This window comes from Hyperolius riggenbachi, chromosome 4, assembly GCF_040937935.1.
Source record: "Hyperolius riggenbachi isolate aHypRig1 chromosome 4, aHypRig1.pri, whole genome shotgun sequence".
Classification (NCBI taxonomy): Eukaryota; Metazoa; Chordata; class Amphibia; order Anura; family Hyperoliidae; genus Hyperolius; species Hyperolius riggenbachi.
Window position 1 is genome coordinate 408,857,720 of NC_090649.1, and position 288,358 is coordinate 409,146,077.

General features: G+C 44.2%; 1 protein-coding gene, 1 long non-coding RNA gene and 1 other non-coding gene across 3 annotated transcripts; 2 read left to right on the top strand and 1 right to left on the bottom strand.

The window, feature by feature from the left end:
• The first annotated feature begins 19,936 nt into the window (after positions 1-19,936).
• Positions 19,937-169,610, top strand: SPRED2 (sprouty related EVH1 domain containing 2). The gene is made up of 6 exons (XM_068232324.1): positions 19,937-20,253; positions 99,720-99,894; positions 117,218-117,386; positions 122,162-122,226; positions 151,297-151,443; positions 156,348-169,610. The coding sequence occupies exons 1-6, from the start codon at positions 20,228-20,230 to the stop codon at positions 156,993-156,995; spliced, it is 1,230 nt and encodes a 409-aa protein (XP_068088425.1). The 5' UTR covers positions 19,937-20,227; the 3' UTR covers positions 156,996-169,610.
• LOC137505479 (small nucleolar RNA SNORA42/SNORA80 family) lies at positions 131,356-131,490 on the top strand. The gene has a single exon (XR_011020090.1). It is a non-coding gene; the product is annotated as a small nucleolar RNA SNORA42/SNORA80 family (small nucleolar RNA).
• Positions 156,324-190,879, bottom strand: LOC137504215 (uncharacterized). The gene is made up of 3 exons (XR_011019445.1): positions 190,755-190,879; positions 188,201-188,418; positions 156,324-157,360 (listed from the first exon to the last, which is right to left on the bottom strand). It is a non-coding gene; the product is annotated as an uncharacterized lncRNA (long non-coding RNA).
• Between the last annotated feature and the right edge of the window lie 97,479 nt (positions 190,880-288,358).

The window sequence follows — 288,358 nt, forward strand, 5'->3', positions numbered from 1 at the left end:
CGTCCCCCACAAACACATAGGGGTAGGCCGGTGCCCTTGTCCCAGGCCAGGGTCTGTCACGGGGGAGACGCAGTCTGCCTTCCTCCATCAGCCGGCAAAGGGTCGTACGCTGGAAAATTCCAGAGTCATTGGAACTACCGTACGACCCCACGTCCACGTACACAAACTTGTAGTCCGCATCTGCCACTGCCATTAGAACAATGCTAAAGTATTTTTTATAGTTGAAATAATGGCTGCCACTCCCCACGGGTTTCTGAAGCCGGATGTGTTTCCCATCCAGTGCGCCAACACAATTAGGAAACTTGCACTCGGTCCAGAATCCCTGGGCGATCTCCTCCCATTTCGTGGTGTCTGGCACAGGCATGTATCTGGCCCTCAGTCGCGTCCAAAGGATCCTCGAAGTCCTCACGACGATGCCTGCCACCGTGCTCTTCCCAATACGAAATGTGACATGTAGCGATGTATATGTTTGTCCAGTTGCGATGTACCTACAAGAGAAATAATCGAAATCAATTTTTCATGTCGTTACAGGAGAAAGGTTCAAGACAAGGTGGCGCAATATACGTGATGCATACGTGAAATGGCTACGGAAGAAAAAACTTGCCGAACGAAGTGGCAGTGGCGGGGGAAAGCGACAAAAAGACTACCAAGTTGCCAAGCAATTGTCTTTCATCAATGCAAGCCTGGAACCTAGACTGTAAGTACCACTACTGTGGGCAGGAACTGAGAGCTCATTTTAGCAGACAACTACCATGACTTCGGCCATGTATTGCTATAAACTGGCCTCAATTCCCATGGCTAGCGAACTTTTCTCACAAGCTTTATCAAATGTTTGGTAGAAACGGTTGATAAAGTGTTTGCTAGTGTTTGCTAGCTCTGTGAATTGACGCCACATGCTGTTTGGCACACCAATAAATATTGTTTTTATCTACAGGACTGAAGACAATTTGGAGCAAGAGGAACCGACCCAGGAGGCACGGTTCAGCAGTGAGGAGAGCTTGGTGGATGATGACGTCGCCGATGTAACCTATTGCCCCGAGGAGAGGAGTAGGAGGAGGGAGTCCTTAGCTATCCCAGCTCTCTCCTTTGATGATGACTTGGTAGAAGAGAGCTTGGATGTTGAGGTTGCAGGACCGAGTGTGGAAGAAGCTGCACCTCCACAATCGACCGCTATGGAAGCTCCAGGGGAACAAGAACAAAGTGAGGAGCACCGAGAGACTGCAGCACAACCAGCGCGCAGGGCAACCCCGACACAGGCCAGAGGACGGGAAGATGCTGCCACACCACCAGTGAGGACCACCCCACCAGTGAGGCGTCGAGGTACCCTCCCCCCAACAAGGAGAGAGACAGAGTCCGAGATGTCCGGGGCTGTCTCCGGACTTCTCGGGATTCTTCAGAGCCACCAAACTCTCATAACCCGGCAGTTGCAAGATGAGGACAGGGGCCATATCATGGAGCAGTACAAGTCCCACATCACTTCACTGCAATGTGAGCTCGACGCTGTACATGGGCACTACAGGGACGAGCTTAAAATGATGCATGAGATGCACAGAGGAGAAATCGACCAACTGCGTGCGCAGCATCATCAGTCGGTGGGCCAGCTGCAGAACATGATGCAGCAAATGCATCAACAAAGCAAGGAACTACTGAAATTGCAGGCACACCCGTGTTTTCACACTGTGATGTCTCTAATACCATATTTGGAAAAGGTGCCTTCCCAAAACATGATGGCGTGCCATTCCACTTTGCTGGAGGTGATCAAACAACACATGGACACGCCATTATTGCAACCACCAATTTTTAGTCCCCCACAACCAACAGCGGTGCCCACCTGGCAATCATCACAGATGTACACCGGCTACAGAGGCAGTCAATATGGGCCACCGCTGTCAGGGTCCAGCTCATCCACGACCAGCACCCAAGAGAGTCCAGATTTCCAGGCAGCAACTCCCACCTTTTCTAGTAGTGGTGCCGATCCAATTTGAAAAAAAAAGTCAAATTGTTCCTGGACATGCTCCTCTGAATACCTCCGATCTTTGGAGGAAGGATACCATCCCAGGGCTTTTTAGCCCAACCTTTTCCCTGCCCCATCTCCTTCAACCAAGGTTCAGAGGTGTTCAGATGACCATGTCAGGGAACTTTTGTTTTTGCTGGACTTGAACTTTAGGGCCTGGTGTCCCCGAAAGACACTACCTGGGTCACAACCTTGTGCCTGTTGCACTGCACCTGTAGTCCTGCACCTGTGCCTTTGATTCCTCTTGTTTCTTACTTTGTTGTTCCTAATCACTTGCACAAGACCCTTGGAGCCATGGGTGAAGGACACCTTCACTGGTCGGTGAGAGGCCTAGCCTTTTCACTGACCTGTGTCCTTCATCCATGGCTCAGAGGGTCATGTGCCAGTGGTTAGGTTTTTAAAGCACTTCAATTTTAGGGCCTGGTGTCCCCGAAAGACACTACCTGGGTCACAACCTTGTGCCTGTTGCACTGCACCTGTAGTCCTGCACCTGTGCCTTTGATTCCTCTTGTTCCTTACTTTGTTGTTCCTAATCACTTGCACAAGACCCTTGGAGCCATGGGTGAAGGACACCTTCACTGGTCGGTGAGAGGCCTAGCCTTTTCACTGACCTGTGTCCTTCATCCATGGCTCAGAGGGTCATGTGCCAGTGGTTAGGTTTTTAAAGCACTTCAATTTTAGGGCCTGGTGTCCCCGAAAGACACTACCTGGGTCACAACCTTGTGCCTGTTGCACTGCACCTGTAGTCCTGCACCTGTGCCTTTGATTCCTCTTGTTCCTTACTTTGTTGTTCCTAATCACTTGCACAAGACCCTTGGAGCCATGGGTGAAGGACACCTTGACTGGTCGGTGAGAGGCCTAGCCTTTTCACTGACCTGTGTCCTTCATCCATGGCTCAGAGGGTCCTGTGCCAGTGGTTAGGTTTTAGAAGCACTAAAAATTTAGGGCCTGGTGTCCCCGAAAGACACTACCTGTAGTCCTGCTCCTCTGCCATCGGTTCCTCTTGCTCCTCACTTTGTTCTTGTTCCTAATCACTTGCACAAGACCCTTGAAACCATGGATGAAGGACACCTACACTGGTCGGTGAGAGGCCTAGCCTTTTCACTGACCTGTGTCCTTCATCCATGGCTCAGAGGGTCATGTGCCAGTGGTTAGGTTTTTAAAGCACTTCAATTTTAGGGCCTGGTGTCCCCGAAAGACACTACCTGGGTCACAACCTTGTGCCTGTTGCACTGCACCTGTAGTCATGCACCTCTGCCATCGGTTCCTCTTGCTCCTCACTTTGTTCTTGTTCCTAACCACTTGCACAAGACCCTTTGAACCATGGATGAAGGACACCTTGACTGGTCGGTGAGAGGCCTAGCCTTTTCACTGATCTGTGTCCTTCATCCATGGCTCAGAGGGTCCTGTGCCAGTGGTTAGGTTTTAGAAGCACTAAAAATTTAGGGCCTGGTGTCCCCGAAAGACACTACCTGTAGTCCTGCTCCTCTGCCATCGGTTCCTCTTGCTCCTCACTTTGTTCTTGTTCCTAATCACTTGCACAAGACCCTTGAAACCATGGATGAAGGACACCTACACTGGTCGGTGAGAGGCCTAGCCTTTTCACTGACCTGTGTCCTTCATCCATGGCTCAGAGGGTCATGTGCCAGTGGTTAGGTTTTTAAAGCACTTCAATTTTAGGGCCTGGTGTCCCCGAAAGACACTACCTGGGTCACAACCTTGTGCCTGTTGCACTGCACCTGTAGTCATGCACCTCTGCCATCGGTTCCTCTTGCTCCTCACTTTGTTCTTGTTCCTAACCACTTGCACAAGACCCTTTGAACCATGGATGAAGGACACCTTGACTGGTCGGTGAGAGGCCTAGCCTTTTCACTGACCTGTGTCCTTCATCCATGGCTCAGAGGGTCCTGTGCCAGTGGTTAGGTTTTAGAAGCACTAAAAATTTAGGGCCTGGTGTCCCCGAAAGACACTACCTGTAGTCCTGCTCCTCTGCCATCGGTTCCTCTTGCTCCTCACTTTGTTCTTGTTCCTAATCACTTGCACAAGACCCTTGAAACCATGGATGAAGGACACCTACACTGGTCGGTGAGAGGCCTAGCCTTTTCACTGACCTGTGTCCTTCATCCATGGCTCAGAGGGTCATGTGCCAGTGGTTAGGTTTTTAAAGCACTTCAATTTTAGGGCCTGGTGTCCCCGAAAGACACTACCTGGGTCACAACCTTGTGCCTGTTGCACTGCACCTGTAGTCCTGCACCTGTGCCTTTGATTCCTCTTGTTCCTTACTTTGTTGTTCCTAATCACTTGCACAAGACCCTTGGAGCCATGGGTGAAGGACACCTTGACTGGTCGGTGAGAGGCCTAGCCTTTTCACTGACCTGTGTCCTTCATCCATGGCTCAGAGGGTCCTGTGCCAGTGGTTAGGTTTTAGAAGCACTAAAAATTTAGGGCCTGGTGTCCCCGAAAGACACTACCTGTAGTCCTGCTCCTCTGCCATCGGTTCCTCTTGCTCCTCACTTTGTTCTTGTTCCTAATCACTTGCACAAGACCCTTGAAACCATGGATGAAGGACACCTACACTGGTCGGTGAGAGGCCTAGCCTTTTCACTGACCTGTGTCCTTCATCCATGGCTCAGAGGGTCATGTGCCAGTGGTTAGGTTTTTAAAGCACTTCAATTTTAGGGCCTGGTGTCCCCGAAAGACACTACCTGGGTCACAACCTTGTGCCTGTTGCACTGCACCTGTAGTCACGCACCTCTGCCATCGGTTCCTCTTGCTCCTCACTTTGTTCTTGTTCCTAACCACTTGCACAAGACCCTTTGAACCATGGATGAAGGACACCTTGACTGGTCGGTGAGAGGCCTAGCCTTTTCACTGACCTGTGTCCTTCATCCATGGCTCAGAGGGTCCTGTGCCAGTGGTTAGGTTTTAGAAGCACTAAAAATTTAGGGCCTGGTGTCCCCGAAAGACACTACCTGTAGTCCTGCTCCTCTGCCATCGGTTCCTCTTGCTCCTCACTTTGTTCTTGTTCCTAATCACTTGCACAAGACCCTTGAAACCATGGATGAAGGACACCTACACTGGTCGGTGAGAGGCCTAGCCTTTTCACTGACCTGTGTCCTTCATCCATGGCTCAGAGGGTCATGTGCCAGTGGTTAGGTTTTTAAAGCACTTCAATTTTAGGGCCTGGTGTCCCCGAAAGACACTACCTGGGTCACAACCTTGTGCCTGTTGCACTGCACCTGTAGTCATGCACCTCTGCCATCGGTTCCTCTTGCTCCTCACTTTGTTCTTGTTCCTAACCACTTGCACAAGACCCTTTGAACCATGGATGAAGGACACCTTGACTGGTCGGTGAGAGGCCTAGCCTTTTCACTGACCTGTGTCCTTCATCCATGGCTCAGAGGGTCCTGTGCCAGTGGTTAGGTTTTAGAAGCACTAAAAATTTAGGGCCTGGTGTCCCCGAAAGACACTACCTGTAGTCCTGCTCCTCTGCCATCGGTTCCTCTTGCTCCTCACTTTGTTCTTGTTCCTAATCACTTGCACAAGACCCTTGAAACCATGGATGAAGGACACCTACACTGGTCGGTGAGAGGCCTAGCCTTTTCACTGACCTGTGTCCTTCATCCATGGCTCAGAGGGTCATGTGCCAGTGGTTAGGTTTTTAAAGCACTTCAATTTTAGGGCCTGGTGTCCCCGAAAGACACTACCTGGGTCACAACCTTGTGCCTGTTGCACTGCACCTGTAGTCCTGCACCTGTGCCTTTGATTCCTCTTGTTCCTTACTTTGTTGTTCCTAATCACTTGCACAAGACCCTTGGAGCCATGGGTGAAGGACACCTTGACTGGTCGGTGAGAGGCCTAGCCTTTTCACTGACCTGTGTCCTTCATCCATGGCTCAGAGGGTCCTGTGCCAGTGGTTAGGTTTTAGAAGCACTAAAAATTTAGGGCCTGGTGTCCCCGAAAGACACTACCTGTAGTCCTGCTCCTCTGCCATCGGTTCCTCTTGCTCCTCACTTTGTTCTTGTTCCTAATCACTTGCACAAGACCCTTGAAACCATGGATGAAGGACACCTACACTGGTCGGTGAGAGGCCTAGCCTTTTCACTGACCTGTGTCCTTCATCCATGGCTCAGAGGGTCATGTGCCAGTGGTTAGGTTTTTAAAGCACTTCAATTTTAGGGCCTGGTGTCCCCGAAAGACACTACCTGGGTCACAACCTTGTGCCTGTTGCACTGCACCTGTAGTCATGCACCTCTGCCATCGGTTCCTCTTGCTCCTCACTTTGTTCTTGTTCCTAACCACTTGCACAAGACCCTTTGAACCATGGATGAAGGACACCTTGACTGGTCGGTGAGAGGCCTAGCCTTTTCACTGACCTGTGTCCTTCATCCATGGCTCAGAGGGTCCTGTGCCAGTGGTTAGGTTTTAGAAGCACTAAAAATTTAGGGCCTGGTGTCCCCGAAAGACACTACCTGTAGTCCTGCTCCTCTGCCATCGGTTCCTCTTGCTCCTCACTTTGTTCTTGTTCCTAATCACTTGCACAAGACCCTTGAAACCATGGATGAAGGACACCTACACTGGTCGGTGAGAGGCCTAGCCTTTTCACTGACCTGTGTCCTTCATCCATGGCTCAGAGGGTCATGTGCCAGTGGTTAGGTTTTTAAAGCACTTCAATTTTAGGGCCTGGTGTCCCCGAAAGACACTACCTGGGTCACAACCTTGTGCCTGTTGCACTGCACCTGTAGTCATGCACCTCTGCCATCGGTTCCTCTTGCTCCTCACTTTGTTCTTGTTCCTAACCACTTGCACAAGACCCTTTGAACCATGGATGAAGGACACCTTGACTGGTCGGTGAGAGGCCTAGCCTTTTCACTGACCTGTGTCCTTCATCCATGGCTCAGAGGGTCCTGTGCCAGTGGTTAGGTTTTAGAAGCACTAAAAATTTAGGGCCTGGTGTCCCCTAAAGACACTACCTGTAGTCCTGCTCCTCTGCCATCGGTTCCTCTTGCTCCTCACTTTGTTCTTGTTCCTAATCACTTGCACAAGACCCTTGGAGCCATGGATGAAGGACACCTACACTGGTCGGTGAGAGGCCTAGCCTTTTCACTGACCTGTGTCCTTCATCCATGGCTCAGAGGGTCCTGTGCCAGTGGTTAGGTTTTTGAAGCACTTTAATATTAGGGACTGGTGTCCCCGAAAGACACTTGGGCAGCTATGCCCTGCAACTCTTCCAGCACAAAGTTGGTGGTTGGTGTTCCTTAAAACTGACCGGGCTATACCATAGATATGTTATTTTTTGTCTTCCATGTTGGAAGAATGTTTCCATGTTGGAAAGTGGTTGTTTTTGCAATAAAAAAATTTGTTTTTACATACCTCAGTGTGATGAGTAGTTGTTCTTGTGGTGTGACTGCTCTCCTGAACGTGGTATCCTTCTTCCTAAGGTCATCCTTCACCATCTCCAAAAGGGTATCAAACCTGTCAGGAGATGGAAAGGAAGAAGCTGTAAAGTATGTTGTGGGACAAGGTGTTGGGTGGAGGATGGGGGAGGTGTGTTTACAGAGGTTTGGGAGTGTTGTGGAGGGTGGGGGTGTAGTGTATAGCTAGGTATACAGGGGTGTGGGGGTCAGGGTGGTGTGTTTAGCTAGGTATACAGGGATGAGGTGTTGTGGGGGTGAGGGTGGGGTGTTTAGGGATGGTGGGGGTTGGTGTATTTAGGCCTAGATACTTACAGGGGAATAGACATCCGAGTTTAGCTGTAGAACGTCTGTGGGTGTCGTCTGAGGTCCCGGTAGAGGGCCTGGAACTCTCCCTTCCTCTGCCTCCTGGCTAGTAGAGGGTGCACCCACCATCTCCTGCGAGGAGCACGCCTTCTCCCCACATAGTAGTAGGTAAACAACAGGAAGGAGAGAATTCCCAGGTAATAAGCGTAAAAAATGACTGGATCCATGGTCCCAACTGCTGTCTCTGTATCCAAGGATGGTCTCCACACGTCCAGCTGTCTCCAACAATGACCCCAGAGCTTCTGCTGACCTCCCAGAACCCCAGGTATTTATACAGGTTGTTATCTCTTTAAGAATCCGGATCCGGACCGCAACCGTGTTCATACCGCATGGAAACCGTATGCAACCGGACCGGATCCGGACCGGATCCGGACTGGAACCGTACGGGTCAGGTCCGATCCGGCTCCGGTGCGGTCCGGACATCCGGTGCGGTTTTTGCAAAACCGCAAGTGTGAACGGGGCCTAATTCACACTACAAAATGCAGATTGTGATTTTGCAAAGCGATTTTCAAAGGAATGTGAATTTTTGCACAATCATTTAACCATTTCAGCCCGCTGGGATTTTTCACCTTATGCATCAGAGCAATTTTCACCTCCCATTCATTCGCTAATAACTTTATCACTACTTATCACAATTTATTGATCTATATCTTGTTTTTTCCACCACTAATTAGGCTTTCTTTGGATGGTACATTTTGCTAAGAATTGTTTTTTTATAAATGCATTTTAACAGGAATATTAAGAAAAAATTTAAAAAAATCATTTATTTCTTAGTTTTTGACCATTATAGCTTTAAAATAATACATGCTACTATAATTAAAACCTATGTATTTTATTTGCCCGTTTGTCTCGGTTATTACACCATTTAAATTTTGTCCCTATCACAATGTATGGCGCCAATATTTTATTTGGAAATAAAGGTGCATTTTTTCAATTTTGCTTCCATCACTATTTACAAGATTATAATTTAACAATTGTTCGTAGTATAGTATACCCCCTTCACATATTTAAAAAGTTCAGACCCTTAGGTAACTATTTATGTTTGTTTGTTTGTTTTTTTACTGTAAAAATTTTTTTCGTTAAAAATTTTATTTGGGTAATTTTTTTGGTGTTGGGAAATAAACAGTTAATTTTTAATGTTACCATATGTGTACATTGACATGAAAAATGTATGTAGATGTAGTTTTACTATTTGAGGTTTTTTTCCTCCTTGTGCTTCTCGCTTACCGGAAGCACAAGGAGGACGGGGGAATTTTTTTTTTTAGAAAAACTGCGGTCTCTCATAAGAAACCGTCGTTTTTTCTGCCTGCAACTTAGATCGGTGAATGGGAACCATGTTCCCGTTCACTGATCCCAGGGCTACCTGGGGAAAGCACGGGGACACAGGGGCGTGCACGGCGATCGCGCCTCTGCATCAGAGCAGCGTCCAGGCGGCTGAAATGGTTAAAGAGAGTCTGAAGCCTAAAAAATTACCTCTTTTTAATAACCAGTCCTCCTCAGCATTAATGCCATAGCTGAAACGCTGCATCCCTGCGGCAGAACAAGGTTTTATCGCCACAAAATCCCAGGGCAAAAATCCACGACTTTCCAAGTCATTGATTTTACTGCCTGGGGAAGGCAGAGCTTTGCACTGTAGCTCTGCCTTCAGTCGCATCAATCTCTGCGGATCTCCGCCTCTCCCCGCCCCTCTCAGTGAAAGAGAGGAGCGGGAGGAGGCGGAGATCCGCGGAGATTGACATGAGTAGAGGCAGAGCTAGTGCACAAAGCTCTGCCTCCACCCGGAAGGAGCCCCAAATTTTGCCCCAGGGATTTTGAGGTGATTAAGGTCTCGTTCTGCCGCAGGAATGCAGCATTTCAGCTATGGCAGTAATGCTGAAGAGTACTGGCTATTAAAAACAGGTAATTTTTTTAGGCTTCAGACTCTCTTTAAGAAAAATTGCTCTAAAAGTGGTACAGGGAGCACTTTTTTCATTTTGTTAAAATCAAAACACTGCAGTGCGAACACCATCATAGGGTGACAGGTGATTGGCAAACTGAGCGCGTGAACCAGTCCTTACAGTTCACAAACTTTCTAACAAGCTGTATATGTGCATCTAGATGAACTAATCCTAACCGATCCTTGACCTCCATCCTTAGGTTAGGTCGACCCTTTGCTGGACGCACAAAGTTACCCCACTCCTGACACCTACCCTTGCACTTCCCCCTAGGCCACATTCTTAGTGGCCATTGCGTTGCATTTCCTGTGACAGCAGGAAAACAACGCAATGGATCGGGACAGCGGAGCCGCATGTTATACTCACGCTGCGTTGGGTAAAGTGAAATATACAGTAAATGAAAAGTATGCTTCACTTTACACGTGTTTAGCGGAAAGGCACTGCATACCACAACTCACTCACTGTACTCTGAATATCACATAGGTGGTGCATTGCTGTCCGGTAAGCCCTATTACAAAGCGGTCATTACACCACACAACGTACCACTGTGAACATGGCCCTAAAGTTAACCTTTTCCTGATACCCAGCCTTAACCTTAAAAAGTGCTTCATTTTTACAATAATTATGTATAAATGATTTAGTCAGTGTTTGCCCATTGTAAAATCTTTTAAATCCCTGATTTACATTCTGACATTTGTTACATGGTGACATTTTTACTGTTGGCAGGTGATGTAGCTGCTGCATGCTTTTTTGGCAGTTGGAAACAGCTGTAAACAGCTATTTCCCTTCCACAATGTAACAAGATTCACAGACAGGAAACTGCCAGGAGTACCACGGTACTCAGAGTTTCTTGTGGGAGGGGTTTCACTACAATATCAGTCATACAAGCGCCCCCTGATGATCTGTTTGTGAAAAGGAATAGATTTCTCAAGTAAAAGGGGGTATCAGCTACTGATTGGGATAAAGTTTAATTCTTGGCCGGAGTTTCTCTTTAACTTTCTTCTACCTATCCCCAACCCTTTTAACTGGTGCAAAAACCTAATCATTACTCGCTTTATATTGTCCAATTCAGCTTCAGCATTCTGCACCAAGTTCTTCCTCGCAAGGGCCTAGTGATGTTTGCTGGTGGTACATGTGGGAGTTTTGTGATTGTTATTGAAGGTGCACATAGGAGTCTGCTGGTACTTGTTGGAGGCACATACAGGGGCCTGCTGATCCTTGCTAAAGACACGCATGAGAGCCTGGTGGTACTTACTAGAGGCACATACATGGGCCTGATGGTACTTACTGCGGGAGCATACTAGGGCCTGATAATGCTTACAAACAAGGGGCTCAGGGATAATTCATGATGATACATACTTAGATTACTTACGGGGGGTACATACACATGGGCCATGGTGGTGCTTGTTGTAGAAGCACAAAGGTTACTCGCAGTACTTGCTGAAGATACATAAAGGAGCCTGGCAGTACTTGCTGGAGATACATACAGTCTGGCAGTACTTGCTGGAGGTACATACAGTCTGGCAGTACTTGCTGGAGGTACATACAGTCTGGCAGTACTTGCTGGAGGTACACACAGTCTGGCAGTACTTGTTGGAGGTACATACAGTCTGGCAGTACTTGCTGGAGGTACTGTACATACAGTCTGGCAATACTTGCTGGAGATACATGCAGTCTGGCAGTACTTGCTGGAGGTACATACAGTCTGGCAGTACTTGCTGGAGATACATACAGTCTGGCAGTACTTGCTGGAGGTACATACAGTCTGGCAGTACTTGCTGGAGGTACATACAGTCTGGCAGTACTTGCTGGAGGTACATACAGTCTGGCAGTACTTGCTGGAGGTACATACAGTCTGGCAGTACTTGCTGGAGATACATGCAGTCTGGCAGTACTTGCTGGAGGTACATACAGTCTGGCAGTACTTGCTGGAGGTACATACAGTCTGGCAGTACTTTCTGGAGGTACATACAGTCTGGCAGTACTTGCTGGAGGTACATACAGTCTGGCAGTATTTGTTGGAGATACATACAGTCTGGCAGTACTTGCTGGAGGTACATACAGTCTGGCAGTACTTGCTGGAGATACATACAGTCTGGCAGTACTTGCTGGAGATACATACAGTCTGGCAGTACTTGTTGGAGGTACATACAGTCTGGCAGTATTTGTTGGAGATACATACATTCTGGCAGTACTTGCTGGAGGTACATACAGTCTGGCAGTATTTGTTGGAGATACATACAGTCTGGCAGTACTTGCTGGAGATACATACAGTCTGGCAGTACTTGCTGGAGGTACATACAGTCTGGCAGTACTTGCTGGAGATACATACAGTCTGGCAGTACTTGCTGGAGGTACACACAGTCTGGCAGTACTTGCTGGAGATACATACAGTCTGGCAGTACTTGCTGGAGGTACATACAGTCTGGCAGTACTTGCTGGAGGTACATACAGTCTGGCAGTACTTGCTGGAGATACATACAGTCTGGCAGTACTTGCTGGAGGTACATACAGTCTGGCAGTACTTGCTGGAGGTACATACAGTCTGGCAGTACTTGCTGGAGATACATACAGTCTGGCAGTACCTGCTGGAGGTTCATACAGTCTGGCAGTACTTGCTGGAGGTACATACAGTCTGGCAGTATTTGTTGGAGATACATACAGTCTGGCAGTACTTGCTGGAGATACATACAGTTTTAAATATTAAATCTCATATTCAACCCCCATCCAACATCTCAACAGGGCAGCATGGTGACGTAGTGGATAGCACTCTCACCATGCAGTGCTAGTTCCCGGGTTCAAATCCCAGCCAGAGCACTGTCTGCATAGGGTTTGTATGTTCTCCCCGTGTTTGCATGGGTTTCCTTCAGGCACTCCAAGTTTCCTCCCACACCCCAAAAGAAACATACATAAAGTTAATTGGCTTCTCCCTAAGAATTGGCCCTAGACTACGATGGACATAAGACTATAGTAGGGATTAGATTGTGAGCTGCTCTGAGGGACAGATAGTGACATGACAATATATACTCTGTAAAAGGGATGCGGAACAGGTCACATCACGACCAGACAGAAGATCCAAGTTGACTGATTACCACAGCTTTATAGACAACTAGTACATAATTTCAGATTTGCAAAGAACTCTGAAGCAAAACTGAAGCAGTTGCCCATAGCAACTGAAATTTAGTTTTTTTTTTGTTTATTTTTACCAAATCCAATTGTCAATTCATATTAAGATCACATAAAGTCCCATATCCCGAAAATATTGATAAGAGAAAGAAAAAAAGGAACACATCATAGTTATTTGTGTGCTAGGCACTGTACATACACATGTCTACCTCATCATGTCACATGTCACTTCGGGTATCCTTTAAGACAAAATAGGATTCTAGGTAAGGTAGCTTCTTTGGCACCCCATTATAACCATTTGGTCATTTGGTAAGGTGAGATCTTGGCAAGTGCTCGATGGATATAACAGCCAAGCTCATGTGCACCAGTCAGGCCCTAGTGACACACCTAGGTTGCTTTCTGCATCATCTGGATCTGACTACACTGATTTAACATCTACCAAGATTCTTTTTGTGGTGGCCAAAAGTTTGTCTTAAAAAAAAAAAAAAAAAAATATTTGACATTTTCTTCAATATGACTTGATCAATAATAAAAACATGTTAATATTGTTTTATGTTCCTCATAAGGAGATAGAACATGAATGGTGAGCTTTAAATATGGCTAAACTTGCACATTTCCACTAATTTGAAACAATGGCCTCAATTCACTAAGCTTATCTCCTGTCTTTAATAACGTTTCTAGAGTGGTCACCATGGTGATAAGGCATGTAGTATTCAAGAAACATTTTACCTCAGGCAAACCTAAAGTTAACTCTTCTGTATTTAAGTTAACTCTTCAATCCTTAAAATAACTCCACAGTTAAAGACAGGCTGTTTATTAACTGCATGTGAAAATAACTACAGAGGAGGTAAATTAACTACAGAGGAGGTAAATTAACTACAGAGGAGGTAACTTAAGGAATGAAGAGATAAGATAACTCTCTTACTGTGTGGAGGTAAGTTTTCTCTTGCCTTATTATCTCCAGCATGATCTTAGTGAATTGAGGCCATTGTCAAACAAACCAAGTAGCTGCTGAACAACTAAGCTGACATATGATAACCTAGTCAGCAGCTACTAGATTTAATTGGCTTAGCTTGCAGTCAGTGGTATTGTCCATGCTTAACCACTTGAGGACCCACCCTTTACCCCCCCTTAAGGACCAGCGCTGTTTTAGGTGATCTGTGCTGGGTGGGCTGTGCAGCCCCCAGCACAGATCAGGGTGCAGGCAGAGCGACCAGATCGCCCCCCTTTTTTCCCCACTAGGGGGATGATGTGCTGGGGGGGTCTGATCACTCCTGCCTGCCGGGTGTTGCGGGGGGGGCACTTCAAAGCCCCCCTCCGCGGCGACATTCTCCCCCTCCCTCTCCTATCTGTCTCCTCTGGGGATCGGGGCTGCACAGGACGCTATCCGTCCTGTGCAGCCAGTGACAGGCTGTCCCCTGTCACATGGCGGCGATCCCCGGCCGCTGATTGGCCGGGGATCGCCGATCTGCCTTACGGCGCCAGCGCCGTACAATGTAAACAAAGCGGATTATTTCCGCTTGTGTTTACATTTAGCCTGCGAGCCGCCATCGGCGGCCCGCAGGCTATTCACGGAGCCCCCCGCCGTGAATTGACAGGAAGCAGCCACTCGCGCGAGCGGCTGCTTCCTGATTAATCAGCCTGCAGCTGGCGACGCAGTACTGCGTCGCTGGTCCTGCAGCTGCCACTTTGCCGACGCGCGGTATGAGTGCGCGGTCGGCAAGTGGTTAAGGCACGTACACACGCCGGACTTTTTCAAACTACGGGTCGTTCTGACGACAGTTGCACGTGAATACAAGCTGTCGTCAGACTGATAAGGCTGGTTTTGACTGATCCGTCGAGCGGAGTTTGAAAAAGTCCGGCGTGTATGTATGCGCCTTTACTCAACTCCAAAAGCTCATCTCTTCTGACAAGACAATGGTGCCTTGTTGCAAGACCATCCATATATTACCTACTGATCACACGGCTAGTCTGATTTTTCATCAAAATATTTCTCACTATGTGATTAGGAAATGCCTTCCTTTATTTGATGGAGGGCAATGGTATATAAGTAGGGCCTCGTCTGCAAAGTAACACGGAGTCCCTTGTGAATGAGGGACATTAGCTTACTTCACAGGCCCTTGTCAAGTCCTTGTCGGATATGCTCATAGGGTCCACTTTAATCGAGCTTGTGCAGAAGTGTCCCCTGAGCTTATCTAAATAGAACCTGAGACGAAGCATGTAAAATAATTGATTCTCCATTTTATGGGAAGCCAGTGTAGTGAGCATAGGATTGATGTTATGTGGAAATGATGGGGTTGGCTCGTTAACAGTCTTGCAGCAGCATTCTGTAGTAGCTGCAGGCGGTATAGGTCTTTACTTGGAAGGCCTGCATAGAGGGCATTGCAATAGTCCAGCTGTGATGTGCTGAAGGCGTGAGCTGGGGATGGAAGATCCTCTGAAGAAATGAGGTGTTTAATTTTTGCAATATTCCAATTTTGTAATACTTCGAATCGCTTGCCAAAACATTGCTAATCTCAAAGTACTTTTTGGTGTTAAACAATCCTTATAGAGAGAGTAAATAGGGTCTTGTTAAAGGAAACCAGAGATGAACGCTTTGGCACAAAATAAACATATCCCCAGATAGATTTTACAAAATAAATACTATACCTGGTATTTTCGCCGCTGTAGTATGCCGTTTTTTGTGTTTTTTTACTAAAACTCCATGCAAAGCGCAGTTCATCAGAAAAGTATATTATTTAGTGGGTTTTGTGCACAATGAAATCACCATTCCTAAAAACCTCTTATGACTAACAACTATAGATAAAAAAAAGTTTTTCAATATACCCTTACATTAGCAGCTCCTCCCATCTCATCACAGCTCTCTGTGATGCTGTGACTATACAGAACAGGAAAGTAGAGACAGAAGGGGGCAGGCTTGGGCTTGAAAAAACATCAGAGAAGACAGACTCTGCTATAATGATTCCGGAGCAAAGCCAGACTGATAACAAGCAGGCTGAGCAGTGAAGGATTAAACAGAGAGCAGGGTAGGTGTTTTCTCTAATGTTCCCACTGATATATATGGTGAAATACATGAGGGTGCTTTAAGTTACAAGTAGTACAAAAGGGTGACATTGTGCCCACTCCATTGTTTCTCTTTGGGAGGCGTAAAGGTGAGAGAGGTGGAGATGATGCACTTCCATATGGCATGGCCCATAAGTCACCGGGTGCTTAAACCGTGGTCAGTGAATGAACCTGGAATAGTATAAAGAAAGGGTTGGCACTCCAAACAATGCTATTGAATATATTTATTGCTGCATAATCCAAATACAACATTTTGAGACAACCGCATGCCTCTTTATCAAAGTAAACAATGCAGAAAGATCTAAAAGCAACACAAAACAATCATGAGTACATGTAACCTACATATGGCTAATGGGACTGCCACAAGGATTACTGTATACCAGAGATTAGCTCTAGTGACAGGAGTGTATCATAGCATCAATAAAAAAAGCTCAGAAAATTCAGGAGGGGGTTGGTTCTTCACTTTATGACTGTATTCAAGGCACCTAGTTTGCTTTCCGCTGCTTCCGTTCCGTTTCCCCACATCCACCAGACTCCCACCCCCAAAGTGAATTTGCCCCTTAGAATGGTCCATTTCTTCACTAGTGTTTAGAAATGTTCCGTTTTCTCATTGCCCCCAATGCAGGGCTTCCGTGTCCATCTCTTTTCTGCTCGGCTCAGTGGCCCAGAAAAATTGGACAAAGTGCAAACTTGCAGTCTGTTCAATGCATTGTGCAGAACGGATACGTTAGAACGGACGAATGTGAATGGATCCATTAGTTAACATTTGAGACGTTCCCATCCGTAACGATCCGTTCCCCTTAGATCTGGGAACGGACCGTTTTTTAACTTAAGTGTGAACCGGGCCTAAACCTTCGCCACTCTACCCAACAGGGCTGTGGAGTCAGAGTTGAGGAGTCTGAGCAAATTTGAGTATCTGGAGTTGGAAGTTTCATAAATTGAGGAGTTGGGGGATTTTTGTACCAACTCCACAGCCCTAGTAAGTATTAGACTAAGGAGTTGGAGTCAAGGAGTCAGAGCAATTTTGGGTACCTAGAGTCGGAGGTTTCATAAGCTGAGGAGTTGAAGTCAGGTGATTTTTGTACCGACTCCACAGCACTGCTACCCAAGACAAACAAAATTTGACTGAAATTGGGTTTTAATAAGCTTACAGAGGCATCTAAACAATATCTTTTCTTCTTACACCTTTGACCTTTTAAGTGCTGGTTATACCTCAGATTCTATCCTCAGGGCTAAGGTGCTATGCAGGTACGTCGCACAATATTGCCAGAATAGGATCCTGTGTAACACAGCACTTATCCCTTTGCTGCAACAGTTCTTCAAAAGCAATCCCCCTCAGGTATACTATATGGGTCTTCTCCAATGCAATCTCATTCCTGGAGTATATGACCTTAACATAGACCCAAAAGGGTAGTGCAGCCACTTCACTTTCCCTTTCCTCCGACCCAGGTTACTGTTCATGAAAGTATGTTCTCAATAGTTTGGTCAGTTTAATATCACAGTTGTAGGCAGGAACAACTTAGGGAACACAACATACACTGGGGTCCTATAGAAATATGATCCATACATAGAATGCACCCATAAATATATATCTAAAAACATATGCCACCTGTTCTCAGCTTGACCAATTTTGCCGTTCTGCTGTCATCTATGGCCTTTGCTATGTGATTAGATGGAAAAAAAAGTATAAGAGAGTCTCTTCAATAAAGATACAAACAGCACAAAAACAAAACTGACAGGAGTCCTACCCTTCCTCAACTTGCTAAGAAAGTGCATTTCACACTTGGGAAGATTTCTGTTCACTTCCTGTCAACCTCTAGGCTAGAGTTATACAACACCTCAAAGAGGAGGAAGGGCAGTATTTCATACGTCCCTGATACATTACTGCTGTTTACTCTAGGGATAATTTTTTTTTACATTATGTAATGAGGATGGGCATAGATGAGTTTTAAAGGCAACTTAAGTGGCTCTTACTAAACTAAACAAACCCAGTGGAGATTATTAAAGCTCTCCTAAACTACCTTACTTTTATCTCCATAAGTTGTACTGTTCTGGAAGCCTACTGAAAAAATCTTCAGCTGACCCGGCCATTGGCTGGAAGATTGGCTTTGGTGCAGAAGATGAACCCTACTCCTCCTATCCCTCCCCTTATTGACGGCTTTTGAAACTGATTAGTCCGTGCACATTTTCTGTTCCGTGGAGCTGAGCTCAGTGGTTAGCTGAGGCATAATTAAAAATTAGTTGGACCTTCAGAAAAACTTTGGATGGACATCTTAAAAAAAAGTCCCTAATTACCATATAAAGAGCCATATAATTTATAATAAACCAGACAGTGTACATGGACTATTTGCTCTTTTCCACAGTATCTACCTTAACAATCTAAGATCACAGTGTCCCTACAATAACATGACTAAGCAGGCATATTCCTCCAAAAACTCAATAAAGTAGGTATGCTCCCATATAACTAAATTAGGCACCAAGTTCCCCAAATAACAAAATCAGGTATGACCCCAAATAACAAAATTAAGCATGCATATTCCCATATGACATAATTAAGCAGGCATGTCCCCCAAAATACATAATTAGGCCATGTGTCCCCCAAATAAAACAGACTGCCATGCCTCCAAATAACAAAACCAAGCAGCATATCTCCTAGATAACATGTCCCTCAAACAATCGTGTTCTACTGGCCAGCCAGGTATAGTGGCAGTCCTAAGTCCCGCACCCTAGTGCAGAAGGATGCACTAGCAGGGAGTGTCCTGTAATTTTTCATTATCTCACCTATACAACTGACACTCTCCCTCCCATGAACAATGCCATCGAGTGCGAAGGTATCTTCATGGTTTCCCGCTGCTGAGTCACCATTCCTAAACCCGCCAGCATGACAATATGACATCATATGATCAGAAACAATGATGAGCCCTCAGGAGGCCTGGGCATTTGACTGGATGAGACATGGGAAGAAGTATGTTGGATGGACATGCGAGATAACTAAAAATTCCAGTAAACCCTTCAACTGTACAGGTACTTTTCATTGCCTGTAAACCCCATCTTACCCCTTCCTAGCAACTGCAGGTATCACTGTTACACCCCTCGTGGTCGTTTTTGCCATGCTAGAATTCCAGGTTTGAACTTCAGCCATGTATTCTCTCCTATGGCTACATGGTTCTTCTCTGCACTATAATAATTCAATCCAAACATTTGAATAGCACGTTTCATCTCAGACTCAAAGAACTCAAGAGTTGTAGCCACTGGGTCATGCTCAAGAGGCCACCCTGCAGTGTTAGGGAGTCTTGCCTAAGGACTCCTTACTGAATAGGTACTGGCCGTAGCCAGGATTCAAATCCTGGTCTCCCATGTCAAAGGCGGGGGCCCTTATCCAGTACACTATCCATCCCTAAAACATAGTGGTAGGTTAGCTACCCTCACCCCATCCCACATTAGTAAGGCATATGAATGTGGCAGGGAATAAATTGCAAGCTCCTCTGTGAAAAAATTGCCTAGGCTGCTCTGTAAAGAGCTTCCAGGGTTAAGTATTAGTTTTATGTAAAAGCATAACAGTAATAAAGCCTTCTCATTTTTGGATGATTGCTTCCTATCTAGAATTGCCAGTATTCCATGCACATTGTGCCTAGTCCGCCCAGTTTTCAGAGATTAGCAGGCCTTGGAAGTGTAACTAATCAGCTAACTAAACTTCCATGTGAAAGTAAAGTGCAAACAACTGCAATCATGCAGCAGACCTGTTACTATTGTGTATAAATGCTGATGGGCTTCTGCATGAGTGACAGGGGACAGTTTGTTGTTCAGTGGAGAGAGATGATTTTCTTCCTCCCCTGGTATCCCCTAGATTTCTCTCCCCCCACCCCATCAGCCTTCCCCCTCCCCCTGTGAGTGTCTCTGCCCCCCCTTCTCCAGAGCCCCGTGTCCTCGCAGCTGCTTGTTGCTGGGGAGGGTGACGTCATCGCTTCCGCCCCACTTCCTCTCTGTCTCTCTCCTCCTCGTCCCTGCGGCGGGCGAGACGCGCATTCACACATTACAGTGCGAGAGCGGCCGCGGCAGGGGAGCCACCATGGAGTAATAGGAGATGGGGCTCGGACGGGGCCACCAGCAGCAGCAGAAGCCACACGGGCGGGGCGCAGCAGCCTGCTTCTAATCAGCCAGTCCCCGGGAGGTGCACGGGAAAGAGGAGGGAAGGACTGCGGGGGTCCCGCTCGATGCTGCCGGGGATACCTAGACGTGCCTGCCTTCCCCTGGAAAGATGAGCAGCTCGGAGCCCCCCGAGGCGGGAGAGAGCTGGTGATCGCTGCAAGATGAGCGAGGAAGCCCCCCCGGAGGAGTAAGTGACCCCCCCCCCCTCCCCTTCTGCTGCTTCTCGGGGTGCGCTGCCTGCAGGCTCCCCCTCCCCTGCCTGCTCGGCTGCATTGCTGCACATCGCTGCCTCCTACGTGGAGATCCATGCAGCATGGCTCAGTTTAAAGCCCCACTCCAGGCGCAGATCTCAGCCCAGCTTCTGATCGCTCAGTAACAAGCAGGGATCCCCAAGTGCCACATTCTGTGCTCAGACACCAGAGTGCCTAAATGTTGCATTTTCTTTGTCAGTTAGTTTGTTACATTCTGTGTTGTGTGTCAGCCTAGTAACCAGAGGGTTGAAGTGGCCACACACTTATAGATGGCCACCAGAATTGACTATCAGATCAAATCTGATTGGAGATGGATCAAATCCTTCTGCACATTACGCATAGATTTTGAATACATTTCATCATAAAATATTAAAAATCTATCAGGGCAACGGTATGGGCTGTTGATCTGCCGCTGGATAAAATATTCTGTTTGTTGCAGACAACTGATTTGATCGATTTTGGATGAAAATTGATTGGTTGGGATGGCTGGTTGGGGCATCGATTTTAAGCAGATTCGGTCAGAGTGATGGAATTGGCCATAAAATTTATGGTAAAAATTGATAATTGGATGGCCACCTTTACCCTAAACTGGTAGATAACTGGCAAAAGATCAATTACTCCACAATTAAGGTAGTAGTGATCAATTCTACCACCTTGTCTGCTAGATCTTGAATGCAATTTTGGAAGAAATTAATGCAATTTCGGAAGAAAGTAGATTAAGGATTGAACAGCTATTCTTGTACCGCTGGGTCCTGTAAAACGCTATGCAGCTGTCAATCCCTCACCCACACACAGGAGATTACCAACATGCCTGATACCCCTTCGATTGATAAACTGAAATTGAGTTGAACGGCCATTCATGGGGCTAAAGATCCCTGGCCTATTTAACCAAAGTTATTGAATTGGCTAGAAAAATCAGTATGTGTATGGCGAGTCTTATATTCTGTATGCCTGTTACCCTAGTAAGTAGAGTGGCCACGTTTTCCATTTCTGCATGTTAGTTAGCTTAGTAACCTGCATGCAGTGATGTTATGTTACATTTGTTTTACCAGTTTGTAGTTCTTTTTTTGTTTATGTAGCTACGTTTACTAGAAGTATTAGGGGCTTATCAGATTTTTAAGTAGGTGTGAAGGATTTAATTAACGCTGTCAGATTATCAATTGTCCTAAATCTGATTTGAAAAGTTCAGATTTAGCCTCTTCTAATTTTGGTTCCTGTAGATTGAACATCTATGGGGAAGTCCAGTTCAAAGCTGATTCTAAACTATAGCGCCCAAAGGTCAGTTAAGGCTTTTTGTAGACATAAAACTTTGAAAATGTGGCCCTGTGTCCTGAAGGTGCTCAGCTGAAAGAGTTTACAGCAGATTGCCTAATGGCTTGTAAAATTACATCTTACACTGCAAGGGGCAGGGCACAGACTTTATTCTCTAAGAATATTGCAGCCTAACCATGGAGGTCACTGAGGGCCTGAGCAGGAAAGAATTTGTATCTGGAGGAATTCTGGGCCGCAGTGCTACTGCTGTCATATTACAGGTATTAGAAAATAGGGGGGGGGGTGCCAGTGGCAGTGGTGACATATTCTGCACTGGTGTTAGATCATGATAATGGGAAACTGCTAGCCTATAGTGCAAGCAGGCTTTGTGGATAGCTGGTACATTGAAGCAGATGCGTTGCTGTAAGCATGCAACTTGCGATAGGTTAACCTCAGGTAAAAAGGCCAAGATTCACCAAAGTTGTTCTATCCTGCAAATTTGGCATAAATATAATTGTCTAATGGCAAGAGTTTGCAACACTTGTGTAAGTTCATGTTGGGTAATGGCACAAGTCATTGAAATGGCAGTAAATTAGCATTATGTGGGTTTTGTAGCAGTGTTCTGCATTTATTTAAAAAAAAAAAGTTCTGATCATTGCTTGCCTTTTACTTGGCTGATAAGGATTATGTTTAAAATTGTCAACTGAATGGAGCTGTAACAGTGTGATCTGTGCTTGTAAACTAGCAGCCAGGGCTTTTTCAGATCACCCTGCACAGGCTGCAAGTTGGGCTGTGACATGTTACGGTAAACTGGTAAGCAGTGCATTTTCTTGGCAGAGCCTATCTTTTCTCCTTCTGCACTGATCGTGGCTGTGATTCATACATGCTAGTTTCTTTAGCAACACGTAGCAGATGAAATGTCATTTCTGTTCTTCTTCATTAATGCTTTGCGTTCCTACGGATTACATAATAAACATGTCTGCTGCTCTCAGGCTAGCAACAGTTTGCCGAATGCTTTCACTTATTCAGTAGAAGCTTGTGAATGGGTTTTATTATTGCATCACGGCCTGTTTTATATCCTGTTATGTTGCAATGGCTTCACAGGATCATGCAGAACTGCGGCAATGCCTTCTCGGTTCACCAAAACTTCTTGCAAATTCCTTTGCATTTGTAATTAAATACAGAACCTCGCCGTTCGCATTGGCTGAAGCCTCGTTTAGCCCTGCACTCCTCCGGTGTCATACCTGTTAGCCATGCACTGTTTTTTTTTTTTTTTCCGATGGATTGTTTTTGAAAACCTTTTACAACGGATTGAATTTTGTGATCTTGTTCCTGAGATGAACAGCTGCCAGGTTGCCTGTCTGTTGCTTGCGTTTTGTTGAACTTCTTTATTCATGCTTGGTTGAATAGGGCGTAGCTTGAAATTGCAGTGGTAAATATGCTTTGCATAGAACGTGTTTTTTTTTTTTTGTTTTTTTTTTGGATCCTGTGCTGCCATTCACAAAATGTGAGGTTTTCTGATGTCGAGGTGAACTGAAATTGATGATTATCTCTAGCCCTCATCCGCTCAATACATGCAGAGCAAAGCTGCTTCTTGTGTGTATGTGTGTTTTTTTTGTTTTTCTTCTTATTATTTTCTGAGGCATAAGTGAGGAATTTATTCAAAAAATCATAGCCTCTGACTGAAGCTGTATTTAGTTTTTGTGCTGTTTTAGGCCTTATGCAATATGGGCTGAATGGCTTGCAAAGTATCCAGTCCTAATGTTTCATAAAAAGATGTTTGAGAAAAAACACCATCCATTCAGTGAATATCTGCCTCCTTGATTTTTTTTTTACGCCCTTATAAAGCAGATGTCTACACTACAGCATTTCCTACTGCCAGCAGTGACCACATTTACTGCTATTGAATGGATTAGTGCAGGTGTTGAGAAGAAATACAAAAAAGTTTCCAGCTAGGTTCACAGTAGGATGTTGGGGAGCTGCATTATAGAGTCTTATACCACACTACAATAACAAGTCTATGTGGCGTTCACAGTGCGACGTTAGCGTTGCATGGTAATGTGTTGCGTTATGGTAACGCACTGCTGCAGTGCGTTACCTCTAAACGCACACGTTACCAGGTACAGGAAAACATACTTTTCATTGCCTGTATACTTTACTGTACCCAGGGCTGTGGAGTTGGTACAAAAATCATCTGACTCTGAAAACTCCGAATCCAGGTACCCAAAATTGCTCCGACTCATTGACTCTGACTCCACAACCCTGACTGTACCTACTCAATGCGACACTAACATAGCATTAAAGTGAATGGGAACTGAAAAAAAAAATCAGCCAGATACTTGCCTAAGGAGAGGGAAGTCTCTGGGTCCTACAGAGCCTTCCCAGTTTCAGCGCTGCCCCCCATCCGGTAACAGTATTCAACCAACTTGGTCAAATACTGCTTTCTGCCGCTGAAAGAGACTTCGGAAGCTTGAATGCTCCAGAACCTAGGCGGCTCCGTACTGCACCTGAGTTGGCATGCTCTCACTTGCTCTCACGCAGGAACAGTATGGAAGCACCTGTTTTCAGGAGCACTAAGGCTTCCAAGGTCCCCCGTGGTGGGGTATTGAAATGGGGAACCGCTTTAATGCTGGTTTCACAGTGGGACGTTACAGGCGCACGTTAGAGCAGCCTGTAACGCACCCCACCGCACAGCAATGAAAAATCAATGGGCTGTTCACAGTGCCCACGTTGCGTTACTTAGTAACGCTGCGCCATAAGACAACGTACTGCATGCAGTACTTTATAAGCGGCAGAGCCGCGTCAGACTGCTTGCACATGCTCAGTAATGTTGGGGAGGAGCGGAGAGCGGCCAGGCACATGGCCAATTAATATTCACTGCACTCAGTGACGTGCAGTGTTTACTTCCTGGAGCGGCCGCTCTGTGCGGCGATCGGGCGGGACCACGTGATGCCGCATGCGTCCAAGAGTACGCATCACGGACGCCAGAGTGAGCTGCACAATGCGGCTCACTCTGACGTCCACATCAGAGAGCACCAGGCGTTGCGTTAGGGGCACGTTATGCGACCTTAACGTCCCCTAAAACGCAACGTCCTGGTGTGAAACCAGCCTAACGGGCGACTGTGAGAAGAGTGGGAAAGAGCTATAGGGCCCAGAGCCTTCCCTCTCCTTAGGTAAGTATCTGGCTGATTTTTGTTTTTGTTTTACAGTTCCCATTAGCTTTAATATGCGTTACCACTGTTTTGTTGCGTTATTACTTTAACATCGCATCACAATGCAACGTCCTACTGTGAACCTAGCCTCCTGCTGTAGACCCATTTTTACTTGTGCCAAAAGGTGAGAGTTTCTGGGCAGGTTGTACTCCAGAGTTCTGTTGCAATGGTGGCAAAGAAATACAATTTTTATTGTAGTGGCGGTTTAAAAAAAAATCTTAACACAAATTAAAAAAGGAAATTATTTTAATTGAATTAAAAAAATACTTATGCTGCTCTGGTCTATATTTATGGCCATTTTTATAACGAGAATAGAATATCCCTTAAATGTTTTTTTTTTTTTAGTTTTTCTCATTGTCAGTGTTATTTGCGCCTTGGCGTACTTTCACTCTGGCATGCTGCATTGTAAAAGACAATATAATCGCATAGCAACCGCGATGTGATTGTTGTAATGGTGCATTCACATTAGGGCGTTAGCAGTGTGGTGCGGCAGAATCCATTGACATAACTGGAAGCATGCTGTGTGCTGGCTATGCAATGCCACAGTTTGCATTTCCATGAACCCCCGGCGCTTGCGATTCTATCGGGCACCTACGCAGGGCTGAGTCGAGGAGTCGGAGCAATAATACTCAATTATAAACTGAGGAGTTGGATGATTTTTGTACTGACTCCACAGCCCTGCGGATGTGGAAATGTTCAATGATTGCCGCTAATTGGCAATTGGCAAAAATTATCATCTTAGTGTCAAAGTAAAAGCCGCGATTTGTGTCAAAAAGGGCAAATTTGCAGCTGCTGATATGCGCCCAATGCGAAGCAAAATTTGCAGTTCCTAGTGTGAACAGGGCCTCGTTTTCTTTACCAATTTATGTTTGCTATGCATTGTTAAGCTGTGAACTAAAGGAGTGAATTATAAAGTTTTGTTTTTTTTCACAGCAGTTTTGTTTCGTACATTTTTTTTTTTTTTTTCTTTTTTCCCCCTGACCATGTTTTGCTATGAAGTCTAGAAGTCTTTGTGTTTGGCTTAACCTCCTAGCTCTATTTATTGCACGAATTTGGTTACTGTGTAATTATGAGCATTCAGTAGGGAGGACTTGTTGAAGACAGCCTGAGGGGAAGTTGTGTACAACCTGTCGTTGGAAGCTGCAATAAATTGTTTTTTTTGCTGTGCTGAATTATTTGTTTATCAACCTTTTAAAATGGTTGTGCTTTTTAACCTGTACTTTTGGAGAAGAAAGAATTTGCTACGGTGCGTGAGAGTTACAGGTTCAAACATGGTTTAATTGCGATTCATTCAATCTGTTGTGTGCATTTTTATCTGCTGGCATATAAGGGCTGGAACCCACAAGAGCGTTTTTTTGAGCATTTTGGCAGCGCTGCGATACGCTAGCGTTTTGCCAAAACGCTCAGCTGAGGTTAATGGATGGGGCAACTTCCACAGGAGCGTTTGCGTTTCCCAGAAACACAAACGCAGGACCTGCAGCATTTTGGGAGCGTTAGCGCTTCAATGTAAAGTATTGAAACGCTAGCAGAAACGCTCAGCAAAACCTAAACTGAGCGGTTTTGCTAGCGTTTTGCGGTTCAGCACACTGTAACAAAATTAGAAATAATTTACAGGACCAATCAGGATAAAAACGCAAAATGCTACACAACCACTGAGCAAAAAAATACACTGTTGCAAAGCGCGACCGAAAACGCGCATGAATCCGCTTGCAAACCGCTCAGACAAAACGCTAGCGGTTGCGTTTGCGGATTTCAGTGGGTTCCAGGCCTAAAGGTCTTTTTGCAAGAGTTCATGCATTCAGTGCGTGTGGAAGTAGTGGATACTTGCCTCAGTAGTGGATAATGGCCCATACTCACGGGCAACATTTCTGGCCTGTCGCTAACACACGGGAGCGTGTGCGCGACAGGCCGGCGACAGCTCGTTGCCAGGTCCCTCCGCATACACACGGCGGAGGGACCTGGCAACTGACGCGAAGGAAGCTGTCGCTGATGTTCCTCCCCCCGCCGGAAGCTCAGGGTATTCCCTGCTGGTTGCTGTTGCTAGTCCACATACTCACGCGGGCTAGCGACAGTTGCGGCGGCAACTGTCTCTGGGCGATTGACTGTGCCAGCCGCCTGGCGACAGCAGCGACGGTTCGGGGTGCGCGCCCGAGTTGCGCCTCAAGTTGCGGCGACAATTGTAGCCCGTGAGTATGGGCCATAAGTCCTTTCCAGATTCTCTTGTAGCCCTCTGTTTGGGCCTATTTCCACTAGCTCGCATTGCGGATCGGATCTGGAAACACTCATGCGTTTTTAAAAATGCATGCGTTTTTATGCCCATTTTTCACAAGAACGTTTGGGTTTCTATTTGAAAACTGCCTAGCAACATCACATGTAAAGCAGGAGACAGGAAGACAGGCAAAAGGAAATGACGCTGTGCAAGCTAGTTAAATTCGCGTTTGGAAAAGCGAATTTGCACATTTGTAAGATGAATTTATGTGGCCCCACTGACTTCAATTAGCCACGATTTGCATTCAGATTTCCGTGGGATGTGAGAAAAATGCAGCATACCATCCATTTTTTCCGCATCGCGTCAAATTCTCATCAAATGGAATTTGCTCCATTTACAAACGTGTTGCATTTGGGATGCGAAAATTTGCATTGCGAATTCGCATGTACTGGAAATGGGCCCTTACTATGCTGAGCTCTCTTCTTCTTGTGGCCACGCCCCCCGTCTGTGTACAAGCCTACTTTCACTTTGCATACATGAGTAAGGTTCACGCATGCCCAATACAATGAAGCGCACATGCATGGAGATAAAAAGTCAAACACAAGCGGTTTCATACTATTGGGCATGTGTGTGTACCTTACTTGCATATGCCCAGTCCAGATATGGTCATACGTGTCAGACGCACGGCCTTGAGAAGCATAATCAACAAGCTCTTGGCGAGTATGTTTAGAGGGAACCAGTGCCGGAAAGGTGGGGTGTAAGCATCAGGGAAGCGACGTTGTTTGGCAGCATGAAAATGTTTAACCACATAACGACTGCCTAACGCCGATAGGCGGCGGCTGGTCGTTTGTGGGTTTCCAGTTCCATGTCAGTTCACGGAGGGTGTCTCCGTGAACAGCCTGTGAGCCTCCGATCGCGGCTTGCAGGCGAAATGTAAACACGCGGGGAAGAAATCCCCTGGGTTTACATCCTACGGTGCTGCTGTCGCCGTCCTGTACCGCCCATAGTGAGCAGGAGAGGGAGGGAAGGAGCGGGAGGGGGGGAATAGCGCTGCGGAGGAGGGCTTTGAGTAGCCCCCATCCCCCCCCCCCCCTCGGCTACACAGAGCGGCAGCGGTGATCAGACATCCCCCTAGTGGGGAAAAAGAGGGGGGGGGAAGTCTGATCGCCCTGCCTCAAACCTGATCTGTGCTGCAGGCTGAAGAGCCCATGCAGCACAGATCAGTGAAAAATGCCCTGGTCCTTAACTGGTTAAAGTAGATCATCTGAATTTACAGTTTTGTCATCTGAATTTTCAGGTTAGATTTGGATATTATCTCTGTCTGCTCCACTTCCATTTCTTATTTTGGTGGCTGGAAAGAACTCTAAGTTATTCGAGGATTTAAAGAGACACTGAAGCGAAAAAAAAAATATGATATAATGAATTGGTTGAGTACTATGAATAATTACTAGAAGATTAGCAGCAAAGAAAATATTCTCATACTTTTATTTTCAGGTATATAGTGTTTTTTCTAACGTTGCATCATTCTCTAATATGTGCAGATTACACAACACTCAGCATTCAAAATGAGTTTTTCAGAGCAGTCTGTGAAGTAATGACCTCTCCTCTAGCAGAGAAAAAGTAAATAGTCCAAAAACACTTGAGATAATAAAAGTCAGATAACAGCCCTCTCCACGACTAACTAATGCTGGGAATACACGGTTCGTTTTTGCCTTCGTTTAAACCTTCGTTTCGATTGTGCCTTTTGTCCTTTTCGATCCCGAAATAATCGGTCATACGGTTAATATCAGCACCCACGGTTTCGTTTTTTTTTTTTCGATTCTGATGGTTTCGTTTTTCCAATGATCGAAGGCTGCAAAGAAACGAAACGAAAATCCCTTTTTACAGGGACGGACTAGCATAAACGAATATATAATCGATCTGAACAGCCATCAAGCCTACCAATGGCTCGATTAGATGGATAAAGAGAGATAATATCAAACATGTTCGATCACTAGTCGTTCGTTTTTGGGGTCTATTAATCGAAACTATAATGAGATTATGACTATTTTCACATACGTTTTCAACACTCGATTCGTTTACCGAACGAATCGAAGGTTTAAACGAAGGCAAAAACGAACCGTGTATTCCCAGCATTAGTCGGAGAGCTTAATGGCTTGTTTGCATAGAGATAACAACTGGAGTTTCTCAACTCTTCCTGTACTGGAAACAATTAGACTGATGTATCTGATCTTAATGTTTTTTTTCTTAGCTGTGCTACACATACAAATCATAATATCATAATTTTTTTTTCGCTTCAGTGTCTCTTTAAATCAGTTTTGTATTAACATGGGGAAGGGTTAGAACTCCTGTCAGCATGTCATTTTTATCTTTATTTTTACTATGTACTGTATTTGATATAGTGTCGACATCAAGTGGACCCTCAACTCTTGCACAGGACAGAAGGAGAACATAGAGATATGCACCCTGTTTGTCTTTAGATAGTTTAGCCTATTTAATTCCCCCTTGTGTCTAATCACAAGTTGTAATTTGATCTCTCCCCTGTGTCACCTGACTGCCACGGCAGATAAGCTCATTTGAAATCCTAGGATGTTAACAATATGCTCCCATGAAAGCAGGAAGCAGAAACACTGCAGATTTATTGTAGGATTTGGATCAGCTGTAACAAGTTTTTTTTTCTTTAAAGTGAACCTAAAGCCTGGGAAAAAAATGAGATTAACTCACCTGGCGCTTCCCTCAGCCCCTTGCAGCTGATCGGTGCCCTCGCAGCCCCGCTCTGACGCTCCAGGACCCGCCGGCGAACACTTCCGGTTTGGCCGTCTCCGGCCGACAGGCATGGGAACGCGAGTGATTGTTCGCGTTCCCAGCCTGTATATCGCCCCCTATGCTGCTATTGCGGCCATTTTTTTTCCAGGATTTAGGTTCACTTTAAAGGTTATTTTGCTTATCTTTTACAGCAGAGAGGAAATTCTGAGTTCAGGTCCGCTTTTACACAGTACATACTGTATAGTTTGGTCATTAACTGTCCCTCACAATCTAATCCCTACCACATTGCCCATACACACTGCTGATTGATGTTGCCCGTTGGGGACCGGGACCCGATTCCTTGGGTGACACATGACATGCACTGTTGCTTTGTGGAGGGACAACGGAGTGGCGCATACGTGACACTCATGAAGCGGGCGGGGAGGATTGAGGAAAATGAAGTTGGCCGTTGCTGTACCAATTTGATCTGCCGGGTGGATCGCTTGTGGAGCGGCGGTCAGGGGCCACTGTACACACAGATGACTATTGGCTAAAATTGGCTGCCTCAGATGACTTTGATCATGTGGGGGTATCTTCCTATAGGCTAGGTTCACAGTGGTCAGTTGCATAACACGTGTTATGTGTGAACTGCAATGGAAGCTGGACGTTAGACTTTAAAGGACACCAGAGGTGAAAATAAACAAATGAAATAAACAATTGTATCTATCCTCCTCCTAAAAATGACTTAAGATATTCCACAGTTTTTATTTTATATTTAAATCTACTTTTTAAGTGTTTACTGTTTTATTATTTTTGCCCAATGACACATTCATTGAAGTATGCCAGAGCTAAAATCTATGAACTATTGACCATTTTGTATCTCTTTCCTGCTCTCAGAAGCCATTTTCTGCTAGGAAAATGTTTTATAGTTGTAACACTGTATAGTCTGACCTAGTCCTGACTCAGACATGAACTTCCATTTTACATACCTGATGTTTAACGTTTTCAGGCTGAGAAAGGAAAAAAAGGAGCACAGCATAGTTATTTGTGTGCTAGGCACTGTACATACACAGGTCTATCTCATCATGTCACATGTCACCTCGGGTATCCTTTAATACAAAGCCTGCTTGCAGCGAGTAAGAATAATGCAATCGGTTAAAATGCAGTACTGTGAACAGCCCAATAAAATTGTATGGGCAGTGAGTTGACATGCAGAATTATTCTGCAACGCAACAGAACTGTGAACTAGGTTTAGTCCTACATATCCATCCTAGTTCAGTTATTTTGTGAGGAAAACCAATAAACTTATCAATATTTTCGGGATATGGGACTTTATGTGATCTTAATATGAATTGACAATTGGATTTGGTAAAAATAAACAAAAACAAACTAAATTTCAGTTGCTATGGGCAACTGCTTCAGTTTTGCTTCAGAGCTCTTTGCAAATCTGCCCCCGAGCTCTGAATATTTTGAGTCACTGGCAAGTCACACTATATATTGAGCTATGGTATAGCTTACACTTCATGCATGCATCTAAATGTTATTTCGGGTGTTCTGCAGATTATTGTCTATAACATGATTTGGTCTACTTTGTACGTTACCAGTAAATGTTGCTTCTTATGGTCTGGCTATTTAAAATAGAGCACATCCAAGGAATCCATTATGTACATAACTTTGACTGAGCTGCTCTACTGTAGTCCTTAAAAACTATAATTAGATTGGTCAATAAATATGCAAATAGTGGCTGGAAGAAGCCAGAACTTTGTTTACTAAAATTCTAAAACTGCTAAGTTAACTGGAAAATGCAGGTCTGTGGAGTCGGTGCAGAAATCATCTGACTCCTCAGTTTATGAAACCACCAACTCCAGGTGCCCAAATTGCTCTGAATCCTCAACTCCACAGCCCTGGGAGAATTAATAATTGATTGGCAGTTACAATACACATACACACTCTCTCTCTCTCTCTCTCTCTCTCCACTCCTCCATGTCCACTGGGGTGCTTGTTCTCCCTAGACCCTGTGGAATGTATGTAGTCACTGGTAATGATGGAGACAGTACACTGAAAGGGGCGGGCAGATGAGTGCACTCCGCTGCCAACACTGGGCAGGCCCCACGGGAGCACATTTTAGGGCTCATTTCCCAGGGCTGTGGAGTCTGAGTCGATTGTCCCAAAACCTACTGCCACACACCTCCTTTCGAGCAAGATCTGGAACAATCAATGGTTTTGAATTCAGAAATCGATCGAAATTCCAGTCGGGCATCCAAGTCACTGTATCAATCTCCTTCACATTGGATCATGATGATCAAATCTGCTGGAGGAAAATCAACAGGTGTATGCAGGGCTGTGGAGTCTGTGCAAAAATCACCCGACTTCGACTCCTCAGTTTAAGAAACCTCCGACTCCAGGTATCCAAAATTGCTTTGACTTCACAACCCTTGCAGGGCTATGGAGTGGGTACAAAAAAAATAATCCGACTCCTCAGTTTATGAAACCACCTACTCCAGGTACCCAAAAATTGCTCAGACGACTTGACTCCACAGCCCTGGGTGTATGGACACCAAGGAACATGGAGACACTAGATCTTCATCACCTGAGATGATTGTGAGTTTCTCAAGTGAGAACCTAGCATTGCTGAACAGCAGTGTTAGTAATCCTCCAGGTTGGATTGCTGTTGCCTGAACATTGACCTGTATAATTTGTAGTTCCTGTAGCTGTAGTGTTTCTGCACAGAAGGAACCTGTGGCTTCCATGGGCTCCTGAGGACTTGCTATGATAATTGCTTCTTATATTTGACTGTTTCCCATCCTGTAGTAGAGCACTCAATGGAATAATGGCCTCCTAATTATAGCAAAAGATGCCCAAAGACTACACATCTAAACCAGTAACTGCAGCTGTTGTGATTTTATGGTGTTATTATTTTTTTTTTTAAATCTGTGGAAATACCTTCCCTGTAATCATAATGTTCCTACCAGTGGAACAGGATATTGGCTTTCTGACTTGCAGTCAGGGCTGAGACATTTGCAACTACCATCTACATTATTCAAGTAAGGCGGATTCCAGTTTAGGCTCGGTGCACATTAGCTTTTGCCAACAGAACCGTACTGTCCGCTGAACGGACAAAAAAATGCAGCAGGACCCAATTTACTGGATTGTTTCGCTCAGCGGAATAGAAACGGAAGGTTTGCAGCACAATAGGAATCTATGGAAAAACGGATTTTACACCACAGTGGCTGTAAAAACGGACAGTTTTCCAGGATCCAGATGGCCGGATCCCTACGGCCGACTCCGCAAAAAAACGCAGATGTGAACCAGGCCTCATCCTCTATTTGAACGGGTAGTCCATAGCTGTGCCATCATCACTTGGTAAAGTTGCTGGTTTCCCATGATCCTTTGCACTTCCACTGCTCCACATAGCAGCAGTGGGGGGGTGACAGCTAAGTAGACATGGTCAATGAATTGCAAATGTTTCAGACTCCATGCAAATTTTGTTGCGGCTTGAAATTGGACCAGTTAAATGTGGTTGCCACTAATTTGAACGGTCTCAATTGTGGGCTATATACAAATTACAAAAAAATAAATAAAAAAAATTGTCATTGATAATCGCCACAGCTGATACAGCTTTGCTGTCAATGGTTGTCAGACATGGGTGGAGATGTGGAGTTGTCTAAACAATGGCAGCTCCATCCATGTTGTGCCGTCTTCCTTATGTTCTTTGTAGTAGATAGTATTTGTAATTATTCAGCTGTACATGAGCTTGAAGGAACCCCCATGATGCATCACTTTTAAATTTGTCCTTAAACAGCCAATACATGTCTGTATACACTGCTTTACAGTGGGGACTGTAGCTTCCTTATTTTATACAGCCATACTAATCCAACTTGCAGACAGCTGTTTCTGGCTGAATTAACCTTCATCATTGCAAGGCATGGATTAATACAGATGGATCTATGGGTAGGACTTGAGTAATAGAAGAACATCTGGTGGACCGGAGTATAAAGTGGACCCGAGCCGAAGTTCAGGTACAGAATCACATACTTGCCTAAGGAGAGGGAAGCCTTTAGATCCTAATGAGGCTTCCCTCACTGTTCTCTGGTCCCCTCTCCCAGACCGTAGATCCTCCAAAGATTACCGACAAGGGCTCTTCCAGCACAAGCAAAGGCCATACTGCACCTGCATGAGCACAGCCGCACCTGTGCAGTAAGCCGGAGCTGCTCGTGCATGAGCGGCTCCATTCTGTGCAGGCACGCCAGTTCTTGCGTGGCTGCAGCACGGCTGCGCTCACGCCATAAGAGGAGCATGGCTCCGATCAGCTGGATGGTCCAGGAGTGGCAACAGTGTACTGGAAGACAGGAAGGGAAGCAGTGGCAAAACTTTGATTGGGCCCCACCAGTGTTCACACCCTTTCCCTTGCCTACCCTCGTGACCCTCACAGCTGAGGGGGCCTATCTTGTTGCCACCATACTCTTTACACTCATGACAAGTTTAGCCACAAATACACCTGATTTGAAGGATGGATCCCTTTATCAGAGGGAGTGAAGTAGCAGTTGGAGCTCCCTTAGGGCCGGTTCACACTTGCGGTTCTCTGCCAAACGGACCGGATGACCTGACCTGATCCGGATCGGAACCGTACGGTTCTGATCCGGATCCGGTCAGTTTGCATCAGGTGTTCATCAGGATGCGATCCGGATCCGTTTGGCAAAAGATAGTAGAAAAGGAATAAAAATGTTGGGGTCTGGGAGGTCAGCAGAAGGTGGACCTGTGGAATCAGGCCCTCCGCTGTTTAGCACTCACCTCCACCTCCGACATACTGCCAACATCTCCAGCACGTTTAAAATCACTGCTGCTCCACTCCAAAATGCTTGCCCATGTGTCCCCATCCAAAATCGCCGCTTCAATACGCATAGGATGTGGGGTAGAACATCCGGATTTTTAGCCAGTGTGTTGTGCGCTCTCCGGTTCTCATAGCTTTGTATTGGCCGGATGGTGCAGTCCGGCTCCGCCCCGGATACGGCTGCCGGAGGAGCCGGACCAAAAAATAGCGCATGTTGGAACGGACGCCGGATCCGGCCCGGCAGAACGGACGCATGTGAACGGACGCATAGGCTTTCATTGCTATGCCGTGCGTCCGTTCCGTCCGTTCTGCAAGCGGTCCGGCTCCGGCACGGCGATTCCGGACGGCCACCGCTAATGTGAACCGGGCCTTATGCTGGGAATACACGGCTCAATAGATAATTTCCGACACGTCCGATCTCCGGCCCGATCGTTTCGCTGCTCGATTCTGCATTGAGGACAATGGAAAAAGATAAAATCAAGTGGAAGATAAGAGAATCGCCTGTGAAATCGATTGAGCGGCAAAATCGAGCCGTGTATGCCCAGAAGTACAGCTCTGCCCCCCCAATCCTACAGTTGCAAGGGTTACGCCCCTGGAGGGAAACTTCAAGGATTTAGACTCTAGAGGCTTCCATCTCCTTAGGTATGTTTTTCTGAACTTGAAGCTTTGGCTCGGGTTCTCTATAAGTCACGATGAATTGGTTTTGAAATCTTAGTGCTGTTTATAGAAGTCATCAAAATGTAGAATTGAGAAAACTTTGAAGCATTTTTAAAATGATTATGTAGAGTACTGTTCAGGGCTGTGGAGTCGGAGGTTTCATAAACTGTAGCCACTCCATAGCCCTGTAAGGGTTTAATTTTGGGTACCTGGAGTTGGAGGTTTCATAGACTGAGTTGGATGATTTTTGTACCAACTCCACAGCCCTGGTACTGTTTTCACACTCCAAGTTGATATTTTGTACCAATCCATTGAAAAAATCCAGATTTTTGTGAATGAATGTTTGTTCATCCATGTAGTATGCATGTTCTAACGTCAAGTACTGTACTGGAAATATTCAGTCACATTGATGGTGTAGGCTGACTGCAGATCTTACCTGGCATTACAGTGCAGGTCAGACTGCTGTTGTGTCCCAGCATTGTGTATAGATTCTCATGGCACAGCAGTGTTTTGGGAATCCTTGAATGAACATCTGGCGGTTAAGAGGTCGTTTAAACATCCCCTCCATTTGCAGCTCTTTATATGGAAATGAAGTAAGCCTAACTGCATAGGAAGTGAAAACTCCAGCCTCATCTTCCCCTCTTGAGCTAGCCATAAGATACCCATACAAGGCGTCTGAATGTCATGCAGTAGAACAAGTTTGTCTTCTTAAAACAGAAGGAATTTGCGATAATTCAGGTTGAAGTGAGCATATGTCTCCCATGATGCTTCACTGTTGCATATGCAATGTTGGATTATTGAGGCTCTGTACAATTAAAAAGCTGACACATCATTGCATTCCAGCGGTTCTGGAGGTGTGGTTAGCTTACAGGGAAAACAAGGGATAATTTGCATATTCAGCAGTGATGCATTATAGGAGACATCATATGCTCACTCCAACCTGAATTATCGCAAATTCCTTTTGTTTTAAGAAGGCAAACATTTTGTTTTGCTTAACATTTTGGTCCTAGCCCCTTACACACGCCTAGGAGTTCTGGTTCACCATGAGCTTGCTGGGTAGTCTGTAACTGTCATGCAGTAGGAAAGATCGTCCAGTGTGTGCTTTACCTCCACCAGCAAGGGATGAAGGGTCAAATGGGCTACACAGAAGTCCAAAGTCAGTCCAAGTTGTGGCTGAGTCATTTACTGTAGTTATATTTCTCATTTATAACAGTCATTGCTTATCTTGTATCCCTGCTGAGGATAGCTGATCGCAAGCTCCCCTTGGCAAGAGTATATATGTACTGTAAAGAAAGCTTGAAGCAAGAGAAATATGGGGTGAGCCACTGCTGTTAGAAGGTGGTGAAGGGGGGTAGCTGCTAGTTATCTGTCTGACTTCGATACCTGCCTATAATATCTCTAATATCAACTGGCCCAGAACAAGTATGCAGACTAGCTGTTCTGACTCCACTTGATTGTTGGAGGAGTGACTCTGAAACTATTGAAGTCAAAAGATCAGCATGACAGACAGATTTGTCTTTTTTGTTTCCAGAAAGGAAGTAAAGAATGGTGGCCTTCATAGCCCCCTCAGTAATGTTCCCATACAGTATTGTTTGTAGTATTGTCGGCTTATCCCTCTGTTGTTGAATTTGAGTTGATGTGTGGAGTCCTGCAATTTAATTTTCTGTGAGCCCCCTAACTCAAAAGATACATATTTCTCCACGTCTGTGAACCCACCTGGTAACCAGTATAGACCTCTCAAGCATTAGAGCCCACTTTTCGGTACACTTTCCACTGTACTTGTATCACTCTTTTCAGCTGTTCAATCACTGACACAAACAGGGGGTCAGGGGCTGCTGTACACACCCTGGTCTCAGCAAAGCCAGTCCCCATTTGCTGAAAACCACCTAGCGATGTAGGCTTTAGCTGCTGGATGCACAGCATCTTCAGCAACTGCACCAATTAGAAGATATTAAGGAGAACCGTCCACGAGAAAGGAGGTACTGGTCTCTTTCTGGAATAAAAGGGTTCTACCTGGAAGAACTTTCTTATCTTTGTTAGCATAAGAGGAGCTCTAGAATCCCTAAGGCCCGGGTTTACATTAGATTTTAGCTGAGAATCCAGACGTATGGTTCCGGTTTCCGTTCCGCTGAACAGACAAAAAAATGCAACAGTATACAATTTTCCTTACTGTTTCACTCAGCGGAACGGAAACAGATTTTGCAGCAAAATAGGAACCAATGAAAACGGACGTTTTACAGCACACTGGCTGTAAAAACGGACCGTTTTCCCGGATTCAGATGGCAGGATCAGTACGGCCCGATCCACAAAAAAAAATGCAGATGTGAACCGGGCCTTAATGAAAGTGCATTCAAAATCAGTACAAAAAAATTGAATGCTCCTGCTTGGCTTCCCCCTAAATTGGCTCTAGACTAGATACTCATACTACATGATACATACTGTACATATGACTATGGTGGGGATTGTGAGCCCCTCTTAGGGACAGTTACGTGACAATAACATATACTTTGTACATCGCTGTGGAAGATGTTGGCACGATATAAATACAAATAATAATAATGATTTATAATTTAAGTTGTCTTGTGATCAGAAGTGATTTTTTTCAGAAGACCTAAAAACTGCAATTAGGCCTGAAACACACCAGAGGAGTTTTTCTGAGCGTTTTGAGTTTTTAAATCTGCTGCTAATGTTATCCTGTGTCTGTGCACACTGGAGCAATGAGGTTTTGTAAAAAACCCCATAGCATTACATTGGGAAGAGCTTTTGAAACCTCTAAAAGCTCTTCCCAATGTAATGCTATGGGGTTTTTTACAAAACCTCATTGCTCCAGTGTGCACAGACACATAGGATAACATTAGCAGCAGATTTAAAAACTCAAAACGCTCAGAAAAACTCCTCTGGTGTGTTTCAGGCCTTAAACTGTTTTATCGTTCACTGAGGCCTGGTGCACACCAGAGGAGTTTTTCTGAGCACTTTGAGTTTTTGAAACCTCCTGCTAATGTTATCCTATGTGTCTATGCACACTGGAGCGATGAGGTTTTGTAAAAAAAAAAAAAAAAAATAGCATTACATTGGGAAGAGCTTTTGAAACCTCTAGCATTTGGGGAGCTTTTCTGGTGTGTCTCAGCCCTGAGAGCAGTGTCTGTAAATCTTTATCAGTTCTGCAAGTCATGACATGAGTATTTGCTGACAACTGATCTTTACAGGGACCAACAGGAAGTCACATGGAACAAAAATTAAAGGTGCCTATACACACACTGATTTTCCCATTTCATTCCTACACCATGGATCACTGTGAATGAACCTGATCAAATCAGATAGGAATTGATTCCTTTAAATGTTCGATCAATCAAACTCACAGGTTTGGTTAAGGCATATGTGCAGTCCACTTACCGCAATAGATCCAGCGCAGACTGACAAGTATGAATGGATCCTAGTTGTAAAAAGAGGACCTGTGCACTGTCAGTTTTGTAATGCGTAAAATGGATTTACAAAAAATGTCCTGCTGTAGTGGGGGACACAGCCCAGTGCGCTCCCTTGTTCATTGACATTGGTTATGATCTAATGCCTGGTACACACCATGAAATTTACTGTCAGATCGACAGGTTGAATCGATAATTTCCGACAAGTCCAATCAGATTTCCAATCGATTTTCCGCAGTAGTGATCGAAAACCTGATTGGACCTGTCAAGAATAATCAATTAGACCAGTTGATCCGATGGGAAATTACATGCTGTCTTGTACCAGGCAATAAATGGATATAAAAGGGGAACAGAACAGAGCAAACGTGGTTCCATTTTGGAGCTGTCACTAGGAGACAGCTGAGAGTTAAAATCAAGTGTCAGGGTCCTTTCACAATGAATCAGTTGCTGTCAGACATAACTGAATGGACAACTGATGTGCAGCCCAATGTCTGTTTCCCTATGGGGCCATTCACATTATAGCCAGTTAACTGAAAGCTTTTCACAGTGCACTGCTGCAGGACAACTGATCGGTTTTTCAGCATGCAGTGATGTTGGAATTGGCGCAGCTCCTGAGCTCTGAATATAGATGGGGCTCTCTGTATGCCGTACAGCGAGGAAAGCGCTTGTTATTGTCTGCTCTCCGCCATCTTTTCTCTGCCGAGCTGCCTTCATTTGCATGCTGCAGCTTCTCATTCATAAAAAGCCGTGTGTGGGAGGGAAGGAGAGCGATAATAACCTGTAGACTCGGCTGCCCCCTCCCCCCACCTGCCGTGTGACGGTGAGCCTGTCCCAAGTGCAAAGTGTGCAGCTGTGCGTGTGTGTGGCTGGGTGGGGTCGGATGTTGGTTCCTGGCTAAGGGAGGGGAGAGGAGGGGACGCAGCGTGTTACTGTGTCTGGAGAGCGCTGCGCACGCACAGCTCGCTGCTGTATTTGTGAATAGAAGGGACCCCGGTCACGTGACCGCAGCCATTCATAAAAACCTGCAGTTTCTTCCGGGCTGCGTGACAGCCTGTCTGCCTGCGCCCGGGCAGCGCACGGCCCGCCATATCTGCCTCCAGTAGGTCTAGCTCTGCAGCAAGAGTAGATTTCTCGGCTCACACCTGTATGGCACAAGCTGATCTTCACCAAGTCATTGTCGCCAGCCGTTCATTGCAGGCTGCCTGGAAAACCTAGGGCACCCTGGGGACAGAGGTGTGCAGTGAATGTGGTGACAATACAGTAAATAAAGAGGAGCTGTCAGCCATACTATCTCAGAAAATAAAACACTTATATAAGTAGAAAAATACTTGCTCTACTTGTATAACATATGTATTGCACTGTCCACGGTTTGATTTTAGTGATTTTTTTACAGTAAAAAAGAAAATCATTAGCATTTCCCATTTTAAGTGTGGCTATTTTGAAGCCAATCCTGATGTCATTTCCTCCCTTACTCTCCTCTGCCTGATTGTGTATACATTGCCTGCCCTTCACTATAGTAAGTGCATTGTCTCAGCATGAGAAATATTGGCAAATCGGAGAGGAACAGAGGTGTGGGAGGGGAAAACAGGAGGGAAAGAGGCTTCAGCCAATCAAGCTGCATTAGTTAAAGCGGATCCGAGATAAAAAACTATAACAAGTAACTTGTCTATATATCTTATCTAACGTTTAGATAAGGAAATCTAGCTGCAAACATCTTTAATAGAATATGATGATTTCTTCCTGTGATACAATGACAGCAGCCATGTTGTTTGTAAACATTACACAGAGGCAGGCTTATCTGTATCTTGAGCAGAAAAACCTAACACCCCCTCCTCCTCTGAAATCTCTGGCTAGTAATACCTTACCCTCCTCCTGCCCAGACTGAGCTCCCATGAGCCCTTGCTACTGTTTGAAAGTGCCTTGGCTCTCTGAAAACCTGTGGGCGTGGCTTGTTTAGTTTATAGGGAATTAGAGTATTAAAACAAAAAAGTATTTGGCTTGAGGAATGCCCTATAAACAATAGGAAAGGAACACAATTATGCAATGAGTAAAAGTTCATCTTGGATCCACTTTAAGTCTGAGGGGAAGTAGAGAAGCAAAAAAGGACAACCCAGCATGCCCTGCAACTTCCTTTTTGTGTACCAAATGAGTCAGGTTAACTGGGGAATGATCATTTATCAACAAGAAAAGTAATAGTGATTTTAGCTTTTGGATTGCCTGATTAGCATCCTTATTACTTGTTTACCAGATAAAAATAAAGAATTGATTTTTTTATTTTATGCCCAACAGTTACACTACAATGTAATGCCTAGAACACATGATGCACTTTTCCATGTGATTGACAGTCAAATTGATTATTTCCTAATAATCAGCCCACCGTTCTGATCGATTTTGTAGAGAAGTGATGGGAAAATTGATCAGAGAAACAAGTGGAAATCAGATGGGACCTGTCAGAAATGATTGCTTTTTGACAAAAAATTGCATCGTGTGTACCAGGCTTTTGGGTGCAATCTTGCGCTTTCAATGGTAATCGAGGCAAGCTGGCCCGGTACTTCCTGTGGTAGCTGCGTACAGTGATTGCATGTTCCTGTTGTCGGGAGCGTTCTGCTCCCCTGCGAGAGGGGAGTGTGCGTGGTAGGACTGCATGTGTCAACTTCAGCCCACTGAATTTACCAAACAGACTAGCGTTAAATCGAGGCGGCCTCGGAGGATGGCAAGGGGGCTGGAGGAATTACATCACGACGGTGCCAAAAAGCCACATCATGCATTAGCCATGTGGTGCGATTAAAAATTGATTGTACTTCTCAAATTTAAAAGAAATCTATGAAATTGTGTGGCCATAATGCTGGGAAAAACGAACCGTGTAATCGAGCCGCTGATGGCTCTATTGAGAGTTTCCGACCTGTCCGATCACCTATAAAAGTGCCTGAAGTGTTGGTGGTTTTGACATTTTTTGTGCCCTTATCAGGGACTCTGTTTGAACATGCTACTTTTTCCTACCAAGCAGTACCCGGAAGGTGCATGCCATATAACCACTCTCTCTCGTTCACTGGCACAATGGCCTGAATAGAGATGGCACACAAGTAGTTGTTGGACATTTAAAGGACAGCAGTAGTGACAGTTATATAGAGACTGCCATATTCACTTCCTTTTAAGCAATATTAGTTGCCTGGCTATCCTACTGATCCTCTGCCTCTGATACTTTTAGCCATAGACCCTGAACCAGCATGCAGCAGATCAAATGTTTCTGACATTATCGTCCGATCTGGCAAGATTAACTGCATGCTTGTTTCTGGTGTAATTCACCCACTACTGCTGCCAAATAGATCAGCAGGGCTGCCAGGCAACTGGTACTGCTTAAAATGAAATAATTATGTCAGCCTCCGTATACCTATCACTACAGTTGACCTTAAAGGATACCAGAGGTGACATGATGAGATAGCCATGTGCATGTACAGTGCCTAGCACACCAATAACTATGCTGTGTTCCTTTTTCCCTTTCTCTGCCTGAAAGAGTTAAACATCAGGTTTGTAAGTGGCAGTTCCTGTCTGAGTCAGGACTGGGTCAGACTACAGTGTCCCCCTCACTGATAAGAAATTACAACTATAAAACACTTTCCTAGCAGAAAATGGCTTCTGAGAGCAGGGAAGAGATGAAAAGGCTCAATAGTTCATACATTTTAGCTCTGGCATGCTTCAATGAATGTCATTAAGCAAAAACAATAAAAAATTAGAAAGTAGATTGACGGTAAATATAAAATAAGACTGGAATATCTTAAAAAGTCGATGTTAGGAGAAGGAGGATAGATACAATTATTTCATTAGTTTATTTTCAGCTCAAACGTCCTTTAAACCAGTGCATGACTATCCATGTAAACAAGGCATAAGGAATATAATGTAAAATTAAAGAGCATGTTGTACAGCCAATTTTAACGATCCACCTTTGCCAAATCAGTTCAGCACATATCATATATGGAAGACGTCTGGATACTGGAATGGTTAGACACCACCTTTGACTTTGGAGACTAGGGTTTACATTGTGGCTGGATCTAGCACTTGCTCAGTAAGGAGTGCTTAAAACAAACCTGAACTGAAAAATAAAAGTCAAAATAAACAAACATACACAAGTCATACTTACCTCCCGCCTAGTCTACTCCTCAAACTTTCTCCGCTCCTGTGCTCTGTTTGTTTACTGTGATCAGTGGAATTCTCCATCTTCCATTTTAAAAATGCGATGACCCTGTAACAACTTCCGGATCAGTACTCTGTTAACCAGTATTATTGCCCACTTGAGCCGTAGGGAAACAAGGATATTACCTTGCACATCAGTTGGCCTTTCAGTTACAACTGACAGCAACTGATAGTGGAAAAGGGCCCTATGGCTTTCAGTTCTGACAAGATCTCATCAGAATTGGAAGTGATTGTTGTTAGATGAAGATGGTGAGCATTTGAGAGGAACTGACGGCGAGGTAATTATGTAATATTCATTTGCAGGTATATTGTGTTTATTTTAAATTTTACTTTATTCAAGTTCCCTTTAAAGGACACCCGAGGAAAAAATAAACTAGTTAAACGATTGCGTCTATCTTCCTACTCCTAAAAATGACTTTTTAAGTTCTTCCACAGTTTTATTTTATGTTTAAATCTACTTTTTAAGTATTAAAGAGACACTGAAGCGAGACTAAATCTCGCTTCAGCTCTCATATATAGCAGGGGCACATGTGCCCCTGCTAAAACGCCGCTATCCCGCGGCTAAACGAGGGTCCCTGACCCCCCAACCCACCCCCCGCAAAAGTTGGTCGCAAAGGTTGGTCGTAGAATATGCTTCCTAGAGGCAGGGCTAACGGCTGCAGCCCTGCCTCTCAGCGCGTCTATCAGACGCGCATCGCCGCCTCTCCCCCGCCCCTCTCAGTGAAGGAAGACTGAGAGGGGCGGGGGAGAGGCGGAGATACGCGCTGACAGACGCGCGTGGGGCAGGGCTGCGTCTGTTAGCCCTGCCCCAATGCGGAAACGCTCCCCCGCATTACGGAGGGGATTTGGGGGGACAGGGACCCCCGTTAAGCCGCGGGATAGCGGCGTTTTAGCAGGGGCACACGTGCCCCTGCTATATATGAGGTCTGAAGCGAGATCTATTCTCGCTTCAGACTCTCTTTAACTGTTTTATCGTTTTTGTTCAATGACACATTCATTGAAGTATGCCAGAGCTAAAATGTGTGAACTATTGACCCTTTTATCTCTTTCCTGCTCTCAGAAGCCATTTTCTGCTAGGAAAGTGTTTTATAGTTGTCAGGACTGAGTAAGCCACTTACATACCTGCTATTTTTAACCCTTTCAAGCAGAGAAAGAAAAAAAAAGTGTGCCTTGCACTGTACATACCCCTGTCTATCTCATCATGTCACATCGGGTATCCTTTAAGCAAGACTCCCTAGTGCTCCACGGTGGCATTTTGAGCATGCCCTTAGTGACTGTAGCTCTCAAACATGTTAATTTATGGTGCTCCTATTCCACCGCTGCACTTCGTTTTTTGGCCAATTGCTACCGCACTACATGCTGCATTTTTTTTTTTCTTTTTTTGTGCGATTGGACTAAATGAGTTTTGTTGTGAATCGGCAATAAATACACACTTGTTTGAAATGGTGAAAATAGTGATTGTGTCACGTTTGTGGTGCCGATCATAATTTTCGCTGGATAGTGACCCTTTCTGTGTTTATAGAGTGTATCCAGGAAAGATATTTTCAGACTTGAAAGTGTCCATTGTAAATGTTTGTAGAACATTTCTTAAAAAGACTTTGCCTTTGTTCCACCATGTTAGTTAAAGCGGGGTCCTCTGCTCTTTAACCTTTGCCATTGAATGCTGTTTGGCCCATGTGTTTTGGATTCCACATGTTGGCTTACTTTGCGTCTGCTTGCGGCTTTCATACTTCCTGCAGGGAAGCTCTGTCTTAACAGAGTTTCTAGGTTCTTTTTTTGCAAATCTGCTCACTGAACACTTTTTGATTTTGTTTTGCCCCATTCTGAGTAAACTCTAGACTGTTACAGCAATACTCCAACCTCAACCCACTCTGGTGTTTGATGCAAACATTTACTGAAGCTCTTGATCCATATCGGCAGGATTTTATGCATTGCAAGTGTGCCATGTTATTGGCTGATTAGGTAACTGCATGATGAATCATGTATACAGGAGTTCCTGAAGGAGCTCACTCGACAAATAGGGCACGGTGGTGTAGTGGTTAGCACTCCCGCCTTGCAACACTAGGTCCCTGGTTTGAATCCCAGCCAGAGCACTATCTCCACAGAATTTGTATGTCCTCTTGTGTCTACGTGGGTTCCTCCGGACACCCTAGTTTCCTCCCACATCCCAAAAACAAACAGATAAGTTAATTGGCTACCCCCTAAAAAAACTGTTGGCCCTAGACTAGAGTGCTGCATAAAAGACCGCTGTTGAGCGTGTGAATGGGGCTTAACAGACAAGTTTGGCAGATAGTTGGTAGGTGTGTATGAACCTAAAGATGGACATATGGCTATGATAGGGATTACATTGTGAGCCCCTCTGAGAGACAGTTGAGTTACAAAACAATATACTCTGTACTGCACTGGGGAAGATGTTGGGACTATATAATTACTAAATGATCACAAATATATATATATAATACAATTGTCCTTTTATTCAATCTGTACACACTTATGCTAGGTACACACCATACAATTTTCTGTTAGATTTTCTCTTAGATTTACCTGCCAGATAGCTTTTTTCCATGTTGTAGGTAAATCTAACAGAAAATTGTATGGTGTGTATCTAGCATTAGAGTATCTGAGCTGAAGCTCGGATACAAAATTGGATACTTACCTTTAAAGGGACACTGTAGGGGGGGGGGGTCAGGGGAAAATGAGTTGAAGTTACCCGGGGCTTCTAATGGTCCCCCACAGACATTCTGTACCCGCGCAGCCACTCCCCAATGCTCCGGCCCCGCCTCTGGTTCACTTCTAGAATTTAAGACTTTAAAGTCTGAAAACCACTGTGCCTGCGTTGCCGTGTCCTCGCTCCCGCTGATGTCACCAGGAGAGTACTACGTAGGCCCAGTATGGTCTGCTTCTGTGCAGTAAGCTCCTGGTGACATTAGCGGCAGCCAGGACACGGCAACGCAGGCGCAGTGGTTTTCAGACTTTAAAGTCTGAAATTCCAGAAGTGAACTGGAGGCGGGGCCGGAGCATCGGTGAGTGACTGCGCAGGCACAGGATGTCTGCGGGGGACCATTAGAAGCCCCGGGTAACTTCAACTCATTTCCCCCGACCCCCCCCTACAGTATCTCTTTTAAGAAAGGGAAGCCTCAGGATCCTATTTAGACTTTCCTCGCTATTCCGTTGTCCCCCGTTGCTGAGCGTGCGCCCCTGAACGATTAGCAACAAGGCATTGTCGCTACTCGCATCGGGGCTACACAGCTTCTCTTCCTGTATCATGACTGTGCAGTAAGCTGGAGCCGTGTGCTACTGTGCATGTGTGGGCGGGCTCACCGGGCTTCTGCACGCCCAGGATTTAGGAAGAGGAGCTGCATAGTGCCGATGTGGAGGGGGCCGCGCTCAGCGACGGGGCTTTAGACGAGGGAGGGAAGCCTCAAGAGGATCCTGAGGCTTCCCTCACTTCAGGGTAAGTATCTATCTAAGTTTGAGCCTGAGCTTCGGCTTAGGTTCACTTTAAAGGGGTTTTCTGACGTCTATAAAAAAACAAAAAACTGACACTTACCTGAGGCTTCTATCGGCCCCCTGCAGCTGTCATGTCCCGCGCCGTCGTCCTACAATCTTCCGTTTTATGCCACCAGCATCGGTCTAATTATTCATCTAACTAGACGAATAGAACTGCGCGGCTGTGGTCATGTGCGTCATCAGGAGCTTACTGCGCAGGCGTAGTACAAGAAAAATTTGTACTGCGCAGTAAGCTCCTGATGACACGCGGGAACAAGTTCGTGGCCATGGCCGCGTAGCCGAAGTTCTATTCGTCTAGTTAGACGAATAACTAGAGCGGTGTCGGCGGCGGGGAACAGAAGATCGTAGGAGGAGGGCGAGGGAAATGACAGCTGCAGGGGGGCCAATAGAAGCTGCAGGTAAGTGTCAGGTTTTTATATATATATATATATATATATTTTATATATATATATTTTAATATATATTTTGCCTCATTTTAAAATAATTGTTGCAAATGTGTGTAAATCCTCTAGCAAGCACTAGGCTAGCTAGAAGAAGTCTCCGGCACCCTTTGATCGCCGCCACTCCCCCGTTTTTAATACGTTACCCAGCCTGAATCCAGCGATCGGCGCAGCCTCCCGGGACAGCTCTGGTCTTCACCATGGGGAGGATCGCAGATGACGCCATGACGTCGCCGACGTCATGCGCAAACCTGATCCTCCCCATAGAGAGACTGGAGCTGTGCCGGGAGGCTGCACGATCTCTGGATCCAAGGGGGTTAATGTATAAACCGGGGGATCCAGGGGTGCCGGAGGCTCTTAGGGCCCGTTTCCACTTGTGCGTTGCGATTCCGTCGCAGAAAACGCGTCAACTAATCCGCATGCGGCTGCGGATTCGTTTGCGTTTCCATGCGGATTTTCACGTGAAATCGCTCGCGGTTTGCGCTATGCGATATTAACCATGTCAATGTCGGCAAGCATTGACATGGGTTTTCACGCGGAAAGTGGAAACGCCAGAAAAAACGCAAGACTATCATGTTTGCGGTTTTCCTATTACATTAGCGGCAATTCGCTGCGGGTGTGCGGCATGCGAATTCTGACGGCTCTACCGTGCAGATTTTTTCTGCACAGCAGACCGCACAGAATTCCTGACAAGTGGAAACCGCCCCATCCACTTGTATTGGTTATGCGAATTTGCATGCGAATTCGCGTTAGTGGAAACGGGCCCTTACTAGCTAGCCTAGTGCTAGCTAAAGGATTTACACACATTTGCAACAATTATTCATTTATGGGGGACTCCTGGGGCCACAGAGCGGTATGCCCGACAGTGTCTGGCATACCGCTAAGGAGGTTAAGGAAATCCCTCTCTCTCTCTCTCTTTATTTATCTATCACCCACGCTCTCTCTTTTTATCTCTCTCTCACCCATGCGCATTCTCTCTCTGGGCTGGTGCACGCCACAAGAGCTTTTTAAACGCTAGAGATTTTAAAAGCTCTTGCTAATGCAATGCTATGGGGATTTCTACAAAGTCACATCGCTCCAGTGTGGACACACACATAGGATAACATTAGCTGGAGTTTTTAAAATCACAAAGCGCTCCGAAAGGCTCAGGCTCGTCTAGTATGCACCAACCCTCTCTCTCCAGACAATAGAAATAATTTGGTTTGCCTTGCCCAGTGATTCACATTAGCTTGTTTCAAAATATTTCACTTTCTCTTGTTATAGTAATTTATTTGTGAAATACTCCTAGTTGCCCACTGTCCTCACATGACTATTTTTAATAACAGTGTAGCTCTTTCATAATTGCAGGTTGACATCATACGGTAGCCTTCATTTTGCGAGTGCGTCTACTCAGATTAGTTACCCCGAGGCCTGTTTTCCCTAATTCTCACTTTGACGAACTTCTACAAGTCGTGGCACCTTGTTCATCATGTAGGATACAAATCTGCTAATGTTTCTGCCACTGTGAAAGCTTATGTAATTATACAACAGCTTTCATAGCAACACCATTGTATGACGCATCAACTGAAGCGAAGCTGTGGACATGGCACTATATTTCCTTATCCTCGGATAGACCTTTGAATAGGAATATTTGTAATTTACATACTTTAAAACTTCCATAGATTAAAAATGTTAAAGAACAAAAATATTAACACCCTCTCCTCTGTTTCTGGGACAAGGTTGCAATAAAGAGCTAAAAAAACCCTTCTGCTTTGGCTCCTGTATATGTGATTATATGGCTAGGAAAGTACCTACCAAGGTGCATTATGAGACATTAGTAAGAGCTGAAGGTGTCCTCTTGCATTCTCTGCTGCTCTTTAGCTCTATAACCGAAGAGGTCCGCTATGTATTTTTTATTTATTTATCTTTACTCTAGTAAGGTCCCTTTTTTTACTAGCAGTGTTTTTGTGGTCCCATTTTGATTGCTTGTGGATTGCAAAAAAACTGATAGAAACCACGTGGGGATCTTTCCATTAGTACTCTGCATTTGCAACACAGTATTCTTGGGAATGAATATATATATATATATATATATATATATATATATATATATATATATATATATATATATATATATATAATATACGATTATTGGAACGCATGAAATTTGCATACAGTGGTGTGGCTATTCAAATATTTTTTCCGGCCCTTTCCCCTAATGGTACCCCATGCAACCCACACCCACACACCCCTGCTCTCTGTAAGGGCTGGTTCAGACGGACGTTTGCTGGCGTCGCGTTCAGCAGCGTTCGTGTGCGTTTGGATGTGGTCGCGTTTTTTCTTCCCCTAGGGGGACATTAGCCGTCGCGGTTAACCTCCCCTGGAAGCTACATGTAGCTTCCAGGGGCTCCTTGAACGCCAGGGAAAATCGGGACCCAAACGCTGCGTTTGTGTAAACGCGCTTGAAAGCTTGGTACAAACGCTCCCATTCACTTGAATGGGAGCGTTTAACACCAAGCCCTGAACGCTGGCTGTAAACGCTCTGCAAGCGTCCGTCTGAACCAGCACAAAAACACTATTTGATGATCTACTGTATAAAGTGGAGGCCAACTAATCACTTTATAGATGGGTTGATTGAAGATAACCGTTAAACATGGCAGTTTAAAAGGAACGTGAGTGAGACATACTGTATAAGGGCTGCTATATTCACTGCCTGCCAGTACTACTGATCTTTCTGGTCAGTAGTGTCTGACATCCCTGAAACAAGCATGCAGGTATCTTGTCAGATATCTCTTATCTGCATGCTTGTTCAGGATCTATTGCTGAGTATTAAGGTCCGTACACACGCCGGACTTTAGGCAACGACGGGTCCGTTGTTGCCTCCCGCTGGGTGGGCGTGCCAGCGACAGTCCGGCGTGTGTACGCTCTGTCGTCAGACTGATACGGCTGTTTCTGAGCGATCCGCCGGGCGGATCGCTCAGAAACAGCCGTATCAGTCTGACAACAGAGCGTACACACGCCGGACTGTCGCTGGCACGCCCACCCAGCGGGAGGCAACGACGGACCCGTCGTTGCCTAAAGTCCGGCGTGTGTACGGACCTTTAGAGGCAGAGGATCAGCAGGGCAGCCAAGCAATCTGCATTTTATAAAAGGAAACAAATATGACAACCTACATATGTCTTTCACCTCTGGGTTAACTAATTTATAATTCTGAAAAGTAGTAATGTCATTTTCTGGTGATTAGACCAAATTGCAGCTGTTATTAGTAGGCCTTTGCCGTTGTTGGCAATAGGCCTATTCCACAGCCTTGGTAAGTATAAGACTAAGGAGGAGGAGTCTGAGTCTGAGCCATTTTGGTTACCTGGAGTTGGAGTCCGTGGTTTCATAAAATGAGGTGTATAATAATTTTTGTAACGACTCCACAGCCCTGCTATTGACTTCCTCATTAGGAACAAGTATGTAAACGTTAAAGGGAGACACCACTGTTCACACAACACCTGTGTACGAGTTTCAGGTGCTGGATTTAGTATTTCAGACTCGGCACTACAGCCAGCCTCGATTTCTCATATAACCAGTATGCTAGGAAATGAAATCGGAGTAGAACGTGTTTTTCCCTTACAAATAGTATGCAGTACGTTATCACCAATAATATGCTGTTTATACCAAGTTGTAGGACCAAACCCTGTTTTCTGTGCAGTCCGCTCGCTCTCAGGACCGTGTAGTTAGTTTTCCCCAAGTTGTCTGGCCACTGCATACTGTGTTCTCTTATGCTTGTAACGTGCCATATAAGGTGAGCCATGGTTGAGTCACTGTTAATGTAGTGTGTATTTTCCAAGTACTTGTTCCTTGTGCTGTGTAAATAGAATGGGCAGCGCAGAATGCAGTCTCCGCTTTCAGCCTAGTTTGTTTACGTGTTAGCAGAACTAGCTGGAAACAAAATGCTGGACACTAATAACGTAATTTACCTCCTGACATTGTGGGTGTGGCTTTTTTTGTGCACTAGTTTTTGAGCTAATGCAGCTTACAAGATTCTCATTAAAGCGACCGTTACTTACATAGCTGTAGTGCCTGTTGGTGAAAGTAAGCGTTGATTGTGGGAAGTTTATACAAACTGAGTATTCCTGACTGGAAAAAGTTGTTAATTGAGTCAGTTTGCCACATTGCGGCATTCAATCTTAATTAGTTTTCTTCTGTAATGTAATAAAGAAAACAAAAACAAACCACTTCTCTGCTAGCATCGTACTGCTTCATCCACTATACATCTTTGCAGCGGCTTGGTATTGCGGTGGTGCTGCTAGTAAAAAATATTAATTTATCTTGCCAATATTTTACTATGCACTTACCTGGTACTCTCTCACTTGAACCCTCCCCTCCAAGTGCTTAACGCTAACCCCTCCTCCAAGTGCTTAACGCTGAACCCTTCCCTCCAAGTGCTTAACGCTAACCCCTCCTCCAAGTGCTTAACGCTAACCCCTCCTCCAAGTGCTTAACGCTAACCCCTCCTCCAAGTGCTTAACGCTAACCCCTCCTCCAAGTGCTTAACGCTAACCCCTCCTCCAAGTGCTTAACGCTAACCCCTCCTCCAAGTGCTTAACGCTAACCCCTCCTCCAAGTGCTTAACGCTAACCCCTCCTCCAAGTGCTTAACGCTAACCCCTCCTCCAAGTGCCTAACGCTAACCCCTCCTCCAAGTGCCTAACGCTAACCCCTCCTCCAAGTGCCTAACGCTAACCCCTCCTCCAAGTGCCTAACGCTAACCCCTCCTCCAAGTGCCTAACGCTTACCCCTCCTCCAAGTGCCTAACGCTAACCCCTCCTCCAAGTGCCTAAAACTAAACCTCTCCGGCATATAATTGACCACTGCTGCAGCCGATTGTCTTCAAAATAGATGATCGGCTCCCCTGTTCTTTCCTTACCTAGCGTACCGCTTGGGTGCCAGATTTCTGATGCTTTCTGCAAGAATATTATTAGATTAACCTACCTTCCAAACAGGAATGTACCACTGCTCTTGATCATGCTTTCAGTTGATAAACTTCCTAAAACCAAATGGCTGACAATTGATTGCATTGGTGGGATTGAAACGATTACGAGCAGGTTTAAGTCAGTGATCAAAAGGCTGGTACTGGAACTCGTGTTCAGGTCTGAGGCGGTTAGTCCAGGGACATTTTTGCAAAGAATCTGGCATGTTTATTGCCGCCCTAATACATCTGACAGATATAGACTGCCTGATCAACTTGACAAAACGTATTTTTTTCCTCCTTACTCATCTACGTCACATGCACGCCATCATCCCTCCTTTCCCTTCGAAGCAGCCACGGAACTTGGTCCTGAACTGACATCTGAGTGACTGGACTGGGTTCCAGTCCTTTCTTAGACGAATAGAGACAGTAGGATTAGGTTGCTAAAGAGGCACTGTCTGTTCAAAAAAGGGACAGTTGGGAACTTGGGCTTTACTGTAGTGCAGAAAGCATACCATTACAAGGAATTTTTTTTGTATTAAGGCACTGAGATCTACAGGCATGACCTTGTTCAGCTTAAAGGAAACCTGTTATGAGAGGTATATGGAGGCTGACCTATTTATTTCCTTTTAAGCAATACTAGTTACCTGGCTGTCCTGCCACTAATACTAATACCTCTAATACAATTGACCAAAGTCCCATCTGCATAGAAGGCCTTAGACCTTGCAGACTAATCTGTACTGAAACAAGTTTTGCTTGCCCTGTTTCAGTCTACAAACCTAATGCTCAAAAGAGTAGTTTAATGTATAGAGAATATCTTAAAATTAATTTGGGGTGGGCCTAATTTCCTTGCAGACCTGAACATCTTCTCTTCAATACATAGACCCAGAAGCCCTGAACTTACCATGTCACTACTTGCAGCTTATTCTGGGTCAGTAATTAGAAGGTAATGAAGCCAGCAGGATCAGTTGGTCAGGATGCAGACTTTTTTTTTTTTTTTAGTAGATTGCTCCACATAATGGTGGCCCAGATAGCGTGAACACTGGACTTGGCTGAGTTTTAGCATTTATCTCTAGTGATAGTCAATGAGACGCTCATCTGTGTTCTCCCCAGAATGTTTTTTCCAACCGGGTGGCATGAAAAAGTAGCCGGGTGGGGTGAGATGAGAAAATGCAGGGCCGGTGCTTCTGTTTGCAACTCTGCTTACATCATAGGAGGAGGTGAGCTGATGACAGCCGGGTGCTCATCAAAACTAGCTGGATGGAGCACACGGCTAAAAGAGCCTGGGGAGAACACTGCTCATAATTCAGACTAATTTGATACAGCTGCTGTTTGATTGGTCCATGCATTTACTGCAACAGGAGTATCCTGTCTCCGTATTACAAATAGTACACTTAAAGAGAATCTGTACTCTAAAATGTTTACTGCAAAAAGCATACCATTCTATTCATGATGTTCTCCTGGGCCCCTCTGTGCTGTTTCTGCCACTCCCTGCTGCAATCCTGGCTTGTAATTAACAGTTTTAGGCAGTGTTTACAAACAAACTAACCAGCTTGTGATAGGCTCACATAAGCAGAGTGTGTGAGTCATACAGAGCCTGCAGGGGGCCTGCAGAGGGTGTGTATCGCTTCTATCCAATCACAAGCAGCCCTGCACATTCCACACATTCCAGCCTTAACCCGACAGAGCCGACAGAAGAAAACAGATTAGATCATATAACCGAGATAACACAGCCACTGTGCAATTAGGAAAGGCTGCAGTAAGCCAGAGCACATTAGAACAGGCATAGGAACTTATAGGATAGAAGAACTAAGGCTGAAAATTTTGTTATAGAGTCTCTTTAAGCAACATTAGATATGAGGTGACCTGATTTCACTGCGTCAGGCAACTGTCAGGTCATGTTTATTGGTAGGTTTGTGTAAGATCAATGCAAATAGTCTCAGGGCTCTGCTATTTGATATTCATATGCTTACCTAGGAGCTGGTAGGCATCGCAAGGTGACAACCTAAGTTTGGGGCTGTCCTAAGTGAGCCTAACAAGCCCTGGCACTGGACAGCTGTCATTTCCAGTCACTCTAACAAAGTAAGTAAAGATAGATAAGGGGGCATAAAAAAAAATTCCTAAGCCTACACTGTGAATCGGTCTGTGCCACTTCTGCTGCCGCCAGGAACCAACAGCTCAATATCGATGGGAGCCACGGCAGAAGCATACTGCTGGGACTTCTCGTTGGACTGAAACAAGCCAATAGTAATACTCTCTTCTCAGGGAGGAATCTCATTGGTCCGCTGAGGTTCACACTTGGGGGCATCACACACATCACACAAGTTCTATACATACCTGGGGCTTCCTCCAGCCCCCTTCCGCCTGATCACTCCCTCGTCACATTCCTCTGCCGTCTGCAGTCTTTGCAATACGGCCCGGTATTTTTGGCAAGTTGGGGCCAGTCCGTGAAGGCGCAGTGCGGCTGAGTGCTCCCCTGTCTCGTTCCCGCAGCTGGGAGTGTTCAGCGTCTGCGCAGTAGTACTGCGCAGGCACAGAAATCTCCTGGGGATGGGAGCGCAACTCTCGTAGTTACCAGGCTGGATTGCAGAGGCTGCAGGAAGTCCAGGTATGTATAAAACTTTTTTTTTATTCGATTTGCCGCTGGTTTCTTTTAACCAAGGATTGAGCTTCATCCCAATCAGTACCTGAAACCCTCCTTTTTTGTAATACAGATAATTAATAGAATATTAGTAGCAAAGGAGTCTCATGGTTTTTATTTTTGTTATATAGCTTTATTTACATGCATCAGACTGTCACCGTTGCTGTTTAGAATCCACACTCTGCATTTTAAGCTGTAAAACGAATGACCCTTTGAACTTTCCTGCAGTAGAACATTATCTTGAGCTGTCTGTTTGTTGGCTGTTTAAGATCTTCAGAAAATGGGACTGACTTCCACTTATTTAATTGCAAGCTCAGAAAAAGCTCTTTTGCATAGATAACAAGTTAACTAATTTAACTCTTCCGGTACTGGAAAATAGAAAGGGACTTTACATAATTTCTTAGTAGGGCTAGTATCATATGTGTATATGTTTATCTCATTATGTCTCTTCAAGATCACTTTAAATGAAAATTGACTGAAAACCACTATCTATGGCAGGGCTGTGGAGTCGGTCCAAAAATCCACTGACTCCGACTCCTCAGTTTAGGATTCCACCGACTCCTCGACTCCGACTCCTCTAATTTGCATATTACAATTTTGTTGATTAAAAGTATGTAACATGAAATTCGTCTCTTAACTGCCAACACTTAGGAATTTTACAAGACAACTGAAGTGAGAAGGATATGTAGACTACTATATTTATTCCCTTTAGACTAAAACTAGTCCTTGGTAAGAGTACTTGTAAAAGGTTCAAACCGGAACAAAGAACATCTATCAGGCCCTAGGCAATGTAAGTGTGGGTACATGTAAGAATGATGTGCAGGTACTCTGCAGGGGAATGAGGAGATTCTTCCTCTATTACACATTCTTCATGCACAATCTGAACAAGGTTTATGGGTGACAGACAACACCTCTGTGTTCAGTGTGCACAGCATTCTCAGTGGATTCCCTGCAGCTCTGTGGGGAGTGCATATGTAGAGTATAGTACTACTGTGTAACAAAGTAAACCTGAGACAGATGAAATTAAAGTTTTATACATACCTGGGGCTTCCTTCAGCCGCCTTCAGGATAATCAGTCCCTCGTTGTCCTCCACCACCTGGATCTTCTGCTATGAGTCCAGGTACTTGAGCCAGTCGGGCGTAGTGCGCATGCACACACTCCGCCGCCAGGAGCATACTACACCTGTGCAGCACTATTGCGCAGGTGCAGAATGTTCCTGGCTGTGGGAGGGGCATTCGGCCGGACAGCGCTCACTGGCTGAATTACCAGGACTCATAGCAGAAGTTTCGGGTGGTGGAGGACAGCGATGGACTGATTAGCCTGAAGGGGGCTGGAGGAAGCTCCAGGTATGTATAAAACTTTACTTTTCATCCGTCTCAGGTACCCTTTAATTTGTAGTCACCAAACCAAATGTTAACAACATATCAAATTATTTGATTTCATCAGCAAAGGGAGTGCATACATTTGCAAAAATCAGCATCAGTGCAGAATTATTTCCATCTCATTGACCATCTCTATTAGTGACACAGCTACACATCAGGCTTTATTCTTACAGCATAGATGTTATTTAGTATATATAAGAGATTCCTGTGTACACATCATATATACAGTCACAATCAGATATGTATATCTGATCTTAAAAATACGGGGACTGCTTTATTGAAGCAGCACAAGTAACTAATTTTGATTGGTTTATTTCATTTTTGGGGACTAAGCACAGCTATTACTGTATATATACATTATTTTTAATGACTATTATCTGAGAAATAGAACATTTTATCATATTTTCTATTTTAATTACAGTTACAAATTCATTAGGAGTCGGAGTCGGTGCATTTTTTTCCGACTCCGACTCCAGGCACCCAAAATTGCCCGACTCCACGACTCCGACTCCACAGCCCTGATCTATGGATATCATTTGTATTGCAGTCCTTGGAATCTCTCCTGTACCACTGAACTTTGTTCTTTGTTAAATGCTCCTCCCGCAAGCGGTACAGATTTGTGAATGGTAACTTGAGGGAATGCTTCATCTGTGATAATAAACAGTCCGGTTATAGTAAATCATTGCACTAGCAGGAGGGGGAGGTGGTGGGAGAAGATTGCCTCCAGCTATTGTCTGTACACACAACCACAGCAGGCAGACATGCCAGGAGACCATGTAGTGATTGTTTACAGTGCTTATAGTAGGAGAGTGGCACAACCTATCCCATAGGCAGTGTTTCATGAAAGCTAATGCCAACCACCCTCGAGAAGAACTTCATGAAATGTAATTGAGTCAGGACTGAATGAGAATATCATTTGTGTTTAACTTATTGCTGCTTTTTACCTTTTAAAAAATGAAGTCTCTATGAAGTCTAATGGTGGCCACTAATGATCCAATCTTTTTCATCCAATCTTACCAAATCTATGTGGTATAAGGGTAAACTGAGTGAATATACTGAATGGATACTTCAGGCAGTTACCTTATATTACATAAAATGGTAAGATTGGATGAAAAAGATTGGATCATTAGTGGCCACTTTAAAACTGACCTGCAGTGAATGAAATACAGAATGAGGACCAGTGCACACCAAATACCTCTAGCAGATCCGCAAAACGCTAGAGGGTTTTGAAGCAGATTTTTAGACCGATTCTAGGCATGTTTAGAGAGATTTTCTAAACATGCGTAGCGTTTTTGTAGTGTTTTTGTGTAGCAGATTACATATATTGTTACATTAAAGCTGTTGTAGCTAATGTAACAAAAACGCCTGGAAAACCGCTCTGATCTAACGTTTTTCAGAGTGGATTTCCACTTTCCTATACTTAAAGAGACACTGAAGCGAAAAAAAAATTATGATATTATGATTTGTATGTGTAGTACAGCTAAGAAATAAAACATTAAGATCAGATACATCAGTGTAATTGTTTCCAGTACAGGAAGAGTTGAGAAACTCCAGTTGTTATCTCTATGCAAACAAGCCATTAAGCTCTCCGACTAAGTTAGTCATGGAGAGGGCTGTTATCTGACTTTTATTATCTCAACTGTAAGTGAACTGTTTACTTTTTCTCTGCTAGAGGAGAGGTCATTACTTCACTGACTGCTCTGAAAGAATCATTTTGAATGCTGAGTGTTGTGTAATCTGCACATATTATAGAATAATGCAATGTTAGAGAAAACACTATATACCTGAAAATAAAAAGTATGAGAATATTTTCTTTGCTGCTAATCTTCTAGTAATTATTCATAGTACACAACCAATTCATTCTATCATATTTTTTTTTTCACTTCAGTGTCTCTTTAACATTGAAGCAGAAATGCCTCAGAAATCTAAAAAATGCTCCAGCCCCCGAGTTTGTGTTTGTGGAAAAAACGAACAGCTCCGGTGTGCACCGGCCCATTGAAATACATTACCCAATCGGTTTTCAAACCGCTAGCGTTTTCACGAACCGCTCTGGTGTACACCAGCCCTGAGAGCGATATGGAGGCTGCCACATTTCTTCCCTTTTAATCTGTCTGTTTGTCCTGCTGATCCACTGTCTCTAGTAGATTTAGCCATAGACACTGAAAAAGCATGCAGATCAGAGGTTTCTGACTAAAATGACTGCATGCTTGTTTCAGGGGTTTGATTCAGACACTGAGACCAGAAAGTTTATCAGGACAGCCAGGCTACTGATATTGTTTAAAAGGAAATGGGGATGACAACCTCCATATCACTCTTATTTCAGGAATGCTTCAACCTCCCTGGCGGTGCATTTGTCTGCATTTATGGGTCTAAAGGTGGCCACACACCATACAATTTTTTAAATATCTGTTCAATTTAAGAATTGCAAGAAATTTTTCTGACTGATTGTAACATTTCAAAAATATGACCAATGTACCACACACGTATGTTCAATTTTCCCCAATTATGATAAAAATGATTGGAAACTCTGACAAAATTGCTAGGGTGTGTATATTAATAAATTGACAATCCAACACACACCATACAATCTTCAGAATGATTGAAGAAAAATATCTGGCATTCCGGATCGATTAAAATCGAAGAAAACGGGAAATCCGATCGGATTTTTCAGTCGAATGAAAAAAAAGCTTTTGATTTTTTTCGGGAGATCCGATCGTTTTTATCGAATTAGCGTAAAATCGGATCATTTTATTGCATCGTGTGTGGCCACCTTAAAAGTGGTACGTTTTTTTTTCAAGACTTTTAGGTCTCCAATTCTTAAGTCATAACTCACCAAAATATGTCAGAATAAAAGCCTGGTAGACATTTTGCATATAAATAAGACTGGGACAAATTGTTGAAGTAATTTATCAATAAACTGAAAAAAATAGCGAAACTGTAGAAATAAGGCGCCAGACTATACAGTATGTACATATATACCTAATACTCCTCCCGCGTGTGATATATTTTAAAACAGGGAAATGGCACAAAGGGCGACCTCACAATCGGGGCAGTAGCTTGATTTTCTTTTGGACATTATTCCCTTTGCTATCAGTCTAAAGGCCCATACACACGTCAGATTTTTCCGAACGACGGGTCGTTTGAACGTCCCGTCGTTCAGTCGTCCGCACGCCAAATCGGGCGTGTGTACAGTCCGTCGTTCGGGTGATAAGACTGATTTTGAGCGCTCGCCTATTCACAAACCTGTTTCCAGTACAGGAAGAGTTAAGAAACTCCAGTTATCTATGCAAATTGCCATTGAGCTCCACGACTTCTGACTTCTGATTAGGTTATCTCAACTGTATTGTGTTTTTCTTTTGCAGAGAACAGTTCAGGACAGTTCAAAAGTTCACTGCCTGTTCTATAAAAACATTTAGAATGCTGAATATTGTGTAAACTGCAAATATTAGAGAATGATGCAATGTTATAAAAACAAAAAAAGCTGTATAACTGAAAATTAAAAATATGAGAATATTTTTTTTTTTTTTTTGCTACCAATGTTCTAGTAATTACCCCTACTACACAGCCAATTCATGATATCATTTTTTTTTCACTTCTGTGTCTCTTTAAGTGTTAGTGCACAGGCAGAAGGAGCTGGATTGATACTGATTCAAATGTAGAGGATGCTCCTTTCAAATCCAGCCAAAAAACAAGCAGGGCATACCTGGGAAAATACATGTAGCCTTTAATAAGCCTAGAGTAAACAGCCACTGCAACCAAAATTGTAAATGGAAGCCTCCAGAGAGCAGCGCTGTCTATGCAAAACCATATAATTATTTAGTAGTTATATAGCACCAACATCTTCCACAGCGCTGTACAGTACAGCTGAATTTGCCTTTTGTGTGAGGGGGCCACAGGTTACCTTTGCCCTGGGACTGCATTGGGACTTGAACGGACCCTGTTATTAGGTGAAGAGGTTTTTTACATTTGACGTAGAACAAGCAGACCGAATGATGAAAAGTTAGTTTCTTATAATTCTGGAAACCCAGCTAGCTGGCTACTGGGATCTTTCCAGTTATGTGAATGTATGCCTGTCTAGCAATCTGCTTGCCTGAGTGTATGGTGAATAAAATAGCAGTGCATTTGTGTCTGAGGTTAGATTCTGGCCTAACAAAGACTATCATTATAGGGGTACTTGAAAACTACAGGAAATGATTGTACTTCAGATACTCAGCAGTTTTTAAAGCCTCCCTCCCCCCTTCCTCTGGGATAATCTGTTCCCATCTTGTGATCCATAGATACATTTTCAAGGTGTTCTGTGAGATTTTACTCATCTTTGTGTTGCAGTAATTTAGGAAGCAAACGTCTGCTGGCACAGCCTGAAGGCTGTTTTTGTTTATTCTATTATTCTCTCTATATATTTAAATCCTTATAAGCATCACTTGAGTCACTTTGTTTCCTTGGCATTGGCTGGAACAGATCAGGAGAGGATTACAACCAGGAGGAACAGGATCCACACATAACTAAATAATCTATTTATAATTGCATGCATAGTGTATGCAGCTTGGCCTAGGGCCAATCACAATCAGGACAGTCGTTTCATTGGCCCAGTTCCAAGCTGCAGAAAAAGCTGCATGACATTTTGCATGTTAGTTGGAATCATTTGCCTCTCGTTGATTATTTCTACTCCCCATACTTTTTTTTTTTTTCTTTTTTCATGTGATATTTTTTTTTTTTTTTAAACGCGTTGCAGACAATAGATTGCAACATTGCACAAGTATCTCCTGACCATTGTTAAAGCACACCTGACAAATACCCCCCCTCAGATTTAGCCATACCTGAGGTATCCTCCATTGATGAGAGATGACGGGCTCTGTCATTTTTACTTTAAGAACTCCTTATTAAAGGGGAACCTTAAAGCTAATGTGACCCCATATTTAAATAAAAAAAAGTCATACTCTCGGTCCTAATGAGCCTTCTCTGTCCCCTCTCAGAGCCTCCGGTGCTGCGCTGGCTCCCCGGTTCGCATCCGCCGCTGCGGGGACTTCGGAAGTCTTCGGGAGCCGAGTCCTCACTTAGACAGGCGGCGCACACACGAGTGTGTCATAGAGGGCGTGCGCAGTGTAGTGCGGCCCGTCTTCGGGAGCACTCGGCTCCCAAAGCATTTCCGAAGCCTCCCTTCGATGTGGGAACAGCGGTATTGGACCAAAACGGTCGAATACTGCTACGGGGGAGCCAGCACAACGACGAGGACCGGGAGAGGAGAGGGAAAGCCCTATGGGACCCAGTGCCTCCCTCTCCTTAGGTGAGTATCTGACTTTTTTATTTAAAAACGGGTTCCCATTCACTTTAAGTGAGAGGAGTATGGAGGCTGGCATCTTCATTCCGTTATAAACAATGCCAGTTGCCTGGCTGTCATGCTGAGCATTTGGCTTAGTTGCTCTTGAGTCCCTCACTTGCAACAAGTATGCAGCCAGTGGATTCATACACAGTCAAAGCATCTGATGTGCAGTCTCTTTCTGGGCCACAGACTTATTGTATTTACGGCCCATTCACACTTGTAAACTCTATTTGCAATCGCTTAGCCTGCCTGGCGTTCTATTAAGATCGCCAGGGAGGCTGCGGGAGGGTTTTTTTTTAATAAAAAAAAAAAACTACGGTATTTCATGCAGCCAACTGAAAGTTGGCTGCATGAAAGCCCACTAGAGGGCGCTCCGGAGGCGTTCTTCCGATCGCCTCCGGCGCCCAAAATAAACAAGGAAGGCCGCAATGAGCGGCCTTCCTTGTTTTGCTTACATCGTCGCCATAGCGACGAGCGGAGTGACGTCATGGACGTCAGCCGACGTCCTGACGTCAGCCGCCTCCGATCCAGCCCTTAGCGCTGGCCGGAACTTTTTGTTCCGGCTACGCTGGGCTCAGGCGGCTGGGGGGACCCTCTTTCGCCGCTGCTCGCGGCGGATCGCCGCAGAGCGGCGGCGATCAGGCAGCACACGCAGCTGGCAAAGTGCCGGCTGCGTGTGCTGCTTTTTATTTGAGCCAAATAGGCCCAGCAGGGCCTGAGCGGCAGGCTCCGGCGGTACTGGACGAGCTGAGCTCGTCCAGACCGCCCAGCAGGTTAGCAATTGCCATCACGATTTTGCATTACTTTTTTACCAATTTTCCAGCGTTTGCGTTGTGCAATACCCTTTCTAGATCAGTGATGGCTAACCTTGGCACTCCAGCTGTGGTGTAACTACAAGTCCCATGAGGCATTGCAATACTTTGACAGCTCTAAGCATAACTCAGGGAGGCAGAGGCATGATGGGATTTGTAGTTTTGTCACAGCTAGAGGGCTAAGGTTAGAATTGTGATGCAATTGCTGGGAAAATGCTGCATGCATCACATTTGCGATTGGCGATAATCGCAAATGCTGCATTGAGAGTAATCCCATAGGGATCAGCTAAGTATGAAGTGCGGGCATAAAGGGCTTGCTTGAGTTTGAATGGGCGCTTAGAGACAGAGCTTCAGCACAGAAGTCTGGCAACTGGCATTTATTATAGAATGAAGATAACAGGCTCTGCATTCTCCTCCTTTCAGGTTCCCTTTAACCCACCTTAGAGGATCTTGTTGATTTTGCTGTAATTTAGTGCACTATGAGCCACCAGGGCATAGATGAACTATCAGCTGTGCCCAAATGCCAGCAGTAATACCTTGTAATGTGGACAATTCAGTGCTGTTGCCTGTTCTAAATTCACTCTCAGACACTCCCTCACAGGACTGTGTGGGCGAGCGGAGCATGAAACTTCTTTCCTTTTACCATTGCTCTGGGGGAGCTACATGCCAGCCAGGCATAAACATGACCCTTTTCTAATCATAGTAAAATGAAAAATGCATTGTTGTGCAGTTATTTATATCCATTGAATAGTTCAGTATTTCAGTTATGTCGCACTGTGAGCACACTGCCCATACAAACCTATGTATTTGCAGCTTTGTATTGTAACGGACCTCATCACCCAAATTTGACAGTAAGTTTATGGATGAGGTATGTGGTAAAGTGCATGCTACGTAGCAATTCACAATGATATGAGAAATGTGCACATTTTAATATCCAGAGAGTGTGTTGTAGTATGCCTGTGTTGTAGAACATGTGTTATGCAGCGTACATGTTGTGAACCTAAGTCTCATACACGAGGACTGTTGCCTTTAAGGCGCGTATCCACTTGTGCAGGAACCGCTGCGAATCCACAGAGTTTCCCCGCAGGCGAATAGTGTCATAGGGTGCAATGGTAATGTCGGCCGAATCGCTACCGCTAGCTTTTCCATCCGAATCAGCGTGGGAGGCTGCGGATCCCATAGCAGTGCATGGCTTGGCTGATGGGATTCGTCTGCTTTCCCCGCAGACCCGGAAGAGCCGTCTCGCAGACGAGCGCCGCTCAAGTGGAATCGCGCCCTTAGGGATCCCTCCAGCAAAACTTTGGGCTATGTTCTTTACAGACAAGTTGCTAGCCTGCAGACTAGAGACGTGTTCTGTTGCTATGGAATGTGGAGGATCAGTGACGGCACAGCGCAACATTAGCAGGCAAGTAGAACAATGCCTACGCCAATCTGTCAGTCTGAATTCTTGATGTCAAACTGAGGGGGATTCCTGTGTACACGGCTGGATTCTTAGCAGCACAGTCCCGACTGCCTACCTTGGCAAAGAACAATCCAGCGTGTGTACAAGGCTTTAAAGTGTACCCAAGGTGACATGTGACTTTATGAGATAAATATGTATGTAAAGTGCAAAACATTAATAACCAGGCTGTTTTACTTTATTTTGGTGCCTGAGAGAGGTAATTTCTAGGCATGGAAGTGACAGCTTCTTCTTGGTACCTTATCAGGAATATAGTAAACATCACTCATAAGCAAATTACAGCCATAAAAGTTTTCCTGGCAGAATACAACTTCTGAGGGCAGAGGAAGATAAATAGGTACATGAACTATTGACCTTTTTTTTTTTTTTTTTTTTAACTCTGGGACACTTTATTAGGCTGCTGCTGAGCAGAGGCAACAAAACATTCAATCTAGTTCGTAATTGTTTAAAGATAAAATAAAACCATGAGATGAAAAATAAAATCATTTTTAGGAGTAGGACGACCCAAGAAGATGGATCCCAGCAACGTCCCTCAATGAGGAGCACTCCCAGATCCTCCTTCCTGCGGGCGGGTACAGGCGATGGCACTCAATGGGCATGACCAGGAAGTCAAGTGATCACGGTACTTTGCGCGGAGACGTAGATCCAATCTGACGTGACGGTCGTTATCGCTGCAAGTCACCAGACGTCGCTTGCGTAACCGCGCCTCTACCCACATTGCAAGATTGCGCAAGCAATCTCTCATCACTTCAAGAATCAACTGTTGTCCAAAAAATCGCGTTGTGGGTATGGGCCTTTTGCCTCGCTCTTGGCATCCTCTAGATTTTATCTTGAGCTTGGAAGCTAGGCAGCGTTTGCTTGCTTTCACCAGCCTCTGTATCCAATTTTAGCAGTCTTGTGAATTAGTTTCACTGCGAGCCGTACCATGTGACCCTTTCCAAGGCTATCTGTGGAGATGTTTCATATTTTAAGCTATGTTCCATTTATATGGTGAGGCAGAATTAGACGCTTTTTTGTAAGTCTGTCATTGCAAGAATTCTTGGCGGTCTCAGACAGAAGTGACTATAGTGAGTGGTCCTAATAATTGAGTCCATTTTTTTTACATAATTATGATACATTTGTAACTTGATACAGTCTTTGCTTCCTCTCGTATCTTTTTTATCAGCCTAGAATTATAAGTGTCGGCCTTCTGCTGCATTTATATTTTTTGTTCCTAAGGCTATTTTTGTACTCGATGAGTATTTTGAAGGCTGTCTTATCCTGATATACATATTCTGTACTTTGTTTCCTGTCTGACTCTTTCAGTAGGGAGCCTGTTTATGGTGTTTTTTTGCTATTATGTCTATGGTTGTCACAGAACTAAAAACCTAACTGTCAGAACGTTTTGTGATATTTTCCTGAATGTACACTAACTATTGATCAGCGACGGTAGTGTTTTTGCAGAAACAAAATACCTTTGCCACAACAATATGCTCTCTAGTGTTGCTAACCAACCATTGGCTGAACATAATAAGCATGTGATGTTTTACTCTCCTTTCACCGGGAAGCCATGGTAGCAAGTGAAACCCAGTAGCTGCTGATCAGTTTGGAAGCGGATTGAGCAATCCACCCAGATAGCTGAACAGCAGGTAGTGGCTTTTAGAATGGCTTCACTTGTAGTGTGAAGTTACTTAATGTCTAAAGGTGCCCGTACACTCTTAACAATTTTCCCATTCGGTGCCCTGCAGATTTGATTCATCTGAAAGGAATCCATTCCCCAAAAAGTCAGATCGGTCGACTTTTGAAAGATTTTGACCAAACCTATTGATCGGACATGATGGAAAATGTGTTGATAGGTGGAGGGGAGTAAGCTTTGGTAGATCGATGACTCATTGCATTGCACTGCATAATGTTGTACAGAGAAGTAGCTATGGGTGGGCGCAGCACTGAGAGCACTCAGCACAGCCGCTGCACCTCCATATGCATAAGAGGCTGCTCACTGGCTGCCCAAAGTGCCCCTGCTTCTCTCCCTCCCGCAGAGGCGTCCAGAAGCATTAACAGCAGCAGAAAAAGCAGGGTACATCGGGCTATCTAAAGGGGGGTGCATCAGGCTATTTATCGGGGGGGGGGGGGCACACCTCACTATATAAATGAAGGGTGGCACATCTGGTTATCTAAACAGGGAAAGTGAGCACATTTGGCTATCTAAACAGCATTTGTACATTTGACTTCACCCATGAACACATCCACATACTGATGTGTGGCCATGCACATTTAGCCTCAGTGTGAGCGCAAAAGCGGTCTTTGTCCCAGGTGCTGAAAACCCTATCTACACCTCTGGCGTTGTATGCACTGAACTGTGCAATGCTGCGGTTCTATCGATTTTCAATTGATTGCCTTCTGGAATCTTTTGGAAATTGATGTCCAGTGTGTGGTTGGAAATGATTCCTTCTGAATCGATTCTTTTCAGAAAGGAATCATTTGTTTTGGAACATTGGGTGGAACAGCTTAAAGTACAATTGAATAGAGCATGATCTAAAGACTGCCATATTTCCTTTTAAGCAATACCAGTTGCCTGTCTGCCCTGCTGATCCTCTGCCTCTTAATACTTTTAGCCATAGACCCTGAACAAGCATGCAGCAAATCAGGTGTTTCTGATATTCTTGTCCGATCTGACAAGATTAGCTGACTGCTTGTTTCTGGTGTTATTCAGACACTGCTGCAGCCAAATAGATCAGCATTGCTGCCAGGCAACTGGTATTCTTTAAAAGGAAATAAATATGGCAACCTTCATAGTCTTCTCACTGCAAATGTCCTTTACAGGCTTTTTTTAGGGCTTGTTTACACTCAGAGGTGCTGTCAGGTATGATGCACTACACATTGGGGCTGATCCAATTCACTTCTAAATGATATTTTCACGTCTTATCAATAAAATGCCTTTTTAAGCCACGCATAAGCAAGAAAATACTCCGAATAATTTTGACAGTACTTTTACACCTACTTTTTGGTACTTTTTCAAATGCAGCCTACAAAAGTAATTTAGAGGATGAAAAATTATCTCCTAGGGGAAAACTTAGAAGAAGTGAATTGAATGGGACCTCTTGAGTGTAATGTGCATGGTAATATGGAAGTCCATATCCTTTACAGAACAGCTATGCATTCTCATGCATTGGATATATATTGTCTGGGATGATTTGGAAACAGCAAGTGTGAACACGGCCTACATAAAATGAAGAACGTACGTTTTAATCTTTCCTCCTCGTTCCCTCCCCCTGCAAACTTCCTGTTGCACTTATTGGTATGCTAAGTTCAAAAAGGGAAATCGTGTCAATCGGGGTTACAGACTGAAAAACACATTTCTAGGGTGAGGATTTGTTTCCCTGATGGACACCTTTTCCATTTATGGTGATCCCAAAATGCAGGAGGAAGGCTGGGGGAACAAAAAGAGAAATTAAGTATCATTCCGACATTGGCAGATTGGTACAGTTGTCACACAGTGATCGCTAAAGATCCAATTGTACGGTTCTGATCCAGTTCTGTATAATGCCTGAAGAAGAAACTTAACGTTTCTAAAGCTTGCAATAAACCATGTACAGTTAGTCATTAAAGGTATCACCGGAATCAACATTTGTTAGTTTGATGTCTGCATTAAAGATCAGTCATGTTGGATCTTCAGTGATGCCCAAGCACTGCATGACACCATTGTTCTTGCCTCTCCATCGTGCGCGTGCTCATTGCCCCACCACCTCCTGCATAGCAACATGTGCCAGAGCCTGACTCCGCATACGTACCGTGTCGGGGCTGCTCTGTTGTACGGCAGGGATTGGTATGCAATTCCGTGAAGGCAGTGGCATAACTACAGTTCATGGGGCCCCCAGTGAAACTTTGATGGGAGGCCCCCATCACGTGTTCACACCCCTTCCCTTGCCTCCCTTTGGTGTCCTTCACGGCCTTGAGGTCCATCTCTCAAGGGTTATAAAACAAGTGTGGCCATCATGATCTTCACACCCGTAACAAGTGTGGCCACAAAACCATCTGATCTGGAATATACTTCACTGTAACAGAGGAAGGAAGGTTAGTAGTTGTGGGCCGCCCACAGGGGCTGCTCCCCTCTTGTTACGTTGTTATGTGAGTATGTAGTGGAAGGATGTGTTTAGTGCTTTCTGATGGCAATAACATTCGTTCCCTTCCTTGCTCTCTGTAGCTGAAAAAAGTTGGGGGTTTTGCTGGACTTTATTTAGTTTTTTAATATGCTGGCTTTTCTTAGGCATGATTTATTTCTTCAGTCAATAAATTACAAGAGCTTGACCACTAATAATAAAGACCTTTTTTATATTCCTTCTTTCTGTATCCTGTTTTTTGTTCTCTCTTGCATTTGCTTGCCACAAAAGAAAATAGACTTGCGTGGGCCTGGTTTAGATAAAATTTACCACAACGAAATTTAAAGGGCTTCTGGATGAGCTGCTAGCGGATGATAAAAACAGGCCGTGTTTTTGATTAAATATCCTCCAAGGATATGCCTTTGAAGTAAGGAAATGTACAGATGCTTTGATTGTTATTACATATGGTATACAACCTTGTGAGCGGATTAAACTGTGCACTTACAAAATGCTGTTGTTCTGTTAGCATGCAAAATAGTGAAGGTAACATGACTGGGGGAAAACAGGCCTGGGGATATAGAGAGAGCGCTGATCAAGAGGCTGCTAAGCTGAGCGAGAGTTGTGTGACGACGTTTACTGGGTTTATCAGAGGAAATTGTGGTTACTGCAAAAGGCAAGCTAGAGAATACACAAAAGAAAGTGTGAAATCCTGACCATGGTTTGTGTCCCTACGTGTGGTTGTTTTGTTAGTGTGTCCCTAGAGGTGCACAAACCTATATTTAGGCGTCAGTAAATCAGATCCAGTGGCTGTGAGGAAATTTTGACGACTCTTCTCCATGTTCTTCTCCAACCATTAGACAAAAGTTTAGACACAAAGCTCAATACTCACCTGATGATGGATTGGTGAACCTCACAGCAATGCCTCCCAAAGAACGAGGTTTCCTAATCCATCTCCCTAACTGCGGGAACATGCGATGACACACGACGGCCGCAAATGGGAAGTCAAGCGATCGTTGTACTTTGTGTGGGAGTCGTCGGGGATCTTAAAGATCTAATCCATCGTGACGGGTGTAATTGCCGCGCATTACGAAACGTCATTTGTGTAAAACCGCCTGTACCCACATCGCAAGATCGCGGAAAGGATGGCTCATAGCTCAAAAAATCACCGGTCATCAGAAAAGTTGCTGTGAAAATTGTGTAGCGGGCATGGCCTTAAGGTACCAGATGGATTTTTTTAGAAGCGGTCTTGTCCTTAGGTTTTGTTCAGCCCTTGTTTACCCTTAGCCCTGGGGCCTACTTGCGATTGCAAATGGATCTGTAAGAACAGTAGAACTAGCTTGCCACTTTAAAGTGTACCTGAGATGCCACAGCATAAAAACATGCATACCTGGGGTTTTCCCAGCCCTCTCTGGCCTGATCGCTCCCTCGCGGTACCCTTATGAAATTGCTTTGAGAATGTTGCGTGCAGAGCAATTGCAAGTTCAGCAAATCGCAATCACTTCTGTGGGATCATGGCCATCCACTTTCAGCAGCAAAGCACAGGGCTGTGCAGTCGGTACAACAATCACCCCCATTCCGACTCCTCAGTTTATGAAACCTCTGACTCCTGATACCTAAAATTGATCCAACTCCTCGACTCCACAGCCCTTGCAGGGGGGCTACAGAGTGGGTACACAAATGATCCGACTGCTCAGTTTATGAAACTGCTGGCTCTGACTCCACAGCCCTGCTGAAGCGGTTTTGGAATGGCCGGCAATTCCTAGAAAGCATCAATCGCTGCTGAAAGCGTTCTAGTGGGAGGCCTTATTGTATTTTTCTCTGTTATAATTTATAAGAGCGGGGCTCCACTACCAGCTGATCAGCAAGGCTGCTATAACCTGATCCCATTGGGGTGATACCACTACAACGATTTTTTTTTTTCCCCCCAGAAATACAAACATGGTGCCTGCAGCATTTTTGGACCAATTGTGCTTGTGTTCAAAGTAAAGGAACACAAAATCGCTTACATAACTCCAGAAATATTTATAAAAAAATACTATAGAATTGCTTAGAGATTGCAGCAGGGCTGTGGAGTCGGTACAAAAATCTTCCGACTCTAACTCCGACTCCTCAGTTTCTGAAACCATGACTCCGACTCCTCATTTTCTGAAACCATGACTCCGACTCCAACTCCGCCTCCGGGTACCCAAAATTGCTCAGACTCCGACTCCTTAGTCTAATACTTAACAGGGCTGTGGATTTTGTACAAAAATCATGCGACTCCGACTCCTCAGTTTCTGAAACCACGACTCCGGGTGCCTAAAATTGCCTCGACTCCAACTCCACAGCCCTGGATTGCAGTTTGTAGTACTTCCATACTTTTGTAGTACTTTTTGGGAGGTCTGAGAACTCCCTGGCTGGCCATTATTTAAAGTGTAACTGTCGGGCATAAAATAAAAAAATCAATGGTTTGTTTTTATCTGGTAAACAAGTAATAAGGATGCTAACCAGGCAAATTAAAAGTTAAAATCACTATTAATTTTCTTGTTGATAAATGATCATTCCGCAGTTTACCTAACTCTTATTTGGTACACAAAAAGGAAGTTGCAGGGCATGCTGGGTTATCCTTTTTTGCTTCTCTACTTCCCCTCAGACCTCAAACTAATGTAGCCTGATTGGCTGAAGCCTCTTTCCCTCCTGTTTTTCCCGCCCACACCTCTGTTCCTCTTTGATCGGCCAATATTTCGCATGCTGAGACAATGCACTTTCTATGGTGAAGGGCTGGCAAAACAGGCAGAAGAGTGTAATGGAGGAAATTACATGAGGATTGGCTTCAAAATAGCCACAGTTAAAATGGAAATGCTAAGAAGGATTTTTTCTTTTTTTGTTTATTTACTGTAGAAAAATCACTAAAATCAAAACGTGCAAAGTACGTATGCTATGTAAGATAGTATTGCTGACAGCTCCTCTTTAAAAACCCCTCTCCTCTACAGCAGTCTGCTTGACAGATGGAGGGCAGGAGAATCTGGCAGCATTCAGAGCCCTCCTGTATACAAATTGCCCACATATGCAGTTCTAACCATTAATTACCTGCCTGCAACCTGAATCTCATATTTATCTGCTGTCTGTATGTCGCTGGAACCCGAGGTGATAGGGATTTGTTGACTGGCATGTTTGTTTCCTATTCTTCATAATACATATTGCCTGGCTGTCCTGCAGATCCTCTTCCTCTAGACAAGCATGCGTTATGGATCATGCAGTAATTAAAGTCAATGGGCGACGCAGTCAGTGTGCACTACGGAAGCACAGTGCTTTTGGGCGAACATGTGCAGACCAACGGGATTCCCAGTGAGTATGTCACTAACAGGGGCGGGCCTTGTTATATGACCCTGACGCCACACCGTGGTGCAGTGTCATAATGAGCTTACATTTCTACTGTGTAAAACTGGCCTGAACAGTATTTCCAGTGGAAAGCCCAATCTACACGATACGATTCTTTATACGATTCGATTACGATTCTGTTCACGATCCGATTAAATCCGACATGTCAGATCGGGATTCAATTCGATTTTCCATTGTTTTGCAATGACAAATCGAATCTAATCCCGATCGGACATGTCGGATTTAATCGGATCGTAAATAGAATCGTAATTGAATCGTATAAAGAATCGTATTGTGTAGATAGTGCCAGGATCAGGGGTCCCAGGGTTAGTAATGGGTTGCTCGTAAAATTGGGCATTCATTATTATGGACTTATTACTGTACTATGGTAGAGATTAGATTGTGAGCTCCTCTGAGGGAGAGTTCGTGACATGACAATATACGGTATACTTTAAAGCGCTGCAGAAAATGCCAGGGCTGTGGAGTCTGAGTCGAAGAGTCGGAGCAATTTGTCATCATAAACTGAGGAGTCTGAGTCAGAGTTGGATGATTTTTGTATCCATTCCACATTATTGATAAGCGCTATATAAATAATAATAATAATAAAACAGTAGTTTGTTTGTGCCCTGGCTTTGACGCACTGCTGTGAAGGCACTGACAACTCGTTAGGAAGACGCCTTCCGAAAATGTAATATACCCACCCAAAATGTTAAAAATAAACTTCCAGTTCTTCCTGTTTTCTTTTCTTGCCGATTTCCTTCACATTACATATTTTTGTCAGCGTTGCACAGCCTTCTGTAGACAATAAGGACAGCAGAGAAGCTTCCTGCACATGTTGTTCTCTAAATGTCTCCTATTAAACCTGCTGCTTTGTCACTCTGTGCTCCTGCCTTATTGTCTGGAATGTGGCCACAAGTCATTTCAGGATGAAAAGTACGGCTCTGATATAAGATGACGTTCAGGAACACCTTTTTTGGAATAGGAATATAATAGAATGTTTTAATTGTGCACAAAAACATTTTTTTTTAAATGTTGCTCCAGTTTATGGATCTTTACCTCAGCAATCTACTGCTGCCTGTTCGGCAGAACTCCTTGTGAGGTAAATTCTTGAAATGCTTTGATCTCTCTCTCTCTGCTAGCAGAAAATATAGAAACTGAAAGCAGATCACTGCCCCCTAGTGGCAAGTGGCCATAAATACACATTATAGTAGTATTAATTATAGAAGCAAGGAAATATATAACAAGTGTGCTAAAATAAATTTGGCCTGGAGCACTTGCAAACCTCTAAATAAATCGGCTGCTCAAAGGTTAAGCAATACCAGTTGCCTGGCAGTCATCCTGGTCTCTTTGGCTGCAGTGGTGTCTGAGACCGGCATGCAGCTAATCCAGTCAGACTTCAGTCAGAGCACCTGATCTGCATGCTTGTTGAGGGTCCATGGCTTAAAGTATTAGAGGCAAAGGATCAGCAAGGCAGCTAGAAAATCTGTTTAAAAGGAAGTTAATGTCATCCTCCATATTCCTCTCACTTTAGATACACTTTTAAATCGGAAGCCTATTTCATGTAATTGTTAAAAAAAATATATATTTTGCTTTCTGAAAAGTACAGCTGCTGCCATAGCTTCTGAATACAGTGAGATACCGGAGTTTTAACGGAGACTTCCTTTGTGTTTACCTGGCCCTCTAGTGAAGAAGGTAGTGCTTCAGTAGCGCTAATCTGATCTGGTGAGGAATGGCCACATAGGTTAGCATTCAGTGGTTGGAAGAGGGGAATTCTCTGGCAGGGAGTAGAGGTGGAGGAGAGGCCGTCTGTGTAGAATTGTGCAGAGTACAGATTGGGGCCAGTGCAATGCTAATACTTTACTGGGGTAAGGTGGAATGGAGTAATTGTGCAGGAGAATGAGAACAGTAGTAATACTGCTACTAGTAGCCCAGTTTTACTGCTGTCCCTCTTCATTAGTGATCATGAAGAGCATTTTCCAACTTAATTAAAAAAATTTTTTTTACAAATTGCTTACAGCTTTGAATTGAGAATAGTTCCCCACAGTACTGCAGTATTAGCACAGTGCACAATATTTGTGTTTAAATCCACTTCCACCCTCCTGTGCAATACTATAGAGAGGACCCTCCCCGATAGCAGTTTCCACTTCTCTAAGCGTGTTTTAGAAAGCTGGGAGTTGGTCATATTATCCACACCCCCCCCCCCCCCCCCCCAAAAAAAAAATTCATTGCTTTGTGAGAGGAGGGAAACGTGTGGTAAATGTGAATATAATTATGGATACTCTTAGGCCCCATTCACACTTGCGTTTTGCCTTGCAAACGGACCGGATCCTGATCGGATCCTGATCGGAACCGTACGGTTCCGATCAGGATCCGGTCCGTTTGCATCAGGCATGCATCAGGCTGCCATCTGGATCTGTGGGCCAAAAATAGCGAAATTAAATATAAAAATGTTGGGGTCAGCAGAAGGTGCACCTGGTGCACCTGTAGAATCAGGTTCCTCCGCTGTAGGCCTCACCTCCACCTCCGACATTCTGCCAAAACAGCTCCAGCACGTCTGTCACTGCTGCTCCACTCCAGACATGCTTGGCCCATGTGTCCCCATCCGAAATGGCCGCTTGGATACGCATAGGAAGTGGGGTAGAACGTCAGGTTTTTGTAGGCAGTGTGTTCTGTGCCTTCGGTTTCCCATTGGTTTCTGTGTTCCGGATGGTGCTGTCAGGCTCCGGTCAGGCTCCGGTCAGGATGCGTGGGCCGGAGATCCGGACCCAAAAAAATAGCGCATGTTGGAAAAGAGTCCGGATCTGATCCGGCTCCGGTACGTACGGAACGGACGCGTGTGAACGTCCGCATAGACATTACATTGCTATGCGGAACCTACGTTCCGTTTGTACAGTATGCGTTCCGGATCCGATCCGAAAAATCCTGATAGCGAACGCTAATGTGAACCGGGACTAAGATATTTTAATTATTATGCAGTATTTATATAGTGCCAACATATTTTGCAGTTTTGTACAAAGTATATTGTCTGGTCACTAACTGTTCCTCAGGGGTGTGCAGTCTAATCCCTACCATAGTCATATCTCTATGTACTGTCTTTCCCCTAAAGTAAGACATACCCTGAATATAAGACCTAGCAGAAATTTCATCTATTCTCCAAATATAAGGCATCCCCCGAAAATAAGACCTAGCCCTAGCCCACATGACATCCCCGTCAGCCGCATCACTCAGCCACATACCGCTAATGAGATACTGTATCTAGTAACTACCGGTAGCTTCTGTCTCTGCGAGGTCACTCTCCATTCATGGAGGCTGCATGTTTGCACGCTGAGCCACTCATCGCTTCCTGCCGCTCATGGGCGCCCTCAGATTACACAGGCTGCTTCTAATTGGATCAAGCAGTCTCAGAGGCGGGATCATGCTCCGTTTTTGGGCCAATCACTGCACTCGCTGCTACTCAGGGAGTGCAATGATTAGCCCAATCATGGAGCCATGATTCCAATTAGAAAACAGCAGTACTTGTAAACACTACATCGGCTTCACACAGGCGGTAAGAATGGGGACACATTGTGCAGTGCTGATCAGGCACCTGTTATGTCATCCTTGCACACAGCAGGTTTATCAGCTGTGTGCAGGGATGACGACAGGTGCCCGATTGGCACTATAACAGTACAATGAGCAGCAATAAGAGGCGGCCAGCATGGGGACACATCGTGCAGTGCCAGTATAAGACATTCCCTGAAAATAAGCCCCAGTACACTTTTTGGAGCAAAAATTAATATAGGACACTGTCTTATATTCGGGAAAACACGGTATGTATCGTGCAGTGTATGTATCATAGTCTTAGGCCAATTTAGGGGAAAGCCAATTAAGTTACCTGTATTTTTTTTGTGATGTGGGAGGAAATTGGAGTATCTGGAGGAAACCCACATAGACACGGGGAGAACATACGAATTCCATGCGGACAGTGCCCTGGCTGGGTCTCTAACAGGGAACCCAGCGCTGCAAGGCAAGTGTGCTAACCACTTTTCTAATACACCACTAAGGCTGGCCAGAATGTTGAATACAGGTCTTTTATTCTGTCATATAGCTACTTGTGTGGGATGACGCACTGCAAAAACACCGGCTCTGATAACTCTGCATTGCTCATAGCAACAAAAGAGAAAAATTACTTTTTTGTGTGTTTTGAGGGGTTTTTTTATGACGTTAGTATGGGCCCCTTTTGTAGCTGCGGAAATTCTTTCCACATATAGACACTTTTTTTTTTTTTCCTCTCGGTGATCTGTTCACACAGGCTGTATCAATGTCGTTTCTGTTGTGGAGACTGCAAGTTTCTTCTTTCAGTGTCCTATGCAGTGGATGGTAATTGCTGCATAGCTGGGCTGCCTGGCACTGACTGTACAACACAATGGAGATTTAGTACAGACTTTGATGAATTATCTACATTACACTCTTTCGTGCTTGAGGATGTAGAATTGCACGTAGGAAGGAAGCTATAGTTTTAAAGAGGAGTTTTATGTTGGCCGCTACAGCAGCATTGTCCCAGCAGCTCATGGAATTTCAGCATCGGATGGCTCATTTTACAGCTATGTTAAGTGGCTATTCACTGTAATTACTTTGTATGTTGTGAATGGTGATGAGTGTTTATTCAGTTTTGAAAGTGTGCTGCCTACATTTGCTTGTTGTTTTCCTAGTTTTAGATTATCCATATTTAACAGTTGCTTGTAAGCAATCTATACCAGCAGCACAGTAAAAGGGCTTTTTGGTCCTTTTTTAGCCCCTTACACACTCCTAGGGAGTTCTGGTTCACCCAGAGGCTTGATGGGCAATCTGTAAAGGTAGCCATACATCTAGCAATTATTGGCAGATTGCACCAAGAAACCATTCTCTCTCTGATCGAATCTGATTAGAGAGAGATCTGTCAGCTGCCCATTCACAGCAGGCAGATTCCCGATCAACTTCAGCATGAAATCTCTTAGGAATCGTCCAAGCCCGCCACAAGCGCTGCTTCGCAGTTGTTCCCCCTAATGTGTAAATGTGTGTTCATTTATACATTCCCTGTCTTGTGTCGCGGTGCCCGAGCGTCTTCTGAATCCGCCGCTCTTCCATAGCCGCATACATGCCACGTGGTATGCTTATATGGGCTGACGTATGAGCGGTAGATTAGGAAGATGGACGAGCACCGCGACACGGTAATGTATAAATGCGCACACATTTATAGATTGGCGGAACAGCGTGTTTGTCAGCTGTCCCGATACCACTTGCGGTTACCACCACGCCCCTGACCGACCACAGTGGTCAGACATCTTGCAGCATGTCCGACCAATCTATGCAATAATTTTGGCCTGAAATTGGTTGCATTGTTGGTCGGGCATTCACTTGGCGGCACCGATTTTTATCCACTTATAATAATCGAATCGGATGGTTGCCTGTCCTCCAAGTCTCTTGATGTATGACTTCCTTAATACAGCATCATTGTACACCACAAAATGTATAGTCTATTTATTAATGGGTGATGTCATTTTGTGACCCTCAACTACATGAGCAGATATGCTTCTCTCCTGTTTCTGGTAACGATCATGCTCATTACCTCACTGGCACAAAAAAAGAAATCCATCAAATGTTTTTGCAAGGTGTGCCCAAACATATCGGTGTGCAATGGCTGCCTTGCCGCAAATAAATCAGCAGGCAGTGTTGCAGAAACAGGCTCAGGACACTCCAGTACAGACTCTGGACACTGAAGCCAAAGTGGAATGGAAGGCAAGTATCGGTTAAAGTGTACCAGGGGCGTGATGATTAAAATAATTGATATTTACCCGGGGCTTTCTCCAGCCCCATAAGCATGTCTGAGTCCCTTGCCGATCGCCTGCGTTCTGCCCCCGGTAATCAACCCCGGTAACTGGCTTAGTCATGTCATTTGGGGTCTTCTGCGCATGCCGGATAAGTATCAAATCTTTTAATCATCCCGTCTCTGGTTAACTTTAAGGATAGAGTTCCCATTTGCGATAAGTGCTCAGCTTTTGACCTCAGTCGGCAGAACTCGTTGCCGGGAATTCTTGGAATGCTTTGATCTCTCTCTAGCAGAAAATATAAAAATTAAAAGCAATAGTCCTCTGTTGTTGTCTCACACCCCCCCCCCTAGTGACAAGTAGCCATAAATACACATTACAGCAGTACTAATTAGAAGCAATAAAATGTAACAAATTAAAAAATGTGGTAAAATAAATTGGCCTGGAGCACTTAAGACTATAAATAAATTGGCTGCTAAAGGGTTAAGGGTGCATACCACTGCCAAGTAGCAAGGAAGCCAACAGACTTTAACCTCCCTGGCGGTGCATTTCTGTCTGGAATTAGGAGTCAAAAGTGGTACATTTTTTTTTTTTATTTTTTTTTCAAGGATTTTAGGCCTCCAATTCTTAAGTCATAACTCACCAAAATATGTCAGAATAAAAACCACATTCTGCATATAAATAAGACTGGAACACAAATTTATTGGAATTAATTACATTTATCAGTAAACTTTCAAAATCCAGACAGACTGTGCGGGAGGGAAGCAGAGAGTAGTCGAAATCCAGGCATAGGTCGGTGCAGGCAGAGCGTAGTCAAAATTCAGGCAAAAATCAGTAACAGTAAGGCAGAAGCACTTAGCTCAGAAGCCGTTGGGAACAAAATGGCTATATTGCTAACATCCTGTGCTTTCAAATAAGCTTATCTGTCATGGCAGGCAGGTAACATAGGGGAGAGATTAAATTACAACTTGAGATTAGAGACAACTGAGGAGGAAATATATATATATATATATATATATATATATATATATATATATATATATATATATATATATATATATATATATATATATATATATATATATATATATATATATATTCTCTATATCTCGCCACTGCGCTCCGTCACACTGATTTGGCCTCCAGGTCCCCGGAAGAAGAGCAGGGATATGGGGATCCTGGCGGCCGGAAAGGGCTGCAAAACCCCCAGGGGGAGATGCTGGAGCGCCGATCACGTGCGGGACTCTATAGCTGCCAGGAAACCAGGTAATTGGCTACCCCAAAGTGAGCTCAGGTTTACCACTCTGGAGTATTTTTTTCCTACCCCGAGCTCTGGGTTACCGCCAGAGAGGTTAAATACTTTGAACAAATTGGGAGATGGACTAGTCCAAAACCTCGCTTCTGTCAGATTTCTACTACCTACTGTAAGTGACAGCAACATAGGAGGAAAGTAGTTTATGGCTATTTTTACCAGGGCTGTGGAATCGTGGAGTCGGAGTTGGAGCAATTTTGGGTGCCTGGAGTCGGAGTCGGGAAAAAATGCTCCGACTCCTAATGAATTTGTAACTGTAATTAAAATAGAAAATATAATAAAATGTTCTATTTCTCAGATAAGTCATTAAAAATAATGTATATATACAGTATTAGCTGTGCTCAGTCCACAAAAATGAAATAAACCAATCAAAATGAGTTACTTGTGCTGCTTCAATAAAGCAGTCCCCGTATTTTTAACCTCCCCGGCGTTCTATTGAGATCGCCAGGGAGGCTGCGGGAGGGTTTTTTTTTAATTAAAAAAAAACTATTTCATGCAGCCAACTGAAAGTTGGCTGCATGAAAGCCCACTAGAGGGCGCTCCGGAGGCGTTCTTCCGATCGCCTCCGGCGCCCAGAATAAACAAGGAAGGCCGCAATGAGCGGCCTTCCTTGTTTTGCTTAGATCGTCGCCATAGCGACGAGCGGAGTGACGTCATGGACGTCAGCCGACGTCCTGACGTCAGCCGCCTCCGATCCAGCCCTTAGCGCTGGCCGGAACTTTTTGTTCCGGCTGCGCAGGGCTCAGGCGGCTAGGGGGCCGGGCCCTCTTTCGCCGCTGCTCGCGGCGAATCGCCGCAGAGCGGCGGCGATCAGGCAGGACACGTGGCTGGCAAAGTGCCGGCTGCGTGTGCTGCACTTTATTTGGTGCAAATCGGCCCAGCAGGGCCTGAGCGGCAGCCTCCGGCGGTGATGGACGAGCTGAGCTCGTCCATACCGCTCAGGAGGTTAAAGTCAGATATACATATCTGATTGTGACTGTACAGTATTTTTGATGTGTACACAGGAATCTCTTATATATACTAAATAACGTCTATGCTGTAAGAATAAAGCCTGATGTGTAGCTGTGTCACAAATAGAGATGGTCAATGAGATGGAAATAATTCTGCGTTGATGCTGGTTTATGCAAATGTATGCCCTCTCTTTGCTCATGAAATCAAATAATTTGATATGTTGTTAAAATTTGGTTTGGTGACTACAAATTAAAGGGTACCTGAGACGGATGAAAAGAAAAGTGTTATACATACCTGGGGCTTCTTCCAGCCCCCTTCAGGCTAATCAGTCCCTCGCTGTCCACCTCCACCAAATGGATCTTCTGCTATGAGTCCTGGTAATTCAGCCAGTCAGCATAGTCTGGCTACGCGCCGCTTCCACAGCCAGGAGCATTCTGCACCTGCGCAATAGTGCTGCGCAGGTGTAGTACGCTCCCGGTGGCGGAGTGTGTGCATGCGCACTACACCAGACTGGCTCAAGTATCTGGACTCATAGCAGAAGATCCAGGTGGCGGAGGAGGACAGTGAGGGACAGATTAGCCTGAACAGGGCTGGAGGAAGCCCCAGGTATGTATAAAACTTTAATTTCATCTGTCTCAGGTTTACTTTGTTACACAGTAGTACTATACTCTACATATGCACTCCCCACAGAGCTGCAGGGAATCCACTGAGAATGTTGTGCACATTGAACAGAGAGGTGTTGTCTGTCACCCATAAACCTTGTTCAGATTGTGCATGAAGAATGTGTAATAGAGGAAGAATCTCCTCATTCCCCTGCAGAGTACCTGCACATCACTCTTACATTTACCCACAGTCACATTGCCTAGGGCCTGATAGATGTTCTTTGTTCCGGTCTGTACCTTTTTTACAAGTACTCTTACCAAGGACTAGTTTTAGTCTAAAGGGAATAAATATAGTAGTCTACATATCCTTCTCACTTCAGTTGTCTTGTAAAATTCCTAAGCGTTGGCAGTTAAGAGACGAATTTCACGTTACATACTGTTAATCAACAAAATTGTAATATGCAAATTAGAGGAGTCGGAGTCGTGGAGTCGGAGTCGGTGGAATCCTAAACTGAGGAGTCGGAGTCGGTGGATTTTTGGACCGACTCCACAGCCCTGATTTTTACTCTGGGAAGAAAACGTACGTCTTATTTGTCTGTTTGCACATATTTAAAATTTTAAATTTTTTTGCCATAGTGCCCCTTTAAAGAAAGGATTAGTGGTAGGGAGGAATATATGTTAGGTATCGGGGTGGAGGTGTATTTGACAGTAGTAGGATCTGCTAGGGATATGGTGGCTAAGGTGATTATTGAATCAGATGAAAATCTGTGCTGTCAAGAGCATGCCCGATCAGCGATGCAACATATTTCAGGCCAAAGTTAGTTGCATGTATCGATCGGACATGCTGCAAGATGTCGGGCCATCATGGTCGATCAGGTGAATGGCGGTAACATCGTGAATATCAGAACGAGCTACAAAATCCCTGACACCATAACCCGCCCACCCCCGCAATGTTAAATGTGCCCTCCTGGTGCCCGATGCACTATACTTGTCCGTGTCCACCTCTGACTCCGGGCTCTGTCCGCAATCCACATACACGCACCCCACGTGGTTGCCAGAGTAACATGGGCACGTGTGACATCACACAGGGGCCCACGTATATATGCAGATTGCGGACAGAGTCTGGGGCCAGAGACGGACACAGGCATGTCAAATAGTGCATGGGGGAGCGGTGTACATTTTACATTAGTGGGGACAGCATCGGGCCAGCAAAGTGGCAGACGTGGCGTCACAATGCCAATTCCTGATCAATTTTAGCATGAAATCGATCGGGGAACTGCCTGCGGCGTATGTGCAGCTGACCTCTCGAATCAGATTCGATCAGAAAGAGATTTGTCTCTTGGTCTAATCTGCCCATCATCACTAGATGTATTGCTACCGTTAGGCTATTGACAAGGAGATGCACTAAAACACCTGCAAAATCCCAAACCCAAAATACAGTGAAGGTGTCTTTTGGCCAATACTCTACTGTACTTACTGGCCGCCAGCACTGGAAAAAACTGCAAAATCCATTCTGTGCCATCCTGATGGCTACAGTAAAAGGGATTACAAGAGGCTGATGCAAAGACGGAATAATTTGATGTGGCTGTGTAATATTTAAAGCTATAGGCTTGCTATACACCAGCGGTTCTGGATGCTTGCCTGGCTTACAGGGGCGAAAAGAGATAATTTGCATATTCAGTTAGAGTGGTGCATTGTGGGTAACCACAAATGTTCACTTATAGCTGAATTATTGCAAATTTCCTTCTGTTTTAAAGTGGATCCCAGATGAAAAACGAACTATAACAAGTAACTTGTCTATATATCTTATCTAAAGTTTAGATAGTTTACACAGCAAATCTAGCTGCAAACAGTGTTAATAGAAAATTATTATGTCTTCCTGTGATACAATGACAGCAGCCATGTTGTTTGTAAACATTACACAGAAGCAGGCTTATCTGTATCTTGAGCACTCAGCCTGTGAAAAAAACCTAATCCCCCCCCTCCTCCCATCTGCCTCTGAAATCAATGGCTAGTAACACTACCTCCTCCTCCTGCCCAGATTGAGCTCCCATGAGCCCTTGCTATTGCCAAGGCTCTCTGAAAACCTGTGGGCGTGGTTTATTTAGTTTATAGGGAATTAGAGTATTAAAACAAAAAGTATTTGGCTTGAGGAATGCCCTATAAACAATAGGAAAGGAACACAATTCTGCAATGATTAAAAGTTCACCTCGGATCCACTTTAAAGAGAATCTGTATTGTTAAAATCACACAAAAGTAAACATACCAGTGCGTTAGGGGACATCTCCTATTACCCTCTGTCACAATTTCGCCGCTCCCCGCCGCATTAAAAGTGGTTAAAAACAGTTTTAAAAAGCTTGTTTATAAACAAACAAAATGGCCACCAAAACAGGAAGTAGGTTGATGTACAGTATGTCCACACATAGAAAATACATCCATACACAAGCAGGCTGTATACAGCCTTCCTTTTGAATCTCAAGAGATCATTTGTGTGTTTCTTTCCCCTGCATCTCTCATGCACTGAAGTTTCAGGCTGCTCGTTTCTTCCTGCAAACAGCTTTGCCCTTGTCTGTAATTCCTCACTATGTGAAAGCCCAGCCAGCTCAGAGGACGATTTATCCAGCTTGTAAAAGATAAGAGAGAAGAGAGAAGCTGCTCTAATCTAAATAACACACAGGCAGTGTGCATAGAGGGGCCTGGAAGGGGGAGTTCATAGCAGAACCACAACACTGAAGAACTTGGCAGCCTTCCAGACACAGGCTGACAAGTCTGACAAGAGAGAGATAAGTTGATTTATTACAGAGACTGTGATAGTACAAAGTGCTGCAGTAAGCCAGAACACATTAGAATAGCTTTTGGAACTTGTAGGATGATAAAAAACAGGATGCAATTTTTGTTACGGAGTCTCTTTAAGAAGGTAAATCACTCCAAGCATTGCTTCTTAGTAGGAGGGCTTTTTGGTCTCTTTTTATCCCCCTATTAATTCCTGGTGGTTTGGGTCACCCCGAGTTGCTTGGTTACTCTGAAAGACTAAATAAGATACTTACAGTTTCTATATTTTAGTTAATACTTTTTAATTGCCTTGTATTAAAGGCAAGACTAGAATAAATGATGTTTTTCCCCCTGATTTGCTTGGAGTTTAGTTTGAAGTATTACTATTTCCAAATCTTTTATTTTTGTTTTTTTATTCACTTGACTGTTGTTTAGTATTCTCTTTCCAAAACATCAGTATCTGAATAATCCTTTTAGCCCTCTGGATTTATTGATATATTTCTGGAACAAGTTGCTTCGTGCTACCTGGCAAGCACAAACCTGATCACTGTGCAAACCGTAAAATACTTTGTTGATTTCTTGCACAGATAATTTCGCTGTTCCATTGATGCACACTGGAATTCTATCTGGCCTTTGTGTTCAAGCTGGGGATTTAAGTGCACTCATAGCATGACCCCTGAATACTTCACTGCATAGCTGTCTTACCCCGGAGAATAGAAATATATAAAACATGCCTTGAAGATTTGATTTCTCTCCCATTTTCTGCTGTGGTCTGTGCTGAGCAGATTTACAAGCATCATAAGAATCATCTGCACATAAAAGGGCATTTATGTTAAATACATGTCTTTTATTTATATGGTGTGGCACAATGAGTTAGTGGTTGACTAAGTTCTGTGGTTGATTCACACAAGATCACGATTTATGTAGGGTTTGTTCTCCTCGTGTTTGCGTGGGTTTCCTCTGGGTGATCTGGTTTCCTGCCACAACCCAGCGCATGCTGATGGGTTAAAGATGAACTCTTCTAAGTCCTGCATCACATGTAAATAGATGTACTAATCATTGTGTAATTCAGTAAAATACAGTTTATGGTACCTTTTGAAGCAGGCATAACTATAGGGGAAGCATCCCCTGTGATTGGAGGAGGGCCCAGAGCTGTGGGGGTCCCCATTTGCTAGCCTCCCCTTCTTCTAATACAGGGGGCTATCCTTCAGGTCAGGTGGCTACACTTGTTATAGGTGTAAAGATCTTGATGGCCACACTTGTTTTATGACCCTTGTGAGATGGACCCCAAGGCTGAGAGAGTCATCAAGTGGAGGCAAGGGGAGGGGTGTGAACTTTAAGGGGGCCTCATAAATGTTTTGCTGGGGGGTCCTGTGAATTTAGTTACGCCCCTGCTCTGTAGAGTAAAATATTGAGTGGTTTCTGGCCACTCATTAATGGCTACTGATTGAGGGTGCACAGGTGTACTATTAGGTATAACTAGAAATTCTAGTTTGTTTTGTACAACTGAGTGAACTTTGCTCCTTAGACATGTTGCATGCTTCTTCCAGCCACTAGAGAGCAGTGTGATCACAGCCTCCGATGCTATGCTCTATAGCAGTGTTTCTCAACATTTTATTGGTATGTACCCCTTTTAAAACCCTGTACTCACAAAGTACCCCCTAGCATAGTAAACATTATATATATATATATATTTGATTGTAGTACATAATTGATTTTAAACAATTTCCAAGCATTTACTATTGACTTTAATTAGATAAAGTGCTAATTTGGTGGTTTAAATAAGATTTATCATTTTCTATAACACTAAATGTGTTATTCTTTGTTAAGTATATCAAGCCCGAGTACCCCTAGAACCATCAGAAGTACCCCCTGGGGTACGCGTAGCACAGTTTGAGAACCTAAGCTCTACAGCATGAGAAGGAGGTAGCCGCAGTGTATCTGCTATCCAGCCCATAAGCTGTGAAAGAGACATGTATAGTGGGTTGTAAGATTCTCAATTATTTAAAAAGAAACTGTTGCATGCAGGGGTGTAACTAGAGATCACTGTGTGTGACCCCCGCCCCCCCCCCCCCCCCCCTGCCGATGTCTGTGGCCAATGCTCTCCTCTCCTGCCCCCCAGAAAGCCCCGCCCTGTGCGGCTGAATGGCTTTTTTTTTGTTTCCTGGAGTCGGTGGTTTCATAAACTGAGGAGTCTGTTGGTCAGATAATTTTTTTGTACTGACACCACAGCCCTGAAAACTGATATGAAACTTGAGGTACCATGTGCAGGGCTGTGGAGTCGATAAAAAAATCTTCCGACTCCTTGGTTTATGCAATCACAACTCCGACTCCGGGTACCCAAAATGGCTCCGACTGCTCGACTCAGACTTCTTAGTCTAATACTTAAAGGGATACTGTAGGGGGGTCGGGGGAAAATGAGTAGAACTTACCCGGGGCTTCTAAAGGACCCCCGCAGACATCCTGTGCCCGTGCAGCCACTCACCGATGCTCCGGCCCCGCCTCCGGTTCACTTGTAGAATTTCAGACTTTAAAGTCTGAAAACCACTGTGCCTGCATTGCTGTGTCCTTGTTCCCGCTGATGTCACCAGGAGCGTACTGCGCAGACACAGACCATACTAGGCCTGCGTAGTAAGCTCCTGGTGACATCAGCAGCATCGAGGACACGGCAACGCAGGCGCAGTGGTTTTCAGACTTTAAAGTCTGAAATTCCAGAAGTGAACGGGAGGCTGGGCCAGAGGATTGGGGAGTGGCTCCGAGGGCACAGGATGTCTGCGGGGGACCATTAGAAGCCCCGGGTAAGTTCGACTCATTTTCGCCCGACAAACCCCCCCCCCCCCCTACAGTATCCCTTTAACAGGGCTGTGGATTTTGTACAAAAATCACCCGACTCCGACTCCTCAGTTTACGAAACCACGACTCCGACTCCGGGTGCCCAAAATTACTCAGATTCTCCGACTCCACAGCCCTGACCATATGTGATCTAGTAGCTGATAAGAAGTGTGACTTGTCCAGCTGGGTGGAGTCTGACCAGTACAGTGGTAGTAATTCTTCCAGAGGAAAGCGGAGTGATTCTTTTTGTGACTGGAAAGACTGTTCGGAGAGCCGTATTGGCGATATGCCCTCCAGTTTATCATGTCAGCTCGTGCTCCAGGTGTGAAGCTTCCTGTATCTATGTATGTTATCTTTGAATTCTGTTTAGAAAGGTGTCTGCTTATGAAAAGAATCCTGGGGTAGTTAGCCAGGAGCAATGCTATGCAGCAGTTTGTGGGGCTTCATCCAACCATCTCCTGACCTTTTGGCCCACATCCTCCTTTATGTCAGGTAGTAAACATCGAGCTTAAAGAAAAGAGCTGAATGCCATTGCGTCCTTTCCTTTCAGTGCCTCAACATGTCTGTCCTTTCAGCTCTGAGAGAAACCGTTCTGTTTACTAATCCTACTAGACAGGTTGTTTATCCAAGACATGCTTGATGCCTCCATGTGGTATGTTGCCTTTTTTCATATTCTATAGAAGTGTTTTGTTTATAGCGTTTGTCTGATGTAGAAGCTGAAAGAGACAAACAAGAAAAGGTAAATGGCAATAGGGACAAAGCAATGGCCCGCTTGATAAAGTTTTGTCACTGACAGATTCCTGAAATGGGTTTAGGTGATATAATTTGACACAGATATAAGCACTGAAAATGAACTCCTATATGTCTGACACAGCTGGACTGCTTCATGCCTCAAACCTACCCTAAAACCTTATTCACCTCACTCTTCCACTCAACTCCTCAACCTCCCTTTACCTGTGCCTAACATAGTCCTAAACAGGGCTGTAGAGTTGGAGCAATTTTGGGTACCTGGAGTCAGTCGGTGGTTTCAATAAACTTCGGAGTGATGATTTTTGAACCACATCCATAACCTTTGTAAAAATTAGACTAAGGAGTCGAAGTCTGAGCAATTTTGGGTACCTGGAGACGGAGTCGGTGGTTTCCCTAACTGAGGAGTCTGATTCGGATGATTTTTGTACCGACTCCACAGCCCTGGGCCTAAAGTAAGTTTTACACTTCCGTAACACCAAACCCTGTGTTAATGCCTTTAATTAGTTCCTATATAAACTTTCAGTAATGCTGAATTCCCAAGGGTTCTTCCTCACCTTAACTTAAACAACTCTAGACTAACCTAAAATCAGTCATACCCTTGTTGAGGTTAAGTGCAAACTTGTGCAACTATTGTCAGCTCTAAGTCAGTACCACAAGCTTAAAAACCAGGGCTGGAGTCTGAATCGAGGAGGCTGAGCAATTTTTGGTACCTGGTGTCTGAGGTTTCATAAGCTGTGGAGTCAGATGATTTTTGTACCAACCCTACAGTCCTGTGGAGTATTAGACTAAGGAGTCGAGGAGTCAAAGAAATTTTGGGTACCTGGAGTCAGTGATTTCATAAACTGAGGAGGTGGATGATTTTTGTACTGACTTCACAGCCCTGTTAAAACTCACTTAAATCATGGAATACATTCATGAATCAAGTGGGTTAGGCCCAGTGCCAAGGTCATCTCAGGACAGCACCTATGAGAGATAACCTCTCCACTCCAATCTGGACAGGAAGAAGAATAAAATATTCAAATTAGCCTCAGGATATGTTTGTGCTGCAATCCCACAAACTCAGTTTATTTCCTGTCCACTCAGGAGTAGGATCGCTGGGCTGGAGCATGCCATCCATGTCAGAGGACAGGCAGCAGCCATTGTATGTTCCCCCTGTTGTGTTTCAGACCAGAGGTGATCTGAGCTGGGCATGCATGGCTCAGAAAAGTGCAATATAAATGTATTTATAAAGCGCCAACATATTACGCATATTACTTGTCAGCAACAGTCTGGTATCTACAGATCTGGAGCCATGGCTGACTCTCCTGATAGTTCAATGCCAACTCACTGCTAGACCCACTGCAATCTGGATTTCGGCCTGCCCACTCAACCGAAACGGCTCTCACCAAAGTGGTCAATGACCTTGCCTTTGCTAAAGCTGAATGTAAATACTCCATTCTCCTCCTCCTTGACCTTTCAGCAGATTTTGACACAGTAGATCATCCCCTACTCCTCCAGTCCATGGGCATTCATGATCTTGCCCTGTCCTGGCTTTCATCCTACCTCTCCAACCGCTCCTTCAAGACCGCCTTCAATGAGTCCTCGTCCACCCCCAACCACCTCTCGGTGGAAGTCCCCCAAGGTTCGGTCCTTGGCCCCCTACTGTTCACCCTATACACATCCTCCATTGGCAAGGTTATCTCCTGCATGGGTTTTAACTATCATCTGTATGCAGATGATACCCAGATCTACCTCCACACCCCTGACATATCCCCCACTACCATGGACAAGGTCTCTTCCTGCCTATCAGCCATCTCGTCCTGGATGTCCGCTAGGTTCCTGAAACTAAATCTAGACAAAACGGAATTTATGATCTTCCCACCCTGGCCATCCATGAACCTCCCAGATGTACATGTCACTGTTAACCACACTACCATCCGCCCTACCTCTCAAGCCCGCTGTCTGGGTGTCACCCTGGACTCCACACTCTCCTTCACTCCCCACATCCAAAACCTCACAAAGTCCTGCAACTTCCACCTTCGTAACATCTGTAAGATTCGCCCTTTCCTTACCTCTGCCACCACCGAACTCCTCATCCATGCCCTCATAATTTCCCGCCTTGACTACTGCAATGCCCTTCTGTCTGGTCTCCTTATGACCCGAACAGCCCCACTGCAGTCCATCATAAATGCGGCAGCCAGAATTATCCACTGCCCCCATCGCTCCACCATGGCGGATCCCCTCCTTGAATCCCTTCACTGGCTTCCTATCCAGTCCAGAATGAGATTCAAGATACTGTCTGACCTACAAATCTGTCCACAAAACCTGTCCAGCAACAACAACAAATAACATTTGTAAAGCGCTTTTCTCCCGTGGGACTCAAAGCGCATCCAATCTACATTTCCGATCTTACTCAGAGGTACACACCTAGCCGCTCACTCCGCTCTTCCAATGAACTTTGCCTAACCACCCCCGCATCACCCAGTCCCATGCACGCCTCCAGGACTTCTCAAGAGCTGCTCCAACACTATGGAACTCCCTACCTCTACCCATTAGGGCAGCCCCCTCCTTCAACATCTTCAAGATGGCCCTCAAAACTGACCTCCTTTTCACTCTGGCCTACTACCCCTCACAAGTGCTCTAAACCCACAGCTGAACTCTGGTCCCCTACCTTTCATGTTCTTATCTCTCCCTCTAGATTGTAAGCCTTTGGGCAGGGTCCTCCTCCTTTTGTGTCCTACCTGATCATGCACCTCCATTACTGTGAACCCATGCTGTGCATCTGAGTGAACCTAACTTGCCTAATCTCCATGCTCCCCTCCAGTGACTGACTAAGCATTACCTTGTACTCATACTGTGCTGCATGAACTGGTCTTTCTTGTATTCAAGTATTGTCATTTTGCTGTATGTCACCCCTATTTATTGTCTGTAACCTAAACTAATGTCCAGCGCTGCGTAATATGTTGCCACTTTATAAGTACAATAAATAAATAATAATAGTTGACCACGAAATGACCTGTTGCCGAAAATTGGATGTGCATTTGAGATTGGAGGATTTTTTTTTGTCCATTTAGCCGCAATGAAAAACTTATTTTATAAATGGGATTTGTTCACACTTGTCAGTCAGCAATGGATCTGTTGTGGTATGCGCAACACACTCTTGTGCAGTCTGATTTTTCCCATATAACCTTTGGTGGAAGTACATCTGCGCCGGACAACAACAGCTTATCAGAGCGGACACTACATTGTCCCCTCCCACTTGCCATTGAAGGTTCATCTCAAGTGGAAACCTAGCCTAAAAGTGTTTACGATTTAACCATGTTTATTCAGTACGTCTATATTTTACATAAACATTTCCTACAAATCTGTTGTAAATCCACTGAGTGTGTTGTACACACTGAATGCAGAGGTGTTGCCTGTAGAACTGGTTCAGATAGTAGATGAACAATGAGTAATAGAGGAAGATTTGCCTCATTTTGCCTCCAGAATTTTAACTGAATAGCAATGTCAGATGTACCCAGAGATGGATTGCCCAAGGCAAAATAGGTGCATGCCCAGTGTTTGTATCATTTGCCTCAGTTCGCTTCAAATTCAATTTTGCTGACTTACCGTATATTCCGGCGTATAAGACGACTGGGTGTATAAGACGGCCCCCCAACTTTTCCAGTTAAAATATAGAGTTTAGGATATACAACGCACACCAAATAATAAAAAAACATTACCGGTATATACTGGTGCTATGTATGAACAGATACTGGTGCTGTATTGTATGTGGTACCCAGAATATAACAGTATACAGGCGATTGAATGGTTGGATTGGTCAACCCTCCCTCTCCCCAAGTGGATTGGTCAACTCTCCTTGTCTATATATGGAAGAATAGATTGCACTGTGCCCATAAAACACAGCTCTTTCACTCTTCTGGCCCACCCTTATATACTATTTACCTCCTTCTCTGCCTCTCAGATCTCGCACACGTGTGCGCCTGTGCCGCTTCACTACAGTCCTCAGCAGCGAGATCTAAGAGTCGGTAAATGATAAGGGGGTATCACCCGGCATCAATGGCATCTGGTGTATAAGATGACCCCTGACTTTTCAGATGATTTTCAAGGGTTAAAAAGTAGTCTTATACGCCAGAATATACAGTAGTTCCATTGTTCGGGTTGATGCGGTTACTGAAGTCCAGTTCCACCAGATTTCCATCTATCTGTGCTTCCCTTAAAAAACAGACAAAAACACATATCATTGAATGAAAAGTGGCTACAACGGACGTTTGGACACCTGAATTCAGAAACCCAAGTGCCAGGGATATTAAGGCTAGTACACACTAGCAATTTTGATTGGCCAATGATTGGTCAATTTTACCACCTCCATGTAGTATGAGGGCCAAACAGATTTTCTATTCTATGCAGATTATATAGGTAAATGGTCATACTACATGTAGGTGGTAAAATTGACCAATGATTGGCCTATCAAAATTGCTAGTGTGTACTAGGCTTTAGTTTCTTCGTTTGCCTCTAATAATGGATGTTCTAGTTGAAGTTGACCTAAATTCACACCAGCTCTGCTGCCTTGGTCCTAATTGGGTGTTCAGGGTCTTCTATGCACTTTGCACATTTGCTCCTTCCCAGAGCTGTACCTCAGCATAACATTTTGCATGCCTGAGCTCTACTATCAATAGTTGGGCTTTTTTCTTGAATTTTTTTTTTTTTTTTACAGACTCTATTTAAAAATTATAACTTAATTCTTAGCATTTTTTGTCTTTAGGGATAAGGAATGTTTATAGTTTTTTTTTTTAGACTCCATAACTGCATCCTCATTAATAGTGGCCAATAGGGGTAGCTCATCAGCTTCTTAGCCAATGTTGTTTGGTTTGTTCCCCAAAGCAGACACCAGCTTTATATAGCTTTTAAACCGGATGAGTTTTTAAAGGGAAGGTTCAGGGACAGTTGGTAAAAAATAAAAATCCGAATCCACTTACCTGGGGCTTCCTCCAGCCCGTGGCAGGCAGGAGGTGCCCTAGGCGCCGTTCCGCAGGCTCCCGGTGGTCTCCGGTGGCCGACCCGACCTGGCCAGGCCGGCGGCCAGGTCGGGCCTCTTCTGCGCTCCATTGTGCGTTCCATGCCGGCGCGCTGACGTCATCGGACGTCCTCCGGGCTGTACTGCGCAGGCTCAGAACTACTGAGCCTGCGCAGTACAGCCCGGAGGACGTCCGATGACGTCAGCGCACCGGCGTGGAACGCACAATGGAGAGCAGAAGAGGCCCGACCTGGCCGCCGGTGCTCCAACACTTTATCCTACACGTCAAACTAACCTACATCCCATAGACTTTTACTATCCCTTCCCCTCCCCCAACCCTAACCCTAATCCTCCTGGTATACGTTTGACAGTGGATGTAGGCAAATTCGACGTGTAGGTTATCACGTCGGAACACCGGCCTGGCCAGGTCGGGTCGGCCACCGGAGACCACCGGGAGCCTGCGGAGCGGCGCCGAGGGCACCTCCTGCCTGCCACGGGCTGGAGGAAGCCCCAGGTAAGTGGATTTGGATTTTTTACCAACTGTCCCTGAACCTTCCCTTTAAGTGCTGAAATGCCTCATAGTTTATATTTTTTTCAACCAACAATAAAAACACAACAGTACTGTATATTAAAAAATAAAGGAGCATGAGTTAAAGTATTTATGTACATACTCCACAGTCCTGGTTTAAAAGGTAAAATCTATAGACTATGGCCAGGAAAGGACTGAGATTTAATAGTCACTTAAAGAGACTCCGAAGCTTCTTTAAAAATCAGTTTTTAACTTTTATTTAGTTTAAGGATCCTTGCCAGGCCTAAAATGCCGCATTCCTGCGGCCGAACAAGGGTTTTATCACCCTCAAATCCTATGGCAACGACTTTCCTGGTCCTGGATTTTGCTGCCCAGGTAGGCAGAGCTTCTGCCTCCATTCGTGTCAATCCACCGCGGATCTCCGCCTCTTTCCCACCCCTCTCAGTGATAGAAGACTGAGAAGGGGGCGAGCAGCGGGGATTGATGCGAGGAGAAGCAGAGCTACTGCAGAAAGCTCTGCCTCTACCAGGAAATGCACCGCCGTTTTTGCCCTGGGGATTTGAGGGTGAGAAAACCCTCGTTCGGCTGCGGGAATGTGGCATTTTAGGTTTGGCCAAGATCCTTAAACGAAATACGAGGTAAAAACTGATTTTTAAAACGGCTTCAGACTTTCTTTAAGTGGACCGGTTCACTGCTATCCAATCAATTTTCAATCAGGGAGTAATCTTCTGTTTTGGACTGTCATTTGGACCATATATGGCTTTCTTTCTTTCAAGGGAAACAGAAGTGCGAATGATATGGTGGCTGCCACATTTATTTCCTTGTAAATGTTACCGGTTGCCTGGCAGGCCTCTTTAGCTGCAGTAATCAGACACCTGAAACAAGCATGTGGCTAATCTAGTCAGACTTCAGTCAGTCATATTCCTCTCACTTCAGGTGGGATTTAACCTGCATTACACACATTTCCATAACACAAATGGGTTAGGTTTTATCCACATACTAGATTGAACTTGGCTGGCGTGGCCCATCTAGTAGTGTATGTGTACAGATGTCCCCTAAGCTTCCTTAAAGTGAACCCAGGGTGAAAGTGATATGAAGGCTGCCATATTTGTTTTCTTTTTAACATGGCAGTCCTGCTGATCCATTTGGCTGCAGTAGTATCTATCTGAAGTACAGTACACCAGAAACAAGCATGTGGCTAATCTTGTCAGATCTGACAATCATGTCAAACACCTGATCTCATGTATGCTTGTTCAGGGTCTATGGCTAATAGCATTAGAGGCAGAGGATCAGCAAGACAGCTAGGCTATTGGTATTACTTAAAAGAAAGATCCAGAAAGTGTGAATAATACTCAAGCACATTGTTTCCATCTTTACCACATTGTTTCACCTCCGCACACCATAGCAACAGCATGCGTTTCTTAGCGGTACCTGAAGGAGGCATCAGCATGCACAAAACTGTCACCCTAGGAATCGAGTTCCGATCTCTAGGGTAACAGTTTTTAGAGTTTTAAGGTTTGATATTTTTTTTGCATATGTACAAATGATTAGTTGCTAAGTGAAGTAGATGAACATTTGAATCCTGTCTTTTTATGAAGCGTGAGGAGTACTGTACGGTATGTCATTTTAGTGAATGAAGCATGGCGGAGGGCTAGCGTTCCATTTACTTGGCAGAGTGTGGCTTCATGATGTGCAGAGATGTTGGAAGCTGGAATGTACATATTACCTCAGAATGATGATAGATTATGTTCCATGCAGTTCCTCAGCTCTGTCAGGCTAGGTGACATTACTGAGCCCGCCTCCAGCTATGTGGTCAAGCAGCTCCTTTCTGCAGTTAGTAGTCACTGTCAGGCCCCATTCTTGCGGGGAATTGCACAACGCGATTTTCCTGGCATTTGACACTGTGCAGGAAAATCATTTTGGAGCAATTACGTTTTGTGACTCTAGCATTGAAATGTACTTGCTCCAAAATAGCAAAAAAAAAATAAAATGCTTCATGTACCATGCTTGTGATTTCAGCAAATAGCTTATTGCTGGTGATTGCTACGGTGTGAATGCTGCCATTGATTTGCATTGCTATAGCGCTTATTTAAGTGCTAGCGATTTACAGACTAGCTGAAATCGCTAATAAAATTCTCCAGTGCTAATGAGGCCTAATCCTAAAATGCTTTCATGCACATTAGGCAATCTCTGTATAAAAAAAAAATGGCCATAATGTACAAAATATATAAAAATACGTTGGAATAAGTGGTGGCCAAAGTAATTTCATCTATACTTTGCGTTAACCTAGGTAAAATGGAAGTCCATAGACTTTAATTTTACCTTTCACACCCGACGCAGCGTTTCGATGCGTTGCGGTTCGACGCACCTGGGAGCTTTTAATCGTTGGGAGCTGACGTTTCCCATCAGGTGAATTAATAGCTACCGCTGCTGATTGTGTCGCACCACAACATCCCGATGACACGCCACAGGCCATATAATGCGTGCAGGAGAACGGCTCCTGCACGCGTTGTTAGATGTGAAAGAGCCCTAGGTCAGATATAGTTCTATCCTTTAGGAGCTCACAATGGGGGGTAGAGACCGAATAACTGATCAGTATGTTTGGGGGATGTGGGAGGAAACCTGTGACTATAAATACACAATAATAATTCCTAAAAAGGAAAAAAAAAGTTTTTAAATAATCTCTGTATATTTCAATTTAATGAGCTGATTCACAGTGACATTCCTGTGATTTTCTCTGGAGATCTCTTGCCATATGCTTCACACTGACTCATCTGTTGGGAACATGGGAGAGACTTCTCACAGCTACAGTGTATGCATTGGAAGTACAAATTAATCATCGCAGTAATCCATCCAGGCTGTAGGGTTGCAAAGGAGGCAATTCATTCTGCCCCTTGCTGTGTGTAGTCCTGCTGCTCACTCTCTGACTGTCAGCCCGCCCCCTCCTCATACTCTGGCTATCAGTCCTGCCCCCTGCTCATTATTTGACCATCAGCCCCTTACAACCATCTGCAAGACTGCTGCTGTCATGCTTTCTGAAGTCTCCAGAAGCTCTGTGGCCACCCCCACTTGCTTACCTCAGCCTACCGCCAGCTTGGTGGTGACAAATCGGGCAGCAGCTGAGGGGGTGGCCACAGAGCTTCATAGGTCTTAAAAAAAAAAAAAAAAAAAAAAAAAAAAAGTGCCACAGTGGCTTTGTAGACGAGGGAGCAGAGTTTCTGTCATTAATGAACTGCAGTACTTAATTTATAACAGTGTTCTCCCCAGAATTTTTTTCCAGCCGGGTGGCATGAAAAAGTAGCCGGGTGGTGCCCAATGTGGGAATGCAGGGCTGTTGCAACTCTACTTGCAGCATAGGAGGAGGATAAGGAGGAGGATAAGGAGTCAAGCCGATGACAGCCGGGTGCTCACCAAAATTAGCTGGGTGGAGCGCCCGGCTAAAAGAGCCTGGGGAGAACACTGTATAAGCCAAATTTATTCTTACTGACCATCCCTAGTTTGCTTTTTATTTTGTCTCCAGTGTTTTAGTTTTTTTGTCTTTAATTTTTATTTTAAAAATTAAAAATAAAAATTAAAGACAAAAAAACTAAAACACTGGAGACAACTTTTAACTTTTCCCTGCAGTATCCAAAGCAAAGAACACATTGGCTGTAGTTCAGCTGAATTTACTTATTTTACACACCTTTGTTATGTACACTGATGTCATAAGAGTTTAAACATTCAGTATGTAACCTTTTGACAGTAAGCTTTGTTATTCAGGTAAATGTGTGGGAGTATCCTTCAGTCCTTTCCATTCCACCTTGTTAGATTAATACTGCATTTACGTTATTGCTTTCAGCTAGTGATCAGCTTGGTTTTTATTATTCTTAAAACCCCACTCCAGGCATTGATGTGTACCTAGATTTTTGTTGGCAGTCGCTTGTAGAGCTAGTCTTTATCTGTGTAAAAGATTCATGATAGCTGATGTCTAACAAATCCATTTGAAAGTACCAGGTCAGGAGCACAGATAGAGGCCTCTCAGTGCACCACTGACTGTGCTTTAGGCTGCAGTCCTCTCAGAAAGGTTTAGTTCATGCATTCTGGTCAGCAGGCTATTGCAATCCCAGCAGCCGTAATAGCTCAGCCTGAAACTGGCTACCTGCATACACGTGTGGCTCTTGTATTATTATCCTGTTAACAAAGCTGCTAAATGGTAGTTTAAAAACACACGATTGGTTCGCACGATGGCCAGGGGCCCCGGACCTCTCTCACTGGCCGGGGCCCCAAGGCCAATGCGCGATACCTGGAGGGGAGTGCAGGTGGGCCTGGACCTCTCACACCCAGGCTCTGGACCTCGCACATCCAGAAAACCCACCAACACTGCCTCCATACTGAATGCTAAATTCGACACACACAAGCAATAGAACACAGCAATACATGCATGCAGCTACATTTAAGTCGTCAGCAGGTGCTCGTCAGCCAATCAGGATGCACTGTCATACACCCTTTACCTGCCATACCACATCTAGCAGCCATTAGCATTCAGGTGGGAGGCTTCAGTTGGACGCAAATCGCAAGATTGCGTCGCTAGCAGGACCGCCCCGTGCAGGCATTCCTCCCACAGGGGTCCCTCCCTAACCGCTCACCTGTCTGCCATGTCCTAGAGCTGAAAAAAAACGTTTAAAAACACACGATTGGTTCGCACGATGGCCAGGGGCCCCGGACCTCTCTCACTGGCCGGGGCCCCAAGCTGCTAAATGGTAGTTCTAGGTACTTCTACCATCTAGCAGCCTCCGGGAAAAAAAACAAAAAATGTTTAACTCAGAATTTTCAGTTTATTGTACCACCAACACCTTGACTTTATTATGTATTATCTATGTTGACTGAGGTAATGTTACAGAAAAGGAATTTCTTCAATGCCAAAGATTAGCAATTTTATAGCTAAAATAAGATGGCATCTGCTTTTGGGAACAGAACAAGAGGTCTTGGCTCGGAAGTCAACACAATACCCTGTTGGCCATCTCAGCCAGTCATTGCTAACTTGAATGAGGAGATTGGTAAACATCCATTAACCTTGAAATTTAAACAAGGCAGAAAAATTACAACAATAAAATGTATAGGCTATAACAATATATATATGGCCGGATTTATACTTCAGTGTTCTCCCCAGGCTCTTTTAGCCGGGTGCTCCACCCGGCTAGTTTTGGTGACCACCCGGCTGTCATCAGCTCACCTCCTCCTATGCTATAAGCAGAGTTGTTCACAGAAGCACCGGCCCTGCATTCTTTCCCCTCGCCCCACCCGGATACTTTTTCATGCCACTCAGCTACTATTTCATGCCACGCGGCTGGAAAAAAATTCTGGGGAGAACACTATACTTTATGTGCCCTTACCGCTTCCTTCAGCATCAGCTTCCTTTTTCTCCCCATTTTCATGCCCATTTGCAGCCTCCCAAGGCCAGAACCTTTGTGGCCTTTCCAGAAATCCAGCCCTGAGCACATATAAAAAATCATGAACAGTGTTGCAGGTTTACAGTTATAAACTAAATCCTTTGGTCATTCTATAACAGGATCAAAGTTAAACTAAATAAACCAAAAAAACAAAATAGGAAAGCCTTAAACAACATATGGTATGTATTAACTTAGAACATAGCTGTAGAATAGCTGTTACATACAACTCACAATTCGCTCTGTGTAGTTGTATTTATAGAGTGCAGACAGGAACACTGAACGTCAGTCGGGCACTAGGCAAACGCTGTGTGTACATCTCTAGTGATTTGCAGTTAGTGTGCAAGGAAACAGGGATTCTACCTCTACTACACATTCTTCACCTCTGCATTTGATATGCACAACTTTCTCAGTGGATTCACAAGAACTCTGCAGGCAGCGTATATGTAAAGTATAGTAATACTGTATTACTTAAAGTGTAACTGTTGGGCATAAAATAAAAAATCAATTCTTTATTTTTATCTGGTAAACCAGTAATAAGGATGTTAACCAAGAAATCCAAAAGTTAAAATCACTATTACTTTTCTTGTTGATAAATGATCATTCACTAGTTTACATGACTCTTATTTGGTACACAAAAAGGAAGTTGCAGGGCATGCTGGGTTGTTCTTTTTTGCTTCTCTATTTCCCCTCAGACTTAACTAATGCAGTCTGATTGGCTGAAGCCTCTTTCCCTCCTGTTTTCCCCTCCCACACCTCTGTTCCTCTCTAATTGGACAATATTGCTCATGCTGAGACAATGCACTTTCTTTAGTGAAGCGCGGGCAAAGCTGGCAGAGGAGAGTAGGGCAGGAAATGACATCAGGATTGGCTTCAAAATAGCCACACTTAAAATGGGAAATGCTAAGAAGGATTTTCTTTTTTTACTGTAGAGAAATCGCTAAAATCAAAACGTGGACAGTACAATACATATTTTATGTAAGTAGAGCAAATTTTTTTTAATGGGATCGTATAGCTTGATGGCTCCTCTTTTTAAATTGTAGACCCTAACCACAAATATAATAATGCATCAAATGAATTGATTTCATGAGAAACGCGAGTTTGAAAATTATGTGGCGTTGGTCCTGAAGCTGACAATGGTTACATTTGTTAACACTCAAATGCACTTGCTTAAACATATCACAGTGCAAATAAAATTAACACTTCTGTAATATATTAAAATTATTAATAAATGTCATTTTCCATAATGCTTAGCTGAGCAACACATTAATGACTGGGGATGGTCAGCGAGATGCAAATAATTCTGAGTTAATGCAGGATTATGCAAATTTTGTATGCAAATGTACACAGCTGGAAATTAGACTAATGAAACCCCACCAAGGTGGAATTTGATTGGTCCATTTTCAAGCCACATACATTTGCATAATCATGTAGCTACTTATGTCTAACTTTGAATAAACGTGCTATAGGCTTGCTAGACACCAGCGGTTCTGGATGCAAGCTTGGCTGCTGGGGCATAAAGAGATAATTTGCATAATTACTAGCAGTCCATTGTGGGTAACCATAGATGTTCACTTTAACAACAAACACAACAACAAATAACATTTATATCGCGCTTTTCTCCTGGCGGACTCAAAGCGCCAGAGCTGCAGCCACAAGGACGCGCTCTATAGGCAGGAGCAGTGTTAGGGAGACTTGCCTAAGGTCTCCTACTGAATAGGTGCTGGCTTACTGAACAGGCAGAGCCAAGATTCGAACCCTGGTCTCCCATGTCAGAGGCAGAGCCCTTAACCATTACACTATCCAGCCACACTATCCAGCCACTTTAAGCTGAATTATCACAAATTCCTTCTGTTTTGAGAAGAGGGCTTTTCGGTCTCTTTAAGGCCTCTTGCACACTGCAAGTGATTCCGATTCAGATTCCGCTTTTTAATCAGTTTTTACATCCGATTCAGATTCCGATTTGCAGTTTGCTTCCTGCACACTGCAAATCGGAATCTGAATCGGATGTAAAAACTGATTAAAAAGCGGAATCTGAATCGAAATCACTTACAGTGTGCAAGAGGCCTAAATCTCCTTATACCTTCCTTGTGGTTTTGGGTCACCCAGAGCAGCTTTTTTTTACGGTTATTCAGTGGCTGCTCTGTTGCCGCAGCCAGAGTACTTGTCTACAGTTTCGTTTTTTCCGTATATGCAAGTTAATTATGACTATTATCTGTGAAATGGAACGTTTTATAAATTACTGTATTTTTTTTTCTTTATTACAGTTTAAAGAGTAAGTGTAGCGAAAATCTTAATTTTAAACGCATACAAGTAAGAAGTTTATTTCTCCCAGAGTAAAATGAGGAATAAATTACTTCTCTCCTATGTTGCTGTCACTTACAGTAGCTAGTAGAAATATGACATTAGCGGCAGGTCTTGGGCTAGTCCATCTCTCCATAGGTGATTCTCAGCATGTTCTTTATAAAGACATTGGCTGAAAAAGATTTACATAAAGATGCTGGCCAGCCTCCCTGCTTGCTGCACACTATTTTGGCAGTTGGACGGAGCAACTGCCATTCACTAAGTGCTTTTAAAAATAAAGAAAACCCTGAGAATCCCCCCTAAGAGAAGATTGGCTAGTCCAAAATCTGTCGGTAATGTCAGATTTCTGCTACTTACTGTGACAGCAACATAGGAGAAAAGTAATTTATGGCTCATTTTACTCTGGGAAATATGTACTTCTTATTTGTATTTGTTTTAGCTTTTAAGATTTTCACAACATTTCCTCTTTAAATATATCAGGAGTTGGAGTCTGCGCCTTTTTTTTGGCTCCGGGTACTCAATAATTGATGCTAACTCCAACTCTACAACCCTGTGGCCATCTATCAATCTGTACAATAATGAACTTGGACGTGTTTGATATATTTGTCTGCTTTTTTTCTTTTCCCTGCACGCTGCTCTTCTTTGTGTTCTCTAATGTTGTTTTCCTGTCTTGCTTGTGTTGTAGTGACAACTACATAGTGCGTGTGAAGGCTGTGGTTATGAGCAGAGATGACTCCAGTGGGGGATGGTTACCACATGAAGGCGGCGGAATCAGTCGGGTTGGAGTCTCTAAAGTTTACCCGGAGGGCAGCGGAAGAAGCGACTTTCTTATTCATGGAGAACGAATCAAAGATAAGCTGGTAAATATCTTTATAACTCTCCCTTGTTCTTCAAGTTACAGAACAGTTTTTTTGTTTTTGTTTTTTTTGTGTTTTTTTTTCCTCAGCTAAACCTGTAAGAATTGCGGCTGAACTTTGTGTTGTTATTGACAATCGGATGAAACATTTCCAGTGTCAGCTTGGCATCTTTAATTCATAAATCAAACATTACACATTTTAATTGCATGTGTTCCTGTTCAATAATGAGGTTGTGTGACCAACACACCGAAACAATGTCTAGTAGTACCGTATTCCTTCTTGGATACATTGAATAAATATTTTGAAGGCCTAAACTAGAGAAACAGATTGTTTGCTATATAGCTCCAGGGTCAATATCGTTATCTTTAAAGAGTAACTGTCGGGCATAAAATCAAAAATCGATTCTTTATTTTTATCTGGTAAGCAAATAAGGATGCTAACCAGGCAACGCAAAAGTTTAAAAATCGCACTTATTTTTCTTCTCCATAAAACATTCCTCGGTTTCCCTGGATTTTATTTGGTACATCTGCCGCACAAAGGAAGTTGCAGGGCATGCTGGGTTGTCTTTTTTTCTTCTTTACTTTCCCCTCAGACTTTACTAATGCAGCCTGATTGGCTGAAGCCTCTTTCCCTCCTGTCTTCCCCTCCCACACCTCTGTTCCGCTCCGATTGGCCAGTATTTCTCCATGCACTTTCTATTGCAGAGCTGGGTGGGAGTGTCTGAAGACTGGGAGGAGGGTGGCCAATGACAGAGTAAGGAAGGAAATGTCAGGATTCAAGATAGACACAGACAAATTGGAAAATCTTAAGAAGGATTTTTTTTATCATTTTTTTTTTACATTAGAGAATTCACTAAAATCTAAATGTGGACAGTGCAATACATATTTTATGTAAGTAGAGCAAGTATTTACTTATATATAAGTTGGGGCGGGGGGGGCTTGGGGGTTTCTGAGATAGTATGGCTGACAGCTCCACTTTAAAGGAACACTGAGGTGAAAATAAAATAAGATAAACCATTGTATCTGTCCTCCTACTGTTAAAAATGAATTTTTGAGATATCCCACAGTTTTATGTATACATCTACTTTTTAAGTTTTTAATGTTTCATTTTCTCTGCTCAATTACACAGTCTTTGAAGTACGCCATAGCTAAAATATGTGAACTATTGACCCTTTTCATCTCTTCCCTGCTCTTAGAAGCTGTTCTCTGCAAGGAAAATGTTTCATGGCTGTAATTCCTTATCAGTGAGGGTTACGCTATAATCCGACTAGGTCCCGACTGGAGACAAACTGTCACTTGCAGACCTGAATGTTAACTCTTTCAAGCAAAGAAAGAAAAAAAGGAACACAGCCTAATTATTTGTATGTTTCTTACTGTACATACACCTGCTTTTCCCATCAGTTTATTTTCACCTTGGAATTCCTTTAAAGTTGAAATGATGTCTGGGGTTTGTCTGGGAGAGAGGCAGGATGTGTAAAAAAGTGTATTCTCAAAGCCCATCTGCCTTTTCTCTATTCTACAGTGTTAACAAGCAAAATCCACAAAATGGAGGTGCTCCATGAAATTAAAGTGTACGGAGCACCGTTTTTAGCACCCGGGGCATCTCAATAGCACATTAAAAATGCATATTAACAATGTGGCACATTACAAAAAAATTAATTTGTACCTAAAATATACATATACTTACATGTTTGTTAGAGGCTTTTATTCCTCTACTTCCAGTGCCTGCGGTCCTGAGGAAGAGCAGGCAGATAAGGATTGCTGTAATTAGCAGTAGCAATTAACAAACAAAAGTGTTTGGGGTGGGGGAGGGGAAATAGGACACTGTACTTTTAACAGTTTAGAGAGTCGCACTTTATTACATTCACACCTTTCCCTGAATAAATGAGGGGGGGGGGGCAAGCTCCTACAGCTATTGGAAACAAGGACAAACTGCAGAAAAAAAAAAAGCTGCTTGATGTTTGCAATAACCCCTACCCCATTGGTTGATGTTTGAGCAGTTTGAAAAAGGGAGCATAACCTGAAATGGTGGTCTGCCATTGCTATCACTTTTTATGGAACAATAAAGAGCTAAAATTACACTTCAAGTGGTGCTGACCCTTACTGAATGCAGTGTTAAGAGCAGACATGGGGAAAGGGAACTATGTGGTTGGTATGTAATGCAACAAAATGGCAGTGATAAAACAAATAGACCTGCACCAAGCATCTGTAGTCCGTGTGCTAGTAACCTCAGACAAAATCGAGAAAAGTTATCTCCCTGGGGAAATGAGGTAATTAGGCACCACCACTCAGCAGTAGTACAAAAGTTTATTTAACACAACAAACCAAATACATATATACACATCAAGGTTAAAAAAAACACTTCAAAAATCCATTTAGGTGATCCGATCCTGTATTACATGCAAATATACTTCAAATGTATGCATAGGTAGTCAATTAAGTAATAATAATATTGCTCTCTGGATGCTGCTGCATGCTCGGATGTATGTGCAAGAGATGGTCACCAACCCCTATGCATGCAGCGGACTATAAGTGACCAGAAGCTCCTTCGGGCAGTTGACAGGCGGCTGACACATTTTACATTTATTACATCTAGGGGCAACAGCTGATGTTGTTTTGCTGTACTTGGGATTGGTTTGTTTAATATAACATCTGCTTGTGTGGCTGCCTACTACATTTATTATGATGCAATTTATTTTTCATTTTTCTCTGCACAATAGCGCTTAGTGCTATTAGATCCAGTAACCCTAGATTAGGGGACCTTCATGCGCTGAAAGCATAAATAGTTTGGGAAGAAATTACATTGTAAAGATGGAATGGTACCAAATTAGTTAGGAGAATGGGGTTTGGCTGCAGCAGAATAGATTTCCAAGAAGCCCCATCGCTCAGCGATTACTTCTCTGTGACAGTTGATTTGGGAGTTCACTGCAACAGCTGCATCCTACATCATCCAGCCGGACTATGGAGCTGGCTAATAAAAGTATACATAGTCAGACTGAAAATGTTAAAGCATTTACTGTATTTTTTTAGACTATAAGACTCACTTTTTCTCTCCCAAAAGTGGGGAAAAAGTCACTGCATCTTATAGTCAAAATGCCTGTTCCTGACTTATGAATGCCTTCTAATACGAACCTCCAACCTGCCGCAATGTCGTGGACTCCCTGTACTGTGCCCGTGAAGAGGAGGACATGGGGACGCAAAGGGGCATAGAGGAGTACGCAAGGACAGAGGCGGAAACATGGGGGAGACGGGAGGACTCAAGGGGGATACAGGAGGACACGGAGACACGAGGTACAAGGGGCACAAGGTACAAAGGGGGCATAAGCCACAAGATGCCCCTTCACTATGGATGCCCCAGGTTTAGTATATACAGTATGTTACAGCCAAAACCCGAAGTCTGCCAGTTGGGGACACACCGAGCCGTTCGTGCAGCATTGGCAGCTGGGTACACATGCATGCTTCCAGTCGTTCGTTGCGGCAGGGAAGCAAAGCAGGAACACTGCAGACATTGCTTCTGCCAGCACCCACTTTGCAGGAACGAACGAGAGGAATCCCTGCCGCGACGATCAACTCTGGGGGAATGCATGTCCCCGGCTGACAGATGTCAATAGGAGGCGACCAAGGGGAGGAGCCAGAGTAGCAACAGCATAACTGAGCCGCCAGGAAACAATTAATTCCGGGTATTAGCTGCTGTGTGACGGCCACTTCTAGTTTTGACTGGCCAGACTTCGGGTTCAGGCCGACACACACACACACCACACGCACACATTTTAACTGACAACTCGTGTTAATCAATGGGCTAGTTCACAATTGAATGCGTTTTTTTCGTATGCAAAAAATGGACATTCTGCACATTGTGTGGTTTTCTACGTAAGTCACATTAGCGGTTGTGAAAAAACGCATGTTTTTTCATGTATGCAAATGCACAAGGTGTAAAGAAAACTTAAAGGGGACCTGAGATGAAATAAATGTTGGGTTTTATATTTACTTGGGGCTTCCTTCAGGCCCGTTGAGACTGCTCGATCCCTCGCCATCTCCCCAGGCCGTTCCTGTACCCTACTTGACGGCCTGGTACTCTGGCCAAGTTGCGCTTCATTGCAATCCGCTGATGCGCACTCATGGTCTGTAGCGTTCTGCCCCCGACGGTGGAGTGCACGCGGCCAGGCCACACATGCACGATTTGGCCAGAGTACTGAACCGTACTGCGGGGCACAGGAGCCACCAAGGGACTGAACAACCTTATGGGGCGAGAGGAAGCCCCTGGTAAATATTGAACCGGAGACTTATTCATCTCGGGTACACTTTAACGGAAACCTCAGGTAATATAGAGAAAATGAGATCTACTTACCCAAGGCTTCCTCCAGCACCTGACAGCCGATATGTCCCTCGCTGCAGCTCTGGTATCCTAGGGTCCCCTCCGTTGGAGATGCTGACCTCGCCAGGTCGGCATCTGCTGCACCTGCGCGAGAGCTGCTCACGGTCGCTCCTACGCAAAATACTCCAGACCACATGATCACAAGCGGCACTCGTGCAGGTACAGAAGATGCCAACCTGGCGAGGTCGGCATTTCCAAAGGAAGGGACACCGGAGCTGCAGCAAGGAACATATCGGCTGCCCAGGGGGTGGAAGAATCCCTGGGTAAGTAGATCTAATTTTCTCTATATTCCCTGATGTTTCCTTTAACCTTCCTGGCGGTAACCCCGAACGTAGTTCGGGGTAAGCCACGCAGGAGGTTTTCTCAGGCCCTGCTGGGCCGATTTGCTTAATTTTTTTTTTGCTGCACGCAGCTAGCACTTTGCTAGCTGCGTCAGCACACCGATCGCCGCTATCCGTCGCGCTGAGGGGTGGATCGGGACTCCCAATGACGTCGGTGACGTCATCCCGCCCCGTCGCCATGGCGACGGGGGAAGCCCTCCAGGAAATCCCGTTCTTTGAACGGGATTTCCTGATCGGAGATCGCCGAAGGCAGCGGCTATCATGTAGCGAGCCCTGGGCTTGCTACATGATTTAAAAAAAAAAAACACTGCTCCGCTGCCTCCTGGCGGAATTTATTAGACCGCCAGGAGGGTTAAAGACACGTGTAACACATGCCTTAAGCTCAATTAAGCATTATGAGTGTGCTGCAGTACAGATAAAAATGTATAAGATTGTGGTCTTTGTTTAATCACCCACTATTGTGGTCCTGGAGATATTTTACAATGTAAAGACATTTGCCCTATAGTATGAAAATGTATTTATATGTGGAATTGTTTTTTTTTTTTTTTTATGCAAAATTAAAAATTGAGAGATGGTATAAGAACTACTTGGATGGACATGGATTATAGGAACACACTGAGGAGGTTGTGGAGAGGGCTAATACTTTTATTATACACTGAGAAGGGAGGAACTGTAGCTGCAATGCTGTCTACAAAGAGTTAATATTTCTCAGTACATGAAGAGGAGCTTGGTGAGGTCAGGTGATTTGGTGTATGATAGGAAGGGATGATCAATGATATGCAAATATTTCAGAGTTGATGCAAATGTAGGTACATTTGTATGCAAATATATGCAACTTGATAATAGACCAATCAAGTCCTACTCAGGTTTAAATCGATTGGTCCATTTTAAATCTGCATATATTTGCATTAAAAAAAATGTACATTTGCATAAAATATTTATATCTCATTAATCATCCCTAATGCTGGGGAAGGACACTGCTGGCAACAATGAACTAGGGGAGTGAGGTGAGAGCCAGCAGCTAAGTGCACTTGGTGGCTTGATAAAGGGAAGATGACCTGCCCAAAACGGCGATTAACTGAACATCTGAAGCAACTTGGCTCTTGTAGTTATGTACAGTGTTTGTTCTCTGCAACATTACTGTTAGCTATTCTTACCTCACTTATGAGAGCTATAATTCATTGATGGACTGATTGGGCTATAATTACCATCATTGTTATCGACTGTCACTAGTTATATTGTGATGAAGATTGTAAATAATGCAATCCTAAAGCATTCCTCTAGCGTTGGCCAAAAATACAGGTGAAACTCTAAAAATTAGAATATCGTGTAATTCAACTTACAAGTTGAAACTTATATATGAAATAGGAACTCTTTGCAGGTGTTTTGTATGAATTAGCTGATTAGAGTCTGTCACTTCGAGCCTAGAATATTCAACATTTTCACAATATTCTAATGGTTTGAAATTTTGGTTTTGGGGTTTTCATAGGCTGTAAGCCATAATCCTCAAAATTATAACAAATAAAGGCTTGAAATATCTTTCTTTGCATGTAATGAGTCTATTTCTTATATTAGTTTCACCTTTTAAAGGGACACTGTAGGGGGTTGGGGGAAAATGAGTTGAACTTACCCGGGGCTTCTAATGGTCCCCCGCAGACATCCTGTGTCCGCGCAGCCACTCACCGATGCTCCGGCCCCGCCTCTGGTTCACTTCTGGAATTTCAGACTTTAAAGTCTGAAAACCACTGAGCCTGCGTTGCTGTGTCCTCGATCCCGCTGATGTCACCAGGAGCATACTGTGCAGGCCCAGTGTGGTCTGTGTCTGCGCAGTACGCTCCTGGTGACATCAGCGGGATTGAGGTCATGGCAGCGCAGGCGCAGTGCTTTTCAGATTTAAAAGTCTGAAATTCCAGAAGTGAACCGGAGGCGGGGCCGGAGCATCGGTGAGTGGCTGCGCGGGCACAGTATGTCTGCGGGGGACCATTAGAAGCCCCGGGTAAGTTCAACTCATTTTCCCCCGAACCCCTACAGTATCCCTTTAAGTTGAACTGCTGAAATAAATGGACTTTTGCACCACCTGTATATTTGATACAAGCTTGCCATCAGCTGCATTAAAAATGGGAAGCTAAACTAGGGCTTTAAATGCACACTCAGGCCTGGAACCCACTGAAATCAGCAAACGCAAAACGCAACCGCTAGCGTTTTGTCTGAGCGGTTTGCAAGCAGATTCATGCGCGTTTTTGGTCGTGTTTTGCAACATTGTATTTTTTTGCCCAGCGGGTGCGTAGCGTTTTGCGTTTTTATCCTGATTGGTCCTGTGAATTATTTTTAATTTTGTTACAGTGTGCTGAACCGCAAAACGCTAGCAAAACCGCTCAGTTTAGGTTTTGCTGAGCGTTTCTGCTAGCGTTTCAATACTTTACATTGAAGCGCTAACGCTCCCAAAATGCTGCAGGTCCTGCGTTTGCATATCTGGGAAACGCAAACGCTCCTGTGGAAGTTGCCCCATCCATTAACATTAGCCCAGTGTTTTGGCAAACTGCTAGCGTATCGCAGTGCTGCCAAAACGCTGCCAAAAGCGCTCCTGTGGGTTCCAGCCCTAAGGCTTCATTCACACTGGAGTGCTTTACTAGTGATTTCAGCTTGTCTGTAAATCACTAGCACTTGAAAAAGCTCTATGGCAATGCAAATCATTGGCAGTGCGATCCCCAGTGATTAGTGATTTGCTGAAATCTCAAACATGGTGCATGCATCATTTTTGAAGCGATTGCATTTAACTGTTAAGACCCACACTGGACGCTAGCCTTTTGAAATGATGATTTTTTTTTTTGCAGTAAACACGTATTTTTGACTGTACATTTTCACAATTTTTGAGGTAACGCGATTAGCGTTTTTTTTAACATTGCAATTGCTCAAAAATCACAAAAAAGTGCTGCATGCATATTTATCGTGCATCACCAACGATCGCCTCAGTGAGATCACTGCCATGTACTTTACATTACACTATCACTTTTTTAAAAGTGCTTTCGATTGCCGACGATCCGTAGGAAACACCTGCAAATCGCCCCATTGTGAATGGGCCCTAAAGGAATCACAGAATGCAATCACTCCAAAAGCGCTTTCCTGTACAGTGAAAAATCACAGGAATATCGCTTTGCAAAACACTAATGATTTTTCTAGCGTTTTGCGATTCCCAGTGTGAATGGGGCCTAAAAATAGCATTGGCTGAAGTAGGACTAGGGTGATTTAAGGCTTCATAGTTTGATGCGTTCTAGATAAGAAAACGATGTAGATGACTTGCCTTGCTTTGCTTTCACAGAGCAGGTTGAGACACTGGTAACTTTCTATGTCATCCTAGCAGTCAAGTCTGAACAGCCCTCAGTGTTATACAATAACCCATACCTCACTTGTTTGTGCTCCTGCTCCCCGCACTCCAGTGTGATCAGGTTATGCACATTGTTATGTTCTGCAAATCATTTTAGATTAAACTCTGTAAGGTGGATGAGCTAATGTGCTTTTGCCAGGAGGATTATGCATGTGTCTTATAGTAAGCAGAATATTATACACACCCTAGGTGTGGGCTGCTGTTTAACCCTAAGGGTGAGTGAATTTGGCTCTACACACCCACCTATAATTTCCTTTATTTAGTAACCTAACCTATAGCTTTAGCAAGTATTTTTCTTACCTAAGGCAAAGGGTGAGCCCCGCCTTTCCTCGCTTGTTCTGCTTCCATCCCAAGATAGGAAAGTGCGTTGCATGTACGTATTTTCACTAATGCTCATTTCAGGCTTTCATATAAGTTGACTTATGTAAACTATGACTGTATAATGAGGTGTGCCAGGCAGTGCAGATGTAGTCAGTGCTTGGTAGCATTTTATTCAAGACCTGCTCCCTGTAAAACCTGAAGGACAGAAAGACTTTTTTTTTCTTTTCAGTGTGCTGTTGAGTTTGATGATAATTTGTCTGTAGCAACTGCCAGTTACCATACTGCATGGGAGTTACACCTATACTGTGTGCAGGAGATAAGAATTTACCCCAGAATGCACTTCAGTATTTGCAATGGTTTGAATTGTAGGCAGGGCTGTGGAGTCGAGGAGTCGGAGTTGGGGCAATTTTGGGCACTCGGAGTTGGAGTCGTTGATTTCATAAACTGAGGAGTCGGAGTCAGGAGTCGGGCGATTTTTGTACAAATTCCACAGCCCTGTTAAGTATTAGACTAAGGAGTCGAGGAGTCTGAGTCGGGGCCATTTTGGGGAGTCGGAGTCGTGGTTTCATAAACTAAGGAGTCGGAGTTGGAGTCGGAAGATTTTTGTACCGACTCCACAGCCCTGATTGTAGGGCTGTGGAGTCGGTACAGAAATCATCTGACTCAGACTCCTCCGTTTATAAAACCACTGACTCTGACTCCAGGTACCCAAAATTTCTCTGACTCCAACTCTTTAGTCTAATTCTTAACAGGCTGTGGAGTTGATACAGAAATAAACTCACTCCACAATTTATGAAACCACCGAAACTAGGTACCAAAAATTGCTCGCTCCAACACTGACTCCACAGCCCTGGTGAATGGGCCGTTCCACATCCTGGAGTCTAAAGCCACATGCATCATACAAGAACTCTTGCATTAAAGAGACTCTGACCAGTACTGCAAAGTACTTAAAGAAGCATACCATTCTGTAGCTTGTGCTCTCCTCTATTTGATGCCTGAATCGCCATTCTACACCAAATAGTTTTCACTCAATTTAAAAATCGCGGACGCCATCTTGGCTATGTTATAACTTCGGGGTCCCCCCTGTCCAGAGGAGTAATCCTCTCTAAAAGAGAGGTGCATCACTGAATGAAGCAGGAAGAGCGAGTGACACACATGGCCATTGCAAGAGGCTCCACCAGAGGGGTCATAGCACGACTTTGTATGAAGTCGTCTGGCCCCATGCATTTTATAGCGGCAATACCAGGGGGAGTTTGGATAAAACAAGTGGCTGGTAAGTGTGCGGACACACTCAATTGGTCGTGGGTGTGCTTAAAGGCGAGGCGAGAGGTGCTCGGAGTCCCTTTAAAGCTCTTTTCAAATCTTGAACAATTACAGGACACCATCTACATGGAGTTTGCATTAGGTTTTTGTGTTAGGGCCCTTTTCCACTAGCAGTCGCTAGCGTTCACGCTGAACGCTAGTGATTGCTGAATCGCAATTCCGCCGATTTCCCGACGTTTGCGGCCGCGATTTTGCTATGCTATGCACTGCATAGCAAAATCGCGGCAAATATCGCCCCGCCGCGCGTTCGCGTTCCCGTCAAAAACGAATCGCGGTAGTGGAAATGACCTACCGCGATTCCTATGTTAAAAAGCAAACCGTAGCGATTGTAAAATACGTGATTGTATTTACGATTCGGCTAGCACAAACACGCTGGTGGAAAAGGGCTCTTAGTGTGATTTTCCTCCAGGCATTCTGGGTTCCTCCCACAACCCCAAAACATACTGGAAAGGTAAGTGTTTTACTGCCGAAAAATTGGCTTTTGGCTAGATTAGAAACATTAGACTGACTATGCTAGGGATACTTTTTGAGCTCCTCTGAGGCACAGTTAGTGACAGAGCTGGGGACTCTGTAAGGTGCTTGCAGTGTAGAGAAATACAAGAGGGGGAAGGGGGTTAGTAAATTTCTGCTTCATTAGAAAGTCCTGTTCTCCAGAATTAGTCCCTTGTCCGAGTCCATTGTTCTGAATGCCCATTTACTGCAACACATTTCTTAATCATGTGTGCAGGATTGTGCACACGCTAAGTGGTTCATGGTTGGTCAGGACCATCTCGCTGAGAATTCAGCATGTGTATGGCTGCCCAAATGCATCACCGAGTGATCCGGGGTGCACGCTCATCTTGACCAAGTGTGTTGTTTCCGCCGGTCACGCCACTCTCCCATTGCCGCGGGTCCCTCTCTGTCCTTTAATGTAAACGTTACATCAATTAACCCTGTCCATTAATGTAAGCCAATGAGATTGGTTAACAGCGATGGCAGGGTCAGGAGCCAATGAAATCCGCTCCTGGCCTGCTCACACAACTCTGCCGTCATATAGACTGCAGCGCCGGTGAGTTGCCTTGATGGGGAAGCAGTGGGACCGCACGGCGGCAGTGTTTAAAATATACATCCTGAAAGAATCCGGCAGCCACAAGCAGGATGTAAATTTCAACCGCGCTGGTCCGGAAGCGGTTAAACAGTGCAAATTTTCTGGCTGTCATGCTGATCCTCTGCCTTCATAATACTTTTAGCCATAGACCCTGAACAAGCGCTCAGATCAGATTTTTTACTTAAAGGGAACCTAAGCTGAGAAGGTTGTGTATTTTTCCTTTTTAAATAATACCGGTCGCCTGACTCTCCTGCTGATCCTGTGTCTCTAATACTTTCAATCACAGCTCCTCAACAAGCATGCAGATCAGGTGCTCTGACTGAAGTCAGACTGGATTAGCTGCATACTTGTTTCAGGTGTGTGATTTAACCTCTACTGCAGCTAAAGAGATCAGCAGGACTGCCAGGCAACTGGTATTTTTTAAAAGGAAAACTCCATAGCCTTCTCAGTTTAAGTTCCCTTTAAGTTTGACTGCATTAGCTGCATGCTTGTTTCAGGTGTGGGATTAGGAAACTGACACCTGAAAGATCAACAGTTTGCCGGTTAACTGGAATGGATTAAAAGGAAATGAATATGGAAGCTACTATATGTCTCTCAAGTCAGATGTCCTTTTTAATAGGAGCAGCCAAGTATCGAAAGATGAAAAGATTGTAGTGTTTTGGTCTTTTTTTTTTTTGTAGAATTCATGATTAAAGAGAACCCGAGGTGGCATATTGTAATCCTAATAGGACCCAGTGGCATGTTGTGTGTACAATGACATGCCTCTGTGACATTCTGACCCCCCCCCCCCCCCCGCCGCCCCGTGCTCTTCTGTCCCCCCTTAAGATTGCCAGCCTAGCGACAATCTGCTTGTCGCTAAAATGCTTTATTTATGTGAGACTGTCAGTCAGCCTCTTCCACACCGCCACCTCCATGACAGGCTCCCCATGCCGCTCTCTGCCTCTGTTAGCTTCCTCCAATAGAAAGCCAATTCACGACCCGGGAAGTACTCCTGGGTCGTGACTTGGCTTCCTGTTGGAGGAAGCTAACCGAGGAGGAGAGCGGCGGGGGGAGCCTGTCATGGAGGCGGTGGTGAAGAGGCGGCCGTTTGACAGCCTCACATAAAATAAGCTAGGGACAAGCAGATTGTCTCTAGCCTGGCGATCTTTTAAGGGGGGACACCAGAGCGGGGGTGGACTGACGGAGGCGATACAATGACCCAGAGGCATGTCATTGTGCACACGACATGCCTCTGGGTCCTATTAGGATCTCAATATGCCACCTTGGGTTCTCTTTAAGACTCCTCGAGAGCATAACTACTTCCTTATGTTATGTGGCCAGTTTAGATGAACCTCACTTGATGATGTTCCGTGAGTGGGAAAAAGAAAACCACGTAAACCCCCCACAGTTGTCTGTCTGTTTTTGCTGTCCGCTATGGAGCATGTACAAGTTGTAGGTAGGCTGCAAAGCACTGGAAGGAACAGGGCCTTTAAAATGTGGGCTGGATGTGTCTGTTGTAATGGATTTTGTGACCATCTTAGAGAGGCCAGCATCCTGACTGGAAGCTGGCCCTCGGGAGAAAACATCGGCAGAAATCATGGGATTGGAATGAGGGGAATGTTCTCCAGGAACATACAACTGTCACACGATACAAGCTATTTTGTCTCACGTTTGCTATAATCTCGCTGAATCTGAGGTATGAAAGTAGATCATCTTCAGGGACTTTTCACAGTTAAAAGTGCTGCGTTGACACGACATGCCGGGGCTGCTTTACTTGGGGAGTGTGGTCATCCACATCTCAGCATTTATACTGAGGTACTTTCAACAGTACATTTGTATAGTTTTGTGTAGCGGTTTCACTGCGGTGTCTTTTACTCAAGCTTATGGACCATCCACCACTGGCAGGGACTCTCCACTGTAGGGTGGCATGCTACAGAGCTGGGGATTTTGCCATTGAACTGCATTATGGGTAAATGTCCTGGCTTTAAATCCCTAGTGTAGTCATTTGTTTTTTTATATGCATTAATGCATGAAAAGTTTTGAAAATCATTTTTCCCACACTAAGGCCTGGTGCACACCGAGCGGCTTTTTCAGCGTTTCTGCAGCCGCTTGCGGCTGCGGATCCGCTTGGTCAATGTATCTCAATGGGGTGGTGCACACCAGAGCGGGAGGCGTTTTTGCGAAAAATGCCGGGGTGAGGCATTTTTTGGATTTCGGATGCGTTTCTGCCTCAATGTTAAGTGTAGGAAAACGCAAACCGCTCTAAAAAAACGCCTGTTCAGAGCAGTTTTGCCAGCGTTTTTGTTACAGAAGCTGTTCAGTAACAGCTTTACTGTAACAATATATGAAATGTACTATACTGAAATCCGCTGCAGCAATCCGCAAAACGCTAGCAAAACGCCATAGAAAAATAAGAAAAAGCGTTTCAAAATCTGCTAGCATTTTGCGTATCTGCTAGCGGTTTTTGGTGTGCACCAGGCCTCAAAATGGAAAATTCCACCAATTTATAGAACCGAATTCCCATTCTGCTTCCTCCCACTCAATGATAAACACTCCTCCTTTAGTTACCTGAACCTGCAGGAGGAACACAATGGGGGGAAGAGGCGCCCAATGATAGATTAAACTGTGTTAAAAAACAGCTAAAATAATAAAGGGAGAGGTGGCTTACCTCAATAATGACACATTTATACACATATGAAGTTTAATTATGCACAGGCAACACGTTTTGTGGGTCCAACGCCCAGTTCCTCAGGCCAAATACAGTGCCAGAGATGTATCTAGAGCCAAGAACGGAGCACCTCTCTGGTTGGTTTCCCCTTGCAACCTTCCTTTGCGAGTACCGCAACCCTTTTCTTTACGTTTGCCATTTAACTTGTGACGTACTGCACCATTTGGGCTCCTGTTGTCTGTTTTCTTTTTTTACAACAAGCAGAAGGAAGGGGAATAGTTAATTGAAGGGGCTGTCCGAGGCTCCTGTGTTATACAGCTAGATATGTGTTTATGTTTACAGGTCGGATTCATTTAGTTGAGTGGTTCTAACACATGATATATGGTTCTGTGTGACCATTGGTCAACCTGTTATTATGGTGATTTTGGTTTATGTGTATTTGGCTGCGTTTGAGGTCTCTGTCCCGCCTCTCCCCGCCCTCGCCCCGCTTTGGGCCCCACCTTCTGTATGCCTCCCGGGTCGCGCTGTGCGCTTCCTGGTCGGCATTTGATACGCATTTGCGTGTCAGCGGGTGGGTCCTGCGCGTCCTCGCTCTGTGCTGGGGGGCGTGCCTTGCGACGTGTCGTCGCTCGGCGCGTCCCTTTGCTCATTGGTGGACGTGGGCGGGTGCGTGGGCGGGGGTGGGCGGGTCTTTGACACACGCGGCGGCAGATATAGACGCCATTATGGCGTGCATTTTGGTATGTACGGCTGTCCGCCTTTGAAAAAGCCGCGAGAGGCGGCGAAACATGTCAGGCCCTCCTGACAGCCTCTAATCCATCTTCAATCCTTCTGGAGTACACCTATAGGAGCCACCGGGCCTCAGTGCAGTATCATCATTCGGATACTAAGATGGTAACTATGGACTGTTGACCCATGCTTGAATGGACATTGATCCACTATGCATTCATCCATTTTTCATGCTCTGCATTAACATCTGCCTGGCTTATTGCATATCATATCATCTGCTTTTTGCTTCCCTGCGATTGGGGGATATCCTGGACTTCAATGTGTTATGTCTACACTGCACCTGTCATGGCTTGCTGATACATGCATGAACTGCCATTGATACATGTCTGTGATTCAACTGTGATGTTATTCCTTTGCCATGCTTTACATCCAGGACCTGCATGGCTGACTGCACAGCAAATTCACACCTGTTGATGTGCTCCCTGCGATTGGGGGAACTTTGGAACATATATGTGCTTGTGTCTACATTCTACTAACCAGGATTTCAGGATCATCAATGCTTGGCTTACTAATATCACAGAGCTGAAATTTCCATATATAAGGCCATGCAATAATTGGATGATATCACTCATATCTGTGGATCTGGAACTTGTTACATATACCGTTCTGATCATTACTGCACTGTATTTGGCCTGTCTATCTGAAAGTTGGACTCCTTTTCCTGTGGGGGTTTATATTGAGGACTGCAGCCTCATTAATTCTCACTAGGATGTGTTTCACCGGAGGGATTTTTTATCCATTTTAGATCTTTTTCTAGATTGTTCTATATGATAGTGTTCTACATGATAGTGTTATGTGATTTCATTAATAAAGTTTTTGTAATTTTTCATGCACCCAAGAGCCAACTCTCTTCAACTTTTATTTAGTATTTTCACTTCGTTGGCAGGAGGCATGAGATTTGATATTACTATTCATTGTGGTCTGTTTTTATATCATTTATTGTCCTGACCATCCCTCTCCCAAAAACATTTGAGCTATTGATGTAATATAGTTAATTGAAGGAACACCTACATGCTGGCTTGATAATTAGTCTTTAATGGGGGGTAGGACTGTAAAGTTTCGTACTTACGTCCAAAAAAGCGCATAACCTTCCCACTGAATGACCAACTCATTTGCATACTGAAAGCAAGTGGAATGATGAACTACACGATATAGTTACATTCAAAACACGTATAAGTTGTTCAAACGACTTATACATAAATGGCCAACTGCACGATATCAGCCCAACAGGTGTGTGAGTTGATCTGCCGGTTAGATCGGGCAAACTGCCTGTTATCAGTTGGCCATTTGCCGCTCATACACATGCCGGTACATCGCCCAACATACTACAATCAGACGACAATGGGGTAGTGGAGCAGGTGTATAGGCTTTAAAACAGATTTGGATGGGAGTGACCAGGCAGCTAGAGGTTGTTGAGGAGGAAATAACATTAGATGATTTTTTTTTTTATTATTATTTTGCAAAAACTGTGTAGTTTTCTTTACAAAACTTGTCACGTGTGATTATTTTAAATTCTCCAATAACTGCATTTTAAAAACTGTATTTTAATTTGGCCTTTAACCACTTCAGGACCACAGACTTACACCCTCCTAGTGACCAGGGCTGTGGAGTCGGTACAAAAATACTCCAACTCCTCAGGTTGGGATTCCTCCGACTCCTCTAATTTGCATATTACAATCTTCTTGATTGAACGTATGTAACATGAAATGCATCCCTTACATGCCAACCCTTAGGAATTTTAAATAAACTGAAGTGAGAGGGAGGCTGCCATATTTATTCCCTTTTAAACAATACCAGTTACCTGTATATCCGGCAGATCTACTGCCTCTAATACTTTTAGTCATAGACTAAAACTAGTCCTTGGTAAGAGTACTTGTAGAAGACAGGAACAAAGAACATCTATCAGGCCCTAGGCAATGTAACTGTGGGTACATGTAAGAGTGATGTGCAGGTACTCTGCAGGGGAATGAGGGGATTCTTCCTCTATTACACATTCTTCATGCACAATCTGAACATGGATAAGGCCTAGGCAATGTAAGTGGGTATATGTAAGAGTGATGTGCAGGTACTCTGCAGGGTAATGAGGGGGTTCTTCCTCTATTACACATTCTTCATGCACAATCTGAACCAGGTTTATCGGTGATAGACAACACCTCTGTGTTCAATGTGCACAACATTCTCAGTGGATTCCCTGCAGCTTTGTGGAGAGTGCATATGTAGAGTATAGTACTACTGTGTAACAAAGTAAACCTGAGACAGATGAAATTAAAGTTGTATACATACCTAGGGCTTCCTCCAGCCCCCTTCAGGCTAATCAGTCCCTCGCTGTCCTCCGCCACCTGGATCTTCTGCTATGGGTACTTGAGCCAGTCGGGCGTAGTGCGCATGCACACACTCCGCTGCTGGGAGCGTACTACACCTGCGCAGCACTATTGCGCAGGTGCAGAATGTTCCTGGCTGTAGGAGCGGCACGTAGGTGGACTGCGCTGACTGGCTGAATTACTGGGACTCATAGCAGAAGATCCAGATGGCGGAGGAGTACAGCGACTGGATTAGCCTGAAAGGGGCTGGAGGAAGCCCCAGGTATGTATAACACTCTTCTTTTCATCAGTCTCAGGTACCCTTTAATTCTTAGTCCTCAAACCAAATTTTAACAACATATCAAATTATTTGATTTCATGAGCAAAGAGAGCGCATACATTTTGCATAAACCAGCATCAACGCAGAATTATTTCCATCTCATTGACCATCTCTATTAATGACACAGCTACACATTAGGCTTTATTCTTACAGCATATATGTTATTTAGTATAAAGAAGAGATTCCTGTGTACACATCATATATACAGTCACAATCAGATATGTACATCGGACTTTAAAAATATGGAGACTGCTTTATTGAAGCAGCACAAGTAACTATTTTTTGATTGTATTATTTCATTTTTGTGGACTAAGCACAGCTATTACTGTGTGTATAAATGATTTATGATAACTTATCTAAGAATTTATTTTTTTTAACCTATGTTCCATTTACTCTTTCTGTGTATTTCAACCATGTAGGTGTTATTGGAATGCTATTTAAAGAAGGATTTGGTGTATCAGAAGGCCACTCCAACGTTCCATCACTGGTCTGTTGATGAAAGAAGGTTCGGCCTCACCTTTCAGAGTCCTGCTGATGCACGAGCCTTCGACAGAGGAGTGCGCAAAGCAATTGAAGACCTCACAGAAGGTAATGAAACCTAAGACCCGCATTCCAGCTATTCTTTGCCTTGGGGTGTGGAACTTGCGTGATCCCTCACATTCTTCTGTTCCCTTTTTTTGTGCTGGTGTTACCAAAATACAACCCTCAAGCTGCATGAATGTTGGCAAGCAAAGAAAGGAGGGCTTTTCAAATTTGTCACAGGTTGTATAGATGTAGGAGGAAAGGATAAAAGTAAGCATAGAATCCCTCTAGATAGAGGAACAAGCAGTGCAGTCCAGTGCCAAGCAATCTCTGTTCCTGCCAGTGTATCGTATTGAGAATCAAGCCACCTGCCCAGTAGTCTGAGCTTTCTGGCTGCACAAATATTTAAAGGGAACCTCCACCCAAACAGTTAAAATGTATGTAAGACTTAACTATAGTTACTTAAAGGATACCACAACTGAAATGTGACATAATGAGATAGACATGTGTATGTACAGTGCCTAGCACACAGATAACTATGCTGTGTTCCTTTTTTTCTTTCTCTGCCTGAAAGAGTTAAATATCAGGTATGTAAGTGGCTGACTCAGTCCTGACTCAGACAGGAAGTGACTACAGTGTGACCCTCACTGATGAGAAATTCCCCTTTTTTACCTCTTTCTTGCTCTCAGAAGCCATTTTCTGCTAGGAAAGTGTTTTATAGTTGGAATTTCTTATCAGTGAGGGTCACACTGTAGTCACTTCCTGTCTGAGTCAGGACTGAGTCAGCCACTTACATGCCTGATATTTAACTCTTTCAGGCAGAGAAAGAAAAAAAGGAACACAGCATAGTTATCTGTGTGCTAGGCACTGTACATACACATGTCTATCTCATTATGTCACATTTCAGTTGTGGTATCCTTTAAAGTGGACCTGAACTTGCACTGGACAGGAGGAAAATAGAGAGAAATGCACCCTGTATGTATTTAGAGAGTTTAGCCTGTCTAAGGCCTGAGACACACTGGAGAACACTTAGCTGCCCATCAACGCTGCGTTTTCGTTTTGTCTTTTTAAATGCACCAATTGACTTGCATATTTATTACCTATAACTGATACAGAGTATGCAGCCTTTCTCTATCGTAGACTTCAGTTTCCCCAGTATAATCTTGCTGTCACATACTCCTCTATCGATAAAAAGACTGAAAGGCTTATGTGTTGCCTAGCTCTCTTAAGGAGAATCTGTAAAATGAAAAGTGCCCCTGGGGTGTACTTACTTTGGGAGAGGGAAGCATCTGCATCCTAAGGAGGTTTCCCCATCCACTGCAGTAGCCTGGATCCGGTACTGGCTTCCCCTGAAAATCTGCGTGGACAGTAGCGCCCGTAGCATGTGGCAATATTTACCTTTAGATCCAGCGCAGTACCATCTTCCCCATTGGGGTCTGGCAGAAATAGCCCAGTCCGATCGGGGCTGCTCTGCTGTGCAGGCGCAAGACACCTGCGCTGTAAACCGGAGCTGCTCAGGCTCGGCTGTTTCCGCCAGACCCCAAGGGGGAAGTTGGTACTGCGCCGGCACTGGATCCAAAAGTTAAATATTGTTGTCTGGGGGTCCCAACACTGAATCGGGGCTTCTGCAGAGGACAGTCAAAGCCGCATTCGGGTCCAGAGGCTTCCCTCTCCCGAAGTAAGTACCCCCAGGGTCACTTTTTTATTATTACAGATTCTCTTTAACAGTTAGCACTTAGAGAAGTGAATGGACAGTGAGAGGTTATTTCTGTACACTACTTAATAGAACAAGCCAGATTTTGGCTTTTGTAAACTTGCAGTATTGAGCTTTTCAATATTGTTCACATAAATAGAGCAAAACTATTGAAATGGTTAAATTGAAGTGCTGCTCAGGCTTTTTCCATATCAGGTTTCTGCTTTAAGCCACCTAGCCTACCTGAAAGAAAGGTAGGACTTGTTCAGCTAGAGACTGGCGGGGCGCCCAGGAAAACTCAGTTACACATTTTTTTTTCCCCTTTCAATAATGTACTAAAAACATGTATTCATATCTTATCTCTTCGCTGTGACTGCAGCAATTTGCCCATAAGGGGAAAACACAGAGCTCTCTGAGCACGATATTGTTCAGGCAGCCACTAAAAGGTTTCATTTTCTTCTTTCTTACCATAATTCATCCTTGCGGTATGTTTACTGTACGCCTCTCTGCTACTGTCTCTCTGCTGCCTCATGTAGTGCAGCCTCTCTCAGGCCAGTAACTCTGGGCATCGCTTTGTAGTGTATTTTGAGACCAAGTGAAGATGGGCTAGAGCACCTGTCAGGCTTTTTTTGCTGCCTGATTCGGGAGTTTTGTGAGGGCCCTGTAATAGGGACAGTAAGGGCCGGTTCACACAGGCTTCTGCCCAGCCTTCGCGAGCTTTCGATTGGCGTTTTTTGTCCCCGCAGGGGGATACCAAGCAGTTGCTGGACCGATACGTAGAGGGCGCACTTATCTTATGCCAGACTGGCTCTGACTGCCGGAAGTGCGGGGACCCAGTTCCCGAAGCTGGGGCAGCAGAGTACGGCGGCGTGGGAGCGGATGGGGCTGGAGGAAGCCCCAGGTTTGTATAAAATATTTTTAATTCAAGAGCTCTGGTACACTTTAAGGCTGTTTGAATGCAGCCTGGCTACATTACCATACAAGCTGTACATTCTCAGATTAGATTTACGTTGACTTAAAGCGGATTGGAGATGAAAAACTAACTACAACAAGTAACTTGTCTATATATTTTATCTAAAGTTTAGATAGTTTACACAGCAAATCTAGCTGCAAACAGCTTCAACATTTTATGATTATTTATTCCTGTGATACAATGAGGGCAGCCATTTTCTGTTTGTCACATTGTCACAGGCTCAGGGCTGGAGATGCTATCCGCTTACCTGTGTGTAAATTCAGTCCCCTCTCCTCCTCCCCTCTGCCTCTGAAATCTCTGGCTAGTAACCTCCTCCTGCCCAGACTGAGCTCCCATAAGCCCTTGCTATAGTGCCAAGGCACAAAAGGAGCTGTGGACGAGGCTTGTTTAGTTTATAGGGAATTAGAGTATGAAAACAAAACAAAACAAAAAAATTATTTGGCTTGAGTAATGCCCTATAAACTATATGAAAGGAACACAATTATGCAATGAGTAAAAGTTTATCTCGGATCCACCTTTAAGCTAAATCTACATGCAGCGATCCGGCAGCTCGATTAGCCGCCGGATCGCCTGTTCCGCGTCCCCGCTCGCCCGCGCGGGATTCGATACCCGCTCGTCCCCGCGACGCGCCGCTTATCTTCCGCTCGCTTCCCTGCCATTGTCCCCTTGTGGGGAACGAGCAGGGAATTGGCGCCGGCAAGATCCGACCTGTCGGATCTTATCAATCGAGCCGCATCAGCGGCTCGATTGATAACACACATCGGAGCCTCATCTACGCATGTAGATGAGGCTTAAAGAATATTATACGGTTTTTCCTGTTTCATTTACTGTGATTACCGTATATACTTGCATATAAGCCGACCCCCCAACTTTTACCTGAAAAACCAGGGAAAAATGATTGACCCCCATATAAGCCGGGGGTAGGAAATGCTGGCCGCCTTATTCCCCTAGTGTGTCCCAGTATAGCTAGTAAAGTGCCCAGTATAGGTAGGTAGTGCCCCAGTATAGCTAGTATAGTGCCCAGTACAGCTATTATAGTGCTCAGTATAGCTAGTAAAGTGCCCCAGTATAGCTAGTATAGTGCCCAGTATAGCTAGTATAGTGCTCAGTCTAGCTAGTAATGTGCCCCAGTTTAGCTAGTATAGTGCTCAGAATAGCTAGTATAGTGCTCAGTCTAGCTAGTAATGTGCCCCAGTTTAGCTAGTATAGCGCACAGTATAGCTAGTAATGTGCCCCAGTTTAGCTAGTATAGTGCTCAGTATAGCTAGTAATGTGCCCCAGTTAAGCTAGTATAGTGTTTAGAATAGCTAGTATAGTGCTCAGTATAGCTAGTAATGTTCCCCAGTTTAGCTAGTATAGTGCTCAGTATAGCTAGTAATGTTCCCCAGTTTAGCTAGTATAAGTGCTCAGTATAGCTAGTAATGTTCCCCAGTTTAGCTAGTATAGTGCTCAGTATAGCTGGTCCGCCGGTCCCCCGCTCCCCCCACGGCCACCGCCGCTGCTATTACCTTTCCGCATCTTCTATTCCCCTCTCCGTGCTGCTTCTAAACATTCACAGCAGCGTGCCCGGCGCTGCTACTGTGACGAGCGGCGAGCCAGGAAAGAGCGGTTCCCATAGTAACAGGAAGCCGCGCTCTTTCCTGCCTCGTCACAGTAGCAGCGCCGGGCACGCTGCTGTGAATGTTTACAAGCAGCACAGAGAGGGGAATAGAAGATGCAGAAAGGTAATAACAGCGGCGGCGGCCTTGGGGGGAGCGGGGGACCCGCGGACCAGTGGAGGGGGGGACCCGCGGACCAACATGACTCGCATACAAGCCGACCCCCCAACTTTTGGCCCCCTTTTTGGGGGTCAAAAATTCAGCTTGTATGCGAGTATATACATCTTATCTTATATCTTTATCGCCTTAATTGATCCCTATTCATTGTATAGAGTTTGTATTTTGACAATCGCGTAATGAGCTCTTTCAGTAAATTAAATTTACTAAGAAATGAAGGGAGCCCCAGTGTGGGATTTTCAGACAAACTGGTCATATGTGGTATAGGAGCCATTATGCTTTATTCAGTAGCATTCATCTGTGTTTATAGAAACAAATATTGCAGTGAAATTATGGTGTGGAAGCATGAAATATGTCCTAATTGACAGACTTAATATCAATATTTTTATTTTGTTTTAAGGATCCACCACATCGTCTTCCACTATTCACAATGAGGCTGACGTTGGGGACGATGATGTCTTTGCAGTAAGTTGCTGAAAACCTTCTCTGAGCAGAAACTAGAAGCCATGTACCCAACTGAAGGATTTCATAGCTGGGATGTACTGTATGTGTGTAACAAATTGTCAGAGCAGTATTTTGTCATTATCACATGCTTTTCAAATGGTAACATTCTCAGGGCCCTTTTCCACTAGCAATCGCTAGCGTTCACGCTGAACGCTAGCGATTGCTGAATCGCAATTACCGGCGATTCCCCGACGTTCGCGGCCGCGATTTTGCTATGCACTGCATAGCAAAATCGCGGCAAATATCGCTCCGCCGCGCGTTTCACGTTTCCGGCAAAAACGAATCGCGGTAGTGGAAATGACGTACCGCGATTCCTATGTTAAAAAGCAAACCGTAGCGATTGTAAAATCGCTAGCGGTTTGCGTTTTTGCGATTCAGCTGGTTTGCGCTGGTGGAAAAGGGCCCTATGTGTAAATCTGTGGGCATTGGTCTCCTGCTAACCTATTGGGACACTTTTACAGGGTCACACAAGAGACAAGATGAAACCACACATATGCCTACTGCTTTTCTTCAGCTGGCCTGATTGTCATGCTGGGTACAAATGAGCTACATTTGTAGCTGTCGCTAGCACACTGGAGCGTGTGCGCGACAGCTCGGCGACAGCTCATTGCCAAGTCCCTCTACATCCACACGGCAGCAGAGGGATTAGCGATGCGGCGGAAGCTGTCACCGAGGTTCCTCCCACCCCCGCCGGAAGCTGTGTGCGGGTTGCTGACGCTAGTCCGCTATACACGCGCCAATTGCCTGGCGACAGCAGTGGTTCGGGGCGCGCGCGCGCCATACTCACGGGCGACCTGACGCCGCAACACGTGGTTGCGGCAACAATTGTAGCCCGTGAGTATGGGCCATTAGACTGGATAGAGAGGTACAATGCCAGTTGCTTGCCACCAAATAGCTTCCTGCTAAAATCTGGGGTGCAATGTGATCACTATCTGATCAGCTTTTTTGATTGGGCGGTGATTGACTTGGATAAGACACTTCCATACCCATTTTTATTTTGCGCTTTTCTCCTGCCAGACTCAAAGCGCTAGAGCTGCAGCCACTAGGGTTCGCTTTATAGGCAGTAGAAGTGTTAGGAAATCTTGCCCAAAGTCTCCACACTAAAAATTTCTTGCATAAAGTTGCCCCATACTACCTGCGGCGCGATGTGGCGGAAGTGGTCATGGCAACTCTGCAGTGCGTTGCAGCACGGTACGAGTGGGACCTTGTGGCAGGCATTTGATTTGGAGTCTATGACACTGCAACAATCTAAGGTGCTGGCGGTGCAGTGGAAAACAGTGACTTACTTCCTATCCAGCAGGGAGCAAGTCACTGTTTGGGGGTGGAGCCATGCATATTACCCTGTCAGCACAGGGGAATGGTGCGGTGCAATTGTCCTGCCAATCGCACCACACCATGGGCTTGATTCACTAAACCGTGATAACTCATATCATGTCCGTTATCGCGCGTAATTGCACATTTCTGTGCAAAAACTGAGAAAATTTGCGATTGCGCACGATACTTCGCGATCGCACGCAAATGTGGAAATGTGCGCGAAAATGGTCGTGACATGAGTTATCACAATTTAGTGAATCAAGCGTGATGTGAGACTAGCCTGAGGGCTCACCTACACAATTTGTTCAAATTATTCAGAATCTGTTAGTCCTTATATTACCATGTGGAATTGGCCATTTAAAATTGTGTGTACGCACCTTTACACAGCACTGACATACCCCTTCTCTCTTTTCCCAAGAAATGTACTTTATGTGTATAACTGTGGGTAGTGAGGTAAACTTGCCAACAAAGGACAAAAATGTTGCAGGTTCCTAACCCTTACCTACTGTATGATTGAAAAATGACTTTCGAATTGCTGTTTACCACCGCGGAGGCCCGTTGTCAGCCTTTATTGCTTGATTACTTGGGAAGTCAGCTGAACCCTACAAACTGGAGACGAAAAGAAATCCTCTCAAACTTAAAACATTTGAATCCTTCCAAAGTGTGGGGAAAAAAATGAATAATACTGCCTGGAGCACCACTTAAACGTACTGATTGACATTGGCTTCTCTTACTATTGAGTTAAATGGCAACTGAAGTGAGAAGAATATGGAGGCTGCCATATTTATTTCTTTTTAAACAATACCAGTTGCCTGGCAGCCCTGCTGATCTATTTGGCTGCAGTGGTATCTGAATCACACCAGAAACAAGCATGCAGCTAATCTTGTCAGATCTGACAATGTTAGAAACGCCTGATCTTCTGCATGCTTGTTCAGGGGCAATGGCTGAAAGCATTAGAGGCAGAGGATCAGCAGGATAGCCAGGCTACTGGTATTGCTTAAAAGGAAATAAATATGACAGCTTCCACATACCTCTCTCTACAGTTGTCGTAAGTTGATAAGTTGCTTCTCTCGGATGATTTTTTTGCTTTATGAGATGGCACATCCCAAAAGCTGTATTGTAAATAAGCAATTTCTCATCTTCTCTCCAAACTCATTCAGATAGATGGGTTGGCCAGCTGTCTTAGAAACTTTTTAAAAGTTCTGAAGTTGATATATTTATTAAGATAAAATGTTATGGGCCCTGTAGCTAGTGTTCTGATGCAGCAGTGAATGGAGTTTTTCCATTGACCACTATTGGACAAACATGCTGCCCCTTTTTCCCCATCATTGTTTTTAAAAAATATAGTTTGTATTTAAAAAGCAAACAAACACAAGAACATGTTAGTATGCATCATTACACAACATTGGGGAAAGTTGCCCCGACTAAAGACATGAATAATCCAATATTCATTATTCAATGTTATTCATGTCTTTAGTCAGGGCAACTTTCCCCAATGTTGTGTAGTTGTAGCTATTAGCCCTTGAAGACACATTATCATGTGTGTTATTTTCGCTCTAACAGTTGTGATACTGCTAGTATGCATCATTATCACAGCTGAGTACAGCAAAGATACGGGATTGAATTTTTGTGGGCAGGAGATGTAAAAAGTACTGGCATTACTAACTTCGGGTCCCCAGTTAATGTTTGCACACACCTTTGATGGATGTCACCGATCGGGGTCCCATCCCCCTGGGCGACATCGCTGAGCCGGTAGTGGATGGATAGTGTACTGATTAAGGGCACCGCCTTTGACATGGGAGACCCGAGTTCAAATACTGGCTATGGACAGTACCTATTCAGTAAGGAGTTCAAGGCAAGACTCCCTAACACTGAGCACGTCCCAGTGGCTGCAGCTCTTGAGCGCTTTGAGTCTGACAGGAGAAAAACGCTATACAAATATTCAGATTATTATTATTAAGGCAGAGGGACTACAGAGCGGCACGTGCATGATGTAAAGCATTGGGTGGAGGAGTGCTGTTGCTAGGGGTGTGTTGATCCACAGAGTGTATCTCTTGGTGTCAAGGCCTGCTGAGCCGGACGCTATCGGCTGCCTCAGCCGACTTAGGTCAGGCATGTGTATGAGCCTATAGCAGCTACATCCACCTTTAGCCCTCTCCACGTGTTGTAGATCAGATTACAGATCAATATCCAAACAAGAGAGATGAAAGTCCAGCACTGCTGTGGCTTTGAGCAGGGCAGCCACTGCTATGCCATCCACCAGGTTTGTGGACCCTTGATTGTTGAGATCACTGAGGTGTCAGCACAGTAACTCAAGAAAGCCACAGCAGTGCCGGACTTTCATCTCTCTTGTTTGGGGATTGAATTTTAAGCTTTGGAAGATCAATAATAAAAGTCTTGAAATGCTATGACCAGTATGTTGTATGAAGCAATTTTGGGGAGTCAATCCTCTCCTACTTTTTGAGCAGTGTTCTTGCATCCACCATGATGGCGTGTGCGAGGTGCTTCCACTCATTGTGACAGCCTCTTACACACTCCTAGGAGTTCTGGTTCACCACGAGCTTGCTGGGTAATCTGTAACTCTGGGTGCTTCAAGTCCTACCCCATAGAGCCACATTAATCCATGCCATGCACTGATGATGATCAACCAATCCAAAACAGTCCGTATGCATGTTGGGTTATTGTGGCTCTGTACAATCAACAAGCTGACACTTCATTGTATTCCAGCGGTTCTGGAGGTGTGGTTAGCTTACAGGGACTACGAAGGATGATTTGCATATTCAGCAGTGATGCATTGTGGGGGACATCCATATGCTCACTCCAACCTGAATAATCACAGATACCTTCTGTTTTTTAACATTTTAGTAAGAGGGCTTTTTGGTCCTTTGTAGCCCCTTACACACTCCTACCGGTAGGCGTTTTGGTTCACCATAAGCTTGCTGGGTAATTTATAATACTGAAGAGTACAGTGGTCCAGCTGCAGCAGGATCAGACAAATCTATTCCTGCCATTCACAAATACCAGCTTAGCATTCCCATGTCTACCTCCCTGGAAGTGAGACGGGGACATCTCTCGGCCCTCATATACTCAGCAGATGTTCCAGTCTTCTGCAGAGAAGCCGTTATCTGAAGCTTATAGATGGAGTGGGCCACGAGTCTGGTGAGCGGTGACTTATGCAGATAGCCTGACTCCTACATTGTGCAGGATTAAAAAGCGTCTTGTATATTTTCTCAGTATTAATACGGCTCACTTGGCAGCTACGGAGCTTTAGTTGTGGTTCGTCAGGTCAAAGTAAAATGATTTTTTCACTCCTCCGGGAGCTCCGTATAAAAATAAAAATGCTTCTGCCCTTAAGGCAGCATCACATTCCACTCCACTGCAGTAGATGAATCATTGAAAATCCAAAGCGAACATGATCTTAGTGGTCAGATCAACCAAGGTCAAGGCAATACAAGGGAGGAGCGTATTGTCCATGGTGTTAAATCGGTGAGTCATCTGCTTCCCTTTTGAAAATGTAACACCCTCTCTTCCTCAGCAGGAATATCAAGTGCACTTGAAAGGTTAGCAATAGTGAAGGACAACTGCATAGCTAACCAATAATTCATTAGGTTACCAGCCTGCTTGTGTGAGCTAGCCATTGTGCCGCCTACAGACTGTAAGGCAAAGCCTGGTCATTGGAGAGGTGTGTATTGAGAAGTCCTTTCAGGATCCCTGACCAGATCCTTTCAACAGTTGGTATTCCATTCCCATCTGTTCTTTTGTCCCAGTTTTTAAACAGACAAACAACAGCAGGCTGGGTTAAAAGGTGACTTCCTCTGCTCCAGAGTAAAGCTATCATTAGCAGCTGCTTCCCAGCTACCTGCCAGAGTGATTTATGGAGCAAGATAGGGGAGGGGAAGGAGCACAAGCCTTCAATGAACTGGATGGGCTTAGCTGTTTCTATCCCTGCTAGACCATGCTGCAAGCCAGCCCGCGTAACTCTGCACTCTGCCACTCCCTGCTAGGTAGCTCAGCTTAGAAAGCACAAAAACGTATAAATCATTTTATGGACTGTTCGTAATGACTGCATACTTTCATTATGTTTGCCTTGAGGCAGTTGTTCTTTGAATATTGTTTCCGTAGCAAGGTGCAGGTTTAATATGCAAATGACGCCTTAAAACCGAAGGCATTTGCAATAATTCAGGTTGGAGTGAGCATTGGATGTCTCCCAAGATGCATCACTGCTAAATATGCAAATCATCCCTTTGATGTCGCTGTAAGCTAACCACATCTCCAACATCGCTGGAATGTGATGTGTTAGCTTGATAATTGTACAGACCCACAATAATCCAACATTCATACGGACGGTTTCAGATTGTTTGATCCTCATCAGCGACATAGATTAATGTGGCTCTATGAAGTAGGACTTGAAATACCCAGAGTTACAGACTACCGAGCAGGGATGGTCAATGAGAAGCAAATTATTCTGAGTTGATGCAAATTTTTATGCAAATGTATGCAGCTTGAAAATGGACCAATACATTTAAACCTGGGTTTAAATTGATTGGTCCATTTTCAAACTGCATATATTTGCATAAAAAGTGCATCATTTCGGAAGAATTGATCATCCGTACTATACCCAGCAAGCTCATGGTGAACCAGAACTCCCAGGAGTATGTAAGGGGCTACAAAGGACCTAAAAGGCTTCTTGCAAAAATGCTATGCAAAACAAAAGTTTGCCTTCTGAAAACAGAAGGTATTTGCGATAATTCAGGTTGGAGTTAGCATTTGATGTCTCCCACGAATATGCAAATCATCCTTTGTAGCCCCTTACACACTCCCAGGATAGTCTAACTCAGCATTTATGAGAAGGCATTGACAGGTCTTGTGTTGACTAATTCAGCCAATATGATTACAAAAACCATTTACATGCATTGGTGCTTCGCTTGTACAGCCTTGTCTTACAATGTTTATTACTGTATTATGCATTTGTGTAGGGCTGTCAAATTTTCTGCAGCACTTTATTATTCTTGATTGTATTTATAAAGTCCCAACATGTTCCGTAGCGCTGAACAATACATAAATAGGAAGACCGACAAGGTACAGGATAAATGATCGTGCAACAGAGTTTAAGTCTTAGAGACCACATAGATCAAGTCCACGTTAGTCCACAGGAAGGGTACCCCGATGAAGGGATGCATGATCAGGTTGGATACTCTAGGTGGGGAGGACCCTGCCAGAGGCTTACAATCTAAAGGGGTATATTGATGAGTTCATGTTGAATAAACTTGCAATCTCCGTTAAAGACTAAAGTTGCCTATATAACTAGCGCTGTATGGACAGATCGACTATGAGACAGATCTCTCCTTGATCGAATCTGATCAGAGAGAGATCTGTTGCCTGCCCATGCACCACAGACCGATTCTCAATAGATTTCAGCATGAAATTCATCTGGAATCTGCCAAGCGCTTCCACCTGCTTGGCAGCCTTCCATATGTAGAAATCCCCCCCCTCCCCCCCCCCCCTAGTGCACATGCAATGACTGCTGACCATGTGGCACGTGTGTGATATCACGGAGGTGAGGGCGGAGAAGGAGGGGAGTGGCACTAGTGAAACAGATGAGTGTACACTGCAGAGGGTTGGAGTGGCCGGTGGTTTGTTACATACGTTTGTCAGCCTGATATCGAACCACCATGCACCAGCATGCTTGATCGATACAGGCCTAAGATCAACTGAATCATTAATCGGGTGTGTTAGTTGTGGCACAGATTTTCATCCAATTCAGTAAAATTATTAAATCAGGTGGTCGATTGGAACGTAAAATCACTAAACACCTTTTTAAATATAAAGGCAATGTTTGGGGCGGTGTTAAGCTGGCCATACACAAGTTGATTATGGCCAGATATGTAAAGCTGATTGCACACTGATAGATTCCTACAAAAACGCAGCTAACTTAGTTCTGATAGATTTAAGCAGAAGTCTGTCAAGCTTCACCCATAGTACTGCTCGATGCAGTACAGCACTATGAGGCCAATGACGCCCCACTGTCCCTGCCTGACCCATTCACCGGGATTTTCCCACATGTCCAATCAAACTATCAATCAATAAATTGTTCAAAATTCTATTGGACGGGGATCCCAAAAACATCCCAATAAGTTAATTGGCTTCCCTCAAAATTGTCCTTGACCGCTGATGAACATAGGATTATGTTAAAAAAAAATCGCAAATCAAATCACTATTTCTTTTTGCTTTTACTAAATAAAAATCGATCTGATGTCATATTAACAACTAGCCATCTGATTTGATCAGTCATTACATCTTCCACCCACCAATCAGAAATATTGATATGTATATGGTCAGCCTTGGCCTACCAGTGTGTTGTTTGATGTAGAAGAAAACTCGCATAAACACAGTGGAGTCCACAGTCTCAATGCAGATAATGTTTCGGATGGGATTTAGATCTAGGACTTCAGCGTTGCAAGGTGAGCGTGCCAAGCCAAGTAGGCACAGTGCCGCCTTTGTTATCAGTCTGCTTTGAAAGTCAGTGAAGGTGTGCTGAGGATATTTATGGAAACCACTTTGTAGAATTGAAATGTTTGTGCACTAAATGCTCAGCCCCATTCTCAGAGCCTTGCATGTGGGTTTGTGAATACTTTCAGAGAATGGATTGATTGGGCGCCCCTTTCTTGGACGGTCAGAGACACGACTATGCACTCTGTAAAGCACTGCAAAATATGTCAGCGCTATGTAAATACACAATAATAGGGACAGCACAGTGGTGTAGTGGTTAGCGCTCTCGCCTTGCAGTGCTGGGTCCCCGGTTCAAATCCCAGCCAGATCAACATCTCCCGTGTCTGTGTGGGTCTCTTCGGGGCACTCCGGTTTCCTCCCACATCCCAAAAACATACAGATAAGTTAATTGGCTTCCCCCTAAAACTGGCCCTAGACTATAATACATGCACCGCACCATACATACATAGACATATGACTATAGTAGGGACTAGACTGTGAGCCCATCGGGACAGTTAGTGACAAGACAATATACTCTGTACAGCGCTGCGTAATATGTTGGCGCAATATAAATATTAATAGAATGGCACTACTTACTTTAGATTCCTTGACCCATCTGGATCTGTATCCATGTGTTCTTCTAAAACTGATTATTCATCAGTATTTCAAAAAAAATGACTCACCACCTGACTGTGATAACCTGACACTCCATTAGTGGCAATCTTAAAGTGATCACAACCTTTTTTTTTCCAAAATAAGATAACTAAAAGAGAGGGCCACCTCAGGATCCTACTGAGGCTTCCATTGGTGCTCCGATGTCCCCCATCGCTGGCTCCCCTCCTCTGTTAGGAGTGCGGCAGTGCATATTACCATGGAGCTGCTCGTACACGAGCGGAACTGGCTTACTGCGCATGCACAGTTGGGCTCGCGCAGCTACTGCACAGCCACACTGCAGGCAGTGGAGCTATGTGGCCCTGATAGGATTAGCGACATGCCTTGTTGCTAATCTTCCAAGTGGGCGCATTCATCACTGCACCGAGGCAATAGGATCCTGAGGCTTCTCTCTCTTTTTAAGTATCTCATTTTGTAACCAAACTTCAGCTCCGGTACACTTTAAGGCCAAGTATAGGTGAAACAAGGGGTTAATTTGGTAGGTGTTTTCCCTCAGGGGGAATAAACACTTTATTATAATAGGCGTAGCTCAGTGGTTAGCCTTTCTGACTGATATATGCTGTGGTGATCCTGAGGACCTGGTTCGAATCCCACATCCTCCACTAAAGTTGTTCAGCATGGAAATGGATTTATGGTGGGATTTGTTCGGTAATCCCCCTCATAGTGTACCCCATGCTAAAGCAATTGCTGCTCCGAACCATTGGCAGGTTGCTTTCAGTGGACCTGACTACTTAAGTGAGCTGTACAGTTGTATTTTTTTTTTTAATATTTTTTAATAAAATATATAAAAAAAAATTTCCTGTTTTTAATAGATTTTATAAAAAAAGAACAGTTTTTACATTTTTTTATTTCAAAGTTTTCATGAATGATTGCTGCTATTTGCTAAAGCAGTAATCCTTCACCTGTAAACATGTACACAAGCGACGCCAGCGGCAACATGAGTGCACAAGCATGCACTCAAGTGCACAGTGGTATCTTTTAATGCAGGATGTGAATTTTATGTCCCGGAATGTACAGGAGGACCACTTAGGATGTGAAATTTACGTCCTAAGGACCATTCACACTGGGGCAATTAATGGGCGATTACCGCTAATCGCCGTCGATTGCTAGCGCTTTTTAAAGCGTTAGCGTAATATTAACTAAACGGCGGTGATCTCACTGCCTCGATCGTCGGCAATTCACGGTGATCGCCAAACGCGGTGCGTGCAGCACTTTATCGAGATTTTAGATCTAAAATGCTTACAATGCTAGAAAGCATGAATCGCGACCGCTCAGAAATCGCGAGAGTGTACAGGGATTTTACCGCGTTGATCTAGTTTGCTTGTTAGAACAGACCCTTAAATCTAAAGTAGTTATTGCACTGGTTGTACTTGACAAACCGGGGCTTCTCTGTACCTATTAGCACTCACTGGCATGCAGCACTAAGATGATATCCTCCCATAGCTAGAAAGAATCTACTTTCCCTTTTCTTCGGGAGTTTTATCTATGAGGCAGCCACATATTCTATTCTGCACTTCTGGTTTAGCTGTCATAGGCCATCTATATTCAGTATAGAGCATTCCTCTTATTGGGGATTATTACATGAGCGATCTGGCTTGTGGAGTACATCTGTAAGCAATAAAACTACATACATACTTTAGATTTTCCTCAGCTGGAAAATCTATTTTGGTGCTGACCTCTTCAGTGATCCACCAAGACAGATCACCCGCACCCCGTCTTCTTTCATTCTGCAGGAAGCCCCCACAGTGTGGTTCCGCTCGGATGTCTGTCCCTCCCTGTCCGCTGTGCAGTACCCCTCACAATTCCAGACTATTGTTTTGGCGCCAGATATTTTAAGTGTGTACTTAATAGCACGCTTTAAAAATTATCTGTAGGCCCCATTTACATTGTCCTCTCAGAGCTCAATTGATGCATTGTACAGTGTCCCATTGACCAGGGGTACTTAAAGCGGATCCGAGATGAAAAACTAACTATAACAAGTAACTTGTCTATATATCTTATCTAAAGTTTACACAGCAAATCTAGCTGAAAACCGCTTTAATAGAATATGATTGATTATTCCTGTGATACAATGACAGCAGCCATGTTGTTTGTAAACATTACACAGAGGCAGGCTTATCTGCATCTTGAGCACTCAGCCTGTGAAAAAAACCTAATCCCCCCTCCTCCTCACCTCTGCCTCTGAAATCAATGACTAGTAACACCTCCTCCTCCCCCTGCCCAGACTGAGCTCCCATGAGCCCTTGCTACTGCCAAGGATCTCTGAAAACCCGTGGGCGTGGTTTATTTAGTTTATAGGGAATTAGAGTATTAAAGCAAAAACAAAAAAAGTATTTGGCTTGCGGAATGCCCTATAAACAATAGGAAAAGAACACAATTATGCAATGAGTAAAAGTTCACCTCGGATCCACTTTAAATCATAAGCTACATACACACTCTAGATTTTCATCTAAGACAATCATTCATGATCATCTCAGGTGACAGTGTAGAGCGAGTACAGGTATACTATGACGCCACAACAATGTATCTCCTTCTTATCCTTGGGCCTCCCCTCTCCATGACAGACAACATGCTGTTGGGCACCCAGCCATATTGTGTCTATACAATGAGTATTGCCAAACTGTCACTCTCAAGCAATCATGAATTATTCTTTCAGGTGACCGTAATCTGGCATGTGTATCGGTCTTTAGATATCTGGCTTTATGCAAATAAGGTGTTTAAGAAATCTGTTTTTGTCCGAGACGTAGATTATTGGTAGGACCCCACATCTCCAGAAAAACCTATGCTTAAAAATGAGTTCCTGTATGACAAAAACAATCATTTTGTGATGGTTTTGTTTGACACTCTGGTGCATAATGGCCTCTCCCAATGTTGAGTGGCCGATTGGTTGAGCCAGAGAACAATCAGCTGACTACTACACTTCTCTGTGCTGCTTACAACATGTCTGTAGGCTGATTTCCAAAGTGTACTCAGAACTTACCCTCTGCTCTAAAAGATGAGCAACAGCATAACAACCTTTTTCAGAAAAACATTTCCTTGTTGCAGCTTATAGAGCTCCTACAGAGATCCTGCAGATCTGTTACTGCCTGGTATCCTGGGAGCACAGAAAGGGTTAACCTCCTGTTTACATATTAGCTCAGAACTCGGCAGAGTCGAAAGCTGATGGCTCAAATTACACTGGCTCATAACTCGCAGATAAGGGAGAATTAGGCTGTTCTCTATAAACACACACAAGGTGGATTTCTCTGTTTTCCTGTCTCATGTGCAAGAGTTTAGGTCCACTTTAAAAATGTCAGCCCGTGTATTAATGTTACGGGATCTCTTTAATTTTTACACACCATGTCAAGAAACTGTAATGCTGGACACGACCTAATCTATCCGCTTACAAAACATGCTGTCTATAGCGACAGATGCAATTTAAAAGGATAAACATTCATTTGTAATATTACATGTATTCCTAATGAAAAATTGGCATTTTTTGTGTTATTGCTCAAGATTTGTTTGTTTTTTAATCTATACCCTCCTTTCCTAACTAATCAATCATCCTGTTCAAAAAAAATCTCTCCTATACTCTCTTTTTGGCGCTTTGAGTCCGCAAGGAAAAAAGCGCAATATAAATGTTATTTGTCTTGTCTTGTCTTGTCTTTTGAGGGTCTTAAACTTTAAGCTCTCTAAGGGCCTTTTTCCACTACCTTGCAATTTGCGATTTGATTCCGATCGCAAAACGCAAGGTACATTAAAGTAATGGAAACGGTAGCAGCAATTTCCATTAGGGCGATCTGATTGCAATTCGATTTTGGTCCAATCGCAATTGTCTTCTTGCCGTGTTTTGGATGCGATTGAGCTCTGCTATACTGAGTATAGTAGCTCAGTCGCAATTGCAATCGCATGGTGGAGATTGAAATGGGATTGCGATCATTTTCATTTCATAGTGGAAAAGAGACCTAAATCCTTCAGTCAGACAGCCATGGATCCAAACCCTGTCTGAACCTGTGTATACTTTGGCTTTGTTCAGTCATGTCATGTCCTGATTCTACCCCCACCTCCCATGGATCCAAAGCCATTCTGAGTTGCTTCATCTCTGTTTGGTGCTGTCCTGACTCCCAATGGTACCTCCCAGGTGATGTCACTATAGGAATCCCTTGCTGGTGACTTTCAGGGAGGAGACCTTGGGCAAGTCCGCCAGGAGAAAAGCGCGATACGAGGTAAATGGTCTGCCTCCAGAAGCCAATAACACAGTAGGACCCAGGGCTCCTTGTGAAGGGGGCACCTTGAAGTTTTGGGAAGGGGGAGGGGGGTGTAAAAATGTTGAAAGTGACATGGTGTGAAACATACACATGTAATGGCGAAGCTCATTCATTCTCTTTAAGCAGCAGGCAGCTTTTGCATAATGTACAGTGGATATTTTTGGAAGCCACCTCAGAATTGAAATGTTATGTGGAGTAATCCACCCTCAGATTCTAGGAAAGCCCTCAGCTTGTAGATCAGTGAAGATTCAGGGCTATTGTCTTTTGCTGCTGAAGCTGTTGAAGCGACTCACTGTTCTGTGTCTCTGGAGCCTTTGAAGCACTGGGCTCTATAAATGGGGCAGTGTTCCCTTATGCAAACACTGTAAAAAGTAAACGTGCAATGGGGCCCTGAACTGGCATTTTTAGACTGTAATTTTGCTTTATGTCTTCCATAGGGTCCTCAGTGAAGTATTACACGCTAGATTTAATTTCGGTGCTGGACAGCCTATTTAGTGTGTGTGTGTGTGTGTGTGTGTGTGTGTGTGTGTGTGTGTGTTTGATTGACTTGTTCGTTAAAAATATTGTCGGGCAGCTGAAAAGGACTTGAAAAACACAAATGGAGAGATAATTGAAAGCCTGTGATAGTGTCGTATGTTAGCACAATTAGTGTGTCGCATAAATTATTGTGAAAGGATGCTCACAAAGGTGGGTTCCCACTAAGGCAACAACTGTAACAGCAGGTGGGGAGAACAAACCCAACCCCACTCGGGTTAAAAGTCGCTCTCTGTAGAAAGGAGAAAAACCGGGGGTGACACCACCACCAAGGGTGGACTTAAGATAATGGTTTATAATTTGAACTGAGGTGCCAGTATAGAGTAAAATATTTAAAAACCATTTAAAAAAAGGAAATAGTGGTGGACTTACCTCCCCAAGCAGACTCAAATTAGTCAGTTTTCAGTAGAAAAATTATTTTATTCTTAACTCCAAAATGCAACGCGTTTCGTGGGTCTATACCACTTCATCAGGCTATAACGGGAGCAACTGTTAATAGGTCTGAGTCTGTAAGGGGCTTTTACTGGCTCAGACCTTTTAACAGACCTTTGCTCCTGTTATAGCCACTCCATTGTTTCAGCCACTTCTTGTGCATCAGGACTGTCCAGTTGCCTGGCTGTCGTCCTAACCATCTGCATCAATACGTTTAGCCATAGATCCTAGCCAAGCATGGAGATCAGATGTTTCTGACTGAGGCTTGACTGGATTAGCTGCATGCTTGTTTCAGGTCTGTGATGCAGATACTACTGCAACCAAAGTGATCAGGAGCAGGGCTGTGGAGTCGGAGTCGTGGAGTCGGAGTCGTGGAGTCGGGCAATTTTGGGTGCCTGGAGTCGGGAAAAAATGCACCGACTCCGACTCCTAATGAATTTGTAACTGTAATTAAAATAGAAAATATGATAAAATGTTCTATTTCTCAGAAAATAGTCATTAAAAATAATGTATATATACAGTAATAGCTATGCTTAGTCCACATAAATGAAATAAACCAATCAAAATTAGATACTTGTGCTGCTTCAATAAAGCAGTCCCCGTATTTTTAAGGTCAGATATACATATCTGATTGTGACTGTATATATGATGTGTACACAGGAATCTCTTATATATACTAAATAACATCTATGCTGTAAGAATAAAGCCTGATGTGTAGCTGTGTCACTAATAGAGATGGTCAATGAGATGGAAATAATTCTGCATTGATGCTGATTTATGCAAATGTTTGCACTCCCTTTGCTGATGAAATCAAATAATTTGATATGTTATTAAAATTTGGTTTGGTGACTACAAATTAAAGGGTTACTGAGACGGATGAAAAGTAAAGTTTTATACATACCTGGGGCTTCCTCCAGCCCCCTTCAGGCTAATCAGTGCCTCGCTGTCCTCCACCACCCGGATCTTCTGCTATGAGTCCTGGTAATTCAGCCAGTCAGCGATGTCCGGCCGCATGCCGCTCCCACAGCCAGGAACATTCTGCACCTGCGCAATAATGCTGTGTGCATGCGCACTACGCCTGACTGGCTCAAGTACCTGGACTCATAGCAGAAGATCCAGGTGGTGGAGGAGGACAACGAGGGACTGATTATCCTGAAGGCGGCTGGAGGAAGCCCCAGGTATGTATAAAACTTTAATTTCATCTGTCTCAGGTTTACTTTGTTACGCAGTAGTACTATACTCTACATATGCACTCCCCCCAGAGCTGCAGGGAATCCACTGAGAATGCTGTGCACATTGAACACAGAGGTGTTGTCTGTTTACAATCTCCTCATTCCCCTGCAGAGTACCTGCACATCATTCTTACATGTACCCACACTTACATTGCCTAGGGCCTGATAGATGTTCTTTGTTCCGGTTTGTACCTTTTACAAGTACTCTTACCAAGGACTAGTTTTAGTCTAAAGGGAATAAATATAGTGGTCTACATATCCTTCTCACTTCAGTTGTCTTGTAAAATTCCTAAGCGTTGGCAGTTAAGAGACGAATTTCATGTTATATACTTTTAATCAACAAAATTGTAATATGCAAATTAGAGGAGTCGGAGTCGTGGAGTCGGAGTCTAAGTCGGTGGAATCCTAAACTGAGGAGTCGGTGGATTTTTGGACCGACTCCACAGCCCTGACTGCCAGGCAACTGGTAATGTTTAAAATGAAATAAATATGGCAGTCTTCATATTTCTTTCAGTTTCGGTGTCCTTTAACTCAGGTGTTGCTCATTGCCATGATTAGTAGCTGATATTTGCACTATTGGCTGGAGAGCATGATGTTGATTGAGAAACCCCTATTTCCTTATAAATGACACACACGTTCATTAACTATAGATGAGTAGTTGTCATAATCCAAACACAGGTTATTTGTAGTGTGTGGGAAAAGGATTTCCTGGAGGTACAGGAAATTATACAAGATCAACAGTCATAAAGCAAGAAAAGGTATCCTGAAATCCCATTACACAGCACCAGCCGGTTGGGTTGGTGGATATCGGGAAGAGGCAAGGTAATGAGCTGTCAGGATTATGCTTTCCGTAAGGCTGTTCTATTTGCACAGTGTTAACTGCACACAGCTCTTTACTGACTTACAATTAAATTGTAATCTAATCCAGTAAAGAAAATAAAGGTAAGGCAACGTAGCTATATCACGGTGGAGAGCTACTTGTTTCACATCAGATGGGGAAGAACACCTGCATATATAACAAAACAACAACAAAAAAAAAAACCGAAATAAATTGTCATTAATACAGTCCACCAAAAAAGCGGCCCGAACACACACTCAATGTCGGCCGACTGGGATCAAGAGCCAATCCTTCGGCCGACATTGCAGGGCTGAGGCTGTGCAGACTTGACGCTTGCTAGCAAGCAACATGCTCTTTACTATGCAGGGAGGCATAACAGTGAGGAAGTGATGTCACATGGAGGGGCGGGGTTAGTGGGGGAGAACAGGGTTATTGCTCGCCCAAAGTGATCCACCAGGACAGATTGCTGGCCTAGCAGTTGGGGGGCATCAGGTGCTGCCGTACACGTGCTAAATTCTCGTCCCACTCTGCTGAGTTTCATCTGGCTTGTGTGCGGGCTTTTGGTTGCTTTGTAGTTTTGTCCCTGTGTGCTTGTCTGGTACTAAGGCTGTACACTAGACCAGGGCTTCCCAACTCTGTCCTTAAGGCCCAACAGTGTACGCTTCCTCCTCTGATGTCCTCTGAAGGTTCGCCTTAAAGAGACTAACAAAAAAAGGTTCCCTGGGGGGTACTCACCTTGATAGGGGGAAGCCTCTGGAGCCTATCGAGGCTTCCCCCGTCCTCCTGTGTCCCACGGCGGTCTTGCTGCAGCCCACGGAACGCACAGCCGACAATTTGTCAGGCTGTGCAATATTTACCTTTTCTGGCTCCAACGGGTGTCGCTGTTGCAGCTCTCCGCTCAAAAATAGATGGAAATAGCCGAACTCTGTCGGGTCCACTTTACTACGCAGGCGCAGGAGACTTGCGCCTGCGCAGTAGAGCGGGCCGACAACGATCGGCTATTTCCGCCAATCTCCGAGCGAAAAGCCAATACTGCGCCTGCGCTGGAGCCGGGAAGGTAAATATTTACATCCCTGCTGTTCGGAGGGGCACAGCAAGACCGCCGTGGGACACAGGAGGACGGGGGGACCTCGATAGGATGCAGAGGCTTCCCCCACCCGAGGTGAGTACCCCCCAGGGGAACTTTTTTTTTTAGTTACAGAGTTTCTTTTTAATTCCAGGAATCCTGTAATGTGTGTGTGCGTGCGTTCGTGTACATATTCACCATACTCCCCAAAGGGGCTTACATTTGAGAATCTTTATTGCACCCATAAAACTAAACATTTTATGGTCATTTTAGCCAGATGCCAGAGCACAAAGGCATATCTCAGTTTAATCAACATAACTATGCCTAGTGTCTTGTTCTGAAAAAATCAGTGTTGGGGTACACTAGTGGCTGCTTTTCCACTGCGCTAATCAATTGATCAGTTTCAGTCGTCAAAGCATCTGAAATCAATCAGAGCTTTTATCAGGCAGTGTGTAGTGGTCAATAGATGACCAACAAATGCAATCAGTGGGGTCTACAGTAGTTCACACTACAAAGCGCTAAACGCTTAGAAAAGGGATTTTTAAAACGTGCTGTAAAAATGGTATAGGCAGCACGTTTTCGATTTCTCAAAGTCAAAACGCTGCAGTGAGAACACCCTGATAGGGTGAACTGAGTGCAATCGCTCACAGTGTGAGCCAGCCCTGATAAGAACTCATGGAAATATCATTCTGTCAACTCTGATGGATGTTTGGGAGAGGACCTCACCATCTGGTAAACAGTGAAGTTACCTCCCAGCATGCATCTGAATCAGTAGCTTACTTTAGGCATAACCATGTGGCCACAGTTTAGACATAATCAAAGTGTGGTGTTTTACCTTCAAAGCCACAATTACTTTTGCAGTGCTATATAGATGTTTATGCTACAGTAAGTGCAAGAAACTTGTCTTAGACATATGAAGTGCCTGTTGAAGAGTGACCCTTTAAGACCCAGCACCTCCGTCCCAACTGACTTCAGATGGAAACATGACTTGAGCTGCTTGCCATTTTCTTTTCCTTCAGATGGAAGCCACATTTTGCTGCAGCCGCAGGCTACACTTATGTTAATTGTCTTTTGTTTCTTTTTACTCTCTTCCAAAACATCCTGTTTTCTGCAGCATTTTTGTGTGTGATTCCCATCTACATTTTCCGCCTCCAGCTGGTGCAGCCTTTTGATAGTGACCTTACCGTGGACATAGACTATAATAGGTAGATTAAAGCATGAGCTGGATGTAAAATGAAAAACACACATGAGATTCCTATAGAGCTCTCAGCGTTTCTTACAAGACTGGAATGGTTATCCTGTAGTAGGGCAGAATGTAGAATGTGCGGGTTCTGAAAGCTCTTGCAGCTGTGAAGTTAAGATTTTTATTTAGACTTGTAATAGTGAATTGCAATTAAAGCATATAAGACCGTCTCTCCATTGTAACCAGCTATATACTTACAAGTGTAAAAGGCGGCTTTTATTTGGTTGTGTACGGTGTTTACATAGTTACTGTGAACCTTAAACAATACCGTAATTAAATATGTTTTAGCCTTACTGGATAGCATACTGGTAAGGCCTTTGACGTAGGTTTTGAGTTTGACCAGGGTTCAAATCCCGACTCAAGCCAGTACGTAAAACAGTAAGGAGTATTTGGGCAAGGCTCCCTAATGATCCTGGTTTCCTGTGGAGCTTCAGTAGCGGTGCTGCGAGTGGCTCTTCAAATAAGATTTTAGTAAAAAAGGTAAAACAAAGATTACTGATGGAAGTGTTGAAGATAAAAAATATACAGAAGATGTCATACAAAAAAAAAAAAAAAGTAGAAATACACAGACGTAAAAACACTACAGAGAAAGAAAGATGTGTGTGTGTGTATAATATATACAGTATATATGTGTATATATGTATATATATATATATATATATATATATATATATATATATATATATATATATATATATATATATATATATATACACACACACTTTTTTTGTGTGTGTGTGTTTTCAAAGCTCCTTTATCACTACTGTGTGATTAAAAAAGCTGGTAGCGTTGTCCATTGTAGAAATCTATGCGCCCCCGCTCTGCACGGCTGGAACTTAAGGTAATCTCTTTTATTGACCTGAGGAAGCGGGCTGTGCCCCATGAAACGCGTTGTCTACAGTATAAGCGTTTTTGTTCGTTACTCCTTTTTTCCACCACTGTGAGTCTTCTCTGGAGGTAAGAGACCTCTTCTATTTTTACTGCTTTTATTATAATATTGCTTCAATATCTTGTGCTTCTACCATTGTAGAAATGCAACAGGCAATACGGACACATGAAAAATGGATAGATGTAAACCGACCCATAGAAAATAATTTCTAGCTTTGTTGCATCCAATTTTGTCTGCTACCTGTTTCAAGTAACAAATGTAGGGCAACTGGATCTAGAGATGCATGAACTTACACTTATCCACATGAATGTGTGTATATACAAGTTCTGAGCATTGCTTGCAGCATCCAAGCTGTGTAAGTGTTAACAGGCTGATCCGGAGTGTGCCTATGAGCATTAGCTAGGCTTGCAGTCGCATGCAGAGATATTTTAATGGTGGAAAAAGCTCTGCAGTTGTGTCATTTGCTGCCTAAAAAGGAAATGACTCTAATGAGATGGGAACATTTTTGTAAGCAGCCACTTGGTATGTTGATGCAATGTTTTTTGGGATGCTTAATCACATAACTGTATATTTGGAATTTTCTCTTTTTTTTTTTTTTTTTTTTTTTACAAACTTGAGCTCGTAGCTTAGGACAGTTACTGGGACTGCTGTAAGTTGCTTTTTCATACAGTAGCAGAGGGGAGAGCAGAAAGCCCTGTCTTCCTTCTTTCTCTACTCATCAAATATTTATTCTATATAAAATGATTTTGCAAAGTCCTGCTTAACCTCAGCTAACCCCAGGGGCGTTTCTAGGTTCCTGGGAGATCCATGGCACCCCTGGGCACCAAGAGGAAAAGATTGTTTGGCGTGGCCATGCCACAGAAAGTGGGCGTGGTCATAGGTGGGGCCAAAAGTACATGAACATAGCGTTGGTGTAACTTAAATATATTCGATAGGCAGTATTTCACATAAATTAGCCCCTCACCTGGCTTCTGTCTTGTTTTCGGCTGGCTGGCCTGTGTACTGTACTCAGCTGGCGGTGATGCTTGGCTGCCTGGCTGGTGGTGATGCTGTGCCGGCCTGGCTTTGCTGGGTGCTGGGGCTTTGCTGTGCTGGGCAATTTGCTGTGGGCTTCACTGGGGTGAGGGCATTTTTGGACGCTTTGCTGGGCTGCGGGGCTTTGCTGAGCTGGGAGCTTTGCTTGGCTGTACGCTTTGCTGGGCTGGAGCCCGGAGGCTTTGCTTTGCTGGGGGCTTTGCTTTGCTGGGCTAGGGCCCTGGGGCTTTGCTTTTCTGGGCTGGGGGCTTTGCTTTGCTTGTTTGGGGCCCAGGGGCTTTGCTGGGCCCGGGGGCTTTGCTTCAGCACAGGTAGCTAGGTATAGATGCCTTCAGTATAGATAGCTAGGTATAGGGGTCTTCAGTTTAGGTAGGTAGGTTTGGTGCCTTAAGTATAGGAAGGTATAAGGTTCCTCAGTATAGGGCCTTCAGTATAGGTAGGTAGGTATGGGGCTTTCAGTATGGGGTCCTCAGTATAGGTAGGTAGGTGTGGGGTCCTCAGTATAGGTAGGTAGGTATGGGGCTTTCTGTATAGGTAGGTATGGGGCTTTCAGTATAGGTAGGTAGGTGGTCCTCAGTATAGGTAGGTAGGTAATGGGGTCCTCGGTATAGGTAGGTAGGTAATGGGGCTTTCAGTATAGGTAGGTAGGTAGGTGGGAGGTAGGGGGCTTTCGGTATAGGTAGATAGGTATGGGGCTTTCAGTATAGGTAGGTAGGTATTGGGCTTTCAGGGTAGGTAGGTGGTCCTCAGTGTAGGTAGGTATGGGGCTTTCAGTATAGGTAGGTAGGTATGGGGCCCTCAGTATAGGTAGGTAGGTATGGGGTCCTCAGTATAGGTAGGTAGGTATGGGGCTTTCAGTATAGGTAGGTATGGGGCTTTCAGTATAGGTAGGTAGGTATGGGGCTTTCAGAGGGGCTGCCCGCCTGCACTCTCCTCCGCTCGTCCCCTCCTCCTCCCCTCGCACCTCTACAAACAGCGGCAGCTTACCTCTGCCTGGAATCCAGCGTCCGCAGACCTTTCTCTTCCTCCAGCTGTTTCCCCGATGCTCGGTTTCTGCTAATGATGCGATCAGCGTCATTAGCTGAAGCCAGTCACTAGGGGAACACAGGAGGAAGAGAGAGGTCTGCGGCTTTGGTCTCCACTCCACGCTGGATTCCAGGCAGAGGTAAGCTGCCGCTGTTTGAAGATGAGCGGGGGACCAGCGGGGGAGGGGGGTTGAGGAGTGAGAGGGAGTGAAGGCGGGCGGAGTCGCCGCGATCTGAGGTCTGATGAGGGGAGCCAGAGAGGACAGGGCACAGGGGGCCATAATAGATCTGGGGCACCATGGCAACAGGTTCCAGGCCGGTGCCCCGGATCAAATGGCTAACCCTAGAGACTAGTGGTTTATATGCCACGCAAGGGGAAATGTAACTTGCCTCTGTCAGGTTAACCTCTTCTCTCCCTGCACCCCTTGGCACATGACTGCAGAATGCTGGTAATTGTTTATTCAGCACCATTAAAGAGAACCTGAGATTGGCGATTAAAAAGAAAATATACACTGCTCCAGCCTCCTCCAGGCTTAATTGCTCCCACGTCACCCTGCTTTGCCTCCTCGTTCTTTTGCAATTGGCCCCCGTGCGCTCCTGCCGCCGGGAGCGTTCTGCGCAGACACGGACTGCACCTGCTTCCACAGGAAAAATTACTGGGGCCAGTTGCAGACCAACAAGGAGGCAGAGGAGGACGGCGTGGGAGTGATAAGCCTGGAGGGGGCTGGAGGAAGCCCTAGGTATGTATATTTTCTTTTTAATTTCCCATCTCCGTTACACTTTAAGGTGTCTTTCAGACTGGAAGTTGAACTACACGCTTGCCAAGCAGTTCAGTCTGCCTCCCACCAGTACAGATTGGGTGCAATTCACCACGCGGTGGTGTTAGAGCAGTAGAGGACTGCGGCATGGCTGCAGCAATGGTCTGATCTGACTCCATGAGGGGATGCCTGTCTAGTGCAGGTACCAGCACTGACCAGCACCTGGCTGGTGCAGGAATTGGTCTCCATGGGGAGGGGGGGGGGGGGATCTGTCTAGCGCAGGTACCAGCACTAACAAGCACTTGGCTGGTGCAGGGGGGCAGCTGATGACAGGCCGGTATGAAAAGGGCTTAACATAAATTCCATCAATGGGGCTAAGTAATGCTGTACCCGTGTACTGCAGAAAGTAAGGGGGGCATGCATTTTTCCTGAATTGGGATTTGGACTGATGTAAGTGTAAATCACAACACTACACTTATCTTCTGTCGATCTGCATCCGTTTATGAAGCATGTGTGATTATATATTCTTTGCAACAAACAAATCCAGTGAGAAGGAGCGAGCAATAAATAGTTTTCTGTACTTTGGCTTCAGCCGTTAAAGCTTTGTGGTGTGAGGCGGGTCTTTGGATCAGATTCTGGTTCTGTATTTCTGAAGGTGACACTGCGAGCAGACTGTGTACAATTGCTTTGGAACAGAGTGGATTCTGGCGCTGTGACAGAAAGATGATTGACAACTTCCTGTTAGCACAGCGCTGAAGATTAGAACTGCTTCTCATTGTGTAAGGCTGCAATGGCCAGAGAGGGAGTAGAGAGCTGTAGGAACTGGAGTCTGGAATGGTGCTTTGTGTGCTTATTGCATCATTGTTTCAGCCAGCAATGTGTGCATTTCAGCCTGGAAGACAAAGCTGAACTCCCCAGTTGTATAATATGACTTCTCCGGTTCTCTGGGACATCTGGATGTTGGAAAACCTTCCAGACAGAATTTTTCTTCCAGCTTTTGTCTTTGCTACAGTTTGCAGAATCTCTCAGAGCTGCTTTCAAAATGTCTCCCTGCAGAAAGTGTGCAGCTTCCATTGATGAACTCAAGTCAACAACTGCAGTTTTGTTGCAGGGGAAAACATTTATGAAGCGAAACCAAGGAATTTTGTTTGCACCATTTCAATACAATCTACTTCCCAAGCTCATATAATATCACTATTGCAGCCAAGGACCTCTATTACACTGATTGAACAGATGATTCAATCCTCCTTTGCCGTAAACTTTAGACAGTCATCAAATGGTTAAACCTGCAGACACCCAGTGCTCCAACACAGATAGTGATACCGCAACCAAATATGAGTGAGACACTGGTTAGCATCCAAAACTTAGAACGCCATTTATTGGTACAACTGCCATAAGCAAGTTAACGGGACCCTGAGCAGCAAGCAAAATGGGAAGTCCGGACTTACCTGGGGCTTCCACGAGGTCCTCTGGGTCCCTTCCGCGGTACTGCTGGTGGCTCCAGGAAGTGTATGTGCCCCAGCGCGTCAGCACTCCGGTTGCTGTAAGTCCTGCGCACACACAGTTCAGTCTTTAGAGAGCCGCGCATGCACAGGACTCTTACGCCGACAGGCTTGATGACGCGCAGGGTGCATGCCAGGGGTGTGCACGCGTGATTTCAGCCGAAGTCGACGGATTATCAGAGCCGCCAGTGGGACCACGAAGGGACTGGGAGGACACCGGAGGACCTCGCGAGCTACAGGGGCTGGAGGAAGCACTAAGAAAGTCCAGATTTCCTATTTTGCTTACTTACCTTTAAAACAAAAACTCACATCGTGGGTCCTGTATCATGGACCCAGACAAAATACAATCGCCTTAATGCAGTATTCACTGCCAGTAAAAGTCTGATACCTGGAGATGCTCGCTCACTAGTTGCTCTAACCGTTTCGGCTCTCTACCATCATCAGAGACCCCTGTTGATGGCAGAAAGACGAATCTGGTTGGGGCAACTAGAGAGCGAGTATCTCCAGGTGTATCTAACTTTAATTGGCACTAAATCCATGTAGGCTGAATTTCTGCCAAAATCTTGGTGTCAGATAACACAGGACACCTTCAGAGGTGTTGTGGAGTCAATGTCTCAATGGGCAGAGCTGTTTTGGCAGCACAAAGTAAGTCCCTTACACTGTTAGGCAGGTAGTTTTAATATTTTGGCCGATCAGCGTATGATGCCTTTTGTGGTTTGCCTGGTATTCCCAGGACACCAGTGAGATAAATCTGTTTCACAAGTATTCAACTCTGTAAAAATATCTCTCGTTCTACTTGGCATTGTTCAGTTAAACTATTTCCTCCGATTTAAAACTGTAGTACCGAGTGTATTTTAAGTACTTCAGTTGCATCAGCTGTTGCCTTCTATTTTAAGGTCTGCCGCAAGTGAAAATACAGGGTGGTGATCTCAACTGTCTATAAGTGACCACTGGCAGACCTTAAAATACCAGCTCTGCTTACAGTGTGGGAAATGCCTCGGCCTAACAGCTTGAAGAAACCACCACAGCTTTGTTTTCATCGAGCTCAGAGCGGCATTCCAGGCTTCAGTGATGTGACTGGGCCATGTAATCCAGTCTTTCCACTTCTGCAGCACTGGCATTTCTTTTTTTCTTTTTTTTTTAATGGCGCTGTTGAAACTTTTCTGTTTATGTTAAGGGACTCTAGTACAAAATTAAAGGTGTGTAAAGTAATGAGGATGTTGTCATCTAATCCTTATACGTCCGTGGGCACAAGCAGATACTCTTGCCAGCTGCTGATAAAGAGAAATGGGTATCAACTGTTATGAGTATTTGAAGACTAATTGCCATTGTTTCACACAAGGTGAGATGATGGCTCATACACACGTGCAACTTTTCCTTGCTATCAACCTGGCGACATGACTAACCGCAGGACCAAGCGTGTTTTCAGTACACCAATCAACTGAATGAGCAACTCATGTGCATACTGCGCACGCAAGAGAACAATGACCTGCACGATATGGCTGCATTCAGTTCAAACTACTTGTACAAACGTAGACAAGTGCACGATATTAGTCAAACAGTCGTGGGAGTTGAACCCAGGGCTATGGAGTCCGTACAAAAATCATCGGACTCCGACTCATCAGTTTATGAAACCACCATCTCCAGGTACTCAAAATAGCTCTGACTCTTTGACTCCCCCCTCCTTAGTCTAATACTTACCAGGGCTGTGGAGTTAGTGCAAAAATCATCCTACCACCGACTCTTACTCTAGGGCCCATATGCAATTTAACTTTTTCTCCTAGGTGATATTTTTAAAGTTGTCAATAAAATGCCTTTTAAATTACCAACAAGCACACAACAATACTCAGTAATTTTTTGCAGTACTTTTTGATCTACTCTTTGGTAATTTTTCCATTCCAAGGACTGAAAAGTTATTCTAAATCAAAGATGAAAAAGGATGATCTAGATTAAAACTCAGGAGAAAAAGTTAATTGCATATGGCCCCAGGTGCCCAAACATTACTCCGACTCCACAGCTCTGGTTCAACTGCCTATTGGATCGGGCAAACCACCTGTTATCAGTTGCTCGTCTAGTCGTTTGTCACGCGTTCACATACCCAACTATCGTCCAACAGACCAAGTTCGGACGATAGTTGAGCGGAAAAGTTGTACATGTGTACAAGCCTTAAAGTGTACCAGAGACCAGCTAATTAAAGATTTTTTTAACTTACCCAGGGCTTCCTCCAGCCCCATAAGCAGGTATGCGTCCCTTGCCGCCTTCCTGAGTGCCTCCGTTAAGCCGCAATCTGCTCTGGTATTCGTCTGAGTGACGTCAGCAGGGCCCATCTGAGCAAGAGCAGAAGACCCCCTGCTGACGTCACTCAGTCAGATTGGGCCCGACTGAGCAGAATACTGGTGCTTAACCTCCTGTGCCACCGCAGGGCCCCGCTCAGGCACTGGTGGGCCGATTTGCAAAAAAATGTTTTGGTACACGCAGCTAGCACTTTGCTAGCTGTGTGTACTATGCGATCACCGCTGCTTCGCCGGGGGGGGGGGGGGCCTGCAGAGGCAGAAATAACCCTTTACTGTCTATAGCAGCTGACTTTTTGCTAGGGAGCATCTGTAAGTAATTTTCATTAAAAGGAAAGATGGCAATCCACTTAAAAACACAGGAGACAGGAGATTCTGCAGGTCTGGCCAACACTGCGCACCCATAAAGTATTATTTAAATACACAGAACATGGCAGAGATGGGTTCATATAAAGTTTAGCTCGCACTACGGTTTCACAGCCACAGTTTGAGCATAGCTTTGTTCTGGGTTGTGTATCTCAATTGAGCAGTTATAAAACATGGTTGTGTGCTCACACGAAATAGGCACATCCTTTGTTCCCGGAGCTAATCACAGACGATGGAGTAGTATACTTATAAACAGGAAGTATCTCCCATCCCCCCCTTCAATATGTGCATGAAGTACAGCAGGCTGCAGGCATGTTGGGAATATACGACATGAAGATTTCGCCAAGTTGTTTTTGACACAGTGCTGTTCTTTATTATTGTTACGTCCTGGCCTAGGAATTCTTCCAGTGAAAACGACTTATTGGCTCATCCAGGTTATTTAAGATAATACCATTCCTTGTTTACCAGGACCACAGCTATCTTTGTGTGCAGCAGCAGGAGGGGGAGAGGGGTGTTTCCTGGTCTCTCTGCTGGTGGCCTCGGCCTCAGATGTTCCTATAAATGATTGTGTTTCTCCATGGAGGAGAGCGATGCAGGGCTGTGATTCATGTTTCACAGACCACAAATGTGTGCCCAGGCTCTCCCTGCTTTGTGTTAAAAGGCTGGAATGTCGACATATTCTAGATGGCTGGGTATCTTGAAGCTCATTAGAGCTAATTTTCAGATTGCCGAAATGCCTCTGTACTTCAAATGGGGGTCAAGTATGTGGGGGATTACAGATGATAGTTGGGCCATTCTGCTTGTTGTGATTTCAGGAGTAGCCTTCACCCTGCAGTCATGTGACCCTTAAACGTTACTTCAAAGAACATGAATAGGAGTTTAGACTCCAACCAAGAACTCCTACTTCCCTTTCCAGATTATTTACAGAGAAACTATTTCTTTTATAAATATTGAATAGGAATTAGAGAGAAGCTCTGTAGTTACTAGACCATATTTAATCAGTATTTATATAATATTGAGATTATTCACATTGGAAATGTTCTTTTTTTCATGGAGTTCAGAGTATCCTCATAGCTCTTGGTGACCCAGACCCACTTGTGTATTGTAAGGGGTTGAAAGGGACCATATGCCCCTTTACTAGAGATGGGACAAATCCCAAATTTCCTTGAATTTGAATCCTCCATTTTCTCAAATCGAAACAAATCCTGTACATAATAGTGTGATCCATGTAAAGGTGGCCACGCACCATACAATTTAAAAAAAAAATTCAATTCAAGAATTAATATCAATTCTTCTGATTGATTGTAACGTGTAAAAAAAAAAAAATCTGACCAATGACCATCTTGTTCAGTTATACCCCAATTATGAAAAAGATTGAAAGCTCAGAAAAAAATTACTTGGGACTATACATTAATAAAATGACAATCTACCCTACACCATTCAGTTTTTATAAAAATTGATCAGAAAAATCCACCACTCTCGATTGAGAATTCTGATGTACAAAATGTGTTAGAATCCAAATTTGAAAGATTCCAGAAACTTTTTGGATTCAGATTCGAGGAAACAGAATGTATTTACAATAATTTAGTTTTAGGTGTGCAAGAAAAATTTCCCATGATGCACCCCTTTGTGCCGCTAAAAGCTGGGTATATCATACTACTCAGTCGGAGCCCTACCTCAAAGAGCCATATTAATCCATGCCTTGCAGCGGTGAGTAGCAATCACTCTGAGACAACTGTATGCATATTGGATTAGCATGGCTCTGTGAAATGTACAAGCTATAGACAGACTTTCCACACCAGTGCTTGGACTTTGCACACCAGTGCTTCTAGGTGTGTTTCTAGGAACACAAAGGGGTGGTTTGCATTTTCCGTGGTGGTGCATCATGGGAGATCTTCCTTGTTCACATAAAACTGAATTATTGGCAATGCCAGCTGTGGGGAAACCTTATCACTGTTTTTGGGATGTAGGTGTAAATCCGTGTTCGGAAAAAGCCCACACAAACAAGAAGAGAACTTATTTACATGGGAATAATCTACCCTACCGTAGATCCTAGTTTCTTGACACTAATACGGTATGAACCAAGGGGTATTTGGTAAACAATGGTAGGGCTGTAGAGTCAGTACAAAAATCATCTGACTCCTCAATTTATGAAACCACCAACTCCAGGTACCCAAAAATTGCTTTGACTGCTGGGCCCCCGACTCCATAGCCCTGAACAAATGCTTTTACATTGTTTCCCAAATACCCCTTGAGGCGAGTAACTTTATTTCCAGTACCTTTTTCACAAGGATTGTATAGCAGTAGATCCATTGAGTATAAATGCTTTCCAAAACTTATAATGAAAAGACAGCAAAGTGCAGGTCGAAGCAAAGGAAAACAGTGCTGGAAATTTTGCCGGTGCCGCCATAGGCCATAATAGGAATTACAGCTAAAGCGGCACTCAGTAAGACGGATGAGACGGAGACCAAATTACTTTAAAAACAGCGCAACTCAGCCACCAGCAACAGCTGGAAGCCCAATTACATCTTACCCCGAGTCCATTGCGGCCTTGGGGGGGGAATAGTATTTAATGCCCCAGTGACTTTTGCAGGAGCAGGGTGAGCCATTTTTTGGCTTCACCCAGCACCCAAATTTCCCAGCGGCTTAATGATAGGTATGCGTGCAGATAACCTGAATTCATCAGGATACCCCAGTGGTGCACAGACCACATGTTGAGAACCTATGTTCTAGATCCAGATGTTCTTTTGTAATGTAAAACTGCACCTACATTGTTTCTACCTATTGTGCCGCGTACATTCTGCTTCAAACAACAATCACTAGGTGGCTGTTTTTCCTGCCTCTTGATCATAGACTATGAAGCAGCAAGGGAATACTGTACGATAAGTCAGTAATTTTAATAACTGTGATTTCAAAGAGAGGTGATTGTTACAAAAGGCACCTAGCTATTATCGCTGTTGACCTTCCGCACATCCCTGGCCCTAACTTCAAAGCAATCCTCTAGGTCTAATTTGTTCAAATTACAGTGCTCTGTGAAGTGGTTCCAGTTTAAGTTTGTGGCACCTTGATAAGAAGCCGCTCTTTGTTTCTGTTTTCAGACCGGCACAGACAGTTCTTCAAACTCGTCGCAGAAGAGAGAGGCACCAGTGAGGACAATCTCATCTCCTCTAGCAAGTGGACGTTGCCGATACAGCACGCTGAGCCCCATCGACCCTTATTCTTTGGAACACTATAATATAGAACAAGTAGGTGGTTTCTTAATTTCACGTGTAGTAAGAGCTAGCTAACCAAGTTTTCTGCTAACTTTTTTGGTGTCACCTATGGAAGAGTGGAACTGACAACTAGAGCTTTATCTCCAGCCCAAAGACTTATTTTAGTTTTCAATCCCATGTAGATTTGCTGCCTTCTTGGAGAATCTACTTCTCTTCCAAACCAAACAGGAAGTGAGGCAGTGGACTATATCTATCCAGTAGGTACTTAAACCTTTACTTGTAAGGTGGAAATAGAGCTGTTAGTACTAGATTTATTTTTCTTTTTTTTGGGGGGGGGGCGGGGGGGAGGCGCATTCTTGCCTGATATTGACGACCTTTAGTTCGTACATCAAAACAAATTTATAATCTAGCATAATATACTGTACTCAAATCCTAACTCTCATCGCACATATCCTCTACCTGCCCCAAGTCCTAAGTAATGATCCTTTATGAAAAATTTCACAGTTCCCCCACTTTAACAGTATGGTTAATGCTGGCAGCAGCCATTTGCATTGATTTGTCATCACCCCTGCGAGTTGAGAGGAAGCTGGCAGTGGAATTTCTGTGCACCAATCGCACTTCCTGCTGCAAGTCTACATACATGCCTATTAAGTAATCATCGTGATAGGATTTAGTAATGGATAATTTTACTTCTGCATAACAAATAGCTAGAAACCTGACCTACAATGTTATCAGCAAAGCCGTGCGTAGAAATGACGGTATGGTTATCCTATCCAGGAAAGGGATGCTCAGAACAGCCAATGAGGTTTGTCTATCATATTCCCGTGAAAGAAGTATGGTGTTTGGTTATTATAATGTCAAGTTATTTTTGTTTGTTTTAAAATTTAAATATTACTGTATTTTTTGGACTAGAAGACTCACTTTTTCTCCCCCAAAAGTGGTAGAAAAAAGTCACTGTGTCTTATAGTCCACATGCAGGGAGTTCCTAACTTGTGAACACCTGCCAATACAAACCTCCAACCCACTGCAATGTCGGGGACTCCCTGTACGGTACCCGTGCAAAGGAGGACACAGGGCAACACAAAGGGTCAGAGGAGGTCACAGAGGCGGACACATGGGGGACAGAGGAGGACACAGGGAGACACAAGAGGTACAAAGGGGGGCATAATCCACAAGATGTCTTTTCACCATGGATGCACCAGGTTTAGTATATAATTTTTCCCCTGGTGTTTGTCCTCTAAACCTAGGAGCATCTTATAGTCTGAAAAATATGGTATATCTCGGTTTTGTCATAACAACAAGTATTTCGGAGTGCCACTCTGGATGCATTGGAGGTGCCTATATTGTACCCTTAAACTTGTTCAAAAACCTAGCGAAATAGAAGCCCATCGTATGATAGTCTATCATAGGTAACCATGAGTGAAGATATACCAACAGTCCCAGAGACAGACTAGCCAATCAAAGAGAATGTAAAGCGAATGCAGTTCCTGAGTGTTACCGGTTGGTGGTTGAGCCAAAGAACTACAAGGTAGAGTTAAAGGGGAAATGCCAAGTTCATCCTTTACAAGTAAAAAGATTTTTATTGAAAAAAAATGCAAAAAGGTGCATCATAACAGCAACCACACAGGGGGTTAGAGTGATCATATCAGAACATAGGAAAGACAGAATAGAAATATGCAAAGAAAAAAGACAAAAACATGAAAGAAAAAAATATCAATCAGCTGCATCTAAAAAGGAGAAAATATGTTGCATGACTTAACCACTTAATGACAAGCAGACTTATACAATTTCCTGCTAGAGCCTCTTAACGGCTCCAGGACGTTTTTATAAGTCAAACAGTGCTGCTGCCGCTGTGCGCGTGTGCGCTCCTGCACGTGCATTCCCGTGCATGTGAAAATAGTGGAAAAAAAAAAACACCATAGAAAAAATACACCTTTATTTCCAAATAATATATTGTCACTATACTTTGCACTAGAGACATAATTAAAATCTTGTGATAACCAGAACAAATAGGCAGATAAAATGTGTGGGTTTTATGTATAGGAGATGTTTTTTTATTAAAACTATAGGTGGTAAAATTGTAGAAATAGTGTATTTTTTCAATTTTTCATTGTTTTTCCCTTTAAAATACATAGAAAAAGTAATTACTGAAAACCAATATCAACCCCCAAAAGCCCAATTGGTGGTTAAAAAAACAAGATATAGATAATTTTCATTGTGATTTAGTAGTGATTAAGCTATTGGCAAATGAGCGGGATGAGCACTGAAAGGTGAAAATCGATCTTGTCCGTTAGGGTAAAAACCGCTTTGGGGTAAAGTGGTAAAAGTACAAGGGAACCCACTAAACCTTATATTGATAAACTTATACATGGTAGAAGTAGAGCTACATATAAAAAAAAGATATTGGAGACCAAGGCTGTCCGCGTGAGTCACCCATCCCATGTCTAATGCTGGGGATACACGGGTCGACCGGCGGCTTGATTAGCCGCCGGATCGGCCCCAGCCGTGTCCCCGTTCATCCGCGCAGATCGATTACCGCTCGCCCCCACCGGCGCTTCGTTATCAGCACTCGATTCCCTGCCACTGTCCGCAGGCGGGAATCGGGTGGGGTCGAGCTGCTTGATCGAGCCAGCTGAATATTATCAGCTGGCCGGATCAGCTGGTCGATACACGGTACAGAAACGTACCGTGTATCTCCAGCATTAGACTTAGAGAATTGAAGCATATGGTCTTCGAACTACAGCAATTACTTGCTCAAATATCATAATCCTATGGACTCTTGCTACTACATGTTCGGTCGACAGATGGGAGTTTTTCCAGCGAGGGGCCAGATAATATGAAGGTATTTAAAGTAGGAGAAAACTATATGATGTTTCATTGGGTTAGACACTAAAAAAGGATAGTTGTAAATAAAAAGTTACCTTTTTTATTATTTTGCTCTTAAAGCTTAAAAGATTTTTAATATACTCTAAATTACATAGTTTGGTTGAACATTATATAGGGCCTGATGCACCTCACTGCAGTAAAGTTGACATGTGCAGGGAGCGCATTGCAATTTTACTGTTACTAATTCCAGAGGGCACTGCACGGTAACCCTTTAGCGCTGCAGACAGGATCAGCATGCGGTGCCACCCAAAATTAGTAACAGTAATATTGCTGTGCAACTTTACCTCAGTGTTGTGCAATGTGCATCAGGCACGATTGTTAGTTAGGTTGAAAAAAAAAATACATTCTGCCATCGAGCCAAACCTTTACAAAGGTGGCCACTATGGATGATCAATCTGATTTGGAACAGCGTCCCGAAGCCTCCAGATCAGAACCCGAATTTAAACTAAAACGGGCTACTGCAAGAAGAACTCACTTGCATCTGTGCATTAGGCTCTGTGTCACATTCCAACTCTCATATACTTCCTCTTCGTTGCTCTCCGCTATTTTTTTTTTCTTTTCTTTTTTTTTGGTGTCTCATTTTTCTTTCCTTTCTAGTTTTTTTTTCTTGTTTTTGTCTTTCTTTTCTTGCTTTTTTTTCTCCTTTTTAAACCTTGCGTAGGCATTATAATGAATTCTGTTCTGAGTCTTGTTGACCACCTATGCTGATGTCATACTCCTGCCTATGCACCAATGCAGAGGCCAGAACACAGTCACGTGGACTGGGGAGTCATCAACACCCTTGGACTTCCCATCATTGTGATCACCCACTGGGGCTATAAGAGCACTGCATTTTTTAGAAAACTTTGAACGGCTTAGTAAGTAAAGATGCCTAAAAAGCAGTCAACCCTTTTACCTTGATTTTGAATTGAAGTTGTGGTCTGCTTTAAAGCAGAAAGTATTTACATGTTATCGCTTCCAGAACACATCCAAAAAGCAAGATGTCTATGCCCACTGATATCAACTATATCCCTTAATGCCTTTTCTAAATACCTTGCATTAAGAAGTCACTACAGTAGTCTGCTTATTCTAGGACTGTTATAATAAACCTTTTTTTTTTTTTACTTTTTACATAAAGTGCAAGTGCCCACCTGACCAAAGGAGGTGGGTTAGTTCACCCTTATTGCTGCGTATGTGCGCTGCCTTCCACATTGCATGACAGCTACTTCCTCCTGAAGGAGGATGTAAATGAGAGATGGAATGTAACATGGAGGACAGTGCACAGAGACAACAACAAGGGTTAGCTAACAATCCTGGAGTCGGAGGTTTCATAAACTTAGTTGGACTCGGATGAGTTTTGTATCCACTCCATAGCCCTGCAAGGGCTCTGGAGTCTGAGCAATTTTGGGTACCTCAAGTCTGAGTCGGTGGCTTCATAAACTGAGTATGTACAGAAGGATCCGCAAACCAAGCAGTGGTAGAAAACGCTGGTATTCTTTATTCAACAATTCCACATGGCAGAATGCAATAAGATCACAAGGTTCAACTGACGCGTGTCGGGCTTACAATCTGCCCTTAGTCATAGTTGAGGGCAGATTGTAAGCCCGACACGCGTCAGTTGAACCTTGTGATCTTATTGCATTCTGCCATGTGGAATTGTTGAATAAAGAATACCAGCGTTTTCTACCACTGCTTGGTTTGCGGATCCTTCTGTACATACTCATGGATTGGCCTGGCTTCCCAGATCCTGCACCCATTGGTTGAACTGGTAGGGGGTCGAGCGTTTTTGACTTTTCAGTTTTCTTCATAAACTGAGTTGGATGATTTGTTGTACCGACTCCACAGACCCGGTTACAGCTGTTGAAGCATTTTCCAGCTTGTCATAAGGTATCAGTGGTTGCTTACAGGTTTTAATGTTTTTATATAGTATTTAAAGTACAAAATACATTTTTACATGTAAACATTACTGGGTTTTTTTTTTTGTGAAAGTCATTAACTGTTCTCTTATAATAAATAAAGTAAATAAACTGATTTTAGTTCCACTTTAATTGTGCCACTTTTGTGTCTTTCAGCCTTTGCCTAGAGTTCCTCGACACGTCAGCTTCCCAGATGATGACGATGAAATCGTCCGCATCAATCCAAGGGAAAAAAATTGGCTTACCGGTTACGAGGATTATCGCCAGGCACCAATGCAACGCAAATATCCAGAAACTGAGAACACGGACTCTTATGTGCGATTTGCAAAGAGGGAGTCCTCAAAACATGACTACCAGTATCCGTACGTTGACCACACAGATTTTGGTGTGTGCAAGGACCTCAAAGGCCCGGTCATAAACACACAACCCAGCCGATGCAAGCCCAGAAGAAAAGATGGCGAGAGGTCCAGGTGTGTCTATTGCAGGGACATGTTTAACCACGATGAAAATGGCCGGGGCAAATGCCAGGATGCTCCAGATTCAGTCCGTACCTGCATACGAAGGATCAGCTGCATGGGCTTTGCAGACTGCGTTCTTTACCACTGCATGTCTGACTCAGAAGGAGACTACACAGACGCTTGTTCTTGTGACACCAGCGATGAGAAGTTTTGCCTCCGATGGATGCTGCTCATCCCTTTGTCAATCATTGCTCCAGGCATGTGCTGTTACCTGCCACTTCGAGGTTGTTACAATTGCGGTGTTATGTGTGGGTGCTGCGGGGGCAAGCATAAAGCAGTGGGGTGACAGTGAACCGCTATGGGACTTTGTTATGTTTTTCTTTTCAACGGTTTGCTGGGAATAATTTTTGGACAGAATAGTCGGATGGCATGTTCCCAAACTTAAGGAGCCAACCACACCAATCTCAGCGGAAGCTCCTGGCAAACTCCTGTACTGCTTGGAAAGATGTAATTCTAAGATAATAGAAAGAAGGCATTGAAGCAACATGGAGCTGCAGGGTCAGAATGTGGAGATTGTGAATCTGTCAAACCATTTTGGCAGTCTGTCACCTGTAAATAGTTTGTTATTTTTTTTTTTCTTCTTCTTCTTTTGCACTTCCAGCAATGCGGTATGCAGGCTCCATCTTTAAAAGGGTGAGAGTTGGCAGGGCCCTGGAAGAAAAAGGGTTAATGTAGATCTAATGAATATTTTAACCTGCAATCAGGTATTCTGAGCTTATCATCTATAACATAGGGTAACAAGAGTACCATCATGCAGTATTGCTATTTCTCTATTATGCCAAAACCAATTTATTTATGCGTATGTAGTATTTGATGTCCATTATCATTTCTTTCTCCTTTTTTTTTTTTCTTTTTGTGTGTTTTGTATCTTCCTCCTTTTTTATACATTTTATTTCTGTTGTGGCTAAGTAATCTGACCTCCCCATTTTCTTAATTTATATGGGATTTGTTTTTGCGTTCCAGCAATCTTTACACTCCTTAGCTGTGTGAAGAGACAGCTTTTGCACATAACTCCCTAATAATACAGCTGTGTGGATTTTGGAGGGTTGCTCATATCTACTGTAAACCTGTCTAGTTCCATGTAAATGTCGCAGTAATATTACAGCTCTTAGATCTAGTCGCGCCGCGAGACTCCACTTGATTCCAATAACTGTAAAGTGGTCATCTCTTTAGCCTATAATAATAATATTAAAGATCTTTGTTATCAGAAAAGGGAAATTAATATTGATTTGTCTTTCTAGATTAGCTAACACTAATTTAATTTAACAGAAACTTGTAATGAGAGAAATATGGAGGCTGGTATTGCTGAGGTCTTTCAATGAATGCCATTTTCTTGGTTATCGTGCTGATCGTCTTGTGTTTGAAGCCCAAGTTAAAGTGGATCTAAACTCAGAACTTCCTCTCTGCACTAAAAGATTAGGCACAGCATGATAACCATCACAGGGGAAAAAATCTTTAATCACAATTTATAGAAATCCTAAAAGAAACAAAAACTGAAGATTTAAAGGATTAACTTCTAGGGAGCACAGAAAGGGTTAATGCATCTGTGTTTTCCTATACAGGAAGAGTCACATCTATTGATATGGCACTCCTACAGATATTTACTCTGATGTAGCTAAGTAAGTAAGCACAGCTGAGTGCATTTGTTTTATACAGCCTTTATGTGTGGCATTAAAACTTTTCATTATGTGCTATGCAGGAGTTTGAGTCTGCTTTAACGCAGAGGATTTTTTTCAGTATGCATTTGTGGTAGGATTTTTTTTTTTACACTGTTTATGTAGAAACAGTTTGTTAAAACACGAAGCAGCTTTTGCCACATGAAGAAAATACCAGCTGCAGCAATTCTTATGTCCTTGTGCCCTCCTCAATTGGGATGGACAATGAGATGCAAATAATTCTGAGTTGTTGCAGTAGTATGCAAATATGTGCATGTTGAACATGGACCAGTTGAATGCCGCCAAGGTTGAATTTGATTGGTCCATGTTCAAGCTACACAGATATGCATCACAATTTGCATGAACCTACATCAGCTTGGATTTTTTTTTGCACCCCTTAACTGTGAGCCTGCTTAGCAGGGAGGCATGATCAGCTGACTGAGAATGATCTCCACCCCTAGATGCCCATGTGACTAGAGTAGAAGAGTAGATCAGGTGAGTGGAGTGAATATACACAGCTGTAGGGCACTAAAGATGAGGACATAAAAATTGGCGTAGCAGGTACTTTATTAGTTTGCAGAAACTAAATTTCATAGAAAAACTGCACACAATTTTGGACTAAGTTGAGTCAAATCAGGTATGCCTGCCGATTAAACATTCTAACTTCCCAGGCTATATGCTTGTTCTCTTGTATGACTCACAAACTATTGGAAGACAGAAGATTAGAATGGTAACCAAGCAGCCGGGATTACAAAAAGGGATCGACAATGGCAGCCTCCATGTTTTAATGGAATCGTTTTTTTCCTTTAGATACTCCCCCCACAACAAAATATTTCTCCCCTTTCCTTAACATCCACCCACCAAAACACGAACTGGCTTACTTAATAAGGTGCAAGGCAAACCTCTATAATCTACAGTGACAGATTGGAATAAATCTTTCCTTCATTTCACCTTTTAACAATCTAAAAACGGAATTGTCTCTGTAGGTTAAATCACGCAATCTTGCCCCTTTGCACCTTTTTATTAACTTTGCCTGCCAGTGGTTGAAACATTAGTTCTGTTGTACAGGAAGCAGTTGATAGCAGATGATATATACACTGTACATGTACATACATGTAATGTACAAATATGCAGCTATAGTAATTTAAGGAAGACATTCACAGTTCCTAGTGTTGGGGAATAAAATGACCGCGATATCGGAGACCTGACGTGGCATTATGGCTTTGTGGCAACTTTACTGGTAAACTGTTAAGGTATATGAAGTTAAAATAATGCAGAGTTTGGTTTTTTGGGGGGTCAGCAGTGTACAGTATACAGTAAGTGAGGCAGCTCCTGTAACCTAGGCTAGATCATGGGAAAGTATTTCTGTAGTGGTATTTTACACCTGCTTTTGATGACCGGGCACGTCTTAGGGCTAGTGAGCACAAACCTTTCAGTCCAGTTCAATGTCAGTTGGGTGTCTTTTTCTCGGACTGCTGAACTGCTAGTTTGTCGAGAAATTCAGCTGCTTGGCTGGCGGCCACAATTGCCAATCTGATGCAATTACATGCAGCTGAATGGAAGCGTTTAGTAACGCTGTCAAGTTTGACGCGCGGTGGCGTTGCCCTGTGGCGTAAAAAGCATCCCATACCACATCTGAGGACAGCAACCACCGTGCTCAGATGTAACTCCATGAGAGGAGGGGACCGTCTGTGCCGAGAGCTAGCAAGTGCCTGGCCAGTATATGGGAGCAGCCGACAGGTGGTGAATTCACTGCCTTTAGCAGCACATAGAAAAGAGGCCTAAATTTTAGACTGAGCCCTAGTTTTCTGTGAGCTGAACTCAAATATTTATGTACAAACGGCCTTCATACTGTATTCCCTAATCCTGCCCTAATGTCCAAGCAACCATACATGGTTTGAGGATATTCACACAGAAACTAATCCGCATTTCCCAGACACATTACTCCACTTTTTTATATGTACCATTAGCTGAAAAGTAGGCACTGATGGTTGGACTTAACAACAGATGTGAAAAATTCTGCTTTATGTATATTTTATTACAGCTCATCTCAATACACTTCACTTCCTGTTTGCAAACTCTGGTAGTCACCACACAACCAATAGCAGTAGACTAAATAATCTATCATAAGTCGAATTCTCTGCCACTTTGGGGGGTGAGGATTAAAATTCTCTTAAATAGGCACACAGCATGAAAAACCTAAAATAAGTTCTTAATCTTATTTACAGTCCTAAACTTGGAAGTTAATTCAATATGCAGTGTCTGATGTCTGCTACCAACAGTCATCACTAGAATGAGCCTGATAAGGTGGTCACATCCTTCACTGAGTAAAATCTACAGAGAAACCCGTTATTGCAGGGCTGGACAAACCCAAGAAGTCTGGTAATCATGATGCCTTTAAAATTCTACATTCTATCGCGTTCCTTTTCAGCTCTTCTCTAATTGCTGTGAAGTGTAGTTAGCTCCTTACAAAAAAAAAAAAATATCAATCCTTTCGTCTACCCGAATGGACAGACTGGCCCATGAAATCCATATTAATTTGTCCAGCCCCTGTGCCAGTTGTGCACAAGGCAGTCCAGTAATTTGTCCCTAAATATGTTACCATCTGGAGTCAGTAATTCAGCCAAAGATCTGACTTAATACATTACATCTGACCAAACACAGAAGATTCTCCAAGTAAGTTTTGGTGCACACTGGCATGTTTTCCCAACCATGAAAGTACTATATTGACTCACAGTACTTGTCATTTTGGATAGATAATTTTGGATTTCTTTTTTGAAAGAAAGGGAGTGTTCATAAATTATTTTTATGTACTACTTTTTGTTGGAATATATGTCTGTAGTTTTTTGCCTTTATTCATTTTTTAGTCTAATTTATTTGAGCATAATAAACCCAAAATGTTGCTGTGCATTTGTGCATAAAAGACTTGTTGGGAACCTCTAAACTTGGATTTGCCTGTGTAGAAGTACATTGTCCAGTTTCCTGAAAGTGTTGGGGTCACCATCACCTTTTGGTAAGAGTGAAGACGACCGATTAGGCACTTGCTGGTGTTTTGTAATGTCTTGCCAGCCAAAGACAAGCAGTTGACATTGTCAGGAAGGGCCAACAATCCCATGGGTTTTGTTCCTAGATCTCTTTGACATTTCAGTAACATTACATTTGGCCTGAACCTATTTGTGTTAATTGTATCCTAATTCATTGCCTGCAGTTTGTCCTAAAGACATTTTCTGAAAATGGGGTCTGTTTTCACGTCCCTTTCAATTAGTAAAAGAAGAAAAAATTGTGGCACTCTCTAATCATGAACATAAAATCCTCCTAAAATGACATTTCCACTGACTTGACACTGAACCAGTCAAGTCCACTAACTGCTGATCAGCAAGCAGGTAATTGTCCAACAGCTTTCTCACATTTAGACACTGTTTCCTCAACACCACTGCTAGCTTGTTTCCTACTACATCTGTCAGTGACCCCTCCTTGTACGCTGCCATGAAAAGCTACAGATTTCACTCAAAAGTTAAATTCAATCTTGTATAGAAAGAGGTTTTGGAAGTAGAACATATTTTTCAAAAATTACAGAGTGGAGTTAAGAATTAATACTCGACAGATGCTTTTTGGAACTTTAGGCACTTAGCTACATTTTATGAAGCTAGCCCAGACGGTTCTCTTTCCCATAGAAAGCAATCATTTTGTAAGCCGTCATAGAAGAATGTTTGGAGAAATGTATTAATTTCTATGGGAAATAAAAAAAAATCCTTAAGATTATTTCATAGATAAAGGATTTGCATATCTTTGTTGATTAGATGTGTAGTTTTTCAAAGAGAACGTGTGTAGTGAATATCTAGAGGTGTTTATGGGAAAACTCATGACAGAACTGTACTCATGAGGAGTCCATGAGCTGAGTAGTTTGTTGGAGGACAATACAGCATTGGCTACCTGAGCACATGTACCAGGCAGGACACACATAACAGGAAGTGGAGAACTTTTCTACCTGAACAATCACCAGACCAGAAACACAGAAAAGGTGCACATTCTACTATGGACCTTCAACCATATATTTGTTCATCCTGAAATGAAATGTTTTTGGGCCTGGAATTACAGTAATAGTTGTAATTTAGGCTTTACTGGTTGTAGAAATATTATTCTCATTCTCTCAAGCCCGCTGTCCAACCCATGTCTTTTCTTTTACTTGTCTATAGCTGTAATTTGATCGCACTTATAGGAACAGAACAATGTAATTTGCAAATTAAAGATAATTTTCTATTAATACTTTAATTATGTTGCTATTAACAAACAGAGCTCTTGAGGGTTTTTGTTCTATTTTCGTTTTTGTTAAGGGGGATGGGTATAATTAAAGGAAATGCTTTTTTATCAAAACATATTGCAAAAGTAGCCAAATAAATTTTGTATATTTAAAATAAAATATAAATATATATATATATATATATATATCTTGATACAACTCTAGCTTACTAGCATAGTACAATCTAAATATTGCGAGGTAGTTGGGGACTGGCTTCCTAAAGTTGGCATTTCTGTTCCTGCCATAACTTCTCCTTGCAGTAAATGGCCAGCAGGTGCGTGCCTTTCCCCCACCCTCTGATTGCACATTGACGTTAGTCTTAAAGATATTTTTTTTCCTTATGTTGATGCCAAGTATTTTTGATTTCAATTGATTTACCCATTGAAAAAAAACAACATAATTGTTCCTTTAGCTCACGCATTACTGAAGTGGCTTTGTATACCGGCTCTTTGCTGAAACCCTGTTGGGTGATGCATTTATTTGGATGAATAAACTATGCTGAAATGTGATCATTGCGTTTGTACAAATTAGAACCCTTCAGTGTGACTGCTGACACTGGTAGTGGGTAGAGAGAATTCATGGAGAGCCATGTAATTAGTTGGGTCAGGTGACAGATATGCAAGTCTGGGATTTGCTAGTCATGATCATGTGCTAAAGCAGGGTGTGGTCACAGCAAATCAGAGCTTTGCAAGTCTGATCAAACAAATCACATGCTTCTCCATGAGTTCTCCTAGACATGACCGTCACTACTCAGTGGTGACCACTTCTGTCTGTCTTTTTCTCCGCGACATCCTGTTATTGTGAACAAATAACAAGCAACATATATTTTTTTTTTGCTAACCTTAAGGTTCATACCCACCAGAAGATTTTTGGATCCTTGACGAATGACCATTTGCACCATATCGCATAACCTAGTTTAACGAACGTTCAATGACAAACGATGTTTAATGATGGCCGATCACATACGATAATAGTTTGCTTTGAACGACCGTCAGGACTGATCCCAATGGGGATGTTCATTACGATCCCTATCGGCCTCTCACTAATTACTGTGATCGTTCAAAATCTCGTTCGCACCCTTTTGTTCCCACGATATGCGGTCTTGTGGTGGGTATTCAACTTAGCAATATGCTTGTGTTCATCAGATAGTTGCAAAATCATAAAATCAAATGGTATTTTGGTGCTTTTGCAGACAGTATTTTGAACATAATCTTATGCTTGATTCTTCTTCCCATTATACCTGAAACTAAATTCATATGTGCAGTTGGCTTGAGGTGCGGTCAACTCAGTTTATACATACAACACTTGAGTTCCTGTCCTCTGCAGCATTGAATGCAGATCATATGAGAATTATGTCCATGGTACAGCCATTGGATACTGCAAGTGAACCACATTCTGACCAGTTCACTCAAGGAAACAGGGTGCTGAGAAATCAGACAGCTGTGGTCACTGGAATGAAATGGCACCATTGCCAAACAGTCACCACTGCAAGAAGCATGGCTTTTATGTGCTTTTATGTCAGTTTAGGCAACTTGAGTCTTTTCAGCAGTTTGCATTCACATCTCTTATGACATTGCTGACATCTAGTTTTAAAGTAGAACTCTAACCAAAACTTTTATTTAACAGGAAACAAGGGAGAATCACTCCAGGAGGGACATAGTTAGAGGTGAGGAACAGAATCTTGACCCATCCCCATTCATTTTCAAACCATCCCACCAAGTCTCTGGCACTGGGGATGTGTCCAAAACAAATAGGGACAGATGGGGATGAAGCAAGGTTCTCCTCTATGCACACCTCTAGGATTTAGACAAAGTTAAAAGTATATCTAGCAAAGCTTCTAACCATCTCCTGGTTTATAGGTCTAGAACAGTGCTGTCCAACATGCTCCTGGGAGTCTTGGTCTGGAGTGGGTGGAGGAGCAAAAATCCTGGCTTTGGGGTTGGAGAAAAAGAGGTAGACATGGTAGAAGTAGTGAGAAGTGGAGTGACACTGCAAACTCACTGGCCACAGCAAAAGTTCTCAGGATGGTTTTGGACAGCCATGGTCTAGAATTTAGAACAAAACCTTTGGCTGGAGTTCTACTTTAAAAACCCTGCCACGTGGCCAGTTCCCTGCTAAGTAATGGAATCACCAGAATGGACATTCCATTCACTAACTCATAATGGAATAATGGACACCTCAGTTGCCAGCCAAATACTAACAATTAGGCACAAGTAACCAAACAGCACATTGCTACATGACTGATGTTGCATGCCATGCTTTGCTGGCAAATTAGTTCATTCTGGTTATCCCTATGCTGAGCTGGGAACTGCCCAGGTGGCATAAACATTACTGTTCCACTGCTGAAGGTAATAAGCTTTTGTGTAAAGGATTTTTTTTTCTCCTTTGCGGTCCAAGTCACTTCATATGTATTTGGCGCAAGAACAACTGATAGCTGTGGCAAGATTTCAAAGTGTACTTTTTATTTCTAAGATACATTGGCCATATAACTCACTGGTGCCTGTGAATAATGCGCCAAAAAACAATGCCTGTACGTGCGCATGTAAAAGGAATTTTTGTTGGGCATTTTCACACCAGCAAACGAGTAAAGGTACAGCAGATAGACAGTTTGCTTGCAAGTGTGAAAGTTTGTACTTTGCAACTTTTTGAATCGGTAACTACTCTTCATAACTTCAGATGACAGGACTATCTCATCACAAATGAAGTTATAAAAAGAGGAATAACACTAATGAGACTGATCTTTGCTCCCATTCCTTACGTAATCACATAGTACCTCTAAGCTAAGTTTTCCCCTATCTTGCCATAAATAAAAAGATATGTGTTGATCTTGCAGCAGTGGAAATCTTCATGTTTTACCGGACCACCTGTGATGTTGCAACATCCATTTGTGTTATTATCTCCCATTATGCTAAGCTAATTGCCTGTCCTTCTTTCAGTTTGCAAACTATCAATTTTTGGTGTAGTAATAGACCCTCTTCCCTTGTTAGAAGTTACTTGGAGCTAAAAATACATCTCAGTCATTTGGAAGGTATTGATTCCCTCTGAATGCTGAGCAAAGATATGGAAGATTTCCAAATATGGAACAAAAATGTAGAACATTCTTTAACCTCTTGACTAGCTCAGGTAGTATAACAGCAAGCAACACAACTTTTAGTCCCTAAAAGTTTTAGATTTTTTGCTTAAAGTGTAAAGAAATGAAAAGAAAAATTCATACATACCTTGGGCTTTCTCCAGTCCCCTTCGGCCTGACCTCTCCCTTGGTACCGTTCTCCGCCTCCTGGATCTTCCGTAAGGGCTCCGGGTATCTTCAGCCAGTCTGCGCATGTGCATTGTAGCCACCCACACTCGTCTCGCTCCCGCAGGCAGGAGAGTTCTGCACCTGTGCAGTAAGAAAGCTCTCACCATCAGGAGCGCAGCCAGGCTGCACCTGCGCAGTTAGTGCCCCGACTGGCTGAAGATAACGGGAGTTTACGGAAGATCAAGGAGGCGTAGGACAGCGCTGAGGGGGCGATCAGGCCGAAAGGGACTGGAGGAAGCCCAAGGTATGTATGAATTTTTATTTTCATCTCAGGTCCCCTTTCAAGGTACATATCCTGGGCATCTAAAACCATTGTACTGCTAGAGTCTAATTCTTAGACTTGCGCACACCAATTTATCTTCCTACCGTTTTTGATTGGCCCAAATCTAAGCTACACAGTTTTTATTAAACTTGCATGCAAACCATGATTTGTATCTTATTAAAAATTTCTGCTTGTTGCCAGGTAATTTTGCAATTTGGTAATGGTGAAGATATTGGTTGGTAGCAAGGAAAATCTAGTTGTACACAGGGCTGTGGAGTCGGTACAAACATCATCCATCTCCGACTCCTCAGTTTATGAAACCACCGACTCCAATGCTCAGACTCCTCGACTTCAACGTTTAATACTTACCAGGGCTGTGTAGTTGGTATAAAAATCATCCAAGTCCAACTCCTCAGTTTTATGAAACCACCAAATCCAGGTACCCAAAGTTGCTCCGACTCCACAGCCTTGGTTGTACAAGAACTGCTTCTTTCAGGATTTAGCCACATTTGTTGCCCCTTACTGAGTAAGGAAGTGTGGGACTTGAAGAACAAGATGTGAACAACATAGATGTTATGGGTTGTGCGGCAAAGCCGTTAAAGGCCTAACTGGCCATGTGCCCTCCCGCACATGTGTGACCAGATTAAAGGGTTTTCCTTACTAAATTTAGAACATGCCTCTTACTGCAGACTAGGGACAGTCGATGAGATGCAAATAATTCCAAACCGATGCAGATTTTATGGTAACAATTTTGTTCATGTACGCAGCTTGAAAATGGATCCATTACATTTAGCAGATGTTGCAGATTATCCTTTTTTTCAAACTGCATAAATTTCATTTAGATTATCATAACATTTGTGTCAATTTTGAATTACAGATAGTCCCTAACTTACGTACGCCCGACTTACGAACGACCCGCCGATACGAATGACATGGATTCTGTTTCCATGGGAACAAGTAAAAAAATAAAATAAAAAAAATTTAAATTAAACTTGCAGTTTTTGAGAGAATCGATTTAAAAAAAATTCTAAGACAAAATGGCTTTTAAACTTGTATAAACAGGTACAAAAGGCAGAGGTGACACAGAGGGGGACACCGGAGGCACAGGAGGGGCACGGAGGAGGTACAGAGGACAGAGATGGCACAATGTTCTAACTTAAGAACAGATTCAGGTTAAGAACGAACCTACAGTCCCTATCTCGTTCGTTAACCGGGCACTACCTGTACTTGCATCTCATTGACCATCTCTACTGATTAATGCCTTGCCCATTATGTGATTTGGTGTTACAGTGGAGTCATAGCAACAAATCTATCATAGCAACAACTGAAAGGGAAGCCCTACAGAGAATTGGCAAATGGCTAAAGGCTGTTGCTCTATAGACCTCACCTCCTTGTACTCTGTTGGCTTTCCAGGTCTCCTCATTGCTGAAACTGCAGAGTACACTGTACAGGTGCCAGGCTGGGCTACTGGAAGAGGTTAATCTGTGCGTTGGCATATTGACCTACTGTTATAATTGCTTACCAGTGTAAGGGAATGTAATGGCAAATGTGGTGTCACTATATGAACACTCTTACTGCTTGGCATATTTTTTTTCTTTTTTTTTTGTACTTTGGTATGACGTCCGTTTCACATCAGCTTCAGCTTGTCCTCAACTGAGTCAGCCATACACCATACAATCTTGATTGTTCAGTCTTACATCATCTGTGTAGCATTGAGCTCAGCAAGCTAAACTTTATACACATATTTGATAATCACTTATACTACAAAGATTGATCAAAGCCTTTATGCTTTGTGGTATATTGTGCAAGGATTGTATAGTTGTATGGTTCTTTATGGTTTTCTTTGAACCTCAGATTTATCCAGCCCAAAAACTTGATTTTAGTCAAAATAACAAAAGTTACTGTACATAACACCTGTAATCACTAACTGCAGATATAATTTACAAACTGCAGATAGAATGTTCTTGGTAGCTTTGGATGTCCTCATCAGGCACAATTACCTAACAAAGATGTTATGAGCTCCAAAAGCTAGAATTAAAGTGAATGGTAACTGATATTAAAAAAATAAAATAAACCAAATACATACCTATGGGCAGGGAAGGCTCTAGGTACTATAGAGTCTTCCCGTTCCTCTCACGGATCCCTCGTTCTAGCGCTAGCTCCCCCGCTAGCAGTATTCGACCAAATTGGTCGAATACTGCTTTCCGCCGTCGATGGAGGCTTCGGAGGTCTTCGGGAGCCCTAGTACTCCCAAAGACGGGCTGCTCTGTACAGAGCCACCTGTATTCGGGAGAACTTAGTTCCCGAAGACTTCCAAAACCTCGCTCGGTGGAGGATTTAAACTGGAAAGCCAGCGCTTAACGGAGGGAACTGGGAGAGGAGCAGGAAGGCTCTATAGGACCTAGAGCCTTCACTCTCCTTAGGCAATTATCTGGTTAATTTTTTTAAGCTTCCCATTGGCTTTACGATTCTGTCTTAAAGATGAACTTAACAGAATATAAAAAAAAATTAATAAAACTGCTTAATTTTTTTACAGTAATTAGTAAATTATATAGTCAAATGTTTGCCATTGTAAAATTTGACCTCACTCTGAGTTACGTGATGTGAAACTGAATGCAAATGGATGTTAAAAAAAAAAAAAAAAAGTATGCTAGCCCTAAGACTGCTTCTAAAGTGACTGTTAGATGATCATGAGGGTTTTTATCTCCCAAATGTATGAAAATCTTAACCAGCCAGTAGTGCTGTAGGTTTGGTTGAAGGGTTTCCCCCTGTAAAATATTGTGTGCCCTTCTATAACCTAAGCAGCTCCAAGTTCCACTGACAGGACAACAAGCATGTACAGAACATTTAATGCACATTTCAGTCAATCCACAATGCTCATAAACATTTTATTTTTTTATATCTGTGGTAAGGGATTAACCAGTTTTGTAAACACAGTTTGTGTCTCGAACGTCAATGTTTTTTGTTATGTTTATTTTTTTTTCTTTCAGCTATTGCTCACATTAAAAAAAATGAAAAAGTGCCTAAACATGATATTCATTATGTATCTGTATACTAATAAGTAAAACCTGTTGTAGTAATTTTTTATAAGCATTTTTACCTCTGTGTAAAAAAACATACAAACCTATACATACAAGTGTAATGATGTACATTTTTAGTTAACTTTTTTAATTGTTTCTAATATGTATGATCAACGTAGTTATCGCTTTACTATGTAAATACAAATGCATAATATGAGAAATGTTTTGTCTTAAGTTACTTTTTATTGACAGATCTCAAAGTTTGGTGACTATTAAGTTTATGTACAAATGTATAGTAAATTTAGGTGCCTCTTCTATTGGCAACATGTATTGAAGTTGCAATAAAGTGTAAGCACTCCAACTTAATATCTTCTTTTAATTGAATGTGTTTGCTGCTCATGCTCACACAAGTGTTTGATCCATCACGAGCATCTCAGAGAAAATCTAACTAATATTATAAATGTGAAAGTTTGGATGTTTGTTACTTAGTCACGCAACAATGGCTGAATGGATTTGAATGAAATTTGGCACACACATGGTACATTACCTGGCATAACATATAGAATACTTTTTATCCCCATAAAAAGTGGGCAGAGACAAATACAAATTTCATCGGGAAAATGTAAACTGCCGTCATTCTTACACTGTTAATGGTAAGGTTCTCAAACTTTGCACAGTTGGTCACTGGGTGACTGGGATTAATATTCAGAAAAGTAGGTGCAGCCTACAAAAAATTGGCCTATTGATTTTCAAGGGGGATATTTAATTGCTGCCATTCTTGCACTGTTAATGGCATAAGCCTCAAACTTGGTACCGGTGGGGGTGGAGCCACAAATAGCCAATCAGATTTGTTTCATTTCAATGCAAATTATTGATGCCAAAAGCCGCATCTACACGCGTAGATGCGGCTCTGAACCGGTGGCTTGATTAGCCGCCGGATCGCCTCTTCTGCGTCCCCCGGATTCGATTCCCCGCTCGTCCCCGCCGGCGCCGCTTATCTTCCGCTCGATTCCCTGCCATTGTCCCCTCGCGTTGAGTGAGCAGGGAATCAGCGGAAGCAAGATCCGTCCTGTCGGATCTTATCAATCGAGCCGCATCAGCGGCTCGATTGATAAGGAGGATCGGAGCCGCAACTATGCGTGTAGATGCGGCTAAAGACCACAAAGCTAACAAACTTTGTCATTGAGTAATTATGTGTTAGGGTTAGAAAAAGTGGGTGGCGCCAACACCAGCCAAATGCATACCCGGGCAACGCCGGGCAATCAGCTAGTAATGGAAATATGGAGGGAAAGGTATATGCAAGCTTCCACCTTTATTTCTGTTTAAAAGAAACCTGAAGTGAGAGCGATATGGAGGCTGAATGTAGTTGCCCGGCTATCCTGCTGATCCTTAGCCTCTAATACTTTTAGCCATAATTATTTAGTATTTATATAGCACCAACATATTCCGCAGTGCTGTACAGAGTATATATTGTCTTGTTACTTAACTGCACCTCAGAGGGGCTCACAATCTAATCACTACCATAGTCATATGTCTAAAGCCGCATCTACACGAGTAGATGCGGCCGCGATGCTCCTTATCAATCGAGCCGCTGATGCGGCTCGATTGATAAGATCCGACAGGACGGATCTCCGCACCGCCGATTCCCTGCTCGATCCCCGCGAGGGGACAATGGCAGGGAATCGTGCGGGAGATAAGCGGCGCCGGCGGGGTCGAGCGGGCACGAGCGGGGAATCGAATGCGGCGCACGCGCGGCGAGCGGGGACGCGGCGGGCACGCGGAAGAGGCGATCCGGCGGCTAATCGAGCCGCCGGATCGCTACAATGTAGCATGGTGTAGATGGGGCTTATATATCATGTAATGGATATATGATAGTCTAGGGCCAATTAGGAGGAAGCCAGTTAATTTATCTATCTAACTTTTTGGGATGTGAACCGGAGTTCCCGGAGGAAACCAACGCATACATAGGTAGAACATACAAACTCTTTGCAGATACTGCCCTGGCTGGGATGTGAACCAAGAATCCAGTGCTGTAAGTCCGTGCTGCCCACCCTGAAAAAGCATGCAGATTAGATGTTGCTGATAATCTGTCAAGATTAGTTGCATGCTTGTTTCACTTTTGTGATTCAGACACTACTACAGCCAAAGACCAGCTGGTATTGTTTAAAAGGAAATAAATATGGCAGCCTCCGTACACATCTTACTTCAGTTCCCCTTTAAGGCCTTTTTTTGCACAGTAATTTGAACTGTGCATTTGTCTGGTAGTTCAGCCTTCCACTTGCTGGCCACATGTGGCTTTCTGGCTGCAATTTAATGCAGTTAGCGCCCGTTTCCACTTTGGCGATTTCGCCGGCGATTCTGCAGAGTTTCCCTGCACATGATTCGCACGGGGAAGCCATAGGGGATGACTGGGCCGCGGCAGAATCGCTTGCGGGAGTGATTTGGCCAGAACCCCCTGCAGAATTTGCGGCGAAGGCTGCGAATCCCATAGCCGTGCATGGCACGGCTCATGGGATTCGCCTGCGATCCCACCCACCCGGTCAGTGCCACCCGGCCGCACTAGTGAAAACGAGCCCTAAAATGTTAGCATTTGTATAACCCCATACCTTAACTATCAAGGGCCTGGGCCAGTGTATGGGAGAAGCTGATTTAAAGAGAACCAGGCAGCATTTTTAACCCCCAGGGAATCTCAACAACACCTTAAAAATGCATTTTAACTATGTGGCTCATTAATAAAAAAAAAATCAATTTTAACTCATCTTTTTACATTTCAAAGTTCAGTAGAGGCTCTATTCCCCTATTTCCGCTGGATTGCAGGACTCGAGGATATTGCACGCCGATGAGGACAGTTGTAATTAGTATTTATGACACAGTAGCCAGAGCAAACAAAAGCATTCATCTGCAGTGGGGCGGGGAAAGACAGGACGCTGTGCTTCAGAGAGGTCACAAATGCTTAACTTTACACCCTGATGCTGGCTAACGGCAGTGAGAAGGGGAGGGAACATGGCAGCTCTTACAGCTATATGAAAACTGCAGTAAAATAAAAAGAAAATAATCAAGGGCACTGCGGCAGATTGTCATTAAGATACATTGGGTGAAACATTCTAAGCCACTGATTTTAAACTTTGGTATTAGCTTAGATTTCTTTAACCCCCTTGGCCAGGGGGCAGCGCAGCAGTTTTAAAAAAAAAAAAAAAATTTTTAAATCATGTAGCGAGGCCATGGCGACGGGGCGGGATGACGTCACCGACGTCGGGATGTCATTGGGAGACCCGATCCACCCCTCGTCGCTGCCTGGCACTGATTGGCCAGGCAGCGCATTGGGGTCTGGGGGGGGGGGCGCGCGCCGCACCGGATAGCGGCGATCGGGCGCGCGGTGGCGGCGATCGGGGTGCTGGCGCAGCTAGCAAAGTGCTAGCTGCGTCCAGCAAAAAAAAAATTAAATCGGCCCAGCAGGGCCTGAGCGGCACCCTCCGGCGGCTCACCCCGTGTCACACACGGGGTTACCGCTAAGGAGGTTAAAGAGAATCTGTATTGTTAAAATCGAACAAAGTTAAACATACCAGTGCGTTATGGGAAATCTCCTATTACCCTTTGTACCAATTTCGCCGCTCCTCGCCGCATTAAAAGTGGTTAAAAACAGTTTTAAAAAGTTTGTTCGTAAACAAACAAAATGGCCACCAAAACAGGAAGTAGGTTGATGTACAGCATGTCCACACATAGAAAATACATCCATACACAAGCAGGCTGTATACACCCTTCCTTTTAAATCTCAAGAGATCATTTGTGTGTTTTTTTCCCCCTGCAGTTCTCATGCACTGAAGTTTCAGGCTGCTCGTTTCTTCCTGCAAACAGCTTTGCCTTTGTCTGTAATTCCTCATTATGTGAAAGCCTAGCCAGCTCAGAGGACGATTTATCCAGCTTGTAAAAGAGAAGAGAGAAGCTGCCCTAATCTAAATAATACACAGGCAGTGTGCAGAGGGGCCTGGAAGGGGGAGTTCATAGCAGAACCACAACACTGAAGAACTTGGCAGCCTTCCAGACACAGGCCGACAAGTCTGACAGGGGAAAGATACATTGATTTATTACAGAAACTGTGATAGCAGAAAGTGCTGCAGTAAGCCAGAACACATTAGAATAGCTTTTGGAACTTGTAGGATGATAAAAAACAGGATGCAATTTTTGTTACGGAGTCTCTTTAAGCCTCCCAGCCTTTTAAAGGCCTAAAAATTATTATTGCTTGGTCATCATTATAACAATACTACATACATTGCCTTGTGCAGGTTAACAATTATGGGGTCAGTTCAGGTGTCCTTTAAAGGATACATCAGGGGGAGGGGGGGGGGGGGGGAGTATCACTTACCTGGGGCTTCTTCCAGCCCCTAGAAGTCTGTTAGGCCACATGCCGTAGTTCTGCTTTCAGCCAGGCCTCCACTCTCCCCTCCATAAGATTGCAATCCGCAGCTGGATTGGGATCTTCTGCGCGGTCTGTGTTTTGGGATCTCTCTGTGCTTGCGCAGTTCAGAGAGAACTGAAGCACAGAGCAATCCCGGCGATGGGAGAGTGATCACGAGAGGTGCTCAGCGCACATGCACAGTGGACCCAGTCACAGGTCGTGATCTTCTGGAGGGGAGAAAGCAAAACTGTGTTGTGGGACCTAACAGACTTCTTGCAGGCATGGGCAAACTTGGCCCTCCAGCTGTTAAGGAACTACAAGTCCCACAATGCATTGCAGGAGTCTGACAGCCACAGTCATAACTCATAAAGGCAAATGCATTGTGGGGCTTGTAGTTCTGTAACAGCTGGAGGGCCGAGTTTGCCCATACCTGTTCTAGGGGCTGGAAGAAGCGCCAAGTGAGTGAAACTTTTTTTTTTTTCCCCTCCGGATGTATCCTTTAAAGTTTTTGGGTGGGAACTGCACAGATCCAGAATCGCCATTCAGAAAATCAATACCTAGATCTTCAGCATTGTGTCTTGGATTTGACCAGTTAGAGATACAGTAGTATCCCTGTGTACTTTTATTGCGTGTCTATGAAGATTCATTTTTGTAATTTCTGTGATGGAACGCTAGTGTCCCATCCCTTGCCCCGTCATTGCCCTATATTGTATAGGGTATGCCACATCACTGGAAGAGCAGCTTTGCAGTAAGTTAACCAGTCCGCAGGCTCCTGTGCATGCTAGGGCCCGGTGCCTATGAGTACAGTGGAGAAAACTGGTTTCTGAATGGCCTTTCAGGATGCCCTGATGAACCTGTTGTGTGTACTTCATAAGCAGAGGTGGTCAGTTGGATACAATACAAACAAATTGTATGGGTTCACATTTTCAGTTGCAGACCTAGTTACAGTGGTGTATTAATAGGGGATGCAGAGGTTGCGACCCTACCAGGGCCCTTGGGCCAGAAAGGCCCTCCCTCAACCGTACTATTAATTCTTTATTGGTCCTGTGCTGGTAATGATTATTCCTGTAGATGCTTTGAATAGTGGTAATCGTTAAAAAAAAACTGTTCCCCATCCAGTGCTTGCACCTCTGAAACTGTGGCTGTCCTTGGCAGGTTTTGGTGTGCCGTATCAGTTATGTATAGAGTGCTTGGGGGCGCCAAATGTAAAACTTGCTCTGGGGCCCAAAGCTCCTTACCTATGCCACTGGCTAGTTATAAACTTGCAAGTAAAGCTAACCATGTGGACATACTGTGAGCATAGGAGGATTTGTCCATGTATGGAGAGCTGAGGTGGATGCTGAAGGCTCCTGGTGAAACCATAGGAAGTTCCATCATCCACAAAGTACGGAGACGCATGATGGCTAACCTGGTACAATACTCTGATATCACCCTCAAACACCTTTGGACTGGGCAACTGGCACCTCATGCCTATGAGTACCTTTTGGGTTTAGATGTTCCTGAAGCTTATAGGTAATGGACAAATATTTATAAATGCACTGGTAACATGTTTGATGCAACTCAAATGACTATATTATAGACTGTCAAGCCCAATAAGGCTGGTTTCACACCAGGATGTTGCGTTTTAGGGGACGTTAAGGTCGCATAACGTGCCCCTAACGCAACGCCTGGTGCTCTCTGATGTGGACGTCAGAGTGAGCCGCGTTGTGCAGCTCACTCTGGCGTCCGTGATGCGCACTCTTGGACGCATGCGGCATCACGTGGTCCCGCCCGGCCAATCGCCGCACAGAGCGGCCGCTCCAGGAAGTAAACACTGCACGTCACTAAGTGCAGTGAATATTAATTAGCCATGTGCCTGGCCGCTCTCCTCTCCTCCCCTCCCCAACATTACTGAGCATGTGCAAGCAGTCTAATGCGGCTCTGCCGCGTGTAAAGTACTGCATGCAGTACGTTGTCATATGGCGCAGCGTTACAATGTAACGCAACGTGGGCACTGTGAAAAGCCCATTGATTTTTCATTACTGTGAGTTGGGCTGCGTTACAGGCTGCTCTAACGTGCGCCTGTAACGTCCCACTGTAAAACCAGCCTAATAGATCTGGGACAGTCAAAGTCCACGAGAAATGCATCTGATTGGCCAATTGTAAGCTGTATGCACATCGACCCTGGTTCAGTTCACTTTTTCACTTGCGCTTTCTCCTAGAGGATAATTTTTCAACTTTTTTTTTTATTATTATTACTTTTCAGCACTTTGCAGTTGATAAAGTACCAAAAGTAGGTGGGAAAGTACTATCAAAATTATTTTGAGTATTTTCCTGCTTCCTGGGGGCTTAAAAGGAATTTTATGGACAAGTTGTGAAAATATCACCTAGGAGTAAACTCAGGAGAAAAAGCTAATAGCGCATGAGCCATTGACCTGCATGCAATTCACTTTTTTTTCCCTGAGTTTTCTCCTAGGTGATATCTTCACAGCTTGTCAATAAAATGCCCTTTAACCAATTTACAAACAGAAAAAGATTCAAAATAATTTTTATAGTACTTTTTCACCTACTTTTGGTACTTTTTTTAATTGCAAAATTGCAAAAATCACTTTAAATAGAAGATAAAAAAAATGTATCTCCTAGGAGAAAACTTAGGAGAAAAAGTGAATTGCATATGGGCCTTTGTCTATTACGTTTGCATACAAGTTCAAATTATTAGCATCTAATGGACCGTCTCTTAAAAGTAAAGGAAATGGTATGGTGGTGGGGGGGGTTGCTGGTTTCACTTTGTAGGCACTGGAGGGCGCATTGCATTTTTGTGGGAAAGAAATGCAACTATTTCTGGACAGTTCAACAGGTTTTGCAGCAAGTCTGTTCAAGAAAATAGAATTCTGGTTCGATATCAAGGATGGTTAGGGGCTTACTATTATCCTCTATAATAATTTGTGAAGTACCAACACAGTACCTTACAAACAATTGGGGGGGGGAGATTATAAACCTTTAAAACTTAACTCAGGATGGTAAGAGGTACCTATTCCATTTACTGGTTCATCTCCACAAAGGCTCACATAAACTGCAATCTTACCATATTTTGTGTAATATGAGGTAACTAAAGTATTTGTTCAACGTACATTTATTTACTTTACCCTTCTGCTACATGGACTTTGGTAAGATTTGACAAAAAAAAGTTTGCCTCATCGATGGACACCTTAAGGAGTGAGGGAACACAGCAGTACCAGCAGTTGGTGATAAGAGATTCTAAATATTTGTAAATGAGTGTATGACCCATCATGGTGGGAAGAGGTGATAACTCAGAAGTTCAAGACTTAGGCATCCACTGATACATATATATTCAGGAACGCAGAGATGTAACTAGAAGTTCAAGATTTGGCATCCACCTATACATATATATGCAGGAACGCAGAGCTGTAACTAGATCTCCTTGGACCTACCAGTTCTGGTTCACCATGAGCTTGCTGGACAACCTGTAACCCTGGGTGTTACAAGTTCTACCGCATTGAGCCATATTAATTCATTCCATGCACTGTTGAGGATCAACAAATCTTAAACAGTCTGTATGCATTTCTGATTAGTTTGGCTTGGCTATGTAATATTAACAAGCTGACACATCATTGCATTCAAGTGGTTCTGGAGGGGCAACAGAGATGATTTGCATATTCAGCATTGATGCACTGTGGGAGTCTTCAAAGTTCATACCTTCTGTTTTAAAGGATACCTGAAGTGACATGAGATAGACATGGGTATGCACAGTGCCTAGCACACAAATAACTATGCTGTTCATTTTTTCCTTCTCTGCCTGAAAGAGTTAAATATCAGGTATGTACGGTAAGTGGCTGACTCAGTCCTGACTCAGACAGGAAGTGACTACAGTGTGACCTCGCTGATAAGAAATGCCAACTATAAAACACTTTCCTAGCAGAAAATGGCTTCTGAGAGCAGGAAAGAGATAAAAAGGGAAATTTCTTATCAGTGAGGGTCACACTGTAATCACTTCCTGTCTTAGTCAGGACTGAGTCAGTCACTTACATACCTGATATTTAACTCTTTGAGGCAGAGAAATAAAAAAGGAACACAGCATAGTTATTTGTGTGCTTGGCACTGTACATAAACATGTCTATCTCATCATGTCACATGTCACTTCGGGTATCCTTTAAGAAGGCAAACTTCTGTTTTGCTGAGCATAAAAATACTCCAAGGAACATGGCACCTGAACACGAGAGGGAGTACTGTTACCATGCCAAAGGAAAAGGAAATCAGTCTGGAGCTCAGAAAGAAGATAGTAGAGGCTCATGATAAAGGGGAAGGCTACACTGCCATTTCAAAGCATTTTACAGTGTTAAGAACTGCATCCTCAAGTACAAGGAGACCAATTCTGTAAGACGCAAACAAGGGCCGCCATCAAAAATTTTGAGGCTCCTCACACTTCTTCAAGCCTTGGCCCCCCTCCCTAGGTCCACCCACTGGTTGCTGTGCCTGCCCACTAGCTACCCCATGTCCATGGGCGAAGTGTGCTGCAGCAAAAAATGTTCATGGCTCCAACACTGAAGAAAGCGGCATGCACAGTATGATGTGGCAAAAAGTGGGCGTGACCATGGTATGTTGTGGGTGGAGCCAAATACTAGCAAAATACAGGTAGTCCCCAGTTAACAAATGAGATAGGGACTTGTAGGTCCCGTTCTTATCCTTTATCCATTCTCTTTTGTCCCCCTCTTTTCTTTCTGGTGCCCTCAGTATAGGTAGCCAGGTATAGGTTCCCCAGTATAGTATAGTAGCAGGCTCACTCATATGCTCACCACGTTCAAGCGCCGATGTCACTCTTCTTTCAGTGCTGGAACGCGGTGTGCTGGTTAGTGAGCCGCAGGCCCGCAGCCAGCACAGGCGGCCCTTCCAGCACTTTGGGGGGGGTGGCAAGGCCCCCAGAAACCCTGGGCCCCTCACTGCAGTGTCAGTTGTACCTCCCTGATGGCTGCTCTGATGCAAACCTGCCAATGGTTGTAAACGCAAGATTTCTAGATCTCTGGAGAGGAAAATAGAGATGTCAGCAAGGAGCCCCAGATATCTGCCAAGATGATAGTTGCTGTCCTGGCCTCTTCTGGAGTTGATTTTTCAAGGCACACAGTTGTAAGGGCTCTTTATCATGATGGACTTTAGGGCCGTTGTCCCACAAGAACCCCTTTACTTAAAGAGTGGCATATCACAGCCCAACTGAGGTTTGCTGTAAACATTTGATAGGTAAAGATGAGTTTTAGAAGTCTGTGCTTTGGTCTGATGAGACTAAACTAGAATGGTTTGGGCACATAGATGTCGTTTATGTTTGGGGAAGAAAGGGAGAGGCCTTTAACCATAGGAAAACAGTCCCCACAGTTAATGAGGAAGTCCAGCAAAAATAATGTAATGAAAAAAGTGCTTAATTTTTACAATAATTATGTATAAATGATTTAGTCAGTGTTTACTTATTGTAAAATCTTTCCTCTCCCTGATTTACATTTAGACATGTATCACATGGTGACATTTTACTGCTGGTAGGTGATTATGCGTTATGGGAAATCTCCTATTACCCTTTGTACCAATTTCGCCGCTCCTCGCCGCATTAAAAGTGGTTAAAAACAGTTTTAAAAAGTTTGTTCGTAAACAAACAAAATGGCCACCAAAACAGGAAGTAGGTTGATGTACAGCATGTCCACACATAGAAAATACATCCATACACAAGCAGGCTGTATACACCCTTCCTTTTAAATCTCAAGAGATCATTTGTGTGTTTTTTTCCCCCTGCAGTTCTCATGCACTGAAGTTTCAGGCTGCTCGTTTCTTCCTGCAAACAGCTTTGCCTTTGTCTGTAATTCCTCATTATGTGAAAGCCTAGCCAGCTCAGAGGACGATTTATCCAGCTTGTAAAAGAGAAGAGAGAAGCTGCCCTAATCTAAATAATACACAGGCAGTGTGCAGAGGGGCCTGGAAGGGGGAGTTCATAGCAGAACCACAACACTGAAGAACTTGGCAGCCTTCCAGACACAGGCCGACAAGTCTGACAGGGGAAAGATACATTGATTTATTACAGAAACTGTGATAGCAGAAAGTGCTGCAGTAAGCCAGAACACATTAGAATAGCTTTTGGAACTTGTAGGATGATAAAAAACAGGATGCAATTTTTGTTACGGAGTCTCTTTAAGCCTCCCAGCCTTTTAAAGGCCTAAAAATTATTATTGCTTGGCCATCATTATAACAATACTACATACATTGCCTTGTGCAGGTTAACAATTATGGGGTCAGTTCAGGTGTCCTTTAAAGGATACATCAGGGGGAGGGGGGGGGGGGGGGAGTATCACTTACCTGGGGCTTCTTCCAGCCCCTAGAAGTCTGTTAGGCCACATGCCGTAGTTCTGCTTTCAGCCAGGCCTCCACTCTCCCCTCCATAAGATTGCAATCCGCAGCTGGATTGGGATCTTCTGCGCGGTCTGTGTTTTGGGATCTCTCTGTGCTTGCGCAGTTCAGAGAGAACTGAAGCACAGAGCAATCCCGGCGATGGGAGAGTGATCACGAGAGGTGCTCAGCGCACATGCACAGTGGACCCAGTCACAGGTCGTGATCTTCTGGAGGGGAGAAAGCAAAACTGTGTTGTGGGACCTAACAGACTTCTTGCAGGCATGGGCAAACTTGGCCCTCCAGCTGTTAAGGAACTACAAGTCCCACAATGCATTGCAGGAGTCTGACAGCCACAGTCATAACTCATAAAGGCAAATGCATTGTGGGGCTTGTAGTTCTGTAACAGCTGGAGGGCCGAGTTTGCCCATACCTGTTCTAGGGGCTGGAAGAAGCGCCAAGTGAGTGAAACTTTTTTTTTTTTCCCCTCCGGATGTATCCTTTAAAGTTTTTGGGTGGGAACTGCACAGATCCAGAATCGCCATTCAGAAAATCAATACCTAGATCTTCAGCATTGTGTCTTGGATTTGACCAGTTAGAGATACAGTAGTATCCCTGTGTACTTTTATTGCGTGTCTATGAAGATTCATTTTTGTAATTTCTGTGATGGAACGCTAGTGTCCCATCCCTTGCCCCGTCATTGCCCTATATTGTATAGGGTATGCCACATCACTGGAAGAGCAGCTTTGCAGTAAGTTAACCAGTCCGCAGGCTCCTGTGCATGCTAGGGCCCGGTGCCTATGAGTACAGTGGAGAAAACTGGTTTCTGAATGGCCTTTCAGGATGCCCTGATGAACCTGTTGTGTGTACTTCATAAGCAGAGGTGGTCAGTTGGATACAATACAAACAAATTGTATGGGTTCACATTTTCAGTTGCAGACCTAGTTACAGTGGTGTATTAATAGGGGATGCAGAGGTTGCGACCCTACCAGGGCCCTTGGGCCAGAAAGGCCCTCCCTCAACCGTACTATTAATTCTTTATTGGTCCTGTGCTGGTAATGATTATTCCTGTAGATGCTTTGAATAGTGGTAATCGTTAAAAAAAAACTGTTCCCCATCCAGTGCTTGCACCTCTGAAACTGTGGCTGTCCTTGGCAGGTTTTGGTGTGCCGTATCAGTTATGTATAGAGTGCTTGGGGGCGCCAAATGTAAAACTTGCTCTGGGGCCCAAAGCTCCTTACCTATGCCACTGGCTAGTTATAAACTTGCAAGTAAAGCTAACCATGTGGACATACTGTGAGCATAGGAGGATTTGTCCATGTATGGAGAGCTGAGGTGGATGCTGAAGGCTCCTGGTGAAACCATAGGAAGTTCCATCATCCACAAAGTACGGAGACGCATGATGGCTAACCTGGTACAATACTCTGATATCACCCTCAAACACCTTTGGACTGGGCAACTGGCACCTCATGCCTATGAGTACCTTTTGGGTTTAGATGTTCCTGAAGCTTATAGGTAATGGACAAATATTTATAAATGCACTGGTAACATGTTTGATGCAACTCAAATGACTATATTATAGACTGTCAAGCCCAATAAGGCTGGTTTCACACCAGGATGTTGCGTTTTAGGGGACGTTAAGGTCGCATAACGTGCCCCTAACGCAACGCCTGGTGCTCTCTGATGTGGACGTCAGAGTGAGCCGCGTTGTGCAGCTCACTCTGGCGTCCGTGATGCGCACTCTTGGACGCATGCGGCATCACGTGGTCCCGCCCGGCCAATCGCCGCACAGAGCGGCCGCTCCAGGAAGTAAACACTGCACGTCACTAAGTGCAGTGAATATTAATTAGCCATGTGCCTGGCCGCTCTCCTCTCCTCCCCTCCCCAACATTACTGAGCATGTGCAAGCAGTCTAATGCGGCTCTGCCGCGTGTAAAGTACTGCATGCAGTACGTTGTCATATGGCGCAGCGTTACAATGTAACGCAACGTGGGCACTGTGAAAAGCCCATTGATTTTTCATTACTGTGAGTTGGGCTGCGTTACAGGCTGCTCTAACGTGCGCCTGTAACGTCCCACTGTAAAACCAGCCTAATAGATCTGGGACAGTCAAAGTCCACGAGAAATGCATCTGATTGGCCAATTGTAAGCTGTATGCACATCGACCCTGGTTCAGTTCACTTTTTCACTTGCGCTTTCTCCTAGAGGATAATTTTTCAACTTTTTTTTTTATTATTATTACTTTTCAGCACTTTGCAGTTGATAAAGTACCAAAAGTAGGTGGGAAAGTACTATCAAAATTATTTTGAGTATTTTCCTGCTTCCTGGGGGCTTAAAAGGAATTTTATGGACAAGTTGTGAAAATATCACCTAGGAGTAAACTCAGGAGAAAAAGCTAATAGCGCATGAGCCATTGACCTGCATGCAATTCACTTTTTTTTCCCTGAGTTTTCTCCTAGGTGATATCTTCACAGCTTGTCAATAAAATGCCCTTTAACCAATTTACAAACAGAAAAAGATTCAAAATAATTTTTATAGTACTTTTTCACCTACTTTTGGTACTTTTTTTAATTGCAAAATTGCAAAAATCACTTTAAATAGAAGATAAAAAAAATGTATCTCCTAGGAGAAAACTTAGGAGAAAAAGTGAATTGCATATGGGCCTTTGTCTATTACGTTTGCATACAAGTTCAAATTATTAGCATCTAATGGACCGTCTCTTAAAAGTAAAGGAAATGGTATGGTGGTGGGGGGGGTTGCTGGTTTCACTTTGTAGGCACTGGAGGGCGCATTGCATTTTTGTGGGAAAGAAATGCAACTATTTCTGGACAGTTCAACAGGTTTTGCAGCAAGTCTGTTCAAGAAAATAGAATTCTGGTTCGATATCAAGGATGGTTAGGGGCTTACTATTATCCTCTATAATAATTTGTGAAGTACCAACACAGTACCTTACAAACAATTGGGGGGGGGAGATTATAAACCTTTAAAACTTAACTCAGGATGGTAAGAGGTACCTATTCCATTTACTGGTTCATCTCCACAAAGGCTCACATAAACTGCAATCTTACCATATTTTGTGTAATATGAGGTAACTAAAGTATTTGTTCAACGTACATTTATTTACTTTACCCTTCTGCTACATGGACTTTGGTAAGATTTGACAAAAAAAAGTTTGCCTCATCGATGGACACCTTAAGGAGTGAGGGAACACAGCAGTACCAGCAGTTGGTGATAAGAGATTCTAAATATTTGTAAATGAGTGTATGACCCATCATGGTGGGAAGAGGTGATAACTCAGAAGTTCAAGACTTAGGCATCCACTGATACATATATATTCAGGAACGCAGAGATGTAACTAGAAGTTCAAGATTTGGCATCCACCTATACATATATATGCAGGAACGCAGAGCTGTAACTAGATCTCCTTGGACCTACCAGTTCTGGTTCACCATGAGCTTGCTGGACAACCTGTAACCCTGGGTGTTACAAGTTCTACCGCATTGAGCCATATTAATTCATTCCATGCACTGTTGAGGATCAACAAATCTTAAACAGTCTGTATGCATTTCTGATTAGTTTGGCTTGGCTATGTAATATTAACAAGCTGACACATCATTGCATTCAAGTGGTTCTGGAGGGGCAACAGAGATGATTTGCATATTCAGCATTGATGCACTGTGGGAGTCTTCAAAGTTCATACCTTCTGTTTTAAAGGATACCTGAAGTGACATGAGATAGACATGGGTATGCACAGTGCCTAGCACACAAATAACTATGCTGTTCATTTTTTCCTTCTCTGCCTGAAAGAGTTAAATATCAGGTATGTACGGTAAGTGGCTGACTCAGTCCTGACTCAGACAGGAAGTGACTACAGTGTGACCTCGCTGATAAGAAATGCCAACTATAAAATACTTTCCTAGCAGAAAATGGCTTCTGAGAGCAGGAAAGAGATAAAAAGGGAAATTTCTTATCAGTGAGGGTCACACTGTAATCACTTCCTGTCTTAGTCAGGACTGAGTCAGTCACTTACATACCTGATATTTAACTCTTTGAGGCAGAGAAATAAAAAAGGAACACAGCATAGTTATTTGTGTGCTTGGCACTGTACATAAACATGTCTATCTCATCATGTCACATGTCACTTCGGGTATCCTTTAAGAAGGCAAACTTCTGTTTTGCTGAGCATAAAAATACTCCAAGGAACATGGCACCTGAACACGAGAGGGAGTACTGTTACCATGCCAAAGGAAAAGGAAATCAGTCTGGAGCTCAGAAAGAAGATAGTAGAGGCTCATGATAAAGGGGAAGGCTACACTGCCATTTCAAAGCATTTTACAGTGTTAAGAACTGCATCCTCAAGTACAAGGAGACCAATTCTGTAAGACGCAAACAAGGGCCGCCATCAAAAATTTTGAGGCTCCTCACACTTCTTCAAGCCTTGGCCCCCCTCCCTAGGTCCACCCACTGGTTGCTGTGCCTGCCCACTAGCTACCCCATGTCCATGGGCGAAGTGTGCTGCAGCAAAAAATGTTCATGGCTCCAACACTGAAGAAAGCGGCATGCACAGTATGATGTGGCAAAAAGTGGGCGTGACCATGGTATGTTGTGGGTGGAGCCAAATACTAGCAAAATACAGGTAGTCCCCAGTTAACAAATGAGATAGGGACTTGTAGGTCCCGTTCTTATCCTTTATCCATTCTCTTTTGTCCCCCTCTTTTCTTTCTGGTGCCCTCAGTATAGGTAGCCAGGTATAGGTTCCCCAGTATAGTATAGTAGCAGGCTCACTCATATGCTCACCACGTTCAAGCGCCGATGTCACTCTTCTTTCAGTGCTGGAACGCGGTGTGCTGGTTAGTGAGCCGCAGGCCCGCAGCCAGCACAGGCGGCCCTTCCAGCACTTTGGGGGGGTGGCAGGGCCCCCAGAAACCCTGGGCCCCTCACTGCTGTGTCAGTTGTACCTCCCTGATGGCTGCTCTGATGCAAACCTGCCAATGGTTGTAAACGCAAGATTTCTAGATCTCTGGAAAGGAAAATAGAGATGTCAGCAAGGAGCCCCAGATATCTGCCAAGATGATAGTTGCTGTCCTGGCCTCTTCTGGAGTTGATTTTTCAAGGCACACAGTTGTAAGGGCTCTTTATCATGATGGACTTTAGGGCCGTTGTCCCACAAGAACCCCTTTACTTAAAGAGTGGCATATCACAGCCCAACTGAGGTTTGCTGTAAACATTTGATAGGTAAAGATGAGTTTTAGAAGTCTGTGCTTTGGTCTGATGAGACTAAACTAGAATGGTTTGGGCACATAGATGTCGTTTATGTTTGGGGAAGAAAGGGAGAGGCCTTTAACCATAGGAAAACAGTCCCCACAGTTAATGAGGAAGTCCAGCAAAAATAATGTAATGAAAAAAGTGCTTAATTTTTACAATAATTATGTATAAATGATTTAGTCAGTGTTTACTTATTGTAAAATCTTTCCTCTCCCTGATTTACATTTAGACATGTATCACATGGTGACATTTTACTGCTGGTAGGTGATGTCACTAGAATGAGATGCTGCTTGCTTTTTTGGCAGTTGGAAACAGCTGTTATTTCCCACAATGCAACAAGACTCCCACAGTGTGATGTCAGGACCTCAGAGCTGTGGGGCGCTGACATCACACTGTGGGAGGGGTTTCACCACAGAATCAGCCATACAGAGCCTCCTGATGATCCATTTGAGAAAAGGGATAGATTTCTCATGGGAAAGGGGGTATTAGCTACTGATTGCGATGAAGTTCAATTCTTGGTTACGATTTCTCTTTAACCACTTCAGCCTAACTGGACGAAAATTTTTGTCCAGTTAGGCTGCGCGCATTCCCGCGGGTCGCGCGCGCTCCCGCGACCCACCCCCCCGTGCGTGCTGCCGCTGGGGCCGTTAGCCCAGCGATCAATGAAAGGGATTATAAATCCCTTTCACTGATCGGACCCCCCCCGGAGAAAAGCCGACATCGTCTCTTCAGACGCTGCGGCTTTTCTAAGATCAAAAAGTTCCCCGTCTTCTTTCTTCTTCCTGGGAGCGAGATCGATCGCTCCCAGGACTTTTTGACTGTGGCCATCTTGTGGCCAAATAGCAAACTACACCAAAAAACACTTAGAATTCAATAAATACATTTTACAACATTTAAATTCCCCTGTTTACCTCCCACACCGAAAAATACCCACATACAAGTTTTAATAAAAATTAAAAAAAAAAATACAATAATAAAAAAAAAAAACATAAATAGTTACCTAAGGGTCTAAACTTTTTAAATAATTATGTCAAAGGAGTATATCAATATGATTCATTAAATTATGGGCTTCTAAATAGTGAGCAACGCAAATTGAAAAAATGCACCTTTATTTCCAAATAAAATATTGTCGCCATACATTGTGATAGGGACATAATTTTAACGGTGTAATACCCGGGACATATGGGCAAATACAATACGTGAGTTTTAATTATGGAGGCATGTATTATTTTAAAACTATAATGGCTGAAAACTGAGAAATAATGATTTTTTTTCCGTTTTTTTTCTTATTCTTCCTGTTAAAATGCATTTACAGTAAAGTGTCTCTTAGCAAAATGTACCACCCACAGAAAGCCTAATTGGTGGCGGAAAAAACAAGATATAGATCAATTCATTGTGATGAGTAGTGATAAAGTTATTGGCAAATGAATGGGAGGTGTAAGTTGCTCAGATGTAAAAAATTCTCAACCCTGTAGGCTGAAGTGGTTAAAGGCTACCAGAAACAAAGTCTATGGGAGAAACGGGGAGCTGGCATGTATGGTGAGTCGTCCTGATGTTCAAAACTCCCCCCCCCCTCCCTCCCATTCTCCTTTCTGCCAAACCCCCTCCTAATTGCCCTCTGGCACCCTCTTCCAGGTCGCTGGAGTCTGGCATCACTGCGCCGGCCTGCATGCGCACATCAGCCTACAGCCAACAACTGCAGCCAGGAGCATTCTGCTCATGTGCGTAACATGTGCAGAGCATTCCCAAGCGTCCTTGCATGATGTAGGACGCGCAGCCAGGCCAGCGCAGGTGCAGTGATGCCCTACTCCGGTGACCAGGACGAGGATCAGGGGGCTGAAAGGAGACAGCTCACCATACATGCCAGCTCCCCATTTCTCCTATATACTTTGGCTCTTGTATCCCTCCAACATGGTGGTAAGAGCATCATAATGTGGGGCTGTATTGCAGCCTCAGGCACAGGGTGCCTTTTTTCAGGTACATCATGAAAAAATAAAATTATGTTGACATTTTTGAGGGAGAATATGCAGAAATCTAGTCTAGACTTAGGTCATTGCTGGGCCTTCCAAGAAGACAATGACCCAAAGCATGCTTCAAAATTAGTCCAACAGTTCTTCAAGTATACCAAAACCAAGATTCTGGAGTGGCCCGTATAGAGCCCAGACCTCAATCCCACTGAGAATCAGTGGTGGGTCCTCAGAGTAAATGTCCATGCTCAGAAACCATGTAGTTTGGACCTGCTAGAACAGGTTTGAAGAATGGGCCAAAATTCTTCATGAGACCTGTGGCAAACTAGTAAAGAACTACTTTATGAGTGTGTTGGCTGGTATGGCTCAGAAATGGTACACTTTTGACTATTAATGGCCAGAGGGCTAGTAATTTTGGATGTCTCATTATTGCCCTTACTTGTTTCAACTCGGTGTATCAGTAAAATATCCTAATTAAACTTAGTGGACTTTTTTTATAGTGTATTTGTTTATGAAATAACTAACACTTATTGTTAATGGTAATTTTCATGGAGAAATCAAGAGTTTTGTCTAATTTCATAAGAGGGGGCTAATAATTTTGCCCTTAACTGTATATGGTCTTGTGTCCACTACTGTAGATAGTGGTAAAAGTCCAGAGTCAAACCAAGAATCGGAAGGAGGGGTAAAGGGGTTAAGGTGGCCCAAACAAAATTTTCTGATGCACTCTACCAATGCCCTTCTGGACCCATTCCAGCTCACATACAGGACAAACAGGTCCATAGAAGCCTCCACATACATCAGTGTGGCGTACATCTTGGAACACCTCGACAGACCTGACACCTACGTCAGGATCCCTTTTCTGGACTTTAGTTCTGCCTTTAGCACCCTTTGCCCGAAAATCTTTCATGCCAACCTTATACAACTTGGAGTCAACTGCACTCTATGTGCTTAGATTTTTGATTTCCTCACCAATTGGATGCACTTAGTCAAGCTTGGCAGCTGCTCCTCCCATAAGAACCACTAACACAGGCGCCCTGCAAGGGTGTGTACTGTCCCCATCTTGTTCTCCGTATACGGCACCTCATCTTCTGACTCTGTCAAGGTCATCAAATTTGTTGATGACCCCACCATCCTTGGCCTCGTTGATGGAAGTGGAGAGCAGCATACCGCAGCGAGATTGAGAGAATCTGCAAATTGTGCAAAGACAACAAACTTGTCCTAAATGCAGCAAAAACTGTTGAACTGACTGTGTACTTCAGAAGGCAACCCACCCACTCTCAAACCAGTCTCTTGTGAAAGCTCTGAGGTCAACAGGGTACCAAGTGTTCGGTTCTTAGGCACCACCATTACCAACAAATTAATATTGGGGAAAATACTACCAGAACCCAGAAAGTGGCTCTGAAAAGGTTGTTCTTCCTGCGAGAACTGAAAAAATGTGGAATGCTGTGAGAGCTGCTGACCAGCTTCTACATTGTCACTATCAGGCAGGGGTCACACTTGTCGGCTTTCGTGCACGTTTTCTGCACAGAAAAACTGTTTTCAACTGAGAACTCATGTTAATCAATGAGCTAGGTCACACTTGAATGTAGATTTTGCACGCAGAAAAAAAACTGACATCTTGCGCAATTTGTCAGTTTTCTCTATAAATTACATTAGCTGTTGTAAGGTAGAGGTCACATTTGTCTTTCAGTTTTCTGAAAAGTGTAGAAACTGAAAGACAAGTGTGACCCCTGCCTCAAATCTATCCTCTGCTGCTCCATTGTCTGGTATGCAGGTGAAACCGCAAGTGACAGGCACAAACCTCCAAAATTAATCAACCCAGCTGAGAGTATTATTGAGTCACCCTTGCCATCACTGGAACTACTCCAGTCATCTTGGCTGAGGACCAGGGCCAACAGAATAACCCACAATCCTCCCACTCCGGGAGTCATTACTTCAACCTTCCACCATCAGACTGCCATTACAGAACCATCCCCTCCAAAACCTCCAAGCACAGGAACACCACCTTCCCCCAGGCAGTTCTCCTGAACTCAAGTCCCTAACTAGCAAAATCCCATAGCCTCGCACATCTGCTTCTCCTGGTAACCTTTGCATCACTGAACCTAGACCCCAATGATTCTATGCCTGCCTATCCATATTGGTTAATTCTTGTCTGTAAAATGTGTTAGCTACTGTCTGCTAATTACATTATTGATGCAATCATGCAACACTCAGTCCTCCTGCAAGACAAGGATCTAGAAGTACCTGAAAATGTCTATTATACAGTTAATTTTATTCCAATTGGATTGACTGTTGTAAAAAAAGAGTGTACAAAAAGGTGAAGACAAAGGGGTGCTCTATATACACAGTGAGTCCATAGAGCATCAGAGGACATTGACGGCAGTCTACAGACCAACCATCCAAGTTCTCCTTTCTGACATTAGTCGCCCCTCATTTTCTATACAAATATATGGTTACAGACCCCTTGTCTTTTTCTTTAGGGGGATCTAGAGGAGCATTGACTACAGGGGGACACCTCCCATACTCATTCCCACATACATTGGGAGGGATAGCTGCACCCCACCTGTGCCCAGTTATATGGTAGGTGAGGAGGACAAGCGAGGAACCTTGCCCAATTTATGTGGTAGGATTAGGGCTATAATGTGTATTTTTAACCCTATTTACTAGAATAAAACTGTCAGTATACTAGACATTTGCAGATACTTCTAGGGCCTTGTCTTGCAGGACCGAGGGAGCTAGTCTACTTTAGGGGACCCACCGTAAATCCCCATAGAGAATTGGAGCTGTGCTGAAAACGGAACAAATTTCCGCTTTCAGCTCTTTTAAAACCCCACAAGTTATACATGTATGGAAAGCTCAGAATCTGCTCTAACGAATGATGCCACTTTCGGTGAGAAGAAACTGAAACTCACCGTGAACGAGGCGCCGAAAGGCCGCAATCGCGGCTCCGTCGGCCATCTTACATCTGTGCTGGCTCATATTGTTCTCCCTCCTCATTGGAGGGATTGTTAGCTGGGGGCGTGCCAGAGAAAACAAAAAAAACCCGTCAGTAGCTAGTTCTGCGTTGGTCTTGTCCGGGGAGAAGGGAGAGCAGTTTCTGGCACGCCCCCAGCTAACAATCCCTCCAATGAGGAGGGAGAAAAATATGAGCAGCACAGAAGTAAGATGGCCGACGGAGCCGCGATCGCGGCCGTTCCGGCGCTTCCTACATGGTGAGTTGCACCTTTTGCTCACCGAAAGTAGCATAATTCGTTAGAGCAGATTCTAACCTTTCCAAAGATATATAGCTTGTGGGGGTTTAAAAGAGCTGAAAGCGGAAAATTTGTTCCGTTTTCAGCACAGCTCCAATTCTCTATGGGGATTTACGGTGGGTCCCCTAAAGTAGACTAGCTCCGGACCGAGTGTTGCATCACTATATTTCCTGTATGATGATAGTAGCAAAAAAGTTTCTGTACCGTGTTAGCCAAACAAATTATATAGGTAGAAAAAAAAAACAACAACAACGTTTTGTAAGAAATAATACCTTTTAATGGCTAACTAATAGAGTTAAGTGATGCAAGCTTTCTGGGATCTAGTCCCCTTCTTCAGGCATATTTCCAGATGTAAGCTGAAGTAAAACACTGATGCAGATAAATGGTAAACACGAAGATGACAGTTGTGTTGGTTACTGTTTATCCGTTAGGTGTCAGGTGATCAGCAGGCTGGAGCCAGTGAGTTGGTGCAACCATACATGAAATCCAGCAGGTTTCTGAAGATCATGAAGCCAAATCAATCATGTTACATAAGGTGTCATGAATCCTGTTCCACAATTTAAACCTTCTGTTAATGTCACAATTCACAAGAATGAAACATCACCGCTTTAAAATTAATGAGGGTAAAATGGACACACCAGTGGGCCAACACTTCTGTGAACCAGGACACAGCATGCAAGATCTAAAAGTACTTGTTCTTAAAGTGACTCTGTAACAAAAATTACAACGTTTTTTTCTACCATCATACAAGTTCCTAAACCTATTCTAATCTGTTCTGGCTCACTGCAGCACTTTGTACTATCACGGTCTCTGTAATAAATCAATGTATCTTTCCCCTGTCAGACTTGTCGGCCTGTGTCTGGAAGGCAGCTAACTCTTCCGTGCTGGTCTGTTCCTCTATGCACACTCCAGTGTGTGTTTTATTTACATAAGCCAGCAGCTTCTCTGCTATCTTATCAGTGATAGAAGAGAGCTGGATAAAAACCCTCCTCTGCTAGGCTGTGAAAGTAGCTGGCTGACACATACTGAAGAATTACAAACACAGGCACAGGCAGAGCTGTCTGCAGGAAGCCTGTAATGTTCAGTACATGAGAGAAGAAGGGGACAGAAGGTAAACACACAAATGATCTTTTGAGATTCAAAAGGAAAGCTGTATACAGCCTGCTTGTGTATGGATGTATTTTCTATGTGTGGACATATTGTACATCAATCTACTTCCTGTTTTGGTGGCCATTTTGTTTGTTTATAAACAAACTATTTAAAACTGTTTTTGACTACTTTTAATGCGGCGGGGAGCGGCGAAATTGTGACAGAGGGTAATAGGAGATGTCCCCTAACACACTGGTATGTTTACTTTTGTGCGATTTTAACAATACAGATTCTCTTTAAGGGTAACTTCAAAAATGATCAATCAAGAAAAGTTTCTGTGTACAAATTTATGAAAATGTTCAAGACATTAACAGAAGGTTTAAATTGTGGAACAGGATTCATGACACCTTATGTCATGAATCCTGTTCCACGCAGCCTGAGTTTCCGGCCATGCTCCTGCGCTGATGAGCGTCTGGGCGTTTGGCATCCTTTTCCCCGCTGTTTGCCTTGCCGGAGACAACAGTTTGCCGGTTTGCAGCCGGACTCTACCCGGGAGGAGGTGATCTATCTATCGGGCCAAGCGGGTGAACGAGACGAACGAGACGGCCCTACGTCCAGTGTTGCCATGCCATAGCGCCAAAGGGAATAGTGACGCATCTAACACGTTAGCTCCCCAATTGAGTATTGAATGAAGGGATTGTCTAACCTTATTACTATGGCTGTTGCCTGGAGTCTATAGGACTATGGTAATTCTAAGGGGGGCCCCCGCCACAATTTGCTAAATTTATGCATGGCACCAGTATGCAAGCGCGGGATGCTTGGAGTATGTAAGCGTGGGATTGTCCAATTGTCTTACTGAACCGGAACATTTATTATTAATGCTGCTTTGATGGCTACATGAGTTTTTTGCATAAGCAATTTTAACTTTTGAATCATATTTGCTTCCTTTTGATATGTATGTCATTTTTAGATTTTGCACGTCCCCAACTGTTTAAATAAATTTTTGATACTTGATACATTAAGGTGGCTTGTAACCCATATATGTTCAGATATCCTGTGGAAGTACTTCTATGTTGGGGTTTGCCCCGCCCATTATCCTAATTGTGGGTAAGATGATCAAGTGATTGGGGACTGCCGCCACGGGCAAACTCTTGCCCATTTGTCTCCAATTTGTTGAATGCCAGTGAATGAGGCCAGCAGTTATAAAAGGGGCGGACTTAGTGTGACGTCTTTGATCCAAAGGGGCGGACACTGTGCCGGATTTTATTCAGGAACAGCACCTCTAGCGGTAGCCATGTTTTTCTGTGCCAGACTATGTCCGACATTGGGCCTATGCTGGAACACAGGGCTGCTCAAATCCGGAACGGGGAGACATCCGGATAATTCTATCCGAATATCTCCCAGTAAACCTGTGCAGGGGGGGTCAATCTTACCTGTCTGATGTCTTCTTCGTCCGTCCCTCGGCGCCTCCACGATGCGGTCCAAGCGGTGATCACGTGATTACAAGCACTTCCTCCTTCCGAGTTGAAGGAGGAAGTGTTTGTAATCACGTGACGCACGTGGAGCGCATCGTGGGAGGCGCCGAGGGACTGACGAAGAAGACGTCAGACAGGTAACATTGACATCGCTCCCACCCACAGGTTTACTGGGAGATATCCGGATAGCAACTATCCGGGTATCTACTGGTTCCGGATTTGAGCAGCCCTACTGGAAAATACCAATGTCGGACATAGTCCGACGCAGGATTGTAAAGGGTTAGACATGCTTTTTATTGGGATTTAATAAAACTCTTATTTAGGTGTATTATTTTTATCTCATCCGTTTATTTTCAGTTATACTGTAGTTTGCAACTAAATTACAAAATGGCTTATGTAGTGATGTTTGATAGTTTGTTTTTTTGTTCTTTGGAGGGGGGGGGGGGGGGGGGTTGGGGGGGGGGAGGGGAGTGCTAGTGGAGATTTTCTTCAAAGCGGATCTGAAGTCAAAACTTCCTCTGCACTCTAAAATATAAAACGCAACAGCATAATACATTTAAAAGAAAAGATTTTTTTTTGTTACAGCTGATACAAATCCTGCAATATATCTGCCGTGTTACTACTTCCTGCTTTCATGGAAGCAGACATATTGTTAACATCCTGTGCTTTCAAATAAGTTATCTGCTATGGCAGTCAGGTGACACAGGGAGAGATCAAATTACAACTTGTGACTAGACACAGATGAGTGGGAATTAGACAGGCTAAACTCTCTAAATACATACAGGGTGCATTACTCTATGTTTCCTTTTGTCCTGTACAAGAGTTCAGGTCCACTTCAAGCTTTTGTAAGGTATATTATTAATGTGGAATGCTTTAAATACTGTATTTAAAAAAAACAGGAAATCATTTATAGAAAATTTCTCTGTTCCCTGTATGACTGGCAGATTTCCATCAAATTACTTTTTATATGGATTGTCAAGCTAACGAGTAATTTATAGCAAAGCCAAGTTCATACTGTATATTAATTGTTACCCAAAGGCAAAGTGAATACAGTGAAATCTTATATGCGGTGAATGATGTCAGCCTTCTGCCAAAATCGGACAACAAACCAACCACGAATCTTCAAATAAGCTGTTTACATGGCAGTAAACACTGTATTCCTGTTGATGTCTCATAATTGCATACTCCGAAAACCGCTGTTCTGATCCAAACTTAACTGGTGGTTTCTATTTCCTTTCTGATGGTCAAGTGTGAGCACCAGCTGTCCAAGCAATCTTTTATCCCACCCAATTATAGATCTGAACTGTTTTGGGGCTTGCGGGACACATGACTGCAATAGTTTTTAGCACTGTTTTTAAAACGATTCTTTAAGCCAATTGCTGACTGAGCTATATAGAACAGCATGGCTATATTAGGAGCCGCTAATAACCGGACACCTCTTCTTGCAGTATATTAACCACTTTGCGGCCACAGAGTTGCTCCCCCAGGACCACCTAACGCGGATTGGTGTCAAGTCCTGGGGGCAGATATTAGTAGGGAACGTGCACACATGCGCGATCGTTCCCTGCCGAGAGACAGAGCGGTGCTCCATGATCAGCCTGCTAGCCCGCAATCGTGGCTGGCAGGCTGTTAAAGTAAAGAAAAAAAATGTTATTTATATGTACAGCGCTGCAATCTCCTGCAGGGAGGAGATGAATCAGTTTGTGAGCCTTGTTATAGTAAACTCCAAGGGACAAAGTGGTTTACTATATCAGAAGTTATTATATCAGAAATTGTCCTAGAAATGGCCTAGCATGCCCTGTTACATTCTCTGCTGCAAAGGAGCAACTCTGTCCTCCTGTTGGAGGTAGGATACAAGCATTTACACATTTGGTGGACTACAAGGTTAAGTATACCTTAGGGCTGCATAGCCAGGCTGGACAAATCGCTAGTACAATATCTAAGGATCCTTAAAGGGAACCAGAGACGTTGGGGGAAAGCTTTTATACATACCTGGGGCTTCCTCCAGCCCCATACGCACGGATCGCTCCCACGCCGCCGTCCTCTGCTGGGTGCCTCCGCTGGTACCAGGTCCCGTCATTACCGCCAGTCGGCCGGCAGACGTGGCAAATTGTCCGCATCACAGCCCCTGTGATGCGGACAAATGGCCGCGTCCGCCGGAAGTGACGGGACCCGGTACTGCCGATACAGGAAGCGGAGGATGGCGGCGTGGGAGCAATCCAGGCTTATGGGGCTGGAAGAAGCCCCAGGTATGTATAAAAGCTTTTTCTATTTTTTAGGAACGTTCCTCTCTGGTTCCCTTTAAAAATTGCAGCTGTCACTGAATAGAGGCAGCCACTCGCTTCCTGTGAGTGGCTCCGATACCTCCACGGGCGGAACTTGTAGCACGTGTCCTGCAAAACTTTCTGCTCACACTTGAGCTAATCATGAAGCCATCTTCAAAATGCAGCCAATCATGATAAGCCACCCGCATCTGTAATGCTAGTGGCTCAGATACCTCCGCAGGCGGGACTAAGTACTCTCCTCTCCATTCTCCTTAATTTTGCAGCGAGTAGGCCCGCTCTGATCTGTACTACATGTGAAAGTAGCCTGTACAGCGCTCCAGACAGTACCAGGAACGCCATTGCTTACAAGGCAAGAGATACCCAGGTGTGTGTCCAATCCAGGCAGTGGGAGGACTGTGATGATACTTTTATCGGTGATTGTAAAGTGGAAGTAGAAACACTGCATCCTCTTGTTTATGTTCACATTATTCCGCATCTTTCCCAGGCTGCTTATTTGTACAGTGCTGTATATCCAGCGCCGGGGCCATTCTTCTTGTCTTACAAATGTCATTAGGCATCAACTCACTTGCAACCAGCCTGAAGAGAGCAGCCGACCATGGGTCTCACACTGACATATGACGCATGCACCGCCCACTGTTTACTATATCCAGAGTCACGTCGGGGCCAAAAAAAACAGGTTTACTATAACAGAAGTTTTATTATATCAGAGTTTACTATACCAGGTGTTGCTCCCATAGACTTATAATGAAGATTGACCTGGAGAGGTAGTTTACTATACCCAAATGTTTACTATACCCAAGTTTATTATAGCGAGATCACACTGTATCTATTCCCTCCTAATAACCCAACCCCTAGACAAACTTAACTGCTTTTACAAATGGGAGAGAGATCTCCAATGCACATTCTCTGAAGAACAAAAAAACAAGATGTGTATCTATAAACATAACTTGTACACAGGAAAAAGAAAAGGAGACCGAGAGCCCAATATGGTGTAGTATGTTTGGAAGTCATAAATAAACACAGTATATAACTTAGGGCAGTTATACTCACAAGAGTGGGTTACCACACAGGTAACCACTGTATAGGCAGGTGGGGAGATTATGACCCGACCCCACTTTAAAAAGTCGCTCTCTGTAGACAGGAAAAAAAGGGGTTACACCCCTCCACCTGTGGTGGACTAGACTATGGTGTAGAAGCTTGAACAGAGGTGCCAAAATAGGAAAAAACAGTGTTATAAAACAATTAAAAGAGGAGGTAGTGGTGGACATACCTCCCCAGTAGACCAAACAGACACAATTCTGTTATTTCATACAAAATATAGCATTTAATAGGTATTCCAAATTGCAACACGTTTCGCAGACACAATCCTGCTTCATCAGGCAAATCGAGGAAAGCAAACGTGTAAGGGCCTGGTATACAGGGGCGCTGGGCTGTATACCAGACCTTTACTAGTTTGCTCTCCTGGCAAGAGATCACTAGTGCAAGATCCTTACGCTCCTCAGTCAGTAACAAAACCTGCACTATAATCTGGGGAGTTGCTCTACATAGCAGTGTATGACAATTGTGTTGTATTGTTTTGAAGTCCAGATATGTACTTTCTAATGCTTATGTGCTGTAATAAACCAAAAACTTTTCTGTTGGGTGCTAGATTACTCCCTCCCCCTTCCCAAACCCAACTAAAAAAAGCCAGATCTGTGGTGGGCAAATAGTGCTATCTTGCCTGGAAGTTGGCAGGATACAGGAGGCTGCTGATTTTTTGCAGAAAGTATTTTTTTTTTTTTGTAGAAAAACTTTTTTTTAAAAACCATTTTATGCATAACTTATATATTTATATATATATATATATATTAAACCTGGGCTGTAATTGAGAGGTCCTGTATGCTTACAATGAGCAATTCACCTTTGCATATACGTTTATCCAAAAGAAATGACAAGTCCTCCTTCCCCTCTCTCAGGCTGAGATAGATGCACACATTAAGCCTCTGTACACGTTTACGTCTGGCTCGGTGGACTGTGAGGCAGAGTTTACATGTATCTTCCTCTCACGTGTGTTCTTTCCTGGCTGCCGGGTCTTCCTTGCATCCTTCCTGCCTGTGTCACACACGTCCTGTCTCCTGCACCTGTCACACATCCTGTCCGTGGGCCCCGCTGCTGCCGCTGCTGCTGTCTTTTGGACATTTTGTTTTTACGCAGATACATTTTTTTTCCTATTTGCCATTTTCCATTAGCTTGTTTTCAATACCTTTCATCCTTTATTTCCTTCTTCTTTCATTAGGCCATATGCCCCTACTACTCACTGTAGCATGCTTTTATCTCAGTGAAAGGGCCTAGCAGCTGTCTCTCGTAGGTGTATTTGGCTGAGGTTACCTCTGTCTGTAGGATCTCTGTGGGCTGACTGTGTTTCATGCGAACATGTTTTCCATGAAAAGCAGAGGTGGAGTGTCATATGCTTTAATTGCTGTACTTAACTCCTTGTGCTCCTTTAGTCACAGGAAGAGTCAAAGCTGCCGTTCGTTTAAGCACTGTTGTCTTTTATTTTATAAATGCAGACTGACACAGTAGCAATACAATACAGTTCGCTCCATGTAAGGCTAAGCTGACACTTATGCATTTTACAGGACACCTGAAGTGAGAAAAGTATGGAGGCTGCCATATTTATTTCGTTTTAAACCATGCAAATGGCCTGACTGTCATGCTGATACTCTGCCTCTATTACTTTAAGCCGTAGACCCTGCACAAGCATGCAGATTTTAACTCTTTACCGCCCAAGGCCACTGTCACCAGCCTCCCCCCTTCAGTATAGGTAGTGAGATGACTCCTCCCCCCTTCCCTTCAGTATAGGTAGCCGAATGTTCCCTCCCCCTCTTCCCTCTAGTATTGGTAGCCTGATGATTCCCGGTATAGGTAGCCAGATGACCCCTCCCCCCTTTCCCTCAAGGTAGCCAGATGACTCCCTTAGTCCCTCCTTTTCCCACCCCCCCTTTCAGTATGAGTAGCCAGCTCGCCTTCACAACACAGCAGCCATCAGCTCGTCTCCAGTGTAGAAGCTTCCTTTTTCTTTCCATCTCCAATGCTGCTCAAGTTCATAGCTGCCGGCCACATTGCAAACGTGCACAGAGAGCAAGGTGGCTGCTGCACAGGCGGCTAGTACAGCGGTCAAACGCTTGCCTGATCGTCCTGCATTGCAGCATTTGCAAACTTGCAAATGCTGCACCAGTTTAGCCTGCTGCTTTGGTGCCCTTGTTCCTGTGGTGCCCTAGGCCATGGCCTAAGGGCCTTGGCCTAAATCCGGCCCTGATTTCTGTCTGGATTTGCGGCATGCTTGTTTCAGGTGTGTGATTCAGACACTGATGATGCATGAAAGATCAGCAGGACAGCCAGGCAACTTGTATTGTTTAAAAGGAAATAAATATGGCAGCCTCCATACCTCTCTATCTTCAGTTGTCCTTCAACCAGTTTCTGCTATCTGGACGGATATATCCATCCAGATTGAGCCACTATAAATTAATCTGGATGCAGATATCAGTGCAGGATTTACGTCTGTGATCAGTGAAGGGGAACGTGTTCTGCGAGCCAATCAAAGTGTAGGTTAATGAATAAACATGCCTCGAATCACGTGTAAAGAAAATGACAGTGTAAAAAAAAATAGTTACCTTAAGGTCTGAGCCTTTTGTCATGAGGGTAAATTACTGTTATTTTAGCAAAAACAGACTTGTAATTATTAATGGGGTCCAAAAATACACCTTTATTTCCAAATAAAATATAGTCGCCATACATTGTACTAGGTACATAATTTATCGTAAATGGTGTGATAGCCGAGACAAATATGCAAATAAAATATGTGGGTTTTATCTATAGTATCATTGCTTATTTTAAAACTATAGGGGATTGAATTGGATAAATTGTGTATCAACCCCAAAAAGCCTAATTTGTGGCGTAAAAAACAAAATATAGATCATTTAGGTGTGATAAGTAGTGATAAAGTTATTGGCAAATTAATGGGAGGAGCGCTGACAGGGGAAAATTGCTTACATCCTTCAAGAGAACCTGTAGTGAGTAAAATTATTTAAAATAAACACATGAGGTAACTTCAAATGAACATTACATAGTTACCTTGCCATCAGTTCCTCTCAGAAGCTCACCATTTTCTTCTTACAGTGATCCCTTCCAGTTCTGACAACATTTTGTCAGAACTGAAATATATCAGTTGCTGTCAGTTATATATCAGTTGCTGTCAGTTACAGCTGAGAGGAGAACTGATGTGTCCATGTTTGCCTATGGCTCAAGTGGGCGGTGTTACAGTTTAACAGTGTGCTGACCAGGAAGCTGTTATGGGATAATGGCTATTTTCAAAATGGAGGACGGAGAATTCCATTGATCACAGTGGACAAACAGAACGCGGGAGAGGAGAAAGAGATTGAGGAGTAGACTACACGGGAGGTAAGTGTGACTTGTGTATGTTTATTTTGACTTTTAATCTTCAGTTCAGGTTTTCTTGAAGGTGAAAACAACACAGGGGCTGAAGTGGTTAAACAGCATGTAGAAGGGGGCATACAAGGTTTGATAAAAACTCCCATCGACTGTGATCCTTTTGATTGGAATCTTCTGCTGCATAGATAAATTCCAGGTGATCTTCAGGATATCACCAGTTCAAAATGAAATCAGGCAGGTTGGGATATTTGTGTGTGGGGCAAAAGAACAGCTGTAATTTAAAAGTACATCAACTACAGTTACATGCTGTAGCCACCATTGTACCGTGCAACCCGTAATATAAACGCACAATAGAATGCCTTATATATGTTACGGCCAGAACTCGAAGTGTGGCCACTTCCCATTCTGGCCAGCCACTTCGGGTTCTGGCCGGCCAATGTGCGAACTGGCCGCTGCGCTGCGGCCAATGTTAGAAATGGAATGTTTCCCTCTGAAGCTTAATGTGTTTTCTGGCCGTCTCTGGCCAAATGTAGCAAAAGTTACTTAAATTAATGAAATGAAGCCGGCGGCAATTAACGGATGAAGCCGCCGGCTTCAGCTATCTCTCCTCCCCCTGCCTCTCTCTCTCCTATGGGCGCTGCGGGGGGGGGGCGTGTCCCCCCAGAGTCGTTCGTGGCTGCAGGCAAGCAGAGCGGGGAGGCTGCAGACATCGCTTCTGCCAGCACCCGCTCTACAGGAACGGCAGGATTGTCTGCCGCGACGAACGACTCTGGGGGACACATGTTCCCGCCCCTCCCCCCGCTGCTAGTATTGGGGAGGAGAGGAGGCACGGGGGAGGAGAGAGAACGGAAGCCGCCGGCTTCATTTCATTAAATTAAGTAACTTTTGATACATTTGGCCAGAGACGGCCAGAAAACACATTAAACTTCAGAGGGAAACATTCCATTTCTAACATTGGCCGCAGCGCAGCGGCCAGTTCGCACATTGGCCGGCCAGAACGGGAAGTGGCCACACTTCGGGTTCTGGCCGTAACATATATAAACAGGCTACAAGTAAGCTTCACTGCTCCTCATGCCACAGATTCACATATCCTCAAATGGGAGAAGACATAAATGAGAGCACATCTCATGCAACATCTCATGCAACACTTACACCCACCGCATGCAGGTACAATTGCACTTCTAGGCATGGTACACCCAGGGTTAGTTCCCAGCTAACAACTATCGGACTCAAGTAATGGAGTATCCAAGTGACAGAGGATTATCAGAAGATGCAGAGTGATTATGATACTGAGCCTCTGAAGAAGCGGCTACAGAGGCGCAAAATGTGTTAGGCAGTCTAGGTACAAACTACAAATCTTATTCATCTGGGATATTGTTATCATTGTGCAATACAAACTATATTTTAACTGTCCAGGCACTTTTGTTGCCTGCGGTTTAGACATTAGTGGCTGTGTGTTGAGTTATTTTGATGGGACAGCAAATTTACACCGCTATACAAGCTATACACTGACTACTTTGCAGTGTATCAAAGTGTCATTTCTTCAGCGTTGTCCCATGAATATAATAAAGATATAATAAAATATATACAAAAATATGAGAGGTGTACTCACTTTTGTGAGATGCGGTACATTTTATTCTTCTTATTTTTTATTTATATAGGGTCAACATTTTCCGTAGAGCTGTACATTTATAATGCTTCCTACTTTTTTAACTAATTGTAACATGCTAATAAGTCATTATAATACATAAAGATGATAAATACTGTGTGATTTTCAAGATTTGAAAAAATACATCATTTTCGAAGAAGATGAATGTCAATGTTAACCTCTCAGGTGACATACTGAAGCCATTGTCATTAACTAGGGAGCAGTCACGAAATTCCAGCCCTCTCACATAATGACATCTGCGTCTTTTGGAGAGGAGGACAGCATCTGGGTCTGTCATGAGCAATATCTTGGTTTAAAAAACAATCCTCTAAAATTGTGCTGCTGCCAGACAAGTTAGGACAGCGCACTGAAAGCAGCTTGGGGAGTTCTTTCTGCCTTTTCAGATGTTTGCAGAAACATGCAGAGAACACCCTCCAGATAACACGTTCCTGCCTTTCCCATATCCTCTCTTACGTTGGGCATTTTCTATATGCGGCGTGCTGCAGTGGGTGGTTGGCTGCTTGTGGTCAAGCGAGAAATCTAGGCTGGTCAAACAGCGTATGTTGCTCATGGCAAGACCGCCTCACAGGTTGCTCACATCTGTGTTTCCTAACTGGCAACTGGAGTTAGGCGCTGAAGAGGGGGGCTTTAGCACACATGCCTTGTAGAGGGTCTGCTGAAACTCCCATAGGCCCCTGATTCTAATATAGGCTTTTACAGCTTACAAGATTATATGACAGGAAGGCAGTGGTGGATCTAAACTGCTCTCCTGACCAACCATCTGACACCCGGGCTTTAGATAACTTTAATATATCAGCTTAAAAATACATGTCAGACATGTTTAGGCCGATTCAGATGGACAGCTGCCATCCTCATCGTTAAATGCCAGGATCAGCAGTGTTCATCTCAATGCCTTTACCGGTAATTGCGCAAACGCCGGGGTCAATCACTTTTTCTGAAATGCTGCGATCAACGTCCGCTGCATTCGTGGCTCCATGCTCTCATTTTGGAACAAAACGTGGCGATTAGACTGGAGCCCAAGCAAACTGATACCAAATGCTTTTCTGTGCGGTAACATGGCCAGCCGTCCATCTTAACTAGCCCTTAAAGAGAACCCGAGGCGGCATACTGGAATCCTAATAGGACCCAGAGGCAGGGACGGATCTAGGGGGGGGGCAGGCAGGTATCTTGCCCCAGGCGCAGTTTGTGGAATTCTTAAAAAGGCGGCAAAATGAATGGCAGTTTAGGCGCCAAAACCTGACCTTTAGGTGCCAAAACCTGACCTTGCCCCAGGCGCAACTTGGTCTTGATCCATCCCTGCCCAGAGGCATGTCGTGTGCACAATGACATGCATCTGGGTCATTGTATCGCCGCTGCCAGCCCCCCTGCACCACGCTTCACTCCCTTAAAAGATCGCCAGGCTAGTGACAATCTGCTTGTCACTAGCTTGCTTTATTTATGTGAGGCTGTCAGTCAGCATCTCACCCTCGATAACGCGCTCCCCCTGCCACGCTCCACCTCTGTTAGCTTCCTCCAATAGGAAGCCAAGCCGCGACCCAGGAAGTATGGTACAGAAACATTTTTACTACCTTCCAATGAACAAATTTTGGCACTACATGAAATGATAAACTTACCTTCCCAGATTTCAATAATGCAAACTGGCCAATGATGTGACCAAAGTCAGTTTCTTCAGTTTCTTCTTTTTCTACATCTTAAGGCTCATACAAACGTCCAACATAAGGCACAACCAGCTGCACAACAAGTACATACATGCACGCCAACCAGCTAAACAACCAACTCACTTGAATACTATGCGCTCAAGCTAAACGTCAAACTGCACAACATGTCCTCATTCAAAAACAACAAAGTAGTGCAAAAGACTTGTACACACTTGGCAACCTGCATGATAGTTGGGCAGATTGATCCATTGGTTGGATTATCAGTTGGTCATCTGGTTGTTAGCAAGCCAAGTTTGGAAGATAGTTTGGCAAGTGTTTAGAAGTGTGTATGAGCCTTTAGTGGTGTCTTAGTGGCCTAATCTGGCCATACATTGTTCAATATGTTGAGGATCAGGATAATAATCAGTGTATTCATAATATCAATAGTTGCCCTGGTCTACCACGTTGCACCACTTTATTTTGTTCAGGTCACCATTAGCTTGCAATGCTGCCACTGGTTGTGTACCTCTCCCACCCAGGGCCCCTTGCAATCCTATTGTTATTATGTATTGTATTTATAAAGTATCAACATATTATGCAGCACTGTACAAAAGATAGATGGGGTTAACATACAATGTAGCACAAAGAGCACAGAACAAGAACAAGAAATAAGATTATGTGAATTTAATGTCTTTGGTAACAGTAGTTAAATGTCTTATGCTAGAGTTGATCAAGGCCATTTTAGTCTATGAGGGATAGCCTGACAGTGGGGGTTCGTCATGAAATTGAAACATTATTAGTGAGGACCCTGCCAGAGGCCTACAATCTAAAGGGTATGGGTAGAGACACATTAGGTGGTGCTCAACAGGGTTGGAAAATCTCACTAACCAAGAAATGTTGGAAAAACTGGGCCTTTTTAGCTTGGAAAAAAAAGTACTGTCCTGTACGTGCGATTACATTGTCTCCAGTGGTGGCTGATAGTGAATCGTTTAGTTTTTTTTGTCTAGAGTAAACGCTTGCTGTTGTCTGGTGTTAGGCAACCGATTAGCAAGCGTTCTCGCTATCTGTTTGTCTTTGTTTTCTGTGTTCATTTGTTAGTCAGGGTTGGTACGCTTTGTCACTGTTACGCTTAACGTGCGGTGACCGTGCTATTAACGCGCTTGTCACTGTTGCGCATAACGAGCGGTGACCGCGTTTAGTTAGTTCATTTGTTATTTTCCTTGGCGTTCGGATTGTGGTTGTTTGCTGTGTCTTTCATTACTCATTTATGCTTTGTCTTTGCTCAGTCTTATGTCTCTGACAGCAATCGCCTCTCTTGCGATTGGCTTTCTTACTCTGGTTTGTTCAGTTGTGATATGTCTACCACCGCCGGGTGGCGACTAGATTGGTGGACATTCATACAGTCTGTCTCTGTTCGTACTCTCTATTGGGTTGCTACTTTGTTTATTTCCCAGTGTTGCTCTATCGTGCAATTTCAATCTGGCATCTGTGGATGTACAGAGGACTTGCTCCTCTGTACTCCACAGCTCCACCTGCTGGTTGTAACTCTCCTCTACAAATATATACTGGGTACTCTGTTTCTGTAATTGTGGGGATTTCCATCTGCTTCGGCGCACTCGGTGTGCGCTAACTGTGGAAATCGCCTCCAGATCATTACACTAGAGTTGTGCAACAGACAAGGGGACACTGTTTGCGTATGGAAGAAAAAAGTATTTACCATCTACAGTATTTAGAAAGGGGTGCTTCACAGTGAGAGTGGTTAAAATCTGGAATATCTTACCTCAGGAAGTAGTTATGGCAAACTCTATATGCTTTTAAAGAAGGCATGGATGCTTTCCTTGCACTGAAGGGCATCCACGGCTATAATTACTAGGTAATTCCCAGAAGAATTGATTTGGGAATTTATCTGACTGCCATCTGGAGTCGAGAAGGAATTTTTCCCCTTTTAAGGTTAATTGGCCCAGGCCTTGTAAGGTTTTTCGCCTTCCCCTGGATCAGCTGGGATATGTGCAGGTTCGGGGCAGTGTTTTGTTTGTTTTATTTCTTTCAGGTTGAACTTGGTGGACAGATGTCATTTTTCAACCAAACTACGTTACTAGATGTTTGACTAGATTTGCTGTATGCTGGTTTCAAGTGTGTGATTCAGACAATTCTAATGCCATAAAGCACGCCATATAACTGTTACTGTTTGAAAGGAAACAAATATAGTACCCTCCATGTGCCTCTCATCTCAGGTGGGCTTTAAGTACAATGCTCTTCCATGGATAGACACCAAGGCCCATATGCAATTCACGTCTTCTCCTGAGTTTCCTCCTAGGAGATAATTTTTCATCTTCGATTTAAAATAATTTTCCAGCATTTTTTGACTAAAAAAGTTCCAGAAAGTAGGTGAAAAAGTACTGTCAAATTTTTTTTAGTATTTTCTTGCTTTCCTGTGGCTTAAAAGGCATTTTATTGACAAGTTTGAAAATATCATTTAGGAGAAAACTCAGGAGAAAAAGATAATTGCATATGGGCCCAAAGGCCCATATCTTCTCCTAGGAGATCATTTTTCATCTTTGATTTAAAATAGGTTTTTCGCACTTTGCAGTGGAAAAAGTAAGAACAAAATTGTTGAAAAAGTACTGTCAAAACTATTTTGAGTATTTTCTGGCTTGCTGGTGGCTTCAAAGGTATTTTATTCCCAAGTTGTAAAAATATCACCTTGAAAAAGTGAATTGCATATGGCCCCAAAAGTGTCAGTTCTTAAGTTCTGATAAGCAGGCACGTGCAGAGGGGGGGTGCTCTGGGTGCCCAGGCACCCCCCCTTTTTAAAATCAGCAAAAAAGGCCCCTCTGATCGCGCAAAATAAGCCCCGCCCCCAACCGCGGTAAGCCCCGCCCACCCGCGAGAAGCCCCGCCTCCGTCTGGGGCACTTTCAGGTGAAGAGGCCTGGATAGGAATCCTAGTGTGGCATACTGACCTCACCCTCCACCTAGGACCCATACTGACCTCTACCTCCCCAAGCACCCATAGTGACTTCTCCCTCACCCACAGTAACCTCTCCATCCACCTAGCACCCACAGTGACCTCTCCCTCCACCTAGCACCCACAGTGACCTCTCCCTCCACCTAGCACCCACAGTGACCTCTCCCTCCACCTAGCACCCACAGTGACCTCTCCGTCCCTCAGCACCCACAGTGACCTCTCCCTCCCACAGTGACCTCTCCCACCACCTAGCACCCACAGTGACATCTCCCTCCACCTAGCACCCACAGTGACCTCTCCCTCCCTCAGCACCCACAGTGACCTCTCCCTCCACCTAGCACCCACAGTGACCTCTCCCTCCACCTAGCACCCACAGTGACCTCTCCCTCCCTCAGCACCCACAGTGACCTCTCCCTCCCACAGTGACCTCTCCCTCCACCTAGCACCCACGGTGACCTCTCCATCCACTAGCACCCACAGTGACCTCTCCCTCCCACAGTGACCTCTCCCTCCCACAGTGACCTCTCCCTCCACCTAGCACCCACAGTGACCTCTCCCTCCCTCAGCACCCACAGTGACCTCTCCCTCCCACAGTGACCTCTCCCTCCACCTAGCACCCACAGTGACCTCTCCCTCCCACAGTGACCTCTCCCTCCACCTAGCACCCACAGTGACCTCTCCCTGCACCTAGCACCCACCTAGCACCCACAGTGACCTCTCCCTCCCACAGTGACCTCTCCCTCCCACAGTGACCTCTCCCTCCACCTAGCACCCACAGTGACCTCTCCCTCCCTCAGCACCCACAGTGACCTCTCCCTCCCACAGTGACCTCTCCCTCCACCTAGCACCCACAGTGACCTCTCCCTCCCTCAGCACCCACAGTGACCTCTCCCTCCCACAGTGACCTCTCCCTCCACCTAGCACCCACAGTGACCTCTCCCTGCACCTAGCACCCACCTAGCACCCACAGTGACCTCTCCCTCCACCAGCACCCACAGTGACCTCTCCCTCCCACAGTGACCTCTCCCTCCCACAGTGACCTCTCCCTCCACCTAGCACCCACAGTGACATCTCCTTCCCCAGCACCCACATTGACCTCTCCCTCCACCTAGCACCCACAGTGACCTCTCCCTCTCTCAGCACCCACAGTGACCTCTCCCTCCCACAGTGACCTCTCCCTCCCACAGTGACCTCTCCCTCCACCTAGCACCCACAGTGACCTCTCCCTCCCTCAGCACCCACAGTGACCTCTCCCTCCCACAGTGACCTCTCCCTCCACCTAGCACCCACGGTGACCTCTCCATCCACTAGCACCCACAGTGACCTCTCCCTCCCACAGTGACCTCTCCCTCCCACAGTGACCTCTCCCTCCACCTAGCACCCACAGTGACATCTCCTTCCCCAGCACCCACATTGACCTCTCCCTCCACCTAGCACCCACAGTGACCTCTCCCTCCACCAGCACCCACAGTGACCTCTCCCTCCCACAGTGACCTCTCCCTCCCACAGTGACCTCTCCCTCCACCTAGCAGCCACAGTGACATCTCCTTCCCCAGCACCCACAGTGACCTCTCCCTCCACCAGCACCCACAGTGACCTCTCCCTCCCACAGTGACCTCTCCCTTCACCTACCACCCACAATCACCTCTCCTTCCCCAAATCTAGCAGTGATCCTGCCTACTCCAGCACCCACACTGACCTATCCTTCCCCCAGCACCCACAGTGATCTTTCTCTCCCCCAGAGGCTACCCTCCTGTCCCCTGCAGCACTTACAGGGACCTCCCATCCCAAAAGCAGCGCCCACACTGATCTCTCCCAACACACAGCATCCACAACTACTCCCTCCTCCAATAACTACAATGACCTCTCCCAGCACCCACAGTGACCTCCCCTTCCTCCAGCACTCATACTGACCTCTTCCTTCCACAGAACCCACAGTGACCTACCCTTCCACCAGCACCCACACTGACCTCTACCTCCCCCAGCAACCACACTGACCTCTACCTCCCCTAGCAACAACTATGCCATTCATAGCAGTACCCACAGTGACCTCCCACTCCCTGCACCCACCGCAATCCCACCAATATTCAGCACCCACATTACACTCAACCAGTAACCCCCACTATAGCAAGCACCCAGTACTTGCACCAAGCAACTTTCACCCAATACTTATATCCGACCTCCATATGGCACTTAGTACTTGCATCATTCACCCTATAGCTGGCACCCAGTACTCACACCCACTTGGCACAGTACTTGCACATTTTCTGAACTCACATAAACCAGTAATAGCACCCAAAGTACCTGCACTCAGAATCCACATGACACACAATGCCCACCCATAGCTAGCACCTAGTGCAGGCAATGCACCAAGTATTCGCACCAATGTACCTGCACCCAACATCCACATATTTCATCTGCAGTAGTTCCAGTTGCACTAAGCCTCCACTTGGTGCCCAGCACAAGCACCAAACACTCACATATGACATCCAGTACTTGCACCCAGAACTCACAAGGGCTTCAGTAACTGCAATCAACACCTACATGATGCTTGACACCAACCCATACAGCCAGAATGCACATGACACCCTGTGCCAGCACCCAGAACCCACATGGCACCCAGCATCTGCCTTTAGCACTCACATGACAACAAATACCCCACTAGCCATCACCCATTACCCAGATGTTACCATGTACTCGCTCCCAGTACCCACTTGGCACTCAGTATTTGCACCTAAGACCCACATGACACCCTATAACCCCCATAATCAACACCCACATGGCATAGTACTCACACAGCACAAAGTTCCAAAGCCATTATATGCACCTAGTACCCGTCCATGGCCAGCACCCAAATAGCACCCAGTACCCATCCTTGGTCTGAACCCATATGAGACTCAGTACTCTCCCATGGCACACATCCAGACCACACTACTCACTCATGTCCAACACTCACATGGCTCCCTGTACCAATTAGCACTCACATGGCACCCACTATTGTTTATTGCCTTCTGCTACTCATTCAGCACCCAATACAGCATAGCATCCACTGCAAATAAACACCCAATACAAACTGAACCTTGGTACCCACAGCAGCTTGACACGGACTGTACTTTGGCACATCGGCACCCACTGCAACTTAGCACAAGCTGGACCTTTGCGTCTTACCATCTACTGCATCTGGGCACCCACTGCACCTTGGCACTTACTGCAGTTTTGCATCTACTAATGCTTAGCAACCACTGCATATTGGCAACCACTGCTTCTTTGCCTGAAAAGAAGCTTGGGTGCTGATCTAGAGGGGCAGAGGTCCCAGTAATGAAAGGTGAATCCATGCCTACATCAGGCTCCACTGTGCCCACTCTAATAGTGCGCACCTATGACTGCTGATTTGAGGGTGGTGGCACCAAAGAAGTTGGTTGGAAGAAGACACAAAGTCTGCCTGATACTTCTATAAAGGTGTGTGTGTGTGTGTGTGTGTGTGTGGTGGTGGTGGTGGTGGTGGTGGTGGTGGTGGTGGTGGTGGTGGTGGTGGTGGTGGTGGTGGTGGTGGGGGGGGGGGGGTTAAGACTGCCTAGTGCTTTCTGGAGAAGAGGTATTACATACACAATTTAGCACGATTTATCGATTAGGGCCCCTTTTTCAAATTTGAGCACCCGCCTTGAGAATCCTCTGCACAGCCCTGCTGATAAGCCAAATAACTTTTAGTCGTAGGGTATACACAGTGGCCCATATGCAATTCACTTTTTCACTTGAGTTTTCTCCTAGGTGATATTTTCCCAACTTGTAAATAAAATGCCTTTTACACCATCAGCAAACAAAAAAGTACTCAAAATAATTTTGATGGTACTTTTTCACCTACTGTTTGGAACTTTTCCCATTGCAAAGTGATAAAAAGTTAATTTAAATTGGAGATGAAAAGTTATCTCCTAGGAGAAAACTCAGGTGAAAAAGTGAATTGCATATGGCCCAGTATCTGTATTTGTATGTTGTGGATTCTAATTAGAGCAGCCAACAAATGGGTAAGAGCCTGATAAAACTCGATGCCATCTGATATGTAAGTGCAAATGTTTTACTTTATTCAAAACTTTAAAACTGAGTTACGCTATGGTTGTACCAAATTCACTTTGTGTATCTTGAAAAGTAGATCCACCAGACTAATGCTGGGAATACACCATTCGTTTTTCCGTTCAGGGAATCCTTTAAGCAATACCAGTTGATTGGCTCAGGATCCTGCTGATCCTCTGCATCTAATACTTTCAGCCATCGACCCTGAACAAGCATGCTGCAGATCAGGTGTTTCTGACATTACTGTCAGATCTGACTTGATTAGCTCTATGCTTGTTTCTGGTGATATTCAGACACTACTGCAGCCAAATAGATCAGCAGGGTCAGATCAGATACTCACCTAAGGAGAGGGAAGACTCGGTCCTAATGAGCCTTCCCTCTCCTCTCCCGGTGCCCGGTCCCGCGCAGGATCCCCCGTAGCAGTATTCGACCAGTTCGGTCAAATACTGCCACTTCTGCTGCCGAAGGGATGTTTCGGAAGCCTTCTGGAGCACTCGGGCTCCCAAAGACGGGCCGCTCCATACTACACATGCATGAGCGTCCTCTATGACGCAATCGCGCGTGCGTAGTATGGAGCGGCCCGTCTTCGGAAGCCCGAGTGCTCCCGAAGACCTCCGAAGTCCCTGCGGCGGCGGACATGAACGGGGGAGCCAGCGCAGCACCGAGGGCAGCGGGAGAGGAGAGGGAAGGCTCATTAGGACCGAGCCTTCCCTCTCCTTAGGTGAGTATCTGACTTTTTTATTTTTACAGCGGTACCCATTGGCATTAAAAGGAAATAAGCCTCCATTCCACTCTCACCTCAGGTTCACTTTAACATTGCAAGAGCAAAGTCCCTAGACTTGGTGACTGATAATTGGCCTTGCTCTGTGGAGCTGTTTGGTGTTTACCGTGCTGCAGTATTGCAGGGCTAACAAAGCATGCCAGTCACAGCTGCAGCTGGTGTTGCAAAATATCCCGTTATATATCTTAATGTTTTCCTACATAAAATCATTTTCAACAATCCATTATTTATGACTAAACCTAACTGATATTGAAATAAAAATGAAAAAAAAAATCTCTACACTGTACCTTTAAGGTTGATCACCAGGAAAAAAATTTCTCCAGAGACTTAAATTACTCAACTAGGCAGAAGGCGACACTCAGATTAGGTACTGGAACAATCTAGACACATATGGACAATTGCTTCAGGTCTTTGCCAGCTGGTTGAAATATTTGCTGTCTCTGTCATCGATTATACAAAGGCATAGTACATAAATTAGCAAATTTACATTTACGGTAAGCCAAGAGAGTACTTGCAAGCTTTCTGTGTGATCCATGGTCCTATCACTAGCATGATTAGTAGGAGGATACACATTGCAGAGAAGCATGCCAGAAATTCACAGGGGTAGCCAGAATTTCCCTAAAATGGAAGCCGACCATCTCAGTCATCAGGGTTGCCCTTCTGTTCAATCAACCACACCCTCTTTCCACCACCATAAAATCACCAGCAAAGGTCCAGCATCTTCTTGTCTGGTCCCAGGGGTCTTTTGGAGCTAGGCTACTATATTATTGCATCTATCTTATCTCCTGAGTTTCCTTTTCAAAGGGGATGTGGTGGATAGCGCCAATCGCCCACCATCTTGTTCCCCATGCCAAGGGAGAGGCAGGGCCACCATCAGAATCAATAAAGTTTGTGAGCCCATTAAAAGTACAATTTAGGGACCTTCTTGAGCTCTGTGCTAAAGTATTACCTGTATCCTTCAATGGCCACTCTGCGAGGTGGGCATGCTTACATAAGCCACTTGCCTGTGTTTTTGTTTTCTTCTAGGGCAATGCATTTTTTACTGTCGGGGAAGAGAGATGTGCCACAGGGCATTGTATGATATAACACAGGAAGTTGGGAGTAGAAGCTGGGCTGTCCTGCTAAACAGCCTTCAACCTGTTTTCTTCTTTGAATTGAAGCCATGGCCAAGAAAATGGGGGCAGCACTCACATAATGAAATTGGAGCTTTGGTGTGGAGGAGCAGCATGGTGCTTTCAAATTTGAGGTCCTTTGTAGGTGAGTATGAGGGAGGTGCTTTGGGGTGTTGTTCCCTTCTGTTAAACAGTAGGAAACAGTATGAAAACTGCTTCTGGAATTGGACTTTGAGGTGCATACAAGCTGTATATAGTGCAGCCACCAGCTGCACCTTTACCATCTGTACACCGTTGTTCCTGTTTACGTGTATTGCTCATTCAAACAGACCACGTGCCACTGGAAAACAGAAACGGATTAAGGTAAAATTGGGCCTTAGGCATGTAGCAACTTTGGGTCCAACCTTGACAACCACCTGGCTTTTTTGTTTTTTGGTAGGTTTTGAAGAGGGGGGGGGACCAGCATCAAGCCTCAGTTGTCCTGTGGATGATCCACCTCTGCTGGAAACTGTGCATATCACTAAGAGGGAACATATGCCAAAACTGGCATTCATGTGCTTCCCTAACCACTACAAAGCCTAAAAATGTTGACACTTTCTACACAAAATACAGTTATACTTCCTTATTGCTGACGCCTGCTAGAGAGACTTAATGCCAGTATAATGATGCAACCTATTTTCAAACAACCCAGTTTTAACGTCTATAATCCCATTAAAAGAACATGCATTTTTTCCCTCCTAAAAAGAGCCTGCCTTAACCTCGACAATTACAAGAAGTAGTGCTTAGTAACATCGAACTTTTTTCAGCTTCCCTTCCCATAATGCACCCTGCCCTGCACATTGTTGTGTATTATTAGCCCCGTTTTGCCTCGAGGAGGGACAAGCCTAACACTACCGCCAAAATAGCTTAGCAGCAAATGCCACGAGCAACCAGAGAATGTCTAGCGCGGACCGTCCTAGACATATTTATATTTGCCACGGATGGATCCAAGAAATGGAAGGTTAAATAGATGTTACACTGTTGTGCATCTCATCTGGGAATAGCTGTACATCCAAAACTCCTGCAGTGAAACTGATACACAGCAGCTGCAGCTTACTTAATAAGCAGTTAATGTAGCTAGCAGAATTCAAGGATGTTTCCCAGATCAGCCAAACAATGAGGAGCTCTGTTGTTTAACATTAACATTACTGCTCACATCTTGGTGAGCTGAAGCTTTTATCTGTCTCTGTGCTGCAGGACTGTATGATTTGTGGCTAGTGGATCATATAAACCCCAATCCTCCAGGGAGCAGAGGGGACTAAGGCTGGAGGAAGGAAGGAAATACTTTGACTAGGATAAACAGAGCCTCAGGAAAAGCTCTGCAGATGGGCAAGGATCGGTGAAGTCAGACACAGGGGACCTGACTTTCCACTGGAATACCTATAAATAGGACTTTTGCTAATTGTGGCACCAATCGCTAAGCCTTAAAATGACATTAAAAGGCATAAATACAGTTGGATACTTAACCTCTAATAGCCTGTTTGTTATGGCAGTCAGACAGTTACCAGGCACAGCTTACGTCCTGTCTGTCTCGAGTTTTCCTCTGTTTGTGGCCGACATTGTGACCAAATAATAACAACATGCTAATATAGCCGAGACAGAATAGGAATCATGGGATATGAAAGGAGGCCTCGAAGACGCAGGCCTTGGGTAGCACACTCTATGGATGGTGTTAGTTATGTTATGTTTGTTATTTTCACATCTTACCTATAGTCGGTGTTATTTACTTTACAATATAAACATTGATTTTATACAAAGGTTTATTGAAAACCATTATTCGGGCAAAGTTTTTTTGTATAGTTCAAAGTGTCCCAGAGGCAAAACTCGGATCTAAAAGCAAATACTTACCTAAAGCGGTGGGGAGTAGGATGCAGGTACCATCTACACAGGATCCAGAGCTTTTCTTTTCTTAAGTAAGTATTTGCTTTTTGACCCGAGTTTAGCCTCCTGTTCACTTTAATGAAGTTATTTTTAATTTTTATGCACTTTGAGTTCTATTGGAGAAAAGTGCTTTATTATTATTATTTTTTATTTTTTATTTATGGCGCCAGCATCTTTCGTTGCGCTGTACAACAGCATACAGGGTATAACAACACAAAATAAACAATACAGCAGTTAATACAAGACAATGTGGAATTACTGTTGATGCAGTGAACAAATCAACTACAGATTTTTACACAGGGGTGGGAGGTATGTAGACATATTACACAGCATTGTGAGACAAAAAGGGAAGAGAGCCCTGGCCCAAAAGGCTTACAATCTAAAGGTTAAAAGGATAGGACAGTAGGTAAGAGAAAGCTGTGTATGAGTTGCAGGCTGTCCGTGCTGCTGCTGTCCTCCTGTTCTTTTTTTTTCACCTGGCAAACAAGATTTCCCTTGGATACCAGTGGTTGCGTTTTTAACTTCTTTTTTTTACCAAAACTGCATTAGTTATAATGAGTTATAAGTCTTTTCCCAACCTCATTTACTTTTGTAGCTGTGTGGTTTGCTTAGCTAAAGTAGAGTGGATTCAAATGACAAAACGTTGGTAGGTTATACACGTAGGCCAGGGCAGAAACCATAACCAACTCTGACAGAACCACAAAATCTAAAATTAGAGCGAAAGTGTGTAAACTTTGCTAAAGCTCTGCTAATCTGTTATAAATATCTTGGTTCTGAAAACCTACCCGTGTATATTTTTCCTGGGTGTGACCAACAAGTGCTTTATCATAACAGAGGATGGCCATCACTTATTACATTAATAGACATGTGGAAATGTAGCAGCTGGTCGTGTATTTTATGTAATGAGCATTGTTGTAAGCAAATACAATATACAGAAGACTTTCGTCCATATCCTGTTTACTTTTCTCCTGAGTTTTCTCCAAGGAGATATCAATAAAATACTTTTAAAGCTCCCACTAAGCAAGAAACTAAGTGATGTCATTTGTAAATTATCTCCTTGGAGAAAATTCAGGAGAAAAGTTAAAATGTATGCTTAAAGTGGATCCGAGATGAACTTTTACTCATTGCATGATTGTGTTCCTTTCCTATTGTTTATAGGGCATTCCTCAAGCCCAATACTTTTTTGTTTTTGTTTTAATACTCTAATTCCCTATAAATTAAACAAGCCACGCCCACAGGTTTTCAGAGAGCCAAGGCATTTTCAGACAGTAGCAAGGGTTCATGGGAGCTCAGTCTGGGCAGGAGGAGGGGGAGGTATTACTAGCCAGAGATTTCAGAGGCAGAAGGGAGGAGGAGGGGGGGATTAGGTTTTTTTTCACAGGCTGGGTTCTCAAGATGCAGATAAGCCTGCCTTTGTGTAATGTTTACAAACAACATGGCTGCTGTCATTGTATCACAGGAAGACATAATCATATTATATTAAATCTGTTTGCAGCTAGATTTGCTGTGTAAACTATCTAAACTTTAGATAAGATATATAGACAAGTTACTTGTTATAGTTAGTTTTTCATCTCGGGTCCGCTTTAAAGTGAACCTTAAGTGTCCCAAAAAAAATGAGTTTTACTCACCTGGGGCTTACCTCAGCCCCCTGCAGCTGATCGGTGCCCACGACGAGTCGCTCTGATGCTCCGGGTCCCGCTGGCGGCCACTTCCGGTTTCGCCTTCAGGGCCCGTCAGGCTGGGGAACGCGGCTGATACTACGCGTTCCCAGCCAAAATAGCACCCCTATGCGGCCATATGTCCGCATAGGCACCCGTATGCGGACATATGGCCGCATAGGGGTGCTATTTTGGCTGGGAACGCGTAGTATCAGCCGCGTTCCCCAGCCTGACGGGTCCTGACGGCGAAACCGGAAGTGGCCGCCAGCGGGACCCGGAGCATCAGAGCGACTCGTCGTGGGCACCGATCAGCTGCAGGGGGCTGAGGTAAGCCCCAGGTGAGTAAAACTCATTTTTTTTGGGACACTTAAGGTTCACTTTAAAGCAGACCTGATCTCACAACTTCCTCTCTGCTCTAAAAGATACGCAACAGCATAATAACCTTTAACCACTACCGGCCCATTTTGAAACGTCCTATTGGTCCATCTTAACAGACCACAGGATGTTTTAAAATGTCCTCCCCCTGCTGCTACCATCCATGAGCGTGTGTGTCCCTTCCCCCGAGGGCATCGGCCGGAAACCACAGAGCCGCGATCGGTGAAAGGGAAGAAGTCTTCCCTGAAACAATCAAAGTGCCCGTAAGGCAAAGATCATGGCTTCATCAAGAAGCCAATGAGCTTTGCTGTAACAGCACTGTCTCTGTGCTTGTTGTAAGCATAGAGACAGTGAGTTTGAGGTCATCTAGTGGTAAAAATTACATACAAAAGTAAAAATCCACGTTTTACACTACATTTTACACATTGTATATTAAATAAAAATAAATTAATACATCTCCCCCTCCCCTAACACCCCCCCCCCCCCCCATAGTTGCCAAAATAAAACCCCTTTTTTAAAAAGTCAGCAATATTTTTAAAAAATCCATATTTACATGCGTTGTTTTTTTTTTTACTATGTATGGCATGAGGGTATATTACTGTAATATTTGCATATATGGGCATGTAATTAGTGACGGATGCAAAGCTGAAAAAATGAACCTTTTTTTCCAAATAAAATATTGCTGCCATACATTGTACTATTGTCATAATTTAAGCATTGTAATAACCAGGAGAAATGAGAAAATAAAATACGTGGGTTTTATTCACAGTAGCATGTTTTATTTTAAAACTATAATGGCTGAAAACTGAGAAATAATATTTTTTCCCATTTTTTTCTTATTATACCTGTTAAAATGCATTTAGAATAAAATAATTCCTAGCATAATGTACCACCCAAGGAAAGCCTAATTGGTGGAGAAAAAAAAAAAAAACCAAGATATAATTTTGTTGTGACAAGTAGTGATAAAGGTAAGAGCACTGACAGGTGATAATTGCTCTGTTCCATAAAAACTCTTGGGGGTGATGTGATTAATGAAAAACATTTCTTTGTTACAGCTGATACATATCCTGCAATACATCTGCAGTGTGTCTACTTCCTGCTTTCATGAAAGCACACATATTCTTAACATCCTGTGTTTACAAATTACCTCTCTGACACAGCTGAGGGATCAAATTACAACTTCTGATAAGTCACAGATGAGGGGGAATAAGACAGGCTAAACTCTCTAAATACATACAGGGTGCATTTCTATATGTTTTCCTTCTGTCCTGTGCAAGAGCTCAGGTCCACTTTAATTGTGGAAATAGGACTATAGACACAATTGTTTATCTCATCATTTTATTTCCAGTTTGCTTTAAATTGAACCCGATACATTAGGCATTAAAAAACACATACTTACCAAAGAAGAGATAAGACCCTGTATTCTGTAGAGGCTTCCCATTTTGTCATCCTCGCCGCTTCTTGCCTGGATCCTCTGGAAGCTTTGGGCCACTTTTCTCTTCGGGCATAAACACAGCCGTCCCTGCACAGTAACATGGACAAGCTTGTGCAGGAGTGGCTCCAGCCTACTGCGCAGACACGGCCGTAGTCACACAGCTGCAGTACAGCCTTGCTCATGCCTGAAGAGAACGGTCCTGCGCTCTACAATGGGGGACCGGAGGATGGCTTGGGAAGCCACTATAGGGTCCAGAGGCTTCCCTCTTCTTAGGTAAGTACAGTGGCTTGCAAAAGTAATCGGCCCCCTTGAAGTTTTCCACATTTTGTCACATTACTGCCACAAACATGAATCAATTTTATTGAAATTCCACGTGAAAGACCAATACAAAGTGGTGTACATGTGAGAAGTGTTCTTTTTCCACTTCGTTTTATCTCTAACCTTTCTATTCATCCATAGAGGCTTTTTTTTTATTCCTAGATGTTTTGTTTTCATATGGGATATATTTACTACAATATTGAATGAGAATAATTTTAAAAGTTTGCCATTTACCTTCAGTGTCCCTCCCTTGTAGTACATTATCCCAGTTTTACCAAACTTAGTGCCTTCCTGAGTTGATTGAACTTTGCTTTTCTAAAATTAATACTTCTAGTTGCTCTGATGCTACGCGACTTATCAGTCACCAGATCAAGCGTTATCATGTTGTGATCACTATTTCCCAAATGTTCCTGAACCTGCCCATTTGATACATTATCTGGTCTATTTGAAATGATCAAATCCTGTAACGCATTTCCCCTAGTTGGTTCAGTTACCATTTGAGTCAGGTAACTGTCCTGTAGTGTTGCCAGAAATTTGCCGCTTTTAGCAGAATGGGTAGACTCAATACCCCAGTCAATGTCTGGAAAGTTGAATTCACCCATAACTATGACTTCCCTTTTATTTGCAGCTTTTTCAGTCTGCTGTAGTATTGCAATTCTTCAGCTTCATGGATATGTGGTGGCCTGTAGCATACCCTAATAAGCAAATGGCAACAGTTATTTCCACTATGAATATTTACCCAAACGGACTCCACATCTTCACAATCTTCATCCATCTCATTGTTCATGTAAAAGAGTTCTTAACCAAGAGATAAAACCCTCCACCTTTTCTCCCCGCTCTGTCCTTCCTAAACACATTGTATCCCTCTAAAATCGCTATCCAGTCATGGCTTTCATCCATCCGTGTCTCTGTTATTCCCACAATGTCATAGCCTTTGTTGATCAGAATGAATTCTAGTTCGTCCATTTTATTTGCGAGGCTCCTAGCATTGGTTACCATGCACTTTATATTTTTACCACCATATTTTCCAATTTTGGTTACATGAAATGGGCTACTTGAAGTTTTACCAACCTACTTACTCTACACTGCCCCCACCCCCCTCTCCACCTCCCGCAATGCTAGGCTCCCACTGTCTTTTTACCTTATCTTGTCCACGTATTGAGACTTTAACCTCCCGCCTCCCCCCCCCCCCCCCCCCCAGTATCCTAGTTTATATATATAATTAGTATAATTAGTGATATAATAAGTATAATTAGTTATATTAGTTAGTATAATTAGTTACCGTACTTATATTATATAATTAGTGGTCTACATCTGCTAGAAAAAGATGGTGTTTTTTGTCGTTGCCTACAAAAATGTAATATTTATTATCAGTAGCAAGGAAGTAAAATGTAGACGAGAGCTTCATTTCTGGAGTAACTGTGTTACGCTCACAATGCGAGGAAATGACGACCCAAATAGCTTCGACCACATTTGAAGATCACCACATCAGAAGTATAGCATGAGAATGTCTTCTTTTGTAACCAGAATGACCACAGGAAAGTGCATGAGACATACAAAGTCACCATTTTCCTCTGTTACATATTAGAGTGACAGGCAAACATCTAAAGGTCTTCAGGGCTGTTAGCACATGAAATGGAAGGATGATTATATGATAGAAAGTAACTAACAGGATATCCCATTCAATAAAAAAAATCCAGTTCCAGACACAATGTCCTCCTATTTCTGTGTCCATCATCAGTAGTAAGCCCCAGCAACATGCCGGATTTATGTCGCCCTTAAAGATGATTACTCGATTGTTTGGGTGAAATGATGGGGTGTGAACATTGTACTGACATGCTGTCAAATGGAGAGAGGAGGAGTGAAGATGGAGCAGTGCACAATCAAACATATTATTTTTATTATTGATTTATAAAGCGCCAACATCTGGACCTGCATCTGGTCTGCTAATACTGGGGCACACATGGCTATTTAAACTGGTGGAGAGGGGGCTGCTAATACTGGGGCACACATGGCTATTTAAATTGGTGGAGAGGGGGCTGCTAATACTGGGGCACACATGGCTACTTAGACTGGTGGAGAGGGGGCTGCTAATACTGGGGCACACATGGCTACTTAGACTGGTGGAGAGGGGGCTGCTAATACTGGGGCACACATGGCTACTTAGACTGGTGGAGAGGGGGCTGCTAATACTGGGGCACACATGGCTATTTAAACTGGTGGAGAGGGGGCTGCTAATACTGGGGCACACATGGCTACTTAGACTGGAGAGGGGGCTGCTAATACTGGGGCACACATGGCTACTTAGACTGGTGGAGAGGGGGCTGCTAATACTGGGGCACACATGGCTACTTAGACTGGTGGAGAGGGGGCTGCTAATACTGGGGCACACATGGCTATTTAAACTGGTGGAGAGGGGGCTGCTAATACTGGGGCACACATGGCTACTTAGACTGGAGAGGGGGCTGCTAATACTGGGGCACACCTAGATAATTAAACTGGGGGACTGCTAATACTGGGGCACACCTGGCTACTTAAACTGGGGATAGGGCTGCTAATACTGGGGCACATCTGGCTACATAAACTGGGGAGGGGGCTGCTAATACTAGGGGTACATCTGCTACCTTTACTGAAAAGGGGGCTTTGAGTACTGGCGGCACACCTGGCTACCTATACAGTGGGAACGGCTACAATACTGGGGGCACACCTGGCTACCTATACCGTGAGAGGGGCTTCAATACTGGGGGCACACCTTGCTACCTATACCCTGGGAGGAGATACAGTATTGGGGGCACACCTGGCTACCTATACTGAAGGGGAAGCAAATCGGTTACCTACACTGGTCCGGCCCCTCTGTCAAATGTAAGATCGCTTTGTGGCTCACGAGTCAAAACGTTTGCCCACCCCTATGTCTGATACAAGTATGTACAAGACTTTATGCTGGGTACACACAGTGCAATTTACTGCCCGCTTAACAGGTCATCTGACGGAAAGTTGCATCATGTGTACATGTCCAAAGTGCACCCAATCAATAAAGCAATTGATTTTCCAATTATAAGTGCGCAAAATCGATCACTTTATCAATTGGGAACCGATCGGACATGTCGGAAATAATCCCCCGATTCCCGCCTGTTCTGTTACAGGTCATTGGACCAAATTTTATTAAATGGGATTGTTAGCTTTAGAAACCTCATTTGACAACAAAAAAAACCTTTGGGTATTCTTCTAACTAAAATTGGCCGCAATCTATGAGAGGGACATTGGACTATGACTATTGGCTGTGATTAGATTGTCAGCCCCACTGAGGGATCGTTAGTGACATGACTATGGACTTTGTATAGTGCTGCTGAAGAGATCAGCATTATATAGATACGCAATAATAGTTTTAAGCTGCACTGAAATCATGAAACATACACAAAATTCTAGGCATAAAATGTCTATGAATGTACTATTATGATCGTGTATTTATATTGCTGATATCTTCTACAGCATTTTACAAAGTCCATAGTCATGTACTCTGCTCCTCCCCTTACACCAGCCCACATTAATCTGGAAGAAAATGGCTTCCTGGTCAATATACAGTGGTTCTTACCATCCTAACGATGATCAGACTAGCACTAGCATTAAAGTAAACCTGAAATGAAAAACACCTTATGATATAATGAATTTTATGTGTACTACGGATAATGAATAGAACATTAGCAGCAAAGAAAAGAGTCTCATATTTTTACTTTCAGTTATATAGGTTGTTTTTTTTAATAAAGTTGCATCATTCTGTCACATTAGCCGTTTTAAAACCAAACTCCGTCTTTTAGGCTATAAAACAAAGCAGAAATAATGACCCTTTGAACTTTCCTGCTGTAAAATCTAATCTCAAGCTGTCTCACAATTTCTTGGCTGTTTAAGCGGAAATCTTCAGAAAACTGGACCGTAATTGACCCAGCGGGTCGAAAAGCTCAGAGAAGCTCTTTTGCATAGATAACAACTGAAGTTTTTTTTTACTCTTCCTGTACTGGAAAACAATATTGTTTAAAAAATAAAACAAGATGAAACTCTTTTCTTTGATACTAATATATTTCTTAGCTGTACTACACATACATTTTATTATATTGTAGTTTTTATATTTGCTTCAGGTTTGCTTTAACCTCCTTAGCAGTAACCCTGTGCTGGCCAGGTAAGCCGTGCAGGAGGACTTCTCAGGCCCCGCTGGGCCGATTTGCATAATTTTTTTTTTTATACATGCAGCCAGCACTTTGCTAGTTGCGTGTTACCTTCGATCGCCTCCGCTCGCCGCTACCCACCGCGTCAGAGGGTGCCCCCCCCGAGACCCAGTGCGCTGCCTGGCCAATCAGTGCCAGGCAGCGCTGAAGGGAGGATCGGGACTCCCTCTGATGTCACGACGTCGATGGCGTCGGTGACGTCATCGGGGGAAGCCCTAATGGAAATCCCGTTCAGAACGGGATTTCCTGCACGGGCCTGATCGCCGGAGGCGATTGGAGGGGGTGGGGGGATGCCGCTGCTCAGCGGCTGTCATGTAGCTAGCGCTAGGCTAGCTACATGATTTTTAAAAAAAAATGGTGCTGTGCTGCCTTCGTGGCGGATTTAATTGACCGCCAGGGAGGTTAAAGTGGACTTTTACTCATTGCATAATTGTGTACCTTTCATATAGTTTATAGGGCATTCCTCAAGCCCAATACTTTTTTGTTTTTGTTTTAATACTCGAATTCCCTATAAACTAAACAAGCCACGCCCACAGATTTTCAGAGAGCCTTGGCATTTTCAGACAGTAGCAAGGGCTCATGGGAGCTCAGTCTGGGGAGGAGGAGGGGAGGTATTACTAGCCAGAGATTTCAGAGGCAGAGGGGAGGAGGGGGGATTCCACGCCACGCCCACAGCTTCTCCAAAGAGCCTTGGCAGTAGCAAGGGCACATGGGAGCTCAGTCTAAGCAGGAGGAGGGGGAGGTGTTACTAGCCAGTGATTTCAGAGGCAGAGGGGAGGAGGGAGGAGGATTAGTTTTTTTTCACAGGCTGAGTGCTCAAGATGCAGATAAGCCTGCCTCTGTGTAATGTTTACAAACAACATGGCTGCTGTCATTGTATCACAGGAAGACATAATCATATTATATTAAATCTGTTTGCAGCTAGATTTGCTGTGTAAACTATCTAAACTTTAGATAAGATATACAGACAAGTTATTTGTTATAGTTAGTTTTTCATCTCGGATCCGCTTTAAGGCCAGCTCTTTACTGCAGCAATTCATTGTGTTGCATTATAATATGCACATAACGCAACCAAAAGTAACATTTGCGGTGGCATGCTGTGTAATGTAGGCAAAGAAGCAACTAACCAATGTACACTTTGTTGACAAAGAAGCAACTGACCACTGTACACTTTGATTCACAAATTGTGCGCATGTCAGCGCATGTGATTCTATTAACTCACTGCATGTTCTGCATTGTATTAATGCTATCAGTTGCATTGTAGTGCAACTGCTGAAGTGTGAACTGTTCATAGACTTTAAATCTCACCATGTGCGCAAAACACTGTCCAATTACATGCCAGTGTGAAAGTACACCAATAGATGTATGATAGATTCAATCTTTTTATCATATCTAACACTTAAATGATCAATTAGAAGCACTTAGTACTGCATACTGGCCTTAAAGTGGATCCGAGATGAACTTTTACTCATTGCATAATTGTGTTCCTATCCTATTGTTTATAGGGCATTCCTCAAGCCAAATACTTTTTTGTTTTTGTTTTATACTCTAATTCCCTATAAACTAAACAAGCCTCGCCCACAGATTTTTTAGAGAGCCTTGACATTTTCAGACAGTAGCAAGGGCTCATGGGAGCTCAGTCTGGGCAGGAGGAGGGGAGGTATTACTAGCCAGAGATTTCAGAGGCAGAGGGGGGGAGGAGGGATTCGTTTTTTTTTCATCTTGTATCTGCTTTAAGCTAGGTGCAAACGCTAGTTGACATTCTTGGCCGAGACAGTGCTTAAAGGATACCATATATATATATATATATATATATATATATATATATAAAAAAAAACAGAATATGCCGTGAGTAGGGGAGTATGAGATAATACTTACTGCATCTTCTGTTCCGCTCCCTCAGCCGCCGTTTTCCTGTAATCCTTACCGGTCTTCTCGTAAGTCAGACAACTCTTCTGGCTTGTAATCCGGGGATGCTCAGTATGTCCTTTCTGCTCCCCCATGACCACGCATAATGACGTAGCAGGCTGCCGCGGATGATTTTCTAGTGTGTGTACAGGAGCCCCGCAACATTGGCACACGGCTGCCCGATTGACCCCTGAGCAAATTGTTATCCTCCTCGCTTTGCCTGAATGTCGTCCCTCCTCCTTCCTCCATGGCAACAGACGTGGCAGTAAAGTACCTGGCCACAATGTGACAGTACACGTGTGTCTGATAAACAAGATACTGTATATACTCGAATACAAGTTGACCTTGTGTATAATCGACTCCAATATTCAACCGTCTATTGACTCCAGTATAACTCTATGCAGCAAAGTTAATGGCTGCACCTCGGGCCCAGGAGGGGTTAATGACTGTACTGCATACAGTATTGTAGCCATTAACTCCTCCTGTCACTTATGTGCAGCCAATACCTCCTCCAGGCCCCCAAGTGCTGCAATTATTCACTCCCTTTTATGTAGCCCAGTATCCCCCACCCCCCCCCCCCCCCCCCCCCCCCCCCCCCCCCCTGGCCTTTCCTTGTCAATTGTTGTGGCCAGGACTTTCAGACCTGTGTTTTCTTGGTATTTCCTTTCCTCAAAGTATCAATTACCACTGGGTACATTGCTGCAAATGGGAATGTCACTATTAGTACACACAGAACTCAGTGTGCGCAGTGTTGCCCGTGACTCATGTATAAGTCGACCCCTATACTTGTATGAAGTGAATCAGACCTAAATTTCTTGACTTATACTCGAGTATATATCAAATTAACACATGTTCAGTAACAACTATTACACTACAAAATTGTTCTACAGTGTAAGAATGTAAATATATATATATATATATACACTCACCTAAAGGATTATTAGGAACACCTGTTCAATTTCTCATTAATGCAATTATCTAATCAACCAATCACATGGCAGTTGCTTTAATGCATTTAGGGATGTGGTCCTGGTCAAGGCAATCTCCTGAACTCCAAACTGAATGTCAGAATGGGAAAGAAAGGCAAATTAAGCCATTTTGAGTGTGGCATGGTTGTTGGTGCCAGACGGGCTGCTCTTAGTATTTCACAATCTGCTCAGTTAATGGGATTTTCACACACAACCATTTCTAGGGTTTTACAAAGAATAGTGTGAAAAGGGAAAAACATCAAGTATGCGGCAGTCCTGTGGGGCGAAAAAGCCTTGTTGATGTTAGAGGTCATGATTCAAGTTGATAGAAAAGCAACGTTGACTGAAATAACCACTCGTTACAACCGAGGTATGCAGCAAAGCATTTGTAAAGCCACAACATGCACAACCTTGAGGAGGATGGGCTACAACAGGAGAAGACCCCACCGGGTACCACTCATCTCCACTACAAATAGGAAAAAGAGGCTACAATTTGCACGAGCTCACCAAAATTGGACAGTTGAAGACTAGAAAAATGTTGCCTGGTCTGATGAGTCTCGATAGAGTCAGAATTTGGCATAAACAGAATGAGAACATGGATCCATAATGCCTTGTTACCACTGTGCAGGCTGGTGTTGGTGTTGTAATCGTGTGGGGGATGTTTTCTTGGCACACTTTAGGCCCCTTAGTGCCAATTAGGCATGGTTTAACCTCTTGAGGACCTCAGTGTTAAACCCCCTAAAGACCAGGCCATTTTGCATTAAATTGGCCACTGCGGCTTTAAAGCCAAGCTGCAGGGCCACTCGACACAGCACACAAGTGATCCCCCCCTTCTCTCCCCACCAACAGAGCTCTCTGTTGGTGGGGTCTGATCGCCCCCCCCCCCCAAAGTTTGTTTGTTTGTTTGTTTATTTGTTTATATCTGTGTCTTTTTAATAAAAATAAGTGTTATTTTTTCCCACCTGTAAACCCCCTCCCTCCCTCCCTCCCCCCGCCAGCCAATCCCCGTGATTAGGAGGGGACAGCCGCAGATCGCAGCGCTGTACATTTAATTAGACGGCGGTTATGCCATCTAACAGTCTCCGGTGCCGCAATCGCCGCTCGGAGACTGAAGGCGTAGCTCAGCTCTGCCCACCAAGCAGGAGATGCGCGCGCACTCTGCAACGAAAAAAATACACATTTATTTGCAAATAAAATATTGTCGTCATACATTGTACTAGGGACATATTTTAAACGTTGTAATAACCGGGACAAATAAAACTTGTGGGTTTTAATTATAGTAGTATTCTTTTATTATTATAATGGCCGAAAACTGAGAAATAATGAATTTTATCCATTTTTTTCCAATTATTCCGATGAAAATGTGCTTAGCATAAAACAATTCTTAGCAAAATATACCACCCAAAGAAAGCCTAATTGGTGTTGAAAAAACAAGGTATGGATCATTTCTGTGTGACAAGTAGGGATAAAGTTATTGTCAAATGAAAGGGAGGAGCGCTGAAATCTGAAAATTGCTCTGATTCATAAGGGGAAAACCTTCAGTGGTGAAGTAGATAAAGGATACTCATTTGTTTTGCTATTAGCCTGAACTGAATGGGATTTCAGTATAGAGGTGGAAACTTAAAATTTGGCTCTGGGTTTGGATGCAAAGATTCCCCAGTCTGGAGCAGCATCTTGATTTAAAGATCAAATAAACTACATAGTGATTGCCGTACCTACAGAACAGCAGCACATGGAACAGATGTCCAAGGTGGAGTCTCTGGGTTAATAGCTATTGTTACCACACAATATTGGTGCCAGATGTGTCTGCGAGACACATAAACATGTATGTACTTCCCAGAGCAAGGAAAAAGTGGTTTGGAATGTCTCCTAATGTCTGACCAGGGCCAGCCTTAGATTACATGATTGCAGGACACGCTGTGCAAAACGTTTGTAACCCCTGCCCCCACCACCACCCGTTCAAATACCCTCCCTGTAACAATTGCCCCTAATAATGCAAGAAGTAGGCTAGATCTTGTTACATTACACTATACAAGATGTGGATTTGCAGCAAGAGATGACTGACAGACTCAAAGTGATCACATCAATTACAAATTGTTTAGAAAAATTCATGCATATAACTTCTAAGTCTGTTCCATAAAGAACTAGAGTCAGAACTTCTAATGACGGCACAAGTATATAGCAATGAACAAGAAAGAGGGGGCGAGATTCTCCTGGGGCTGGCTTGCAAGAAACATTTAAGATTTCAGCAAGTCCAACCTCTGTTACATCATCACCCCTACCCTAAAATCTGGCAGCTATTAAGGCAGAGCAGAATCAACCACAAGGCAACCTAGGCAAATGCCTGGGGCCTAGCGGGTATCAAGGGGTCCACCTGCCACATTCTCTGATCCATCTTTTCCACTATTGCTTATCAAAAGGACCGTAAAGCGGGAGCCAAACCTATAACCTTGCCTAGAACCCCACTACATCTTGATCCATATCTGCATTAAGGTCTGCAGCTACCTATAAAGAGGAATCCGTCAGCCATTCACAATGCAGCAGGCCCAATCCTTCAAATCAGTAATTAGGTGAAATTATATCAGGTTCTGCTGCTTTCTTCTGTTATCTTCGATTTTGTGCTATCAGTTTTTTTCTCTTTTTCTTTCAACTTTTAGTATTTATTTATATAGGCAGCCCTTCCCAGATTACAATCATATCAGGCTCCGTTTGTTAATGAGCAATTCAGGAAATAGCCCTGAAAAACAATGAGCAATTGAGGAAATTGCTGGAATGAGACCAGCAGCCGTCCACACTGAGGCTGAGGAAAGAAACCTCATCCATAAGCACAAGGCCATTCGCCCGCACCAGAGAGAGAATCACACTTCACACTGAGGCTGAGGACAGAAACCTCATCCATAAGCACAAGGCCATTCGCCCACACCAGAGAGAGGACCACACTTCACACTGAGGCTGAGGAAAGAAACCTCATCCATAAGCATAAGGCCATTCACCCGCACTAGAGAGAGGACCACACTTCACACTGAGGCTGAGGAAAGAAACCTCATCCATAAGCACAAGGCCATTCACCCACACCAGAGAGAGGACCACACTTCACACTGAGGCTGGGGAAAGAAACCTCATCCATAAGCACAAGGCCATTCACCCACACCAGAGAGAGGATCACACTTCACACTGAGGCTGGGGAAAGAAACCTCATCCATAAGCACAAGGCCATTCACCCGCACCAGAGAGAGGACCACACTTCACACTGAGGCAGAGGAAACCTCATCCATAAGCACAAGGCCATTCACCCGCACCAGAGAGAAGACCACACTTCACACTGAGGCTGAGGAAAGAAACCTCATCCATAAGCACAAGGCCATTCACCCCCACCAGAGAGAGGACCACACTTCACACTGAGGCTGAGGAAAGAAACCTCATCCATAAGCACAAGGCCATTCACCCACACCAGAGATAGAACCACACTTCACACTGAAGATGGGGAAACCTCATTCATAAGCATAAGGCCATTCACCCCCACCAGAGAGAGGACCACACTTCACACTGAGTCAAGAGACCTCATCCATAAGCACAAGACCATTCACCCGCATCAGAGAGAGGACTACACTTCACACTGAAGATGGGGAAACCTCGTTCATAAGCACAAGGCCATTCACTCCTACCAGAGAGAGGACCACACTTCACACTGAGTCAAGAGACCTCATCCATAAGCACAAGACCATTCACCCGCATCAGAGAGAGGACTACACTTCACACTGAGGCTGAGAAACCTCATCCATAAGCACAAGGCTATTCACCCACCCCAGAGAGAGGGCCACACTTCACACTGAGGCTGAGAAACCTCATCCATAAGCACAAGGCCATTCACCCCCACCAAAGAGAGGACCACACTTCACACTGAGGCTTAGGAAACCTCATCCATAAGCACAAGGCCATTCACCTGCACCAGAGAGAGGACCTCACTTCACACTGAGGCTGAGAAATCTCATCCATAAGCACAAGGCCATTCACCCGCACCAGAGAGAGGACCACACTTCACACTGAGGCTGAGGAAACCTCATCCATAAGCACAAGGCCATTCACCCCCACCAGAGAGAGGACCACACTTCACACTGAGGCTGAGGAAAGAAACCTCATCCATAAGCACAAGGCCATTCACCTGCACCAGAGAGAGGAGCACACTTCACACTGAGGCTGAGGAAACCTCATTCATAAGCACAAGGCCATTCACCCGCACTAGAGAGAGGACCACACTTCACATTGAGGCAAGAGACCTCATCCATAAGCACAAGGCCATTCACCCCCACCAGATAGAGGAGCACACTGAGGCTGAGAAACCTCATCCATAAGCAAAAGGCCATTCACCCCCACCAGAGAGAGGACCACACTTCACACTGAGGCAAGAGACCTCATCCATAAGCACAAGGCCATTCACCCACACCAGAGAGAGGACCACACTTCACACTGAGGCTGGGGAAACCTCATCCATAAGCACAATGCCATTCACCCACCCCAGAGAGAGGACCACACTTCACACTGATTCTGAGACCCTCATCTATAAGCACAAGGCCATTCACTCCCACCAGAGAGAGGGCCACACTTCACACTGAGGCTAAGGGAAACCTCATCCATAAGCACAAGGCCATTTACCTGCACCAGAGAGAGGACCACACTTCACACTGAGGCAAGATACCTCATCCATAAGCACAAGGCCATTCACCCGCACCAGAGAGAGGACCACACTTCACAGTGAGGCTGAGGAAACCTCATCCACAAGCACAAGGCCATTCACCCCCACCAGAGAGAGGACCACACTTCACACTGAGGCAAGAGACCTCATCCATAAGCACAAGGCCATTTACCCGCACCAGAGAGAGGACCACACTTCACACTGAGGCAAGATACCTCATCCATAAGCACAAGGCCATTCACCCGCACCAGAGAGAGGACCACACTTCACACTGAGGCTGAGGAAACCTCATCCAAAAGCATAAGGCCATTCACCCCCACCAGAGAGAGGACCACACTTCACACTGAGGCAAGAGACCTCATCCATAAGCACAAGGCCATTCACCCACACCAGATCAGATCAAATGATTCTGACATTATTTTCAGATCTGACAGATTAGCTGTATGCTTGTTTCTGGTATGATTCAGACACTACTGCAGCCAAAAAATCAGTCATGTATTTTTGATCAGCACCCGATTTTAAGCTATTGAAAGTCCAAATTTGTAAAAATACTTTAAAATTACTGTTCAAATTTTCTTTGGGTTTCTCTCTGTAGCAGCCTTCCTACCAGCAGTGCATGGGTTAAACGAGAACTGATTTTTAAACTCAGAAAATTGCACGCAGCTTTTTGATGCCGGCAATGTAATTATCAAATTAGCCCATAATTTATTCTTTGTGATCACAAATATCTGGTTAGCATTACGGGATAATGAGGTTGATTAAAACCAACATGCTGCTCTCCCATTGATCTTGGTTTTTGAAGATTTAAAGCATCAAACTCTATACAACTAATGGCAAGTGTTAGCAGCAGTGATCAGGGCCCCGGGGGTAGAGCCCTTTACTGTAAACACTGTATGGAGATAATACTGGCCAGGTTTCTGGAAGAAGCTGACCGCAGTGACTGCTATACTTAAAAGACCCCACGGAGTTGTGTTTATTATTCTCTGTTGCCGCTATGGTGTCCTAGGAATGTCAAAAAGTCTGTGATTTACTCAGCACTATCATAGTCAAGCAGAAGGTCACATAGGATGCATTATATATTAGTATAAAAGATACAGTAAATCTACATTAAAGCACACATGTAACTGGAGATATTGAAATAATAACATCCGTTATAGAGATAGAACAGTACGAAATTTTGTAAGGTCTGGCTAAAATCCAATAGCCTATATGCAGTTGACTCCATGCGATCCTTCAACTGTTGTTCAAAAACTACTGGACACAAATCCTATATTATGCTGTCCGACCCCAACCCTTAGGCATTCTATGGATGAGATGGTCAAAGTAACACCATTTTAGATTTAGCTCATTGAAGATGTCTAAGTAATCCTCTGTAAACAGAGTAGAGTTTTACTTCTCATTCCCTCCCAAATAGGATTACCCATATGTATGTGGAGTAACAGGAGCACTCAAGGCCATGGAAGGGAATTTTTTATATCAAATAGGAGAAGTTGTGGACAACAGGTATTCTCGTTCAGCAGTGTTCCTTTGTGTGCTAAAAAAAATCTGTTTTCCCTTTTGATGTTGCATGTATAAAGCTGTCTGTACCACCAGCCTGCAAACTAACAAGATATAAGCCCGACGAAGGCTGCAAGGCCGAAAGCTTGCTTATTTTTATTCATTTTTAGTTAGCCAATAAATGGTATCATCCTGATTTATAACTTCTTGCTTTTACTGATGGCTAACACGGTACAATACCCTACTGCTACTACATTACATGGTCACACCCCTCCTGGCACTTCCTGTGAGGTGTATATTTCCTGAGTGGTGTGACCAAAGGCTATTTTGTCTTTAGCTATTACAGAGTGGGCACTCTCCTAGCAGCAGGTTTCCTGGTTTTTTTTTTTGTTTTTTTTTCAAAGCTGAAAAAATAAACAATATTCTGGGGAGCATAGTAAGCCTAGAATTATTCCTATGCTAACTTTAACCCCTCGTCTAACCAAAGCCCACTAAAGTGGCAACTCCGTATTAACTGGAAAAAAAACATATCGAATAAGAAATTACTTATTTATCTAATCTATCCTGTGGTTTTATTATTATTATTATTGACTTATATAGCACCAGCAATGTTCCGTGGCGCTGTACAACAGCATACAGGGTATAACAATACAAAATAAACAATACAACAGTTAATGCAAGACAAGAGTGGATAACAGCTAATGCAGTGAACAAATTAACTACATATTTTTACACAGGGATGGGAGGTATGTACACCCATTACACAGCATTGTGAGACAAAAGGGGAAGAGACCACTGGCCAAAAGGCTTTACAGTCTAAAGGTTTAAGGCAGGGCTGCCCAATAGGTCGATCGCGATCTACCGGTAGATCGCGACCGCCTCCTTGGTAGATCGCGGCCTCTTGGCCGCGTCTCGTTAATGTTTGTTGCGGCCAGCAGCTCGTGTTTAGCTGCTGGCCGCTGGCCAATAAGAATGCATGCAGGCGAGGAGAGAGGGAGGAGAGAGGCGGCGCGTCCGCTGCGTCATGGCTGGGGGTGGCGGCGGGCAGCCTGCGTAATGTGCGTGTGTAACGTGCCCGGCGCCGCCCCCAGCCATGACGTAGCGGCCGTGCCGCCTCTCTCTTCGCCGCCGCTTCTCTCCTACATCCCATTGGCCTGCCAGAGTCTCTCCTCGCCGCCTCTTCTCCTCCGCCTGCAGGTACATATACCTGGCTAACCTACACTGGGGGGCCCTATACCTGGCTAACCTACACTGGGGGGCCCTATACCTGGCTAACCTACACTGGGGGGCCCTATACCTGGCTAACCTACACTGGGGGGCCCTATACCTGGCTTACCTACACTGGGGGGCCCTATACCTGGCTAACCTACACTGGGGGCCCCTATACCTGGCTAACCTACACTGGGGGCCCCTATACCTGGCTAACCTACACTGGGGGCCCCTATACCTGGCTAACCTACACTGGGGGCCCCTATACCTGGCTAACCTACACTGAGGGCCCATATACCTGGCAAACCTACACTGAGGGCCCATATACCTGGCAAACCTACACTGAGGGCCCATATACCTGGCAAACCTACACTGAGGGCCCATATACCTGGCTAACCTACACTGAGGGCCCATATACCTGGCTAACCTACACTGAGGGCACGCAACCTATGCTGCAGGCACATATACCTGGCTAACCTACGCGGGGGGGGGGCGTGCTTAGCATTTGAGACGTTGGTAGATCTCCTGGCCTCGGCAAATTTAAAAGTAGCTCGCGAGCCGAAAAAGTGTGGGCACCCCTGGTTTAAGGTATAGGACAGTAGGTAAAGGGAAGCTGTGTATGGGGTGGTAGAAATGGTGGTCAGTGGACAGTGTCCTAGGCAGGAGAGTATGCTTGCCTGAAGAGGTGAGTTTTCAGATTGCGTCTAAAAAGAGTGAGTGTGGGTGAGTGGCTGATGTGTTGAGGGAGAGTGTTCCAGAGGAGGGGAGAGGGTCGAGAGAAGTCTTGTAAGCGGGAGTGAGAAGAAGTGACCAGGGAAGAAGACAGAACGATATTGTTAGTAGAGTGGAAATTGCATATAGGATGGTATCTGGAAATAAATTGATTTCGATAGGAAAGAGCTAGGTTGTGGAGAGCTTTGTAGATGAGAGTGAGGATTTTAAATTGTATCCTTTGTGTAACTGGCAGCCAGTAAAGGGACTGACAGAGGGGGATTGGGCTGAAGAAGAGGGAGGAGAGGTGGATGAGTTCACGATGGACTGTAACCATGGCCGGATTACAGGCAAGGCCACAAAGGCCTTGGCCTATAGCAACAAGAAAGCAAGGGGCGGGCTGTGGGCAGCAAGGTGGCCATAGCAGTTAGCCTGCCAAACATTCGTACTGGTACACAGAGTTTTCACATAGCGGTGGGTGGCTACCAACAGCCAGATCTGACACTCTGGGGATGAAAGGGCAATGAAACGGCACTCACAGTAATCTCTGAGCTGCCTGTCATTCACGGAATGTGCCACTTGCCCAGGAGCTTACAATCTAATCCCTGCCATCATATCACACTTACTGTCCTCAGAGGAGCTTATAATGTAATCCTTGCCATCACACTGTCCTCAGAGAAGCCTACAATCTAATCCCTGCCGTGTTGGGGGGAAGTTTCGGATGCTGTCGGTCTGGGGGCAGCTGGTTATAGTGGCCTTGGGTGGTACAAAGTACAAATGCGGCCCTGACTGTAACGGGGCTAAACGGTTGGCAGGGAGGCCGTAAAGCAGAGAGTTGCAATAGTTTAGTCGTGAAATAATGAGGGCATGCACCAGAAGTTTGGTAGTGTCCTGTGTGAGAAAAGGACGGATGCAAGAGATGTTTTTTAGGTGGAGGCAACAAGAGGAGGATAGCTTGTCAATGTGTAGTTTTAATGAGGGACTTGAGTCTAAAATTACACCTAGACAGCGAGTCTAAGGGAAAGGTGTTATGGAAGTGCCAGCAACAAAAAAAATGAGGTCAGGCAGGGGCATTGAGTTGTGAGGTGGGAAGATTACCATTTCAGTCTTGTCATTGAGTTTTAGAAAATGGAAGGATATGAAGGAGGCAATTGCACTGAGACAGTCAGGGACATGATCTGTTAAGGTTTCCAAGTCAGGTACTAAAATGTAGATCTGGGTATCGTCAGCGTATAGGTGATATTGGAAACCAAAGGAGCTGATGAGCTGACCAGGGTCAGACTGGGACACTAAAGGCCCACCAGATAAGTTTCAGCCTGGGCCCCTCACCACCACCACCACCTTTTGGGCTCACATACGCATGTACACAAGAAATTCTGCGCAGGATAATAGACTATGGTTATGGTAGGGAATAGATTGTGAGCTGTTTTGAGGACTTTCCATGATAGGGAGGTGGACACATACGGCGCGCACAGCGCCATGGTGTGGCCATGCACTGGAACATGGGCGTGGTCATGATGGGTCATGGGCAGACCCAAAAATACACAAAATAAGTAGTGGTGTGATTCACAGAGAGTGGGTATGACCAGATAAACTTTAGATAAACTAATTAAGTAGTTACATGCATCGTGATTATTCATCAAGTAGTCAAATGCCGCTAAATAAAAAGTAGTCACACACCCCCAGATAAAATAATTAAGTAGCCAAGTGCCTTACAATGTAAGTGCCTTACAATAAATAGCCAGGTGCACCAAAATACAATAATTTAGTAGCCAAATCGGCCCTGTATACATAAATTAAGTAGCCATGTTCCCTAGAAAACAGAATTAAGTAGCCATGCGCCCATATACATCAGTATTAGGTAGTCAGTGCTGGCTGGGGAGGGCTGGGTGCTACTGCCTGCAATGTTGGGTGGCCTTATTGGAGTTAGTTAGTGGAGAGTATGCAGGGCCTAAGGCAAGTGTCATATGAAGGGCCTACAGCCTGAGTATAGCTGCCCCCAGTATAGGTAGCCAACTATAGATGTCCCCAGTATAGGTAGCCAACTATAGATGTCCCCAGTATAGGTAGCCAACTATAGATGTCCCCAGTATAGGTAGTTAGCTATAGGCAGAGCTAGGACAAGGTCCTCCAGCACCCAAGGCTGAGACACCAAAGTGCACCCCTCCCACCCCAGCCGCCACACACTGATTGTTATTAGACAAAGGTGCCCCAGGGCCCCCAAAACCTTAATCTCTAGTTATCTGGCTTGCAGTCACTGCCGTGTGTCCCCTTTTCTTATTTATAACACAATAGGGGAATGATAGCTGAGTGAGTTGTGCGCCCCCTCCTACACTGCGCCCTGAGGCTGGAGCCCTTCTTGCCTCTGCCTCGGCCCGGCCCTGGCTATAGGTGCTCCTAGTATAGATAGCAAGTTATAGGTGTGCTCAGTATAGGTAGTTAGCTAAAGGCATCCCCAGTATAGGTAATTAGCTACAGGTGTCCCCAGTATAGATAGAAAGTTATAGATGTCCCCAGTATAGGTAGCAAGTTATAGGTTTCCCCGGTATAAGTAGTTAGCTATAGGTGACACCAGTATAGGTAGCAAGGTATAGGTGCCCCCAGTATAGGTAGCCAGGTCTATAGGTGTCCCAGTTTAGTTAACCAGGTCTACAGGTGTCCTCAGTATAGGTAGCCAGGTCTATAGGTGTCCCCAGATTAGGTAGACAGTTCTATAGGTGTCCCCAGATTAGGTAGCCAGGTCTATAGGTGTCCCTAGTTTAGTTAGCCAGGTCTATAGGTGTCCCCAGTTTAGTTAGCCAGGTCTATAGGTGTCCTCAGTATAGGTAGACAGGTCTACAGGTGTCCTCAGTATAGATAGACAGGTCTATAGGTGTCCCCAGATTAGGTAGCCAGTTACATCATTTCTGCTCCCCTTTTTTTCTTGTAATCCAGTTTAGTGTTAATTTTCCCTCCCTACTACCACAGTTTACTGTCCCTCCCACAGCAAACATCTCCTAGACAACAGGCTTACATCACTGTGTAAACTCTTAAAAAGGAAGGGGGCCATAGTGTGGCCATAGTGTCCTTATCTTATCCGAAAGAGAAAGCTTTCTGTTGTTGGCATGCTGATGATAAGCTTGTTACTGTAGCTTAAGAAAAAAAATTCCCACAATCCCGCTGGAACTGTACAGTTCCTGTAGTTAGGCAAAGGCACCCAGACCCGGTAACAATAAAAAAAATAGGTGGACATATAGGGGGGACATATTTAGTAAATATTTTTTTGGGGGGGCACTAGCTATTTTTTTTCTTGGATACTACAACACCCTTCCTTACAGTAAACCAACACTTGCGTAAACCTTACTCTTGCAAAAGCAGAAACCAAGCCAACAAAACCCTTCTTGTTACATAAGATACTTACCTGCTGGCAGCGGCCATACTGAGAGCACTGATGATGTTATATTGAGACGGCTGACACTCAAATGAATTGGTTTGCCAGAAGAATCCCGTTGGCCATATTTTGTTTTCTCGTTGCCCCATGCAGTTTTCCCAGAGCTCCTGTCCCTCTCAGCTCCTGTAATACTATCAAATGTAAACACAGCTATAAATAAAATAAAATGCATAACACGAAAGTATAAAGAGTATCTCACTTCCTCAGCAACAGACACTCCGTCCTGCAAACTGCACAATCTGTTTTGCTTGGCTGGTCAAATCAGCAAACACAGATAGAAGCACGCAGGAAGGAAGAGGATAAAAGAAGTGGATTTACATAAAGAATTTTTCATTGCCATGGTAACCACTGCTTGCAACATGCAATCTCACTTGTTTAAAAAAAATGTAAGCAGCTTAGAGATCCATTAAGAGGGACGGAAAAAAAAAGCCCCTCAGCTTGCTATAAACAGAATAACATTTCTATCTTTCCAGCAATCTCTTCATAACCCAGTCCTATGTCCTCACAGTATTCACCTGTAAAAATAACAGAAATATTAATGTGATGTAATACAGTGCCATCAAATTATGAAAAACAAAGTTTGCTTTCTTAAAACAGAAAGAATTTGCGATAATTCAGGTTGGAGTGAGCTTGAGATGTCTCCCAGTGCAACACTGCTGAATATATGCAAATTAACCATTGTTGCCCTAAAGGCCCATACACACGGGGTACAGCCGTTGCCGCAGCCACCTGGCACGCGCGTGTTGCGGCGACAGGTTGCCCGTGTGTACAGCGCGCGCGCCCTGAACCGTCTCCTGTCGGAGCTGTCACCAGGCGATTGACATGTTCAATCGCCGGCTACAGCTGTCGCCGCGACTTCGCCGGAACTGTCGCTAGTCCCGCGTGAGTACGCGGGCTAGCGACAGGAGACCTACGCGAGTGAATGGAGCATCCGGCCGGGGGATGCTCCATTCACAAACAGCTTCCGCCACGTCTCTGCCTTTCTGGCGAGACGCGTGGACAGCTGTCGCTCCCTGTTCGCGTGCGCGCATGCTACGGGGGACAATTGTCCCCCGTGAGTATGTAGCTTTAGAAGCTAAACACACCTCCAGAACCGCTGGGATGCAATGATGTGTCAGCTTGTTAATTTGTACAGAGCCATGGCTCTGTATCAAATGATGACATACCCTAAGGTGCAATGGAATGTTATCTTGGAATATACTGATGATGAGATGAGAAGTAAGGCCAACAAACATATAAGCATTTTAAATGCCAATTCTGGGGTGTAACTAAAACTCGTGGAGCCCCCCAGCATAACTTTGATTGGGCCCCCTATATTCACAAATTCTTTCTCATAAAAATAATTAAAACAATAAAAAAGAGTAATTGAGCTGCACTTATTTCCTATAAAGCAGCCACAATTTGATTAAAGTAGACCTGTAGGGAAAAAAGAGCCCCAGGGGGTACTTACTTTGGGTGGGGAAGCCTCTGGATTCCAATGAGATTCCCCCCGTCACCGTCCGGCAGTCCGATTCAGAGTTGGGAGCCCCGAACGCAAAGCGACAATAATATTCACATTGCCCGCCTTGCGCAGGCGCACTAGCGGCTCTCTGCTCGCGAAATAGCCGAGCTCAATTGGGTCCGCTCTACTGCACAGATGGCTCGCGCCCAAGGGGAGAGGCGCCTGCGCGAGGCTCCCGACAAGTGGATCTTCGGGGATCCCCTCTGCTGAGGAGGCAGTGGGAAGCCTCTTTAGGATCCAGAAGCTTCCCCCACTCAAGGCAAGTACCCTTTAGGCCCCTTTTACACTTGTCTAGCAAACCTGCTTGCATGCAATGGGGCCTAGCACACTTACATTGCATTGTGCCCGAATTGCCCGAGCCGTCGCTGAGACGCTGCAAAGTCAACAGTGTCCTCAATCACAAGAAAATGTATGCGTGCTCTACACCAAGCTTAACCCTTTCAAGTCTAGCTGTGCAAATCTGGCTAAAATGGCTTACCATGAGACATGCTCACGCAGAAATGCATCTGCTTTCGCATGCCAAACTTTGCAGGGTCAAAAACCAATACCGCGAAGCGGTTGCCCTGCGGGAATTAGTTCATGCTATACAGCACTATCCAGGAGCGCCTCGGGGAGGCTTCCCATTGCCCCCATACAACCGGGGGGGCTGCGGGGCCCCAGGCTCTCTCACTGCCTAGGGACCACAGCAACACCCCGGAGGTGGAGGCTGGGTAGCGCAGACGACCCCCCCAAGCGTGGCCGGCGCCGGGGGGGGGGCCATCCGCACCCATCTCCCAAAAATTTAAAAACAGGCACTTACCTGAACGTCCATTGCGTTCTGCTGCTGCGCATCGACTCGGGGCACTGCATGGGAAAGGAGTGACGCATGGGTCACCCCGAGCTGTGGGGCTCAGGGCTGGCTCACACACATCACTCCAGAAGGGGGGGAGGACAGGCACAGACAGCCCACTCATAGAGCAAACCATCCACCACCTGCCTCCAAAGGACAGAATGCAAATATGCTCAATCACAAGAAAATGTATGCGTGCTCTACACCAAGCTTAACCAATGGGGGGCAATGGGAAGCCTCCTCGTGGCGCCCCTGGATAGTGCTGTATAGCATGAACTAATTCCCGCAGGGCGATTGTTTTGCGGTTTTTGGTTTTGACCCTGCATATTTAGGCATGCGAAAGCAAATGCTTATTTGCATGAGCAATGTCTCGTGATTAGCCAATAGGCCAAATTTGCAAAGCCAGATTTGTCAGGTTCACTTGGTTGATGCACACATGTTCTTTCTCTGATTGTAGTTAAAGTCAACAGTGTGTTACTGTCGGACTTTCACAGTGAAGCATCGGTGGATGCAGTAATGTAAGTTAATGGGCAAAGCAGGAAATGTAAACATGTTGGCAGTTGTGGTGCGGTGTGCATGCGCTAAACGAGGGGAATGCGACAGAGAAATGTGGGAATCCCAGTGATGAACTTCCTGTCCAGCAGGGAATACGTCGCTGGGGGAGGGGCATACAGGGTAGCAGCACTATGCATATGATTCTGTCAGTGCACTCGGCAGCAGGGTCATATGATTGACATTTTTGTGTAAATGTCGCAGTGCCAACGCACAGGCCATGTGTAAAACCGGCCTTAGGGGCACTTTTTTCACTACTGGCACACTTCAAAGTGGCACTGTAGCAACATATAGTAGAATGTAGTAAATCATTCAGGATAACCACTTCTACGTTATTTATCCTGGTTTCAGCATGGAAAACACTTCCTATATCTATAAATAGTTGTGTATTATGCTCCATCTACACGGAGCGATCCGGCGGCTCGATTAGCCGCCGGATCGACTCTTCTGCAGACTGCGCGTACCAGCCGCATCCCCGCTCATCCGCGCGTGCGTCGGATTCGATACCCGCTCGTCCCCGCCGGCGCCACTTATCTTTCGCTCGATTCCCCGCTATTGTCCACTCGCAGGGAACGAGCGGGGAATCGGCCGCAGCGAGATCGGACCTGTCGAATCTTATCAATCGAGCCGCATCAGCTGTTTAGTTATGCAGAATAAGAGCATTCTGGGAGACCAGGGTACTTATTCAACTCAACTCAATTTTCTCCTAGGTGATATTTTGACGCCTTATCAATAAAATGCCCTTCAAATCACAGGCAAGCAAAAAAATTCTCAGAATAATTTAGGCAGTACATTTTCACCTACTTTTGGTACTTTTTTAACTGCTGAGTGCTAAAAATTTATTTTAAATAGAAGATGAAAAATTAACTCCTAGGAGAAAACGTAGGAGAAACAGTGAATTGCATGTGGGCCCAGGTGTTGTTTCTGCTGACTTCAGAGCACACAGTAAACAAACATTCCGCCATGATGCAACTTACCGGCAGTAAAGATGTCGACTATCTATATGATAAATTGAAGACTCTAGATTGGGGAAAGGAAACATTTCACAATGGGCAAATATTGAGGAAATAATTTATAAAGTCATATTGGTAAAAATAAACCATTTTATTAATTTAGGTATACAAAGTAAAATTCCTCTTTTCAACAAGTTTTGTGGGACTTATGCTTGCTTCCTCAGGTATAGTGGCAGGGGGCTGACCTGAAATAGGGTGAGCGCCTCTCTGGTAACCCCTATGGACAATAAGCCCATCTGCCAGGGTTCATATAAGCACATATTTAATTTTATGCATGTCCTGCCAACCTTGTTTATCGTTTGATGTTCAATTTTATGTTTAAATGCAGCCTTTGTATTTTGAAGACCTGTCTGGCATGTGTCAGGCAGATCAATGTGCCAACAGAAGGGTTTTTTTTTTTTTTTTTATAAAATGCAATTGGCAGTGGAGGAATTTTTCAGAAGATTGAATGGTGTAGGAGAGACTGTCAATTGCTTGATTTACAGACCCAAACAATTTTTTTTTTCAGTTTTCAATCTTATTTTCATAATTGGGAAATTACATATATTGGTCAAATTTTTCAACTGTTACAGTTAATCAGAAAAAATTGATTGTAATTCTCGATATAGAAATAACAAACTGTATCATATGTGGCCACCTTAAATGTTACAAGAAAACCAGTCGATGGATAAAATTGCCATGTCTCTTCAATACCAATGCGGTCCTTTTAGTTAAATACAGTGTTAACAAATGCTACAGCTGTGGGCATTTGTTGATTACATAATTAAACATTATTTCCAGAAAGTGGAAGCAATACAATCATGCAGTCATATCTGGCCAATCAAACACTTTCTAGCTGATCATGTGCCTTTTCCTCTGTTACGCCACATGATAAGGTAACTATTATTATTATTATTATTATTTAGTATTAATATAGCGCCGACATATTACGCAGCGCTGTACAGAGTATATATAATCTTGTCACTAACTGTTCCTCAGAGGAGCTCACAATCTAGTCCCTACCATAGTCATTTGTCTATGTATGTATTGTGTAGTGTATGTATTGTAGTCTGGGGCCAATTTTTTTAGGGGGAAGCCAATTAACTTATCTGTATGTTTTTGGGATGTGGGAGGAAACCGGAGTGCCCAGAGGAAACCCACGTAGACACGGGGAGAACACTATGCCACCGTGCTGCTGTAACTAACCGATCTTTGTCACTGCTGATTGTGAGTTCGTTTTGCCTCCTAGTGGACCTATACAGAATGTCCCAAATGTAGATCTTGATTTTTTTTCACACTTTGATGATTTTGTAACACAGGTAATAGTAGAAGGAAAATTTCTGTTTTGCATGGCATTTTAGTGAGGAGGCTTTTTGGTCCCTTTTAGCCCCTTAGGGCCCGTTTCCACTAGGGCGGTTTCGGCGGCGATTCTGCAGAGTTTCCCCGCACATTATTCACACGGGGAAACTCTGCCATAGGGGATGACAGGGCCGCGGCGGAATCGCTTGCGGGAGCGATTCGGCCGGAGGAACCCCCCATAGAATTTGCGTCGGAGGCTGCGAATCTCATAGCCGTGCATGTGCCATGGGATTCGCCTGCGATCCCGCCCACCAGCTCAGTGCGGCGTGCGTCTGCGAGCCGCACGCCGCACTAGTGGCAACGAGCCCTTAACAAACTCCTAGGAGTTCTGGTTCACCATAAGCTTGCTGGGCAATCCGTAACTCCAGGTTATAGTAAATATCACTCTTCTGCCAGTCAATTAGTGTTAAGTGACATTCTGTTCACATTTTGCACAGTGAGGTTTTGATTCATGGTCTCCATGTTGTAACTTGACTGCTGTTAATCCTTTGTCCTGACTCCTGAGCAATACATTTCACTGAAGTTACACAATGCTACGCATAATAGACCTTGCTGACATCACTAGGCTAACGCGCACAATAATTGTAATGTAAAAAAAATTAAACATGCAAAAAAAAAAATGTATGCATAAAGCAATGTGTAGACAAATAAAAATTAGCTCTGTGGTTTAAAAGTACTTTCGCAAGCTTTAATTTCAGTTTCTTAGTTTATGATTTGTATGTATTAGCACAAGCCAATGTAGTGCTTTCCTAATGATGTCATTATGTACAAATGTGCAAAAAGAGGAAAATAGGTATCCCTTCATCCCTTGAGATGTTAAAGGAACCCCCTGAAGTCTTTCTAGTCCCTCTCTGTCATCCCGCACTATGCTGTTCTGTTCCTCTGGTTCCTCCAACGTGCTCTACGCTTGTACAGTAGGCACAATTTTCTACCACGCATGTGCAGAATGCTCCTGGCCGCGAGAGCATTATAAGGGACACGTGCAGTCAGTGCCAACCATGCGTAGTGGCTGGCCGACTCATCAGATGATCGCGGAATCACGTAGAGGGACCAGGAGTAGTTCAGGAGCTGGTAGAAGCACCAGGTAAGTAAATGGGCAATTTTTCTTTTTACTTAGAGGAGTACTGTAGGGGGGTAAGGGGAAAAAGAGTTAAACTTACCTGGGGCTTCTAATGGTCTCCCGCAGGTGTCCTGTGCCCGCGCAGCCACTCACTGATGCTCCAGTCCCCGCCTCTGGTTCACTTCTGGAATTTCCGACTTTAAAGTCGGAAAACCACTGCGCCTGCGTGGCCGCGCCCTTGCTCCCACTGACGTCACCAGGAGTGTGTTGTGCAGGCCCAGTACAGTCTCCTCCTGGTGACGTCAGCAGGAGCAAGGACGCGGCCGCGCAGGAGCAGTGGTTTTCCGACTTTAAAGTCCAATTGGTTGGAGACTGCTAACGGGTGGTCCAGCGCTGGAACACAGGGACCGTAGGAGGAATGGGAATAGTCTTCCCTCTCCTTAGGTGAGCATCTTTTTTTTATTTCGCTTCAGATTTACTTTAAAGGACAACTGAAGTGAGAGGTACATGGAGGCTGCCATCAGTGGCGTAGCTAAGGAGCTGTGGGCCCCGATGCAAGTTTTACAATGGGGCCCCCAAGCAATCTATAAATAACAATTGATACGGCGCACCAAAACCTGCCAATGGCAACTACAGTGTCAGGGGTGCTAGAAGGGGGGTGGGGAACCGCTTGTTAACGGTTACCACTATTCAAAGTATCTATAGAAATGATTATTATGAGCACAGGACCAATACGAGCTAATACTACAGTTGAAGGAGGGCCCTTCGGGGCCCCTCTGGCCCAAGGGCCCCCGATGCGGTCGCAACCTCTGCAACCCCTATTGCTCTGCCCCTGGCTGCCATATTGATTTCCTTTCAAACAATACCAGTTGACTGGAAGCTCTGCTGACCTATTATGATTGGCCAATAATTGGCAGGAGGCCCCAGAGCTGTGGGTGGCCCCAACCTTCCCTTCCTCCGATACAGGGGTTTATACGTCAGATCAGGTGGTTTTGCAACTACACTTGTTATGGGTGTGAAGATCATTATGGCCATACTTGTTTTATGACCCTTGTGTGAGATGGAGCTAAGGGAAGGGGTGTGACCATTGGGGAAGCCCCATCAAAGTTTTGCTGGAGGTCCCATGAATTATGTTATAGTTACACCACTGGATGGAGCTTTGCCTTTATTGGTTTAGCATAACGTTATTGAATCCAGTTTTTTATTTGCTCTCTAGAGTGTAGCTACACAGCAGCAGTCAGGCACTGACATAGAAGAGACTGCAGGACAGAAAGACACAAAGCAAAACATGATAACACATCATTCATGTGTCACTATCTGTCACTGTGAGCCCTGTGTACTGAAAAGCTGCATTAGCTCTACAATCCAGGCTGCAGCTTCGTGCAAAGCTATGATATTTTCTGACGCCACAGACAAAAGGAAGACTTCACACAAATAGTTTCTTTGTCTCGTTTGACAACTGCAATAATGAGACTCTGCTCTGACAGCTGAAGGGTTAAACATTTCTGCCTAGTCATAGTGAAATACAGCTCGGGGACGCATTTGTACGGTGCACTCCCATAGCTCTGTACATATAGCAAACAGGCCCATGTGAAAGTGTTCTGCTATGGCATATTTAGGTTGTTTGCTGACTTCCTGGGCATGAGGGGTGTAATGGGTTTCCTTGCATTAGTTAAATAACTATAGTGTGCTTGCAAAGAGGAAATAAGTTCAAAAACATACTTACATATAATGTTCTGCTGTGACAATAATCTATACATAGTATATATCTTGCCACTCCTTGACCCCACCCCCCAACAAACCAAAAGAAACTTCTCAAATAATTTTTATATAGTTCAAGTGTTTAAACAAGCAGTATTACAAAACCTCCCTATGACTAGCTGGTGTTTTCTCAGGTCATACCTCACAGTAACTCTGTCTGTGTCACTGCGGAAGCTGCCTCCCTTTGTCCTTAGCTGATACCGAGATGTGAGTGATTACTCTAAATGCCATATGTACACAGCACCAGGATACCTGAGAATGTGTAAACGGAAGCAGGAAATTTGGACACCTGCGACAAATGGACTATTTGGAAGCCACAGATTGGTGCTAATGCAAAATATTGGTTATTGAGCGCCAAAAGTCGAACTTTGGGCGCCTGATAAACAGCGGGTAGCGGACCTGTCCAACCGAAATGTGACAATTATCGGTTTGAAAATTATTGTTTCATAATCGGTTTTGAGAGTTATCATTTTGTGAATTCTCGTTTGTAGATTTATTGTTTTAGGAAAGTATTTTTTTTTGGGGGGGGGGGTTTACTTTATTGATCGCGACCCAACTTCCTTCAAAAGTTGATCGGTAAAAATGCTAAATATACAGTTTCCCTTTAAGTAAATGACAGGGCAGATTGAGGCTAGTTTCACACCAGGACGTTGCGTTTTAGGGGACGTTAATGTCGCATAACGTGCCCCTAACGTAACGCCTGGTGCTCTCTAAGGTGGACGTCAGAGTGAGCCGCGTTGTGCAGCTCACTCTGGCGTCCGTGATGCCGTGATGCGTACTCTTGTGCGCATGCGGCATCACGTGGTCCCGCCGGCCAATCGCTGCACAGAGCGGCCGCTCCAGGAAGTAAACACTGCACGTCACTGAGTGCAGTGAATATTAATTACCCATGTGCCTGGCCGCTCTCCACTCCTCCCCAACGTTACTGAGCATGTGCAAGCAGTCTAACGCGGCTCTGCCGCTTAGAAAGTACTGAATGCAGTACGTTGTCTTATGGCGCAGCGTTTCTAAGTAACGCAACGTGGGCACTGTGAACAGCCCATTGATTTTTCATTGCTGTGCGGTGGGGTGCGTTACAGGCTGCTCTAACGTGCGCCTGTAACGTCCCACTGTGAAACCAGCCTTAAAGCGGAACACAAATGTGGCAAATAAAAATAACCTCTATCCAGCTATGTATTTGCTCAGCTATAATTTTCTGGCATCTATATTTATATCATTTTTTCTATATCAGTTTCTCATTATCGGCTACATGCATTTGAGATATTGTTAGCCAATAACCCCAACAGTCGGAATACCAAACCTATGAGCCAATCTGAGTATTTATAGAGAGCTGTCAGGCTACACTGCACTTTAAAGGAAATGTGTAGAGGGTTGTAGCATATTTTGTAATTTATTGTCTTGCCAAAATATTTTTACTATTTTGTTTTTAATTAAAGACATATAGAATATAACAAATTAACTATCTTTATTTATTCTTACTGGTGTCAAAGGACTGGAGGTTTTAAAGTCAAGGGTTCAGAGACCAGGGAAATTGTGAGACAATTTTTTGTTTAAAAGTTTACATACCCCATAAAAAAAACCCTCAGAAGCACATAATTCTGAGGATAACAAATGAAGATATCAGCACATATTCATAAAACTGCTTAAAAAGACACTGAAGCGAAAAAAAATATATGATATAATGAATTGGTTGTGTACTATGAATAATTACTAGAAGATTAGCAGCAAAGAAAATATTCTCATATTTTTATTTTTAGGTATATAGTGTTTTTTCTAACATTGCATCATTCTATAATATGTGCAGATTACACAACACTCAGCATTCAAAATGATTCTTTCAGAGCAGTCTGTGAACTAATGACCTCTCCTCTGCCAGAGGAAAAGTAAATAGTTAACTAACAGTTGAGATAATAAAAGTCAGAAAACAGCCCTCTCCACGACTTTGAAAGTCCTAGAGATAATGGCTTTTTTGTATAGAGATAACAACTGGAGTTTCTTAACTCTTCCTGTACTGGAAACAATTAGACTGATGTATCTGATCTTAATGTTTTATTTCTTAGCTGTACTACACATACAAATCATAATATCATAGTTTTTTTTTTTGCTTCAGTGTCTCTTAGGCAACAGCAGAAACGTGTTGTAGTTACTGATAAAATAAAGGCACTTTTCAGTTCCCCTTGTTATTAAAATAAATAAATAAGTGACTGACACTTTAAAGGACATCCGAGGTGAAAATAAACTTATGAGAAAAACAATTGTATCTATCCTCCTTCTCCTAAAAATTACTTTTTTTTAGATATCCAACAGTTTTATTGTATATTTTAATCTACTTTTTAAGTTTTTACTGTTTCATTGTCTCTGCCCAATGACACCTTTATTGAAGTATGACAGAGCTCAAATCTATGAATTATTGACCCTTTTTATCTCTTTCCTGCTCTCAGAAGCCATTTACTGACAAGAAAGTATTTTATAGCTGTAATTACTTATCAGTGAGGGTTATGCTATAGTTTGACCCAGTCTGACCCAGTCCCAACCTGGACAGAAACTGTCACTTGCATGCCTGATGTTTAAAGTCAATGGGAATCCCTTTTACAAAAACAAAAATCAGATACTTTCCTAAGGAGAGGAAAGGCTCTGGGTCCTAATGAGCCTTCCCTCTTCTCTCCCGATGCCCTCCGTGCAGCTCAGGATCTTCCTTTCAAATCCCCCACCGCGGGGGGAATTTGTAAGTCTTCAGGAGCCGAGTCCACCCAAAGACAGGCGGCTCCATACTGCGCACACGCGATTACGCGATAGAGGGCACTCGCGCATGCGCTGTACGGAGCGGCTCGTCTTTGGGAGCACTCGGGCTCTCGAAGACATCCAAAGCCCCTTCGGCAGTGGAGATAGCAGCATTTGATCGAATGCTGTTACGTGGGATCCTGCGTTGGAACGGGCACCGGGAGAGGAGAGAGAAGGCTCATTAGGACCCAGAGCCTTCCCTCTCCTTAGGTAAGTATCTGGCTTTTGTTTTTTGTTTTTTTACAGGAATTCCCATTGACTTTAACTCTTTCAGGCAGAGAAAGAAAAAAAGGAACACAGCCTAGTTATTTGTGTGCTTGGCACTGTACGTACACATGTCTATCTCATGATGTCACATGTCACCTCAGTTGTCCTTTAATAAGGGATCATATACAAACATTTTAAAGGCAAAGGCTATACAAAATTAAGAAGTTAAAGATCAATGAGATTATAGCCAATCTCACTCACAAGAAGAAAACACACCCCAAAATCGGCAGAGGAATAGTGATAATGGTGCACAAAAAGCAAGGACAACTTACTAAGAGTTACTAACTCCAGTCTCCAAGCAAGGACCGAGGCCCTCACACATTTTTGGCACAGCTCACATTACCTGATGAGACTGAATCTGTAAAAATGTGTAGTTCATCCATTTTCTCCATTTCTCAGTCTCAGTCCATCCTAAACAAGACAAATAACATTTATATCTGTAACGATTGGTGTCAGTACGCAGAGAGAATCTGATTATTGGTGATCTGCAGTATCACCAAGAATGCAGATATATACCTGATTATTGATGATCTGCAGAATCACCGATAATACAGATATATTGCTAACCTCTGGACACCTATAGGTATGTGAGTGTTTGGTGTAACCGTAGTACTTTGAGTAATGCACCTGCTAAGCAGGTGATCATAGGCAGTAAAGGAATACTGCTCTTGAGGGTACAGGAACCTTCCAGCAGCCTGAGACTCTCCAAGGGGTGGAGTAAGGCTGGAGATAGGAAGGACCAGAGAGTGAGTGACACCTGATGGTGGATGTCACTATCTGATCTGGAGACTATCTCTTAAGAGGAGAGATAGCTCTCGAGGTCGGGCACGCCTGGTCGGCAACACACGGACAGATAAAGTACAAAGACAGAAGGCTGATTCGGTATCCAAGGCAAGCAGGGTCTGGCAACGGAATATCAGATATGCGAGGTACCGAATCAGAGATCAAAGGGATAGTCAGGAAAGCAGTAAGTCATAACACAACAATGCCTAGTCTGGGTGTGAGGTCCTTGGTCTCTACACCCTGGAACTAGTCTGATGAATAACAGATAGATAACGCAAGTTCCCTAGTCTGGGTGTGAGGTCCGTGGTCTCTACACCCTGGAACTAGTCTGAAGTATAACAGATAGATAACACAATTCCCTAGTCTGGGTGTAAGGTCCGTGGTCTCTATACCCTGGAACTAGTCTAAGCATAAACAGAATAACAGTACAAGTAATCTGGCTCAGTGTGAATTCCCAGGTCCACCTGGTTCAAACACACTGTTGGATCTGACTAAGGTCTGAGTGCTTCCACGTAGTGTTCGCAACGGCAGACAACTTGAGACTAGCCAGCAGTAACTATATATGGAGTAGTGCTCTCCGGCACCACCCCTAATTGATCAACCAATAGTATCCTGCTCTGGAGTCAGCTGATCGGCGTGATCAGCTGACTTCTCCTTGCCCAGTATAAGAGTTCTGCCTCTCAGCGCGCGCGCGCGTATTCCTAAGCCTGTGTGCACTAACAGACTCAGCCACACCAGACACACGCTGCCGCGTGCAAACCGCCGCGCTGGACGTGGAACCAGCCGCCTTACTGTTGTTACATGCGGCGACTTTTCCGCGTTCTGCCCTGTTACCAGACGCACGCTTCCGCGTGCAAACCGCCGCATTGGACTCGGAATCACCCGCCTCCTCAGCAGCACACATGGCGGCTTTTCCACGTTCTCTCACAGTACCCCCCCCCCCCCCCCCCCCCGAGCAGTGGACTCCGGACATCTCCTGCCCGGCTTTTCAGAATGCAAGTTATGGAACTCCTTTTTCAACTCCTCTGCGTGCATGCGACATTCTGGCACCCAAGTTCTCTCCTCAATGCCATACCCCTTCCAGTGCACCAAGTACTGCACGGAGTTCTGCACAAGCCGGGAGTCTAGAATCTTCTCAATTTCATACTCGGGTTGGTCATCAATCAACACAGGGAGGGGGGAGGGGTAGCGGAATCCACGTGCACTGCCGGCTTGAGCAAGGACACATGGAATGATCTCACACCTCGCATGCTGGTAGGGAGATCAATGGCATAAGTAACATCATTGATTTTGCTGGTCACTGGAAACTGACCCACAAATCTGGGACCTAACTTGGGAGACAGTTGCTTCAGAGCCAAATGTCGTGTGGACGCCCAGACCAAGTCTCCTGGAAGGAATTCCCACTCTATAGAACGTCTCTTATCAGCCTGTTTCTTCTGACTCTGAAAAGCCCTCCTCAAATTTCTTTCTACCATTCCCCAAACCTGCTTTAAGGACTTCTGCCAATCCTCCAGGGCTGGAAACGGAGTGGCAGCCACTGGTAATGGGGTGAACTTAGGTGACCTTCCTGTCACCACCTGGAATGGGGAAAAACCTGAGGAGGAGCTTTTCAAACTGTTGTGTGCAAATTCTGCAAATGGCAGGAATTTGACCCAGTCGGTTTGAACATCTGCCACATAACACCTCAGAAACTGTTCCAGAGACTGATTGGTTCTCTCGGTCTGGCCATTGGTCTGTGGGTGGTAGCCTGATAAAAAGGATAGCTCCATGTCTAACTGATGGCAGAATGCCCTCCAAAACTTAGAAACAAATTGGACTCCCCGATCTGACACTATATTTTCTGGAATACCATGCAGCCGGAAAATATGTTGGATGAAGAGATCGGCCAACTCCTGGGCTGAGGGGAGTCCTTTCAGGGGGACAAAATGGGCCATCTTGCTGAATCGATCGACTACCACCCAAATGACCGTCATGCCCTCAGACCTGGGGAGTTTGCCCACAAAATCCATGGACAGATGAGTCCATGGCTCACTCGGGACTGGCAATGGTTGCAATGTCCCAACAGGTGCCTGACGGGAGGGTTTGCTCCTAGCACACACTGCACATTCTCTTACATACTCTTTGCAGTCAGTTGCCAATGACGGCCACCAGGCACATCTCGCAACGAGGTCATGAGTTCTGGTGGCCCCGGGATGCCCAGCATTCTTGTGGGAATGGAACAACTGCAGTATTTGTAGACAAAAAGGCAATGGTACAAACATGACCCCTTCAGGCTTCCCCTCTGGTACATCCTGTTGGAACGGACCCAACCTTTCTGTCCAGTCCCTCCAGGTCTCAGTGGCGGCCAAAACCACTTTCTGAGGAAGAATGGTTTCTGGGTCTGAGGGCTGTGCTGTCTCGGGCTCAAAACATCTGGACAAGGCATCAGCTTTGATGTTCTTACTACCAGGGGTATACGTGATTACAAATCTGAATCTCGAGAAAAATAATGCCCACCGGGCCTGTCGGGGGCTAAGTCTCTTAGCGCCCTCAATGTACTCCAAATTCTTGTGGTCAGTATAGATAGTAATGGTATGTTCTGCACCTTCTAGCCAATGTCGCCATTCCTCGAAGGCCAACTTAATGGCTAGAAGTTCCCTATTGCCTATGTCGTAGTTCTTCTCTGCGGGTGAAAACCTACGTGAGAAATAGGCACAGGGATGTAATCTTCCCTGCAACCCAGAACGTTGAGACAGCACAGCCCCTACCCCTACCTCTGAGGCATCTACCTCCACAATAAAGGGGAAGGTGGTGTCGACATGTCTCAAAATGGGTACAGTACAGAACAATTTCTTCAAAGTGAAGAAAGCAGCATGGGCCTCAGGGGACCAGTGATGAGTATCTGCCCCTTTCTTTGTTAGACTGGTTAGAGGTGAGATGAGACCGTAGAGTACCCATTTATAAACATCCTATAGTAGTTGGCGAACCCCAGGAACCTCTGGAGAGCCTTCAGTCCCACAGGTTGGAGCCACTCCAAAACAGCTGAAACTTTTCCAGGGTCCATAGAGAGGCCAGAGGTTGAAATTATGTACCCCAGAAAGGCAATAGAGGTCACTTCGAAAATGCATCTCTCCAGCTTAGCGTACAGCATATTTTGTCTCAATTTCTGTAACACAAACTTAACATGCTTTCTGTGCTCTGAGAGGTTGGACGAGAAGATTAGTATGTCGTCTAGATATACTAAGACGAATCTGCCCAATACTTCTCTAAAGACTTTATTAATCAGCTCTTGAAAGACGGCCGGGGCATTACACAACCCGAAGGGCATCACCAGGTACTTGTAGTGCCCGTCGGGTGTGTTAAAGGTCATCTTCCATTCTTCACCGTCCCTGATCCGCACAAGGTTGTAAGCACCCCTTAAATCCAGTTTCGAGAAAATATTAGCATTGGTGACTTGAGTAAATAAATCGTCTATTAAAGGCAAAGGATAGCGATTTTTTACTGTAATTTTATTTAAGCCCCGATAATCAATGCATGGACGGAGGCCTCCATCCTCCTTTTTCACAAAAAAGAACCCTGCCCCTGCCGGGGACCGAGAAGGGCGGATAAAACCTTTAGCTAAGTTCTCTCGAATGTATTCCTGCATGGCCAATTTCTCTGGCCCAGATAAATTATAGAGATGACCTCTAGGGGGCATACAACCAGACCTGAGATCAATGGGGCAATCAAAAGGACGGTGTGGAGGAAGTTTATCTGCTGACTTGGGACAAAACACGTCCGCAAATTCTGAATACTGATCTGGCAATCCCTCCATGTGAATCTTGGTTTTACCAAAGGTTACTTTCGCTAGACAATGATGATAGCAATGGGCAGACCAGCTAGTTAGCTGACCCGTAGCCCAATTGATTTGAGGCGAGTGAATTTGTAACCATGGCATGCCAAGAATGATCGTGGAGGTTGCCATTCGCAACACAAAAAATGATAAACTTTCTTTATGCAACACCCCTATTGTGACCCCCAAGTCTGGGGTCTGGGAGAGAGGGTGATTACTCTGCAGGGGGGAATCATCCACTGCAGTGACCCGGATCTGTTGTTTTAGTGGGGAGATCGGAATCCCCAATTTCCTAGCAAATTCATAATCCATAAAATTGGCCGCTGAGCCAGAATCAACGAAGGCCTCAGTGGTCTCTGTCTTATACCTCCAAGATATAGTACAAGGGAGAAGCAAACGTTTATCGTCTGGAGGTAAAGACTGCTTGGGACAACTCTGCACTACATGACCCACCTCTGCACAGTACAGGCAGAGCTGCTCCGCTTCTCTGCTCTACCCGGGACAATTTCGAGCGCCCAATCTGCATGGGTTCTGGTGGAGGTGAAGCGGGTGGAGATGAATCAGGTGGAAATGAATCAGGTTGAGGCGCGGCGTAGGAAACTAATATCATATCGTTCCTACTCCGAGTCTGTCTTTGATATCGTAAGCCACGGTCAATCCTGATGGCCGATGAAATGGCCTCATCAATAGACTTTGGCTCAGGATGACCCAGCATAAGATCAGAAACCGCGTCTGACAAGCCTGACAAAAATCAGTCAAGCAGAGCGAATGAGTCCCATCTAGCTGACACTGCCCATTTCCTGAACTCAGCAGCGTAATTTTCAACCGGACCCTTCCCCTGCCACAAAGTCTTGAGCTTCCGCTCAGCGATAGAAGCAATGTCCGGATCATCATAAATTATAGCCATTGCTTTAAAAAAATTCCTCAACCGAGGCTAGGGCCTCATTCCCTGGCTGAAGATTATATGCCCAGGTCTGGGAATCCCCTGACAACATAGTCTTAATGAACGTAATCCTCTGTGCCACAGTTCCCGATGAACTAGGCCTCAACTCAAAGTATGATAACACTCTATTTCTAAAATTCCGGAAGTCAGATCTATGACCAGAAAACCTTTCAGGTACAGGCATACGTATGTCTGTGCTAGGAGGAGATCGCACTGAATTTATGGCTGATTGAAATTCCTGAATAGCCCCAAATAGCTGACTAATCTGGATCTGTTGGTTCAAAACTGCCCCGGAAATATTGTTTACCGCAGCAGTCAGGACTTCAACATGACCATACAGTGCGTCCATTTGGGTTTGGTCTGCAGTTCTGTAACGATTGGTGTCAGCACGCAGAGAGAATCTGATTATTGGTGATCTGCAGTATAACCAAGAATGCAGATATATACCTGATTATTGATGATCTGCAGAATCACCGATAATACAGATATATTGCTAACCTCTGGACACCTATAGGTATGTGAGTGTTTGGTGTAACAGTAGTACTTTGAGTAATGCACCTGCTGAGCAGGTGATCATAGGCAGTAAAGGAATACTGCTCTTGAGGGCATAGGAACCTTCCAGCAGCCTGAGACTCTCCAAGGGGTGGAGTAAGGCTGGAGTTAGGAAGGACCAGTGAGTGAGTGACACCTGATGGTGGATGTCACTATCTGATCTGGAGACTATCTCTTAAGAGGAGAGATAGCCCTCGAGGTCGGGCACGCCTGGTCGGCAACACACGGACAGATAAAGTACAAAGACAGAAGACTGATTCGGTATCCAAGGCAAGCAGGGTCTGGCAACGGAATATTAGATATGCGAGGTATCGAATCAGAGATCAAAGGGATAGTCAGGAAAGCAGTAAGTCATAACAGATATCAACAATGCATAGTCTGGGTGTGAGGTCCGTGGTCTCTACACCCTGGAACTAGTCTGATGAATAACAGATAGATAACGCAAGTTCCCTAGACTGGGTGTGAGGTCCGTGGTCTCTACACCCTGGAACTAGTCTAAGCATAAACAGAATAACAGTACAAGTAATCTGGCTCAGTGTGAATTCCCAGGTCCACCTGGTTCAAACACACTGTTGGATATCATCTGACTAAGGTCTGAGTGCTTCCACGTAGTGTTCACAACGGCAGACAACTTGAGACTGGCCAGCAGTAACTATATATGGAGTAGTGCTCTCCGGCACCACCCCTAATTGATCAACCAATAGTATCCTGCTCTGGAGTCAGCTGATCGGCGTGATCAGCTGACCTCTCCTTGCCCAGTATAAGAGTTCTGCCTCTCAGTGCGCGTGTGTGTATTCCTAAGCCTGTGTGCACTAACAGACTCAGCCGCACCAGACACACGCTGCCGCGTGCAAACCGCCGCGCTGGACGCGGAACCAGCCGCCTTACTGTTGTTACATGCGGTGACTTTTCCGCGTTCTTCCCTGTTACCAGACGCACGCTTCCGCGTGCAAACCGCCGCATTGGACACGGAATCAGCCGCCTCCTCAGCAGCACACACGGCGGCTTTTCCGCGTTCTCTCACAATATCACGCTTTTCTCCTGGCAGACTCAAAGAACCAGAGCAGCAGCCACTATAGCGCGCTCTATAGGCAGTAGCAGTGTTAGGGAGACTTGCCAAAGATCTCTTACTGAATAGGTGCTGGCTTACTGAACAGGCAGAGCCGAGATTCGAACCCTGGTCTCCTGTGTCAGAGGCAGAGCCCTTGACCATTACACCATCCAGCCACCACTGGCATGGATATAATCACCACTGTAAACACTGGCGTGGATATAATCCTTGAGGGCTGGAGTTAAACATCCCTGTCCTAAGAGATACAAGCGGAGTTCCAAAGTCTGGTTGTATCATAAGTAGCTGTGTGAGTAACAGTGGGCTCCATAGAAGAAGACCCAGAAGGACTTTACAATTGAAAACAAATATGTAAGAAAGCCTGACTTGCATATTGACTAGCCACAATAGTTCTGTAAACATAATAATCGGAAAGAGGAGACCAAACTGGTGCTTTTTTGGCAAGTCATGTCAACTCTATGTCCACTGAGGAAAAAATAAGCTTCAAAGGAAAGAACACCATGCCTATTGTAAAACGTAAAGGAGGCTTCCCTAGGTCTTGGGGATACTTTACTGCCATAGGGGGCCATATGCAATTCACTTTTCACCTGAGTTTTCTCCTATGAGAAAAATATTCATCTTCAATTTAAAATAACATTGTAGCACTTCACAATGGAAATAGTATCAAAAATTAGGCAAAAAATTACCGTATATACTCGGGTATAAGTCGCAAAATTTAGGACTGATCCAATGTACAAAAGTGGGGGGGTCGACTTATAGTCACATAGTCCTAAATTTTGCGACTTACAGACTGTGTGGGGTGGGGGGGGGGGGTATGGATGTGGGGTGTGTGTGTGTGTGTGGATACTCACCATCCATCGATGGGCGCAGTGTCCTCTCTCTTCCTCTCTTCTACCTCACTCGCGTCTACCCCCTTCAGAGATGGTCCGGCTCCCGATGTCACATGACGTCGGGAGCGGAAGTTACAGCGCGAGTGGAGGAGAAGCGAGGAGAAGAGAGCAGACTGCGCCCAGCGGTGGATGTGGTAACGGACAGCTGCAGCGGCGAGGAGAGCGGGCAGCATGGAGGCAAACATCGCACCACAGCCTCTATCTTCCACCTACCACGCATCCCCTTGTGTTGATACCAGCGTCTCTCCTGTGATGATGTCATCACAGGAGACGCTGGTATCAGCGCATGGGATGCCTGGGAGAGGAAGTAGATGGAAGATAAGTGAGATGTTTGCCTCCATGCCCGCTCTCCCCACCGCTGCAGCCTATACATGGGGGCAACTGTACTGGCTACCTTACTATACTGGGGGCAACTATACCTGTCTGCCTATCAATGCTGGGGCATCTATACTGGCTACTTACGTATGCCAAGGGCAACTATACTGGCTACCTTCCTATACTGGGGGCAACTATGCCTGGCTGCCTATCAATGCTGGGGCATCTATACTGGCTACCTACCTATGCTAGGGGCAACTATACTGGCTACCTACCTATGCTAGGGGCAACTATACTGGCTACCTACCTATGCTAGGGGCAACTATACTGGCTACCTTCCTATACTGGGGACAACTATACCTGGCTGCCTACCTATGCTGGGGGCAACTATACTAGCTACCTACCTATGCTAGGGGCAACTATACCGGCTACCTACCTATGCTAGGGGCAACTATACTGGCTACCTTCCTATACTGGGGGCAACTATACCTGGCTGCCTACCTATGCTGGGGGCAACTATACTGGCTACCTACCTATACTGGGGGCAACTATACCTTGCTACATACACTGGATGCACCTACCTGCCTAGCCTATACTGGGGTAACAATACTGGCTACCTATACTGGAGGCACATACCTGGCTGGCTTACATATAATTACATATAGACTTATACTTGAATAATTGAAAAAATCCACCTGGTGAGGGTCAAATTTGGGGGGTCGACTTATACACGGGGTCGACTTGTATCAGAGTATGTACCGTATATTAAAATTATATTGAGCATTTTTTTTTTTGCTTCATGATGGTTTAAAAGTCATTTTATTGACAAGTTTCAAAATATCACCTAGGAGAAAGGTGAAAAATGTAATTGCATATGGGCCTGGGTGTCTGGAATCTGTACAGGGAATGATGAAATCTCAAGACTATCAAAACATTTTGGTTGAAAACATACTGCCCAGTGTCAGAAAGCTCTGGCCCAGTTGCAGGTCATGGATCCTCCAACAGGACAATAGCCCAAAATGCATAGCTGAAAGTGCACAAGAATGTCTAAGAACAAAGCATTGGCCTATTCTGAAATGGCCTTCAAAGGCTATCATTCATAAAGCATTCCCGCATGCGGAAACGCTAAAAACAGCCGACTTTACCGAACACTGAGCAAAATGTGTATTCATAAAGGCTGTTTCTGCATGTGAAGCTGACTTTCCCGAGCAAATGGAAATGTAACAAAATGTCAATTCATTAAACTTTACGCAAGCGGTATGCGGACGGGATTACCGCTCCCCTGGATGTAGCGATAGGCATGCGGAGTACATGTAAGTGAATGGGACAGACCTCCCAAGCAGCAGCAGAGAGAACACCGCATGGAGGGACTCGGCCAGCTTCTCCTGTTTCCGCATGCCTACCGACTGCCTTATGCCAGCCTACAGCGGGATATCTTCGCACTCCTATCACAACAGGCAACATTTTTATGAATGACCACCCACAAGGCTAAAATACCCACAGTGGTGTATGTCAACACTGGCAGACTCTAAAAAAAAAAAAGAAATGGCAATTTTTTCACTTGTGCAGCGCTGTACTGGGGACAGCTATGTCACTTGGCTGTCCCCTGGAGTGGCTCTGAAGTGAATACGATCCCTTCTTATAGGCTGATGTCTATGAGAGAGGATTGCCCTGATTGGCCATCGGGGGGAGAGAAAAAAAAACATTTATTAAAAATTAAATAAGAAATAAATTCTTTAAAAAAAAAAAGACAGCCTGTAGCAGTGATCAGAGCCCACCAACAGAAAGCTGTGTTGGTGGGCAGATAAAGAGCCAAGATTCATTTGAGTGCTAAGTTGCATGTCACTGCAGCAAGCTGTTAAAGCAGGAGGATTAGCCATACTATGCCAGGGAAAAAAACACATATATAAGTAGATAAATACTTGATCTACTTACATAACACATGTATTGTACTGTCCACGTTTTGATTTCAGTGAATTGTATATAGTAAATGAAGAGAATTCTGTTTCTGGTGGGGGCCATGTCTTTTGCCCACAGTTTGAGGCTAAATACTGATGTCATTTCTAACCTTAACTTTTTTTTCTTTTCACCTCCAATCGCTGAGTCACTTCTCCCTTGCTTGTAAACACAAGTGAGCAGGGGATCATGTTTCAGCTAGGCAGCTGGGCAGGGAAATTAAAAGAAGAGGAGGAATATATTATATTTAAAAAGAACCCCCAGCATGCAACTGAATGGCAATGGTTATTAAAGGGCCAGTGCTCCTAAGGTATGTGATAACGCCAAACCATAACAGCAGAAAAAGTTTTGAAAGTTTTGAATGCAGGATTAGCATCTTTATCACTTAATACACTCAGACCAGTTGCTGTTGAAATTTGATTTTTATGGTGTCAATCTGCTTTAATGCTGCAGAGCACTGAATTGTAAAAAAATATCCTGGTCACTAGGGGGTTGTAAGCTTGTGGTCCTCAAGAGGAATAAATACCGCATTCAGTATTTTAGACTTTTGTGTGCTAATTCATAAAAATTTTCACAGGTGCGGTAGAAGTTCTGTAACTTACCTAAGCCAATTGACAAAAACCTGTGCAGTAACAGCAAAGCAGTGTGGAGTTATGTCTGTGTTGTTACATGCTGTTCCCTGCAGTGAGGGCATTAACATAGTAAGAAGCATCCCGACATCCCTTTAGAAAGTACGTTTGTTATAATGCCTATGCTCGCTCTGAATCTGTCCATTAGTCTCCATTAGTCTTTCTTAACATCTTATTTCATTGCCACAGCTTAGAAGAACTTCCAGGAGACATTACACATGTCATGCTTAGGTGAGTTCCCCATTAGTTCCTCCGCATCTTCAAACAGGAGCCTAAGGGGTTAAACGGCCAAACAGCTGCAGTGGAAGCCTCTTTGGTTGACGATCTTTCTGCTCACTGCTTGGGGGGTAGAAAAACTTGTCCCACTGGAGAAGGCATTGCAACCTATCAAAATCTGATCAGCAGGACTAGCAGGAGATGGGCTGTTTCTATTGGCTCTGCTCCTGTCAGTCAGCTCTCTCTGCTTCTGTTTCTGTGAGTCATGGCTGGATCCCCACAGTCTTGCACAGTCTCTCTGCACTGATTACGTCACACCAGAGGTGTCGGTAACATTTCTTGGCTTTACCGCATGTTGTAGTCTTTATGAATTGCCACTAACTGACATTTGCTGACATCACTGCTCGGTAATTTCAGCTTTTTATACGGTAACAGCCTTTATGAATTGACATTTTGCTAAGTGCGCGATAAAGTCAGCTGTTTTCTGCATTTCCGAATGTGGTAATGCTTTATGAATCGAGGCCTATGTATTCTACCTATATCAGCTGGGAGTTTAGAGCTCAGGCGGGAGTTCTGCTGTAATTTTGATCTTGGAAGCAGAGTGCTGAGCCTCGAGGATACATCAGTATGTAGAATTCAGTTTCTTGTTACATGAAGCAAGCTATGGAGGAGATGAGCTGATAGTGCAGCAGAATGGAGGGGGCGTATGGAAAGATATTATGGAAGATGTACAGAAATAAACTCACGCAACGCCTGATTGCCATCGTCAAGCACGTCATCCAACGCTGAAAAACATACTCAGTACATTAGCACAGGCTCGTGTTTAACACAAACACACTGGGAAAAGTCAAAGGAAGCGCCCGGAGTGGCTGCACTGAATGAGAGACATTACGGGCAGAAGTGTTTGAGATGGAACAATTCCCAGATGACACATAAAGAGGGGAAGGAACTGGGATCATAGGTGACAAAACTTTAGCATAATCCGTGAATGGTGCAAGTGAGGCTTGAACAGATGAGTGAATACATCCTACCACTGGCAGCATCCAGAGGATTTCAGGGAAATGATAGACAGGAAGGTCATGACAGTTTACAAATCATAAAGCACGGTTGGCCAACATTACATAAAACTCTAACATGCAGACATGGAATAGGGCTTTGTGCAGACAAGATTAAAGTGTAAAACAGCAGCATTCACGTCTTTTCCCGATATTCTAACAGAGCATCTACTATGAATGGCTGTGACTCTCCACACGTCGTATGACAACCTCACCCCTAGAGGTACAGCTGCCTAGTCCAACGGGGACCTCTGCTTGTCAAATTATAGTCCCGTTCTAGGATCAGTTTTCTAATTCGTTTTTAATCATATGGCAAGAATTTAGAAGTGCTTGTGGTTGTGAATGTTATTTTTGTCCTGTGTTATCTGTGAGAATTTCTGTCATTTCCTCAGCAGACTGGAAATGTGGCAAATTCTCCAACGTTGATAAGGGCAGAAAGTAGTAGAACTAGATTTCTGGAAAGGCCCCACAGGCCCGGGCTTTGGGCGGCTGCTGCCCGATGGGGCACCTGAACATGAAAGAGGGGTTGCTACATATGAAAGAGGAGGCTGAAAATTGGGAGCAACAAATGAGAAAGGGAAACTGAGGCCCAAGGGAGCTGCTCATGAAACAGAAGGGCTGCTGTACATGGATAGAAGGGTCTGCACATGGCCCCAACATACTTTGCCTAGGGGCACACAAAATTCAAGCCTTGCTTGTGTTTGTGGCATTGCAAAAAAATTAGAAGCCCTCTGGTAGTTTTTATTTTCTCTCATTTCCTGTCAGACTATCAGTTTTCCTATCAATGTGGTTACCTGAAATGACAAGCTACATGATGAGATCCATATGTATGGATAGTCCCAATGCTACATAGAACTAGGATGTGTTCCATTTTTTTTGTTTTCTCACTATAATGATGCACAATTATTGCCTGCAGGGAACAGGACTCAATTCCTTAGACAACAGTTTGGGGCGATATCCTTACAAACGGATCCAGGGCTATATAGCCTTATGACACACTGAATGAGAAAACAAAAAAGAACAGACACCGGGAGCCTAATCTGGTGTAGTATATGACCTGTAGGGTAAAGAAGACCTGTACATGTAATTAATGCACCAGGTAATTTGGGTGCACGGTGAAACCGAAAAACGTCTCACCCTGCTCTCACCCAGCTACTCCTGGCAGCCGAATTACACTGTTTAACGGAATTTGGGCTCCGTCTCTAAACAGCACCAAAATTACTAACTAAGCACATTATAGCCGTAATTCACTTTATGGCATATGGCAGAGCCCAAATTTCCAGCGCCATTTTCACCTGATTCGAAAGAAGACAAGTGTATCGATAAAAATATACTCACAAGTTCGAGTTACTAACATATGCAACCACTCAAGGTAGCATGTGGAGAGGTACTGTCCCCCTTGGCCTTGGTATAGGTAGTGGTCATGGCTCCAAAAATAAAATCTCATAGTATAAACATAAAATACCAACAGGGCTTCATGATGCCTTCAGTTACTACAGAGGACGGGAGTGGGGAATAATGGCGAGGTGCATGACGGAGCGGCTTCCAGCAGGAGAGGTGAGGAGCGCTACAATGTGCTTGGCTAAGATGATCCAATGCTCTTGATCTCTTGGTGGTGCATTGAGGCAGCTGTACACAAGCTCAGTAGAGATGGCTGGTCAGGCCCATCTCTGCCAAGTTTAGACTAGCGTGTGTGCGCACCTTTTAGGGTTGAGAATCCAAACTTTTAACTTGTATTTTAAACTTTATAAACCCAAAATAAGAGGATTCCAGGAAAATCCTATTTAGGATTACAAATATAGATACAAATAAGCTTATTTTCACTTCACGTTTGCTTGCAAGCCACAACGCTCCACAGAAGTCCCAAGAACAGGAAGTGAGGAAACATCTCTGCAATGGGGAGACAGATAGTGCCACCGGCCCCCTGCGAAATAGTGGTATTGAGGGGAAATTTGAGCACCCGCGGCGCCCAATAAATAGCGGGCGCTGGGTTGATTATTCTGCTGAGAACTGGGTGGGAGCCTGGATCCCGATGTGCGGAGGAATCTGGGCAGTTTGAGCACTTATTAACCCATCTAATAGGGGTTACACCATATGCAGTATGCAGGTGTCCTGGTGGTGGAAACGTTTCCCCTGAGATTATAAAAAGATTGCATAGTGAAGATCTGTAATTGAAGCATTGGGACTTATATTGATGTGTTTGAATCTATATATTGCATACTGATTTGCGGACTGCCATCTGATGATAGAGTGCACTCAGCCAGGGCTGGATTTACCATAAGGCCCTGTAGGCACGTGCCTACAGGCGCCTGATGATGGAAAGGCAGCTCATTCCCCTTCCCATGTGCCCTTCTCTCTCCTTCCCTATGCAGAATCCTGAGCAGAGAATAAATGAAAGGCTACTCACCCTGCACTTGGCATTCCCACTGACGAGATGAATGCACATCTAGCTACTTAGTACAGAGGGTACCTCTGGCTACTTAATGCTAAGGGACACCTGTAGCTACCTATGACGGGAAAGGGAAGTAAGGGAGAAGTGACACCTGAGACAGCCAGAACACTTGTGGTGCGGTTCAGCGGGGGTTTGTAGGTTCATGAAGGATGAAGTGTAGGGTGCCAGGACATCTGTGCCTATAGGCTCCAGTGATGTAAATCCGGTCCTGCACTCAGCTCTAAAGCTATAGGGGGCTGTGTGGCATTCAGTCAGAGCAGGGACAAGGTCCTCCAGCACCCAAGGCTGAGACACCAAAGTGCGCCCCCCATCCCTCCCACCCCAGCTGTCACACACTGATTGCTATTAGACTAAGAGGGCCACAGGGCCCACAACCTCCTCAACACCTTAATATCTAGTTATCTGGCTTGCAGTCACTGCTATGTATCCCCTTTTCTTATTTCCTTCTGCTTCATACACAATTAGGAATGACAGCTGAATGAATTGTGCGCCCCCTCCTACACTGCGCCCTGAGGCTGGAGCCTCTCCAGCCTATGCCTCGGCCCGGCCCTGCATTTAGTCATCTTTATTGTGTTTGAACTGGCTTAATTTTCTGATTGTGTTTGAATTAGGAAGGGATGTGACCTTGTAGCAACCTATATAATAAAACACCCGTGTCCCTGCTTCCAGGCTTGACAGTTTGCTGTCTGTGAACCTCATTGCATTGTGGGAAGGAACAGCTTTTTCCAACTGTCAAGCAACCAGTATCTCCCTGTGTGCATATACTTCGGACAGGGGTGGGGGATGGGCAAGTAGGACACATCTGTGCGCGCATTGCGGCAGGTAGCGGCCGTGGCTTAGTGCTCGTTTTTTAACGGTCGGGCCTTTTTACTAGTAATTTATAAAATGAACCATTCCTATTCCTATGTGTTTTGGTTAACAGATGCAGTAGGATTAAACAAAAGACATGAAATGTTTAATCATTTCTGCTCCAAAACATTGTTATATTTGGTATTTTAAAGCTCAGCTCTGCAAAAGAACCTGGGACTCTGTATGAAAAAGATACGGTTTGAAAATAAATTTCCTATAGTTACGCTTCTATTCCCCACAAAAAGAATCCTCAACATTAAAGTCAGGGATTGTTTGCAGCCCCACTCGCACATGGAGGGGAGCGTGGCTGTGAACAGTCCTCGACTTTAATGTACAGGCACATGGACGGCGATGCCTGCACAGTAGAAGGGAGCTGTTCATGTGCGGCTTATAAACTACTTTTTTCCCTATGTTGCTGTCACCCACAGTAGAAAGTAAAAATGTGACAAATCTGACTGTTTTTTGACTAACTCTGGGCAGCATGGTGAAGTAGTTGTTAGTGCTCTTGCCTTGCAGCGCTGGGTCCCTGGTTCAAATCCCAGCCAGGTCAACGTCTGCAAGGAGTTTGTATGTTCTCCCTGTGTCTGCGTGGGTTTCCTCTGGGCACTCGGATTTCCTCCCACATCCCAAAAACATACAGATAAGTTAATTGGCTTTCCCCTAAATTGGCCCTAGACTATGATACATGCACCACACTATGGTAGGGACTAGATTGTGAGGCCCTCTTAGGGACAGTTAGTGACAAGACAATATACTTTGTACAGCGCTGCGTAATATGTCGGTGCTATATAAATACTTAAATAAGTAAATAAATAGTTCATGTTCTCGTGGTAGGTTTTCAGTATTTTCCTTTTCTTTATTCTTAACAGTAGCGCTCCCTGGAAAGGATCCATACAAAGGTGCCAGCCCACATTCCAATACATTTTCACACTATTCTGGCAGTAGGACCGGGCAACTAACATTATGGGGGGTGGAGAGGGGGGGTGGGGACAGTGTAAAGATTAAGGAGGTTGGTAAAACTTCAAGTAGCCCATTTCATGTAAACAAAATTGGTAAATGTGGTGGTAAAACTATAAAGTGCATGGTAACCAATGCTCGGAGCCTTGCAAATAAAATAGACGAACTAGAGTTCATTCTGAATGACAAAGGCTATGACATTGTGGGAATAACCGAGACATGGATGGATGAAAGCCATGACTGGATAGCTAATTTAACCACTTGCCGACCGCACGCTTATACCGTGCGTCGGCAAAGTGGCAGCTGCAGGACCAGCGACGCAGTACTGCGTCGCCAGCTGCAGGCTGATTAATCAGGAAGCAGCCGCTCGTGCGAGCGGCTGCTTCCTGTCAAATCACGGCGGGGGGCTCCGTGAATAGCCTGCGGGCCGCCGATGGCGGCTCGCAGGCTAAATGTAAACACAAGCGGAAATAATCCGCTTTGTTTACATTGTACGGCGCTGCTGCGCAGCAGCGCCGTAAGGCAGATCGGCGATCCCCGGCCGATCAGCGGCCGGGGATCGCCGCCATGTGACAGGGGACGTCCTGTCACAGGCTGCACAGGACGGATAGCGTCCTGTGCAGCCCCGATCACCGGGGGGACAGGTAGGAGAGGGAGGGGGGTGAATATCGCCACGGAGGGGGGGCTTTGAGGTGCCCCCCCCCGCCAGCCACACGCAGGCAGGAGAGATCGGACCCCCCCAGCACATCATCCCCCTAGTGGGGAAAAAGGGGGGTGATCTGATCTCTCAGCCTGCACCCTGATCTGTGCTGGGGGCTGTAGAGCCCACCCAGCACAGATCACATAATTCAATGCTGGTCCTTAAGGCGGGGTAAAGGGTGGGTCCTCAAGTGGTTAAAAGGATACAATGTGTTTAGGAGGGATAGAACAGGGAAAAAAGGTGGAGGGGTTTGTCTCTTTGTTAAAGAGACACTGAAGCGAAAAAAAATTATGATATTATGATTTGTATGTGCAGCTAAGAAATAAAACATTAAGATCAGATACATCAGTCTAATTGTTTCCAGTACAGGAAGAGTTAAGAAACTCCAGTTGTTATCTCTATGCAAACAAGCCATTAACTCTCCACTAAGTCTTAGTTGTGGAGAGGGCTGTTATCTGACTTTTATTATCTCAACTGTAAGTGAACTGTTTACTTTTTCTCTGCTAGAGGAGAGGTCATTACTTCACAGACTGTTCTGAAAGACTCATTTTGAATGCTGAGTGCTGTGTAATCTGCACATATTATAGAGTGATGCAATGTTAGAAAAAACACTATATACCTGAAAATAAAAGTATAGTCTTTGCTGCTTATCTTCTAGTAATTATTCATAGTACACAACCAATTCACTATATCATATTTTTTTTTTTCGCTTCAGTGTCTCTTTAAGAATTCTTTTACAGCTGTCCTCACCGATGAGATGGAGGAAAATTGCGAAGATGTGGAGTCCGTTTGAGTAAATATTCATGGTGGAAATAAAAGTTGCCAATTGCTTATTGGGGTATGCTACAGACCACCTCATATTAATGAAGCTGCAGAACTGTGATTACTACAGCAGATTGAAAAAGCTGCAAGTAAAAATGAGGTAATAGTTATGGGCGACTTCAACTTTCCAGACATTGACTGGGGTATTGAGGCTACCCATTTTGGTAAAAGCAGCAGATTTCTGGCAGCACTACAGGACAATTACTTGACTCAAATGGTAACGGAACCAACTAGGGGGAATGCGTTGCTGGATCTGACCATTTCTAATAGACCAGATAATGTATCAAATGTGCAGGTTCAAGAACATTTGGGAAATAGTGATCACAACATGATAACGTTTGATCTGGTGACTGATAGGCCACGGGGCAGCGGGACCACTAAAACTATGAATTTTAGAAAAGCAAAGTTCAATCAAATTAGGCAGGCACTAAGTTTGGTGAACTGGGATAATGTACTACAAGGGGAGGACACTGAAGGGAAATGGCAAGCTTTTAAACTTATTCTCAATCAATATTGTAGTATGTATATCCCATATGGAAACAAAATGTCTAGGAAATAAAAAGGCCTCTATGGATGAATAGAAAGGTTAGGGATAAAATAAAGAGGAAAAAGAATGCCTATAAGGTCCTAAAACAGGAGGGAACCGAGGTTGCACTAAGCAATTATAAGGAGTGCAATACAAATTGTAAAAAATAAATTAGGCTGGCAAAGATCGAAGCTGAAAATCAAATCGCTAGGGATATCAAGTCTAACCCAAAAATGTTTTACAAGTACATCAATTCTAAAAAAAGAAAGGTTGACTGTATAGGACTCCTAAAGGATGAGGGTGGGAACTCAATGGTGGATGACCAAGGTACGGCAGAGTTATTAAATGCTTTCTTTGCTTCTGTCTTCACAAAGGAAACAGCACTGTTGCAAATTACAGAGGCAGAAGAGTCTCAATCTTCTAGCTGTAATATTAAATACTTAACGCAGGAAGAAGTGAAGGCAACACTAAATAAATTAAAAATAGACAAGGCACCTGGCCCGGATGGCATGCATCCTCGGGTCCTAAGGGAATTAAGTTCAGTTATAGATAAACCCCTTTATCTTATCTTTTGTGACTCTCTTTCAACTGGCAGAGTCCCAGTGGATTGGCGTACAGCCCACGTTTTCCCATTATTTAAGAAGGGCAAAAAATCAGATCCAGGAAATTATAGACCAGTAAGCTTAACATTGGTTGTATGTAAACTATTTGAGGGGTTACTAAGAGATACTATACATGACTTCATAGTAGAAAATAATCTTATTTCTCAGCATCAACATGGGTTTACTAAAGACAGGTCCTGTTTGACTAACATGCTCAGCTTTTATGAGGTAGTGAATGCTAATATGGATATTGGGAATGCTGTAGATGTGATATACCTGGACTTTGCAAAGGCCTTCGACACTGTTCCCCACAAAAGTCTGGTGCAAAAGATGAGGATGCAAGGACTGGGGAAGAGTCTGTGTGCATGGATAGGGAACTGGCTAATGGACAGAAAACAAAGAGTTGTGATCAATGGATCAGAATCAAAATGGGAGACTGTTAGCAGTGGGGTCCCACAGGGGTCTGTACTGGGTCCAGTGCTCTTCAATTTATTTATTAATGACCTAGTAGATGCAGCAGTGAGCAATGTTGCTATTTTTGCAGATGATACAAAATTGTGCAGAATCATCAACTCTCAGGAAGATAGTGTCATATTGCAACAGGATCTGGATAGGATGGCTATATGGGCACATAAATGGCAGATGAAATTCAATGTTGAAAAATGTAAAGTCATGCATTTTGGTCGTACCAATGGTCTAGCACCATACAAAATAAATGGGATACAGTTGGGGACATCAAACTTGGAGAAGGACTTAGGAGTACTCATCTAAAACAAGTTAAATAATCGTACTCAATGCCAAGCCGCTGCAGCTAAAGCTAACAACATTTTGGGATGCATTAAAATGGAAATAAAAACTCGAGATGCTAGCATAATATTGCCCCTGTTTAACTCTCTAGTAAGGCCACATCTGGAATATGGAATTCAGTTCTGGGCACCACATTACAAAAAAGATATTGCTGTTTTAGAGCAGGTGCAGAGACGAGCAACAAAATTGATACGTAGGATGGAAGGTCTCGCTTACCAAGAAAGGTTAGATAAACTGGGTTTATTTAGTCTAGAGAAAAGACGCCTTAGAGGAGATCTAATTAACATGTATAAATACATCAGAGGGCAATATAATAGCTTGGCGGATGAGCTTTTTATCCCTAGGCCTTCTCAAAGGACTAGAGGACATGATCTGCGCATGGAGGAAAAACGTTTTAGCCATTTATTTAGGAAAGGGTTCTTTACAGTAAGAGTGATTAAGATGTGGAATGCATTGCCACAGGAAGTCGTTATGACAAACTCTATACCTGCATTTAAAGGGGGCTTAGATGCTTTCCTTGCGTTGAAAGACATCCATGGCTACAATTACTAGGTAATGCCTAATGATGTTGATCCAGGGATTTTTATCTGATTGCCATCTGGAGTCGGGATAGAATTTTTCCCTTTTGAGGCTAATTGGACCATGCCTTGTAAGGGTTTTTTCGCCTTCCTCTGGATCAACAGGGGTATGTGAGGGAGCAGGCTGGAGTTGTACTTTGTACTGATTGAACTCGATGGACGTATGTCTTTTTTCAACCATAATAACTATGTAACTGCATTTCACTAAGTGCTTTTGAAAATTAAGAAAACCCTAAGAATACCCCATGAGGAAGTAGACTAACCAACTGTAGGTGACAGCAACACAGGAAAAAGTGATTTGTAGCTCATTCTATTCAGTAACATATGTACATTTTATATGTATTTAAAATGTTTCTCCATGGTGGTCCTTTAATATGTTACTTGTTACTATATGCCTACTTTAAAGTGGATCCGAGATGAGCTTTTACTCATTGCATAATTGTTTTCCTTTCCTATTGTTTATAGGGCATTCCTCAAGCCAAATACTTTTTTGTTTTTGTTTAATACTCTAATTCCCTATAAACTACACAAGCCACGCCCACAGGTTTTCAGAGAGCCTTGGCAGTAGCAAGGGCTCATGGGAGCTCAGTCTGGGCAGGAGGAGGGGAGGTGTTACTAGCCATTGATTTCAGAGGCAGAGGGGAGGAGAGAGGAGGAGGGGGGGATTAGGTTTTTTTGTTCAAGATGCAGATAAACCTGCCTCTGTGTAAGGTTTACAAACAACATGGCTGCTGTCATTGTATCACAGGAAGAAATAATCATATTCTATTAAAGCTGTTTGCAGCTAGAATTGCTGTGTAAACTATCTAAACTTTGGATAAGATACAGGAAAATTGTATACTTACCTGCCGTAATTTTCCTTTCCTGTACAAATTCCACGTCAGCATACCATGGGTTAGCCCCGCCCCCTAACCCCCTCAGGACATGTAACTATAAATTTGAAGATGGCTGCCTGGCTCACCGCTTTTTGTAACTAGGCCTATTCTCTTTAACTGAATAATGGGTGGGAAATCCCGTATTTCCTACGTGGAATTTGTACAGGAAAGGAAAATTACGGCAGGTAAGTATACAATTTTCCTGTTTCCTCCGTCAGCATACCATGGGATTTAGCTATTAACACAAAATAAATATAGGATGGGCAACCTTTAATGCTGAAACAATATCATTCTTTATTTAACATTTGTACACATATTAGATTTGTTCAAAGAAGATAGCACTTCTTTCCCGAATTCCATAGTTGTACCTGCTGCTGGATCAACTTTATAATGAGTTATGAACGTATGAATGGTAGACCAATGAGCTGCTCTGCAGATGGTTTCTGGAGATACCCTGGCATATGCTGCCCATGATGAGGATATTCCCCTAGTCGAATGGGCCTTTATCTCTTCCGGTGGCTCCCTGCCATCCGTTTTATATGCTATTCTTATTGCTCTTACCAACCAAGTGGCAATTGTCCTTGTTGTAGCAGCATGACCTTTTCTATATCCTGCTGGGATAATAAACAGTCTTTCCGTTTTGCGTATCTCCTTGGTTCTTACTAGGTAATCTGTCAATATTGTAGGAATATCGAGAGATTTTGGATTTTCTATTGTGTCATCTATGAAATTTGGTAAGTTCCACTCTTGATTAAAATGATAGGAGGTTGCCACTTTGGGAATGAACTCCTGTACAGGTCTGAGGGTCACTCTATCCTGAAAGAATTGTAGATATGGATTAGCGCAAGAAAGTGCTTGTATTTCTGAGGTTCTCCGAGCTGAAGTGATCGCAATGAGGAATACTACTTTAGTCGTCAGATTCTGTAGCGTACATTGCTGTAATGGCTCAAATGGTGGTTTAGTTAATCCTTTTAATACTAACGGCAGATCCCACTGTGGATACAGATTTTTCTTTGCTGGCCTTAATTTTGTTACTGCTTTGATAAATTGGATGATCAGGGGGTGAAGTGCCCATCTTTGATCAGTAAGTGCTGATATTGCGGAGATATGTACTTTAAGTGTGTTTACTCCCAGTCCTAGATTCAGACCCTGTTGTAGGAATTGTAATACTTCCGTTACTTCTGGTTTATATGGATTAGTTTGATTTTTAATAGCCGTCTCCATAAATTTAGACCATATGCGGTAGTAAGTAGAGTTTGTTGTGCTTTTCCTTGCCTGTACTAGTGTATCTATTACTTCCTGAGAACAGCCTAATGTTCTTAGTTTCTGCCTCTCAGTTTCCAGGCCGTCAATGATAAAATGGCTGGATTGGGGTGGAGAAGTTGTCCCTGCGACAATAGATTCAGTGGACATGGTAACGGTATCGGTGGGGCTATCAGCAGTCTCTGCAACAAAGGATACCATGGTCTGCGAGGCCAATTCGGTATGATTGCTATGAGTATCGTGTGCTCCTGTTGTATCTTTTTGAGTATTTGATAAATCATTGTAATCGGTGGAAATACATATGCCAGCTTGCTGCTCCATTTCGTCGTTAGTGCATCCCATCCTGCCGCTTCTTTGAACTTGTATCGGAAAAAAAACAGTTTGCATTTCGAATTGTTCGGTGTCGCCATTAAGTCTATCTGCGGTTGACCCCATTTTATACAGATCGTTTTGAAGATTTCCACATTCAATGCCCACTCGTTGTCGTAACGAGTTCGACTCAGGCTGTCCGCTATTGTGTTCTGTATTCCTGGTATATGTATTGCCTGTAGATGTAGTAAGGTCTCCTGAGCCCATGTCATAATAGGTGTGACCTCGCGTAAAAGGGTGCGACTGCGTGTGCCTCCCTGATTTTGTATGTAGGATACCGCTGAGGTGTTGTCCATCCTTATTAGCACCGATTTGTTCTGAATTTTGAAAGCGAAGTATAGGAGTGCCTTGAATGCTGCCCTCAATTCCAGTATGTTGGCAGAGACATTGTGTGTTGCATATCTCCATGTGCCCTGCGCAAATTGATGATTGAAGTGTGCCCCCCAGCCCGTCTGACTCGCATCCGTAGTTAGGATTAATGGTGCCTCCATTTGCAGGAAGTGATGGTTCTGTAGATTGTCGTGGTTCTTCCACCAGGCTAGTTGTGATCTTGCAGCTGGATGTATTACTATACTCTGTTGTAGGTTTCTTCCATCCCACTGATCTAAGAAGTTTTTCTGGAAGGTTCTCATGTTCCATTTTGCCCATCTTATCATCAGTATTGTTGATGACATTGTGCCTAGAATTCGTAAATATTCTCTCGCCCGCAAAGTCTGCACCTGTTGTGTTCTCACTATCAGTGTTATTAAGTTCTGTAGTTTGTCTTGTGGTAGTGAAATTGAATTCTTCAAGGTATCTATTTCGGCTCCTAGAAAGATTAATTTTTGAGTGGGTATCAAGCTGCTTTTCTTCCAGTTCACTAGCCATCCGAACTGTTGTAAAGTGCCTAGAAGCAACTTCTTGTGTTCTAGGGCTATCCTCTGTGATGATGCTATCAAAAGTATATCGCCTAGATATGCATGGATGCGGAGACCTTTTATCCTGAGAAAAGCTATGATTGTCACTAGTACCTTGGTGAAGGTCCTTGGTGCTGTGGATATCCCAAATGGTAGTACTCTGAATTGGTAATGTTGCTGGCCTATTGCAAATCTGAGATACTTTTGATATTCTTCCTGTATTGGTATATGGAGGTAGGCATCTGCCCAATCGACGGATAGTAGCCAATCTGTTGGATTGATGGCAGAATTGTTTGTAATGATTCCATTTTGAATGTTTCCAACGAGATGAAAGAATTTAGAAGCCTTAGGTCTAACACTGGACGGAGATCGCCACTCTTCTTTTTGACGAGAAAAAGTGGGGAGTAGAAGCCTCGAAATTTTTGCTGTTGTGGAACCACTATAACTGCTTCCTTGTCTATCAGTTCGTTCACATACTGGAACAATATGTCCTTGTGGTGTTGCGACCTTGGTATACTTGTACTTCGGAAATGGTCTGGAGGAACCTTCTCTTTGAAATGCCATGAGTGGCCTTTTTTGATAGTATTGTTCACCTAGGGATCTGTTATATACTCTGCCCACACTCTGAGGTATTTGTTTAGTCTCCCGCCTACTTTCTCTGTGTGGGCGGGCGTCTCCTCAGAATGACTTGGGCGGCTGGGGGATCGAATTAACATTTCTCTGTTTGTAATACTTTGCAATCTGTGTTTGTCCGCTTTTCCATTGGCGACAAAAATTTCGGCCAAATCTGTTCATGTTATATTCTCTTCAATCAAAGTCGGTATGCACACCTTCAAAGTAATATGCAACAAATGGGTGCTCAGTTGGTAAACCAGACCTATCCAGAGGTCTTACACTAAGTCATATACATAGAAATAACTTGCACACCAAGCAATAGTGATGCTTAAATCTGGTTATATTGTAAAGAGAATATACATCAACAGTATACAAACAGTGCAAAGACAATATGCAGTGGGCTCTGCATGACAAAAAGTGGCCCAAATAATGGAATCATACATGCATGACAATAGGCAAACACAGCAGGAGATATAATAGACAATCAATAAAGCATATAGGGATAAACAGCTGCTAGAGATAGTATCTCTAGCAGCTGTTTATCCCTATATGCTTTATTGATTGTCTATTATATCTCCTGCTGTGTTTGCCTATTGTCATGCATGTATGATTCCATTATTTGGGCCACTTTTTGTCATGCAGAGCCCACTGCATATTGTCTTTGCACTGTTTGTATACTGTTGATGTATATTCTCTTTACAATATAACCAGATTTAAGCATCACTATTGCTTGGTGTGCATGTTATATTCTCTGCCTCTGGATTGATAATTTGACCTATTTCCTGTGGGACGTTGCCTCTTCGGGCGACGGTCCTGAGGGAGCAATCCAGACCTACCGCCAGTTACTCTCTTGATAGCTGAGTCGAGTTTTTTGCCGAATACATTTTTACCGTCAAAAGGAATTTTACACCATGTGACCTTTGAATTTGAATCCGCCGCCCAAGGTTTTAACCACATGGCCCTTGTGGAGGTGACCGAGTTAAACATCGCCCGAGCCGAACATCTAAGAATATCAAATGAAGCTTCGCCGACAAAATCCGCCGCTACACGAAAATCCTCTAGAGCTGAGCAGAGAGATTCCTTGTCTAGGTCTGACTGGATTGCCCCCTCTAGGTTGTCCGCCCATGTTCTGAGAGCTCTGGCCACAGAAGTTAAAGTGATGGCTGGGCGACAGGCTCCGCCTATATTTGTATAATTTTTCTTAAGGTCAGCATCTACCTTCCGCTCCATTACGTCTTTAAAGGCTACTGCGTCTTCTGACGGCAGGGTCACGTGTTTGGCTAATCGGGCTACAGCCGCGTCGACCACCGGAGGTGATTCTAGTTGTTGCGGTAATTCACCTTCTAGCGGGTACATTTTTGTTAATCTATTTGATAGGGACACTTTTCTCTCTACTTTAGACCACTCCTCATTAAAGAGTTCTGATACTTCCTCCATTATGGGAAACGATATTGTAGCCTTTTTTAGGTGGGGATAGTAACGTTTAGATTTTGCCGGTGGTTCAGATTGGTCTTCCCACTGAATTGCCTCTTTTACCGATCTAATGAAGGGGTTAACTAATGCGAAGTCAAACCCCATACTTAGATTGTCCTCATCAGTTTGTTCGTCATCATAAGGATAATCCTCTTCCTCAGCATTCAAACTTTGAGCTGAGGTAGAAGCAGTTTGTTCCATTAGTGTTTGCTGAACTATGTCCTTAATTAATGCTGGCAAGTCAGGGCTGGGGGGGGGGTCTCCTTTTCTTTGGGTAAAGTATAAAAGCAATCTGCGCACACTAGTTTACCCGGGAGTGGATAATCACCACATGCCCAACAATAATTTTTTTTATTTTCAGATCTGGGTGGTTGGGAACTGGAATTATTCTTAGATGTGGATCTTTTGCTAGATCCGGATGATGATTCCTGAGTCTGAGTACTTCTGGGAGTCTCAGTGGAAGGACCCGCAGATTGGGGGCTGTAATAATAGACAAAAAATAAAAAGATTTTTGTCAGTATCCACCTCTTTTTTCCTACCTACATACCTACCATCTAACAACTCTTACCCTTTAGTTTTGTGCTGGTCTGTATGCTGGGGCTCAGAATTAGACTCCATACCCACATAAAGTATATGTTCTGTAAAGATATAGTTATAAATTTATCAAAATGTGTCCATTTGTAAATACTGGGAGAGCATAATCTACAAGGCGCCCACCTGATATATTCCTGTGTCACCAGCCTGGCCGATCAACGTGGGTATAGAGCCTGAGTATTTGTAAAAATACATGATATAAATATAAACATCCCGCATCATACAAAGATTTTACTGGGAGCTTTTGATACTCCCCCTACCTTCTCCACCAGGCGTGCGTGGTTCATTGATCCGCACCATTGTGAGCTACTGAGCTCTCTTTATGGGCGGCTTAGCGTCCTGTGTCCGGAGAGCGCCTGCGTGTGACGTATTTCCGGCTCCTTTCCGAGATGGAACGCAGGACCGGAAGTAGAACGTCACCTCTCCTGCAGGGCGCAATGAAAATGTCTATGGTGACATCGTGTGACGTAATTCCAGTCTCTGTCCGTGGTGGAACGCAGAACCGGAAGCAGGAATTCACTCCTCCATGCAGGGCTGTAATGGAACGCACACTGCGCGCTCTACTCCAGGCTCAATATATATCCTCCAATCTGCACGAAAAGGTACAGTAGCCGCTGCTGTAAGAAAAAACAATCGGCATTAATTTCTAGAAGACCCCATACCCCACAGACCAGCAGAAGGGGCCTCTTGTCAAAACACTCATTTAGAGGTTTAATAGAGCAAGAGCGTCGCTCAGGAGAGGGTCAGAACCTGAGCGGAGGCTATCAAGAAAACAGCCGGGTAAGAGTAAAAAAAAAAAAAGGTTATCTTATGTTGTTATCTTCAGTCCTGAGGGAATTTGGACAGGTGAAAAAAAGCGGTGAGCCAGGCAGCCATCTTCAAATTTATAGTTACATGTCCTGAGGGGGTTAGGGGGCGGGGCTAACCCATGGTATGCTGACGGGGATTTGTATAGGAAATATAAACAAGTTACTTGTTATAGTTAGTTTTTCATCTCGGATCCGCTTTAAGCCTCCCTTTAGATCTATTTTATCAGTAGTTGCCATATTTTAATAGATTACCTAGTTATGTTGTGGTGAATATGAATTCCTAGGATTTTGTAAGGGACTAAAATGAGCTGAAATGTCATAGGTAAAAAAAAAAGATATGCTAAATATAATTTCATCTTTTTACAACACAAGGTATTTATAGTTATTCAGATTTATGTGAGCAAGAAAGAATTCCCATGATGCATCACTTCTGAATATGCAGATCATCTTGTTATGCCCCTAAAAGCCACATACACATTCAGACCAACTAGTGTACAGGCCTGTAGCCTATTTTACAGAGCCGTATTATACCATATTGTCGTACAGACAGCACTTGTGGACTCTGAACATGAGCTAGGTCTTCCCCAGCCACGAACTGTAACCTACATGTCTGGTCAAATTATATTATACTTTCTGCAGGATTCCTGTTGGAATTTTAATTATGTAACAGAATAATACCCAGGCAGCTCATGATGAACAATTACATTATGTAACAGAGGCATACATACCTTCTACAAGTTTGTTGGATGTCGGTCAACCCACCTTTTCAAGCATTGTGTACTGATATTAAAGTACACATGAACTGAGAAGGATAGCTGCCATATTTATTTCCTTTTTAAGGCTTCTTTTCCACAAGCAGTTGTTAGGCAGTGGAATGCTTCTCAAACTCTCACAACTGCTTGCTGGTGCCTGGCAACTGCTCACTGCTGCCTGGTAACTGCTCACTGCTGTCTGGTAACTGCTCACAGCTGCCTAGTAACTGCTTGCTAGGCACACAGTTCAACTGCCCATGGAAAAGAGGCCTAACAATACCAGTTTCCTGGCAGCCCTGTTGATCTCTTTGGCAGCAGTAGTGTCTGTATCACACACCTGAAACAAGCATGCCACTAATTCAGTTAGACTTTAGTCAGAACGCCTGATCTGCATGCTTGTCCAGGGTCTATAGCTAGGGGTATTAGAGCCAAAGGCTCAACAGGGCAGCCAAGCAATCTGCACTATTATGCAGGAGAACAGAGGCGCCAAAAGGATAAAAGGAAGCTAAGTGAGCTTAAAAACCAAATTCTTGGTAAATAGAGGAGGTAGTGGTGGACCTACCTCCTCCAAGTAGACACACAACGACTGTAGTAAACACAGTCAATATATTTTATTTATGAACTCCAAATATGCAACGCGTTTCGCAGGTTTGATCCCGCTTCATCAGGCAATAACAACGGAGCAATAGCATATGTGGTCAGTAGAAGAGCCAGGCAGCAATCTGCACTGTTTAAAAGGAAGTCAATATGGTAGCATCTATATCCCTCTCAGTTCAGGTGTGCTTTAAAGTGTAACTGTTGGGCATAAAATCAAAAATCAATTCTTTATTTTTATCTGGTAAACAAGTAATAAGGATGCTAACCAGGTGATCCAAAAGATAACATCTTTATTACTTTTCTTGTTTATAAATGATCATTCCCCAGTTTACCTGACTCTTATTTGGTACGTTGCCACACAAAGGAAGTTGCAGGGCATGCTGGGTTGTCCTTTTTTGCTTCTGTACATTAGTTAAGTCTGAGGGGAAATGAAGAAGCAAAAAAAGACAACCCAGCATGCCCTGCAACTTCCTTTGTGTGGCAACGTACCAAATAAGAGTCAGGTAAACTGGGGAATGATAATTTATAAACAAGAAACGTAATAGAGATTTTAACTTTTGGATTGCATGGTTAGCATCCCTATTACTTGTTTACCAGATAAAAATAAAGAATTGATTTTTGATTTTATGCCCAACAGTTACACTTTATGTCCATTGTTTATTCTCTGCCAATGACATGGTCTGTATTTGTCTTTGGTGAATATGACTGATGCTTTATCTCTGATTAAAGGAATCCATTAATGCAAAATAAGAAATCATTTTTTGGGGGATTTGCTCCTTCAACAGAAATGGGATTAAATTCTGACTTTCCAGCAAATTTGCATTTTCATAGTCATGAAGTTATCAGGCCAAGTAATGCCAGAAATATAAACCAGCAGATGATTAATTAACCAGTAGTTACAGGGCTTGACTGGCTCAGTTTCAAGTTGGATTGCAAGCTTATCTCAATCCTTTAGTATTTATTTAATCAAATTAAGATTACTAGATAAGTATTCATCTGATAAGCCTTTAAGCTTAATTTACTAATGCCTAGTACACACAATGAGATTTTCAGGCAGATTTCCTACCAGATCGATTATACAGGGTGGGCTATTTATATGGATACACCTTAATATGGCCATTTATATTTTGGAATTAGGTGAAGCGCTCATTAACAAACCTCCTAAGAACAATAACCTTTAAGAGAAAGTATATATCTCACAGCAAACTCTCTGATTCCAATATTATATACACCATTAATCATAAAATGATCCACCTGTGGAAAAATTGCATATAAGATTGTATTGCATTGCGTTATTGTTAAAAAGTCCACCTAGATTGGAGGAAAGGACAGTCTCATAAGCATACAGCAGAGTCTACCACGCCCTAAAAGTCCACAATGGTTCCACTTGAATCTTGGTCACACTTTGTGCTCCACATACAATAGATCTCCAGATAAAATACGCTTACCAGCAAGTATGGCTGATGTATCACAGATCAGCAGACAGAGCACATGAATGTGGCAATCCCTTGCAGCGGAACACCTTCTCCCTAAATAGTACTCAGAGACATAGGGACAACATAGCGTAATCCAGTCTATGTACCACACCAAAACACCAAACGTGCTCCCTGCGTGACTCCAAATGTGTAACACCACGGTGGTATATAGATAAAATGCACGCTCACCAAATGACCAGGCTTATCCTGTGATGACCAGCTGTAAGCGCTTTCATGTACACACAATCTTTAAAGCGTTGCCAACCTTTAAACTCAAGAGACAATGGCTCTCATAGCATAATTCCGTTTAATATGTTTAAAAGACACAATATATTGCACTCACATAGATAAAATCAAAATGCGCATATCAAAATACAGGACGTCCTCACCGCCGCCTTGTTCCTTTAGCGTCTGCACACGCCACGCCTGAGGCTCCGCCCTACCGGTTTCGTCATATGACTCATCAGGGGCATGTCCTCGGCAGGGCGTGTGGACGCTATATACAATACATATGCAAATTGTTTCCTAAAGACGGCTGTACTCTCGCGGCTATTGGCTAACAATCTATCCCAGACTCCGGCATCATGGCGTCCCAGTGCGGACAATTCATAACGTCCTGCTGCGGGCTTTTCATACATATTTGATAGCACGTTTGATATATTACGCCCATATAGCAATATACAACACTGGGAGCACATCTTGTCGCCTTAATCATCTGCCGGACTATGTATATTAAAATGTTGTATAAAATTCACAGATAACAAAATATTTAAAACCATTGCATAGCAACAACAAAACAATACACCCACCACGCTCCAGCACTCTAGTTAAGACTTCATTACCTTATATCCCACATTATTCTTGAACAACTCTTATCACATTTAGCCTGTTCAATCTGTCATTTTACTTATGATTAAACTATCCCCTTTACTCCTCATACAATTTAGTGTGCCCCTTGCATACACATAATGACCCCATATTGCCCATATCCTAATATGTACCAAATAATGAGGTTACCTAAGGTGACACACACGTCCCTGTGGCACATAGACCCCCTATAATTCTTGATGTGCTTAAATATCCACCTTAATAATTGTGATATACACAGGGCCGGATTTGTACTTTTTACCGCCCAAGGCCCATTGTCCTCAACTGCGCCCCCCCCGAATTACTCTTGCGTGGGGAGCCCATCATAGTGCTTAAAGTAACCTGCTTCATCTGAGGAGGGGTGCACTTCTCTCCCCCATCCCAAGGGTCTCATCCAGTGCTGCCCTGTAGCTGCAGCTCAGATAAAACTGCTGCAGCTCAGAGTAGCACAGCAGAGCATGGTATTTTAAAGGGAAATCATCCCGGGTGGGGTACTTTTCTCAGGCGGGGGAAGCCTCTAAATCCTAATGATGCTTCCCATGTCCTCCCCAGCAGCATGGATCCAGCGCTCGCTCCCCTGGCAAAATGGACACCATAATATTTACACTGCGAGCCTCGTGCAGGTGCAGTATCCGCTTCTTGCACAGGTGGAAATAGCTGAGCCCGAAAGGGTCTGTTCTACTGCACAGGCGCAAGCCACCTGCCGAGTAGAGTAGACCCCGATCAGGCTCTGATATTTCCACCTGAGCCTAACCGGAAAGCAGCAGCTGCACCTGCACAGAGTGCATTGTTCAGGGTGACCCAGTGGTGGCAGCCGAAGTGATCGGGGGTGCTAAGGAAGACAAGGGAAGCCTCATTATGATCCAGTGGCTTCCCCCTTCTGATGTATCTCCCAGTGGCACTTGTTTTACTACAGGTACTCTTTAAATACTGTGCTTGCCCAGGTTCACACACCTCTCCTCTGGTCTTCACTGCAGCAGGAGCTATGCTGTAGCATACTTCTATACAGCTCCTGACATGACACAGAAGAACACCCGGGAGCTGTACAGAAGTATGCAGCATAAGGCCTGATTTACATTGGCACTGAAAAACAGACTGTTAGCAGACGGTGGTGGAACGGACCCTAACCGATGGTAACGGATCCAATGTTAACCTATGGACCTGTTCCCATTGCTCCGGTAGAATGAATCCGTTCTGCCAATATCTCAAACTTGGGTCTGCAACGATTTTACCAAATCAATGGAGTCACAGTGATCACATGCTAATTGCATGGATAAAAAACTGACACCTTATGTTTTTACATGGATCAGTTTTTCTTTATCTCAAGTGTGAACAGAGCCTTAAAGTACCTAGCTGCAATGAAAAACAGAGGAGAGTTTAGATCAGACCTGCCACTGGAATAGGTAGAATAACCATGCTTCGCTGTACTACTCTTAATGTAGGGAGAGGGTGTCAGTGGTAGGGGGTATCACACACACTAGTTTGTATTTCTGCAGTACTGTTCAGCAAATGCATTTACACTAGATACATGTTATGTGAATGGCACACACATAACTTCTTAACAACAATGTGCTGCTGCCCTGTCAGCCTTCTCTCTTGGCCAGACGACCTTAAACTTACTTTTTCTTTCGTGGAGGTCTGCACTCTGCCCCTAGGATCCCATTTATCACTCCCAGCGGCACAGCAAAATCTCCCCACCAATATTACTGAGCAAAAAGCGCTGGGGAAGAGCAGACGTTAGAAGCATACAGCAGATGCTAGTTTAAAAGTGAAGGACAAACGTCTGTAAGGTCTCCTGCTGTAATTTCTTTTTTGTCACAAAAAAACTTTTACTGTAAAAAAAAAAAGTGAATGACAGAGATACCGAAAAGGGGAGAAGCAAGGGAGTGCATCTATCCACACATGCTGGCTGCATCAAGAGTTTGGCAGAGGTGTTACCGAACAGTGTAGGCTGATTTCATTTCCTCCATCTTCTGCATCCCCGCCCCTCTGAATTTCCGATTTGCAGAAGCAAAGAGGAGGGCGGGGATACAAAGTGTTGCACTGCCTCCTCTTCCATAGACTGAAAGGGGGGCGGAGAGAAGCATTCAATGACAGTGGGAAGGGCTGCAACGATGCGGCCACTACTCCTGTCATAATAGCAGCGCTTTGTCCATGTCTGTAGCTGCCCCTGCACACACAGATATGCTACTGTATTAAGAGTAGCGTTGGTCGGCTGCAGACAAACATGACACTGCATCATTGTGGGGAGTAGCACAGGCGGCCATTGGAACACTGATGTCTGTTTATTAACCCGCCCCTTCCGTGGCTCCGCCCTAGTTCCATGCCTAGGGGGCCTGCCCACAAATCCGGCCCTGGACAATAATGGCTAAGAATTTGGCCCATCTTATAAATATTATAATATTATGGGACCCGTGTCTCACTCTCAACCCAGAAAACCCCTTACGAATGTCACTATATTTATAACAAACTTGGTCCTGCTAGGACCCATAAAGCACTACGAAAAAATTAATAAATACTAAGACTAAGCACAACATTAATTGAATGAACCCCCCATTGTCTAGTTGTGAGTCCTTCTATCTGAGAAGCACTTTTACTTCTAATTAATACACGTGCCTATCCTTGTGATCCCTACCCATCCCAATGTCTCACCTACTACTATTATTTGCCCGTATATGTATACCCCCTGAAGTTGTGCCCCCATAATTCCCATTGCTAGATGCCTTATTTGGGTCTCCCTAATCATCTGCTATAAAACAGTTAAGATCCAATTCTACATTGAGCCCATTGGGTCTCATGGTTCTCATGTTGAAAATCCATTTGGTTTCAAGTTTGGAGATCTCACGTATCTTATGGCATCCTCGCCATCTGTCGGTTAACTTTTGAATTGCACTAAAGTGCATATGTGCTGGATTGGATCCATGAACTTCCGCAAAGTGTCTGGAAACACTATGACTCATCAGGCCTTTTTCTATATTTTTCACATGTTCATTAATCCTTGTTTTTAACATCCTCTTTGTCCGTCCGATATATTGGAGCCCACATGGGCACCATATTAAATATACCACATGGGTGCTTCCACACGTGATGAATTCTTTGATAGGGAACTCTTGGCCAGTACATGTTGATGTGTTGGACTGTGATCTATTGGCTTGTGCAACTAAACATGGATTATACTGTTTACACGGAAAAAAGCTTTTTTAGCCCCAAAGCCCCGTCTGGTTCTTATTTCTGGGCTCATCAATGCACGTTTTTACAAGACTTCTTTGGAGGTTACCAGCCCTCCTATAGATGAACCTGGGGCGCTGGGGGATCCTATTCCCCAGCACTGGATCATTACACAACAACCGCCAGTATTTCTTGATTATCTGTTCTACTTCCCAGTGTTGTGTATTATACTCAAAACACATAGCATATTCAAATTGATCTCCTACTGATTTACCGGGGTGATCCATTAACATACTTTTTCTATCATACTCTTTGATTTTGTTAATTTCCTGTCTGAGTGGAGCCTCTTTATACCCTTTATCTACGAACCGCTGTAGTAACATCCCTGCTTGTTCCTCATAATCTGTAATTTCTGTACAATTTCTTCTAATTCTAGTGAACTGGCTCCTTGGTATCCCTCTTAGCCAGTTTTTATGATGGCAACTATTGATTGGAATGTACGCATTGCGGTCCGTTTTTTTGAAAAAGGTTTTAGTACCCAGACTGTGCTCCTTTTTGTATAGAACTACATCTAAGAAGTCTATCTGTCCCCTGTCCCAATTAGCTGACAGCACAATCCCTCTATCAATACTATTAAGCCAGTTTATATATTCCTCGAGTTCATCAACACTACCTTTCCATATCCACACTAGGTCATCGATGTACCTTCTCCAGGTTTTTACTTGCTCACTTTGTGGCTGGGATAGAACCCCCAATTCCCAATCATCCATAAAGATGTTAGCCACACTTGGTGCATATTTTGCCCCCATGGCACATCCCAGTGTTTGGAGTTAATATTGACCTCCGTACCAAAAATAATTGTGGGTAAGAGAAAATTGTAATAGTTCCAAAATAAATGCAATTTGTTCACTTTTCAAATCCGTATATACATTGAGTGCTTGCTTCACTGTTCTAATAGCTTCTTCATGAGCAATAATTGTATATAGTGCACTGACATCAGCTGTAACTAACAGGTCGTCATCCTCTACCCACACTGTGCTGATCGTTTGTAATAATTGTTTGGTATCTCGCAGTAGGAGTGTTAATTTACTTACAACCGGTTGGAGATATGAATCTATATACTCGCCAACTCGTTGGTTGAGGGAACCAATCCCACTCACAATGGGACGACCTGGAGGTTCTGTCATGCTTTTGTGAATCTTAGGATTGTGATAAATCACTGGGATTCTCGGGGCATCGATCACTAGATATTTAAATTCAGCGTCATTGAGGATCTCTTGTTGTAAACCTCCTTTGAGTATATTCCTTAATTCCTTCATATATACAGCAGTTGGATCCCCTTTTAGTTTTTTGTATGTCAATTGATCTCCTAGGATCCTTTCCATTTCCTTCCTATATTGATCAGTTTTCATAATTACCACTCCTCCCCCTTTATCAGCGGGTCTGATCATCACATCCTTCTTCTGGCTTAGTTCCCGTATTGCTTTCAGCTCCCTCCCATTCTGTTTACTTTGGATCTTGTCAATGTCTTTTAACACCATATTCTTAAACACCTGTATGGTGCCATCTTTAGAATTATCCGGGGGGTTAAATGTAGACTTATTCTTTAAAGATGTATGTACGTAAGTCCTATCTAGAACCCCACTGTTAGCCTTAGTAGTAGGTCCTTCTTTTGAAATGAAATATTTTTTAATATTCAACTTCCTGATGTACTTGTTCACATCTATAAATGTTCCAAATTTATTCAAACCTTGTTGAGGTGCATACTTCAGTCCCTTATCTAGAATTTTCAGTTCCTCATTGGTCAAGGGGACCCCACTAATATTAAAAATGCCTTCACCTTCTTTTACTTTCTTCGTTTTGTTGTCTCTTCCTCCCCTTCTACCTCGTCTATTCCTCTTTTGCGCACAAACCTTTGATTGTATTCTAACTCGGCCCAGTCGGCTCTGGGTGATTGCCCCCCCAAAAAATGATGGTGTACGGTTTCAGCCGTTTGCCTTTCTAAGGGTTCAAACCTATTGAAGGTAGGTAGATATTCTTCCTTGTATTGTCTACCTTGATGTTGATAATATTGTTGATCATAATGATCATATCTCCTGTTGGGTTCATACTGTGACTGATTGGCCATCTTATATCCTACTCCTATGTTTCCACGTGGGTTGTTCTTTCCTTTCCTATATTGTGGTTGTTGCCATTCGTCGTCATACAGCCGTTTATTCCCTTGTAGGGGTCTATTTCTTGGGGATTGTTGAAACTGGGGATTCTGCCTCTGTCCCCTATTATAACCCCTTTCTAACCCTCTTTGTATGTGAGCCTCACCTTCTGGTACTGGATTGGCCTGCCGGGCCCCTCCAGGTACCCCATTGCTTATAGGACCTTGCACCTCAACAAGGTTTGAATAAATTTGGAACATTTATAGATGTGAACAAGTACATCAGGAAGTTGAATATTAAAAAATATTTCATTTCAAAAGAAGGACCTACTACTAAGGCTAACAGTGGGGTTCTAGATAGGACTTACGTACATACATCTTTAAAGAATAAGTCTACATTTAACCCCCCGGATAATTCTAAAGATGGCACCATACAGGTGTTTAAGAATATGGTGTTATTCAAGAGATCCTCTCTTGTTGTAAACCTCCTTTGAGTATATTCCTTAATTCCTTCATATATACAGCAGTTGGATCCCCTTTTAGTTTTTTGTATGTCAATTGATCTCCTAGGATCCTTTCCATTTCCTTCCTATATTGATCAGTTTTCATAATTACCACTCCTCCCCCTTTATCAGCGGGTCTGATCATCACATCCTTCTTCTGGCTTAGTTCCCGTATTGCTTTCAGCTCCCTCCCATTCTGTTTACTTTGGATCTTGTCAATGTCTTTTAACACCATATTCTTAAACACCTGTAATACAATCAAAGGTTTGTGCGCAAAAGAGGAATAGACGAGGTAGAAGGGGAGGAAGAGACAACAAAACGAAGAAAGTAAAAGAAGGTGAAGGCATTTTTAATATTAGTGGGGTCCCCTTGACCAATGAGGAACTGAAAATTCTAGATAAGGGACTGAAGTATGCACCTCAACAAGGTTTGAATAAATTTGGAACATTTATAGATGTGAACAAGTACATCAGGAAGTTGAATATTAAAAAATATTTCATTTCAAAAGAAGGACCTACTACTAAGGCTAACAGTGGGGTTCTAGATAGGACTTATGTACATACATCTTTAAAGAATAAGTCTACATTTAACCCTCCGGATAATTCTAAAGATGGCACCATACAGGTGTTTAAGAATATGGTGTTATTCAAGAGATCCTCTCTTGTTGTAAACCTCCTTTGAGTATATTCCTTAATTCCTTCATATATACAGCAGTTGGATCCCCTTTTAGTTTTTTGTATGTCAATTGATCTCCTAGGATCCTTTCCATTTCCTTCCTATATTGATCAGTTTTCATAATTACCACTCCTCCCCCTTTATCAGCGGGTCTGATCATCACATCCTTCTTCTGGCTTAGTTCCCGTATTGCTTTCAGCTCCCTCCCATTCTGTTTACTTTGGATCTTGTCAATGTCTTTTAACACCATATTCTTAAACACCTGTATGGTGCCATCTTTAGAATTATCCGGGGGGTTAAATGTAGACTTATTCTTTAAAGATGTATGTACGTAAGTCCTATCTAGAACCCCACTGTTAGCCTTAGTAGTAGGTCCTTCTTTTGAAATGAAATATTTTTTAATATTCAACTTCCTGATGTACTTGTTCACATCTATAAATGTTCCAAATTTATTCAAACCTTGTTGAGGTGCATACTTCAGTCCCTTATCTAGAATTTTCAGTTCCTCATTGGTCAAGGGGACCCCACTAATATTAAAAATGCCTTCACCTTCTTTTACTTTCTTCGTTTTGTTGTCTCTTCCTCCCCTTCTACCTCGTCTATTCCTCTTTTGCGCACAAACCTTTGATTGTATTCTAACTCGGCCCAGTCGGCTCTGGGTGATTGCCCCCCCAAAAAATGATGGTGTACGGTTTCAGCCGTTTGCCTTTCTAAGGGTTCAAACCTATTGAAGGTAGGTAGATATTCTTCCTTGTATTGTCTACCTTGATGTTGATAATATTGTTGATCATAATGATCATATCTCCTGTTGGGTTCATACTGTGACTGATTGGCCATCTTATATCCTACTCCTATGTTTCCACGTGGGTTGTTCTTTCCTTTCCTATATTGTGGTTGTTGCCATTCGTCGTCATACAGCCGTTTATTCCCTTGTAGGGGTCTATTTCTTGGGGATTGTTGAAACTGGGGATTCTGCCTCTGTCCCCTATTATAACCCCTTTCTAACCCTCTTTGTATGTGAGCCTCACCTTCTGGTACTGGATTGGCCTGCCGGGCCCCTCCAGGTACCCCATTGCTTATAGGACCTTGCACCTCAACAAGGTTTGAATAAATTTGGAACATTTATAGATGTGAACAAGTACATCAGGAAGTTGAATATTAAAAAATATTTCATTTCAAAAGAAGGACCTACTACTAAGGCTAACAGTGGGGTTCTAGATAGGACTTACGTACATACATCTTTAAAGAATAAGTCTACATTTAACCCCCCGGATAATTCTAAAGATGGCACCATACAGGTGTTTAAGAATATGGTGTTATTCAAGAGATCCTCTCTTGTTGTAAACCTCCTTTGAGTATATTCCTTAATTCCTTCATATATACAGCAGTTGGATCCCCTTTTAGTTTTTTGTATGTCAATTGATCTCCTAGGATCCTTTCCATTTCCTTCCTATATTGATCAGTTTTCATAATTACCACTCCTCCCCCTTTATCAGCGGGTCTGATCATCACATCCTTCTTCTGGCTTAGTTCCCGTATTGCTTTCAGCTCCCTCCCATTCTGTTTACTTTGGATCTTGTCAATGTCTTTTAACACCATATTCTTAAACACCTGTATGGTGCCATCTTTAGAATTATCCGGGGGGTTAAATGTAGACTTATTCTTTAAAGATGTATGTACGTAAGTCCTATCTAGAACCCCACTGTTAGCCTTAGTAGTAGGTCCTTCTTTTGAAATGAAATATTTTTTAATATTCAACTTCCTGATGTACTTGTTCACATCTATAAATGTTCCAAATTTATTCAAACCTTGTTGAGGTGCAAGGTCCTATAAGCAATGGGGTACCTGGAGGGGCCCGGCAGGCCAATCCAGTACCAGAAGGTGAGGCTCACATACAAAGAGGGTTAGAAAGGGGTTATAATAGGGGACAGAGGCAGAATCCCCAGTTTCAACAATCCCCAAGAAATAGACCCCTACAAGGGAATAAACGGCTGTATGACGACGAATGGCAACAACCACAATATAGGAAAGGAAAGAACAACCCACGTGGAAACATAGGAGTAGGATATAAGATGGCCAATCAGTCACAGTATGAACCCAACAGGAGATATGATCATTATGATCAACAATATTATCAACATCAAGGTAGACAATACAAGGAAGAATATCTACCTACCTTCAATAGGTTTGAACCCTTAGAAAGGCAAACGGCAGAAACCGTACACCATCATTTTTTGGGGGGGCAATCACCCAGAGCCGACTGGGCCGAGTTCGAATACAATCAAAGGTTTGTGCGCAAAAGAGGAATAGACGAGGTAGAAGGGGAGGAAGAGACAACAAAACGAAGAAAGTAAAAGAAGGTGAAGGCATTTTTAATATTAGTGGGGTCCCCTTGACCAATGAGGAACTGAAAATTCTAGATAAGGGAATGAAGTATGCACCTCAACAAGGTTTGAATAAATTTGGAACATTTATAGATGTGAACAAGTACATCAGGAAGTTGAATATTAAAAAATATTTCATTTCAAAAGAAGGACCTACTACTAAGGCTAACAGTGGGGTTCTAGATAGGACTTACGTACATACATCTTTAAAGAATAAGTCTACATTTAACCCCCCGGATAATTCTAAAGATGGCACCATACAGGTGTTTAAGAATATGGTGTTAAAAGACATTGACAAGATCCAAAGTAAACAGAATGGGAGGGAGCTGAAAGCAATACGGGAACTAAGCCAGAAGAAGGATGTGATGATCAGACCCGCTGATAAAGGGGGAGGAGTGGTAATTATGAAAACTGATCAATATAGGAAGGAAATGGAAAGGATCCTAGGAGATCAATTGACATACAAAAAACTAAAAGGGGATCCAACTGCTGTATATATGAAGGAATTAAGGAATATACTCAAAGGAGGTTTACAACAAGAGATCCTCAATGACGCTGAATTTAAATATCTAGTGATCGATGCCCCGAGAATCCCAGTGATTTATCACAATCCTAAGATTCACAAAAGCATGACAGAACCTCCAGGTCGTCCTATTGTGAGTGGGATTGGTTCCCTCAACCAACGAGTTGGCGAGTATATAGATTCATATCTCCAACCGGTTGTAAGTAAATTAACACTCCTACTGCGAGATACCAAACAATTATTACAAACGATCAGCACAGTGTGGGTAGAGGATGACGACCTGTTAGTTACAGCTGATGTCAGTGCACTATATACAATTATTCCTCATGAAGAAGCTATTAGAACAGTGAAGCAAGCACTCAATGTATATGTTACGGCCAGAACCCGAAGTCTGGCCACTTCGGGTTCTGGCCGGT

What these genes read in the sequence shown, in the direction of transcription:
- SPRED2 (XM_068232324.1), top strand. Translation starts at nt 20,228, where the DNA reads ATGAGCGAGGAAGCCCCCCCGGAGGA. An exon ending in GAGGAAGCCCCCCCGGAGGA is followed by an intron (nt 20,254 to 99,719) that starts GTAAGTGACCCC and finishes CTTGTGTTGTAG; the next exon opens with TGACAACTACATAGTGCGTG. An exon ending in AACGAATCAAAGATAAGCTG is followed by an intron (nt 99,895 to 117,217) that starts GTAAATATCTTT and finishes TCAACCATGTAG; the next exon opens with GTGTTATTGGAATGCTATTT.